We start from the raw sequence: 287,632 nt of genomic DNA, 5'->3' as shown, positions 1-287,632 counted from the left end.
CTGCGTTCCCATCACCTCCTGTCTTTTCATTGTCCCTGTCTGGCAGGCCCCACGCCTCGATGCATTTAACTCTTGCTTTTTAGGTACTCACACTCAGGCTGTTAATAGAAATCCACCCCTGGGCAGGCAATGCTTTTCTGGATTCATGGGTACACCCCTCCGCTTTTCTTGGGTACACCCCTCCACATTGGTCACTTCCCATCTCTCCCTCTCAACTCCTGGCCCACCTCAGCAGGTGACCTCATGCTTTCTACAGAAAACAGAATCTAACTCCCAGGAACAGGTGATAAATGCAACCCATCCCCTAACTCCTCTGTTCCCATGTCTGCTAACATGTGATTTCCTTCTCCTTTTTTGAGTCCAGTCTTTGCTTCTGGATCCTGGTTTCCTTCTCTCCTGTCTTCTCTGTGAACCTGTACTGTGAGTAAGGCCAGGCCATGGAACAAGGTTCTCTCCGTCTCACCTTCCAGAGGCTCTTTCCCTTAGCATGTCCACACACACACACACACACACACACACACACACACACACACGCCACTCCCTGCCAACTAAACCAGAACATCAACAACAAAGACCTCCATCTGGACCCCATTCACCACCCCAACTGCAGACTAGCTGTCTTCCTCTTGGAGTTTTTCTCTCTCCTTTTTACAAGGCTTCCTTCCCTCAATCCAGAGTGTTCACTAAGCCAGCCATAGTGAGGTTTGCTATAATCCTAGCACCTGGGTGGCTGAGGCAGGAGGACTGCATAAGTTTAAGGTTAGTATGGGCTATCCAGCAAGACCCTATCTCAAAAGGAGAAAAAAGAAAAAGCCAGATGTGGTGGTACATGGCTGTGATCCTAGCCTTAAGGGGTAGTGGCAGGAGAATGCCCTTAAATTTAAGGCTAGTCCCATCTACACAGGGAGTTCCAGGCAAGCTACATCTCATAGTGAGACCCTGTTTCAAAACCAATGAAAACAGAATGCTCATCTTTAATTACCTCCCTTCTCTTGTCAAATATCCATTTACTCAGGTATCACTCATAAATCACTAGAAAAGAAAAAAGAGCCGGGCGGTGGCGCACGCCTTTAATCCCAGCACTCGGGAGGCAGAGGCAGGCAGATCTCTGTGAGTTCGAGGCCAGCCTGGTCTACAGAGCTAGTCCAGGACAGGCTCCAAAGGTACACAGAGAAACCCTGTCTCAAAAAAGAAAAGAAAAAGAGAATTATAGTGGCTCAATTTATTCCCTTGAGGAGTTTCTTTTTAATTTCTTTCTTTTTTTCTGAGACAGGGTTTCTCTGTGTAACTACCCTGGCTATCCTGCAACTCACTCTGTAGACCAAGCTGGCCTTGCACTCACAGAGATCCATCTACCTCTGTCTCCTGAGTGCTGGGATTAAAGGTGTGTGCCACCATGTCGAGCCACAAACTTGTCTTTATGTCAAAAAAAAAAAAAAAAAAAAGGCAGTAAAATTTTAAGGTCTTCATGGGACCGAACTAGGCCCGCTGAATGTGGGTGACAGTTGTGTGGCTTGATCTGTTTGTGGGGTCCCTGGCAGCAGGACCAGGACTTATCCCAGGTGCATGAACTGACTTTTTGGAGTCCATTCCCTGTGGTGGGATGCCTTGCTCAGCCTTGATACAATGGGGAGGGGCTAGGCTCTCCTTCAACTTGCTATGCCAGACTTTGTTGACTACCATGGGAGGCCTTACCCACTCTGAGGAGTGGATGGGGGTAGAGTGGGAGGGAGGTGAGGAGGTGGGAGAAGGGGAGGGATGGGGAACTGGGGTTGATGTGTAAAATGAAAAAAAAATTAATAAATAAATATATTTAAATTAAAAAAAATTTAAGGTCTTCTGTCATGTAACTATAGAATTAGAGATTCAAATTACATAACATTGTAATTTGAATTTGGTTAAAAAATATGTCCAGTTTAAAAAAAAAAATCCCTGTAGGACTGGAGAGATGGCTCAGCAGTTAAGAGCACAGGCTGTTCTTCCAGAGGTACTGAGTTCAATTCCCAGCAACCACATGGTGGCTCACAACCATCTCTAGTGAGATCTGATGCCCTCTTCTGGCATAGAGTTGTATATGCAGATAGGGCACTCAGAAAATAAATCTTTAAAAAAATTTTCTGTAGCTGGGCAGTGATGGCACACATCTTTAATCTCAGCACTTGGGAGGCAGAGGCAGGCAGATCTCTGAGTTCAAGACCAGCCTGGTCTACAGAGTGAGTTGCAGGACAGCCAAGCTACACAGAGAAACCCTGTCTCAGAGAACCAAAACACAAGAAGAAAGATTTTATTTTTATTGAATGTGTATGGGTATTTACCTGCATGCATGTTAGTGAACCACGCATGTACAGAGCCCGTGGGATCCAGAAGAGGGCAGTATGCATGCTAGGCAAATGCTTTACCATAGAACTGCATCTCCAGCTCCAGCCTCTCGTTCCAGTGAAAGAAAGAAAAATTCCTAACGGGTTTTGGCAACACTACTGATCCACAAACAACATTTTGGAAGGCATATGAATCAGCTGGGTTGTGGTTTGAAAGAGGTCCTGTCTGTATGGTAGAAAAGTGACTGACCTTCCTCTAGATACCCAGAAAGTCCGTCCCTTCTAAGCCTGGATGCTGTGGTTTTACCCATGGGCTCCAACCAGTCGCCTGCACATGGCTAAAAGGAAAAGAAGGCTGTGACTTGGCAAGATGTGAAAGTCTTGCCACACACCCCCACCACCCCTCAAAGCTGAGGTTCCTGGAAGTCAAAGAAAGGGTTTTCTCCAGAACACAGTTACAGTAATGCTCTGGCCAGCCAGTCCCTGGGTTTCACGGGGTGGGAGAACATCTGTGATTTGGGATGTGGAAAGAAAACCCAATTCCAAGAATTGGTGAGAGATTAAGAAAAACTAAGGAGCAAGCAAGACAGATCTACCATACCAGTGAAGGTTCTTGCCATGAAGCCTGGCAACCGAGTAGATCCTCAGGACCACAATAAAGGTGGAAGGTAAAAACAACTCCACAGAGTTCCCTTCTGACCACTACACATCCATCCGCTGAGCCAGGTGCACTCCAACATGCAGCCACACAAAAGTGATTAATACAAAATTTCAAAACAAATTGAAGTACAGGAGAAGAAAGACTAGGAGAGAGACCAAAGCCCACACAGAACAGGTGGAGGGTGGGGAATTCAGTGATGTCCGGGGCATTCGAGTTAGGACAGGAAGATCATTTAAAGTCAAGTCATATTATCAAATATCTATTAGCCAGCTCACACCTTTAATCCCAGCCCCCTGGAGCCAGAGGCAGGCAGGTCTCTGTGAGCTCCAGGCCAGCCTGGCCTACAGAGTGAGTTCCAGGGCAGCCAGGACTACACAGAGAAACCCTGTCTCCAAAAAAAGAAAGAAAGAATAACTAACTAAATAGTACATATTTATTTTACATGTATTAGTGCTTGATTATGTATGTGTTCCTGCATGTATGTCTGTGCAGTGCATGTGTGCCTGCAGCCCTTGGAATCCAGAAAAGGGAGCTAAACCTCCTGGAAGTGGAGTGTTCTGAGCAGTGGGTGGTAGGAGTTGAACCCAGGTCCTCAGCGGGAGCAGCCAGTGCTCTGAACCGCTAAGACATCTCTCCAGCCTCCAGTCAGGTCGTGTGCGGTCAGCACGTCACAGCCTGCTGCTGCGCAGTGTGCGAGAAGAGTGGGGGTTAGAGAGGCAGCCCTGTCTTGTACCTCTTCCGCTGTCAAGTGAGGATGAGCTCAGTAACTCCAGATCCGTGGTGACTCCCCATTCGGGGTATAGATGATGACATCAGAGAACTCAGTCGTGTCCAGGAGGCAACTGATCTGAACAAACCATGTTTTTTCCTCCTCTTTGCAACCCATTTTGTTTCTCACCAGAAGAATCTTGGTGATGATACTGTTGAAACCAAAATACACACTCACACACACACTACACATTCACACACATACACACACTCACACACATACACACACTACACACACACATACACACACTCACACACATACACATACACACACTACACACTCACACACATACACACACTCACACACATACACACACTCACACACATACACACACTACACACCCATACTCACACACACACACACTTACACACTACACACTTACACATACATACACACACTACATACTCACACACACATACTACACACTCATACACATACACTACAAACTCACACATACTACATACACACACATTACACACTCACACACATACACTACACACTCACACACATACATACACACTCACACACACACATTACACACATACGTACACTACACACACACACACACACACACACATGTATTATCCTGGTGTGCACCTGCAGCTCCATTTACTCAGCAGGCTAGAGGCAGGAGCATCACTTGGTTCCAGCAGTAGTTCGGAGACGACGTTGCAAGACCCCATCTCAAAACATAACAAAACAACAACATAAAACAAAAAGCCCTTGAAGATTTCTACAGGGAAAAACCAATAACAATAAAAAGTTACTAGTGCTACAATTTTTCATAAGGGAGACAAGGCCTGTAGCTCCATTTATTTCTTAAGTATTTTCTTTTATGTGTGAATATATTATCTGCATTTATGTGTGCAATACACGATTGCCTGGTGCCTGAGGAGGCCAGAAAAGAAAAACAGCTCTCCTAAAATTGGCTACAGACAGTTGTAAGCTACCGTGTGGTGCTGGAAACGTAACATGGGTCCTCTGTATGCTCTTAACTACTGAGTCATCTCTCTAGCTATATGTATATATGTTCTTCAAGACAGGGTTTCTCTGGTTAGTTTTGGAACCTGTACTGGATCTCTCTCTGTAGACCAGGCTGGCCTCGAACTCACAGAGATCTGCCTGCCTCTGCCTCCCGAGTGCTGGGATTAAAGGCGTGCGCCACCACTGTCTGGATGTTTTTATTACTTTTAAATATGTATAGGGGTGTGTGTGTGTGTGTGTGTGTGTGTGTGTGTGTGTGTGTGCATGTGGATGGATATGTGCCTGTGAGTTCAGGTCAGAAGCTTAGGATCTCTTGGAGCTGGAGTTACAGATGGCTGTGAACCACCTGATGTTGGTGCTGAATCAAAGTCAGGTTTCCTGGGAGAGCAGCAGCACCAAGTGCTTTTAATCCTTAGCCCAATGACAGAGAGACAGAGGGGGGGGTGTCTCCTACTTTTACATAAGTCCCAGGAGTAAGCCCTTTATCTGCTGAGCTATCTGTTGGATTTTAAAGTTAAAATTTTTGTTTTGTTTTTCAAGACAAAGTTTCTCTGTGTAGCCTGTCCTGGAACTTGCTCTGTAGACCAGGCTGGCCTTGAACTCATGGAGACCCACTTGCGTCTGCCTTCCGGTGCTGGGATTAAAAGCGTGCACCATCACCATCCAGCAAAATTTTTGTTTTGGTTTGAGACAGGGTCTGAGTGTGGATCCCTGCTTTATTATTATTGTTGTTATTTATGTTTAATATTTTACCCATGAGTTTGTGTGGGAGTGAATGCCATGTGTGTGGGTGCCCATGGAGGCAGAGAGGGCACCAGATCCCTTGTAGCTACCATTACAGGTGACTGTGAGCTGCCTAGTGCAGGTACTGGTAACTGAACTCAATTCTTACGGAAGAGCAGTGGGCACTTTTTACTGCTGAGCCACCTTCTAGCTCCTCCATTTTGTTTATGAGACAAGATCTGGGACTCATCAAGTAGGCTAGGTTGGCTGGCCAGCAAGCCACAAGTGTCTACTGTTCTTCGCTTCCCCTAGTACGCAAGCACACCAAATGGATTCTTCGAATCAAACCCAGGCCATCATGGCTGTGCAGCAACTTCGCCAATGACTGGCTCCCCAGCCCTGCACCTTCCCATTGTGGAATATTAGTTTAAGATGTGTTACATAGCTGAGCGGTGGTGCCTTTAACCCTAGCACTAGGGAGGCAGAGGCAGGTGGATCTCTGTGAGTTCAAGGCCAGCCTGGTCTACAGAGTGAGTCCCAGGACAGCCAGGGCTGTTTCACAGAGAAATCTTGTCTGGAAAAACCGAAAAGCAAGCAAACACACAAAAAGAAGTGTTACATTTGTTTGTGCAACATTTGTTTAATGATGCAAAGATGTGCTGCAGGCTTTTGTGGCTGCATTTGTTGAACTCTGTGAAGCTGTGCTGCTTTGCCTGTCTAAAACACCTGATGGTCTAATAAGGAGCTGAACGGCCAATGGTTAGGCGGGAGAAAGGCTATGGGGGGCTGCCAGGCAGAGAGAACACACAGAGGCGGAAACAAGAAAAGGGAGGAGCGAGAAAAGGAGGAGGCCAGGGGCCAGCCACCCAGCCACACAGCCTCAGAGTAAGAAGTAAAGAAATGCATAGAGAATAAAGTAAAATGGAGCTGGAGAGATGGTTCAGAGGTTAAGAGCACTGGCTGCTCTTCCAGAGGTCCTGAGTTCAAGTCCCAGCAACCACATGGTGGCTCACAGCCATCTGTAATGAGATCTGGTGCCCTCTTCTGGCCTGCAGGGACACATGCAAACAGAACATTGTATACATAATAAATAAATCTTAAAAAAATATAAATAAAGTAAAAAGCCCAGAGGCAAAAGCTAGATGGGATAATTTAAGAAAAGCTGGCTAGAAATAAGCTAAACTAAGGCCAGGAATGTATAAGTAAGAGCAAAACTCCATGTATGCATAACAATACTTTACTGTCCAGTTTACAAGGAAAAAACTTTTTTCCTTTATATATTCCCACTGTGAGCCCTGGCTGGTCTGGAACTTGCTCTGTAGACTAGGCTAGTCTCAAACTCCCAGAGATCCATCTACCTTTTGCCTCTCAAGTGTTGGGATCAAAGGTATGTGCCACCACATCTGGCTTGGAACAAATTTTGGGAAAGGGTCTGTTATGTAGTCTGGGCTGGCTTTGAACATAGTCTTCCTGCTTCAGCCTCCTTCCCAGTGCTGGGGCTATAGGCATTTACCACTGTACCTAAAGGAACTTTGCAAACATTATCTTGAGGGGCTAGAGACATGGCTCGGTGTTCAAAGCACTTGCTGCTCTTACAGGCTTGTTCCCCCACACCTACATGGTGTTTCACAACTGTCTTTAACTCTATTTGCATGTGATCTGATGCCCTCTTCTGGCCTCAGGGGTACTAGGCATGCATGTGGGGCATATGCATATAAGCAGACACTAAGCATCCAGATATTTAAAAAAGCAAAACCAAAAAACAAATTTCAAATCAGATATATATTTTTTTTAATCTGACCACTAGGTACAAGGGCCTTTCTGTCTTGACAGCTAGCTTGTAGCCTCTCCAAAATGCCCTGTTGGATATTAGCCTGTCGCTGATCAGCAGATTTTTGGATATAAATAGATGCATTGTTGTCTGGCTGATTCTTTTCCTACAGTCAAGAACATTTTCTCCTGCTGTTGGGCCAAGGTTGAGAACGCAGTTTCCTGAGTTCCTAAGACCACACATGTTGTGTTTCCTATACTTCTATGCCACAGAAAGACTCACAGGTGAGCACCCAATTGCCAGTGCTCAGAGAAAGGCAGTTTGGGATGTCAAGATGGATGTAGCTGAGCCAAGTGTGGTGGTGCATGCTTTTAGTCCCTGCACTCGGGAGGCAAAGATAGGTGGATCTCTGTGAGTTCAAGGCCAGCCTGGTGTACATATCAAGTCCCAGGACAGCAAGGACTAAAGGACTACATAGGGAGACCCTGTCTCAAAATATAAATAAATAAAAAATAAAGTAACACTTGGAGGCAGAGGCAGGTGGATCTGTGAGTTCGAGGCCAGCCTGGTCTATAGAGCTAGTCCAGGACAGGCTCCAAAGCTACAGAGAAACCCTGTCTGGGGCGGGGGGAAGGAGTAACACAAGGGGGAAGTTACCTACCAAGCAGTCAGTCTGCACAGCCACCTATTTTCTCAAAGGCTCAGCATCTCTTGTCTCTCCCGGCCCCCACCCCACCCCCATCCCCTGAGACAGGGTTTCTCTGTGTAGCTTTGTGCCTTTCCTGGATCTCGCTCTGTAGACCAGGCTGGCCTCAAACTCACAGAGATCCGCCTGCCTCTGTCTCCCGAGTGCTGGGATTAAAGGCGTGTGCCACCACCGCCTGGCTCAGGCTCAGCATCTTATGACTAGAGGAAACCACAGGCATTAGCTTCTCAGCTCAATTTGTACTTTCTAACTTTCTCCTTACGCCCTAATTCTCACTGTCACCTGAGCTCACCATCAGCTACTTCCCACATTCTCCATCTATCAAGAAGGGTCTCTAGTCAGGGCATGCCTTGTCCGTTAGGAGCCTCTGAGCTTCGTCTTGTGAGAAGTCTGAGGGCAGAAGCTGCTGCCTTCTATCTTGACCACTGCCAGGCTAGTAATAGATGTTCCCAAAATAATTGTTGGCCAAGAATTTCCTAAAGATTTTAAAGTATTTAGGAATAAAGAACTCAAATCAAAATAAGCAGCAATGCCCTGGGTCTTAAAAATAAGATTTTTTTATTATGACCATTTAAAATCACAGGACAAAAAAGAGACGCCATGATGAACAGCAAAGCAGTATACCACACTTAACAATTATAACATCTTGCGATACTGGCACCATCTACTTATAGCCATGAATTTTGCTGAACTACTTGAAAATAAATTAGATATCAGGATACTTCTCCCTATCCTTAAAAGCTAAGGTTATCCTATATAACTACATCTAAAAATCACACAGTTCTCCCAAATCATTCACTACTTTCCTGTCTCCAAGATCTCTGATCTCTTTTCTCAAGGAACCATGGTAAATCAAGGCTCACACACTGCATCCGACTTTTTCCAGCGTGTGTATCTGTACACCACCTGTGTGCCTGGTCCCAGAGGCCAGAGGGTGGAACTGGAGATATGGATAGTTGTGAGCTGCCATGAAGGTTCTGGGAGTTGAACCTGGGTCCTCTGGAGTGCTCTTAACCACTGAGCCATCTCTCCAGCTTGCACGTGACTCTTCCAAATCCCTCTTAATCCAAACCAGAAGTCAGAAAGTCTTTCCAAGGGGCAGGTAGTATTTTAAACTTGGTGGGCTGTTTGTGAACACTCAGTTCTGCTGGAGCCACACATAGCTACAGCTGTACAGTCAAAGATAAACACTTCAGTGAAAGAGCACAGCTGCTTACATATTTTACTTAGAAAAGAGGGTTATAAACTAAGCCTGGCAGGGGTTAGGGGTTTAGCTCAGTGGTAGAGCGCTCGCCTAGCAAGCCCAAGGCCCTGGGTTTGGTCCTCATTTCCAGAAGAAACAACAACTAAGCATGGTGGCACAGACATGTGACTCCAATTGTTTAGGAAGCTAAGCCAGGCTAAGTTCCCAGGCCTGCTTGAGCTGGAGTGAGTTCTAGGCTCATGGGGACAACTTAGGGAGGCCCTGTATAAAAATGGAAAGGGTGGTATGGGGGCACTGGTGGGGTTAGCATCCGATGTAGAAACTACCACCCCCTCCAGACTTTTTGTCATGAATGTATTATGACAGTTATTGTAGCACACACCCTTAACCCTGGCATTCAGGGGGCTGGAGAGATGGCTCAGAGGTGAAGAGTGCTTGCTGTTCCTGCAAAGGACCTGACTTCAGATTCTCAGCAACCACATGGCAGCTCACAACCACTTGTCACTCCAGTTCTAGGGGATCCAGTGCTCTCTTCTGACCTCCAAGGCACCAGGTATGTGTGTGGTTCAGACATACACGCAGCAAAACACACATTAAAAAAATAACAATAAAGGAAAAAAAAATCCCTTCAGGAAGTTTTGGGAGTTCTAGGCCCACTGGAGATATCGTAAGATCTAGCCTCAGAGCAAAAGAAAAACACATTTTTATTAAAAAAAAAAAAAAAAAAAAAAGATTAAGTAAGAGGACAGCCTGGTCTACAACACAAGTTCCAGGACAGCCAGAGACACCCTGTCTTGGGGGCAAGGAAGAGATTTATGTAGGGTGGTATGCCTGTTCACATGTGGGATCTGAGGAAGCCAGGAAAGTCAAACCCCTTGGCTATAATATTAGGCTGCCAGATCAAACTCTTCCCTCTGGAAGAGCAGTAAGCTTTCTTTCTTTTCTTTTGGTTTTTCGAGACAGGGTTTCTCTGTAGCTTTGTGCCTTTCCTGGAACTCACTCTGTAGACCAGGCTGGCCTCGAACTCACAGAGATCCGCCTGCCTCTGCCTCCAGAGTGCTGGGATTAAAGGCGTGTGCCACCACCGCCCGGCACAGTAAACATTCTTAACTGCTCAGCCATCTCTCCTGACCCAAGAATAATAGGAGGCAGATGCAGGCAGATCTGAGTTCGAGGACAGCGTGGTCTACAGAATGAGTTCCAGGACAGCTAGGGTTACACAGAGAAAACCTGTCTCAAACGAAACATTAGATTTGGGTTTCATCTAAACAAGTTAAATGAATCAGGCTATTAAAAAATGATAAAAAGGAACTATTAACCCCGTACCTCCCAGACTTTTCGAGATTCCAGGGTGTGATTCCTCAAAAACAATCACAGTGTTCTCATGCATCCTCTCACAGCTTTTGAGCAGTCTCACTAAGCAGAACAGCCCAGGCTGGCTCCACTCTGATCTGCCAACGTTTAGCTTTTCTGAAAGCTGCTGGTCCACCATGCCAAGGTACTTTGTTTCTGGTGTGTGTCTGTACACGATCATGTTTGTGAAGGTGGATGCATGTCTTGGCCAGAGGACAACCTTGCATGTTGCTCCTCAGGCACTGTCTACCTTTCTTCCTTGAGATAGGTTCTGTCGGTGGTCTAGAACTCACCAAGTAGGCTAGGCTGGTTAACAATCTGTTTTGGCTGGGCAGTGGTGGCGCACACCTTTAATCCCAGCTCTCGGGAGGCAGAGCCAGGCAGATCTCTGTGAGTTCTGAGTTCGAGGCCAGCCTGGACTACAGAGGGAGATCCAGGAAAGGTGCAAAGCTACCCAGAGAAACTCTGTCTGGAAAAACAAACAAACAAACAAACAAACAAACCAAAACAAAACCCAAAATCAATAAACAACAAAAACTGTTCCTCATGCTTGCAAGGCAAGAAAGAGCTGGGCTACCTTCCCAGGCCCCTACTCCCCTTTTAAAAGCATAATGAACATAGATTTAGGGAAAAGAAGTTCCTAGACGCCCCCAAGTAATTTCTGACATTTGTGTTGCACATCCAGATCTGAATGTTTGGGATCATGCTGGAAAATAGACCAAATTGCATTAAACATGTAAATTTCTCTTAAGGAATACAGGGTGAAAGCGTGACCCAAATCTTCATTTGCAGTGACAGCTATGAAGGCGGTCAACCCCTAGCAGTAAGATCGACTAACTAGTCCTGACACACGGTTTGAAAAATGATGGACGGCAGCACTGTCATCTCACTCTAGGCCAAAGTGCTCCGTTCTCCTGACACCTGACTAACAGCCACCCCAGGGCTGTATTTATGAGCGTGTTTGCCTTTGGATGCTTTCGGGAGATACACTCAAAGCTATGCTAAAATTTGCCTTTGAGCTTTCAAAGCTGCATTCTGAGGACTTAAAGGCTGAGCACTAGGAGCCCTTTTCTTGTACCAGCACAAGTCAGACCTAGGTAATCATTTCAAAGTTATTGATGGAGGCTCCAGGCTTGGTGGCTTGGCTAACACCATGAGCAGAAAATTCCAGTTTTGCAATCGAGCTGAGGGAAAGCTTTGGTGGTCGTCTATCCTGAGCCCCATCTGTAGTGCAGCAGTAAGCAGGTTCATGAATGAGACTCAAAAGGTGTTTTCTATGTGGCTGAGGACGACTTACTCATCTCCCTATTATCACCTCCCAAGAGCTAGCTTGTACCACACGTCACTAACTTATTTTTTTTCTTTTTAAATTTTATGTTTGTATGTTTATTTTTTAAAGGTATGATTGCTGTCTGCGTGTATGCCTACATGCCAGAAGAGGGCATCAGATCTTATTATAGACGGTTGTGAGCCACCATGTGGGTGCTGGGAATCGAACTCAGGACCTCTGGAAGAGCAGTCAGTGCTCTCGACTGCTGAGCCAGCCCCCAACTTATTTGTTTTTCAAATGATATTTTAAAAAGTGGGGCTGGAGAGATGGCTCACAGGTTAAGAACACTGGTTGTTCTTCCAAAGGTCCTGAGTTCAATTCCCAGCAACCACATGGTGGCTCACAACCATCTGTAATGAGATCTGGTGCCCTCTTCTGGCCTGAAGGGATATGTGCAGACAGAACACTGTATATAATAAATAAATAAATCTTTAAAAAAAAAATAAAAAGGGTTCCTAATGTCTTTATGTGGAGAAAATGTTCAATACATATATGATAAGAAATGGAGGGCTGGAGAGTTCAATTCCCAGCAACCACATGGTGGCTCACAACCATCTATAATGAGATCTGGTGCCCTCTTCTGGCCTGCAGACATACATGCAGACAGAATACTGTGTACATAATAAATCTTTTAAAAAAAGAAAGAAATGGAGCTGGATGGTTGTAGTTTGTAGTACATGCCTTCAATCCCAGCTCTGGGGAGGCAGAGGGTGGCAGATCTCTGCAAATTCAAGGTCAGCTTGGCCTACACAGCAAGTTCTAGGACAGCCTCTACATACAGAAACCCTGTTTCAAAAAAACCAAAGGGAAAAAGAAAAAAAAGGAAAAACAATCTTAAAAAGATGGTTATCAGACACTTCCCAAAGGAACTCTCTCACTAAAGTGTTGTGGGTATAAACTACTGAAATGCTTTGGAAGCATACTGGTACACAACATATTTGAGGTGGCCCTTCCCCTTCCTAGGCAAGCACATTACCACTGAAGACTCCTAGCTCCCCCACCCCTTTTTGAAACAGGGCCTCATTATGTAGCCCTGGTTGGCCTCTGCTTTAAAATCAGGCCCCTGTCACCATTTTTACCTTCTATCCCAACCGTCATGCTACAGCTACAAATCTCCCCATTATTTGAGCATGTTCTAACCATGTAGCCCTGGGTTGCCTACAACTCTCTGATGATCAGGCAGGCCTCGAACTTGTGCTTCTTCCTCTGCTTCCTGAGCACTGGGGTTACGGGAGTATACCACCACAGGGAACTCACTATAGCATAATTGCTAACAAACTAACTAGGAGCTAGAGATATAGCTCAGTAAGCCCAGGAATGGTGATGCATGCCAACAATCTCATAATGTAGGAGGTGGAAAGGCAGGAAGATCAGCTCAAGACCATCCTGAAACCCATGATATTCATACCCATCTTCAAATCGGAAAACATTAAAAAAACCCAATCCTCTAAAGAAAAAGACTAGGGGATGGATAATTAGATATAAAAGACAAAAAATGGTGAGTGAGGGTGTTGTACCAACAGCTGACACCCACCATCAAGTATGCAGTCAATGAAAATGAGATGGACAACTGCCCACACCACATCTCACTGGTGACTCTTGGAGGTCTTTTTGTAGTACGTGTTTGGTGTATTCTGTGCAGCTCTGAATGCCCTCAAATCCAGTAAACACAACTGAGTTACTTGCCTCTCACACAAATTACATGATTTCTTATAAAAATTGGAATCCTGAATTGTCCAGAGCAATAGTTGAGGTGTCTAGCTCTGAAGCACTCACCAACCTACCACGCGACACTACAGCTGTGATCTTGTAGTGGAGCTTGTTTTACCAAAATGCAGACCATTAAATTAGGTTCTAGCCCAGAACTCCAGGCCTAAGATAACATGAAACAATCTTCCTCATTTATTAGTTTCTAGCCCAGATTCTATGTCCTAATTACCACCAGCAGTGAATTTCTAATTTAAATACCATTTCTGGGATCATGCCTTTTGTAAAAACCCTCCAAAGCTTGTCCTACGGCAGAACACGTTTACCATGTAAGTGTGAGACCCTTGGTTCCATCCCCAGCACAAAGCTTTCAAATGTGTCTAACTCCTATCGATTTTGAGAACCCACATTCTAATATACTACTTGTAATTTTGCTTGTCAACTAACTCAAACACCAAAACGCAGAATTTTAATTTGACATTTGTTCTAAGAAATGGTTTGAAGAAAATTACCCAAAGCTCTAGGAAACACACACACACTTGCACAAAAAAACTACTGAAAACAACGTAAAACTGTATTTTACAACTGGTAAAAATGGGCTATAAAAATGGCTCTTCTGGAGAGTATTGGCAGTTCTTCCAGAGGACTGGGGCTTGATTCCCAGCAGCCACATGGAGTATATGTAACTCCAGTTCCAGGCCATCTGACTACCTTTTCTGGCCTCCACAGGTACCAGCAGGTATCTTGTATAGACATACAGCAGACAAAACACCCATACAAAACATTAAAAAAAAATAAAATATAAATTAAAACTGGCCAATAGCTGGGCAAGGTAGCTGAAATCTATAATCCTAACACTTGGGAGACAGAGGCATGAGAATACCAGAAGTTGATGCCAGCCAGGGCTAGTGATGCCAGAGCTAGTGTAATCCCATCTCAAAACCAAAGCAACCGTGAATAAAACGCTGACTTCTAACAATGGCCACAGGACGAAGCAGATAACCAACCAAGGCGGTCTATCATTGATACTTAGAGCCTGCATGACAGAAGTTGTCTTGAAGCTTCCACACATACCAAGGCAGGCAGGAATTCATACGAAATAATGTTCCCTTTTCCAAATGGAAAAAAGGCCAACTCTCCAAGTCCTTAAGGTCGATTTCTGGTATTTGTTCTGGTGTCTTGATGTATAGGAGATTGGCTTGACACTTGCTAAGATTAAGTAAGCTTTAATTTTACTAGAATGTAATAGCTTTCCACGGATTATACATTTACTGCATACATATATGCCAAGATAGGGAAAGAGGAAGGGGAAAGACTAAGAAAGTAAGACCAGAATACCTTTTATTAAGCATCAAGACTTAGAGCTCTGGGTGTAATTCAGTTGGCTGCCACCCTACTGTAGGCCCTCATCCAACACGACCCGACCCATGTGTGTCTGTGTGGTACACCTGGGCTACAAGACAAGCCTGCACTGAGCATGTAAAATAAAGATGGCCTTAGCAAGGCAACAGAAGAACCTTGTGACAGGATAAAGCTAGGCTGCACTCTGAAACCGAAGAGCCAGACAGCAAGGGCAGATACAGTTTATTCCAAAGCACAAATTTACATTAAGACTTGAAGGGTAAAATGGAGAATTTCCTGTTGGTAGTAGTATTATGGCTTCATGCATACTAGACAATACTCTACCTACTGAGCAATATCCTCAGCCAACAGTCAGATCTAGCAGATTTTACAGGCAGGTGTGGTAGCACACCTCAACACTCTAGCTTGAGGTACAACAGTTGAGACCAAATATGAAACTAAAAACTTAGACAGCTCAGTTAAGCCTAATCAAAGAAATAAAGTCAAATATGGTATTTAAACATTAGTGTGCTAGGTAGTTATGATCTCAATCTTTAAACTTTAAAACAGGGCAGGTGGTGGCAGCATACACTTAGAACCCAGCACTCCAGAGGTAGAGGCAGGCGGATCTCTATGAGTTCAAGGCCAGCCAGAGCTACATAGTGAGATCCTGTCTGGGAAAAAAACAAAAACAAAAACCCAATGGCCAATAATTGTGACAGATATGACTTATCTTGTCATCATACTTTACAGGAAGTATTTTAGCATAAAAATCAGCTGGATTCAAAGAGGTAGCTCAGCAGTAAAGCACACCCAATGCTCTTACAGTGGTTCTTGGGTCACATACTGGCTTACAACCACCAACCCTAAGTAGCTCCAGGAGATCCAATGGACTCTTGAACTCCAGCAGGACACACAGATACAGATACACACACACACCAGCACCTGAAGCTGCAGTTTACAAGTGAGATTCTAGGTTCAATTCCCTTAGTTTAGACTAAGAACCATTTCATTTCACCCTGTAAGAATAGGGAACTAGAAACTGGGAATGTAGTCCAGTGGGTAAACCGCTTGATAAGCATGAATGAAGCATCTGAAGACAGGCTCCCCAGCACCTCATCAAACCTACTGCGACACTGGTCTATAATCCTAGCACTTGGGAGGAAGAGACTCCTCAGAAGTTCAGTCATCCTTGGCTACACAGAGTCTAGGCCTGTCTGAGACCTTGTTTCAAAACCATCGATCAAAAGTAGTGAATGATGAAATTACAACTATTTTCTTACTTTCTGAAGCAGGTAACAATGTTCTGCTCACTTAGTTTTAGATCAAGAAGACAAGAAAAATACACAAAGTCTTAAATTGGTGCATCTAATCACCACCTTAAAAAAAGCTATATCCAACTTTGGAATTTCTAATTTTCAATCATTGACAATTCACTTTTCAACATAACAATCAAAATCTAATTAATGCTAAGTCAAACATAGAAAAGGCTAAATAAAGATTCTCTACCTAAAATATAAAGAGATCACAGAACTACCTTATAATACAAAGAAAATATTTTTATTTGTGTATCAAAGACTAAGGTTAACAATTGATGTCAAGACACAAAAAAGGTTTGAGAAGCTACAGATAATCACTGTTGGATTGACTCAACCTTCCTTGATTATTTTATAGAGGATCTGATATGCTCATAATCTTAAGCATGATATATCCAGGAGACAGAATGATAGTTTCTTTCCATTAATCCTCAGCTTCTTTCTTTTTTTTCTTTTTCTTCTTTTTCTCTGGACTCTGAAAATAACCAACAAGAATGCTTTTGAAATAGTGGCAATATATTAATCTTTCCTTATAAAGTATAAAATCAGAAAAGAAATTTTGTAATTCCAGGAAAGCAAGTTTCAACAAACATTGAGCTTGGGATGTGGTGTAGCGACACCATCAGTCCAATGCTCAACAGACACACACCATACTCCTTCCTCCTATAGTCAGTTCTTCTATTACAAACATCTATGCTTAAGGTTTGTTTAAAATGCCCTGTAATAAACTCAAAAGATAAAAAGCAATGACTAAAATCACATACAGGAATTGCTGTGCTGGTGCATGGCTCTTCGTCAGAAAGCGGCTCTTCCTTAATGTGTTTCTTTTTATCCTTCTTCTTTTTCTTCTTTACAGATGGCTCCTCTTCTACTACCTGTTCTTCTTCCTCTGCCTCTTCCACCTCCACCTCCTCTTCCTCTACTTCAGCTGGTTTAGGAAGAGTAAGAATTGTATTAGGCTTACTTCCCAAAAACCCTAGACTATTTTATTTCTCTTCCTGTCATTACAGTCAATTCTCCAGTGTTGATTATTATGATCATTCTAGTAGGATTCTCCCTCCTTGTCTAATACTGTGAGTCCAAGCTCAGAGAAGTGATTTTTTTAGTGATGAGGTATTACATAATAGAAGTCAACATTAAAGTGAAGGTCAATCAATTATGTAGCCTGATGATCTGGAAGAGTCAATTCTATTAGAAAAGGTCAAGAGGTGAGTTTCTGTAGCTCTACCTACTCAAGAATGTTTGCCTGGACTGAATAGTTTGATCCTGAAGGTAGAGAAATGGCTCAGTAGGTAAAGTGCCCACTGCACAGGCATAAGGACCTGAGCTTGGCTCTGCTCCCCAGCGCCCACATAAGGTCAGGCACAGTGCTGCAAGCCTACGACCCCCACAGCTGGGGACAAGTAAACCTGGAACTTGCTGGTCAATCAATCTAGACAATCAAGAGCTAGTGAGATCAGGTCTGAAAAACAATTACAAAACTAAGGCAGAAGACACCTGATATTCACCTCTAATCTCTAGAAACATGTATACACCCACAGGAACCTAGCCATAATTATGAATATTCAGTGAGAGATGGGTGAGACATGAAGTAAATAATAAACATAAAGATAAAAATAAAGCAGTTAGGGAGCTATCAGAAGGGGAGTTACACATTGACACTTCAACACAAGGGTAAAAGATGGAGGAAAGTGGTACCAAGCCAAGCGTATGCAAGATTACATATGAAGTATGTATTTGGGTAGATGACTGGCAGATACATGAGAGCCAATGGACCAATATACAGCTGAAATTGTTAACTACTATGGAACATGCTTTCAAATGCTAGAAATAAGACGTTAAGAAAATAGAAAGACAAATTAATAAGCCTATTATAGTTTCTCTACCAATTCTCTATTAACAATACATTCTGACAACAGAGATATTTAGACAGAAACTTATCATTGGATCTCTTTTACTCTGACCATACCAGCAGACGCTCAATGTCAGGTGTATATGGGGCCTTTGCTTACTATCAACCTGACTGGTTTCTCTTAGATACTCTGACAGTGAACAGCAGGCTGCACTAATCCACATCTCTTAATCATGTGACTAAAATTCAGGTAACCAATTTAGAAGCCACCTAACTGTACGAAGAGTTCACATGTAAAGACACTAAAATCTAATTTAATAACATCCTAACTTCCCAAAAAAACAACAGCATCAGTTTTCATTGAATGCAATGGTAGGCATATTTCCAATACTTAAGAAGTCTATAGTTTAAAAAGATCAAGATATTTGAGTATATTATTGAAGGAATTGGCTCCCTGGGTAAAGGCATTTGTGGGGAAGTCTCTGGACCTAAGACTGCTTACTTAATTTCTGCACCCAGCCATACAAGGTGTTCTGATTTCCACATGTGTTCTGTGCCATGCTTCCCCATCCCCAACAAAAATCAATAGAAATAGTGGTTTTTGTTTTTTGTTTTTTGTTTTTAATTTAAACTAACCTTTAATTTTAATCTTGGCTTTTTTGGGTTTCTTTTCAGTAATTTCATCCTCTTTATCTACCTCTTCTATTTTGCGTTTTTTAGAACAAGTTGGAAGTGTGGAGTCACCAGAGGGATCATATGTCTTCACTTCACTGAAAAAACCAAATAAATTGTGGAAAATCTTTACAAATACCTGTAATTGAAATAATTCAAGAAAAAAGCAAATACTGTTGGATAATACAAAGAACACAATGCTGTTTCATTTTAAATCCATTTAGGGTAGTTTAGATAAGTCAATCACACTCAAAAAGTGAGGCCAATTCTGATTTATTAATCTATGCACTTACTACTAGACAAACCTTCACCACAAGCCGGACGACACACTCATCACCTACAAAGTCAACTCATGTTTTAAGTGCATCCAAGTACAGGAATCTGAAACAAAGTGAGCAATGTTCTGTCCACTGAACTCTTGTCGATGAATGGCTGCTAAACTTTATAGGCTATACATATTTAGCATTTAAAAGCAAAGAGGCAGCCAGGCAGTGGTGGTGCACCCCTTTAATCCCAGCACTCAGGAGGCAGAGGCAGGTGAATCTTTGTGAGTTTGAGGCCAGCCTGGTCTACAGAGTGAGATCCAGGAAAGGCACGCAAAGCTACACAGAAAAACCCTGTCTTGAAAAACAAAACAAAACAAAAGGCAAAGAACCACACAAGTCAACCAAAGGATGAACTCTATATGTTTGTAATGAATGCTATTAAATATTGCCCTATCTACTTATAACCTATAGTTTCATTAAAATTTACACATACCTAGAGATCATAGTATATGCTTATAACCACAAAAAACTGGGACACTAAGGAAGAATAATAATTTTGAATTCCAGAGCAGGCAAGACCTCTTAATTTTTTTTGTTTATTAAAAGACAAGGTCCTGCGTAACTTAAGATTGGCCTCCAACTTGCAATATAGGCAAGGATGAACATTATTTTGAGCCATGCTGCATTCATTTCCCAAGTGGTTTCCGGGAGGAACTTGATACACAATACCAGTTTATTATTATAAAAGACGCACAACTCCATTTCAATCCCTGTAACTTACGAACATCCCACTTAGCCTCAAATGATAAACAAAGCATCCCTCTATATCCAAGTAAGGCCTCAATACTTCTTTATGACTATGGACTGTATTTTTAGGCTGGCCTGGGGTTTTTAGAAAGTTTCACTGTAGATAACTCTTTAAGCTTTTAAATGAATGGCACACTACAGAGTAAGTGAAGTGACTGAATTAAATACATGTTTATCAAGGACCAGCAAGAGGGCCTTATTGGTATTGGTATTTGATACCAAGCCTGACCACCTTGTTCCAATCCCCGGACCACACATGGTAGAAAAAGAACGAACTCCTGAAAGTTGTCCTCTGATCTCTCTACAAGTGCCGTGGCTTGCCCGTACACATACACAACCCAAACACACACAAATATATTAAAACAGACAAAAAACTAGAAATCGAGCATGAAAAACTAAACGGCAAGAAAAAAGTATAGATGTATATAAAAGATGTATATAGACAGCATGGTGATGACTGTAATTAACATGTTCCTGAAAACTGCTTAAGATTTTAGTATTATTAAAAAGAGCCTGTCAACTTGACTTAGTGATTCTACAACTGCATACATTTCTCCAAATGCTGACACTCTAAATAAATGTGATTTTTATTTGCCCTTGTAAAAAAAGATTCATTGTTTTCATGTGTGCATGTTCTGACAGTTGTGAGCTGCCATGAGGGTGCTTGGAATCAAACCCAGGTCCTCTGCAAGAGCAGTAAGTGCTCTGAACTACTGAGCCATTGCTCAAGTCCCATCAGTTTAAAAGTGATTTATGTTGTGCATGAATGTTTTGCCTGCATTTATGTGTGCAAGTATGCCTGATTGTGAGCCACCATGTGGGTGGGTACTGGGAAGGAAATTTCAGTCCTTTGCAAGATGACCTTAACAGTTCATTGCTGATCCATCTCTGTAGCCTCCTTTTCAAAAGTGTTATTCTACAGAGTTTACAATTAAAAAAACAAAAAAACAAAACCAAAAAACCAGGTATTAAATATATTTAAATAACAAGGAAGTCAACAATGTACTTTACCTTTTGTGTTCGTACTTTTCTGCTTTTGCTAAGGCCTTTCCTGTTCCACTTATTTTTCTTATCTAAGAAGAAAAATGAAAATTACTACGTCAAAATCTGTAACATATCTTTTATTAGACAGCATACATTTTTGTTGCTAATTTGAATAACCATCTCAACAGAAAGCATTGTTTAACACAAATGTTCGTGGCTAATGTAAAGATAAATTATTAGCAGAAAATATACTATTGAACATATTAAGAAATATAAAAAGCCATGTTATCAGGTGATTCTGTGTACATGAAACTATAATTCATTAATTTTTGACAGATTAACATCTGTGTAGTTCTTTCTTACCCCTCGATCCTCCAAAATTCTCAATCTGGCCTCTAATTTGGCTCTGTTCTCAACTCCCATTGCAGAACTGGAATCTTCACCAAAAGCATCATATCGGATAGCCAAAACCGTTTTGGCTGCCAACATTCGAGAAATCTATTAAGAAAATATGAACTCAGAGGCAGCAATGCTCCTTTCCAAGGAGATATAGATAGACCCTCCCCATTGTTTACTTAGGAGAAAATTATAGTAAATCATCACACTTCCATTTATTCTGGACTAGAAAAATCCTAGTCCAGTCTCTCTACCCTTTTCTTGCTTCCACACAGCAACATGTCCGATGATCTGAGTTCAATCCCCATGACTCATAGGGTGGAACAGGAGAACTGATTCCTGTAAGCTGTCCTCTGTAAGCGCACACACATACTGAAAAGAGAATCTCTTCAGGGCTGGTGATGTAGCTTGGTGGTATAGCTGGTACCCAGCATGTCTATAGGGTTTTAAACTCAACCTCAGACAGGAGAGAAAGGATAAGCTTAACCAATGTCTAAGTGTTTATAGATCCTTCCTCAAACTAATTTATAGGGTCTACTTTACTCCTTTATTTCTAATAGTGTGCTCTGAATTTCACAAAATTTCAGTTTAGCCCTAATCAGTCAGGTATCTACAGAAACACAGAAATGTATAAAATAGACATCCAAACTTGATTTTTAGACAATATTCAGCACACTAAATATGCTATATCTAATATATACTGGTTTTCTTGACAAACAGAGGAAATTACAATTTAGTACCATTTACTATAAAAAATGCTTTTTACTTAAATATTATAGTAAATTTAAAGAAACCTAAGTTTTAATAAACATTGTAATGAAAGTTGAAGAAAAATGAAGCTCAGGGCTAGAGAGATGGCTCATACACACACACACACACACACACACACACACACACACACACACATATATAATTTATATGTATATAAATTAGTTGTTTGAGACAGGGCTTCTCTGCTTAGCTCTGGAGCCTTTCCTAGAACTCACTCTGTAAACCAGGCTGGCCTCAAACTCAGAGATCCCAAATGCTGGGATTAAAGCCGTGCACCACCAAGCCTGAAGATGGCTCAGATACTAACAGCATTTGCCAATCTTACTAAGAACCTGGGTACAATTCAACATAGACCTGTCAGCTCACAACCACCAAGAACTCAGTATCTAATGCCCTATAACATCCAAGTACACATATGCACTTAGTCTCTCTCTCTCTCTCTCTCTCTCTCTCTCTCTCTCTCTCTCTCTCTCACACACACACACACACACACACACACACACACACAATGTATCTTGAAAAGTGTAAAAGAAATGGAAAAACTGTACTCGCCTTTCCTTTGTGTTTGGGACTCGATTGGCCTACGAGAGAAGCATGATAAATGAGCCCATATTTAGGGGTGTCTCGTCTAGATTTGAGGGCCCTGAAAAGTGCTTTTTCTGCGCCAAGAATCTGAACCGTAGAAGCTGCGTGCTTGGCCAAATTCAACAGAGATCCTATAAAAAAAAAAAAAAAAAAAGTAATTTCAAGTATATAAAAGATTCTATACTAGTGCACTATTCCTAGTGCAAGGAAATCTATGAACTGGATAACTGAAATTCTACATTCCTTAGCATGCTCATGATTGATATGAACATTAGCGATTTCATCCTTCTAAAATTCTGAAAATCAAGCATGCTATTGCTCTAGATATATTAGGTCATATCAATAGTATAGAGCCATTATTTATTTTACCTTTGATGTAGAAGTAAATTAAGAAACATTTATAGAGCCAGATGGCGGTGGCACACGTCTTAATCCCAGCACTCGGGAGGCAGAGCCAGGCAGATCTCTGTGAGATCAAGGCCAGCCTGGTCTACAGAGCAAGATCCAGGACAGGTATCAAAACTGCACAGAGAAACCGTCTTGAAAAACCAAAAAAAGAAAGGAAGGAAGGAAGAAAAACTGGGTTGGAGAAATGGCCCAGTGGTTAAGAGCATTGGCTGCTCTTTCAGAATACCCAAGTTTAAACCCAGCACCCACAGGACAGCTCACCACTGTATGTAACTCCAGTCTAAGGGGATCTGATACCTTCACACCAATGCACATAATTATTTTCTTAAAAAAGAAGGGAAACGTATCTAGATGTATGCTCACATCAATGCACATAATTATTTTCTTGAAAAAGAAGGGAAACGTATCTAGATGTATGCTAAGATACTTTGATGGATTTGCTGCATTTAATAGTGTTAGAAATACATAAACCACTAACGATAAAAACTCAAACAGAATTTCAGCTAGTCTCTGTCTCTTACTGCTGTTAAGTTTACCTACTGATTGAAACAGGGCAAAGAAATCGAAAAGAGCCCACAGTATCCTGACCTTACAGCAAAGGATACTTGGAGTATTTGTCTGATACTGCTAAAAGAATTACTCCAGTTAAGCTGGAATAATAAAATATGACAGCAAACTAATTTTAGCCTTCTAACCAAGAACCACAGTGTCTCAGAAGAGATAGTGACTGAAGATGCCCTCATTATTCAGAAAATCAGGCAAACAACAGTGATCATCATCGAACTGTGGTCCTTGTCTGTACTAGGTGTTATACACATTTTTACCAATCACATTCAAACTGTCACCTGCATGAGCAATGAGCCGTGCTCCAACTAACTCCCCAACCATGACCGTGACATTAGGTGCGATGGCCATCATTCGATTTTGCAGATATTCATAAAGCTGGGTTCTATATTCAGAAATTTCAATCACCTACAATGAGGAATTAAATGAGAAAGTCACAAATGTTATGAGTAAGAATATATAATTAATTTTGAAAATATTAGATTTCAATGGATATAAATATAAATGGACAGGTAACTTACTGACAGTTCTCAATACTATAATGGCTGGGGCAAGATTACATGAGCATGGGAATTTGAGGCCAATCATAGGGAGCTTGGTAATAGCCACGTCTAAAACTAAAAATAAAGCTATGCACGCAAGCACATGCTTATTATAATCCCAACACACTCAGGAGTCTGAGGAAGAATAACAAAACAAAACAAAAAATCCCAAAACCAAAATTAAGTAATCTAATTGGTATATCTTTGTAGTCTTAAAGAACTGGGTTAAATCACTGTTCAAAATATAATGCTTGGGCCAAGTGTGGTGGTTGGTCCCTTCAATCCAGCCTGGTCTACATAGTGAGTTTGTGGACAAACAGGGCAATGTAGAGGCCTTGTCTCATAAAACCAAAACCCAAACAAACTAAAACTAATGCCCATAATACAAATCATTTTATCACCTATTGAATCGCCCACACCTAAGCACACACAAAAAGATGGCATCAGATGAGGTAGTGACTGAACACCTTCATATATTGTCAGGTGAACGATAAATGCAAAATCATCATTGCCATCAGCAAATCATTACACACCTCGAAAGACCTCAACTATAGCCTCTGTGGGTATAATGTACCTGAGTACACAGATGTAGAATGTTGCAAATATCTTCTTCAGAGACCTCTGTTCCCATGGATATCTCTGCAGCTGCTTTCACTTCTGCCTCTACTTCCTCTGACAGCAATTCAGAAAGACTGGCAGATGCATAGTTCTTCCTGTCACCTATGGAATGTGTAGAAGATGAAGCAGAACCATTCTTGGATATTATAAAAATAGCAAAAATAAAAGGGGGGGGGGGACCCAAAATGTGAACAAGTCTGACCTAGGCTTTTTTCTTTTTCTTTTTTTGAGCTGAGGATTGAACCCAGGGCATTGCACTCTACCAAGGAGCTAAATCCCCAACCCGGCTTTTCTTATGTAAAAGTGATTTAGAAATAAATTTTCAGCTTGGCAATAGTGGCACATGTCTTTAACTCCAGCACTTGGGAGGCAGATGCAGGTGGATCTCTGTGAGTTCGAGGCCAGTCTGGGCTACAGAGGGAGTTCCAGGACTTTCAGGACTAGAGAAACCCTGTCTCCAAAAGAAGAGAAACAAACAAACAAAAAAGACTTAACATTGCTATCCTACTGTGTACTCGTCCTATTTTTTTTAAAAGGGAGTTGAGGGCCGAACCCATGACCTCAAGCACTCTACCACTGAGCTGAGTCCCCCCCTCAACCCCCCATCCTATTTTTTTTTAACCTGCTTCTAAGAGAACTGCAACAATTAACCTCATTTGCCTTGGATTTCTCATGCAATCAATTTTTAGATCCTAAATTAATGCATAGCTGTAATCTTACAATCTACCATAAAAGTTGAAAACAAGGCTGGGGGGTGGTGACACACACCTTTAATCCCAGCCCTGGGGAGGCAGAGCCAGGTGGATCTCTGTGAGTTCGAGGCCAGCCTGGTCTACAGAAGCTAGTCCAGGACAGGCTCCAAAGCTACAGAGAAACCCTGTCCCAAAAAAACAAAACAAAACAAAAGTTGAAAACATTTATGGATATTGGTTGATAAACAATAACCTTTGTTATTTGGGTCAGTTGGGATCATTTGAAGCTAGTGACTTTATCTGTTACTTGGTAAGTTAAATATTTAAAAGAAGACACTTTAAAAAAAAGTTAAAGCTCAGTTTTAAAATAAATAGCTCCATTTGAAATTTTAAAACTTTAGTAATCTTAAATATGTACTATAATTCTACTGAGTTATATTAATTTATTATTGCTGAGTTATAGTCACTTATTTTGAATAGTTTATTAAGAGTAAAAATCAACTCACCAACTTTCTGTAAACACTTGCAGTATGTCAAATTATCTGAAATAATTTTCCCTAACTCAGGGAAGTGCCAGCCATACCATTCCCTACACCGCATAATGTAGTTGTTTAATTCTTTATCCAAGTCATCTAATAAGGCTGCAAATGAAATAAAACAACAAATGAGGGACTGATGGTGGCAGTCAACACACACCAATTGTCTCCAAGCACTTTCAAGCATTCAGTGGTATTAGTACATTTATGTCATCTACCAATAACACCATCTGTTTTCAGAACAGTTCCATTACTCTGAAAATCTTATACCCCTTAAAAAGCAACCTCTGGAGCCAAGTGTGCTGGCATACACCTCTAATACCAGCATTCTAGAGGCAGAGGCAGATGGATGTTGGAGTTCAAGACCAGTCTTGTTTACAAAGTAAAGTCACTTCCTGCCAAGCCAGACACCAGAGTTCAACCCTCAAGAGTCACATGGTGGAAGGAGAGAACAATACTTTCTTTCAAAAGTTGCCTCTGACAAATGGTATGTGCATGCTCTTCTCCAATTCCCAGGTCTCTAAACAACTTCTATATGTGCCTAGTCTAGGAATCTCTTTTTGTGTCTGTGCCAAATGACTCTCAAGGAGGCATTAAATAGGATCCCTCTGGAACTGGATGGCTGTGAGCCAGTATGTGGATTCTGGAAATTAAATCTTGGTCCTTTCAAGAGCTACCTTTCCAGAGTTTGGCTTCTTATACAGGCAAAGTTTTCTTCATTATTCCTTTTAAGACCAAATGGAATCTTGTGTGTATGTGTATGTTTCTTTATCTACATTTTGTTTACTCATTGAATGATAATTTTCCTTCTCAGCTAGTGAAGTAATACTGCTATGAACAGAGGCGTGGTAACACAAAGGACCAAGTCCATGATTTTATTTTAACTCTTGATACAGTTAGTAATAGAATTGTTGGTCAAAGCAATTTTTATTACTTGCATGTTTCTTAAAATTGTTCAATTCATGAGAATCTAAAAAAGCCAGATGAAAAACGGAACACTTAATTACACAGATCCTTCTTGTAGTTTAGCATTGATGGAAAACGAAATCAATCCGTAGATATGATTAACAATGTGATTCCTTTTCCTACTCTGGTTCCCAATCACCTACTCACTGAAGTTCTAGTTCCTCTTTCTTTCAACATATAAAACAGTAACAACAGCTGGGAGAAAACAGAACTAAATATCAGATTCTGCCATGTACTTACAAATTGCCTGAACAATCATTGTGTCTACTTTATCAGCACTGAATTTCAATCTGTATCGAGACAGGCTGGGGAGATGAAAAGAAAACTAGTCAGACAGCATTTTAAAAAGCACTTTGATTAACACATCCCATGTCCACCTTCCCCTGACCTGTATGCTCATGTGAATGTACCTGCCTCCAGTGCAGCTGGAGGCCCACCTTGTTTTTTGAGGCAGGGTCTCCCACTGGACTGGAACTTGCATAGTTAGGCTGACTAGCAAATGAGCTCCAGGGACCTACCTACTCTCTACCCTTGCCCCTGGGATTTAAGTGCTGCCAAGCCCAGGACTGTTATGAGCGTTCTAGGGAGCCGGAACTCAAATCCTTATGATTGTGTGATAAACACCTTAGTAACTGAGCTAGCCTTGAACTTGCTACTCGGCTGACAATGAATACACCTTCCATATGAATTTATTATGGTGAGTAGGGTAATTGCTAGACCAAGTTATGTTGATCTTGTAGAGTTTAGCTGTTGTCAGACAGAAGAACTTCAAAGCACTCCAAGGGAAAAATAACAGCATTTGTATAATACCCGAAAACAGAAAATCATAGGGAACTATACATGTGAAGGTATCAAATCTCGGCACTAACAGCATTTGTAGCCTTACAACTGCATACTGTAGGGGTTTCCTTTACATTGCAGGACATTTTTATTACCTGACTTTTACCACAGAGAATTACTGTTTTTTGAAAGTATTCAGCTCTTTTTAAGTTATATATACTCACAACCTTTTGCCACTTCCCCCAAAACAGGACTTCTCTGTGTTGCCCTTCCTGTCTGGAGCTTGTTCTATAGACCAGGCTGCCCAGGAACTCACAGATCCACCTGCCTGTGCCATCACATGCAGCTGTTGAAATACTACTCTCGATGACTACAGCACAGCAGCACTGCATATGCTAAGGAGGTTAGTGTACCTACTATACAGTCATGGCCAGTGGAGGTCACATAGAATAAATCAATCTTAAAAAGATAAAAACAAAAAAGCCAGGTTGTATGGATTCATGTCATCAACTACCCTGAAGGGGAGCAACAGCAGCACCTTCCTCCTAGTAAATGAATACTTGTAACTCACATACATTTATGTATGTAAGTCTTACCTGTGGGCCAATCCCAGACACATGGCTGCCATCTCCCGTGGCTCTACCCCAGGAATCAAACCATCCATTTGTGACCGAATCCCTCTCATCAGCTCATTAACAACAGGACTATGGATACAGCTGAGATTCAGTTTCTCCTATGAGAACACGTACATTATTAGATGAAACAAAGTTTTCCTGAAAATCCATATTTGTTGGTTTTCAGACAGTTACTTTTTGTTTGTTTGTTTGTTTTTCGAGACAGGGTTTCTCTGTGTAGCTTTGCGCTTTTCCTGGATCTCACTCTGTAGGCCCGCCTCTGCTTCCCTAGTGCTGGGATTAAAGGCATGCGCCACCACCGCCCGGCCAGACAGTTACTTTTAAGAAGTACTCACTATTTTAGACCAGGTTGAAGTGAAACTCAATCCTGCCTCAGCCTCCCAGGACAAGCATGAGGTACCACACTGGATTCTGAAATAATATCATCTTTTCAAACAGTATTTATAGGGGCTGGAGAGATGGCTCAGAGGTTAAGAGCATTGAACACTCTTCTAGAGGTCCTGAGTTTAATTCCCAGCAACCACATGGTGGCTCACAACCATCTGTAATGAGATCTGGTGCCCTCTTCTGGCCTGCAGACATACATGCAGACAGAACACTGTATAATAAATAAATAAATCTTTAGAGAAAAAATAAGTAAAAAAAAAGGGGGGGGGGCAACAAAAAAAGTTGATGGGCTGGGAGGTGGTTGGCACTTCTTTAACACAGCACTCTGGGAGTCAGAAGCAGGGGGATCTCTGAGTTCAAGGCCAGCCTGTTCTATAAAGCAAGTTCCAGGGCAGCCAGGACGACACAGAGAAGCCCTGACTTTACAAAAAAAATAAGAAAAAAAAAAATTAATGGAAACAAAATATGAAAAACTTCCAGGCACATTAAGAAACAATAACCACAAGAACAAAACACCAATCACCCTTTTAGCTAGGCTATGATTTCCAAGCTCTAAAACATGAATGAATCTGACAAGAATTTTTGTTTGTTGGACTGAGTGAACCATTGCTTTTTTTATTTGAATTTTAAGATTTCAAAAAAATCTATGTGTATGTACCTACTTGAGTTTCTGTGCCCCAGTTAAGTGCAGGTGCCTTTAGAGGCCATTGGTGTCAGATCCCTGGAAATGGATCTATGGGTGTTTGTGAGCTGCTGATGTGGGTGAAGGGATCTGAAGCTGGGTCCACTAAGTGCTATTCACAAGTATTTATATATTATACACATCATTTTAATCAAAAGTAGAGATAAAAAGTTTCCATCTTTGACAGGTGATGGTGGCGCACGCCTTTAATTCCAGAACTCGGGACACAGAGGCAGGAGGATCTTTGGTCTACAAAGCTGAGTTCCAGGAAACCCTGACTCGAAAAACCAAAATAGAAAAATTTTATTGACTCTGGAAGCAAAAAACAAACAAAAATGTATTTAAATCTTAACATTTTCCTGTGCCATAACCTGTCTATTTCACATGTATTTGGTAACTCATTGATAAAGACTAACTCATACATATATTGTTTTATATATTTTTTGAAGATTTGTTTTGTTGTTCCTATTTTGAGACAGGGTTTTTCTCTGTGTAGTTTTGGTGCCTGTCCTGGATCTCGCTCTTTGAACAAGGCTGGCCTTGAACTCCCAGAGATCTGCCTGGCCCTGCCTCCCGAGTGCTGGGATTAAAGGCTTACATTACCTTTAATTCATTATTTATTATGTATACAGTGATCTGCCTGCGTGTATGCCTGCAGGCCAGAAGAGGGCGCCAGATCTCATTACACATGGTTGTGAGCCACCATGTGGGTGCTGGGAATTGAACTCAGGACCTCTGGAAGAGCAAGCAGTGCTCTTAACCGCTGAGCCATCTTTCCAGCCCCCTCTTGTATTTTTATGCCAGCCACTAAAAACTTCCACTGAACACATCTTTATTGAATAGGAAAATGTTCATAGTATGTGAGGATTATCATAAAACACTAACAGACTAACTAAATAAAGAGCTTAGCTTATCCTATCTTCATCTTTCTTTTTCCTTTCTTCTCTTTTGGTTTTTCGTTTCTCTGTGTAGCTTTGCACCTTTCCTGGAACTCACTCTGTAGACCAGGCTGGCCTCGAACTCACAGAGATCCGCCTGCCTCTGCCTCCCGAGTGCTGGGATTACAGGCGTGAGGCCATCACCGCCCGGCTACCATCTTTATTTTCTAAGACGTAGAGGGAATATTTGTTTCTGCAACTTCTACTGGAGCTTATTGTGCTGTCTAAAAGAAACAAACGAGTTCTGAGAACACGCGGCAACCTCCTACACAGGTCAGGCTCTGCAGCACTGACTGATGGGAGACACGCACGCACGCAGGCACGCACAACCCTCCTCACCTTTATCACCCCTCCTAGTTTAGCATCAGCCACAGCCAAGGGTTCATGGGCTTCTTTTACTATTTTCTTCAGAACTTTCTTCAGCTGCTTGTTGATTTTACCCTCCATTAGAGCCGTGAATGCTTTTCAGGAAAACAGAAAAGTAAGTATAACCAAGAGAGCTCTTCTGATGTAAATTTTAAAGCAAATATTTCCTTTTAAAAGACCCAAATGTATTTGTTTTTTGGTTTTTTTTTTGTCTTTTCCCCCAAGACAAGGTTTCTCTGTGTAACTAACAGCCCTGGCCTCAAACTCACAGAGATCCACCTGCCTCTGCCTCCCAAGTGCTGGGATTAAAGGCGTGCGCCACCACTGCCTCGCCCATGTATTTGTTTTATAAAAGCTATTCATAAATGCCAGGTATGGTGATGCATACCTTCGATCCCAGCACTTTGGAGGCAGAGAGAAGCAGGAGGATCAGTTATGCCAGCCAGGATGTAACATAGTGAGATTCTGCCTCAAGAAGTAAATGAAAAGGTTGTTAGAATTCAACCTTTCATAGCTCACCCTACAGCCTTGGCTGGCCTCATACTTGTTCTCCTCGTTTAGGCTTCCAAGTGCTGGGATGTAGGAGGGCCCTATTACACCCGGCTGTTCCATTTACCTTCTAATACTGCGCACACTGGTTCCTAGCATCTACTTTTTTTTTTTTTTTTTTTCCAACCAGAGCTGAGGACCGAACTCAGGGCCTTATGCTTGCTGGGCAAGTGCTCTACCACACTGAGCTAAAGCCCCAACCCCATATCTACCTTTTTAGAGAGACTTCTTCCTTTTATTCTTTCCTTACTTTAATTTTTTAGTCTTTTGAGCCAGGGATGGAGTATTTGCTTAGCATGTGAAAAGCCTTGGGCCTGATCCTCAGAAACACACTTTAAAATTAAAAATTTAAAGTTGAACTTCTTATTTCTAGTTTAATAAGTCTAAAGTTTTGTTGTTTTACATATGTAGTTATTTTGCCTACACATTTATCTGTGCACCACTTGCATGTCTGGTACCTGTAATGGCAAGAAGACAGCATCAAGATTCCCTGCAACTGGGATGGATTACAAACACCTATAAGCTGCCAATTGTTGGGCATTGAACCCGGGTCCTCTTAAAGAGCTGGGTTCTCTGGAAAAGCATCCATCTCTTTAGCTCCTCTCTAGTTTGCAATCATTTATACTGCCCAATTTAATTTTAACCTAGCACAATAACCCTTCCCTTAAATATATTTTTTCTAAGTAAAAACTCTATAATAGAATAACTTCTAGCATCCATTCTAGGTTATCACACGCAAATAGCTATCATTTCATAAAAAAAAAAAACTGTCTTAAATATTTTAAGAAGTAACTTCAAAAGTACATGCCTTTAATCCCAGCACTAGGGAAGCAGAAGTGGATAGATCTCTTGAGTCAAAAGCCAGCCTGGTCTACACAGCAAGTTCCAGGACAGTCAGAGCTGCAGAGAAACTCTGTCTTGGGAGATTTGGGGGGGGGGGGGGGGGCTAGAGAGATGACTCAATGGTTAAGAGCACTAGCTGCTCCTCCAGAGGCTGAGTTCAATTACCAGCATCCGCATGACAGCTCACAACCCTCTGTAGCTGTAACCTCATGGGATCTGATGATCTGATGCCCTCTTCTGGCGTGCAGACAAAACATCTATTTGCATACAATAAACAAATCTTTTTAAAAAAGAAAACATTCTGAAAACAAAACAAACAAAAAAATAAAACAGGAGGGAAAGAAGTAACTTCAAACAAATGCAGGGCCAGCAAGATGGCTCAGTGGGCCAAGGCTTTTGCCACCAAGCTGATAACTAAGTTTGAACCCTAGGACCTAATGTGAAGGGAACTAACTATCTGTCCAATGTTAGAGGTATTGAATACCTGTATTAAATGCCATACATGAGCTTCCAATACATAATATAATATTATTAATATCAAATCCCACTAGACTCTAAAGCTACAGTTTTTAAAGATTTATTTATTATGCATAGTGTTCTGCCTACATGTATGCCTGCAGGCCAGAAGAGGGCACCAGATCTCATTACAGATGGTTGTGAGCCACCATGTGGGTGCTGGGAATTGAACTCAGGACTTCTAGAAGAGCAGCCAGACAGTGCTCTTAACCTCTTTAGCCATCTCTCCAGCCCAAAGCTACAAAATTTAAATTATATACTATGATCTACAGTTACTCAGCTTTGGGACTGTCAAGCCAAAACTCCTTTATAGGACTAGGGAGATTGTTCAGTAGGTAAAATGCTTGCCATTCAACCTTGCGTAACTAGATTAAATTCCTGGAATCCATGCCGAGGTGAAGGGAGAGAAGTGATGTCACAAAATGGCCCTCTTATTTTCATTGATGTGTCTTGGCATGTGGACCTGCTCCGCACCCACCAACTGCCTCTAATTTCTTTCACTTCCAAAAATGTTTATTATGAACTTTCTGTGTATTAACATTTCTAACAGAGAAAAAGCCTCTCTCTCACAGGACTGTTTCAAAGACTTTGATCAATTCATTTGTGTTTGGCCCCTCCTTTAATCCCAGCACTCAGGAGGCAGAGGCATGAGCTCTGCGAGTTCCAGGACAGCCACGACTACCCAAAGAAACCCCAAAACAAACAAACACACACCAAAACAAACAAACAAAAAACCTTGTCTAGTTTTAACCCATTCTTATAGTCCTTTGTTCTCAAATTTTATCAAAATTGGCTGATTAGTGACACAGAACGTGCCTGTTCATCCATCGTGAAGCCAATTTTGAAGGCTACAACCCACTCCTTCCTTTAAATTAAAATAAGACAAAAATCATTTTCCTGTATATAAACTCATGCCCTTGGTGGTTTGCATGTGCACATTATATATATTTTAAATAGCTCTACCTTCCTTCAGTTTTAATACTGATATGCTTTTGTATACTCTGGAGAGCTTTATTACCATGTGTTATTTCAGTGGCTATTCTTAACTTTACCCTTGAATTAACGAAGTATTGGAGCTGGGTACATGACCACATTACCTTGGTCCCTTGTAGAACAGCTTTTACTGAACTGTGCTTCAGCATTAGGCTATTGGTTTCCACAGGGAGATCAACTTAATCACTTGTCATCTCTCATCACATGGAGGAAACCAGCCTATAGTGAAAAAAGCTAACTCAATGTTGTCTCAGTGGTAGTGACAAATGGGTTAGATCACTTAAATTCAGTTCCAGTAAGGATACATCATTGACAACATTGAGTAAGATTAACTCAGGCAACTGAAGAAAACAACCTTTTAATTAGAAAAAAATGTCATTTTTTTAAATTAAAAAAAAAGAAAAAAGAAAAAAGAAATTCTCTAGCCTTACTTTACCTGCTAATGCTTCTGCTGTATCCTGAAATTTCTCAAAATGTTTTAGCTTTACTCTAGAATTGAAACAGAACAAATACATTATTGGAACAAACAATGATTCTGCAAAAGTGACAGCCAAGAAAAGAGAAGCCGGAGGTCTCTATAGCATATACTACCCAAACAAACTTGCTAGATGTGGTGACATGTGTCTGTAATTCCAGCTACTCAAAAGCCACATGAGGACCACAAAGTCAGGCCCAGTGCAGGTAACTACTTAATCCTTGTTTCCACTTATTTGAAACTATATAAAAATAAAGAGCAGGGTGAGGTTGCATATGTCTTTAATCCCAGCACTTGGGAGGCAGAGGCAAGAAGATCTCTGTGAGTTCAAAGCCAGCATAGTCTAAATATTAAGCTCCAGGACAGCCAGGACTACAAAGAGCTCTTGCCTCAAAAGCAAATAAACAAAAAAGCTGGCAATTTAGTTCTGTGTTAGAGCATCTCCTAGTATATCCAAGGATAGACCAGGGTTCTATCCTCAGCACCACCAGCCACCAACTAGACAAACACACACCAATCACAAGTTAACATAGCCTGTTGCCCACCGGTGGGGGCCCATGCCTTTGATCCCAGTGCTCAGGAGGCAGACGCAGGTGGACCTCTGAGTTTGAGGCCAGCCTGGTCTACAGAGCGTTCCAGGACAGCCAGGGCAACATAGTGAGGCCCTGTCTCCCCCTATCCCCCCCAAAAACAAAAAGACTACTGTCAGACTTGCTTTCTATTATTGTCTACATAGCTTACATTCACGATGATGTTTTCTATGCAAAGAAATGTATTAGTTAATTCATTGCTGTCTCAGTGGTAGTGACGAATTTGTTAAATCACTTAAGACTCAGTTCCAAAAGGAATACATCATTGACAACAATGAATGAAAATTAACCCAGCAAAGCAGATACCCTTTTAACATGGAAAAATTAGTCTTATATATACCTAAAACAGTATTAGCTGAAACAAAGTTTCCTTACCTGGGAAGGTTAAAAGCTGGTACAGTCCATCAAAGGCACACTTAAAAGCACACAGACATTAAGAACAAAGTACTGGTTTTATCCATTTTGGTCCTATTCTGTCTGGTCTCTGCTTGTATGAAGTGCCATCTGAGTCTCAGCACTTGTCTAAATGTTCAAGGACCCAGAAAGACATAAACTGGATTGCATGAAGCCAATTACTCTGAAGCTTGATTTTCTTCAGTGTACCATGAACATCTCTCACTTCATTAACAATGCTATTACTGGAACACCACACTGCTATGACTGTTTCATTGTGCCCTTCTCTGGACTTGTCACTCTCTATTCTTTTGGGTATTTATTAGCAGTAGCAGAGGAATATGACAAATACAGACATCCACAGGTAGCAATAGGATCACAGAGTTTCTTCTCAGGACCACATCCACCCACAAACTTATTTTACAAGGTGATTCACAAATGATGAAATAGCAACCCCGAATCTACGTTGAGTAAAAGCCTGCCAGTCTCTCCCAGCCCATTTAATTACCACTGTTGTTATTTTGTCAAAAGACCTTGAGGAAATACTGTACTTTTTAAGGATTTACAACCTAGTTAATTTATTATACCTTAGAGCTAGGAATAAGTCATGGAAGATGAATACAGTATATAGAATAAGTTAGAAAGTGTTTGAATTATTAGCCCGCAAAAGCTAAAACTCTTCCATGCTTTATATAATTACTTCCATTTTATGTATGTATGTATGTATGTTTGTTTGTTTATTTGAGACAAGGTTTCTCTGTGTAATAGTTGGGGCTGTCCTAGAACTCGTCTTGTAGACCAAGCTGGCCTTGAACTCCCTGCCTTTGCCTCCCTAATAGCGGGATTAAAGGGGTGTGCTACCACTGTCCAGCTACAGTTACTGCTTTTAAAAGAAATTTACACTTAATTCATGTTAGCCTCTTCAAATATCTCCTAAAACATTAATCTTGGGGCACTGTCCACTGTGGTCTACAATACAAATTAGCTATGATAGCTTATGTTCCAAAATGGGAAAAGCTGAAAATAACATCCAAAGGGGAGATACCCACAACTTAATGTAAACGCCTAAATCCTTAGATTCAAGATTACTTACATTTTATTTGCTTTTTCTGGAGTTTCAAATTCTTTCCATAAACTATCAACTTCTTGAAGTTTCTTCTCATTCAATACCTGTAATAAACCAGTTTTCTTCAAATGGCAGTTTAGACATAATCAGGTACATTCCACAAGTATTCATGTAAAATCTAGGTAGAGAAATACACTTCTCTTATTGAAATGAGCAATAGTTTTCTTACATAGCGTAAGTTTTGGTCAAATTAATAGTAAACTTAGTTACAGCCTTGAGAACCCTTCCTGTATTTTTTCTGCTCCTATTTGATATTTAAATTGATTCTATTTTTTCCCCTAAGCTCCTAAACATCTTTTGTATTGATAGTGTTAAGAACAGATTTCTGGCTGGGCGGTGGTGGCGCACGCCTTTAATCCCAGCACTCGGGAGGCAGATGCAGGTGGATCTCTGTGAGTTCGAGGCCAGCCTGGTCTACAAAGTTCCAGGACAGCCTCCAAAGCTACAGAGAAACTCTGCCTCGAAAAACCAAAAAAGAACAGATTTCTGTAAGTGGGGTTAATTGATCAAATGACAAAGGTACACTTCAGTGCTATGACTGGGTGGTAGTTTGTACTACTCTTCCAGAACTCAAGTCAGATTCCCAGCATCTACACATGGGGGATCCTAATAGCCCATGACTCCAGCTTCAAGGGTAGTGGGTGCCTGCTCTCCTCAGGCACCTGCACTCAACGTGTACATATGCACAAACATATATACATACAGAATTCAAATCTACACTCCCCTTACCAAACACCCCTGAAATGGTTAATCTAATTGGCATTGTAAAAGAGCACACTAACCATGACACAAGACAATATATAGCTATGCCTAATTTTATGGCAATACAGCTGGTAATTGTCAGACCAATAACATCATAGAACAGTTACACATGAACACTTAGTTATAATTTCATAGGCATTTTTTTATGAAAAGAAAGCATTGCAATTATTATGGAACTTTGCAGTTAAGGATCTGCTGCTATTTTAATTTATTCCCAGTCTCAGCTGGTAAGAGTGCTTACCTAGCAAGCCCTTGGTTAGCTTCCCAGCACTACATAAAACCAGATGTGGGGAGCATGCCTGTAATCTCAGCACTAGTGAGGTGGAGGCCTTTAGTCTCAGCACTTGGGAGGCAGAGGCAGATGGATCTCTGTGAGTTCGAGGACAGCCTGGGCTACAGAGTGAGTTCCACGACAGCCAAAGCTACACAGAGAAACCCTGTCTCGAAAAAACAAAAAAAAAGTCAAGGTTGGGTAATCCAGACTACACTGCAAGTTTAAGGTCAGTGTAACACACACACACACACACACACACACACACACACACACTAAAATTTAACTAAACCTAATCTCTAGCCCGGCAGTGGTAGCACATGCCTTTAATCCCAACACTAGGAAGCAGAAGGAGGTGGATTTCTGAGTATGGTCTACAGAGCAAGTTCCAGGACAGCCGGGGCTACATAGAGAAAATCCTGTCTCTAAAACGAATCGCTACACATTTTTAATTTTTTAAAATTACATTTGTTTATTTTTCCCAGAGTTTCTTTCTGTAGCCTTGGTTGTCCTAGAACTAGCTCTGTAGACCAGGTTGGCCTTGAACTCATCAATCTACCTACCTCTGCCACCAAGATTAAAGGAATATGCCACCACCGCCCAGCTCCATTTTTTAACTTATGTATATGGGTTTTTTGCCTGCATGTTTGTCTGGCACCACTTGCCAAACTGGAGTTACAGAGGATTGTGAGCTGCCAAGCAGGTGTTGGGAATTAGCCCAAGTCCCCTGGAAAAACAGCCAGGGCTCCTTCCTAATGGCTGAACTATCTCTCTAGCCCCCACGTTTGATTTCTTAACATCTTAACTAAGAGATAGTTACAGAACTTGAAAAGTTGGTTGCCATCAATCGAACTTGTAAGACTGAAGGAATTGGGTTGGAGAGATGGCTCAATGGTTAAGAGCACTGCTTGCTCTTCCAGAGGTCCTGAGTTCAACTCCCAGCAACCACATGGTGGCTCACAACCATCTGTAATGAGATCTGGTGCCCTCTCCTGGCATAAAGTTGTACATACAGGGGGCTGGAGAGATGGCTCAGAGGTTAAGAGCACTGGCTGCTGCTCTTCCAGAGGTCCTGAGTTCAATCCCCAGCACCCACATAGCAGCTCAAAACTGTCTAAGGCCAGTTCCAGGTGACCTAAACATTAACGCACATAAGAAAAAAAAATTTTTTTAAAGTTGTACATGCAGATAAAGAAGTCATATACATAATAAATAAAACAATGTTTAAAAAAAAAAAAAAAGTACCCGGACAGTAGTTGTGCACAGCACTCAGGAGACAAAGCCAGGTGGATCTCTGAGTTCAAGGCCAGCCTCGTCTACAGAGTGAGTTCCAGGACAGGCACCAAAACTAGACAGAGAAAGCCTGTCTCGACAAATCACACACACACACAAAGACTGAGGAATCAAGCAACTGAAGGGAACTACCACAGTGTGAGGGTTACAGTTTTAAGCTACAACCTGTACTGAGTGGCACACACCAGTTAGATTACAGCTAGTTTATTTTGTGCATGATAAAACTTAATCCAGAGACACCCACTACATTCCACAAGTACAGCAAATATACTATTTTTAATTAAAGCAGATTCCACACAATAGTCCCAATTTTAATACTGTTCAGAGACTGCAACTATACGCAGTGTTCACCAACTGTCAGAAATAGAGCATAACTCTTGAAAAGTTCATTTTCTTCTAGTTAAAAGTATCGGATTAAGAGCCAGGCGGATCTCTGTGAGTCTGAGGCCAGCCTGGGCTACCAAGTGAGTTCCAGGAAAGGCACAAAGCTACAGAGAAACCCTGTCTCTAAAAAACAACAACAAAAGTATTGGATCACAGAACGGTCATATCTGAGAGGTTTTGTCACCATTCTCTTTTAAGATTTATTTATGTATGTATGTGAATGTTCTGCCTGCAAGCATGTGTGTGCACCACCTGCTGGAAGAGGTTAGAAGAGGTCCCCTAGAACTGGAGTTACAGATAGCTGTCGACCACCACGTGTATTCTGGGAAGCTAGGCCATCTCTTCAGTCCTGAACTGTCACACAGTTATCCAAATAAATGAATGGAAAAGCAGTAACACACATTCCTTCAAACCAGCAGTGCCCACCAGCAGATCCTCCTGTGTTCTCCCTGCACTGCATAGTCACACAAGCCTCAGTTTAACAGAAAACTAAATTTGAACTATACATGATTTCTTGTTTGTTTTGTTTTTTCGAGACAGGGTTTCTCTGTGCAGCTTTGGTGTCTGTCCTGGATCTTGCTCTGTAGACCAGGCTGGCCTCGAACTCAGGATCCGCCTGGCTCTGCTGGGAATAAAGGCCTGTGCCACCGCCGCCAGGCTGAACTATACGTGTTTTATCTAGTACTTTTGCCCCATATCAACACATAAATTTAAAAATATAATTTTTCTATTAGTAGAGTTCAAAAGACTGTGTAATACATAAAGAGTACTCTACTTCATCGCTCGGCACATCTCAGTAGCATCCCATTGCAGGAACACACCGACGTTCAATCATTTCCATGCTATATATAAGCTAATCCTTAAACGTTCCCTATTTAAACAAGTAACACTCAAATTGCTAGCAGCTATCTAGATTTCCCACCCAAGCTTCAAGTTTGAAATTCTGAACTCGTTGATTTACACAATTACATCACCACAGCTTACTGGCAAGCCTCACACTGGCCAAACTGGAAATCATGAGCACCGTGCCCCAACAACCTTTCTACATCTTAAACAAAAATCTCCCTTCAGCCCTGTTGTCTACATTCAGAATTTCTCCATGTCAATTTAATTCAAGCAACCTCAATGAATCAAAAAATGGGGGAGTGCCTAACACTGGTAGATATGGGTAGAGGAGGTCTATTGTAGATATGACAGAAAGCACCTCAGGAGGAACAGAGGGACCAGAAGCCGAGTGAGCAGCTACGAGCCAGGAGACCAAGAGCACCGGGAGACTGGCGTAGCCAAAATGGATGGGTTATAAAGGAATCAGGAGGACCTTGTAACAGTAGACTGGCGGCCAGTTAGCTCTAATATGTTAATAGGCACCTTAGTCATTTGTCCTGAGTTTGAGACCAAACACTCATGATGTCTACATTAAACAACAAGTATGTCTCTTCCTTTCGTCTACCTGTTATCATCACACGGTAAAAATAATCTTTTAATAAGACAAACTACACTAAGTCACTACTCCAAAGTCTCATGCCCGAAAGGACCCTGATCTTGGGCTCGGGCTTTAATCTAATTAGTCTAAATAGTGTTCCGGATCAGCCAAGGCTGCAAAATCGGACCGTGCCTCAATGAATGAATGATCGATCTTAGGTTGGGGATATAGCTGTCCCAGGACGCTGGCTTAACATCTACAAGGCCTTCGGTTCTATCTACCGTGAATATTCTTACAAGTGAACGCTTTATCATCACTTGCAAAACGGGTCCTGGCCCTGTCCATTCTTTAAACCGAGCCAACCCTCGAAAAGCGCAGGTCATCCTAAAGTCCGCTGAGCCACGTGCTCACCCCAACACCCGGCCCTCGACTGCTCGCACGCTTCCGGAGCCCTGGCACTTAAAAACACATTCAAACGTGCTCAGTCGGCTCGGCCTCTCTTTTAAGTCGTGCCCCGCTCCGCGTCTGTCCCCCACAGGCCTTTCGGTTCAACCCCACCACCCGACCTACCTTAAAGATGGCGTAGCCAACGGACGTTTCAAACAGGACCAGCATGGTGAGGCCGGGGCACGGCGCCGCGCGGCGGGCCGCGAGCTCTCAGGCCGCCGCAGAAAACCTAGCCTCTCGGCCACTCGAGGCCCGCTGGGCCTCAGCCGCGGGAGCGCAGACACGTCGGCCTGCCCCGGAGCTGCCAGACCACGCTGCCCAGACGTCCCACACCTCGCCGCATGGAGCTGCAAGAACGCCAGTCTCCTTCTCCGAGGATTCTGGGACGTCGACGTCACTTCCGGCCGATCACTGCCGCAGAGCGCGCGGTCACTTCCGGGCTTTTCCCGCCGGCAGAAGGGTGGAGGGGGTGGGGCGCCAAAATATCGCGAGATTTCTGAGGCCCTGAAATGGTTTTTTTTTTTTTTTTTTTTTTTTTTTTTTTTGGCGCTGCCAGTTTACGCGGTCATGTGCATAGCAAGTTCTATGTCGATTATATATATACATGTATATATGTATATACATATGCATTTATGTGTGTAAACGTAATGTATACATATGTAAATAATGTGTGTATATCATTTACACCGCATTATACCACGCTCCGCCATGTTGTAAGTGACATATTTTACCTTTTTTTTAAAGATTTATTTATTATGTATAGTGTTCTGTCTGCACGCATCCCTGCAGGCCAGAAGAGGGCACCAGATCTCATTACAGATGGTTGTGAGCCACCATGGTTGCTGGGAATTGAACTCAGGACCTTTGGAAGAACAGCCAGTGCTGTTAACCACTGAGCCATCTCTCCAGCCCCCGACATATTTTACCTTTAAAGAAATGCAGAGCTAAGCCTGGCGGTGGTGACACACGCCTTTAATCCCAGCATTTTGGAGGCAGAGGCAGATGGATCTCTGTCAGTTCGAGGCCAGCCTGGTCTTACAGATAGTTCCAGGACAGCCAGGGCTGTTACATGGAGAAACTCTGTCTCGAAAAACCAAAAGAAAAATTCAGAGTTGACTGAATGCTTGTCGGCTGTTGGCATCTGGAATTTAAAATGGTCCGTACTCGGCTGTGCGTTTTTTTCCACGTCAGAGCAAACAACACTGTGCGTATAAATGCAGTCCAAGACTTCAAAAGAACCTGGTGTGGTGGTGCACACCTTTAATCCCAGCATTCGAAACCACAAAGCTGAGGCTGGAAAATCGAGGAGTTTGAGGTCTGCCTGGTCTACCTAGTGAGTTCCAGGATGGCCAGGGATATGTGGAAAGAACTTGTCTCAAAAAGCCTAAAAACCAAAATTGACACCTGCTAACTTTAGACTTTACTCCCTTTCAAGCCTTGCCTTGAGGAGAAAACTTCAGAATGACACCATGCCTTTTTTTTTCTTTAAATATTTTATTTACCCAGGTATTGTGGCATAGGTCTTTAATCCCAGCACTCTAGAATATCAAGTTTCAGGACTACATAGAGAGACGCTGGATTTTGTTGTTGTTGTTGTTGTTTGTTTTTAAGTTTTATTTAGGAGTTGGAGAGATGGCTCAAAGCTTAAGAGCATATTTTCTTGCAGAGGACTGGCATTCCTGTCCCATCATCCACATGGAGACTCAGAACCATTAGTAACTCCAGGTTCAAGTGCACCAACACCCTCTTTTGACCTCTGTGGGCAACAGGCACACATGGGGTGTGCCAGCATACATGCAATCAAAACACTGATATTTAAAAAAAAAAAAAACAAACTTTATTTTTATTTTATGTGTATGAGTTTTGCCTGTTTGTATATAAGTGCACTGTGCCCACAAGAGTCTGTGCACTGTGCCCACAAGAGCCTGGGAGGTGGAATTGTAGGTAGTTGTAAGCAGCCACCTGGGTGCTGGCAACCTAATCTAGTCCAGTGCAAGGGCAGCGAGTGATTTTAACTTCTGAGTCCTCTCTATCCCCAATACCAGGACCTTTTATAACCAGGACCATTCTTGGTTGTTCTTTTCCTCTGGTCAAACTGGCTCTGAGCACAGATTTTATTTATAGCTACAGATTCAGATATCTTCTTCTGCTTTTTGTTGTGTTTAAAATGATCCCAAGGTAACTCACTATAAGCTGAGAATGATCTTGAATTTTTGTTTGTTTAAAACAGGGTCTCTCTGGCTGGAGAGATGGCTCAGAGGTTAAGAGCACTGACTGCTCTTCCAGAGGTCCTGAGTTTAATTCCTAGCAACCACATGGTGGCTCACAACCATCTGTAAGGAGATCTGGCGCCCTCTTCTGTATACATAATAAATAAATAAATAAATAAATAAATAAATAAGTAAATACAAATCTTTAAAAAAAAAAAAAAAAAAAAAGACAAGGTCTCCCTATGGATCCTTATCTGTCTGTCCTGGAACTATGTAAACCAGGGTAACAATGAACTCACAGAGATCCACCTACCTCTACCTCCACAGTATTGAGATTACAGGCATATGCCACCACACTGAGTTTATTCTTGCTGCATATGGAACCCAAGGCTAGTGTGTGGTAAGCAAACACTCTACTAAATGAACCACATCCCCAGCCCTGTTTTGGCTTTTTGAAACAGGGTTTCCATATCTAGCCCAGGTTAGCCTTGAATCATGGTCCTCCTGCCTTGGCCTCTAGAGGGCTAACATTAGACGTCTGTGTGACCATGTATGTTCAGTGACTGGATTGAAATCCCCAAGTTCTGAAAAGACTGACCTGTAGGAAATAGAAAGAGAACAACAGTTAAATTCATCATATTTAGGGAGACAAGCGAAACCAAAAATATAAGGGAGGGGAGAGGAAGGGGGCAGAGAGTAATACCAAAACAGCTTGATTTGGGAGAAGGCTGCACGGGTAGATTGATGAGATAGAAGCCTATGTCTCTTTATAGTTCTAACTCCTACTATTTTTGTGTCTTGTGTTTTTAATACATGTCACTTCCTAGAGAGTTCTCTCTGCAGCTTATGCGTACCTGTGTCCAAGTAACTATGTGGTGTTATTCATCATATAAGATCTGAAGAGGTGGGGCTGGAGAGATGGCTCAGTGGTTAAGAGCACTGGTTGCTCTTCCAGAGGACCCTGGTTCAATTCCCAGCAACCACATGGCAGCTCACAACTGTCTGTAACTCCAGTTCCTGGGACCCATCACCCAGGGTAAAACACCAATGTATGTGAAATAAAATTTAAAAAAAAAAAAATGGGGTTGGGGATTTAGTTCAATGGTAGTGAACTTGCTAGGCAAGCACAAGGCCCGGGGTTCGATCCTCAGCTCCAAAATAAATAAATAGAGATCTGATGAGGTAATTCTTGACATTAAATAAAGAAATGCCATCAGGAAGTAAAATTCTTTTTCTTACATCTAAACATTTGTATCTGCCACCACTTACATAAACCCCTCGATGCTGTCCTTCAGAGCTGCTGTCTCAGATTTGGATTTGGATACTGGCCAAATCAGTAATTGTCTGAAAACTCCCACTAGTACATTATTGAATAAAGTACTGGGTCAAGGAGAGGTAGGACAAAGAAATATTAAAGGGAAAATATAGGAGCTGGAAAGATGGCTCAGTCATTAAGAGTACTCACTGCTCTTCTGGGGACCAGAATTCAGTTTTCAGGGCCCATATGAGGTGGCCCACAACTGCCTGTACCTCCAGCTCCAGGGTATCTGATTTGTTCTTTTAGCCTCCTTAGGCACACCTGCACATATGTGGCTTACACACAGATATACATACCTAAATAAAAAATAATAAATTTTGAAAAAGAGACTATGATTGAGAATAGGTAATAAGGACTTACAGTTTTCACATAGTAAGATGACAATAAAAAAAACATGTTTCTAGCCAGGCTGTGGTTGATAGTGCACACCTTAAGTCCCAGCACTCAGGAAGCAGGGGCAGGCGGTTCTCTGTGAGTTTGAGGCCAGCCTGGTCTACAAAGCCAGTTCCAAGACAGCCAGGGCTGTAACACAGAGAAACCCTGTCTTGAAAAGCAAAAACAAAACAAAAAAACAAAAGAAAGAAAGATGGTTCTGCCCAGTGGTGGGTGGTACACATCTATAATCCCAGCACTCAGGGGGTGGTAGCAAACACCTTTAATCCCAGCACTCAGGAAGCAGAGGCAGGCGGATCTCTGTGAGTTCGAGACCAGCCTGGTCTACATACAGAGTGAGTTCCAGGACAGCCAGGGCTGTTTCACAGAGAAACCCTGTCTCGAAAAAGAAAAAGAAGGAGGGAGGAGGGAGGAGGACCACACAGATGTAATCCATCACCTCTATTTGGAGTAAGGCCTTTGGGAAGTGGTTAGATTAGATAAGGGGTAACCACCAAGATTGGACCCTGGTGACTTGCTAAGGAGAAGGATAGAAATCTCACAGAAGTGCACAAGTGGTCCAGCTGATGGTAACTAGGCAAAGAGAAGCTTTGCAAGAGCTTGTGGTATGCTGCTTAGACCTGCAGCCTTCAAACCTGTGCAAGAAACACTCCACTCCCAGTTCTATTTTAAAAGATTTTTCTTCCCCCCTACCCCCAGGGCTGACGACTGAACCCAGGGCCTCGCGCTTGCTAGGCAAGCGTTCTACCACTGGGCTATATCCCTAACCCCAAGATTTTTCTTTTTTAAGATTACATTTATGTGGACTGGAAAGATGGCTCAGAGGTTAAGAGCACTGACTGCTCTTCCAGAGGTCCTGAGTTCAATTCCCAGCACCCACATGGTGGCTTACAACCATCTGTATTGAGATCTAATGCCTTCTTCTGTGTACATAATAAATAAATAAATATTTTAAAAAGAAGATTACAGCTGGGCCGTGGTGGCACACGCCTTTAATCCCAGCACTCGGGAGGCAGAGCCAGGTGGATCTCCGTGAGTTCGAGGCCAGCCTGGGCTACCAAGTGAGTTCCAGGAAAGGCGCAAAGCTACACAGAGAAACTCTGTCTCAAAAAACCAAAAAAAAAACAAAACCAAAAACAAAAGATTACATTTATGTGTATGTGCAAGTACGTATGTGTGCACTTGTGTGTGTATACATGTATGTTGCCATGAGATCCACAGCATGCTTGTGGAGGACAGAGGACCACTTACTGAAGTTGGTTCTCTGTTTCCACAATGTGGGCCCTGGGAATCAAATTCAGGTTGTCTGACTCAGTGACAAGTACCTTACCCACAGAGCCATCTCTCTCGTTGGCCCTTGTTTTTTTAATTATTATTATTAAATATGTTTATTTATTAAAATTTTTTTCCATTTTACATGCCAACCCCAGTTCCCCCTCCCTCCCTTTCTCCCGCCTCCTCACCTCCCTCCCACTCTGCCCCCATCATGCATCTGGGATAAGTCTTGGTCCTGCTGCCGGGGACCCCACAAACAGATCGAGCCACACAACTGTCACCCACATTCAGCAGGCCTAGTTCGGTCCCATGTAGGTTCCTGAGCTGCCAGTCTAGAGTCAGTGAGCTCCAACTAGCACTGGTCAGCTGTCTCTGTGGGTTTCCCAATCATGTTCTTGACCCCCTCTTCTTTTTTTTTTTTTTAATGTGGAATGTCATTTATTGAAGGAGGGAGGAGGTCTTAAATGCAGACTTACAGCACAATGGGGGAACCCCAGTTGGCAGAAGTTCGCTTCTGATTTTTTTTTTTTAGATTTATTTATTCATTATGTATACAGTGATCTGCCTGCATGTATGTCTACAGGCCAGAAGAAGGCATCAGATCTCATTTTTTTTCCTTAAAGATCCATTTATTTATTTATTATGTATACAGAAGAGGGTGCCAGATCTCATTACAGATGGTTGTGAGTCACCATGTGGCCGCTGGGAACCGAACTTAGGACCTCTGGAAGAGCAGTCGGTGATCCTAACCTCTGAGCCATCTCTCCAGCCCCCAACAGAAGTCTTAATCTACCCATAGCCAGTAGGTTAAAGACAACTGAGCCATTCCCTTCCTTAACAAGTTTTACTGCAAATTGGAGTCCTTGTAAGATGATATCCTAAGAGCAAGTGGAACTTGAGTTTGTAAATTTATAGCTTTCAAGGCCAATCGAAATGTATATAACTATTGATTTAAATTTGTCATGCCCAATAGAATGAAAGATTAATTAACTGTGGTAGCTACTTTTGCTGCCAGGGTCTCCACTGTGCTAGCTGTAGTAACCAGTTATGAAATGGCAATCCCCGAAACAGTAATAGCAGTGGTTGCCACTGTTATACCAGCAACAATGGCAGCAGCGATGTCAAATTCTCTTCTGGAGCATGTGGGTATCCATTGGCATGGACGCAACTCCAGGAACACGAACCACTAAGGCCCATTGTTCTTGATCCCAGCACGACCCAAGCTGGCAGCTCTTAATATTGTGATGTTTCATTGAGGGTTGCTCAGTAATTGAGTAAAACCAGATCTTATTATAAGCAACAGTCATCCTAAGGTCCTCCATGTCATTCATATATATATATATATATATATATATATATATATATATATATATATATATATATATATATATATATATAGCCTTATGGTTCTGTGAGTTGTTGTCTGATTGTTCTTTGCTTTCTATTTTCTATCTAGAATCCACTTATGAGTGAGTACATACCATGTTTGTCCTTCTGGGTTTGGGTTACCTCACTCAGGATGATTTTTTTCCAGTTCCATCCATTTGCCTGCAAATTTCATGCTGTCATTGTTTTTCTCTGCTGAGTAGTACTCCATTGTGTATATGTACCACATTTTCTTAATCCATTCTTCAGTTGATGGGCATCTAGGTTGTTTCCAGGTTCTGGCTATTACAAATAATGCTGATATGAACATAGCTGAGCAAATGCCCTTGTGGTATGATTGAGCATTCCTTGGGTATATGCCCAAGAGTGGTATGGCTGGGTCTTGAGGTAGTTCGATTCCCAATTTTCTGAGAAACCGCCATACTGATTTCCACAGTGATTGTACAAGTTTGCATTCCCACCAACAGTGGAGGAGTGTTCCCTTTGCTCCGCATTCTCTCCAACATTGACTGTCATTAGTGTTTTTGATCATAGCTATTCTGAGAGGTGTAAGGTGGTATCTCAGAGTCGTTTTGATTTGTATTTCTCTGATGATTAAGGATGTTGAGTTTTGTGAATTCTCTGTTTAGCTCTTTAGCCCATTTTGTAGTTGGATTGTTCGGTATTTTGATGTCTAATTTCTTGAGTTCTTTATATACTGTGGAGATCAATACTCTGTCAGATGTGGGGTTGGTGAAGATCTTTTCCCATTCTGTAGGCTGTCTTTTTGTCTTATTGGCTATATCTTTTGCCTGAAAAAGCTTCTCAGTTTCAAGAGGTCCCATTTATTAATTGTTGCTCAGTGTCTGTGCTGCTGGTGTTATATTTAGGAAGTGATCTCCGGTGCCAATGCGTTCAAGAGTACTTCCTACTTTCTCTTCTATTAAGTTTAGTGTAACAGGATTTATATTGAGATTTTTGATCCACTTGGACTTGAGTTTTATGCATGGTGACAGATATGGATCTATTTGTAATCTTTTACATATTGACATCCAGTTATGCCAGCACCATTTGTTGGAGATACTTTCTTTTTTCCATTGTATGGTTTTGGCTTCTTTGTCAAAAATCAGGTGTTCGTATGTGTGTGGATTGATGTCAGGGTCTTCAATTCTATTCCATTGGTCCATATGTCAGTTTTTATACCAGTACCAGGCTGTTTTTATTACTATAGCTCTTTAGTAGAGCTTGAGGTCAGGGATGGTGATGCCTCCAGGGTTGCTTTATTATACAGGGTTCTTTTACCTATCCTGGGTCTTTTGTTTTTCCATATGAAGTTGAGTATTGTTCTTCCCAAGTCTGTGAAGAATTGTGTTGGTATTTTGATGGGGATTGCATTGAATCTGTAGATTGCTTTTGGTAAAATTGCCATTTTTACTATGTTAATCCTACCTATCCGTGAGCATGGGATTTCCTCCCATTTTCTGATATCTTCTTCAATTTCTTTCTTTAGAGATTTAAAGTTTTTATCAAAAAGGTCCTTCACTTATTTAGTGTTATCCCAAGGTGTGTTATATTATTTGTGGCTATTGTAAAGGGTGATGTTTCTCTGACTTCTTTCTCAGCCCTTTTATCATTTGTGTATAGGAGGGCTACTGATTTTTTTGAGTTGATCTTGTATCCTGCCACTTTACTGAAGGAGTTTATCAGCTGTAGGAGTTCCCTGGTAGAATTTTTGGGGTCGCTTATGTGACCTTATCATATCATCTGCAAATAGTGAAAGTTTGACTTCTTCCTTTCCAATTTGTATCCCTTTGATCTCTTTTTATTGTCGTATTGCTCTAGCTAGAACTTCAAGTACTATATTGAGTAAATATGGCAAGAGTGGACAGCCTTGTCTTGTTCCTGATTTTAGTGGTATCGGTTTGAGTTTCTCTCCGTTTAATTTGATAGTGGCTGCTGGCTTGCTGTAAATTGCCTTTATTATGTTTAGGAATGTTCCTTGTATTCCTGATCTCTCTAAGACCTTTATCATGAAGGAGTGTTGGATTTTGTCAAATGCTTTTTCAGCATCTAATGAGATGATCATGTGGTTCTTTTTCTTTCAGTTTGTTTATATGGTATGTTACACTTACAGATTTTCGTATGTTGAACCATCCTTGCATCCCTGGGATGAAACCTACTTGGTCATGATGGATAATTTTTTTGATGTATTCTTGGATTCGGTTTGCCAATATTTTGTTGAGTATTTTTGCATTAATGTTCATGAGGGAGATTGCTCTGTAATTCTCTTTCTTTGTTGCATCTTTGTTTGGTTCAGGTATCAGGGTAATTGTAGCTTCATAGAAAGAGTTTGGTAGTGTTCCTTTTGTTTCTATTGTGTGGAACAATTTGAAGAGTATTGGTATTAGTTCTTCTTTGAAAGTCTGGTAGAATTCTGCACTGAAACTGAAAGAAAGCCCCCCACCGGGGATCTTTCCTCAAGAGAGACCCCAAACCCAAGGAACACGCCGGGACCACAGATCAGATGCAAACAGCAAGAGGGTTTATTTGAATACACAGGTACCTGGGGCGGCAAGTCTCTCGGAGTACTTGCGCGCCTTCCTAGGGGAAGGGGGACTTCTTATAGAGTCCTGGGGGCAGAAGCACGGTTACAGAAGCGAGAAGCATAGTTACAGGGTCCCCATTGGTTAATTCAAATAAGGCCAGGGTGAACTTGGGGGCTATCTTTAATTTTCAGGAATGTGCAGCTGTCTGTTCTCCAAGGCCAGGTAGCCAATTATAGATATCTTGTTCTGACTCAAGGTTTGTTCCTCCCAAGACCGGGTGTTTGATATCTTCTGCCTTGACTCAAGGTTACTTTCCCAATTATCTTTCTCAAGGCCGTTTCTTAGGCTAAGTTACTGAGACGGGGGGCCTTTCAAAACCATCTGATCCTGGGCTTTTTTTGGTTGGGAGACTTTTGATGACTGTTTCTATTTCTTTAGGGGTTATTGGTCTATTTAAATGGTTTCTCTGGTCTTGATTTAACCTTGGTATGTGGTATCTATCCAGAAAATTGTCCATTTCTTCCAGATTTTCCAATTTTGTGGAGTACAGGTTTTTGAAGTATGACCTGATGACTCTCTGTATTTCCTCATTGTCTGTTGTTATGTCTCCCTTTTCATTTCTGATTTTGTTAATTTGGGTGCTCTCTCTTTGCCTTTTGGTTAATTTGGCTAGGGGTTTGTCTATCTTGTTGATTTTTTCAAAGAACCAACTCTTTGTTTCATTGATTTTTTGTATTGTTCTCTTGGTTTGTATTTCGTTGATTTCAGCCCTCAATTTGATTATTTCCTGGTGTCTATTTCTCCTGGGTGAGTTTGTTTCTTTTTGTTCTAGAGCTTTCAGTTGTGCTGTTAATTCATTGGTATGATATTTCTCCATCTTCTTTATGTGTGCGTTCAGAGCCATGAATTTTCCTCTTAGTACTGCTTTCATAGTGTCCCATAAGTTTGGGTATGTTGTACTTTCATTTTCATTGACGTCTAGGAAATATTTAATTTCTTTCTTTATTTCTTCCTTGAACATTGATGTTTCAGGTGAGCATTATTCAGTTTCCATGGGCCCTTGTTTTTTTTAGTCTTGTTTTTTTTTTTTAAGATTTATTTATTTATTATTATGTATATAGTGTTCTGTCTGCACATATCCCTGCAGGCCAGAAGAGGGAGCCAGATCTCATTACAGATGGTTGTGAGCCACCATGTGGATGCTGGGAATTGAACTCGGGACCTTTGGAAGAGCAAGCAGTGCTCTTAACCTCTGAACCATCTCTCCAGGTCTGTTTTTTTTTGGTTTTTTGCTTTTGTGAGACAGGGTTTCTTTGTGTAGTACTGGCTGTCCTGCTGTCCCAGAACCTGCTCTGTAGACCAGGCTGGCCTCAAAGAACTCACAGAGATCAACCTGCCTCTGCCTCCTGACTGCTGGGATTAAAGCATTCACTGCCACTGTTTGGCTTTGCCCTACATTAAAAAAAGAGGGGGAAAGGGAGCTGGAGAGTTTGCTGAACAGTTAAGAGCACTGACTGCTATTTCAGAGGACCCTGGTTCAATTCCTAGCTCCCACATGGTGGCTCACAGCTGTCTGTGACTCCAGTTCCAGGGGATCCAACACCACCAGGGGATCCATACCAATGCACATAAAATAAAGGATTTCTTTTAAAATTATGTGTACATGGCAGGGCAGCAGTGGTGCATGCCTTTAATTCCAGCACTTGGGAAGCAGAAGCAGGCTGATCTCTGTGAGTTCAAGGCCAGCCTGGGCTACAGAGCAAGATCCAGGACAGGCACCAAAACAACACAGAGAAACCCTGTCTCAAAACAAACAAACAAACAAACAAAAAGAGAACATACATTTTCAAAAGTACACATATGCCACTAACCAAAAATTGGCCATACACTAGGACTTGAGCAAATTTCAAGTTCTATAGAGTATGTTGTTTAATCATCATGAAATTAAGCTAGACCATAGTAACAGGTTTATAGAAAATTCCTTCACGTTTTTAAAAATTCAGAATAAATTTCTAAATAGTGAATCAGAGAAGAGATTACAGAGACTCTTAAAAAAGAAACAATGAAACTGATTGCAACATGCAGATTTTGTGTTTGAAGCTAGAGCTGTACACAGAGTGAAATTTTTTAGTTTTAAGAAAATATTGGGCTGGAGAGATGGCTCAAAGGTTAAGAGCACTGACTGCTCTTCCAGAGGTCCTGAGTTCAATTCCCAGCAACTACATGGTGGCTAACAGCCATCTGTAATGAGATTTGGTGCCCTCTTCTGGCATGCAGGCAGAATACTGTATACATAATAAATAAATGATTCTTTGGGCGGTGGTGGCACACACCTTTAATCCCAGCACTTGGGAGACAGAGCCAGGTGGATTTTTGTGAGTTCGAGGCCAGCCTGGGCTACAGAGCAAGATCCAGGAAAGGCACAAAGCTACACAGAGAAACCCTGTCTCAAAAAACCAAAAAATAAAAAAATAAAAAAAAAAGAAAAGAAAAGAAAAAAGAAAAAGAAAGAAAGAAAGAAAATATTATAGCTGGGCAGTGGTGGCACACACCTTTAATCTCATATACATATTTATGCTTGTGTGTATGTATATGTGTACATACAATACATGTGCAAGATTCAAAATAGGGATTGCTGAGGGTTGCAGGAATATATCATAAAAACTCAACTGGGTATGGCAAAGTCACTACCTGGAGGGATCAAGGATTTCCCCCAGAGGAAGCCAAATTCCAAAGAGCTTTTGGTATTATTTGGCTTGTTATATATCAGCTGTCTTCTGTTATGAAAATCATGTGTGCCTTCATAGTTTTCCCAATTGATTTTTCCCTAAGAAGGGCTGACAAGTAACAGTGTGGACTGATCTCTCTCTGGACATACGCATCCAAGGTATTTGGAGAACATTCCTCTGGAATCAGATATCTCCTTTAGCCACTTTCAAGGACTAACAGTAATAACAGTCCACATGCAAGTCTCCTGATTTAAGGTGAATTTCACAAGGAGACACCGCCTAGGTCAGGTGGACGTTAAGTAATAGCTTTACACAATTTAGCTCAGACTCTCCCTTCTTACAGCCTTACCAACTTTACAGACCTCTAACTCCTAACCTAACCACTTCTAGGACTATTTAGATAACCTTCTGCGCTGACAGCTATGCTCATCCCAAACCTCAGTTCAAGCCTCCCTGTAATTATCATCATTGGCAGCATCTGGCTAGGTCCATCCCCAGATGGAGGAAAGTACCTTATCAGAGATACCTCCGTACTCTGTAACAACAGACTTAAGCATCCAGGCCACCTGTTTGAGAAGGCCTGGCAGATGTGCCTGCCAATTAAGCTTAACTTCCTCCTTTCCCAGATCTTACCTCTAGTTCCAGATCTCCCTTTAACTATTACCAGAGGCATCTAGCTGTACACAGGTTGCCTAGAGACGGAGCACACTTTCCCCCACCCTGCAGAAAAAAAAAACGGCAGATAGCTTGGACAGATAGGAGCCACAGGAAAAAAGAAGGCAGTTTTATTTTCTCCCATTGACCTAGCAACTTACAGATTCTTAACATTTTCTACCAATCACGTTTAAGACTATAGTTGAGCACATAAGATCCCTTTTCTTAGATATTACCTGAATTTAGCCTTTAGTTAATTCATTTCCGCATTGGTCACTTCCCTTTGGGGTTGCAAATGATCATTAATGGTTATTGCCCCTCTATGTGATTCTTATCTCCCCTCCACTTGACCCTGGAAGCCTGGCTTTGCACAGCTATGGGAATACTGCTTGTAAGTGTATATATGCTGGGACTCCCTGGGCACTGGAGGTCGGAGAAGAGAAAAGAGAATGGAAGAACTAGATGGGTAAGGACTTGAGAGGAACAAACTGAGATGGGGAAGAGCTAGATTGAAGGGCTGGAAAAGAGTACTAGAGGAACGAGATGGAAGATGAGGAAGAGCCAGATGGGGAAGAAAAAGATGAGAGAGAACGAGATGGAAGAGGAGCTGATAGGGGAAAGAACTAGATGGATGAGAACCTAGAAGGGACAGAACTAGATGAAGGAATTAAGATAGAACCTAGAGGGGACAGTAGATAAATATAGAGAGAAATCAGGCAAGAAAGGAGCTAGACATGAGAGCAGAATATAAGCTTGTAGAGAGAACTGACACAGAATAATAAAGTGTATGGACTGAGGAGTTTCATGTATACAGATTCATTTCTTTTCATCAAAGATTAATTATCAGCTGGTTGTAGATTCTTCCCGGACCCTGGGAGGGGACTATAGAGGGGCTGGATCCCCTTAGTCCCTGATAGGGGGTGCTACTCATTAAATGTGTGAAGATTGTAGTTTGGATTTTAAAAATACTCATCTTTTATTTAAGTGTAGATGTGTGAGGCTGAATAAGTATATGTGCACCGTGGACTTGTAGGTGTCCGTAGAAGCCAAAGGGCATCGGATCCCTTGACTGTGAGCCACCCGATGGGGGTGCTGGAAACTGCTCTTCCCTGCAAAAGCAGTAAGACCTCTTAACCACTGAGTCAACTCTCCTTTGCTGCCCCACCCCCTTTTTATTTGGAGACACAGTCTCATAGTGTAGCTCTGGCTGTCCTGGGACTTGTTATGTGTAGACTGGGTGGGCCTTGAACTCACAGAGATCTTCTGCCTACCTCTACCTCCAGAATGCCAAGATTAAAGGCACATGCCACCATGCTGGCCCTGTAGTTTGGACCTTAAACGTCCCTCAAAGGCATATGTGTGAAAGGCTTAATCGCTCTAGTGGCAACATTGGAAGGCAGTGGAAACTTTTTTTTTTTTTTTTTTTAAACTGAGGATCAAACCCGGGGCCGTGCGCTTGCTAGGCAAGTGCTCTACCACTGAGCTAAATCCCCAACCCTGGCAGTGGAAACTTTAAGGTTTGGTTTTAAGGAGAGGTCTTTAAATTACCAGGGATGGAGCTTTCAAGAGGAAATTGGGAACCAAGTCCCTTCTTTCTCGTCCACATTTCTTTTTCCAGCCAAATGGTTGGTTCTACCTGTGTCCACGATGCTGTGCTACCTCAGCTCAGCTCAAAAGCAAAAAGTGCAACTGATCACGGACTAAAACCTCTGGAGTTATGGTCAAAATTAACCTGTTCAGTTAATTTTGGGAGGATGAAGACTCATCCACAGGCCAGAAGGAAAGGGTCCAAATCTCTAATGTTGAGTCCATATTTCTCTTCAGTACTCAGCATCATAACCAATTGCTTCCCTGAAAGCATTCCTTAGATGATGATCTATGGATCATATTCAAAGAGTGATTTTTCCTTTGGAAATATATTAATTTCTAGCCAGGCATGGTGGCACACACCTTTAAGCCCAGCCCTAGGGAGGCAGAGGCAGGTGGATCTCTGTGAGTTCCAGGACAGCTAGGGTTGTTACACAGAGAAACCCTGTCTCAGTAGTACACACACACACACACACACACACACACACACTTACATTCTCTTTTCTTTTCTTTTTTGTTGTTTTTTTGAGACAGGGTCTCTCTGTGTAGTTTTGGTGCCTGTCCTGGAACTTGCTTTGTAGACCAGGCTGGCCTCAAACTCACAGAGGCTGGCTCTGCCTCCGGAGTGCTGGGATTAAAGATGTGCACCATTGCTGCCCGGCTACCTTAGGTTTTCTATGAAAATTTTAAGTCATAACCTAACTAATTGACAAAACTTATCGTTTTATCATCCTCATTTCTATCTCTGTTACCAGAGACCCAGTCCTCAGTTATTAATTTTTTTAGATGTATGCATGTATGTAATACAGTGTTCTGCCTGCATGTGTCCTTGCATGCCAGAAGAGGGCACCAGATCTCATTGGGTGGTTATGAGCCACCATGTGGATGCTAGGAATTGAACTCAGGACCTCTGGAAGAGCAGACAGTGCTCTTAACCCCTGAGCCATCTCTCTAGCCCACCAATCCTCTCTTTTAAAAAATAATTTTTGGGCTGGGCAGTGGTGACGCATGCCTTTAATCCCAGCAGAGCCAGGTGGATCTTTGTGAGTTTGAGGCCAGTCTGGTCTCCAAAGCGAGTTCCAGGAAAGGCTCAAAGCTACACAGAGAAACCCTGTCTTGAAAAACAAAAAAAAAAAAAAAAAAAAAAAAGAAAATTTTTTTTTGTTTATTTGTTTTGATTTTGTGTGTATACATATTTGCCCCCATGTGTGGATGTCTACCATGAACATGTCTGGTGCTCATGAAAGTCAGGATAGTTGGATCCCCTGGAACTGGAGTTACGGGAGGCTGTGAGCAACTATGTGTGTGCTGGGACATGAACCTGGGTCTTCTGCAAGAGCAGCAAATGTTTTTAATCACTGAACCATCTCTTCAGCCCCCAATTTTTATTTTTGTATTTTTTAGATGATTTTTTAAGTATGTGGTTTTTTGCTTGCATGTATGTATGTTCACCACATGTGTGTTTGGTGCCCGCCAAGGTCAGAGAAGGGCATCAGATCCTGTGGGACTGGAATTACAGATTGTTGTAAGTCACCTTGTAGGTAATAGGAATGAAACCTGGGTCCTCTGCAAGAGCAACAAGTGTTAACCTGAGCCAACTATCCAGCCCTATTTTATCTATCTGTCTGTCTGTCTGTCTGTCTATCTATCCATCCATCCATCATCTATCAATCTATTTAATTTTTTTTATGTTTTTTTTTTTGTTTTTGTTTTTTGAGACAGGGTTTCTCTGTGTAGCTTTGTGCCTTTCCTGGAACTCACTTTGTAGACCAGGCTGGCCTCGAACTCAGAGATCTGCCTGCCTCTGCCTCCAGAGTGCTGGGATTAGAGGTGTGTGCCACTACTGTCAGGCTGATATTTTCTTCCATTTTTGAGACTGGGTCTTACTGTGTAGCCCTGGCTGGTCTGAGAGTTGTGGTGTAGACCAGGTTGGCCTCAAATTCAGAGATCTTCCTGTCTTAGCTTCCAGAGTTCTAGGACTAAGGGAGTCCACCCGACCCCACCAGTTTACTATTTCATTCATTCTCTCTCTCTCTCTCTCTCTCTCTCTCCTCTTTCTCCCTTCCTTCCTTTCTAGTTTTTGTTTTTGGACTACCAATGCAGCCCTCTGACATGTTGCTTTCTTTCGCCTTATTTTTTTTCACTTCCCCACAGTGAGTGTGGACTTTACCTTCTCCCTGTCACTTACACCCCTCCCAAAACTTACACCCCTCCCAAGCACCTCTACTTCCAGCTCTGTTCCTTGCAGTGCTGATTCCAAAAACTAGCTGCGTCAATTTTGCAGGTGTGAACTCCAGCTCCCCCCACGGATGCCTTTTATTTTTTATTTTTATTTATTTATTCATTTAGGTTTTTTCGAGACAGGGTTTCTCTGGGTAGCTTTGCACCTTTCCTGGAACTCACTTGGTAGCCCAGGCTGGCCTCGAACTCACAGAGATCTGCCTGGCTCTGCCTCTCGAGTGCTGGGATTAAAGGCGTGCGCCACCACCACTCGGCTGACTTTTATTTTTTAGTAGATTCTGCAGGCAGGAACTCCAGCTCCCCCCACGGATGCTTTCCTTTTAGTGTCCTCCTCCCAAACCATCCTCCTACAGAGCGCAGTTCCTACTTGTCCCTTCTTGAGCCATTTGTCTGGATCTGGGAAATCTCTTGCGTTCCTTCTCGTCAGCAGTTCTCAAAACACAGCCTGTGTGTCGCACGGACTTTAGCCTTGGGGGCAGAGAAGTGAGGATTCATAAAACTTTTGCTATCTTAGCATGGATCAAGAGATCAACATCAATTGTACTGATGTTTATGATAATCTTCACTGCAGCACACTTTTTAAAAAGCCCCGGGGTTAGAATAAAAAGGGGGGGGGGAATCCCCAGGGTAGAGCATTTATTTAGCATGTATAAAGTCCCCACACCGAGAAAACAAAAACCACTTTCACCTAAGGTTATTCCATTTTTCTTTCTTTCTTTTTTGAGACAGGGTTTCTCTGTGTAACAGCCTTGGCTGTCCTAGAACTTGCTCTGTAGACCAGGCTGGTCTCAGATTCACAGAGATCTGTCTGCCTCTGCCTCCGGAGTGCTGGGATTAAAGCCATGGGCTACCACCATACCTTGCTGAGACTATTCTTTTTAAAATCGTAAAAGTTGGAGCTGGAGAGATGGCTCAATGGTTAAGAGCACTGGATGCTCTTCCAGAGGTCCTGAGTTCAATTCCCAGCAACCACATGGTGGCTCACAACCATCTGTAATGAGATCTGGTGCCCTTGTCTGGCCTGCTGGGGACACATGCAGGCAGAATACTGTATACATAATAAATAAATAAATCTTTTAAAAAATAGTAAAAGTTAATTACCAGGCAGAGACTGAAGGAGCTCTGAGTTTGAAACCAGCCTGGCTGCTCTACATAGTGAGCTCCCGAGTGTGGAGAGATCCTGCTCAAAAAAAAAAAAAAATCTAAAAAACTAAAAAAAGAAAAACAAAACTTAATTATTCACATTTTCTTTAATTCTTTTCTTTTTGTTATTTGTGTTATTTTCTTGAATCTGTTTTTTTTTAAAGATTTATTTATTTATTATGTATACAGAAGAGGGCACCAGATCTCATTACAGATGGTTGTGAGCCACCATGTGGGTGCTGGGAATTGAACTCAGGACCTCTGGAAGAGCAGCCAGTGCTCTGGACCTCTGAGCCATCTCTTCAGCCCCATTGAATCTGTTTTAAAGTTAAAAGAAACAGGTTTAGAAATAGATAATACTCCCAGCACTCAGGAGGCAGAGCCAGGCGGAGCTCTGTGAGTTCGAGGCCAGCCTGGTCTCCAACTCGAGTTCCGGGGCAGGCGCAAAACTACACAGAGAAACCCTGTCTCGAAAAACAAACCAACCAACCAAAACAAAACCAACCAAACAAAAAAGAAATAGATAATACACAGTATTCTGAAAGAGACTAACTGGCAGAAAAGATCAGCACCTTGCAATTTGGTAATCAGTAGGTAACAGAAGTGGCTTAGCCTTGTCCTCTCTAACCACAGGTAAGGCTGCTTATTTCATGGTCCCAAACGCAGACTACCTGATTAGGTATTTGGCACTGAGGTACTTTGAATGTAATTGGCCCCCATAAGCTCAGAGGGCGTGGCACCATTGGGAGGTGTGGCCTTGTTGTAGTAGGTGTGGCTTTGTTGGAGTAGGTGTGGCTTTGTTAGAGTAGGTGTGGCTTTGTTGGAGTAGGTGTGGCCTTGTTGGAGGAGGTGTGGCCTTGTTGGAGTAGGTGTGTCACTGTAGAGGCAGCTTTGAGGTTCCATATAAGCTCAAGCCACACCCAGTGTCTCAGACCACTTCCTGTTGCCTGCAAGTCAAGATGTAGAACTTTCAGCTCTTTCTCCAAGCACCATGTCTGCCTGTATACCACCCACATTGCACCATGATAATGGGCTAAATCTCTGAAACTGTAAGACACCCCAACTAAATGTTTGCTGTGGGATGTTCTGTAGGCCATGAATATGTGTTGCTCTGATTGGTGGATAAATAAAAAGCTGACTGGCCAGTAGCCAGCCAACAAGTATACGAGGAATAAACAGACAAGAATTCTGGCAAGAGGAAGGCTGAATCAGCAGTCGCCAGCCTGCCATCTAGGGAGCAGCATGTAATGGCACACAGGTAAAGCCACGGAACACATGGTGACATATAGATGAACAGAAGTGGGCTGAGTTTAAGTGTAAGAGCTAGTCAGTAGTTAGCCTGAGCTAATGGCCGAGCAGTTTTAATTAATATAAACTTCTGAGTAATTATTTTTTTATTTTTATTTATTCATTTACTTATTTATTTATTTATTACATATACAGTGTTCTGCCTGCACGTATCCCGTAAGCCAGAAGAAAGCACCAGATCTCATTACAGATGGTTGTGAGCCACCATGTGGTTGCTGGGGATTGAACTCAGGACCTCTGGAAGAGCAGTCAGTGCTCTTAACCTCTGAGCCATCTCTCCAGCCCCTGAGTAATTATTTTATAAGTGGCTGCAGGGTCCTTGGTGCCGGGCAAGAACAGGAAAAACCTTCTACTACAAATATTTTCCTTTATAAGAGTTGCGGGGCGGTGGTGGCGCACGTCTGTAATCCCAGCACTCTGGAGGCAGAGCCAGGTGGATCTCTGTGAGTTCGAGGCCAGCCTGGTCTTCCAAGTGAGTTCCAGGAAAGGTGCAAAGCTACACAGAGAAACCCTGTCTCAAAAAAAAAAAAAAAAAAAACCCAAAAAACAAACAACAACAACAACAAAAAAGAGTTGCCCTGGTCATGGTGTCTCTTCACAGCAATAAAAACCTTGTCCTGGTTACAAGGGGAGCCACGAACTCCTCACCCCACAGGGAATAGCCCATCATGAGCAGAAGAGCTACTCCAGGCTTCCCTCTGCTGAGACTACAATGTTGCAATTCTCTAGACCCAAGAGAGCCAATCAGCTCCGTCCAGGCACTCCAGAGCTTGAGCCAATCAACAGGTCTGTAACTGGGCAGTCTTGGAATGCCCCAAGTCCAGTCCCGTGTCCCTCACCCCACCCCCTTTTTCTAGCCACTATAAAAACCGTTGTTCCGGGTCTCTCCCCTGCTCTGCTGCTGAGTGGGTTGGAGATGCCCCAGTTCGTATTAGACTCATCAGATTTGGTCTCTTGGTGATCTTTTGCCCAGACACTGGGCACAGCCAAACACTGTTTGGAAAGTTTTTGGTTGTGCTTTTGGCTTCTGGTTTTGTTTGTTTTTCTTTTTTCTTTTGATTTTTCGATACAGAGTTTCTCTGTGTAGCTTTGGAGCCTACCTTGGATCTCGCTCTGTAGACCAGGCTGGTCTCGAACTCACAGAGTCACAGAGACTCTGCCTCCCGAGTGCTGGTGGAAGGATGATAAACGGCGGCACTGGTGCAGTCATGGAGTGTTGTACTGGTTTCGCGAAACCCCCCAGAGACCACCAAGGAGCCGGTGTCCGATGCAAGCACATAAGGGTCCTTTTATTCAGGTTCAGCCTGGGCCTCCGCATGGTAGATGGAAGGAAATGTGGCGTCGGTGGCCACAAGCCCATGTGTAGAGGGTTTTTACAGGGAAAAACCACAAGCCGGGAATTGGCAACTTCGGATTGGGTAGAAGGGGCAAGGTGATTTTTTGAAACTATTGGTTTAGACTTTGGGCGGGGAACCACAACCTGCTGAACAGGATTATCTGGACTGCTCAGCAAGATTATTATCTAGATATCTTCAAGGGCCTAAACTGCAGACAGGATGTCTGCAGGAGGATACTGCTCATTCCAGTTGTCATGGCACATTCCTGAGCCTGTAAAGTTAAGTCTGGACCTTCACAGTAGCTGGAGTGAGCGCAGAATCCTAACACTGGGATTAAAGGCCTACGTTTTTTAAGACAGGACTTCTCTGTGAAGCAGTTCTTGCTGTCCTAGAACTCATTCTGTAGACCAGGCTGGCTTTGAACTCACAGAGATCCCCCTGCCTCTGTGATACTGGTCCATTAGCCAATAGTAAGTAGTGGCTTGGTCTAATGGGCGTGGTCTTCTCCGAAGAGACAAGATGGATAAGAAGTCGAGGGGGGCGGGTGCTTGCTCTCTTGGGCTCTGTAGAGCTGGAAGCCGGCCACAGGGAAGCATGGCTGGCAGTTTGGTCCCCATCCCTCTTGGGAAGGAAGAGGCAGCTGAGTCAGTGGTGGCGTCAGAGCCTTGTCAATGTATCGTAAGTATAGTGTACTAATTTTCTCTCTCTCTCTCTCTCTCATCTCTTTCCTATCTTCCTCTTCATCTCTCTATGATAATAACCTCTCCACGTGGAGGCAGTGTCTGGGTTGTGAATTCCTGGCAGTCACTACTGATGCCAGGCCTGCGTGGTGTGCATCTGCCCAGCATGTTCTCCTGCACATGCAGCATACCCTCAGTGTTGCCCCCAGCAAAATAATTCATAATACCCAGAGATCCACCTGCCTCTGCCTCCTGAGTGCTGGGATTAAAGGCGTGTGCCACCACTGCCTGTTCTGGCTTCCTTCAATGATGGACTACAATGTAGAAGTGAAAGATAAACTCTTTCCTACCCGATTTGATGTTTGGTCGAGTGTTTCATTGCAGGGATAGAAACCCTAACTAAGACAGTCTTACATAAACACCTTTGAAACATTTTAATTTTGTATATGCAGTGAGATAGGGATTCAAATTCCTTCTTTTGCATGGGAACGTTCAGTAATCTCATTACTAATTATATTGTTGTTGATTTTTAAGTGTTTAATGTGTATGGGTGTTTTTGTCTATATGCATGTCTATGCCATACGTGCAGGCCTGGGCTTGTGCTGACAGGCCAGAAAAAGGCATCGGATTCTCTGAGACTAGAGGTCCAGGTAGTTGTGAATGAGTACATGGGTGTTGGGAATCAAATCTGAGTTCTCTGGAAGAACAACCAGTGTTCTTTGACCTGCTGGCCATCTCCAGTCGCCTCATTACTAACTATGGAAGAGATTCTTTTTCTGACTAACTCTTTTTTTACTAATGTCTTGTAGTGTGAAGGGTTATTGATTCATCTTCGAATTTCCCCTTTTAGTCCCTTTGCTCATATATCCTTAATCCTCACTGAATGCTTGTTCCAGAAGGTCATGGTAGTCAAAGGAAGAATTATAGGTCTTTCTGTGAGGCAAGGCAACTCATTAACGGGTTGGAGGTAGCTAGCTCCTTCTGTCCCCTTCAAAACTCTCAACAACATTCCAGTCATCGGTAGCCCTCAAAACTGTGCCCTAGAGCTGGGGGGGCAGAAGCAGGAGGATCTCTGTGGGTTCGAGGCCAGCCTGATCTGCGTAGCCGAGTTCTAGCACAGCCAGGGCTACATAGTGAGACCGTGTCTCCAACAACAACAACCACCACAACAACAAAGAGATGTGTCCTCAGGGGTCGTCTTCTCGTCGTGGTTCTTAATCAAGGTCACGAGTGCGCTGGCAGCATGCAAGAGGAGGAAATAAAAACATTACACTGGCAATCCACTCTATTTAGGGAGGCTGGAAAGAGACAAAGACGGAGCCTGGCTCAGCCCTCAGAGGCGCGCAAGGTGTCCGAGACGGAGGGAGGGAGGGAGGGAGGGAGGAGTCTAGGATGTCAGCTTGACCCCCCCGGCACTCAGCCTGGCGGCGAAGCCCTGCTCTTCCCCAGGGCCCGAGGCAGACGGCCCAGTCCTCCGGCCGGCTGAACACCGGGCCGTCCTCTCGCTCCGGGGCAGGCCATTTTTACAGGCCGGACAAGCCTCCCACCCTACCCCACGCCGCGGCCTCCGCCAAGGCGTTTTCCCGCCTCCTTTTCCCGTCTTCCCAAACTCTTCCCCCCGGCGCGCGGCGGAAGTGACGCGAGGCGCAGCGGAAGTCCCTGCAGCCGCGGTGTTGTGCTGTGGGGCAGAGACAGATTTGTAAACCTCCGAGTGCGCTTCTGCCTGCCGGAGGCCGCTGCGGTGCGGAGACACCCCCCCACCCCACCCCGGGTGAAGCCACCGTCACCATGTCTGACCAGGTACCGGAGCCAGGGCCTCGGGGCACGGGGGCTGTCGGCCGCCGGCCGGGGCCCCGGGGCGGGAGGACGGAGGCGCGGGGGAGGGGACCCGGCCGGGGGGAGGGGGCCGCGGCTGCGGAGCGGGCCGCGAGGGGCGCCGGGCCGAGCTGGGCCGAGCCGCCCCGGGGACCGCGGGGCTCCGGGGCACACCCGCCCCTCCGCCGCCTTTCTCCGCACCCTCCCCCCTCCCGCTGCCCGGGCGCCGCCGGCGGCTCTCTACTCGACGGGCTCCCAGGTCTCTATCGCGGGTCCGCCGGGGGGCCCCAGGCCCGCAGCCCAGCTTCCGTGGGCGCCACCCCAGGGAAAACGGCCGTTTCCCACCGGAGGTCTGGTGATGGCAGAGGCAGGGCCCCAGGCCTAGTTATGTAACGGGAGCGACTCCCGGACTGGGAGGGTAGGTGGCCCCGAAGAGCGGCCCGACTCCACTTTGGATGCCTGGTCTCCGAGTCGGGGGTGCGGGTGGCGGCGGCGAGGGGCGCCTTCCTCGCCCGAGGTTACCGAGAAGCCAGGAGGCGCCGCGTCCCGTTGTGTCTGCCCGGTGGGCCTCTCCGCCGCGCCTCCCTTCTGAGTCTTTTTTTTTTCCCATCTGGGGGTGCGGAGCGGTCGGCTCTTTTTCTGTACTTTCCATTCCTTCCTCGGGATTGGTCCCTCCACCCTCTAGTTGTTGGAGCGCTCGGAATAACCGAGAAACAGCGGAAGTCTTTAGAGGCTCACCACCAGTAAGCCATTTCGTCTGGGCATTGGCCTGCAGATGAGCGATACTTTTTCCAAAATAGTGTATCTCTTCTTTTTCTTCCCCCCTGTATGGTCAATTTCATGCCCATAAACGACGTATCTTGATTATATGCATCCCCATACTCCCTCTTCCAAGTGATATTTTTGAGGAAAAGAGAAAAACTGTGTGTTGTGCAGAATGTTTACAGAAAGCTGCCAACTGATACTAAAATGCTGTGTCTCCGTATTAGTGTCAAGAATTTGCATTCAGATAGGAGTACTGCCGCCTAAATTTTTCTTCATCCTATTTTTTGTTTACCACGTTTGTGGGTAGTTTTTAATACATAAGGTTTTTGTCTGGCCTTCCTTTTGTTTGCTTAAACGACTTTGAATTTTCAAAGTATTTTTTGACATATCTGTAGTGATAATTATTCAGTAAACTTTGTCATTCAATTCCACAATGTGGTTGAACTGTTAATTTTTTATTTTTTTTATTTTTTGAGTTTTTCGAGACAGGTTTCTCTGTGTAGCCCTGGCTGGCCTGGAACTCTGCTCTGTAGACCCGGCTGGCCTTGAACTCAAGAGATTGACCAGCCTCTGCCAAGGTGTTTTTATTTTTATAGCCTGCCCATATGTAGATTGATTTACTTATTACTAATCTGGATTAATTTTTATTTAATCTGGATATGAACATCTTCCCACACAGTTGGTTACTTAGTTACAAGTAAGGGAGGAAAGATAGCTGCTGTGTAATGCTTAGTTTCATCAGCTTTTTATTTTGGAAGGATCTGGAAGGCATGTTAGCCTGATGAAAGGGCAATGCACAGAAAGAGTTATACAATAAAGTTTAGAGTTACTTTTGCTCTGGTTTGAACTCACATCGTTTAAGAATATGAAGAGAGGAAAAATAGGACCAGAGGATACAGGCTGTTTTCAGGGGATCTGTGAAGCCACTCTAGGCTGAAGTTCTCACCCCACCGGGGTTACTGGGCATTGGACTTGGGACCTCAACTACCACTGAGCTCTATTCCCGTCTCTCCTTTTAGTCTCACTACATTGCCTAGATTGGTCTGTAGCACAAGGTGTCTTTGAACTTGGAATACTCCTCCTTCACTCAGCCTTGTGGAGTAGCTAGGATTAGAGTTATGCTGCCATACCTGGCTAGTCGGTGTGTGACTTCTTATTCATGGATATTCAGTGAAGTTTTTAGAAGCATGACATGAAAGTGGAAGCAAGTCTTTTCTTTTTCTTCTTTTTCTGTTTTTGAGATAGGGTCTTGCTATGTAGCCTGGGCTGTCCTAGAACTCAGTATGTAGCCCAGGCTGGCCTGCAACTCACAGAGCTCCTCCTGCCTCTGCAGTATAGGCACCAGTATACTGCAAAACAAACCTCTCTAGTCGAGCTGCGCATTAAAGCAATAGGCAACTACATGAAATAGTGCTATTTAGAGGAATTGTGACTTGAAAGAAAATGTATGCTAACATTTTAGGGGATGTTTATTTTGTTTTCCAAGGCAGGGTTTCTCTGTGTAGCCTTAGTTGTCGTGGGACTTGCTCTATAAATCAGGCTGGCCTTGAACTCAGGAGATCCACCTGCCACTGCCTCCTGAGTGCCGGGATTAAAGGTGTTGAACACCATTGCCCAGCTGAAATACTTTCTTGCAATCTCATTACCATCTAGTATGTTTGTGGACAACTATTTGTTTGAGAAAGCACTATAGGTCTCGTCATTGGTACATGATTATCCAAAAGATGAGGATCATCCTATATCATTAATAGAAGTGTGCTTAGTCTAATTTCACATTTCATCAAAACTAGAAGGATAATACCAAAGGGATAAGAGTAATCTGAACCAGTATTTTCCCTTCTTCCTTTCTTAGAGTAGTTAAAACTATTTTTCCTTCTTTCTTCCCTTCTTTCTCTCTTTTGGTTTTTCGGGACAGGGTTTCTCTGTGTAGCTTTGGAGCCTGGAACTCCCTTTGTAGACTAGGCTGACCTCCCGAGTGCTGGGTTTAAAGGCATGTGCCACCACTGCCCGGCCTGTTTTTCATTTTATACTAAATCATGAAAAGCAACTTTACCTTTAGTGTAACAAACAGAAAACAAAATCAGCCCAGTTGGAAATAAACTTCTATCACCTGATTTTGGAAGTGGGTCCTGTATTCTATCAATCAGTCAAATCCCTGAGGTCAGCCCAGATTCATGGGAAAGATGGATCTCATTTTCCGGTAGGAGTGAGGAAGAACTTGCAGTTCTCTTTAGTATGCCACATGACTTGTATCTCTGCTGCTGGGATAGCATTTGTTTCTGCAGTATTTTCTATAGGTTCTTGTTGTTAATATGCTGATCTGGTAACAGCTTGAATTTGCAGGAAAATAAATGGATGTGTATTAAAATGTTTAGTTTTGTATACCATTCATATCATAGAACACTTAAACTATAGCAGTTAACTTTAGCATCTAGTTAGTGGTGGATACCCTAGGCATTCCACGTCCTAGGAGAGGAGTGCTGTATAGTCTGTCATCTTTCTGACTGAGTGAGGTGGTGTTAGTAGATATTACAAACATTATAATGAAGCACTTCAATTAGACTATAACAACTATTTTATAGTATATTGAAATAATATAGTTATGGTTAGATTATTCACAATTGAGTAGTTGAAATTTCAAAACTGTAAAACTATGGGTTTTTTGTTTGTTTGTTTTGTTTGTTTGTTTTTGAGACAGGATCTCTATGTAGTCCTGGCTATTCTGGAACTCCTGTTATTGTAGACCAGGATGGCCTCTGCCTTCTGGGATTAAAGGTGTGCACTAGCACACTCGGAAAGTAAAACATTTTTCAAGAGTTAACTCAAGAAACTAGAGTTGGGTTGGGGATTTAGCTCAGTGGTAGAGCGAGCGCTTGCCTAGCAAGGCCCTGGGTTCGGGTCTCAGCTCTGGTTTAAAAGAAAAAGAAGCTAGAGTTAAGGATGATTGTGAGCCCACATGTGAGTGCTGGGAGCTGAACCTGGGTCTTCTGGAAGAACAGCCAGTGTTGTTAACCATTGAGCCGTCTCTCTAACCATACATTGGGATTGTTGTAGATAATAGTCTATTAAAACATTTTCAGCCTTCCCTTCTGGAATTCTCTGAAATTGTGAATATTTTTATAGATAATGGTGATCTTTCAATTTTTAACAGAGATTGTAGGCAAGGTCACACAGATACTGTTATTGATCACCTTAGTTTTGTAGTTCAAAATTTGGATACTCTAGTTGGGCAGTGGTGGCACACGCCTTTAGTTCCAGCACTCTGGAGGCAGAGGCAGGCAGATCTCTGTGAGTTCGAGGCCAGGCTGGCCTACAAAGTGACAGGTCAATCAGAGATATACAGAGAAACCTTGTCTCGAAAAACAAAAACAAGCAAACAAAAATTACATGTTCTGACTAGATAAGAAGAGCACATTAAGAATAACTTCAGCCGAGTGGTGGTGGTACGTGCCTTTAATCCCAGCGCTTGGAAGACAGAGAAAGGCTGGCCACGTCTACAGAGTGAGTTCCAGAATGGCCAAGCCTACACAAAGAAACCCTGTCTCAAAAAACAAAACAAAACTTGGATACTCCTAGAATGTATCTGTCTGTCTGTAAAGCTATGCTGTGATTTCCTCCTCTTCCTCTCCTTGACTCTTCTCTTTGCATTTAGTTACCTTTTCGCAGTTAATAAGGATCTGAAGGAAAAGACAGGAAGGAAGAGGAAGGGTGGAGTTATGTTCTCTTGCCTTATCTAGAGCCAGTTATTTAAAGGTTCATTGAATTTACAGATGGAAGACATCTACACGCAGATCAAGGGCTCATGTAGTTATTTTCTTTTACTGAGACAGACCAGGATGGCTTTGAACTCGAAGTGATCCTCCTGCCTTTGCCTCTGCCACCACACCCTGTGTAATCCTGTACTGTAGTGTGTGTGTGTGTGTGTGTGTGTGTGTGTGTGTGTGTGTGTGTGTGTGTGTGTGTGTGTGTGTGTGTGTGTGTGTGTGTGTGTGTGTGTGTGTAGCTGAGGATCGAACCCAGGACCTTGCACTTGCTAGGCAAGCACTCTACCACTGAGCTAAATCCCCAACCTCATACTGTACTGTATTTTAAAATGCACAGACTAGCTGAATGTTGCCACATGTCTATAATTCCAGTGAGAACTTGTCTCAATCCCCCAGAAAGGAAAAAGCAAGAAAAACAACACAATAGTTCAAACTTTTTATTACATTTATTTTTGGGGGGAGTGGTATGTGTCTGTGTTTATGTACACATGCCATAAGAGCTTAGAGGACAGTTTTGTAGAGTTGGTTCTCCGTTTCCACTGTGGTTTTCAGGAGTTGATCTTAGGATGTCAGGCTTGGCAGCAAATGCTTTATTTACTGATCCTCCTAGCCCACGCACAGTAGTGCTTTATTTTTTGTTTTATATTTTTGTGTTTTATATTATATTCTTATTTTTATTTATATGTCCCCATGTGTTTGGATGCCTGAGGAGCCAGAAGAGGGCATCAGAGTCCCTGGAGCTGGAGGGTTGTTAGAGAATTGAACTCTGGTGCTGTGCATAAGCCCCAGCTCTCTTAAGCTAAGCTGTTTCTCTAACCTCCTGTGTGTGTGTCACTGAATGTCATTGCTATATTACATTCCAGTCTGTTTTTACTACGAGACATTTAGATAGTACATTAGTCATGTAGGCCTTTTTTGTCTTGAGTCAGGATCTTACACTGTAGCCTGTGCTGGGCTCAGACTTGTGGTAGTCTTCCTCTGTCAGCCTCCTAAGTGTTGAGATTACATCTGTGATCCATCCAGTGTAGACTTGCTGGAAACATAGTCAAATGATACTTGTTTCTAGTACTTTTTTTCCAGGATTGCTTTTGGATTGAATAACAGACTGTCTGATAGATCTTAGGTTGAATAAGTATGTATGTTGTTAGTTTTTCTCATGAAACAAGTGTAGACAGTGTACTAGGTAGGAGAAAATGTAGAAAGTAAAGTGTTTTTGTTTTTTGTCTTGTTTTGTTTCTGTTTTTGTTTTTTTGAGACAGGGTTTCTCTGTAGTTTTGGAGCCTGTCCTGGACTAGCTCAGTAGACCAGGCTGGCCTCGAACTCACAGAGATCCACCTGCCTCTGCCTACTGAGTCCTGGGATTACAGGTGTGCACCACCACCGCCGCCTGAAAGTAAAGTTTATATTATTTCATATCTCATGTTATAGAGCCATTTACAAATGAGGAAATAATGGTTCTATTTTGTTTTGTTTTGTGTTTTTTTTGTTTGTTTGTTTGTTTTTTGTTTTTGAGACAGGGTTTCTCTGTGTATCCTCACCTGTCCTGAAACTCTCTGTTGACCAGGCTGGCCTCCTAGGAAATCTGCCTGCCTCTACCTTCCAAGTGCTGGGATTAAAGCCTTGGTCCACCACTGTCTAGCTTTTGAAAAATGTTTATTATGGAAAATTTAAATATGTATGTATACAGTGCACTTAATACGTTCATATCTTATTTTTTAAATCTACAGCATCCTGCCCCATTCCATGTTATTTTTGAAGCCATCCTCGGGCATTCATGTTAAATAGGGCTTTTACATTTGTTTTTCAGTTACAATTACATCATTTTCTCTTTCCCTTTCCTCCCTCCAAGGCTTCCTGATAGCCCCTCTTGCTCTTTCAAATGTATGGCCTCTTTTTCTTTAATTGTGTGCATTCCTAATTACTACATAAATTACACCCTGCAGTCTGTACGCTGTTACTTGTGTGTGTGTTTTCAGGGCTGAACACTTGGCATTGAATATCTGGTTGGGGTGCTCTTTACTGGGGAAGACTGTTGTTCCCCTCTTGACATTCCTTAGTAGTTCTTAGTTGTTCTTTTGAGCTCCCCCTCCCCCATCCACATTAGCAGCTCTATTGTTGAGATTTCATGGATACGCAGCTTCTGACATTTCTAGGAGACACAATCCACAATTTCAGAGCAAATTTCCTGTGAAGGACTTTTTATTTCTTTTAATAATAGCCACAATACTGTGTTCTGCTTTTCTCTTTTATTTTTCTTTTCTCCCTAGTGTGCTCGCTCTTGCTCTATTTTTTTTTTTTTTTTTTTTGAGGCAGGGTTTCTCCATGTAGTTTTGGTGCCTGTCCTGGATCTCACTCTGTAGACTAGGCTGGCCTCGAACTCAGAGATCCGCCTGCCTCTGCCTCCCGAGTGCTGGGACTAAAGGCATACGCCACCACCCTCTCTCTCTCTTTTGATAAGGGGCAGGGTTCCACTATGTAGTCTTAGATGGCCTGGAACTGTTTGTGTGGACTGGGCTGGCTTCAAACCACAGAGATCCACCTGAGTGCTGGGATTAAAGGCCTGTGTCACCAGGCCTGGTTTTGTACCTTCTTTTCAAAAGGAAGATAATAATGTTATCAAAAATTATATAAATAGATACTGGAGAGATGACTTAGTGATTAAGAGCACTGATTGCTCTTCAGAGGACCTTGGTTTGATTCCCAGCACCCACATGATGGCTTACAACCACCTGTAACTCCAGTTTCCAGGGATCCAGCATCCTCTTCTGGCCTCTGTGAGCACTGCATGCATGTGGTACATAGACATATGTGCAGGCAAACCCCTATACACATAAAATAAAATATTAGCAACTATACACATAGAATAAATAAAAAAAAAAAAAAAAAAAGAATGAGCTGGGCATACTGCTTTAATCCCAGCAGTTGGGAAGCAGAAGCAGGAGGAGAGGGTCTCTTGAGTTAAAGGACAGCCAGGACTGCATAGAGAGAGCCTGTCTCAAAAACCAAAAAGGAAACAAAATTTAGTATTTTCCAAGAATCCTCTGCTTTGAGTAAGAATTAGCCATCCTTGTGTAGCTGAAAGGACAGTGACAGATTGGTTAAATGAGATGCTCTGTCCATGTGACTGAATTGTCTGTGGACTGACTGCCAGCGTACATCTTTGTGAAGGTGTACAGTATGAATTTATACATTTATTAATGCAAACTCTTTTGTTTCCCATATCTTCCAGTTTAAGTCACTTCTCAGAACCAGCAGTCTGTCTCCATGCTATTCCTTGGAGAGCAGAGTTACAGTGCTTAGTTCCCAGTAAATGCCTTTACCTTTCCAGTTAGGAGGGTTCAGTCTCTCAGTGATTCAGCCCTGGAAATTTATCGTGACTTTCTTCAGCTCTGTGGGCTGTATATTCTTGCCAGCCACGTCAGTCTGCTCTCTGGAACTCTCCTTTCTTTGATGACCTACTATCCCAGACTTAAACTGAGTGTTTTCACTGTTGGGTAACTAGTGTGCTCTATTCTGTATTGGCTGCTTTTTTTTTTTTTTTTTTTTTTTAAATACAGTGCAGAGAAGGAAAGAGAACATGCAAGACACCAAGATTATTGGAGACAGGTTCGGTTTTGTTTTCCTTTTGTCTGTCTTATTTTCTAGACGATCAGGAGAAAAAAAGACAGTCATTGGGCATAGTGATCTCAGTACTTGGAGATAGAGGCAGGTAGAACTCTTGAGTTCGAGGCCAGCCTGGTCTACGGACAGCCAGAGATAAACAGTGAGACCTTATTGCAAAAAAAAAAAAAAAAAGTAAAAAAAGGAAAAAAGGAGTCCGTGAGAGGGCACATGACTACATGAAGGCTGTTGCACAAGTGGTAGAGATGTCCATTCCTACAGTGGTCACTGATTGCAGAGAGAGACAGGCCTCAGAGCCACCAAGAGTTGTCACAGTGAAGAATGACTAGGTAGGAAACTTAACCAAAGAGAGTCTCAGTGTTGTAGTCAGATGAGTGTGCGCAGCTGTTGGAATTGGGAATCCAGGGAGAGGCTTTTTGTTTGGTTGGTTGCTGGCTTTAGTACTGTTGAACTCAGAACTTTTTGTACACCAAACATGTATTTTGCCCCTGAACTATCTTCTCAGCCCTGTAGTTTGTTTTTGATTTTGATTTTGCAGGAAAAGGAATTAAAAGACTAACGGGAATTAGAAATAATGCCTTCAGTTGTAGATAATTAACATGACCAAGGGACATCAAATGTAGACATTCAGGCCCTTGGATAAAAGTGTGTGTGAACTCTGAAATTGTCAGTTTGGAGAGGATGATGTTAGTATTTGTGTCTTTTTTGTTTTTTTGTTTTTGTTTTTGGTTTTTTTTGAGACAGGGTTTCTCTGTAGCTTTGCATTTTTCCTGGAACTCTCTTGGTAGCCCAGGCTGGCCTCGAACTCACAGATTCACCTGGGTGTCTTCCGAGTGCGGGCACTAAAGGCGTGCACCACCACCACCCGGCCTCTTATTTTTCTTTCTGTTACTATTATAAAACACTGACTAAACCAGACCCTCCTTCAATTTCCAAGTCACACACAGTTCAATATTAAGGGAAGCTAGGGCAGCAACTGAAGTGGGAGCCTGAAGGCAGGAACTGTGAAGCAGAGGTCTTGGAGAAATGGAGAGCTGCTCACTGGCTTTCTTTCCATGGCTTACTCAGCCTGCTTTCTCATACCATCCAGGTCTACCTGCCCAAGGATGTGGGCTCTCGTGAGTCAAGAAAATGCCCTACAGACTTGTCCACAGGCCATTCTGATGGGGACAGCTCTTCCATTGAGGCTCCCTCTTCCCTAAGCGCTCTAGTCTGTGACAAGTGACGAAAACAATCAGCGTGCTCTCTGAGAGAAAAGCCAGGGCTGCAGGCCAGAGTTTAGGAAACAACTGAGATGGAAGATGATGGAGTATTGGAAGCCACAGATGGAGAATTGGAGTGTCCTGTGGATTTAGCAGGAAGGAGTCCAGTTGAAGCTGGCTGGTGAGGGCAGTGTTGAGTGGAATGTGATGCGTACCCTGGATAACAGCTAGTGGAGAGTTCGAGTGCCCGTAGCCCTCCTGACCTGTGAACGCTGTGACCATATGGAGAAGGAAGGACAGCAGTGGAGAGGGCAGGTCAAGGAGGCCAGTGTAGGATGGGCCTGAACTGCGGGCGGAAGGAAGCAGGGACAGGAGACCCTGCTTGGGAGAGCGCTGTGGCTCTGGGAAGCCATTGCAGTGTTAGACTTCAGTTGATCTGTACGTCAGGAAAGACTTCACCTTGGTTTCAGGTGAAGGAAACTGGGGCCACAAAGAGCTGAAGATGGGAGAAGGCTGATGGACATATTTGGGGGTGTGGTGGTTGGAATGAGAATGGCCCCCATAGGCTCATATTTTTAATATTTGCTCCCCAGTTGGTGACTGTTGGGGAAGGATTAGGAGGTCTGGCCCTATTGAAGTTGTGTCACGGGGTGAATTTGAGGTTTCAAAAGCCAGCCATTCCCAGTGCACACTCTCTGCCTTCTCCTTGTGGTTTGAGATGCCGTTCTTGCCACCAGACCTTTGCTCCCCCATCAATGACTCTAATCTTAGGGAACTGGAAACTCAGTTGAAGGATTGCTTTTTTTTTTCCTTCCCTGAGACAGGGTTTCTCTGTGTAGCTTTGCGCCCTTCCTGGAACTCGCTTTGGAGACCAGGCTGGCCTTGAACTCACAGAGATCCACCTGGCTCTGCCTCCCGAGTGCTGGGATTAAAGGCGAGCGCCACCACGGCCCGGCCAAGTGCTTGCTTTTAATATTTGCCTTGTTTGTGGTCTTTTGTCACAGCAAGAGAGAAAAATGAGACATGAGGAAATAGTGAACAGATTTCTTGGGTTACTAAAAGGAGTGGAGAGGGAAAAATGAGAATGGGTTAGTGATGTATGGATTGAAATGTTGTGGAGTTTTTAGAGCTGAAGGTATTGGAAGCCATTTATGCTTTTTGAGTATTACAGGATCCAGGAAAGCTGTGCTTTAGGAGACTTCTGTGGATGATTGATTAGAGAGAGGTGGGGGTTCTTTGTTTCTGAGTATCTTCTATAGCTATCCTAACAGAGAACACTAGAATGTCTTCTTTTGTGCTAACCTGAACAAAACTTCTCACTCCTCTCCTCCCCTTAAAGGTCTCAGGGTTTGGTTGCCTTCTATTGCCCTTCACCACAGAGAATAAGAGTTTTGCTTTCTAGCTACTTGGAGGAAGAGGCAACTCTGTACGATGACTATAAATTCATAGAAATTTGGCAAGACAGAGTTTGAAGATAGTCTTCTAGTTTCCAGGTGAAATGCCATGACTAAAGACGTTCATTTTGCCGCTGCCATAATGCTCAGTCCAGCAGCATTGAAAGCAGATGAGAACCAGGCCCCTGCCCTGCTGTCTCTCCTGTCATCTCAGCACCTCAGACTCTGCACTGATGTTGGGATGCTTCCTCACTTTCCCTCCTCACACTTCCTAACGTGAGTGTTATTTTATACACAGGTCTGTGCACTTGCCCCTCCCCACCCTCTTCCTGTTGGCCCCTTCCCTGCTTTCATAATACATACACTGTCGCCCTCTTGTTCCCCCACCTTGATCCATCCTCCCACCCTTCCCAGACTCCCCTTTATACACAGGAACTTGAATTTCAGTCTTTGAGAGAAAACGCGACCCATTGATTAATTGGTTGGGTTTTTGTTGTCTATTTAATTTTTGGAGTTTGTTTGTTTGTTTGTTTGTTTTGTTTTGTTTTTTTGATAGGTTGTAGATAGTGATCCCCTTTTGGGTATGGAGTTGAAAGAGGCTTCTCCCACTCCACAGGCTCTTTTCTCTCTCTTGATTATTTTCTTTTGCTGTGCAGAAACCTTGATTTCATGCATTACCATTTGTCAGTTCTTGGAATTATTTCCTATGCTATTGGAATTGTGTTCTGTTCATTTCTGAATGTCAGAGAATTGAGTATTTTAACTGTATTGGTGTGTGTTGTATAGATAGTTTCTCTGCTCTACTTGTAAAATTCAGTTTGTTAGGCCGGGCAGTGGTGGCTCACACCTTTAATCCCAGCACTCGGGAGGCAGAGCCAGGCAGATCTCTGTGAGTTCGAGGCCAGCCTGGTCTACAGAGTGAGTTCCAGGAAAGGTGCAAAAGCTACACAGAGAAACCCTGTCTCGAAAAACAAATAAAACAAAACAAAAATTCAGTTTGTTAATCCTTTCCCCCTCTACCCCTCCAGACCGGGTTTCTCTGTGTAACAGTGTGCTGGTCCTGGAACTCGTTCTATAGACCAGACTGACCTCACAGAATCTGCCTGCTTCTACCTCCTGAATGCTAGGATTAAAGGTGTGTGTGTGTGTCATCACACCCAGCTCGGTGTGCTAATTCTTTGTGAAGTGTGGATTAACTTTTTTTGAGACAGGGTCTCACTGTGTATCCCTGAGCTCTAAACCAAGCTAGCTGCAAACTCACAGAGATTTGCTACCTGGCTGGATTAGCTGTTTGAATTAGTACAAATAACAAGAATATTTTAAATATTTAAGTGTGATGGTTGAACTGGGGTGGGGGGGCTACTTTACCCACTGTTGGTGACATTTTCCAGGGTGCTGTTTTGCTGAGATGTCCTCATCTAATTTAGTCGGTTCACCTCACTTGCAATGCAGCACTCCTTTATTTAATGAGTGTAAACCTTCTTGTCCTGTGAGTCTCCTCTTACTCTCTCACTCCTGGGTTCCAGTCCAGTCTCCCCGCCCCCTTTGTTGTCAGACTTACTACCTTTGGCCTTGGGTGGGATGCTTCCGGCGGCAGGAGACTGATTCATTGTGCCTCCGTATTTAGACCAGTCCTTTCCCATTTGATTGTGCTGTCTACATGCCTTTGCTGGTGATGTTTGTACTCATCTTGGCAAAGCGGATTGCTCAGGACAGGCTCTGAGAACACACTCTTGGATTCAGAGAGTTTTGTAAGAAGAGCTCCAGGAGGATGAGCTCCTGGTTGAGAGGGATTGGCCTTAGGGCACGAGTTTCTTTCTCATCACTTTGTCCTAACAGATCTTCAGTGAATGGCGGGAAGTTTGAAGAGTGATTGAGCGTTGGGGAAATAAATGCTGTCTGTATTCTCAGGTGCAGAGCCTGTCCCCTGGGGGAAAGTAATGGGTGCTCATGACAACAGAGTACTTAGGAATTTTTAATCTGGAAATTTCTTTCAGGAGGCAAAACCTTCAACTGAGGACTTAGGGGATAAGAAGGAAGGAGAATACATTAAACTCAAAGTTATTGGACAGGTGAGTTTCATTATTTTTCTCATTTAACATTCTTTTGGTGTATACAAACAGGAGAAATATTAGGTAAGACAAGTTATTTAAAAATTGCATTTTCCCTTATTGTACTTGGGTCTGTTGGGAGTAAAAGAGACTGATACTGTTTTTGAGACAGGGTCTCACCATGTAACTCTTGTTTGGTTTTGAACTTATTATGTAGACCAGGCCTCAAACTCAGAGATGCACTTGCTTCTTCAAGTGCTAGAATTAAAAACATGTGCCACCACACCTGACATGTTGTTATTTGTTTGTTTGTTTGTTTGTTTATTATAATCAGAATTGGTGAAATGGTACACTCTTACCATCAAAATATGATAGTTTTCCACATTCTTCCAAGTGTGAGGACAGTGCACTGTGACAATTTTTTTTGGGGGGGGGATCTGCTTATTATGTGCATATGTATGTGTGTAATGGTGGTGGGACTGAACCTAGGGCCTGGCACATGACCAGGTAAGTGTTCTACTGCTGAACTATATCCCCAGTAATCTTCTTGCTCTTTTTATTACTACTTTGAGTGTGTGGTAAGTGTGCATGCAGTCCTCACACTCGGTTGCTCGTGCTCATACAGTGGAAGGCAGAGAAGGACGTTCGTGTCTGCTCTGTTACTCTTCATCTGACTCCCTGAGACAGGAGTTCTCCTTGTCCCCGGAGCTGGCTGGTGACCAGTGTCAGGGCTCCTCCTGACTCCCATAGCACTGGTGTTCAGCCTGGCCTTTACTTTTTTAGTGTTCATTGGGATCTGAACTTGGATCCTTAGGCTTGTGCCGTCTTACCCACTGAACCTTTCTTTACCCTCTACCCTTCTTTGTTTTAAAAATTATTTTATTTTTTAAATTTGATGTGTATGGGCGTTTGGCTGCGTATATGTCTGCACTGTCTGCGTGGAACTGGAATTACAGTGTGAGCTGCTATGTGGGTGCTGGGAAGTCAAACCCAGGTTCTCTGAAAGAGAAGCCAGTGCTCTTAACCACTGAGCTGTCTCGCCAGCCACTGTCACCATCACCACCATCATTTTGAGATAAGCACTCACTGTACAGCCCTGGCTGGTGTGGAACTCACGGGTAGACCAGGCTGACCTTGACCTCTCAGAGATGTGCCTGCCTCTGCTTCCTGAGTGCTGGGGTTAAAGGTGTGCGTCATCGCCGGCACTTTCCTTGGCCTGCAGTTGGTAATAGGGATCTGTCATGAGAGGGCAAACGTGGTTGCAGGAGTGACTTGTGTGTGGTGCCGGCCGGGAAGCAGAGAGAGCGAGCCACAGTCAGCTGGCTCTCTTTTTTCTCCCTTTTTATTCAGTCTAGAACCCTGGCCCACAAGGGAGGTGCCACCCACCTTCAGGGTGGGAAGACTTTGGGAAGACCTTCCTTCCTTAGTTAGACCTCTAAAGACAATCCGAGGTGTGTCTTCTGGGTGATTCCAAGTTGAGTCAAGTTAATGTGAACCAGCTACCAGGGGGGCTTCTGAGTACATGTAGATGTCTGTTTAGAGCTGTTACTTATTTTAAAAGCTCGATTTTTACTTTTGTAATTTTTAAAAATATGTTGGGTAGTAAACCTTTTTTTTTTTTTAAATTTTTTTTATTTTCCAGAGCTGAGGACCAAACCCAGGGCCTTGCGCTTGCTAGGCAAGCACTCTACCACTGAGCTAAATCCCCAACCCAGGTAGTAAAGCCTGTACTACAAAGTAACAAGCCAAGGCTACATAGAAATCCTGTCTTGAAAAAAGAAACAAAACCAAACCAAACAAACAAAAACCCTAACACCACCACCATCCCAAAAAAAAGAAAAATAAAAGAAACTGTTGTCTTATCCAGGGTTGCAAAGACTTAACATCTGTGATTTCTTCTAAGTATTTAATAGTATTTCCTAGGCCATTAGTTAAAAAGACCATCTTTATTGAGCCTGATAATCTGTAATCTCAGTTACTTAAGGTTAAGTTAGAAGGCTCTCAGTTTCAAGCCATGCCTGGGTGTGAATTCAGGATCAGCCTTGGAACTTAGACCCTATCTATCTTAATATAAAGAAAAGAGGCTGGAAGAGGCAGAGGAACAGGATGTTTGCTGTGAGATTAACATTAGGTTGCATCTTCTAGATATATTAGAGAAGCTACATCCATGAAATCTGAACATGGCTGCCGAAAAAAGGCCTGAACAAGGACACACCAACAGACATTTTAACATGGAAGGGGGAATTATTTTGTGTGTGTGCGCGCTCATTTACTTCCAGCACTTGGGAGGCAGAGGCAGGTGCACTAGGTTGGTCTTTTTACATTTTATTTGTAAGTGCTCCTAACTGCTCTTAACTCCAGCCCTCCAGGTTGGTCTTGTCCTCCTAAATGCTGGTATTATAGACATGAACCACCATATCTGGCTAGGAATTATATTGCACTAGTTATGCAGTAGATATTTTAATCTTTTTATGAGATTATTATCACATATATATTAAGTACCTTGTGACTATGACGTGTATTCATAAAGGTTAGCTTTGAAATTTTATGATAGTGCAAATGCTAGTATTTTTCTGATTATTTGCTTGACAATCTGCGTAGAAGAAAAGTATCTGTAGTTAAATTATTTCACTAGGAGGCATACCGGGGATTGGATCTAAGGCTATATATGCTGGGCAAGTGCTCCACCACATGCTTAGCCCCAAATCTTCACTTTGACTTACTCAAGTTTTTATTCATGTTAGAGAAACTGGCTTCCATGAGTCACCTTTTGGTAGAAAAAGGTTTTATATTTTTCTCCTAGGTTTTGACTCCCTTCAGGGACACTTTAGTTGGTATGAATGGGATAGTATGTTTTATTTTGATGGCTTGTGAGAATTTGTGACAGTTCATTTTATTTATTTATTTATTTATGGTTCATTTTATTTTTACAGTATTTATTTTGATGGATATTCTGTAATGAAGGAATGCATTCTTTGACATACAAATCCATTTAATAATTTCAATACTTAAAATATATGTCTTTTACTAATTTTTTATGATAGGTTGCTAAAAAGTAACTTGGAATTTGATTAGATGGTTTTTAATGAAACTAGTTAGGAATGCTAAAAATAATATTTTGGTGGAAAACTGACAAGGTGTAATTAAATAATTTGGTTGAAGTTAACTAAGTAGTCTGGACAAAGAAGGAGTAACATTTCCCTTTATCTCCTTAGGACAGCAGTGAGATACACTTCAAAGTGAAGATGACAACACACCTCAAGAAACTCAAAGAGTCGTACTGCCAGAGACAGGTGTGTATTGAGACCTGCAGGTAGTGCTTTGCCGGGGCGTTCCCGACTGAAGGTTCTTCAGAGACATTCTGTTTCACCATTAGAAACTTGAATGTCATCTGTCATTAATCGTGCACTGTTCTTTCCTCCTGCGACCCCATTTCAAAGTTTAATTAATAAGAGAGAGAAAAGTAACTCACTTTTTCTGACTGCTCAAGTGAATATTTTTGCCTTGATAGTTTGCATCTGTATATAACAAAAAAAGCAAGTCTTTTTTGTGATTATTGTGAAATTTCCCTGTGTTTCTAACCATGAGTTTTAGGCCTTATATCAAATTAAAATATATAATTAATATATTTTCTTGGGGCTGGGAACATGACTCAGCAGTTAAGAGAACTGACTGCTCTTCCAAAGGACTTGGGTTCGATTCTCAGTACCCACTTGGTGGCTCACAGCCATCTGCAGCTGCAGTCATACAGGATCTGATGCCCTCCTGTGAGCACTGCACACATGGTGCACAGACATGTAGGCAGGCAAAACATCCATATACATAAAAAACATTAAAATATTTTCCTTTATATATAATATAGACTGCTGCTAATTACATGCCATATTTTCAAGCATATTTCAAGATATTTCAAGGAATTATCTCCATTAAAAAAAAGTCTGTATGAGGGCTGGAGAGATGCTCAGTGGTTAAGGGCACTGGCTGGTCTTCTAGAGAACCTGGATTCAATTCCCAAAACCTGCATGGCAGCTCACACCTGTCTGTAACTCCAGTTCCAGGGCTTCTGACACCCTCACACAGACATACATGCAGGCAAAACACTAATGAACACAAAATAAAAAAAATATATATCTGTATAGTTGTCTCCATTAACACATAATACATCTTATACTCACAAATAATAAATATTTGGGGGAAAGTTCAAGAATAAATAAAATCTTCAGCTAAAAATGTTCCAGGATAGCCAGGCCTACATAGTGAGACCCTGCCTCAAATACACAAATACAGACATACATATAATAAAAACGAATGTAAGAATGTACTTTATGTTGTGTATGAGGTGTACCTATAATTCTAACACTGATGAGGTGATGTATGTAGGAAGAGGTCAAGAGTTCAAGGTTATCTTCAGGCCAGCCTGAGCTACATGAAACTATCTCATAAAGCTAAAAGCAAAACATCAGAGATAACCAAGGTTGAATTTTTTGTTTGTTTTGAGGCAGGGTCTCTTAACACAGCCTTAGCTGTCCTAGAACTCACTATTTAGATCAGGATGTCCTGGAACTCAGAGAGATCCGCCTGCCTCTTCCTCCCAAGTGCTGGGATTAAAGGCATGCGCCACCACCACCTGGCACCTAGTATGTTTTAATTTCTTTGTAATTTTTTTTTTCAGGGACAATGTTTAAACACCCACAGATAAAAGTGTTTAAGTTAAATAGTTGTTGGTTTTTTGTTTTTTTTTTTTTTAAGTTAAATTTTATTTGTTCGTGTATGGTGTTTTGCCTGCATGTATGTCTGTTCACTATATACATGCAATGCCCTCAGATGCTAGAGAGGGCATAGGATTCCCCAGGGATGGAATTAGTTAGCTGCCAAGTGGGTGCTGGGAATTGAACCTGAGTCCTCTGGAAGAACAGCCATTTCTGTAGCCCTCAAATAGGTGATTCTTGATTCGCACTTCCTAGTGAAGTTATTTTCCTTTAAGTGAATCATCTCCGCTTTAGCTATCATGTTAAAATGGTTAGAAAATACAAACATGTTTTGTGGTATTTAGACCTGTTCTGTTATATATATTACTGTGCCTTAGCTAGCTACCATTTGCATTACCAAATTCTTGGGATTTAATGTTTAAAACCAGTTTTGCTTCTATAGTTAGCAGCTAGTAAGGGCAGTTCCTTGTTTTCTCTTACACTAGCTCAGACTTAAGGGGGAGGTGAATATAGTAGTGGTTGGGAGGGTAGGCTTAGCAATCATTTTGGGCTAAAATTCTTAGCTAGCTTCTTTTATCTACAGCCGTAAATTCCCTAGTTGTAAAATGAAGATGAGGTGGTAATACTTTATTGACTCTTTGCAAAGAGCATTGTGACTGCATATAAAGTACTTGGTAGGGTAGCTTTCCTAACAAGTAATTAGTTCTTATTATATGGTAATTAGGGTTGAATTGGTGGTCTAAGTTTATGACCTATATAGCTTGCTAAGCCTTTATGTGTTTGTTTGTTTGTTTGTTTGTTTTTAGTGTATCATAGTTACTTATACCTAAGATATTTACACATACTTTCTTTTTCTTTTTTAAGGGAGTTCCAATGAATTCACTCAGGTTTCTCTTTGAAGGTCAGAGAATTGCTGATAATCATACTCCAAAAGAAGTAAGTATGATTTCTTTTCTGAATCAAACTTGAAATAAGATTTTTAATTGAAAGGGTTAGGATTGTAATTCAGTGATGGAGCATGTACCTAGTATGCATGTGTCCCAGAATTTGATCCCTGGTGACAAAATAAAAGAAAAAAAGGAACAGTTTTTAAAATTTATATTTATTAAGTGTATGTTCATGAGGGCCATGATGCATATGTGGGAGTCGTTTCTCTACCATAGGTGTCCTAAGGGTAATGGGTCCAATGCCTATTGCAACAACCTGGGGACAAAAAAAAAAAAAGGGTTTCCTTGGGTCTCAGAGGTTAAGAATACTTCTTGTTCATGCAGAGTACCTGGTTTCACTTCCCAGCACCACATAATATATCATCTGTAACTCCAGTTCCAAGGGATATATCTTTGGTTTGGTTTGATTTGGTTTTCTGAGGCAGGGTTTCTCTGTGTAACAGCCTTAGCTGTCCTAGAACTTGATCTGTACACCAGGGTGGCCTCAAACTCACAGAGATCCTCCTGCCTCTGCCTCCCCCTCCTGAGTGCTGGAATTAAAGGTGTGGGCTACCACCACCCAACTGAAAATAAATCTTTTGGGGGTGGAGAGTGTGTGTGGGGGGTTGCTGTGTCTCTTTGGTGCCTGTCCTGGATCTCACTCTGTAGACCTGGCTGGCCTCGGAACTCACAGAGATCCACCTGGTGTGCGCCACCACTGCCCGGCCTTGTTTTTCTTTTGAGGCAGGGTCTTTCTACATAGCCCTGGCTGTCCTGGAATTCACTATGTAGAGCAGACTTGCCTCAAACTCAAAGAGATCTGTTTGCCTGCCTCCTGTCTCCAGAGTGTTTAGAATAATGGCATGTACCACACCATGCCCGGCTTCTTCCAGTTTTTTGAGACAATCTCATAGCCCAGGTTGGCTTGGAACTTACTGATGGCCTTGAACTCCTTACCCTCTTATTTCTGATTCGGCGTGCCGGTCTCACGTAGGAGAATTTCAACCTTAGAGGGTTATTAATTACAGATGATACTTGTATCTTCTTGTACTTTAAAATAGTGACCACGTAATTGCAGCCAATGTAAAAATGTTGCTTTTATAAGTTTAGTGTTAACATATTTCTCGTTTCTTTCAGCTTGGAATGGAGGAAGAAGATGTGATTGAAGTTTATCAGGAACAAACGGGGGGTCATTCGAGGGTTTAGATAATTCTTTTTATTTTTTTCCTTTTCCCTCAACCCTTTTTTATTTTTGAAAATAGTTCTTTTGTAATGTGGTGTTCAAAATGAAAATTGAATACTGGCACTCCATCTCTTTAGAACATCTGGTAATCTGAATTCTAGTGTTCAATATTCATTATTGGTTGTTTTTGTTGTGCTGATTTTTGGTGATCAGACCTCAGCTCCCTTAATATTGCCCTTCTTATTTTAAAAGAATTCATGTGTGCACAGAGAGGCCACTCTTTTCAGGACTGTGCATTTTCAAGTGTGTGAAGATAAAAAGATCGACCAGTGGGGGCTTTCCTATGACCTTCCAATTGGCCCTGAAGTTCCAGCATGCGGTTGCTTCACTCCTGGACTGTGATTTTCAGTGGGAGATGGAAGTCTTTCAGAGAACTGAACTGTGGGAAAATGATCTTTCCTCGCCTTGAAGCTACTTTTAAAATCTGAGGGTCTGGACCAAAAGAAGAACATCACGTTTGTAGTCAAGATAACAGACACAGTGAGAGTGACGACTGACTCCAAAGATGGCTTCACTGGAGAGAAAGAAAGCGTCCTAAGATTAAGACAGGCGTCTGGAGAGCCCAGGAAAGCTGTAATTCTCAGCAGCAGTTAGTGATAAAGTTACTCATGCAGAAGTGTATGCAACAGACACTGCTCCTTTTGATTCTGTTTGTACTTTTTGGCCTGGGACATGGGTTTTCAAGGGACATCGTCTGTACCAGCTTCATTAAAATAAACAATATTTGTAAAAACCGTACTAAAGCTCCTTTTATTTTAGTTTTGTAGGAAGAAATGCCCCAGATAGGATTTTCTTGCTTGAGTGTATTTCTTTAGTGCTGTGCAGTAATGACCTTTAATGATTTTGAAGCAATGGGAGTTACTGGGGTGCCTTCTGAATCAAGCGTTTAGTTATATCACAAGGCCTTTTTAATGTCTTTTTAGATTGTGCTATTCTTAGAGGGTGCACACAATACCATTACTGTTTTTTTCTTTTTTCCCTTTTAAAATCCCAGTGAATCACAGATACATATATATATACATACACACAACCAGTTTCATGTTATTCTAAATACAGTGCTGTCTGGCTACTTTAGCAAATAAACCATTCTCAGGTCATTTTATAAACTGTTAACAGCTTATTACCCTTCTCAGGTAACTTGCTTAAAAAGTAGGTTGCCTGGTAGACTTGATCCTAACTTTAAAATTATTTGTATCGTACAAATTGGAGCTTTTATAATGTCCCCTGGCAGTTCCCTAAATTCTGTTATGTTCCTTAAATAGTAACTGGAAATGAGGTTCAGTTGTAGAAAATCTTTGAGTTGCATCATTTGTCAAGATCAAATAACATTTGATTGGTTATTTGAGCTGTTCAAAATTCATGAATATATAATTCATCTGAATTTTTGTATCTCTAAATGAAGACAACATTTAGTGGTGGAGCTTAATTGTAGAAATAGTTTTTGTTTTAGGGGTTTTGGGGGAGGTCTTCTAAAGTAACTACACTCTACTGTTGGCTCAACTGCTATAGTAGTGCTGTTAAAATAGACACTTGGAAGTAAAAGTTTAAAAGATGTTTGGAAAGGACCCCAAGCAGTATTTAGTAGCTACTCCATCTGGAGTGCAGCAGCCTAAATTTGCAAAAGAGAAACAAAGGAGCAGTAATGGTTTCCTTGCATGTTTATTTGTGTGTGTCGATTGGTTACGTACTGTTGAATTTGCAAGTAGGGTTGACCAGCCTCAGAACACCAGTGACATTGACATTTACTGTGTGATCTTAGCCATGATTTCTGTTTTACATGAAACAAGGAGTTACTCAATCCCTGCAGTATAGAATAGAAAAATGGGCTAAATTTCTAGGCTAGAAGTGTAATTCCTGTGCAAAGCAAATACCTTGTGAGTATTAGTGGGGAATCACCTCTAAATACTGTTCTTTACTTGTGGACAGTGTGATAATTAAAGCGTCATTGTCAACTTGCCTGGGTTTAAAGTCACTCTGGAAAGACTTTTGGGTGTGTGTCCAGAAAGATTTGAAGTGGGAATTCCTACCCTGGGTGGGGGTACTGCCGTTCTGTGGGTCCAGGACTGAATAAAAAGGATAAAATGAGCTAAGTGCCAGCATTCATTCATCTCTGACTACTGATGCAGGGTGGTCAACTACTTAACGCTTTAAGGTGCTTTTGGTGTGTGTGTGTGTGTGTGTGTGTGTGTGTCATTGGGTGGATTGTGTTTGTGTGTGTGTGTGTGTCATTGGGTGGATTGTGTGTGTGTGTGTGTGTGTGTGTGTGTGTGTGTGTGTGAGAGAGAGAGAGAGATTGGGTGGATTGTGTTTGTGTGTGTGTGTGTGTGTGTGTGTGTATGTGCGTGTGTGTACAGTTTGTTGCAGTAATGAGAAAAGTAAGACAAGTGTGGATTAAAAGTTAGAAAAATCAGGCTGGGGAGATGGCTCAGTGGTTAAGAGGACTGACTGTCCTTCCAGAGGACCCAGGTTCAATTCCCAACACTCACATGGCAGCTCACAGCTGTCTGTAACTCCATTTCCAGGAGACCTGACACCCTCATACATACAGATATACATGCAGGCAGAAACACCAATACACAAGAAATAATTTTTTTTAAGTTGGGAAAATTCAGATACTGCTTGATATAACATCCTTTGTTGTTTCTACAATTTCTCTTAACATTCTGTTTCTATGTGTAACAAGCTGGTCTGAAACTCACAGAGATCCACCTGCCTCTGCCTCACCAGTGCTGGGGTTAAAGGTGTGTGCCAACACCTCTCAGTGAGATGATGGGGGTTGTAGCCTTGGCTGTCCTGGAACTAGCTCTGTAGACCAGGCTGGCCTTGAACTCGGGGATCCACTTGCCTCTGCCTCTCAAGTACTAGTGCTGGGATTAAAGACAGCTGCCACCACCACTTGTGATGTTAAGAGGGATGTTCATTATAGACATTAAAAGTCATTGAATGACTTAAGACTTCTGACAGGATGATGTCTTCGAGTTTTATGAGTAGCTTCAAGGCAGACTTGGGAATAAAACCTCAAGATTTGTTCGATCTCAAGAACCAAAAATAATGAAATTCTGAGGTGATGAAATAGTTCTATTTCTTTGCTGATACAGCCTCCAGGGACTACCTGTGGCCATTGAGCATTTGACTGTGGCTAGTATGGGGGAAGAATGTTCTAGCTTTAACAGCCACATGCTCACTCAAACATGCTGCTCTAGGCCTGTGCTTTGAGGATTGGGAGAATTTCCTCCTGAAAGAGCTCATTTTGCTCAGGTAAACCTGTATCAAGTGATTCCAAACATGCCTTCTAAGAAGATAATTGTTTTAGATTCCCAGGATGAAATTGTGGTTTTGTCTTCTAGAGGGATTTCTTAATATATGATTAGCTCTTCTTAGCTAATCCAGAATTATTGCATGACAGAATTCCCATTCACCATCAACTCTTGAACACATTGAAGTACATAGAGCGCCCTATGTTGGAGACGTGTTAGTGTCTCCAACTGGAACTGTGGAATTATAGTGTAGGCATCAAGGCTCTTGAACTTAATATGGTCCTGAAACCACAACAGGATTTAAGTAAATGAAAAGTGAACTGGGTGTGTGGAGTGTACAGGAATGCTGGGAATAGGCCCCAGGGTAAAGAAAGTGGGAGGTATGGGTTGAGGCAAGTCAGATGAAATGGAGCTAAGTGAGCTCAGGCTGGAGCTTTATTATAGAAGTATAACTTCCGTCACCATTTCTCAACTTACTTTTGTGCTTTCTTCTAGCCTTATGGCTTGGGGATTTGTAGGAACTGGAAGTATGAGTAGACCCACGGTCTGGAAATGCTCTGTGTCCACTGTAGACCACTGGCTTCCTTTAAGAGTTCTTGATGAAAATGAAGGTGTTTCTCCAAAGCAGCTTTTTGCCTAAGGAGACAACCCCACCCCCAATTCCAAAAATGATTAAGCATTCAGTAGAGTTTTGGATTTGGGTTGTGTGATTACCAGATTGGGGCTATTGGTTGCAGGTTTTAGTGGAAGGTCATGCTCTCTTCATTTGGTGCCTTTACACAGGAGGCATCATGGGATTCCTACCAGAAAAGTAAGAAGAAAGGAGGTAGATCCCAGGTCTTAAATTGAGTTGCTGGAAGGAATTGCTTTGTTTCCTTGCTTTATTTAGTTTTTTTTTTTTTTTTTTTTTTTAGATAGGGTCTCCCTGTGTAGCTCTGGCTGTCCTGGAACTTGAAATTTAGACCAGGCTGGCCTGGAAACTCACAGTTCTGCTTTCCTCTGCTTCCTGAGTGCTGGAATTACAGTGGATTCCCTTGCTTTAGAGTGAGGGAACAGGACACAGAAAGTACAAGGGCAGATGTCACAGGTGAAATAAAGCCAGTTGGCACTGAGTTCTAGTCATTGGAGGAGTGAGGTTCCCATTACTCCTTTGGTTTCCTGTCTTAGCTACCTGGGCTGGTTTTACATACTCTCTCTAGTACCTCAGTAATGACTGTCAGTTTCTCTCGGAAAATTGGGGTTCTAGTAGCTTGCTTTTGTCTCATCACTACTATTATGGCACATGATATCTGAATCAGGACTTTCCCAATAACCTACTTTGTGATTCCCCTAACAGCTGAACAGAGTCCAGCGAAGAAAACTCAAGGTTACTGAAGTCTTGAGAGTTCTGGTGCCTTCTCTTTCTGGACCTCTTAAAGAGGATTATAGGTTCAATTTAATTTGTGAAACATTATAACTCAAGGGGGTGGTGTTTACATTTAATGTGGGGAACCTGATTCTCCAGGTTGTCCCTCTTCTGTCAGCTTTAATACAGAATCTGACTGCAGCTCTCCCAGGAGCCTTCCAAGATCCCTTCTGCTGTTGACTCCCAAGTGCTGGAGTCTAGCCTGTGCCACCACTGTTTTTATGGTTGTGAAGGATCAAAAATGCTCTTGGCCCTAGATAACTTACTTCGTAGTTCCTTCCAGTCTACCTCCCTGACTTCATCCAAAGGACAGCTCTTCACCCTCATCCAGCAGTGCTGAGCTTTTCTTTATCCAATATGTCAGTTTTATTTCTTCCCTCACACACTGTTCACTTACTGTTGTTTCCTGGAATACAGGTCCACATTCTCACGTTTAAAATCTCACCCTTTATGACATCCCTTATGAGAAGTCCTGCTCTGGGTCACCAATCTAAACGAAGCTTCCTGTCATATCTTTAAAGTTTTTCTGCATAACGTTTTGTAGCTAGGTTAAGAAAGGAAAACATGGCCAGGCATGGTGGTGCATGCGTTTAGTCCCAGCACTTGGGAAGCAGAAGCAGGCGGATCTCTGAGTTGGAGGCCAGCCTGGTCTACAGAGTGAGTTCCAGGACAGCCAGGGCTACACAGAGAAACCTTGTCTCAAAAAGCCAAACCAGCTGGGCGGTGGTGGCTCACATCTTTAGTCCCAGCACTCAGGAGGCAGAGCCAGGCGGATCTCTGTGAGTTCAAGGCCAGCCTGGTCTACAGAGTGAGATCCAGGAAAGGTGCATAGCTACAAAGAGAAACCGTCTCGAAAAACAAGACAAAACAAAACAAAACAAAAAAGCCAAACCAAGGGCCTGGAGAGATGGCTTAGCGCTTAAGAGCATTGATTATTCTTCCAGAGGTCCTGAGTTCAATTCCCAGCAACTACATGGTGGTGGCTCACAACCATCTGTAATGGGATCATATTTCTTATTCTGGTGCATATATAAAATATATGAATAAATAAATCTTTAAAAAATAACCAAAAACATTGTCTTTGTCAGTATCTCTCCATACTTCTGAATTCCTAGAGTACAATTTGCATAATGTGTCTTGGTATTGGCCATCACTCACAATCAGTCCTGATGGAGATCTTGCTCCTCTTTTACTGGGGAGTTGAACCAAGGGCGTAATTCGAACATTCTACCAAACTGCTGCACACTAGCCCTGGGATTCACTTTTTTTTTTTTTTTTTTCTGATACATGGTTTCTCTGTGTAACTTTGGAGCCTGTCCTGGAACTCACAGTGTAGACCAGGCTGGCCTTGAACTCACCACGAGATCCGCCTGCCTTTGCTTGCTACAGGGATTTACCTGTAAGGTTTGCGCCACCTCCGACCCCACTCCCTTTTTTTTTTTTTCGTTAAATGGGATTCTCTTATCTGTAACCCAGAAGATCAAGATAAGCGATCTCTTAAATTCCCGTCTAGCTTCACTACAAGTTCTGTGATAAGCCATGACAGAATCCTGCGATGTTTGAGCAGAAGAAAGGCTCTTTGTGTTTCAGTCTTTCTAGCCCTGCTGTAGGGCTGAGAGAACTGCTTGTGGAAGGCGGTGTGCATGGTGAGCGCTGGCACCAGGCCGGCACGCCTCTGAACACCCCGGCCGACCCGCCCGCCCGCCCGCCCGCAGCTGGTGCCCAGCGCTCCAGTACCTGGCTTGCTCCTGGGCAAGCTTCATGGCTTCCTCCAGCGCCAGCCTTGCTGCTTCCTCTTCCTGTTGCCTCCGTGCCTCAGCCTCTCGCCTAGCCTTCTCTTCTGCTTCTTGTTTCTGCCTCTGGTACTCCAGCCGCTCTTCCTCTGCCATTTCCATCAGGCGTTTCTGTTCCTCTGCTAACTGCATTTCCACTTCCTTCTGCCTTTGCTTCTCGGCCTCTGCAGAACAGAGAGACGGGCTCAGCAGGGGGCATCGATGGGTCTACCTTACTAATCTTCCCGAGCCTCTGAGGGTATTAAAAAGCTTTAGGGAAGACTTTCCCGCACTGTTGAGGGAGGAGCGGCAGTCCAGGGTCAAGAGAAACTTACTTAACTAGACTGACTAAAGAGAAAGGACCAGGAATGGACCGCAGCATCATCTGCTCAACTTTCCACCTTGTCTCGCAAGGGATGCTGGAAGATTATCTGCTCCACACCGGCAGGAAGGGGTGGCCTGAGGCTCTCCAGATATTTGTGACTGTCTCTGCCTGCCAGAGGCAGGGGGCAAATAGAGCAGTGTGGGTAGCTCTTGAGCAATGCTGACAGGGGCAGTGACTGAACCAGAAGTCCGACCCTGCAATCACTCCACAAGAGTCTTCCGTTCATAGTCCATCCTTTTATCAACCCTCTATAGTCAGACATAATTACCATTCTGGAAGAAAAAATTAAAAAAAAATAGCAACTAGCTTACACATGTGGAGAGCTCTGTGCACCAGGGCCTAGGATAGGAATCAAAGAAAATAATTTTTGGTCCAGCAGACGGGAGATAACAGAGAGCTCAGGAATTCTCTCACCAGCCCTCTCCAACTCCTCCTGCTGCTTTTTTCTCTGCAGTTCTTGCATTGTCCTCCGGAGCTCCTCCTGCTGCTGCCGGGCTCTCTCCTGGGCCACCTGCAGCTGGTGTCTCCGCTTCCTCTCCGCTTCCTCCTGCCGCTGCCGCTCTTCCTCCAGTCTCTGCTTTCTCAGGCTGAGAGCACAGCAGATGTCAGAGGGATGGCAGAAAGCACAGGCCCAACCAACCAACCAACCCGCAACTGGCTTCGTAAACTTCAGGAAGTGGCCCTGGGGGATCAGGTTTTCTACAGCCAGCATGGAAGGGCGGAGGTAACAGACAGGGGTCTAGAGAAAGAAACTGCAAGTTTCAGCATCCAGCTCAGTGCTGTTGCCCAGGATTTAAATGCCCTAAGTTCTCTGCACGTTATTTTCTTTCTTTTTTTTTTAACATTTATTTTTTTTGTGCATGGGTATTTTGCCTGCATGCACATGCATATCCCTTGGAACTGGAGTTACAGACAGTTGTGAGCTGCCATGTGGGTGATGGGAATTGAACCTGGGTCCTCAAGAGGAGCAGCCAGTGCTCTTCACCTCTGAGCCATCTCTCCAGCCCCTTCTATTCTTAAAGTACGGATCTTGAAATTCTTGCTTCTTAGGGTTGTGGAGATTAAGATCGAGCGAAGGCCTATGAAAGAGTCTACCTAGTACAGTGTGGAGAACGGCAGGAGCTTGACAAATGTGGGGCTGGATTTCAACTCCTCCCCATAAATCCCCCGTGAGCATCTATCTTGGTCAAGACAGTATCTTATCTCTGGTCCAGGTTGTTCCTGTGATTTTGTGTCGGGGCACTGAACTATGTATGTCCCTGGGGAAGGTTTGCCCTGCCTTGGGTCTCCAGGCTGCTGGCCCACCGGATCTCCTCAATGCGCCTCTGCTGCTCCAGTTCCAGCTCCTCCTTCATCTTCTCTGCTCTCTCCAGCTGCTCCTTATGGAGCCGGGTCAGCTCTTCCTGCTCCCTTCTCCTCCGCTCCACCTCCAGCCACCTCATCTCTGCCCTCTCTATGCGAATTCTGTCTCGAGAAGCCTTCTCCTGCTGCCTCTTATCCAGGAGGGCCTAAGAAACCAGAGTGTTAGCCGTGCAAGGGACCGAGCCAGCGGCAGCCCAGATAGGGTTTTCTCTAATCCGGGATGGACTCCTAAAGCTGACTCCACACTACCACACAGTGGCATAAACTGCCTCTGCCCGGCTGGCTGTGGGGCTGGAATAACCTACATTCAAGTCTTTCACTTGCTTTGGGATTACAGTGCACAGCTTTCCTGATACGGTCTTCCTCATGGACTGTGTCCAGTACTCACCGTGATAACAAAAGTGCCATTGTCCTGTCTGGTGTGTCAGAAGTTCTAGCCTTTACAGCCCTAGCTGCACTTCAGAACTGCCCAAGGATCTTTAAAATACGACAGGGCTCCACTTGGTCCAACAAATGACAATCTCGGGGGTGGGGTGGGGGTGGGGCTCCTGGAGTTTTAAAAACTTGGAACTTGGAGCTGGGGCTGGAAGGCATGGTTCTGGTAAGAGGTTGTTTTAGAAGGGCAGTGGTGGCGCATGCCTTTACTCTCAGCACTCAGAGGCAGAGGCAGGTGGAGCTCTGTGGAGCTCTGTGAGTTCGAGGCCAGCCTGGGCTACAGAGTGAGTTCCAGGACAGCCAGGGTTACACAGAGAAACCCTGTCTCAAAAAGAAGAAAAAAAAAATCACCATGCAATAGAGCTGTTTCAGAAAGTGCAGCTTAGTTAGGGTCATTTCCCTCATATCTACATTCCGCTACAGGAGGACAGAGGCTCCTCTGGCCAAGAGGAGAGGACACCTGCCCATACCTTGGAAGGGTCTTCAGGGCTTCTCCCTTCCTCAGATTCCATGTTGGTAGCGACACCCATGGCCTGTGTGGGTGATAGTCTCCCATCTATAGAAACCTGGCTCTCCAGAGCATCATATTCAGGAGAAAGCCACAGGTCCTCAGCGGCCGAGTGTGAGCGGAGGAGCCTTGTCTCTGAGGTGCCTCCTGCTCCCTTGGCGTTACTGACATCAGGCTCACTCAGCTCTTCTGCCGTCTCCACGTCCCTTTCTCTGTGTGCCCTTTTCATTTTGGTGCCTGGTTTCTTTTCTTTTGGAATTAGCCTTGATTTCTTTCCAGTTTTTGAATCCTTTGACTTTCCTGGGAGAAACAATGGGGGAGAGAGGTAGCTGAGTAGAAGAAATGACCTCTACTCCTTCTCTTTAGTAACCTCTATTTTTGGAGATGGTTTCACTGCATAGCTCTGACTGTCTTGGAATTCACTATATAGACCAAACTGGCATCAAACTCACAGAGATCCTTGTCTCTCTGCCTCTAGGGTGCTGGGATTAGGGGCATATGCCGACACACTTGGCTCTTTAGTAGACGAAAACTTAAGCATCTGGAGAGCAAGGCTCCTGACCCCACAGGCAAAAGTGTCATCTGTGGCATTTAAGGTGTACCAGGGGAGAGATATTAAAAGCCCGAGAACAAAGTTGCCAAGCCAAGAGGGATGGACGGCTCCAGGGCAGCAGGACAGCCCATCATCCCAGAACACTTGTCTACCTCAGAAGACTCCCTTCCTTACCACCACCCTCCAAGAGCCGACCAATGCCCATCAAGTCAGCTGGAAGCAGTTTTTCCAGGAGAGATGACACCCCTATTTTCTATTCACTCGCTTTTTTTTTTTTTTGGAGCTGAGGACCGAACCCAGGGCCTTGCGCTTGCTAAGCGCTCTACCACTGAGCTAAATCCCCAACCCTTGTTTTTTTTTTTTTTATTATAATAAGCAAAAAGTTTGGAACGTTAGGATTCTGTACATGCACATCTCAGGGTCCTGTGTCTTACGTCTTACATCATCAGCAGGTGCTGGCAACTATGTACCCTCTGTGTGGTCATGCAATCCCTGCCCTAAAAAGCTGGATTCAGACCTCCACACTCTCTCTCTGCTCCAGCCATCTTTCTTTCTGTCCAGGCCTGGTTCTTCTCCTCCTCTTTCTTTCTAATAAAGCTCTTTATAACTCTGGCAGTCTTGGCCGTGGCCCGTGACTTTTCCACCAGTAACCAGCGCCACCAACCAGCACCGTTTTACCTTCAGTAATAATGATTTGAGAAGAGCAGTCCTGCATTATATTTAGAGCAATAAAGATGTAACCACACAGCAGTATCATTACAGAAAGGTTGCATTTCTGGCTGCAGACACAGCTAAGTGGTAGAGCATGTGCTTAGTATATGTGCTACATATGGGGCCCTAGGTTCAATCCCCAGGGCTGGAAGCAAAGGAAGGTTCCATCTCACCCTGATGACCATGGGCAAGATTCCTGGGGAGAATCGGAGCACATTTGACAAGTCCTGCCCCAGGCCACAGCTCTAATGGGGTGGAGGTCTAACACCCCAAGGGTCAAGCGTATTTGGTTTTCCTATTCCTGGCAATGCCAAGGGCTAGACAAATGTAAATGCAGTGAGAGTTTAAAAAGTAAACTCCAAACCAGATCTGTCTCCAGGGGCGCATCCAGGCTTGTCCTTGCAACAAAATGCGACTTGTTTAAAGAATCTTCAGATCTTGGGAGCAAAAGAGGGTAGGTGTGAGTTTTAGGCTAAAGGGAGTCCAGGAGCATCTGAGGTCTTGTAAGGTACGGAAGGATGCTGGGCAGTGTGATGGTAGAACCACTCAGACCCTATTTTATCCTCCTCTTCCTACATGCTCTCAGGATGCCTAGGCTGGGCATCCCTTTCCTGAGATGTTTGGGATGAAAAAGCATTTCAGGTTGGGTATACTTTCTGGTTTTAGAATATTTACACATACACTTAATGTGTATAATATAAAGTCCTGGCGATGGGATCCTAGCCTAAGTATTTAAGTTGTTAATGCTTCATATACACTTTTTTTTGTTTTTGTTTTTTGTTTTTTGAGACAGGGTTTCTCTGTGTAGCTTTGTGCCTTTCCTGGAACTCACTTGGTAGCCCAGGCTGGCCTCGAACTCACAGAGATCCGCCTGGCTCTGCCTCCCGAGTGCTGGGATTAAAGGCATGCGCCACCACCCCCTGGCCATATACACTTTTGACCCTCAGCTTGAAGGTGGTTCTATATTTTTCTTAAAGTAGCAAGGGGTTTTTATTCAGAACCAAAATAAAACCATAGGCCCCAAACACTGCAAGACCTGAGCAGAGTGCTCATGAGCCTTATACAGTATAAGGTTCAGTGAGGTCAGGTGTGGAATCTACCGGTGGCATCTTGTTGATGTTCAGAAGGTTTCAGACTTGGGGATATTTTGCATTGCAGCTTTTCAGAGTACAGATCTCAGCCTGTAGTTATTAGCTCCTAGTGGTAGCAGTAATAATGTGCATTGGGGTTCGCTCAAGTAGGAAAGGACAAACAAACCCTGGGTCCACTTGTCCTCTGATGCCACCGACTCATCCTCTTTCAGCCTCAGGTACACAAACAGCATGGTGGCACTCATTTCAACATTGGCAGGGTGCCGGTATTATCATCCCCTCTCCCGGTCATCACAGGTCTCTACTCGGCCATGGTTTCCTCTGCCCATGCGCACTGAGACACTGTTGTGAAATCAGACTGCAAAGCCAGCTTGGCTAGGTAGTCAACAAAGCTGGCCCTGCAGGAGCCAAGTCCATTGTCCGCATCACCTTGCCTGCTGGAAGTCTTCTGAGCTGTTCCGCACAGACATACTTCCTTACCTCCAGCAGCCTCTGCTTGCCCCAGGGTCCTTCCTTCTCTTTCTGTTCTGGGGGCTCTGGCCTTGTCTGTCTTGGTTTTTTTCTCCCTCTCAGGCTTCTCAACCAAATCCCTTCCCTAAAGGAAGAAATTTAGGAAGAGGACCGTGAGCATAGAGGAAACGGAAGAGTTGTCAAATGAAGATTACTCTGGAGAATAAGGGGACTGGGGCTGAGGATGAACGCGTGTGAGTTCTGGATGAAGCAGAGGGCCAACGTCAGACTATGGATCCAGTGGGGAAAAAGGCACCTTTTATTTCAAATGATTAGGAAGAATGTCAGAGGAGAAAGAGGAAGAAAAGCCCTTTACGGCCTGCCTTCTTTTTCCATGTTAGTGCGGCCACTGTTGGCCAACTGACTGGACTCAGAGCCAGCTTTATATTCACAGCTACATCATGTGCTGCCTTTGAGAAGACCCCAGGCAGGTAGCAAGAGCCAAGCCAGCCTTTCCCTTTCCCCATGGACGGTGACAACGTGGAGGTTCCCTCTAAAAGAGGATGCCAGAGTGGGGCCATGGTCACCCACTTTGTAGGGTTTGGCAATGGGGCCCTTGTCCTTCAGGAAGATGCAGCCTAGGGCAGGGTGCAGGGCCTGGTGAGCAGATGTCACTGGACCTCGGCCCCTACTGCCCCTTTAGTGAGATGCTGTATCTATGAAGCAACCTTCAGAAGTCTACAGGGAGCCTTGGAGGGGTCTGTCCAGGCAGGGTTTCCGGACCAGATTCTTTATTCTCACACTCACGTGACTGATGGCAGCTGAGGACTGCTGGTTGGACAATTTTGCTTCCGTTTTCTTATTTTTCTTCCTTGGAGGAAGAGATGCAGCCTCAGAACCCAGCTTCTCTGGGGAGGCAGGCTCACGTCCTCTGTGCAGGTGGTACACATCGTAATCTCTGTCCCTTTGAAAAGGAACAAGCCAGCAGATGAATTTAAGGGCCGGAAATTTAAATGGGAAAGAAGAGAGGAAGTGAGCGGATGTCACAAAGCAACTGTGATCGGCTGTGGGGATATTTGACACACTCAGGCACTTTCTCCTCACGTTCCCGCTTAAGCGAGATTAGGAAGGGTGCGCTTCACTTTCGGGGTTTCCTTCAGGTAAGCCCTAAAACAGACACCTGGAGAAACAGTTGGCTGCTTTTCATGGCATATTTACACCTTTGACCGAGAGCTGGTTTGGAGGTTCTATCAGGAAACCAGAACTGAGAGGGTACCCTGGACCAAAGAAAGACGGGCCCTCCTCTGGGGAAGGGTGTCCTCTTCAGTGTGGCCAGCAGCTTTGTGGGGGACACATGTGGAGCAGTGAGAGAGGAAGGAGACACCCACCCCGCCAGTCAGATTGGCTGGATCAACCCTGTCCATCCATCAGTGGAGTGAGAGGTAGCAGTTGGATCACCCTCACGCCCAGAATTACACAACTGAAATGTCTTCTCTCAAAGGCTTGGCTGGGAGAAAAAAGTGACCTTTAAGAAAGATGACCTCGGGCTGGAGAGATGGCTCAGAGTTTAAGAGCACTGGCTGCTCTTCCAGAGGTCCTGAGTTCAATTCCCAGCACCCACATGGTGGCTCACAACCATCTGTAATGAGCTCTGGTGCCCTCTTCTGGCCTGCAGGCATACATGCTGTATATATATAATAAATAAATAAATCTTAAAAACAAAACAAAACAAGAAAGATGACCTCAAAAACATGCAATTGTCCCCTTCATTCTTTTGATTCTCTGAGTTTTATTCTTAACCAGATTCAGCCCCTACGAGGTTGTGTGTGCCCCGTCTCGTGTGTTCTGGAGTGGTTGGCGTCACTGACTTATGCCTGTGGGTGGCCAGGACAGCAGCCGAGGGGCTGTGTGCCTGCTGGGTGCTGGGTCTCGTCTGGGTCTTTTTTCTTTTTAGTTAAATCAATATATTTACTGTGGTGTGCTAGCCCAGAGCCTTACTGTGGAAACCTGAGAAATATTTGTTGAATGAGGTAAATGGAATTTCCTGTAAATATACGAGTCTTTAAGTCCTTCAGTGACACTCTATAAAAACTCACAGAAGTCTGCTTTAGAATGGTGCTATTAAAACCTCTGTTTCCCCAAGAAGCCAGGCAGCTGCATGAGCACCCCAGGCCTGACTGGATTGCTGTTTTTTTCTTCCACATTTAGGAATTTGTGCTAAATCCGAATTTTAGTCACAATAACTGTAATGGATTTTGTGGAGTGTTTTATGTTTGTTTAACTATCCTCTTGATTAAAAAAAAAAAGAATTCTCTTTGATTATTTCATTGGTTTTAGCTGGAGGCGGCGGGGAGGGGGGTGTGTTGTAATAACCTGTTTAAAATATGTTGTGAGGAAAGGGATAAAAACAAAACAAAACTTCTTTAGCGACTTCCTTAATCACAGAGGCTTCCTTCTTTTGCTTCTGGTTTATCACAAAACCTTTTTGGCCTGAGAGTTTATACTGCTGATCTCTGATCACCCCAGGCTCCTGGAACCCACAACCAGGTTAGTTTCCAGCTGGCAACAGAGACATCTACAGCAGAGGCCACAACCTAAGGAGACTGAGGATAAAGGCCTGGGCCAGGCTGCTGGCCAGTGAGCTCACAGTAAGCACATAGGACAGTGTTTCTGTGTTGGCAGGGATGAGAAGAAGCCATGATGATGGCCGGCCATCTTTATTCTGCCCAGAGTTAACGGACCTGGAGGAACCATGATGAACTGATTGTCCCCAGCCTTCCAGGATCTCTGTAAACATCAGGTGCGTGGACCCACCAAAAAGTTGCTTCAAGGTGACTCAAGTTCACTCTTCCCCACCTAACCTGGAGTACTTGTTTTAAGTAGCTCACTCATCAATGTGTAACCTACCCAGGGGCCTGTTACTTTTAATCCCAGCTGCCAGCATGTTATCGCACGAATTTCAGAAACAAACAAACAAACAAACAAACACAAACACAAAACCAGAAAGTAAATGAATGAAGACAAAACCCTGATGGACGCAGAGAAGCCGCAGTGGCTACAAGCTGCACACTTACATGCTTTTCCCGTTGTCAGCCTCAGAGGTCTGCTTGTGCTCGGCCACAGGAGTACTGAGGGGGTCCAGGGTCACGTTCCTTGGCTCTGGGTCTGTGAAAATAGAGTGTCCTCCATCAGCAAAACGACCCAGGCAGTTTTCCCAGGAGGAAATGGGGGCAAGGTGAAATGTCTACTGGTGTGTCATGAGCAGTGTTGATGAAAGCAATAATCCTGTCCAGGGACCAGTGCCGCCTTGTGGCAAGTGACATTAAAGTGACTAAAATATCCTTCAGGAAAGTGATAGACAGTGTGTGTTAGAACCAGAAAACTGTTTTAGCCTTAATCGGGACTCTCACCTGGGTGTTTATCACAAGGTTACAATTCAAAAGAACAAATAAGCTTTTGTAACAACTTGTTTGTTTTATTTGTTGGTAATGAGGATGAGAAAGAATTCAACAAAGTAGACGGGATTCAACAAAGAAGACGGGAAGCTACGTGTCCATGACTGTGGTACTTAAACTTATAGGGAAGGGCCAGGAATGTAGTTCAGAGGGAGAGCTTGGTTCTTGTGTGCAAGCCTCAGGACCGCTAAAAAGGTCAATGAGTAGGAAAGAAAAGAAAGAAAGAAAATTCCGGCTAAAAAGAGAAATATTGAAAGTATGGGAAAGATTTATAATACAACGACAAGAAGAGCCAGAGACTATAGAAAAGTGATGTGATTCATTCAAGTCTGGAGGAGGCAGAGGGATTGCCTCACCTTCCAGCCTAGCCAAGGGTCAATATTCAGACCCCGTCTCAAAAATCAGTCACAAAAATCTAGATGGTTAAGGACTGGAAGAGAAAATAGACAAGGAGTATTATGTTAGATTAGAAGATTTATGCATGTTTAAACTTTTTTTTTTAAAACCCTAGTGTGGGGGCTGGAGAGATGGCTCAGAGGTTAAGAGCACTAGCTGCTTTTCTAGGGGACCCAGGTTTGATCCCCAAGCACCCACATGGCAGCTCACAACTGTCTTTAGCTCCAGTCCCCGGGGATCTGACACCTTCTGACTTCCTAGAGCACCGGGCACACACGGGGTGCACATATACATATGCAGGTGAAACATTGATACACATAAAATAAATATAAAAACAAGAATGAAGCTCCTCTTTGCTGGGCTGTGAAGGTGCACACCTTTGATCCCAGCATTAGGCTCTGTGAGTTCAAGGCCAGCCTTGGTCTACAAAGCTAGTTGTAGGACAGACAATGATTTGCAGAGGAACCCTGTCTTGAAAAACCAAAAGAACAAAACAAAAACACCAGTGTGGTTATAACAGTAGAAAGCAAATTGTTTTAAACAATGTCATCTTTATGAGGGAGGTTTATGCACATTACTCTGACAACCTTCAAATACCATTGTTGCTTAAGTTTTCCTGTGCCCACTGTTCAGTTGGTCACGCTCCCCTACACCCAGGGCTCCTTGGTAACTCGGGTTCCCCTTCTCTGTTCTCATACATTCACGTGATAATGACTCGCACACATGGAGCTCCCTCCCGGCTTTGGAGTGGGGAAGAGTGTACCTTGCGGCTGAGGAATGTCCCTGAGAATTTCTTTTATTTTGTATCTGCGCCATTAGCAGGTAGTAGGAAATGATTACACTATCTATGGAATCTCCATGACAAGAGGACCTCTGTGAAGGTTTATTTCTTCAACATGGTGGCTCGGGGTGGGGGGTGGAGAGTGGGGGAAACTCATTGAAGGCTCGTTCTGCCCCAAACAATTTCTTTTTCCGAACTAGGGTGCAGGGATTGAGATGACCACCAGAGGGCGAAATTGTACTGTCCGGAAGCAGAGGCTTAACCTGACAGTTAACCCCACCATTTGAGATCTGGGGATGTGAGCCAGTGAAGGGGGACTTCTTCCCCTTAGTAAAATCACCTGATAGCATAACTCTGCAGAGCATAGAATAAGATCTTGTGTACTCATTACCCACGGACTTCCCAGTTAGCCTTGTGAGATCTGAACAGTTTCACATATTAGACTCACATTTTCCCAATAAAGAAATGAAGTATTTGTTCACCACGGCTTCACGGAAGAAAAGAAGTGGCCCCGTGGCTGAGCCAGCAGTATCGTGCATCAGGAGAGCAAGTCCGGGAAGCCTAATTTGGTCGATAACAACCTGTTCTCACTACAATTAGCCCACTCTTGAGGGAAGTGCACTGAGCCTTTCATGAGAGTGGTGTCCTGGGGATAGAATCAACTTTGGTTTGGTTTCAGAGACAGGGTCTCACTATGTAGCCCAGGCTTGCCCAGAACTTAGTCTTCCTGCCTCAGCTTTGTGTTGGCACATCAGATGGGACTTTCACAATTGTCTTAAATTGATAGATTAATTTAGGGACGGTTGTCTTCTCTTTTCCTTTTTTTAATTTTTTTTTTTTTGGTTTTCGAGACAGGATTTCTCTGCATAGCTTTGCGCCTTTCCTGGATCTCGCTCTGTAGACCAGGCTAGCTTCAAACTCACAGAGATCCACCTGCCTCTGCTGGATTTAAAGGCGTGTGCCACCAACGCCTGGCCTCTTTTCCTTTTTTCTATCAGAGAATCTTGCTAGGTCACCCAGGCTGGTCCCAAGTGTCACACACCCTGTTTGGTATTGTTATCTTTATGATAATGGTTTCTCCTATCTGTGAACACTATACCCAGGCTATATAGATTGTATCTGTTCATGTCTATTTTTATTTAATTGAAATGAAATCATATATTATCTTAAAATTATACTTTCCTACATTTAAGTCCACAAATTAATAATTAGTAATGCGACTTTAAAAATCAGGTGAGTTCCAGGACAGCCAGAGCTACACACAGAAACTCTGTCTCGAAACAAAACGAAGATCAGCTTATGAGCAGAAGCATCCCGTTTTCCTTTTTGCTTGGTACAGGCTGCTTGCTGACAAAACGGGCAAGTTCATAAAACCGGGGAAAGGAGCTCTGGTCCTGGCTGGACGCAACTCTGGACGCAAAGCCATCATTGTGAAGAACACTGATGATGTCACCTCACCCTTATAGTCATACTGGTGGCTAGAATGGACCCCTATCCCCCCAAAATGACAGCTGCCATGGGCAAGAAGAAAAATGCCAACAGATCAAAATCTTTTGTGAAAGTTTACAACCACAGTCACCTCGTGCCCACAGGATACTCTGTGGCTATCCCTTTGGACACAACTGTTGTCAACAAGGACGTCTTTAGAGACCCAGCTCTGAAATGCAAGGCCAGGAGGAGGCCAAGGTCAAGTTTGAGGAACTATATAAGACAGAGAAGAACAAATGGTTTCTCCAGAAGCTTCGATTTTAGGTATATTTTTGTTTCCATAATTAAAAAATTAAAAAGAAAGAAAGAAAGAAAAAATTAGATCACTGTAAGGGACTGCTGGGAAACCAGTTCACTGAAAACTGACTCATAAAGGGAATGATTGACCAATTACCCTGCCTTCCTATGTAAACTACACATTGGATAATTGAAAATAGCACATGGGGAATAGTCCTCTTTGTTGGAATTTCCCAACTAGTGATTAAAGAAGCCGGGCAGTGGCGCATGCCTTTAATCCCAGCACTCAGGAGGCAAAGACATACAGATCTCTGTGAGTTCAAGGCCAGCCTGGTCTACAGATTGAGTTCCAGGGCAGCCAGGGCTACACAGAGAAACCCTGTCTCAAAAAACAAAAACAAAGGAAAATAAGTTCATTTACATTTTGTGTCTTGAAAGGCTGTGTAACTGATTTGTAAAATCTGTATTTAGTAATCAGTCCTTTTGTTTGTTTTTAGTGGCCTGTCTGTTGCAGCTTGGATGGTAAATGCCTCTCCTGGGTTATGTGCTAAAGGCTGGGCCACCAACCTGGGCTGATCTTAGGAGGCAGTGGTACCTTTAGGGGCTGGGCCTCGAGGAAGAAAGGTTATCTGGGGTGTGCCACTGAAGTAGATACTGGGACCCCAGTTCCTTCTTTTCTCTCCTCACTTCCTGACCACCATGTGGTCTGCTCCGCTTCATGCTCTCTGCAATGACGGTCTGCCTTCTGAAGCCCCAATGCTATTGGGCAGAGAGGGCACCAGATCTCATTACAGATCAGGTTGTGAGCCACCACGTGGTTGCTGGGAATTGAACTCAGGACCTTTGGAAGAGCAGCCAGTGCTCTTAACCTCCGAGCCATCTCTCCAGCCCTATTTATTCTTATTATTTTATGCACATATTTGTTTTTGTGGAGCTGCACATGAATTGGACAAGTACCCCACCACTGAGCTACACCCCCGGCCTGGCTTTCTCCTTTACTGTGGATAAAAACCACATAAACAGACTTTCAGAGGTCAGCCATTTTGAATTCCTGTGATAAACTGAGTCCAGTCACTGAGTATTGTTATTGTTAATTTGTTTATTAACAATTTAAGTGTAAGGATTCAGTTAGCTACTGTCTTAGGAATTTCACATCTTTGATCATTAAGACTGGCCGGCCTTCCTTCCCGTCCTGATTTTGAGATAGTGTTTTGCTGTATAGCCCAGGCTAGCCCTGAATTTGGTGATCCCCCTGCCTCAGTCTCTCTCGTGGTGAGATTATACACATACCACCAGGTCCCGTGGTGGTTTTCTTTTCTTATGCCATCTTGAGCTCCAGTTTCAGCTGCTCTCTGTTTTGACAAATTTAGGTGCTATGTGAGAAATGAGCGCTCTTTTCTAGAGAGTGAAGGAGTTTTCACACCCAAAGGCCACATCTGTGTTCCGGGGACACTTTTGGTTTCCACACCAGGGCCGAGTGGGAGTGTGCGGGAAGCAGCCTAAGGAGAGAACGAGGAAACCTTTTCCAGAAGGAAGCGGAAAGATGTAGAGCGTGTGTTGTTTATCTAGGTGCTAGAGCTAGAATCTTCTGAGCCCAGGTGGCAGGACCTGGCGGTGTGTGTCCGTGAAAGTCCCACAGGGAGCCACTGGAACCAGGGAGCCCAGTGACCTTGATGAGGCTGCTCTTGCATGGTGCCACCTTCCAACTCTTAAAGTCAGAGCCCTGCCCTGACTCCCAAGTTCACACTTCCTTCACAGAAACGCCTTCTCTCCACAGCCTCTCCCACCATGGCAGGCCTGGCCACTATGGCCCTTGTTCCTTCTCAGCTATTTGCTTCTGGAGTCCAGAGCCGTGTCCAGGAAATCCCTGGAACTGAACTCGGTACCACAAGCTCCAGAGACCTTGGTTTTACTAATTAGTAAGGGACCATACAACTCTCTTGCCTTGATGGCCTCAGATCACTTAGCCTGAAATGGAAAAGAATTGCCAAGGATTCTAAACAGTCTCCAAGATTCATGCCCGGTTTAAAACAAAACAAAATGCTGCGGTGTGTGTGTGTGTGTGTGTGTGTGTGTGTGTGTGTGTGTGTGTGTGTGTTTCCCAACTTTCCTATTCAGAACACATGGATGGCTATGCCTTCAGAGTCAAGAGCCCTGTAGAAACCCCGCCTCTCAGAATCTGTGTGCTAACAATAAAATAACACCTAAGGAAACCTGGCTTTGTATCTCAGCTCTTTCCCTTTCTAGTTTGAGCCCCAAAGTCTCATTTTTCTCACCTGTGAAGCGGGCATAACATAGTTTGAGATATTATACTAACGGCGAGAGGCTAAAACAGGACGAATGTCCACAGAACCCCCCAACATGCCCCAAACTACCTTCTCTTTTCTCAACTCCTCCAGTGAAGTGTGGCAAAGAAAACGGGTGAATTTAAAAGTCTGAATTGGCCCCGTGGTGCCCATTCAGGGGTTTATCTGCTCCTCACATTTGCCCCAGGCTCCTGGGCCCACCCGCATGGAATCCGTGGGCAGTCCCAGCGTGTAGCCGCCTCACAGGCTACTCAGAGAGGAAAAGAGTGGGTGATGGGACTCTGCAGAGAGCCAGCCTGCAGGGAGACCCCTGCCTGCCTGCGGTCTCTAAGTCTCCACAGGGAGCTTTTCTTTGTGTCAGGAGCTGTGGCCCTGCACCCGGGGTGGGGTGGGGGGGCAGCTGCTGCACCGGAGTGCTGGGTCCATTTGTCTTTTGGCCCCTCTCCTGACAACCCATGCTGTTTTGTTTCTCAAAGGGAAAAAAAAATCCTGCAGGGGTGGGGGAGGGGGGGTCTGAGAACTGGGAGCGGGGCTTGAGATTTAGTTCATTGGTAGAGCAGCGCTTGCCTAGCAAGTTCAAGACCTTGGGTTCCGTCCCCAACACCCAAACAAACAACCCCAAGAATCTCATCATTCCAATCTGTGTGTGTGTCTTTACATCCATATTTCTTCTTTCCTTTCTGCTCTCTGCCCTTCTACCCACCCAAGAGCACTTGACTCATAAAAACCCTCTTTTGATAACTTATCAACTAGAATCAGTCCACAGACTGAGGCTCGGGAGGCCAGTCAGGCCTTGGGCCCCTCCATTGCCCAGCTGTGACGAAGGTCATGTATGTCTCTGTCTCTCTCTGCCTTCATTTTCCTCATCTGACAAACAGGGATGGGCAGAGAGCACTGGAGAAGATGTTCTTCCTGGTACTGCACGCAGTGAACAGGAACTGCCCCGCGTCTGCCTTCTGAGGGCATTGCAGGGTCAGTCATGTCCTTCCTCCATGGCAGGTGTCACCTCCTCCAGGAAGCCCTCAGTTATGACTTGCATCTAAAATGTCCTCCTTGGCTGCCAGTTTGTAGGGATGCTGGGAGGAAGTAGTAGGTGTGGGGGAAGTTAGGTTACTGGTGGTGTGGGGCATTCTGGGATACTTACTGGCTCCTTTCTCTCTCCCTTTGCTTCCCAGCTACTGGCTGTGAGCAGCTCTGCCCTGTACAGCTCCGAAGCAGCAGGGCCACGTGGGCCACAGGGCAGGGCTGCATGAGCATGGACAGAACCCAAATGCCACCATCCTCTTTCTAAGTGGACCTCTCTCTTCTGTTTGGTCGTCGTGAGGAGAGCCGACTCACGCCTTTCCTGACCTCCGTCTTTGCCCCTCCAATCCATGGCTATTGCTGTGCTCTCTCAGGTCCTGTTGGAACCATCGCCTTACACATCTTTCTCCTCCAACCAAAACTACAGCTCCCATAGGAAAAATGGCTTCCCCAACCAGAGAATGCGGAACTTAGCCAGCGATTAGAAAAGTGTTCCTTAAGTGACCAAAAGATCCATCCCCCCCCATTCATGTAGTTGGCAGTTAAGGATGTGGAAAGGCCTGGCTGGTGGCTGAACCAGAGATTGTTCTAAGACCATTACATCACCAAAAATGAGGCTGAGTGATTAGCAAACCAACTCCGTTATTTCAGTGAGGGGGCTGAGGGGTCACCTGTGTGTTGTAGAATAAACTTTGAAGGTGCGTTACTTTTGTTGATGTTGCGTTTGTTGAACTCTGTGAAGCTGTGGTACTGTGCCTGTCTAAAACACCTGATGGTCTGATAAAGAACTGAACAGCCATTAGCGAGGCAGGAGAAAGGATGGGGGGGGCTGGCAGGCAGAGAGGAGAAATAGAAGGAGAAATCTAGGGGGGGAGGAAATCTAGGAGCTAGAGAAGAAGGAGGACCCCAGGGGCCAGCCACCCAGCTACACAGCAAGCCAAGGAGAAAGAGTAAGATTTACAGAAGTAAGAGAATGGGAAAAGCCCAGAGGCAAAAGGTAGATGGGATAAGTTAAAGTTAAGGAAAGCTGGCATGAAACAATCCAAACTAAGGCCAGACATTCATAAGTAAGAATAGGCCTCCGTGTGTGATTTATTTGGGAGCTGGGTGGCTGGCCCTCCAAAAGAGCAAAAGAATAAAAACCCCAAACAACACCTGAGGCCTTACATCAGTGCAAGAGGCCCTGGGCTCACCGGATTGCTCACTGCCTCTTGGGCCCGTGGCATCCCCTACCCACAGAGGCCTGGGGGGAGCAGAGCCTTAGCAGGACCCGGTGCAGCTGGCAGGCTGGCTTTCCCTGGGAGCAGCTGCCATGGAAGGAGCCTGGTCCTGGCTCAGCTGCTACTCATAACTGCTGGAGCAACAGTGTGAGAGGGACAGAGCTCTCGGTATGACGACACAGGCTGGCCATCTTGGTTTGGGGCCCAGAGAGGAGATGCCTTCAATACTGGCCTTAAATTTATTCTCTGTGTCTTTCATATCATGCATCCTGATCCCAACCATCTCCCATCCCCTCACACCCGCCCTCTGCCTCTGCAACATTCCCCTCCCCACAAATAAAACAAAATAAAATTTAAAATCAAAAAGGAGAAAAAAGGGGGGAAATCTCATCAGGGAAGCTGCAGTGTGACACAGTGAGTCACACAGTAAGCCTCTTTATATATTTTTTACACGCGAGTGTTCATCGCAAAGAATCGTTGGTCTGGTTCGAGGCCCCTGGTCTCTGCTGCACCATCGACACTGGGCCCTCACTGGAATTCTTTCTGGACATCACATTGCAGCCTGAGTCCACAGGACTGGTCCCCTCACCTTGCTCCCGCAGATCACAGATGGGGTGGAGGTTGGGGTGGGCCCAACGCTTAACCCTGGTTCTGGGCCTGCGTAGTTGTGGGGTTGGTCAGCCTGCCAGCTCTCCCCTGTCTTCACCACCAGGGTGAGTTCTCCATCATTGCCCTGGCTAGTTCACCCCTTGCAGCCATGAGCAAGGAGTAGGAACCCCACCTTTGGAACTTGAAATTCAGTGTCCTCCGTGAGTTGATGCCAATGTTACCAGATAACGAGTATGTGCGTGTGTGCGTGTGTGCGTGTGTGTGTGTGTGTGTGTGTGTGTGTGTGTGTGTGTGTGTGTTTACATGTTTGTGTATGTTCAGAAGCATATGCACTTATGTCTGTGTGTGAGTACTGAGGATTGAGCCTACGTCCTCGTGTTTGGCAAGTGGTCTGTCACATTACATCCCAATCCTCTGCTCACTGTTTCTTGAAGTGATAGGTGTGTCTATTAGCTTAACTGTGTTTCACTTTTTCTTTCTTTCTTTTTTTCCTGAGACAGGGTTTCTCTGTGTAGTTTTGGTGCCTGTCCTGGATCTTGCTCTGTAGACCAGGCTGGCCTCTAACTCAGAGATCCGCCTGCCTCTGCCTCTGGAATGCTGGGACTAAAGGCGTGCGCCACCACTGCTCTGCCTGTATTTCATTTTTATTCTGAGCCAAGGTCTTATTAAGTTACCCAGGTAGAATTTGTATTTGTAATCCTCCTTCCTTATTCTCCCTAGTAGCTGGGATGACAGGCCTGTGCCACGAGCCTTGGCCACCCAGAGTCATGTTAAGACAAAGGTTGGTTTTAGGTGGGAGCTCAGAATCTGTATCTCCAACAAGCTCTCAGGTCCTACCTAGAAAATGCCTAGGCAGGTGGTCCTCAGAAACGTGTGGTCTAGACCTTGTGGATGCCCATGATGTCCTGAGGGCGGTCACCCCAGGTTAACAGAGCCAATCTATTGTGGGGTGTAGATGTGACCGTCTTGTTAAATAAGAAACACAGAGCCAATTGCAGAGTTAAAAGCCAAGAGGTCAGAGCAATAGCTGAGAGTTGAAAACCTTACCCTTCGATGCTGCTCTGTCTTTCCTCTCCACAAGAGACCTACTTCCTGTGTCCTGTCTTTTATATAGATTCTCTGTTCTGCCTTCTCATTGCTTGTAAACCCAGCCACATGACCTCCTCGTCACTGCCTGTCTGTACAGCCCTCCAGGTCTTCTATGGTTGGTACTGAGATTAAAGGCGTGTGTCGCCATGCCTCCCAAGTGCTGGGATTAAAGGTGTGTACCGCCACCACCCAGCTTCTGCTGTGGCTTGCTCTGACCCCAAGGCAACTTTATTAATATACAAATAAAATCACATTTCAGTACAAATAAAATATCACTATAGTGGGGACCCACAGAGGTTTCCTAGTGAGACCTTACTCAAGGTCAGAGAATCTGAGCTTGCTTTACCCAGCAGGGCTACATAATGGGATGATTTGGCCAAGGGCGTGGTTTCCAGGTGTTTGGAAGGGTCTACACTTGGCTGTGCGGTGTGATTTGATCTTGAAAAGGGGAGGTCTTTTGCCCCGCCCCTTAGCAGTGTATAAAAAGCTCTTTGGACTAAACCTCAAGGTGACTGGGTATTGACCCAGGGCCCTCCCGAAGCTATCCTGTGCCTCCGTCATTCCTCTCTACTTCCCACAAGAACCCTTAGACAGGTCAGAGCCGGACTCCAACAGACTCACAGTCTATCTAGAAGCTGACAGGCCAGTATCACCCATCCCCAGGGGCTATCATGCTCCCTACCCTGATGGCTACTTCTTGACTATGATGATGTGTGTGCTGGCTGGTGGCCAGGGCTTCTTTGAGTGCCCAAGTTGTAGGTTTATGGCACTCATTATTCCTGCAGGCGCCAGAAGTTTGAGGGGCCCAAAGCTGAACTTCTTGCTGTAAGCTCCTGAGGGCATGTCATCGTGAATCTCCTGAGAACTCAGCATGCTCATTCATTCCTCTGACCCATTTATTCATTCACTTCTGGGGTGTCTACAAGGTCTGGACAATAGCCTTGTCTTCAAGCACACACACAAGAAGACATGGGGCCATGAAGTGGCACCTAGTGGCTATCCAACACGCTGTGTGTGGAACTGAGTAAGACTGAAGGTCTCCCAAGGAGGCGAGGCATCAGGTGACTTGGAGAGGCAGACAACCTGGGATGTTTCCTAAGAAAAGGCTTGTCTTCAAAGTAGAGGGCTCGGCTCCCCAGGCAGCTCGCTGGGGTCAGAGTGGAAATCACACAGCCAGATCCTCACAATTCACAAATGCATTCAACATTTCTTTCTCTTTCTTTGCCACCACAAAGACCGGTGGAGGAAGCAGGGATATCCGAGCCCCTCCTTAGGCCAGCCAGAGTGGGCAGCTAGGGCCTGCTGTTTGTGGTGGAGAGAGAAAACAGACGGAGCTAAAGAGCTGGCATCAGAGGAAGTGTGACTATGTGAGTCAGGAACGAGGCAGCATCCCCAGGTCAGGAACGAAGTTATCTGACATGCGTGCGGTGGGTCTGCCTGCTTCTGCTTGTGGGGAGCAGCGCCCCTTTGTGTTTAGCTTGGTTCAGCTCGCAAGGCCCCGGCTTTCCCAGCTTTCCTAGTAGCTACGTGGGTACTGGGTCTGTGGGTTCGTGGGTCCGGAGGATGGGTCTTGGTGTTTATCACAAGAGAAACCCTGACTAAGACAGGGGACTTGCCGCAGAGCCTGGCAGCTTGAGCTGGATCCCTGGACCCCACGTGATGGAAAGGAAGAACCGACTCCTGCGCTTGTCCTCTGACCTGGACACAGTGGCCTGTGCCATGCCTCCCCCCAGTAAATAAGCAAATCCAAAGCAAAAGTTTTAAAAGGCAGCGGTGCGCCCAGCACTGACCCTTCCTCTCCTGTCCTGCGGAGAGAGGGAAGCGCTGGGTCAGCACTGTGTGTATAAGGGTAACCTCACAGAAGACCAGTTTCTGTCCAGTACTGAGAGGGAACCGGGGGCTCTGGACAGCATCATGGGGTGAGGCCTCCCTGCCCTTTGCCTGCCGGCCCCCTCCTGCTTTGGCTGTGTTTTTGAAGCAGAGATGAGTGAGCTTTCCTTTGTTAGGACAGCAGGACAATGATCATATACCCCTCTTTTTCTATTATTATTTTATGGGTATTTTGCATCCATGTGTGTCTGTGCAGCCGGTGTGTTCCTGGTGCCTGTGGAGGTCAGAGGAAGGCATTGGATTCCCTCAAACTGGAGTTACAGATGGTTATGAGCCACCATGTGGGTACTGGGAATTGAACCCAGACACTGTGGAAGAGCAGCCAGTGCTTTTAACCACTGAGCCATCTCTCCAGCCCCACACAATCCTTTTGATAAGGTGGCAGGCCCTGGGCTGTCTTTCTGAATGGAGTAGTGGAAATAGCTTCTTGTTTTCTGAGGTTCACTCCCCCTTTATCACTATTCTAGGCTGCTCCTTCGTGACTTCACGTACTTCATGCGGGGTTGCAGAGCTCTGTCCGTCTGTCTTCAGGCAAGGTTAGGGAGGCAGCCCAGTGATTGAGGCTTTGCCTAGTGTGCATGACAGTAGCCTGAGTTTGTTGTCCAGCATACATCTTAAAGCATTCGGCCACATTTCAAGGGATGTTTTGTTCCTTGAGACGGAGTCTCTTGCTATGTAGACCAGGCTAGCCATATGGCCATATGCCTGCGTGCTGGGATTGCAGGCGGGCACTACCACACTGGCCCTCAGGGAGGGATGTTGTGCCATCCGTACAGAAGGCAGAGGCTGCCTCATTCATCTTTGGAGTACCACCCTTGTCAGGTCGTCAGCTAAAGGACTAAAGCAAAGATGAATCGAGTCTCCAAGACCAAGTGTCCTGACATAGAGACTGGCTTGGAAAGTAGTTATGTCAGAAGGGCCCTCTTGATGGGATATTAATACAAATTGACTATATAGTTAAAGGTTTTCTTTTCTGTTTGTTCTTAAATAGGTGCCCGGGCATGGTGGCACAGGCTGCTAATCTCAGCGTTTGGGAGATAGAAGTTGTAGCAACAGTTCAAAGTCACCCTTAGCTGCATAGTGAGTCTGAAGCCAGCCTAGGTCTCAAGAACGAATACATGGAGGGCATTGGTGGCGGTGCATGCCTTTAATCCCAGCACTCAGGAGGCAGAGCCAGGAGGATCTCTGTGAGTTCGAGGCCAGCCTGGGCTACAAGAGTGAGTTCCAGGAAAGGCACAAAACTACACAGAGAAACCCTGTCTGAAAAAACCAAATATATATATATATGAAAGTTGCTAATAACACATATTGAGGGCCATCTGGGATAGGTACTCATCTAAGCCTATCTACTCAACTTTTTTTTTTTTTTTTTATCACAATCACCCCAGGGGATAAACACCATTTGTTTCCTCACTTTTTAGATGAAGGAAGAAGATGTCCAGAGACATTCAGCAATATTCTCAAGGCCACGCAGCTAGTAAGTGGTAGAGCTAGGATTTGAACCCAGGAAGTAAGACTCCATAATCAGTTCTTCATCGAAGTGACGTCGGGACTTTAAGAAGGATTCTGGCGGAGAACTAAATGTGTTCATCAAAGAGCAAGTGCCCCAGAGGTTGAGAGTAATGAAAACATCACGTGGACTCCTGACAGGATGCAAATTATGGCTATATAATCAAGGTTTTGATAAAACAGGATGGGGGCCTGGAGAGAGAACTCAGTGGTTAAAAGTGTTTACTGTTTCGTGGAGGATCTGAATTTGATTCCACACTCAAACAGCTTAGACCTGCTCGAAACTGCAGCTCTAGGGGGATCTATGCCGCTTGGCTTTCCATGGTACCTGCATTCACATGCATATATCTAACAGATGTACACATGAATATACATAGTTAAGACAAGACTTAAAACGTGGACTGACAGCTAACTGTCCTCAAGTGCTTAGTCTGAGGTAGGCATTCCTTTTGATTGTGCTTTGGAGATAGGGTCTTAAGTATCTACAGCTGGCTTCAAACTCTTTACTTAGCCAGCATGACCTTGAACTTCCAATCTCCCTAGGGGGATTACAGATATGTGTCACCACACCCAGTTTATGAGGTGCTAGGTATTGAATCATCTGCTTGGGGGGTACTGACTGTGTCCCCACTGAGCCTCAGTCCCAGCCCCTGTGAGGCAGGTATTCCAAGCATATTCTAAATAGTGCCTCTCACCAATTCCTTCCCTAACCCCTAATACTTTAAATACAAAACAAAAAAACAGATTAAGCAGACCCTGGCAAATTCAGAGGAACAAGTGTGAGAAACAGGTCTCAAGACTGTGGTTGGAGAGTGTGGTCCCTGAACCTCCAGCATCAAGCGGGGAAACTCACTAAAAATGCATACTGCTAGGCCTCAACCCAGATCTAAACCAGACTAAAACTGTTTCAGAGAAGGACAGGAATCTCTTGCTTTTCACCATTGTTGGTTTTGTTCATGTTGTCTCCTTTAATTAAAAAAAAAAAAAAAAAAAAGATTTATTTATTTATTATGTATACAGTGTTCTGTCTGCATGTATGCCTGCAGGCCAAAAGAGGGCACCAGACCTCATTACAGATAGTTGTGAGCCACCATGTGGTTGCTGGGAATTGAACTCAGGACCTCTGGAAGAGCAGTCAGTGCTCTTAACCTCTGAGCCATCTCTCCAGCCCCTTAATTAAAATTTTTTTAAGGTTTATTTTTATTTATGTGTATGCATATGTGTGTGGGTGTATGCCCTGTGTGAGGACCTGTGGAGGCCAGAAGAGGGTGACAGATTGGAGCTGGAGCTACAGGCCACTGCTCTTCACCTTTGTGGGTACTGGAACTTGAACTTGGGTTTTCTGGAAGGGCAGAGAGCTCTCCCAACCACGGAGCCATCTCTTCAGCCCTGTTCATTTAGTTTTGGATACAGGGCTGTCTCCATAGCCTAGGCTGGACTTGGTTTGCAATTCTCACACCTTAGCCTTCCAATTGCTGGAATTCCAGGGGAGTACCACTAGACGCCTTTTGTAAACCTTCCAGGCGAAGCCAGGCGGTGGTGGCACATTCCTGTAATCCCAGCACTCAGGAGGCAGAGGCAGGCGGATCTCTGAGTTTGAGGCCAGCCTGGTCTATGAGTGAGTTCCAGGACAGCCAGGGCTACATGTTACCCTGTCTTGAAAACCCAAACAAAAAACAAAACTTCCAGGCAATTCTGAAGTGCACTAATGTTTAAGGACCATTGATCTAGGAAGTAGCTAGAATTGAAGTTTTATTCTTGCCTTGGACTTTTGAGATGACAGCTATAGCTACTCCCCCAGTCTGCTTGGATTTGGAGGTCATTGGTTGGCCTGGCCTTGTGGGAACATGAAGGCAGAATCGAAGCTCTCTCACTGGTTCATTCTTCTTTTAAAAGTTTATGTATGAACATGTGTGTAATGTATGTGGTACTGGTGAGTGAACCCAGAGCCTTGCACATCCTGAGCAAATGCTCAACACTGTTCTCTGGCTCAGTCCTTGTAAACCGTAAGACCAGTAGGGGAAAAAAAAAACCAAGCCAAACCAAAACCAAAACCAAAAACAAAAAAACCAACAAAACAATACCCCATTAAGACCAAAGGGGAGAATTGTTCCTTAAGCAATTCAGAGCATTTCCTTAGTACTTCCTCCTTCTTTCCTGTCAAGACCCGAAATCCTTTCTGAAAAACGAGCATCTGTCCTTGGGGGCAGACAAATGCCTTCTGTGACTTTCTGCAGTGGTGTTCCTCTGCATTAGAGACTGTCTGGCTAGCCTCTGAGGACCTCGGCCGGAGCCCGCCCTGGTGTCATGAGACAGGAAGTCTGGTTTGCCTGACTCAGCCATTGCTCAGTTTGGGCCACGGTCCGTGGTGCCTAAAGCCCGCGCTGCACTTGACCGGGACCTTGGGGCCTTGTCAGTGTTCATATTCTGAATGTGTGAGTTATAATCAGGAGGATCTGAAGGTCAGATTTTTTTTTTCTGGCCAGTGCCACTCGGCTTTGAATATGGAGGTAACAGGGCCTCGAGTTAAAAGAATCCTTGCTTCAAACCTCAACCAACCTAGGGCTCACACTACCATAATGTGTTATTGTCTGATACCCACAGAGTGACATCTTTAAAAGTCAGTGTGGGGGGTGGGGCTGGAGAGATGTCTCAGTGGTTAAGAGTGGTTATGACCAGCGACTGATCTTTCAGAGGACCTGGCTCTATTCCCAGCACCCACATGTCGGCTCACACTGTCTATAATTCCAGTTCCAGGGGATGTGATACCCTCCTCAGACACTCCATGCACATGGTGCCTAAACATACATGTAGGTAAAGCACCCAGACCTATAAAACAACAACAAAACAAAGCAAATCCAAAACATCTTCAGAAAAAAATAAAATCAGTATAAAAATGATTCTTTTTTTAATCTAGGATATCAATGGAAATAAATAATGAAAGAAACAGAAAATGATCAAAACCTTCAACTTAATGGAGACAGAGTCACTGTTGTTTCGTAGACTGGTAAAAAGTGATCACAAGAGGGTAGATATTAATTTGCTGTAATGTCTGGGGTCTGCCTGCCTCTGCCTCCCAGGGACTAAAGGCATGCACTGCCACCACCACTCGGCGGAGATTTTGTCCGTTTCTTGTGCAGCTGCCTGAAGAGAGGAGTGTTCATGCCAGCCTGGGCAGCGGTGAAGGTTGAGTGTAGCCCACTCCCCAGCCTAAGCTCAATTCAGTAGCACAGACCTGAAGTTACCAGCCTGGGTAGCGCACTCTCCCGTGACTTTTAAAATGTGGTCAAGTAAGAAAACAAGCTTCCCTGGGTGCTTCAAATGGTTTAGGGTTCAGAGCCCAGGCTGGCGCTCAGCCCACGTGCTCCCTCTGCTGGACACTTTTGTATAGCACCAAGAAGCACGTTGCTTCTCTGTGGTCTGGAACCCACCCTTAGAAATGTGAGATGTGCCTCCAGAGGCATGATTCCACTTCTGCAAGAAGCAATGAGGATTCCGGCATGATGGAAATCACCTTTAATGCCAGTACTCCAGAGGCAGAGACAGGAGGATTTCTGTGACTTCCAGGACAGCCAGAGTCACATAATGAGACTGTCTCAAAACACACCACAAGCAAAAACAAAAACATAACTAGATGCAGTAAGGACAGAGACCAGTTCCAGTTGATGGCAGTATCAATGTGCCCAGCTGCCCTGCAAAAGACCCTGGTGTCTAATTCAGTCTCTATGCTACGAACTATGTATGCCTCCAAACCCCGTGGTCCCAGGCTCCATATTCCATAAGAACCACCACTACTACTACCTAATCAAATGTAGATTTGCTTTTAAGGAAGCCACCATCAAGGCATTCTTTTTGTTGGTTTGAGAAAGAATCTCCATGAAGCCCTGACTCTCCTGGAGCTCAGTAGACCAGGCTGACCTTGAACTCAACCAGATCTCCTGCCTGTCTCCAGAGTGCTGGGTTTAAAGGCATGTGACACTATGGTGGGTGTATCGAGGCATTCTTGCCTCCCAGCTACAGACAGCAGCTAGGTCTCTACAGACCGTGGGTCCTGCTTCCTTGTGCTCACATCTCTCTAGGCATGGAACCCAAGCCCCTCACCAGCATATCCACATCTCCATGAAAGCAGGAGGACAGAGAAGCGGAGGGGGTGGGGTGGGAGTGGGGAGTGGGTGGCTTGTCCTTCCTCAAGTCTCTGCTCTTGTGTCACTCTGCATCTCTCGCAGGAAGGAAAGCTTTCTTAAATAATCCAAGAAGAGAAAGCATGTCTCCTGCATTTGCTTATGACAGTAAGAGCATTCTAAGTTCCGGCGCACAGTCAGAGGGGAAATGGAAAGACCGTTCTGTTAATGGGTCTGAGCAGCACAGAGTGCATCCTGGGTAATCACAGCGATGGGATTATTACACCCAGCGTCAGCTGGCTCTACCTTGGCCGTCTTCATCATTCCTTCTATGGGGTCCTCCTGGTTCTTCATGAGAGTCAGGTTCATCTCCACGTTCCTGTTGGGTTTATATACCACAAAGAATAATGAGGCAAGATGAACGCAAACATCCCCTCTGTCCACGCCCTTCGGATGAAATGGACTAAAGTTTCTTTAGTTGTCCCCGACTGCCTCTTTTTTCTTAGTGCTGGGGACGATGATGATTTTTTTGAGACAGGGTTTCTCTGTGTAACAGTCCTGGCTGTCCTGGAACTCACTCTGCAGACCAGGCTGACCTCGAACTCACAGAGATCTGCCTGCCTCTGCCTCCAGAGTGCTGGGATAAGGATGTGTGCCACCACTGCCTGGTGGGGCTGGGGATTATAATGAGGATATGCCCACCTGTGCCAGGCAAGGGCTCTGCTGTGGAGCTCCAGCCCCAGCCCATCTTCGTCAGCTTCTTTCAGCTTAAGTGTCAACTTTAAAGAGCCAAGCGGGCCAGGCAGAGCCTAACCCCGGGGGAGCTTCAGGGCCCCTGATCTTGGTGTTTACATCTTCACTGTGCACTGTTCAATACATGGCCCAGGGGTGGGTGTTGGCTGAGGGAAGGGAGGAAGGACGTCACAGGCCAAGGTCACCTGGAGGAGGGCACAGAGCACCCCCAGGGATGAGACAGAGGGCAGGGATGGCGCCAAGTCAGAAAGAAGTGGGAAGGTTGGGGTGGAGTCAGAGCCTCCAAGGCAGGGCAAGGATTTCATCCTTTATCTTAAGAACAGATGCACTTAGGAACAGCCGGAAAGCCAGTGGGTCGGCCTGGCCTTGGTGGAGTTGCCAGGATTGCCACAGGTCGGGTTTCCTCTCATTTGACGCCCTCCTCTCTCTTTCCCAGGTCACATGAGTGATTTCACTGTCCAGAAATAGAGCTTTTAATCTCAGCTGCTGTTCATAGGAATTATTTGAAGACTTAAAAAAAAAAACCCAAAAACCAAAAACAGGACTGGAGAGATGGCTCAGCGGTTAAGAGCACTGGCTGCTCTTCCAGAGGTCCTGAGTTCAATTCCCAGCAGCCACATGGTGGCTCACAACCACCTATCATGGGATCTGATGCCTTCTTCTGGCATAAAGGTGCACATACCCACAGAGCACTCACATACATAAAACAAACAGGAAACACGCCTAGGATCAACACCAAACAAAATCAGACTCTGTGGGGTAGTGTGTTTTTAAGGTGTCTGGTTCCAGTGCGCAGTTGGATCAAGAACCCCCGTCTCCCTTTAGTGGTTGGAGGGGCAGCTCCTTAACAACCAAAAAACCACAGCCAGACCATGCTGGTGACCCCAGGAGAGCCCCTGAGCTGTTGATGCGGCTGCTCCCAGCCTGCACCGGGGCCCGTACCCACGCAGTCATGCCGGTGGTACGGCTGGGTTGAGACATCGCAGGTTGCGGTGGGCCCTGGGAGCCCTCCTCAGGGTCTCATCCTTTAGTGACTGTCACGTTTCCACCGGTTATCAAAGAAGAGAGAACCCATCATCTGCTGAGGCAGATCCTCAGCATCCGCTCGGCGTTTCTTCCCTTGCGGGCTCGGTCCTACGTGTTGACCCAGTGCTTAGCGTTGATGAGACCCTGCTGCCATGAAATGCCAGAGGGGCGAAAACTGGCCCTCTTTTGGGTTTCTCATTTTGGAGACAAAGCAGATGTGCCCAGTACAGTCAAATAAACAAATTAATTAAAAGTAAAAATAAAAATTCATCCCTGAAAAGATGCCAGGTGATAGTGGCGCACGCCTTTCATCCCAGCACGTGCAAGGCAGAGGCAGGCGGATCTCTGTGAGTTCGAGGCCAGCCTGGTCTACAGAGTGGGTTCCAGGACAGCCAGGGCTACACAGAGGAACCCTGTCTTGAAAAACAAAACAAACAACATTGCAGGAAAAACCTTCCTTGGTCATAGTGATCTGCTGAGTTAGAGGACTAAGAAAATAGGCCAATTCTACGTCCTTATTTAGAAAGCCTTTCAATCTAACAGGAAACGGCTGGAAAGAGAGAAACAAGCTCCCTAGATGGGAAGAATTTCAAATGCAGAAAAATGACTGCTCTCAACTGCATGCAGCCCTGAATCTGCGGGGGCAAGGGATGCTCTTCCCATTTCCCAGATGAGAAGAGGGAGGCAGGGAGAGTCAGTGAATTGGAAACTCTTCGAGTGAGTCCTTATTAGAGATATCAACTTATTTTTTTTTTTTTAATATTTATTACACATACGAGGGCACCAGATCTCATTACAGATGGTTGTGAGCCACCATGTGGTTGCTGGGGATTGAACTCGGGACCTCTGGAAGAACAGCCAGTGCTGTTAACCTCTGAGCCACCTCTAACTTACTTTTAAATTCAGTTCTTTCAGATGAATGAATGAAGCGCGGAGCCACCACCTGTCATTTTTGCTGTTGTTTACACATAACGAGCACACAAGTGAAATAATGTACCTGAGGTCATTCATTTGCTGTAACAGCGTGGAAATAGCCCACATGGCTTATCAACTGGAGAGCAGTTACGTTAATTATGGCAATAAGGAAGAACAAGGTAACTCTCTGAGTTGACACAGAACGCCATGAACTCTACGGATAAGCCCCTGGAGAGTGTGCAATAACAGGCCAGTTTCCGTGAAGATCCCCCTGGTTACGTTTGTATGTACTGCATTCTCCGCTTCGGTGAGGGCACACAGGGCCAGGCACGCTGGTGCATGCCTGTAATCCAAGTACTGCGGAGGCGGAGGTAACGTGTAACATCAGAAGGTCAATGTCGTCCTAGTTGCTTAGTGAGTGCAAGGCCATGAGCACCCCCCTACCCCCAACCCCCAATAAACAAAAATAAGACTTTATGTGCATTTCAGAGTCAAACTTGAACTGAAAACTGAGTACTAACCCTGGTACTCAGGAGGTAAACAGAGAAAGTCAGCCTCCCTGTTGCTATGACCACACCTGGGTGAGACAGTTTAACAGGAGGAAAGATCTGGTTTCATAGTTTCCACGAGTCAGTCCTCTGTGGCAGGAAGGCATGGAGCGGAACAGCTCACACCATGTTGGCCAGGAAGCAGGCAGACAGCGTTCCTACACTTGCTCTCCCCTTTCCCGTTTTCATTTCATCCTGGTCTCCACCTCACGGGATGAGGCCACCACGTCCAGGCCTCCCCCACTTTAGATAATCCTCCCTGGGAGTGTCGTCACAGACACACCCCGAGGTACTCTTCTCTCATCTCCTAGACATGTCACCCAGTCGTTCAAGATCGACCTTTACAGCTTCAGGTGAGACCCTGCCTAAAAACATCCAAACCAAAAGCTGGGGGCATAGCTCAGTGGTAGAGCACTTCCCTAGCATGCAAGGCCCTGGGTTCAAATCCCCAAACAGACAACAACACACTAAAATGAAATCTGTAAACTGAGTCATCAAAACACAAGTGTCTGAAATGCTTGGAATTAGTAGTGTTTCAGAGTTTACACACACATACACACATAGACATACAAACACATAGACACACACATTTTGGATTTTGGAATATTTGCATACAAATAATGAGATATTGGAATGAGATTCAAATGTGCATACAAAATTCACTTATGTTTCAGATATGTTTTATGCGCACAACCTGAGGATAATTTTACACGTTTCTAAAGTGCATTTACACTGTGCCCTATCATATGAACTCAGAATTCTCCATCTGTGGCCTTTCTCCCACTAGTCAGAGATTTTCTGATTTGGGAGCATTTCAGATTTCACATTTTGGGATTATATAGACGCTCATTTTGTTGAGTGAGCAAATTCAAATCCCAGCTCTGTAACTCTGGCTAAGTCATTTGTTCGTCCGCTGTTCCCTCAGCAAGTGACATTGATCTGCCACATGCCAAGTACCTCTAGGCACCGGGGACACAGAGTTGAAAGGTCTATTTGCAGGAAGCTTGCTTTCTTGAAGGATGACAAGAAGCCTCACAGTTCTAAGATGGTCCAGGTTCCCCCAGGACCTCAAGGGAGGTAAAGCTAAATTAGGCCCAGTATGTTTGTTTACCAGTAGGCATGGTGTGACCTCTTGCAGGAGCAAGAAGGCAGGGCAGTTCCAAACGGGGAACAGCATGTGGGGGAGCCTGGTGGCTGCCGTGGCGGCAGACAGTGTAAGTTGGACGCAGGCCACATCTTACACGGTACAGTCTGGAGTTTTAGAAAAACTGAATCTGTTCTAGTTTTCTATTTGTAAAAGAAATACATCTTTGAAGGTGGGTGTTCAACTTCAGTCAGTGTGGACATGGAAAGGTTTTTCTTTTACAGTTTTTTTTTTTTTTTTAAGATTTATTTATTTATTATGTATACAGTGTTCTGCCTGCATGTATGCCTGCAGGCCAGAAGAGGGCGCCAGATCTCATTACAGATGGTTGTGAGCCACCATGTGGGTGCTGGGAATTGAACTCAGGACCTCTGGAAGAACAGCCAGTGCTGTTAACCTCTCAGCCATCTCTCCAGCCCCCCAGAATCAGAATCTTATTTAAAAATTTCAACTTCTAAAGTAGTCCAGCTTTCCTGGCACTTTAGAAAGATTTAGGGGCCAGGGATGTAGCTCAGTGACAGAATACCTGTCCAACATGCACACAGCCCCAACTCTAGTTTCCAGCATTGCAAAACAATAACAACAACAAACAACACGCACACGCACACGCACACGCACATGCACACGCACACACAATGTCTCTAGGGCCAGTCCTGGTGGTGCACGCCTTCCATCCCAGGCAGATCTTTCCAGGAAAGGGTCTGTAAAACTAAATAAATAAGGAAATAAATAAATAGATAGATAGATAGATAGATAAATAGAAGGGAGAGAAGGAGAAGACAGAGAAGGAGAAAAAGGAAAAGAAGGAGAAGAAGGAGGAGGAGGAGGAGAAAAGGGGCTGGAGAGATGGCTTACAAGCTGAGAGCACTGGCAGCTTCTTCAGAGGACCTGAGTTCGATTCCCAGCTCCCACATGTCAGCTCACCGCTGTCTGTTACCTCAGTTCCAGGGGACCTGACACCCTCACACAGACATACACCACCGCAAAAAATGTGCATAAAATAAACATTAAAAAAAAAAGAGAAAGAAATAAAAACATACTGGGCCGTGGTGGCACATCCCTTTAATCCTAGCACTCGGGAGTTCCAGGCCAGCCTGGTCTACAGAGTGAGTTCCAGAACATCCAGGGCTACACAGGGAAACCCCGTCTCAAAAAAACAAAACAAAAACAAAACAAAACAGCAAAAGCCCCAAAACAAACAGATCCCTGCTCCTTCTCAGGCTCTGAGGCTGGAAGGAAGGTGTGAAATTAAACTCTTCATGGAAGCAGCATAGAGAGACCTCACTCATCATGTAGCTTTTCGTTCTTGCTCCCTGCGAGTCCACCATGCTGTGAGTCACCTGTGAACCTCGGTTTCTCAAGAGCGCAGGGGGATCTGAATACTTGCAGGAAGTTTAAGGGGCTCAGCCTTCGCAGGGACGCAGGGACGGAGCAGCGTTTGCTCCTCCCTCCCCTGGGCTGAGTCTGTTACAGACGTGAACGTGTTTTCAAAACTGTTATTTTATGTAATTCTCACCTCATCGTTGAGAAGCAGGTGTGGGGACTATTTTTAATCATCTCTCTTTTGCAGAGAGGAAATGGTGTTCCGGAGGGTTGGAAGGTCACTCGGAATCAGAGACGACCCGGGACTTGCCAACTACTACTGGCCTGACACCTTCATATTGCCTGTGTCTCACTTCATCTTGGTCTTGCCTTTCTCTCTCTCAGGGAGGCAACACTTGCCGTCCTAAATATTGATCCTGGCAGTATTACCCAAACCTCATACATTCAATGAATCTTGAACCTGGCTGGCAGTCCCTCTGCTCTATGCCTGCCAAGTCAACAAAGCACGTTGAAATGACTCTTGGGACTAGACCTTACCTCATAGGGCAGTAGGCTTCATCTTTGGACAGTGTCTTAAGCCAGGCCTTATTTTCCTGAAACCCTCACTGATACCACAGCAGGCCTTGGCAGTGATCCTCTGGGTGGTGGGATGTATCTGCCTCTGTGAACAAAACCTGGGACTTGACGCCGGATGGCAGCTGCTCTAACTGCAGGTGTGGTTGGCTCTTGGCCTGCGTTCAGTCAGGTCTCTCTCCACCTTTAGCTTGAGAGTTCCATTAGCTAACGTCTGCAGCAGCTGTGGTGTTGAAGCTTATTATCTATTTTTTTTCTGTCTTCTGGAGACAAGCATATATAACTTTCTGGGTCAGCGTGCAGTGTGGGTACATTCTGCACGCGTTTAGATCGGACTTTGAGAATCCCTGCTTTGAATTCTCTGCTGCTCGGTTGCTCCAAAAACTTTCTCATTTTGTGTCCTCGGCAATGGTCACCTTAGACACACTACATCTTTGCTTATTCGTTATGCTTAGTGTTTTCCCCTGCACTATCCTGGACTAGGGCAGAGATCTTGGTCTATTTGTTCATTTTTTTCCCCTCATGATGGAAGTGGAATCTAGAACTTTCGTGCATGCTAGGCAAGTACTCTCCCACTGAGCTACATTCCCCAATCCTTCTCAGCTTATTTTGTTCACAGACAAACCCCAGCTACTTAGAAGGTGCCAAGCACATAGTAGGCACTCAAAATACTAATTAAAGAAATAAACAGTGATAATGATGATTCAACCACTGTTTGGGAAGGCACCAGCCATAATTCTTTAAGCCCTAAGGCAAAACCAACACTGTTTCTTAGAATAAAAGGAATCATCCAATTAACATAAGCTAGCAGCTTGGCAATCCTTTTTTGATTCTTATAGCAAACATCTTTTGTTCTGCTGTTCAGAATTCATCGTTCTATTTTCTAATTCAAGTGCCCTGGAAGACATGCTTCTTTTCTTGATTGTCATACTCTGTGGATCCAGGCTGGACCACTGGATTTATTAGGACACGTGATCTAAGCTGGACTTTTCAGTTCTGCAATGATTCTAAGAGAAAAAGCCAGTAGCCATCCTGACTCCACTAGAAGAGCCTAGAAAGAAGTCTAGGAAAGTCACAGAGATAAACAGATTTTGGGTAAACTCATAGGTGTTTTTGTTTGTCTGTAAATGGGGTCTCATGTGGTCAAGGTTAGCCTTGAATTCCCTATTGCTGAAACGGATATTGAGTTCCTGATCCTCCTGCCTCAACTTCCCAACTGTTAAATATGTGAGCATCATTAACTATCTGCATAACCCTCAGTCCAAGTTCCGCTTTGCAGAACGTGGAAGCCCCAGAAGCATGGCCTGAGAACTCTGCATTCGCTGAGGTTGGGAACGCGATGCTTATGACACCCACAGTTCCCGTCAGCCCTCACAACTCTAGATAGCATGTCATCGTGAGTTCTCAAGTGTTAGTCATCTCCTGTGTCTGTCTTTCCTAGTCACTCCTTACCAAGGGTCTGGGATTGTACGAAGGATCTGAAGTCCTTCCATGCCTCTCTTGGTTCTGCGCCTGGTCAGCTTCTTTGACTCTGTGGCCATTTTTTTTCAGTTCAGCACACTCTGAAGAGGTAGGTCCAAAGAAGGGGTTGGGAAAAAGCCTTCAACCAAAGGGCTGTAGGATGAAAAGGGTGGCCAAGTGATGGAGCACCCGCCAGGCCTGTGTTACATGCTGGAGTGGGAGGGAGCTAGAGCGGAGGAAGACCAATGACATCCTCACCTCAGGACTCAGTGCCCTTCACCAGAAGGGAAGCTGAGCTTTCGAGATCAGTGAACGGTTAGAGAACAGAAAACAAGGGCTGACATCCAGGAGAGAATCCACATCTAACCCTGAAGTAATTAACTCAAGAATCAGTGTGTTTAGGGACGTCGCTCTACCCAGTTTTAGGGGCAAACAGTAGCAATTGTTAGCTACTGTCAAGATGAAATGAAGTATATTTACCTGTTTTATGAGGCAGTTCAAAGTGACTCTTTTTCTCTCTGTTCCACTGTCCCCCACTACCTAAACCAGACACCCAGCTGGCTTGTCCCCGATGGCTGGCTGAGATTACCGCCCTAATTTGCTCTTCCTTCATCTGCTACAACCTGCCTATTTTCTGTCCTTTCTGATAAAGTGAGCGCGCAGAGGGACTTCTGAGCTGGTTTCGTAGCATGCAGAAGTGTATTAACTGGCACCCCTGTGTCTGTGTCTATAAACCCCTTGTCTTCCCAGTGTGAGATCACCTTCAGGAACGGCGTCATGTCGATGTGCAGCTTGCGTGTGTAAAATTCTTTTCCGTTTGAACATATCGGCCCTTTATTTATACAACTTTGAGGCTCTCCCATCTTCTGAGCTGCTGCCTCCAAGGACTGTAGGGCTCCCTGTGAGAAAAGCAGAAAGCCTGACTTTCATAGGAATGATACACAGGGCGACAGGAGCCGATCCAACCCCCTAATATTTATAAAAAGCATTTTTTTTTCATCATGGCAACACTAATGGCAACACCTATTTTTACCATTGAAGACACAGGGGATATACACATATAGAGAAGAATTGCACTAGTTAACAGTATCCAGAGAAGTGGGAAAAGGGACCTTCCTGGGGTGGTAATTCCATTTACTACTCACAGCAACCCTGGGAGGCAGGTCTGTCTGCCCTCCACTTCACAGATAGGAAACCAACTTGCCCAGAGCCATTTAGATGGCATTTGAAAGAGGTAAGATCATTGCCCAAGACAAGACTTTTTTTTGTGTGTGTGTATGATAGTCTCTCACTGTGTAACCCAGGCAGGCCTCAAACTCATGATTCTTTTGCCCTATCCTCCAAAAGTGTTGGGGTCATAGGCTAGTATCTACCTATCTAGATATCTAGACTATCTGTATCTAGATATCTAGACTATTTTTTAAAGCGTGATTTAAAAAAATATCCCTGTAGCTTCCATGAATGGTCAAGTCGGTCTTGCAGTGTACATGATTATGCAAGAGTCTGGCTTATTTGTAAGCTAAGATGTGTTTGATGTGTGGGGAAGAGTGATTTGAACAAATGTGCCAGAGAGAGAAGGAAGAATGGGGAAAGACAGGAGTCTGGGAGGCCCCAGGGGCTCTATGATCTCTTGGGGCACACTCTCTGTGGTCACCAAAATGAGCAAATGGTGTTACATTTCAGGGCGCCAAAAGTTGGACCTGAAGTTGCCTTCCAGCCTGGGAGATCTAAGGAGTGAAATGTCTCTCCTCTGCTTCTTAGCCTCAAAGGCCTTTGGATTGAAGGACAGCTAGCCATCTTCAAATGTTTAAGGGGCCCCGTCTTGCCTGATCCTGGTCTTTTGGGCCTCTCTGAGTCCTTCAACAAATCCTTATTGGGTGACTTTTTTCTTTCTTTCTTTTTCTTTTTTCTTCTTGTTTGTTTTTGTTTTCCGAGACAGGGTTTCTCTGTGTGGCTTTGGCGCCTGTCCTGGATCTTGCTCTGTAGACCAGGCTGGCCTCCAACTCACAGAGATCCGCCTGAATCTTCCTGTCGAGTGCTGGGATTAAAGGCAGGTGGTACCCCACCTGGCAGGGTGTCTTTTTCAAGCCCAGCAGAGTAGGCAGAAATGGGGGCACAAGGAGGACGATGTCTGTCTGCACCCTCATGAAGAGGACGTTGAACCCTGCTGAGAGGGGACAGAGAGCAAAGAAGGAAGCCATGCTTGAATGTGACTCACCCTTGATGTGGAGAAACAGCAGCAGCAGGACATTGAGGAGAGACCTAGGACTACCATCAACACTGTGTGCTCCTGGAGCGGGGGCAGACCACCTCACTCCTCTTCAGCCTCTGTGTCCCCTCAGCCTCCCCTCCTGGAGGATCGGGCCCTCCCAGTCACGGCCTGCAGTGATGGTGGTGGAGGTCGTGCGGTCTTGTCTGCACAGTGAGATCTCCTTGAGGACAGGAGCCATGGCTGCCTTGTTCCCCGGCCCAGCAACGCCTGGCTCAGAGATGGCGTGTGTGTACGTACACACTGGATCGTACTTATGGAGCTGGCGAGTAAGAGATGGCTGAGTGACAGGAAAGGGGCAGCTGCCAGGGTCGCTCTGCTTGCTCCAGCAGGGGAGGGGACAAGAAGCCCCCTTCACAGGAAGTTACGCCTTGACCTCCACAGGCCCGACCTCCGCGCGGCACTGGTCCCTCATTGGCAAAGAGAAAAGTTATTTGTTTTGCGGGTGCCGAATTGCTGGGGTCACGTACATTAATGTGCTGTGAGATCACCCTGGGTGGGAATTTGATCAGTTCCATATTTTTTAGGAGACTAACTCTCAGATGTCTGCCTCTCTGGGCAGCCATAAACCATCCCTCCCATAACATTTATATTACTTGTAAGCATTCATGAGGAATTAGCAGTTGGTGGGTCCCCACAAGTGGACGTCATTCCAATGAACAACCACATCCATTTCCTTTGTTTTGAAACATGCCTAAAGATAAAGGTTTTCCTGGGAATATATATATATATATATTTTGGTCATCCAGCCATATACTTGCTTGCAGAGAGTTCCCTTCCTCTTCTAGTTCCAATGAAAGCTTTTGGTTCAAGCCAGAACCTGACAGGATTCAAGACCTGACAGGATTCAAGCTGTCCAGTCTCAGGCCTTCAGGAATCGCTGGATGGATGATGGAAATCAGGAGACATGAGCGAAATTTCTTCATTATCTACAAAGACTCTGTGTTGGGCCAGAGGATAAGCATGGCCAAGACCGGGTCCGGAGGCTGGAATGGCTTCAACGCCTATGAGGAGTTCAACTTGACTTGTTTAACTCCATACCTCTTGACTTGCCTTTTCCTCTATCAGTTCTCTAGACCATTCTGCTCATCTCCCTGCCCTTTCGGAGTGAGCCAGCAGCTGTAGCTTGATGGAATGCCTTCAGAGACGGACGCTTAGTACTGTGATGATGATGTTCGGGTGGTTCTGCCATGGATGATCGTAAGAGACAGCCTGAGAGATGGAAGTAAAGATGAGCAAATGTGTAAAGAAGACTCTGAGAGGCCGTAAGAGGAGAAGGATGTCAGAGAGTTAGAAGCAGAAAAACTGGCCCTGCGATGGGGTGCTTCTCATCTGCTCATTAAATAGGTATTTATTGTAGCTAAACGATGTGCCAGACAAGCCAGCATGGGTCAGCAGGTGATTTTATATGGTGACTCTTCTGCGAAGACATTGTGATACTGACAGAGTGGCAATTGATGGAGGACACTTGGTGATATGCCTTGGGGTAGGCAGGGGGAACCTCTCTGAGGTAAAGGAAACAGTGGAGCCCAGACTGAGTGACAGGAAAGAGTCACATGGACCACAGCTGTCTTTAGAAGTCAGTGAAGCCTGAGTTGTATCTCTGGGGTCCAATTCAGGCAGGGGCGGCGCTTTGAAAGGAAAGTAGAGTTCTTGGTTTCTAGGCCCACTCAGCTCCGGCCATGTAGGCCCGGTCCTGACCCTGTGAGCTCCCTTTGTGTCTGCAGGGTAGAGCAATCAAAACTGACCCTCGCAGCTCTGGGGTATGTCGAGAGCTAAGACAGCAACATAAAGAGCCACCCAGGGTCAAGGTCTTGAAAAGGGCAGGAAGGAGAAGAAAACCCTGGGCTAACAGGACGGAAAGGAAGTGGAGGCCTGAAGCTGTGTTTGTTTTTTCATGTGCACACTTTGGTGGAAATGATTTAGAGCTGATGGGAAGGTGGCCTATTGCAGAGAAAACCGAAATGCACCCAGCCCCCCTTCCCCATGTCGCCCTGTCAATATTTTACTATTTTTAGGGGCTGCTGAAAGCACCTGCAAGCCTTTCTCTCTAGTAAATGAGAGACTAGAGAGGGACGAGTTAATTTGGCAAAGCTGATCCGAATTGCACAGACGGCATTGCGCAAGTGCTTGGCATTTCAACAATTATCTGACATTTAAAAGGAGAGGGACTGCTAATGAATTCAAGAACTAATCTTATACTCTGACAGAGCGAGCCATGGAAAATCCGGGATTATTATCTTGCTGTAAACATAATGCGATTCAGTTGAGCTATCAACAGAAGGGAGCAGTTGGCTGCATACAAATATCCATAGGAACACACATGAGCCAAGCTGAGAGGGGATGCCCATTAAAATTAAGTAAATAGCTTATCATTTCCTTTAGTGCTCTTGGATTGTAACATCCGAACCGTAGACTCAAGAACGGCCCCTTAGTCATTTCCCCTTCTCCCTTGAGATGTCTTCGAGTGTCACCAAGCTGCTCTACAGAGCTAGGGACATCTCACTTCATTCATTCATTCATTCATACATTCATTTATTTTTCAAAGCTGAGGACTGAACCCAGCGCTCTACCACTGAGCTAAACCCCCAACCGCGACATCTCACTTTAAAATGAGACTCTGAACCCAGACAGCTCCATCTCTACCCATGAGCCAGTCCCACTGAGGCATCCAAGACAAGGGTCTGTCCCTCGGGCGTCCTGCAGGGCCTCCTCCTGGTGTCTTCCACTCCTTCCTAATTGGGGTTCCCCACCTTTGGAGCTGCCGCTTAATGGCTCCGACAGGAGCCCCTGTCCCTCATTAAGTAGGGCTGCAACCCTCTGGCCGCCTAACCGCCTCGCCTCCCACACAGCTCACAGCCTCACTCTGCCTGAGAGCCAAAAGTCTCTGGGAACCTGTGCGCAAGCTGAGCTGTGGGCAAGGGAACGGGAGGAGGGAGAGAGAGTCCGGGTAGCCAAGATTTGAACACACCCCTCCATTATCTTAATGGAAGGGAGGAGGGAGCAGCGGAGTGAGGATGCCTTTGTTGAAACCTCTGTGAAGGCCTTTAAGTGGTCGCATCAAACCTCTGTGCACACAGGGCGTTGGGCCCCTCCTGTGAGCAAACAAAAGAAAGAGCCCTGACCACCAGACCCCCTCCATGGCCTTTCTCTCCTACTCCTGGGAGCTTTGAACCCTGGTGGGGGAGGGAGATAGAGAAACTTAGTCTCTAGTTGTAGAGGACAATCCTGGAAATGGGAGCTTCTGGATGAGGGCCTGGCCAGGTCCCTGAGTTTTGCCATCTAGGGCCTTGTTACTTCTTCCCTTGGCAGCCTGGGACACTAAAATACAGTAGACTTGGGAACAGGGGTGGGGTTGGGGTGCACATGGAACTATGCTGCCTCGTGGTGACCCCGCTTCTCCAAAAGGGTGATCTGTGAAGGCCGGGGTCACTGAAGACACGGCCACCTGCCTCCCACCCAGCCACCCCTGCCTTTGATCTGTTCAGGTCTCCCCTGCCTAGGAGAGGAGGTGTGCATTCTAGTGCACAGAAGGCCACAAAGGCCTGGGAACAGTGGCTGTCAACCTTCCTAAATGCCACCATCCTTTAATACAAGTTCCTCATGGTGTGATGATCCCCGACCATAAAACTATTTTCTTTGCAAGTTCCTCACTGCTACTGTTATGACTTGTAATGCAAACCTCTGTGTCTTCCGATGGCCTTAGGTGACCCCTGTGAAAAGGTTGTTTGACCCCAAAGGGGTGGCAACCCACAGGTTGATAACAGCTGACCTGGATGCTCTCAGCCACGCAGCCTCCCAGGGGGCAAAGGGTCTGCAGCAGCGTGTTTCCCTCACCACCAACGTGCTCAGCATCCTCACTGGTTTCCCTGGTTCCATCCTACTCATTTCTGACACCTGAGGTCCTTTTATGTTCTCAGGAAGTGTGGGCCTGGCAACACGTGCCTCGTGGATCTTTTTAGGAGCAATCTACCAGTGGGCATGGTGGAGACGGCTTGACTTTAGGCCGGAAAAGGGGTTCCTCATTCCCCTCCTTTTAAGACTTTTGGTCTCTATCACTCCCCTGCCCCCAACCAACCCTTCATTTGTTTTCAAGATGGGGGTCTCACATATCTCAGGCTGTCTTTGAATTCCCTTCATAGCTGAGGATGACCTTGAACTGATGCTCTGTTTCCTGAGCCAGGATTACAGGTGTGTGCCACCCACGGTGCAGGTTCTTGCACTGGTAAGGATCGAACCCAGGCTTTCATGCACACTAGGCAAGCACTCTACCAAGTTATACCTCAAGCCCTTCACCTACTTTTCCTTTTTCCTACCTCGAGTCTATAAGAATGGTTGGCGTTCTCTTCAGTGGTTATCAGGTAGCCCACTAGCCCCCAAGCCCTGGTCTAAGAAAAGAAACCCAGCTCTTTTAGTCTCCCTCTTTGTGAGGGCTCATTTGGTGATTTTTGCCAAGTCACTGAGCTTTCTGTACCTCAGTTTCTCTACCTACAAAGAAGTGCTCACTTCATGATCACATGGAGATTTTTGAGTAATGAAACACAGGGCATGTTAGCTTCAGGGCTCCTGTTATCTGAAAGTCAATCTTATCCAGGAGTTCTAATTGATATTGTCCTCAATCTAATTAAGTGCTTTGTTGACACAACACAATCCTTGTTTATCTAGCTTAGCTGGGGCTAGAGGAGAAAACTTTTGAACCGAAAGAGAAATCTGCTCTGCCCTTAGGGAGGTCGGAGCCCAGTGTTTTCCATGAGGGGGAGTCTAGCTGGGCTTAAGGTGGAATCTTCCCTGGGCTTGGGTGAGGGGACACCTGCCTTGGACAGGAGATGGGAAGATGGGGGTGGGGTGGGGGATGGAAACCGCTCCCCCACAAAGCTCCTCCTAATTCAGGGCTTGCACCCCCAACTCTGTTTTGTTGATGTGACTTCTCCAGCCTGGTAATCAACAGCCAGGGAACCTCAAGTGGATTCTACTGTCAAAGGGTCATTTTGAATCAGGCACTAGAGAAGACGAGTTACTTGTGGTGCTTGGATTCTTATCAGCCCCATCATTTAGAAAGACTGTGAAGCTGAACCAGCCCCAGCAATGGGGGACAGAAGAGGGTTGGGGGAAGACATCTAAAAATGTCCTTCCTCTTTGCTTCCCTGCCTCCTCTACTGCACCCGGCTCTTTTTCTCGCTAACCTCCGAGTTTTCTCTAGCAACATTTGCTGTGGGGTGGGGAGCCCCTTATGTTCCATGTCCCCCAACCCTCTGCTTCTCTCCTCACCATATCAGCTCCAGGTCCTGTCTGATAACACCTTTCAAGGCAGACAAGAGGGGATAAATAAAATAGCAGTGGTTCTAATTCATTAAGAACCTTCCTGTGTCTGGCATTGTGGGAGCTCCTTGCCATACACCATTTCACTTTAGCCTGGCCAGGACCCCACAGGGGAAATACTCGCCCTTACTTACACAGGAGGAAACTGAGTCTCAGGCTAAGTAGCCTGCCTCAAACCACAGAGCCAGGAAGCAAGAAGATGGGGTCTAAATATGGTTTTATAGGATCCCCAATCTTCTGCTAGGCCTCTTTGGGGGTGCAGGTCACGTGTGAATGGGGCCCTGGTGGTCCTGACATCCATTTCCTCCTGTGTAAAATAGAGACCATTACTGTACCCACAATAGAGCTGTTATGGATTGAGGGAGATAATCCTGAGTCCTTCACACACACACACACCCAAACCACAAGCTGCTGTTACCTACTATTCAGAAAGACCCTGAAAGAAAGATAACAGGGAGACGATTGTTCAGATTTGTGGGTAGGAACATGAAGGTTCACTGCATTATTCCCTTTACTCTTACATATGTTTGAAATTGTCCATCATGAAAAGAAAACAGGCCGGGCGGTGGAGGCACACGCCTCTAATCCCAGCACTTGGGAGGCAGAACCAGGCAGATCTCTGTGAGTTCAGGCCAGCCTGGTCTACAGAGTGACTTCCAGGACAGGCTCCAAAGCTAAACAGAGAAACCCAGTCTCAAAGAGAGAGAGAGAGAGAGAGCTTAATTAGGCAGATGTTATATGTCCCCAGCAGCCAAGAGATCAGTATATGCAGACTTATTTGAATAATGATAGCCACATAAATCCAACTTGTAAAACTCTGGTTTTGAAATAAAAAATAAATTCCTCTAGGAAACAGTCCTTGAATTGTCTAGGGAGTTTGGAAGTGGACAGATTTGGGCCAGAAAGGAAGTTTGCTTTAGGTCTTCTGAAATCCTCTGAATCAAGTTCCACAACCAGAGAGATATTTATAAAAATGAGAGAGGAGGAGGGAGAGAGGGCAGAGGGAGGGGGGAAGGGAGAGAGTGTTTGCAGGGAAGGGAGCATAGAGCAGTTCCCTTCCCCTCTGAGGGAAATATAGAAAGTCCACTGTTGGCATCCATGCTGGAACTCATCTCACATCCTCACAAGGACCTCTAAGAAGGAAGCCAACTGACATCTCAGAATGGGCACGTGACCCAGAGCTTTTCCAGAGAGCAGAAACGCCAAATCCAAATGGCCACCAGGAGGTGAGGAAGAATGTCAACTCAACTTCGTTATTGTTATCACGGAGGTAAAACACGGTCTCCTCAGGGCCATCCTCCTAGGACTGTGGGCTTTTCCTATACATGGTGTATTTCTTTGGACCAAGTTTTCTGTGATGTGGAAATTTTCATGCCAGTGAAGTATTTTGTTTGTCGATATCTTCCTGTTAGCTTTCATGTGTCAGGAGTTATGTTAGACACCAGAATGCTAAGATAACTTAGGTGACATAAGAAAGATAAGTCTACCTTTAAAGCTTGGAAGCTTACCTAAAAAGTTAACTGGAAGACAAGGCATGGTATAGCTTAGCTGGACCCCAGTAAAAAGTTTACTTTTAAGCCTTTGTACAGCTGTGGAATAAGCTTTTTGTACACTGTGAAGGTGTGTCTTTGCCAAAGCTCCTTCTGATTGGTTTAATAAAGAGCTGAATGTCCAATAGCTAGGCGGGAGAGAATAGGCGGGACTTCCGGGGGGAGAGAGAGAGAGAGAGAGAGAGAGAGAGAGAGAGAGAGAGAGAGAAGAAGGAGAAGGAGAAGGAGAAGAAGGAAAAGAAGAAGAAGAAGAAGAAGAAGAAGAAGAAGAAGAAGAAGAAGAAGAAGAAGAAGAGATGAATCTAGGCATGAAAGATGCCAGAGGACACAGAGAGGAAACAGGAGGTTCAAGATGGAAGTGAGGTAAAAAGCCACCAGGTAAAACATAGATTTCATAATCAATAAGTCTCTGTATCATTTTTTTTTGTGTGTGTGTGAGCTGGTGGCCCAAAGAAAAATCTGTCTACATAGTACAAAACACAGTGTGTCTACAGGTACATGTATGGGTTTATTTTCTGGAAGGAGGAAGGCTGACAGGAACTACAAACATCACTTGTGAAACAGGTAAGGTCGACACAGGCTTATTCAACCCAAATGCTGTCATAGTCAGAGTGACAGGCTGCCCTTTGAAATCCAAAAATGAAAAACGTAAGACACGTAAAATATGAATTTATGCTATGGTAAGCTCACCCGAACGTAAACTAGTTAGGGTAGGAGGAAATAGGAATGAGCTAAGAAAAAAGGACATTTTTCCAGTTTAACAGACTTTTTTTTTTTTTTTTTTTTTTTTGAGACAGGGTTTCTCTGTGTAGTTTTGGTGCATGTCCTGGATCTTGCTCTGTAGAGCCTCGAACTCACAGAGATCCACCTGCCTCTGCCTCCCAAGTGCAGGAATTAAAGACGGGTACCACCAATGCCTGGCTTGATTTGCACTTTCAAAATATTCAGTCAAACTGGGTGTGATGTTTTGAAAGAAAATGGTCCCCAAAGGGATTGGCAATATTAGGAAGTGTGGCCTTGTTGGAGTAGGTGTGGCCTTTTTGGAGGAAGTGTGTCACTGTGGGGGTGGGCTTTGAGGTCTCATATGCTCAAGCTATTTCCAGTGTCACAGACCACTTCCTGTTGCGTGTAAGATACAGGACTCTCAGTTTCTTCTCCAGCACCATGCTGCCTGTCTCACCAAGACGATAATGGACTGAACCTCTGACCTGTAAGCAGCCATCCCAATGAAATGTTTCACTTTATAAGAGTTGTATGGTTATGGTGTCTCTTCACAGCAACAGAAACCCTAACTAAGACAGTGGGTGTGGTGGCATATGCTCATAATCTCAGTGAGGCAGGAGGATGGCCAGCCTGGGGTACATAGTAAGCCCTTGTCTCAAAAATAAACAATAATAACAACAAAAAGAAAAAAGAGACAGAGACAGAGACAGAGAGAGAGAGAAAAGCTGGGTTCAGTTGCTCCCCAGGAAACATTCAGGAATGTGTGGAAACATTTTTGACTGTCACAACAGGGCATTTAGTGAAGCCAGGGGTGCTGCCGGCATTGCCCAGGCTGGTTCCTCCTCGCCAAGTGTCTGCTCCAACCTCAGTATTGCCTCGTATGAAATCACAGATTCTAGGAAAAATCACATATCTCAGCCTGGCTCAAGCTCGCTATGTGCTGGATGATCTTGACTTTCTGAGCCTTCTGTCTTACCTCCCAAGCGCTGGTATTGCAGGTCTGTGTTTCTATGCCTGGATTTATGTGGTCCCAGGATCAAACGCAGGGCTATGTGCACTCTAAGCTAGCCCTCAATCAGAGGAACTACATCTCCAACCCCTAGCCATCTGTGTGCCTGTGTGAGGGGCAAGGGAGTTCGCGATCAGACCCAGGGCCTTGCCCCTGGTAGGCAAACACTACCACTGGGTTATATATAGCTCACATACTTGCCCGCTACTATTATTTTTATATGAATTACGTCTTTTGCTTACGTTTCTAACTCTCAATGTTTTCCTTTTAAAAATGAAACGCGATAGACAGCACTATCCATCAACGTTAATGAAATGATGGAATTTTTTTTCTTTTTAGTTTTACTTGATCCTCTCACTACATAGATGTATGAACACCTCCTTCTGGAACTTTAATTTACAATTCTAACATTCTTTTTAGGTGCCGGTCACCTCACCCAACCTCAAGCCTCTCCACAGAGGCCCTGGGGAAAGGAAAGGCACTCCAGCGATTGATGTCAGCGACCCACGGAGGGAAGAGCAGGACCGGGTCTCAGGAGACAACCCGGGAGCTAATTTCTCTTAATCAGTTGTAGGGCCCCGGGAGGAGCCACCAGGCAGAAGGGGAAATGAATCTGAAGGAGAAAACCAAATTCTGTGAGGAGCTGGGAAGTATTAAAAAAGGGGCACCATACCTTTAGGACTTTAGAGCTGGCGCCGCTCCATCCCTGTGCAGCTATTAATATGCAAAAAATGCCTTCATAAATACTTGATTCCGCTCACAGTGGGGAGGCCGTTCATTTGAAAGGGGAAATGGGAGCTTGGAGTTGAAACACATCTGCGTGTCTCTTCTCTCTTTTTTTTTATCGCTCTTTTTTATCTTCACACTCCCCTTGTAGTTTCCTGGGTAAGCCCCCTCCTCTAACTCCAAGGAAGTTGCTGATGGCAGCTGCGGCGCTCACTGAACCCATGCACCTGGCGCTGTGGCCCTGAACCTCAGGCTAGGTGAGGAAGGGGCGCCTTGGGGTCTCTCCCTGGAGATGGTGCAGGGAGGCAGGCACCTCTGGCTGGAGATGGTGCAGGGAAGCAGGCACCTCTCGCTGGAGATGGTGCAGGGAGGCAGGTTTTCCGCTCGCCCTTTCTGCCCTGGTCCTAGCAAGGCAGCGGCCGAAGACTCAGAGCAGCGGTTTTCAATGCTGCCGGGAGGGGGCGCCCGAGGCAGCCTCCAGACCCTGGGGACTTGGTCCAAGCACTTGGACAGCACCGCCAGGCTGTCTCGCCCTAGACCTGTGACTTTCTCAAAGGTCGGCTGTATCCAAAAGGTCCTACCTACCTTTGGGATTCTCAGCTAGCACTGTGTCTTAAAAACAAAAACAAAAAACCATATCTATCTATCTGTGTGTGTGTGTGTGTGTGTGTGTGTGTGTGAGATCTTACAGTATGGATGGAGGGAGGGGGTGAAGGAAGAAGGGCTCTATCGCTCCCCCGCTGCTCTTGCCAGTTTTGTGCTTCAGAGCAAGAAAGGCCCTGGCAGAGGCAGGGAGGCCACGGCTTGGGCCTGTGACCCATCGAGGTAGGAAACTGAACTCTGCTGGGTAGAAATTTGTTTCTAAATCCTTCCCAGATGCTCTATAGTAAACATGAAATTAGTCATTTATGTGGAGTAGGTTGAGGAAGTAGTTAAAATCCGAGCCAGTGATTAACCTAATAAAGGGCCGCTAGCAGTCAGGGGGAGGGGCGGGAGAGGCAGGAGGAAGTCCCTCTGCACCACTCACCCTATTTCTCTTGGCTTGGGGGCTGGTGGGGCTCCCTAGACTTTTCCTCACGGCTTCTCTTCCGGGGCTCCTTCTTGAGCAAGGAGGTCTAGGGTGACGCCAACAAACCGCGTAGCTCAGAAGTGAACCCCTCCTCTGTTTTGCAAAGCAGGCCCGGGACATTCTCAAGAGTGGGTGAACTTGCCAGGACCTTGCAGATGAGCCAGGGTTGGAGCTTAAGATCCAAAATCTAGGTTCAGTCTGACTGCACAGTTCCGTAATTTGGTCTAGTTGTTAATTAGACACGGTTGGGTCACTCTTGGCAGGTGGTATCAGCCTCCTCCAGGACAGCCACAGGGCCACCTGAGCTGGGACCATGCTGGGAGTACTGGAGGTGTTTGCATGGCCTTGGAGCTGTTCGGGATTACCAAAATATATCGTATTTTCTCAGTCACAACCCTATTATTGCAACTGTTATTACTTAAGGTCTTCAGATCCCCTGTGAAGAAGAATGTCTTCAATGGAGGCATTAAACACACACACACACACACACACACACACACACACACCCACACACACACACCCCACACACGTTTTTTTCTGTGGTTCCTCAGTAGCAGAGAGGCTTCACTGTTGTTGTTTTTTTTTTAGCTGAGGACCGAACCCAGGGCCTTGTGCTTGCTAGGCAAACGCTCTACCACTGAGCTAAATCTCCAACCTGGCCTCACTGTTCTTTACCTCAGTGAAGGACTGACCGAAGCCTGGCATTCTAACTGTGAGATCTCAGCTCAAACACACGTGCAAACAGACTCACGTCTGTCCTGACTGTTCCCAAGTGCTGGGGATGAGAGGAAAGGCCGGTGGCAGCTCTGGAAGTTGGAGATAAGAGAGGAATGGAGAGCCTGCCCCTCAGGCTGTAGGAGAGGCCTGAGTCCCCTGGAGCAGTGACAGCCTGGTCAGCCTCAGGTCTCCCAGTCCCTGAATTCAGCTCTAGGAATTTTTTCTCTGGAGAGACGCTGAAGACAGCATCACTATCAGAGCTTCCCATGGAGGCCTACCTATTGCTATTTCTGCACACATTTCCTTGAATCATTAGATATTCCTAAGTCACCCAAATCCAAATCGTGCGTGCGTGCGTGCGTGCGTGTGCATGCGTGTGCATGTGTGTGTGTGTGTGTGTGTGTGTGTATAGGTGTGCATATATGTATGGCTGTGTGTGTATGGGTGTGTGCATGGCTGTGTGCGCATGTGTATGGAGGCCAATGGTCTCCTTTACCATTCTCTGTGTTATTTGTTGAAAGGTCTCTCCCTGAACCTGGAGCTCAGCCTTCAGCTAGGCTGGCTGCCCAGTGAGCTCCAGGGACCTGCAGTCTCCTCCTCATTTCCCACAGTGCTGCAATTACAGATGTAGCCACTGTGCCTGCCAGGCTTTTTGCGTGGGGTCTGGGGATCTGAACTCAGACCCTCATGCTTGCATGGCGGGCGCTTTACTGATGGAGCCGTCTCTTCAGTTCCGATCCTTGAAGCTTTAAAAACAACAACAACAACAACAACAACAACAACAACAACAACAACAGACATAATCGCCATTTTCTCTCCCCACTTGGGAGGAAAATGTGAACCTTCTGCAGGTTGAGTTCATGTTCCCTTTCTGACGTTGCAGAAGTCTGGGAAAAGTCTGCTTTGCCTCTTCACACACAAAGAACCACACAATAGACTCCAAATCCCAAGCTTGAGAGTAAAGGAACCCGGTGATGTAACAGTTTACTTGCTCATTTTACTGAGGAGACAAATGAGCCCCAAGAGATAAGAATCTCACTCAGGGTCACACAGCAAGTTAGGACAAGAACCCCGGACAAGTCTCGACTCCAGGGCTGGGCTCATTCCGAGACGATACTGTACCTGAGTCTCTGTTGCTTGAGTCAAAGGTGAGGAGGCTTCATAACGATCTCTATGAAGACTGATTCTGGATTCAGTGTTTGCTACGGAGAAAGTCAGAGAGAAAGGGGGTCAAGGGTCAGATCTGGGCCTCGTGAACTTTCATACGAACCATATCTGTACATGCTTAGCTTATGTGTGTTGGAGATTCTAAGCACAGGTGTAGGGCAGTACCAAGTAGAACCCATAGTCTCTGTAGACATGTCTAAACACCTTGTTGAGTGGGGCTGAGCTTTATATTCAGATTTTGATTTTCTTCTTTTGATTGGTATTTAAAAGAACAAAAGTAGATACTTTGTGCTATTGGAATTCAGATTAAAGCTGAAATTAAAAAGGAAATATTGATGTAAAAGAAACTGCTGATGGTGTTGAATATAAATTTTGTATGATCGCACTTGGCTGAAATGGGAAAATGCTTCTGAAAGCTTTCAGGAAGAGAGCAGAGATTTCCCCCTGCCCCTCAGTGTGGAGGGTAGCAGCAGAGTGAGCCAGTGCAGGGAAGAGAGGCAAAAGCCAGTGTGGCTGTGGGGCATGAGGGCACATTCCACATGAGCCAAAGTGGCATTAGCTTGTAATCTCTTTCTTCTTCTTTTTTCTTTTTGAGACAGGGTTTCTCTGTGTAACTCTGGCTGTCCTGGAACTCACTCTGTAGACCAGGCTGGCCTCAAATTCACAGAGATCCACTTGCCTCTGCCTCCTGAGTGCTGGGATTAAAGGCGTGAGCCACCACTGCCCATCCAGTATCTGTTTCTTATAGGCTCATCATTTTCTGTGATTCCTTAGCTTTTTTTTTCTTTTTTCTTTTTTTCTTATTCCTGATTTAAGGATGGCTTCTGTATAAACTTTCTTTTTTTTTCGAGACAGGATTTCTCTGTGTAGCTTTATGCCTGTTCTGGATCTTACTCTGTAAACCAGGCTGGCCTCGAACTCACAGAGATCTGTCTGCCTGGCTCTGTCTCCCGAGTGCTGGGATTAAAGGCGTGTGCCACCTCCACCCAGCTGCTTAAATCAGATAGAGAAAACTGACTCAGGGAATGGGTTCAAGCCTACACCTTAAAAGAGCTCAGCCAGGACCCAGAGCCCAGGTGACCTGAGCTGCGTCCTGTGCCTTCCTACCTTCTACACCACACCACCCCCGATTGGCTTCACTTGGGCTTGCCACATCCCAGCTGCCTGGCCGGGATCCATCCCCAGGACAGAGCCACCCAGCTGCATTGTGTTACACTGAGGTTCACTTCACAGTGACTTGGAAAAAAACCCCTGGGCCTTTCAGAAAAGAAATGTGTAAGTCCTAACGCATAAGGGGAGTTCTTGCAACAGCAGGGGAATGAGTCAGTCAGCCAGAGTTCAAGAAATGTAAACACATCTTTAGATAGGAGACTGAAAAATCACTTAGGACTTCTCATCTCTTGGGTCAAGACCTTGGTAATTTACTGAGGTCTGTACTGTCGAGGAGGAGCTCAGACCCCAGCTGCATTCCTGTGAGATAAAGCCAATGGAGGTGGTTAAAACTTCCTTCTGGAGCAGCATGGGGAGACCCACCTCTTGTGCAACCCAGGCCCCTGGCTGTCAACCTAGGGTAGGGCCTTCTTCCTGTTTGAGGAGTTGGTGTGCACACCAAAGACCTCACACTGTTTCAGCCCTCCTTCGGGGCTGCTGGAAGCCTCTCAGGGCCTTTCTATGATGAACATGTCTGCCACTATTGAGATAAACAGAGAACACATTCCCTGGCTGCCCACCAGCCAGACGGATCAGATTTTCAAATGCTTCCATTAATCGAGTGGGGCTTTTAGTGAGGAGATAGCAACTTCCCACTAGATAACTAGGCTATTCAGGGGTGACCCCGCCTAGAGGGGTTTTTGCCTCAGCCCCTTCCGCCTGCCTTAAATTATGGCATTCTTCACCAAACACTCAAACCTTGGTTGGGAGGTGGAGAGCGCAACCGATTCTAGCCTGGAGTTCTGCTCCTTTAAATTTCCTTCTATTTAAATCTGTGTTAACAATGTTTAATTCCCAAATTGCTGTTTTAAATAAAAATGACATACACTCACATCTACCCCTGCTGTTTCAGAGTCGGGGGCGGGGGGACTCTGCTGGGACCCATCTGATAGCAGATTAGAACCCCAACTCCAAGGAACTGCCTGATCAGGACAGGTGGGCCACCTGGCTCCTTCTGTGCATGTCAGGGCTTGGTAAACATTGGCCCTGCAGGCTCTGACATGGCCGAATGTTCTGTGGTTTCCACAGCAGGAGCTGTTGGAGGTGCTGGCAGGAGCCTCTTGAAATCTGTTCCGGGCTTTTTTTTTCCACACACCATTTCTCAAGAGCATACCCTTTGATCGCCAGGGTACTGTAGTATTTCCTTCCCAACCTTCAGCATCACCGACAGGCAGGAGATAACATCTGCTGCCATGCAGACCTCAAGTGCTGTGGTCTTCTCTCAGCTGTGCTCAGAGCCTCGCTGGCCCCAGCAGAATGCAGTAAGAGAAGGCCCCAGCGTCCATCCTGGTACCTTTAAGGTTTTGTGGGTTTTGGTCATAAATGGAAAATGCAAATTCCAGATTATTAAAAAAGAAATTCTTCCCAGGGTAAACTTAACTATAAAAGGAAGGAGGCTGCAGTGCTGATGACCTTTCCTTAAAAAGATCTAAAAATATTTTATGTGATGTGACTCAAGATGCTTATGACCTATGGAGTGTTATAATAAATTTCAAGTCTGTTTGTTGAATGCAAGAGACCAAGACCAAGAAGGCCTGTTGGTGATGCCATTATCAGATTCTTAGGATAAGATTTAAGGTTTGTTTATGCTATACATTTTCCTTCTAAATCTTCCTGGCTGAGAAGGAGGGTGAGATACACATATTAAACAATTGCTAGGGACCTGAGAAGGCCTCCAGGCTAAAGACATACCCCTGGGAAGTCCAGCTAAGAAGGCTGTCTAGAAAATATGAGTCAGTCAGAATTTAAATATGGACATGCCTTGCGAATGTGAGAGCAGTATTTTTCTTCCAATTTGGGATATCAGTCCTTTTATTTACGTACATTTCTTAGACCTAGCTCAGTCTCTAGGGTCTAGCTTTTGGTTTGGGGAATATATACTTCTTTTGAAAGTTCATAATTTTTGTTTTTATGGAGAAGTCCAAAGGTTCATGGCAGTTTACCAAGCCTCAGATGGAAACCAAGCTGCTGCACTCTGGAATTTAAATTTCAGTTGTGTGGCAATAAATATCAATGGCTTTAGAGGCCCTCCAGTGAACAGTTGTCCTAAGACTCGTAAGCACTTGCTGGGATACTGTCTTTGGCTGCCCTGGACGGCCCATTTCTCACCCCGCCTTCCCCTCCATGTCCCCTACCGTCCAGCTATTACAAGCTGCCCATATTTCTCCCATTCTGCTGTGTTCCCTAATTCTCCTGAGCCCTCTTTCCCTAGAGCTTTCTTTTTCACTTGACTAGTTCCTACACGGAGCCATAGGAACTCTGCTATGGGTGTTTTTCTTTCCTTCCCAAACCAGCAACCTCCATCCTTCATAATTTATATTCAGACCTCTTCTACCATTGTGGTCCTCTTGAAGGCCCGGCTCTGTCTCTCAACTGTATTATTGTGCCTGGCATGGTATTTGATGCTAGCAGATGGTCATTTGGTGTTGGCTGAACTAATGAATGAGCAATTTCCTTGTGCCTTGTAAAATCACCTTACTTATTCTCTCTGTTGCACATGCTCCAAAGCTGGTGCTTACATTAATTTTCAAGTGAAGAATTGTGGGGATTAACAGTGTCGATGTCCTCAGGCCACAGGGCAGTATGTGAAGGAGAGGGGAAGAGCTCTCACAGTTCAGTCACACAGATTCCCAAATGAAATGGAAAGTGATACTGTGGATTACTGGCTAATGAAAGGGATAACTTTCGTTACTGTGACAAAAGAAAAATTAACTTTTTTGTTTGTTTGTTTGTTTTTGATTTTCGAGACAGGGTTTCTCTGTGTAGCTTTGCGCCTTTCCTGGATCTCTGTAGACCAGGCTGGCCTCGAACTCACAGAGATCCGCCCGGGCTCTGCCTTCCGAGTGCTGGGATTAAAGGCGTGCACCACTACCACCACCACCACCACCACCACCACCACCACCACCACCACCCAGCAGAACTTTGTCTTATGGTCAGTGGTAAGTCAGGGGACCAAACCACGCTCTCCTCCGGTGAGAACCAGAAGGAGGAGCTGCATAAGACTGAGAAAGAGCCAGCACATCAGGAAACTGTAACCGTCACGGTAACCATGGCTACAACTGTTGCCATCATCACCAGCACCCTTATCTCCATCATCCCCAACATCTCCGTCATCTTCCGGACAGGGCTCCTCTTTAAGACCTGCGGCATTGCTCAGTTTTACATCAATGTAGGAACACAGAAACTCCCCACGGAGCATGCTGGCGAAGGGGTGAAGGTGGGGCCAGCCTCCCACTGGGCTTCCTGCTTACACATCTTGACGTGACGGTTTCTCCCACTTTTACAACCCCTGGGAAAAGCAGTCCCTCGCCCACCCTGTTGTGTAGTCCCAGCGTTAATACAACAGGTTCCTCTGGGGATTCATTGCTGCCTCCCCAAATGAGCAACAAGGAAGGCCACACACGTTCTCCTCTTCATCAAAGACTGGTTTTTAGGAGAAGAGCTTCTATGCAATCACCCCGGTCTGAAACAGGGGCAGCCATGTCTGTGGGTGGAGGGGGAGGTATGAAGGTTTGCATCCCTCTGCGGGGGAATGAAAAATGAAAGGAATCTTGGAAGAAGGAGGAATTGCCCTCAGGCCTGCACTGAAGACACAAGCCACAGAAGGTTTTTGAGACAGTTTCCTAGTCCATCGCTGTGCAGGCTGAATTGTGCTCCACTGTGGGAGCCAACAGCCTCCTCATCGTGATAGGTTGTACAGGGTCTAACCTGGACCACTCAGAGGTGGTCCCTAGAGATGACCCCTCCTGGGCCAGCTGGGTGCAATCATTTGGGAAAAGCCAACTTCTCTAAGATTTCTGCTTAATGCCAGCCAGTGGGCTTTCCAGGAATAACGAACTCACGAGGACTCCACATTTCTCAGACATCCTAAGTACATCTCTTTTCCTATTGACTGGTGTATTTGTTGGGGGGGGGGCTTTGTATTTCTTCTGGAAGTCTAGGTATGTCATAACATGTTCATGAGCTGAATGATACTGAGAAGCTGGGGTGACATTTTAAAGAGAAAGCTGCCTTTTCAGGGGTATTGGGCCCTTCCTCTTTATGAGGGAGACTAGAATGGACAAATTCTGTTTTTCACAGGCTGAAAAACGATCAAGAATTATAACTATGAGTGTAAAAACTTGAAAAAAAAAAAAAGTCCAGTTTCTTTACCTTAAAACAGGGAGAAAATATAAAGTCAATGGATGCCTGGATTTAAGCCTGGCCATGAGTGGCATGGCTTTGAAACGCTGTGGGTGCCCGTGGAGAGGAGGCTGGTCTAGCATTCAAAAGCCATTGAGGAGAAGGCCGATTTTATCCAAGGTTTTTAGAGGTGAAGGCCTGCAGGGCCCACCGTGCTGAAACTGTGAGCAGAGAAGCTTTGATCAGCAGGAGCTCCGCTCAGCTGATGTTAGACACGGCAGTGGGAGCCACAGGGGCATGATGCCACTCAGGCCCCAGTTTCCAAATGAGTTGGGACAGGGGCAGACAAGAGAGGTTCTGGCCCCAAAGGCAGACTTTTTATTATTATTATTTATTATTTTTATTTATTTATTTCAATTTGATAGAGTCACCTGGGGTGAGAATTATTGTAGCTGTCCTTGTTAGCCAAACTGAAAATGGGTTTAAACAATGCTGTTTTTTAATGGCTGAAGAGATAAGGCCGACAGACCCAAGAAAGGCTGCAGGGACACAGGTGGGGGGGAGGGGAGGAGAGAGGAAGAGAAAAGGTGGATGTAATAAGGAAGGGGGAAAAAATCACAGAGCAGCTTAGAAAATTTAAGCTGGAAGAGACATATCTTCCCGGTGAATTACCCACCCAGACACAAGTACCTCCCCTTTTAAAATTCATCTTGCTCCATTAATCTAGACACTAAGTATACTGGAGCTTGCCAAAGAAGGGGCAGCATGGGTCTGCGCAGCTGCAGTGGCGCAGGTGTGTGTGTGTGTGTGTGTGTGTGTGTGTGTGTGTGTGTGTGTGTGCTTGCGCGCACGCGCCCATGCCTCGGCGTGCACGCACAAGCAAGTCCCAGGCACGCCCAGAACCCAGGCTGAGAAAGCAACCTGGAATCCAGAGCGCCACCAGTGAGGGAGGAAAAGCCATAATTAGTGTTAATTGTCGGCCCTCCAGTTCGCGAATAGATGCTCCGGAGAATGGAAAATGAGAACACACATTAATTATTGAGTAGGGGCTTTGGAGACAGACACTCTGGATTAAAAGGAGAGAGATAAATTGCATAATGAATGTTAATCTTCCCTCCTAGAATTGAGCGGTCCAGTGGTTGAAAGGGAAAAGGAGGCTAGATCAGTCCTGAAAGACAAACCTCCCCGTGAGTGGGCGCGGGAGGGTGGAGGAGGGCTCCACACACTTCCCATCAAGTTCCCCACCCGCTCCCTTTGTCTCCTGGCTCCCAAGAAATCTGCTCTCAGGCTTTTCCTTAGGACGCTTGATTACTACCCCAGTTGACTGCTAGGAAGCCCGAGCGTTTCTCTATCGCAAAACCCCAGCCACCTACAAGGCTGCTTTTTCTTAAACGGGTGGGAATGTGACTGGGAATGAGGGAGCCACCGGAACTCTGGTCCTGGGGTGCTGCTGGGGGGGGGGGGTGGAGGTGGGGATGCGGGCACATGCGGGCTCCAGGGCCTTAGTGGTTGTTTTATCTTAATTACAATATACCAGACAAACAGCCCCCGCGCCCCACATTGGTAATTTCTTAACTGACAGTGAAAACAGATTAGGGCAATTGTGGCCACTTTTGTGGACACTCTACAAACAGGCTTGTCTCTGGTTGCTCTGGTTTCATCCCCACTAGCAGGCAGTGGCCATGAGGGGCCCCTCACTTCCTGTATCTTCTGAGTCTCTGTCATCACGGGCTGCTGTCTGAATGAGGGGTGGCTGGAGCCCTCTACCTCTTCTCTACTGTCCCCTCATGAAGGCTGGCATGGCATCCCTCCTCAAACATCTGTGATTCCTTGTTGTCTAAAAGGGAGTATTGCAGCTCTGGCCTGGTACACAGGCCTACCTTGGTGTGGCCCTGGCCTGCCTTTCAGCCCCAGCACCTTCTGTGGACCGGGTACTGAGTCCATGCATACTGGGCCACATGCTCTCTGCTTCCCTACGCTTGTCTCTGTTCATGCCAGTCCTCAGTGGCATATCTTTCCCCCACTCTGTTTCCTCACTTCTACTGATGTCTCAAAGGTCTGTGCAAACGGGAATCCTTCCGTAAAAGCCCTTCGAGTCTCCTAGGCTGGACTTGACGACTCCTTTAGCAGCTCTGAGTTGAGTTGCTTGGGGCTAGATTACAGCTTCATTTCCTTCTGCTCTGCCCGAGACCAGAAGTTGCTTGTGAATCTCTTTGCCACCTGGATTGTGAGGTCCCTACGCAGCAGCCACAGTGCTGGGTCCAGAGCCCTGGAGTGAGTGAGGAAATCCAGACTGGCAGAGTCGGCAAGGTTGTCACAGAGGAAGAAGGAGAGCATGTGACAAGGTGGCTTTTCCTTTACTTCTCTTGCATGTGGGCAAACCAGGGTGGCTTTGCTCGGATGAAGTTATCCGGGCACCTGGTTCTTTATAACTTACTGCTTTGTCACCCCATAGAACATGGTTTTCTTCCATGTGGTTGAAACTATTTCTCCATTCACAATCAAGTGCAAAGGTAAAGAGAGAAAGATGAATAAGGAAATGTCGTGGCCCAGGCGGTGGTGGCACACGCCTTTAATCCCAGCACTCCGGAGGCAGAGGCAGGCAGATCTCTGTGAGTTCAAGGCCAGCCTGGTCTACAAAGAGAGTTCCAGGAAAGGCACAAAGCTACACAGAAGAACACTGTCTTGAAAAACAAACAAACAAAAACAAAACAAAACAAAAATGTCTTGGAAGTCACACTTGTAATTTCTATTCACATTAACCACATAGCTGGGCCTAGGGACAAGACACGCTGGGAAGTACTGTGTTGAGTTAGGTGTCCGCATGTTCAACTAACATTCAAGGATACAGATTCTAATTGATAATGGAGGAATGGACGTTGGGGAACCATTGAAGGCTCTATTATTACCGTTTCAACCAATGTTTATGAGCATTTTCTGTAAGGGCTGTGGGGGACCAGCCCCCACATTTATTTACCCCAGGGACTCTTGGATGAGGGATAAGAGACTTAGAAACAGAGGGGAGAGAAACAGAGAGAAAACACAGGATAGCCTCGAGCAGACCTGGATCCTTATCCACCGGCCCCGACTGGCTCTGCCCTAGGATATATATAAGAATGCCAAGGAGTGGAGCAAAAGACCTCCTCCCCAGCACAGCCAAGTGCAGACCATCTCAGACACCTGCACTCAGGCCTGTGGTCCAATCATCCTCTCTATGCAGGCCTGCTGGGTAAAGCCACCAGGAACCTGAAAATGGGCTCCCACAGAGGGCCACCTGTTTTCCAAGATGTTCAGAAGTAGATTAGAGGAGCTTACATACGGGAATTTTAAATCCAAAAGACAACAAGAGTGAGAAGCACTTGGTATAGGAGCTTGTGGATTTACCACACAGAAGTTGTATGACTGGGAAAAAAAAAATCACACATCCCCCCACCTCACCCCGTTCTCTTAACCTGTAAAATAAGAGGGCTTTCAAACTGTGGTTTTCCGGGCTCAGGTGGCTGAGTCTGGACACTCTGCAGTCTAGACAACATTTTAGGAAGGGAGGAGTTAGCTGGGCTAGATGCTCTGCGAGGGGCACAGACAACTCTCCTTCATTCCGGCCACTCAGGCCGTATCTGTTTTATCTGTCTGTGCCCTCAGCAAGTCTCATGAAGTGCTTCCTTTGCATAAACACTGGTGATAGTAATCTACAGATTGCCTCTTGATTTTAGGGACTCAAAAATAAAAAACAAAAACAAAACAAAACAAAAAAACGGAAGGAAGGCAGGGGAGACAGAATCTGAACCTTCACAGGCTCCATAAAAATGACTCAAGTACCATCATCAGCAATAACAACAACAAAAACACCGGGAAATTAAGTATGCTCCAGCCCTTTGTGTGCTCTTTTCGTCCGAGAAGGAGTTTCTGAGTCAGCTGACGCACACGGGTAATCCGAGCCCAAGGGAGGATGGCTGTGAGTTTGAGACCGGTTAGGGCTACACACTGAGCCTCTAAAACAACAGTAATAACATTTCTAGCAAGTTCAGAGGAGAAAAGATTTTTTTAAAAAAATTTCTCTTTGGCTTTGGGGGTGGTCATAGAGGGGTGATGATGCCATCTTCCATGGGAACCTCAAGAGGTCTTTGCCAAAGGAAAGGAAGGAGCCAGGTGTGCTGGCACAGGCCTATGACCCCAGTACTTGGGAAGCTGAGATAGAAGGATTGAACAATCAGGGCCGGCTTTGTAGTGAGACAAAAAAAGAAGAACAGGTGGGAGGCAGAGGCAGGCGGATCTCAGTAAGTTCGAGGCCAGCCTGGTCTGTAAAGAGAGTTTCAGGACAGCCAAGACGGTTACACAGAGAAACCCTGTCTCGAAAAATCAACCAACCAACCAACCGAACAAACACAAACAGCAAGAATGTCCTTAGCATCTGGAAGGACTTTTGACGCTGGCTGGCCATCAAGGCGTGATCAGTGGTGGTAGTGGAGGACTTACTGGTTTCTTGATGGCCAGAGAAAAGAACCTGGCTTCCTTCTGAAGACTGGGACAGGCTGTTATCAAACTGTCCCTCCTGAAGCACCAGACAGATCTGGTTTAGTCCAGCGCTGAGGCTGACGGGAATTCCCTGCAGTCTCTATAAGGACTGCTTATCAACTAGGGTTAAGTGCAGGGCAGAAACCACTCAGGGAGTCAGGGAAGAGACAGGGTTGTACACTGGTTGAAACTGTGGTGGTCAGAATGAAAATGGCCCCACAGTCTCAGAGGGAGTGACATCACTGGAGGTGTGGCCTTGTTGGAGGAGGTGTGGCCTTGTTGGAGGAGGTGTGGCCTTGTTGGAGTAGATGTGGCCTTGTTGGAGGAGGTGTGGCCTTGTTGGAGGAGGTGTGGCCTTGTTGGAGTGGGTGTGGCCTTGTTGGAGGAGGTGTGGCCTTGTTGGAGGAAGTGCGTCACTGTAGCAGTGGGCTTTGAGGTTTCAGAAGCTCAAGCTAGGCACAGTGGCTGTCTCTCTTCCTGCTGCCTACAGATCCAGATGTAGGACTCTCAGCTCCTCTCCAGCACCATGTCTGCCTGCACACCGCCATGCTTCCCACCATGATGATAATGGACTAAACCTCTGAAGTGTAAGCCGGCCCTAATTAAATGTCTTCCTTTATAAGACTTGCCATGGTCATGGTGTCTCTCCACAGCAATCAGATTCCAACTAAGACATTGCCTTTTAGCATGTTGTCTTCATGAACTTGGTGCCAACATAAGCAGCCCCAGACTTATATGTCTCTGCCTCACTTCCGCCCTCCAACTCTCATGTAAGCAAGACAGAGATTGGCAGAGCACAATTTTCACTCAGTCCCCTGGCTGCAAATGTTAGGTGGGAAATGTAGTTTTTAGCTCTCTAGCGTCTACAGCACAGGAAGGTGGGCTGCCCAACAACTCTATCCAGCCATGTTTTCCTTTACTCCAACGTTTGATCTGAGATCAATAGAAATGATAACATCTGCCAACATTATTTCTTGTGGGTTATTAGCCGACACTGATTGGGCAGGAGGAACAATGTGAATTGTTACCACATGGGTCTCGTTCTTTTTGTCTTCCTCTCCTTCTTCCCACCCAGAGGTGGATGGATTGTGGACTGCATGATTCAGAACTGATGTTTGGAGAAGAAAAGCAACAACAGTCAGAACCTAGTGAATGCTGAGATCCTGTTTCAAGCGGAGAGAACAGAACTGTCCCCACTGAGGGAGCCTCCTGAGGGAGGGGCTTATGTAGAAACACACGCTGTTAGAGCTGAGAGGTACCCTAGGAACCATCGGTTTAGCATTTTCCAAAGTATGCTCCCAAAAAAGATTTAGATGATGTGACACTTTTGCTGAAGAACAAAAAGGATTCAGTGATCAAGCCAGTTTGAGAAGCAGTGTGGCTCTGAGTCCCTTGGAGGCATGCTTCTGCATCAGGAATCTGCTTAAGGCTAGCAAGTGCATTCGACCTCAAAGCCCTTCCCTTTTTGCATACAGTCCATAGCTCCTCCAGGACTGGTGTACCATGGGATTTGTGCTGGAAGGACCAGATATCAAACCAACTTTCTTTTTTCCATATGAAGAGGCTGAGGTCCAAAGGAGTGAAGTTATTTATCCATGACTACCAAAGCCACAGGCGGTAGATTGGGTCATGGGACCCAAGACTGTGGGCATTTAGTTCAGGGCCCTTCATTCTCCTCACACAGACTCACTGGAAGGTATTCCTTAAATGTCTAGGCATCATCTTTACGACAACAGGTGGGAAGAGAGAAACTCCTGAAGGGAAACCACACTGTCCCATATCCACCAACATGGAAGGACTCCCTGTTGACCCAGGGCTCAACAGAGAAAATGGGTTATCTGTTATTGCACCATGAATTACCCTCAACCTAGTGAGCTGAAGCAATGAAATTTACTCATCTCTCACACATCTGGGGTGGGAGTCTGGTACGGTCATCATCATAAGGTCACAGTCACACGTCATTGAGGAGTTTGGTCATCTAAAGGCCTAGCCGGGAGCTAGCCTCTGGGAGGCTGAGGCAGAAGGACCTTTGAGTTCCAGACCAGCCAATGACAGTGAGACCAAACCAAAACAACAACAAAAATTCCTCCAGCAAAATGTCTTCCTGATCATGTTGCAACTTGATCCCCGCCCTGTGCCAGAGAGCTGAGAGGTGGCAAGACTTTCAGTAGATGTTGTGTGAGGCTCCTCCCCTGGGGTGGGCTAATTTTTGAGTCAATGAGGGTGTTTTTATGCTCCTGAGTCTACGTCAGTTATTGTAGGAGTGAGTTCTTAGAACTCGAGCGTACTAACTTGCAGTCCTTTGTACTTTCATCACACACACATACACACCCCCCCACACACACACCACACACACACCACACACACTCGCACACACCCACACCCCAAGCAGGTGCTGATGTCATGCTGCGCTCTGGGATTCCTCAGACTCCAGAACAAGGAGCCAAAAGAAGTCTCTGTTCTTTATAGATCACCCAGGCTCACATCTTCTGTTATGGCAACTGTGGTGGTTTGAATATAATTGGTCTGGTTTTCTGTGTTGCTTTGGTCCGGTATTTCCTCGCTATCCTTCCTTCCCTGTGTTTTGGAATGGTAATGTATATCCTGTGGCATTGAATGTTGGAAGTATGCATTTTGCATTTTGATATTATTACAAGCTTATGGGGCCAAGGAGTAGGATGTGGTAGTTTGAATATAATTGACCCACATAAGCCGGGTGGCGGTGGCGCACGCCTTTAGTCCCAGCACTTGGGAGGCAGAGCTAGGAGGATCTCTGTGAGTTCAAGGCCAGCCTAGTATACAGAGCAAAATCCAGGACAGGCACCAAAACTATATGGAGAAACCTTATCTTGAAACAACCCCCTCCCAAAAAAAAAACCCCAAAACCAAACAAAAAAATCCTGACCCATATAATCTCACAGGGCCTGGTGTAATTAGGAGGTATGGCTTTGTTGGAGTGGGTATGGCCTTGTTGGAGGAAGTGTGTCACTATGGGGGGCAGGCTTTGAGGTTTCCTATGCTCAGGATACTGCCCAGTGTCTCAGTTGATTTCCTAGTGCCTGTAAGATTGGGACTCTCAGCTACTGCTCCAGCACCATGTCTGCCTGCATGCTGTCATGCTCCTTGCCATGATGATAATGGACTGAACCTCTGAACTGTAAGTGAGCCACCTTAATTAAATATTTTCTTGATAAGAGTTGCTGTGGTCATGGTGTCTCTTCACAGCAATAAAAACCAAACCAACCAATCAAACAAACCCTAAGGCAACAACAGAGCCAGGTGGTGGTGGCGGCGGCGCACGCCTTTAATCCTAGAGCACTCCAGAGGCAGAGGCAGGTGGATCTCTGTGAGTTTGAGGCCAGCCTGGGCTACAGAGTGAGATCCAGGACAGCCGGGGCTGTTACACAGAGAAACCCTTTCTCGGGAAAAACAAAACAAACAAAGACAGCAACAGACAGTGGGCTAAGACGGGTTCTGTCTCCAAAGCCATATACCTCACTTCTGTCCACATCAGTATTAGACATGAGCCAGCCACTATAACCTTTTGAAGGGAGATATGTCAGGTGGACATGTATTAACCACCACACCAGGAAAAGCTGCATGGGTCAGGATGCTATTATATGACAAAACAGAGCAGCAAAGGTAAAACAAACAAATAAGCAAATGGGAAACACACTCTGGGTTAAACATCCATTTAGGACAAGGCTGAAGGCTGATTAAGAACTCTGAAAGAGGTTGGGAATTGAAGTCTGCATGGGACCTGAGGTCCCAACTTGAATTCTTGGCCCCGACATCTTTGAATATCTCTCGTTATGAAACTAGTGAATAGAAGAACTCTTGAGAGGAAATGTGTGCGGCTGGCACAGTGATGAGAAGAATATTTGAGGATTTGTATCAGGGATAAGCAATTCAGAGAGCGTGTCCAATGCTTGACTTAGACCCTTCCGAGCCAACTTTCCCTTTTGTAAGCCTTTGAATTCTGGGAGTGTTGCAATGGCCTAACATGATCGGGAGAGCCAAATTCCAGTGCTTCACATCTTTTCTCCCCTCTCCTTCTTTTAAAGGTTATAGTCATCTCTCTCTGCTGTTTGAAAGCGAACTATTATGATCTAATTGCCTAAGAATTTATCTCCAAATAGTTGTTGACAGAGCCTTACAGCTTCAGGAAGATCAGACAGATCATATTCCCTCTTTGACTTAAGAATTCTTTTCAATATTAAAAAAACCCTAACTATGCTCTCCCAAGAACTTTTCTGTGTGGCACCTGGGGTATTAAGTCAGTCAACACACATTTCTTGGACATAGGATAGAGAGAGGAGGTTCCCTAGCACTCCTATATTGGAGAGCCAAACTGAAAACAGATGCAGATAAATCCACAATCACAAAGGTGGGGCTGAGAGAGAGGAAAGGGGTGAGATTACATCTAGGTAATTGTATGGAGGGAGGTAAAATTATTCAGGAAAATGTCCTGGAAAAGATGAACTTAGAGCTTGTCTGACTACTTGGGGGATGACTCAGGAGTAGGCCTGGAGAGAAAAGACTGGAAACTGAACATTTGGGCCACCAAGGGATGATAGAGGGATCTCTGGAGGGCAGGCTGGAATGTGTGGGAGATGATGCTGGGCGGAGTGTGGAAATGTCGGCCGAGGTACATTGAGACTGGGGATGTAGCTCAGCCTCTGACCTCCTGCCTGGTATGTGGGAGGTACTGGGTTCCACTCTGAGCACCAAAATTAATATAAGTAAGTAAAATCAAATGTAAAAGATAGATCTGAGTAAAATCGAACTTTCAGAGTCTCTGGTGGTAGAGAAAGTCTTCTGCAAAGGGGAAAGAACTTTCAATATACTCTCTGTGGGATCAAACCAAAGATCAAAAGATCAGAACCCCCAAATCCACAAACAATTCTCAAGACAGAACAGCAACAGAAATACTCCTTCAGGGGCTGGAGAGATGGCTCAGCAGCTAAGAGCACTGGCTGCTTTTCCAGGGGACCAGGGTTCAACACTCAGCACACACAGGTTGCTCACAACTATCTGAAACTCCAGTTCCAGAGGATAGAACGCCCTCTTTTGGCCTTTGAGGGCACTGCATGCACATGGTGCACAGATGTATGTGCAGGCAAAACACCGATACACATAAGCAGTCTCCGAAAGTGTGCTTCAGTGAATGGAGTCTCTTAGAAAGGTCGACCTGGCGGGGTGGCAGTGGTGCACGCTTTTAGTCCCAGCACTTAGGAGGCAGAGCCAGGTGAATCTCTGTGAGTTCAAGGCCAGCCTGGTCTACAGAGTGAGATCCAGAACAGGCACTAAAACTATAAGGAGAAACCCTGTCTTGAAAAACTAAAAACTAAAGCAAAACAAAACAAACGAACAAGAAAGGTCGACCTGTTCTTTGGATCATTGTAGGAAGATGTGAGTTTAAGATATTTCCTCACCTTTTGAAGCACCATCCAATCACCATCAAGATGGCCAACCACACTGAGGAAAAGCTGGAGAGAGACTGCCTAGCTGATTCATTCAGCGAGAACACAATGGATACTTCTGAACTTCAGAATCAAGTGGGACCGAGTGTGTTGTCCTTCGGATGGGGAGAAGATGCAGACACGTCTCCATTCATTAGCCTAAGTTATATTTCTCTTTCTCTCTCTGAAATTATGGGGGATATGTTTGCTGGGACTCCACCTCAGGACCCTGTGTATGCCAGGCAAGCACTCTACCCCAAGTCCATTCCAGTCCCAGAACTCGTTTTTCAGTGAACACTGGCTCCGATCCTGCTTCATGCGTTAGGAACTGTGGCGGGGGCTGGAGGTACTGAAATGTCTAAAGCATCCTATCTACACGGCAGCAGCAAACACCATACTTAAACGTTTCTGTTTCTGCTAGTTGCTTTTGCATTGTCCAAAGAGAAGCTCTTCCCCCTGGAACAGCATGGGCAGATGTACGGCAGGTGACTGCCCCATTTGTTTCCCCGGCTGTCCCACCAGCTGTCCCACGGACAGTCCTTCCAACTTTCTCATTCCTGCTCCAACAGATTCAGACCCAAGATATTTAAAAAGTCATCTTCTGGTATAACCAAATGGGGAGGGAAGTTCTTGGATGCCGAATTCAGAAGCAAATGCATCATCGTACTTCCCAGAAATCCCTATAATGGGTGGAACTTACCGCAGTCATCATAGACTATAAAATGCAGCCAAGGGATGGCTCTCCCTCCCCCCACCCCCCTCTCTCTCTCTCTCTCTCTGTGTGTGTGTGTGTGTGTGTGTGTGTGTGTGTGTGTATCTTGTCATTGTGGGTGAGCAATCATGCACACAGAAAACATCATCAGGCTACATACAGGACAAGCCAGGGCTATGGAAATCTGGCCCCGAATCCAGGCCCGACCCATTAAGCCAGCTGTGACATAACCCACCAATACGTGCAGCTTTTAATCTTCCTCATCAAGGGGCCTGCTGGCTGCACAGCCCATGCAGGCCCAGCCCGATGGTTTCTGGGTGGTTGACACTCATGACCCTCTGATTTCATTTCTTTTTTCCTTTGCAAGATGGCTATTGCCCAGAGCCAGGGTCTCTCTTCCAGAAAGCTGCCCTTCCGAAAGGGGTTTTGGAAAATGCCTCGCTGTCTGTCAGGAGCCAGGTGACTCACAGCAGTGAACCAACGCACATAACAAGGATGCCTGATTGGATTACCAATTAGCCACCTCCACCTCAGGAGCGTGGTTGGAAAGAAGAGAAGAAGGCCGTGTTTAGTTTGGGCGAATACCAAAAGGGCTTTATCATCCTGATCAAGGCATCAGCATGGCACACTAGAGCTCTTCCAAGCCATTTCTCTGCATCTCCTGTCTCCAGATGTTCCGGCAAGAGGGAACTTGTTCCTCGAACATAGGGTTATTGTGTCTGGACCACAGAGGAACCTCTGTGTCAGGGAGTGGGAGAAGCTGGCTGCTTCATGTCTGCTGCTTTTAATGATGTCTCTGCTGCTGCTGGGAACCTTTGGAAACCGAAAACAAGGCTGCCCTGGAGTGTGCTTTCTTACCTTGTCCCGGCGGAAGCGCCTCTGTTCCCATGAGCCCCTCGAGCGACAGGCAGACGTTTTCACCCTCTGGACTCCCCACCAAGTGTCCCAGTGTGGGATCTCTGGAATTTTCTTGAAAACAAGAATATGCATGGGCAGCATTAGCCTCAGTGCAGGTGAGGGAGGCTGTGAATGGAGATGCTGGTGTGTTCTCTGCTTGCCAGCGTTCACTGAGGCATTTGGCAGAGTAGGCTTATTGCCTAGGGCCTTTCTTCTGGGGGTCAGGATGAGATAGAGGGGCTTCCACGAGCCACACCACACCCATGCAGAGTCTGGAGAAGGTAGCAGCTCTGGGCATTTTGAGGGCAGTTCTAGGCCAGTGGGGTCTCCTCCAGTTGAGTGTGGTCTAGTCCCTGGGTCCACAACTTGGTGATTCCTGCTTTTGCTTTTCCTCCCAGTCGATGCCTTTGTGTGGTATTCCCCGTGTCTGATCACAGACTAGGGCCAAGTGCTGGGACTATACAGGAAGTCCAGCCCAGGCTGCACAAAGAAGCTGTCTGTCTCTTGGTTACTTGCAAAGACTCAAGGTACACACCGTATAAATTGACTATGAGAAAAAACCCGTATGTTCCTCCTCTGCTCCCAGTCCTGAAAACACCTGTGATCAGGTGTGTGGAAGTTCCCCTCACCAAACCATCCTTTAGAGACAACAGCCAGGACCTCCTATACTTCTGCTCAATGCTGGCACCTCTACCTGGAGTAACGTCAGATTCCTCAGGTTAAAGGCTCAGATCCACAAGGCTGTTCCTGTTTTAACTGTTGACTGCAAACCCCCATGTTGTAGGATATTATTTTAAGTTACATTTGTTTATGCTGTGGAATATTTGTTTAATGATGCAAAGGTGTGTTGCATTCTTTCATGTTGCATTTGTTGAACTCTGTGAAGTTGTGTTACTTTGCCTGTCTAAAACACCTGATGGTCTAATAACGAGCTGAACGGCCAATAGCAAGGCAGGAGAAAGGATAGGCCAGGCTGGTGGGCAGAAAGAATAAATAGAAAAAGAGCAAGGAGACCTAGGAGCCAGAGAAGGAGGAGGACTCCAGGGGCCAACCACCCAGCCGCACAGCCAGACACAGAGTAAGAATGAAAGTAAGATACACAGAAGTAGAAAAGGAAAAAGCCCAGAGGCTAAAGGTAGACGGGATAATTTAAGAAAAGCTGGCTAGCAACAAGCCAAGCTAAGGCCAGGCATTTATAATTAAGAATTCAACTCCACATGTGATTTATTTGGAAGCTGGGTGGTGGCCCCCAAAAGAGCAAAAACAACCAACTCCACCTCCATTTGTGGCCTGTGCTTCTAACCCACCAGCTATAAACCCGGCTTCCATGACTCCCAGACTTGAATCTGATACTTTCTTAGGACACTCACAGAAGACACTCAGGGCTACTAATGTGTCCTCAGGAATGTAGTCCACAGCCAGTGAGATGCACAGGGTGGGGATGGAGCTTCTGCACCCTCTCTGAGCATACATGACCCTATTAGCATAATCACCATCATTATCCAAGAGGCTCCCCATGAGCAAGAAGAGACACTTCTGGAAATTCCATGGGTGTTCAGGTCTGTGACAGAAACCAGGGGCAAAAACTAAATATAGTTCATATCATATTAATCTTCCTTTTCCTGTTTTCCAAAAAGGGCCAGTAATAAGGCAGGCCTCCAGCTGGAGTGGATGCTGAGTGGCATGGACATAATTCACTTACAAACATATAAATGTGCATAAAGATATAAACACGCGTGCATACATGTGCATACTCTCAAAAGACAAATGTACATCATGCACAGCCACGTACATGCAGGCATGCAAGCTTATACACATGCCACATACAAACAGTGGCACAATGCACTGAAACATGCACTCTGTCACAGGCTTGAATGCACCTTAGATGTGTGCCATCACATGCTCAGACACATACAGGTATGCATCATGCACACAGCACACACATGTACTCACATGGACAGATAAGCATACATATACCACCAAACACACTGAGACCCATGAGTATACACACACTGACAATCACAGGCACACACATCTAGCATATTCACTTGGCATTTCTTGTCTTAGTCATGGCTATAATATTCTAGTCTAATCATATTTTCCCGTGTGTGTGTGTGTGTGTGTGTGTGTGTGTGTGTGTGTGTGCGCGCTATGGCTATTGACCCCCAGGATGGCCCCAGGTGAAGAAGGGACCCTCGTCAAGCTTGGGCCGTTTGTACCATGGATAAGGGAACGAAGCTAAGGAAAAAAGTCTCGAAAGCATTTGTGTAGAAAGAGGGGAGGGAAGGAAGGGGTTGGATTGTGACTCCCTGAGCCCTAAACAGAGAAACTGCATACACAGAACGGAGTTATTGACTTACATATTTAATTTATGCTTACAAGAATTCAACCCCACACACTTCGGGGACAGAATGAGAGACGGAAGGGGAGACAGACAGGGCAGGGAGAGAGTGGTTGATTTAAATAGAGCCGCCCTATCTCTGAGCAGCATGAAAGGGTAGGAGTCTGTTGTCTCCCTGCGGCTGGCTCTCAGCTCCCCTGTCTCCCAGGGTGAGCTGTGCTGTGAACAGAGAAGCCCCTTCCACACTTGCCAGCCCCTTCATCTGGTGCTCCCAGAGGAGGACGTGGCCCAAAGCTCTGAGGGAGGAGGAACAGTGCACGGAGTGCATTTAAAAGGTATATTAAGATTTATTATGTATTGGTTTTATTTTATATGTGTGGGTGTTTTGCCTATGTGTATTCATATATGCTATGTGCATGCCTGGTGCCTGAGGAGGCCAGGAGAGGGCTTCAGATCCCCTGGAACGGGAGTTACGATAATTGGGTGCTGGGAACAGGCCAGGAGCCCTCTGAAAGAGCAAATGCTCTTAACTGTGGAGCAGGTTCTTCAGTCCTTCCCCTGCGTTTCTTTGAGAGTTGCCTGTCAGTTTCCAGCATGGCAGGCTCCTCTCTTGAGATTTTTAGGGGTAGTTCAGACTCTCAGCAGCTTTGGCTTTCTGAACTGACTAGGGTTCAAAGCCGCACGTCAGCTGCTACTGCACTGCCTTGCAGTGTTGCCTTGGATCTTGGTCACTTCTTGACTGCCAGGCTCAGCCACAGAGGGCGTGGCTTGCCCTGTCTCATCCTAGGATAGGAAGGCAACATCTTTTTCCTCTTGTGAACAGGCCTCAGGCCTGCCCTGGGCTGGAGGATGATTTCCCTCTGGAAGTTTTTTTTTTTTTTTTTTTAATCTACTGCAAGGTCCACAGGTTCCTGTGCCCAGGGAGGTTTCTGTCTTGGAGTAGTGTTAAGTGTGGTCTGCTGAACTCAGGGAAGTTCAGGGAGCCAAGTCATCACGAGTGGTTGCTGGAAGGAGGAAACAGCTTGGTGTGTATTGGTGCAGTAAACTCTCCAAACAAGTCAGACTCTTTAGGGGGATGGCCGAACATTAGTTTCACTAATACCGTTGGAAATACCACCATTTTCCTCTTTTTGGTGGGTAACCTAGACAGGAGCCACAGAAAAGACAGTAGGGTAGGGTTTGCATGCACCCCAGAATGACTACCTGGTCTTGCTGGCAGTGCCCCCTCATTTGAGTGGCCTGTGGGACTGTTGCAGGCTGATGTCCTGCAGCTGTCCACATCCTTCCGGATCTCTGGACTTTTTCCCCCTTTATTTGGGGGTGGGAGGTGCAGTGGTTGGTCCTCGCTCTTAGCCAGGCTATCACCATCTCCTAAAGCAAAATGGGAAAAACTGGGATCAGGAAGGTCAGGTGTGTCTTTTCTGGATGTGCAGTGAGCGCATTGATTGGAGGATCCACTATACCACCTTCCACATGGTAGACAAAGGGCCACAGGACTGATTAAAAAAGACTCCAGAAAGCACCTCCTAACCTTTCATCTCCTCTCAAAAGCAGCAGGGACTGTTCTAGGAAGACAGAATCTGGGACCCCACCTACAAAAGCCTGGCTTGTCTTTTAGAGAAAATGGTCTTTATTTCACACTTGACACAACTGTTTCTTTTAGGTGTAAAAACTGGCTTCATGCAAAATCTCAAAATTTCAGAGTGTTTATTTATTAAAAAAAAAAGAGAGAAGTATTTCCTGCCCCTTGCCCCCTTAGGCAGGGTCTCTCTACATAATCCTGGTTGTTCTGGAACTCACTCCGTAGACCAGGCTGGCCTTAAACTCACAGAGATCCACCTTCCTGCTTCTTCCTCCCAAGAGCTGGGTTTAAACGTGTGAGCTACCATGCCTGACAGAAGCACAGTGGACAAATCTACACCACCTTTGACCCATTATAGGTTAGCGTCACTTCCTATGAAATACACCATCACTGATGCCATAAGAAACTAACTTGGAAACCTGATGTACCCATGAGCAACTGTTATTCTAGCACCTCAGAGACAGAAACGGAAGGATCAGGAGTTCAGAGTTCAAGGCATCCTCAGATACACAGTGAGTTCGGAGCCGGCTTGGGCTATATTTTTATGTGAGATTCCATCTCAAAAAACCAAACCAAGCTGGGAGGTGGTGGTGCACGCTTTTAATCCCAGCACTCGGGAGGCAGAGGCAGGCAGATATCTGAGTTTGAGGACATTCTGGTCTATAGAGCTGGTTCCAAGACAGTCAGGGCTACACAGAGAAACCCTGTCTCGAAAAACCAAACTAAACCAAACGAACAGAATATTCCAAACCAAATCAACCAACCAACCAACCAACCAACCAACCCAACCAACCAACCCACCAACCAATAAAACAACAGCAACAACAACAAAAACCTAAACACTACATCAGCAACAACAACCCATAGGGCAAAACCATGCCTAGAGAATTCTTGCAGGTTAAAAGACTCTGAAGAGAGGGGATAGCTAAATGCTTTCTTTGCATGGTCCTGAATTGAATTTTGATTTGGGGAAACAAACAGACAAAAACCTATAGAAAACATCGGTGGTATAACTAGAGAATTTTGAATATGTATTTTATATTGGAAACCATTTCTGCACCAATGCTAACTTTTTTAAAAATGTGATAACAGTATTGTGGCTGACAGAATAATTTGCTGATAGTCTGTATAATGTCTGCAACTTACACCCACATAGTGCTATGCTACAGTAAAATAAAATACATGTGTGTGTAGATGTGTGAAAACCTCAAAGCTGGCTTCACTTTTGTGGTATTAGAGGGGAAATGTCCTAGGGCTGAGCAAGAGAATAGGAATGTGCAGCCTTTGTGGGCATGAGACAATCTCACTTACCAGCTGCCAATACCCTGCGCCAGGTCTGTGGGGGGACATAGCATGTGAAAAAGCTTGCCTCTTTGGCACCTCCTTTTTTTCTGAGTTGGGGTATCACTGTTTCGGCGCCCTGACCTTGAACTTACGGCCCTCCTTTGGGTCATATACTGAACTAAGTCGCTCTGACTTATCAGAGACTTCTTAGGCTAGCTTCTACCTGGTCTTGCCACCAAAGATGGGCTGGCTCTTCACTCTCAGCCCCCGGTGGGTGAATTCAGTAGGTGAGAAGGAGTTGGGGGCAGTATGAGCTGAGCAATGCTAAGGGTGAAACCCAGCATGCCGTCTTTATCTCTGTGGCTCTGACTGTGCACCGGAAAGCGGCAGAAGGCAGTCCTGGCCAGTACTAACTAGCTCTAAGGAAGCTGGCATTTACATAGGAGGCGGTTAAATAAGCCCCTATCTGATAATACCTTTTAAAAAGACCCTACCCTAGTTCTCCAATCATGTCTATTCTTGAGGGCAGCATAGGGTAATGGGCAAGAATGGAGTTGAGCACAGGGAGGTCCTGACCACACACTTGGAGTTGTGAGGCCTCAGAGAAGTCACTGAGTTCTTGGCACGTCTATTTTCTGGTCTGTAAGCCGAAGGCAGGGTTGTGGTGACGGGCACCTGAGACTGCGCCTTTGAAAGACTGAGAGCAGAGCCTGGCACAGAGGGGAACTCAGCACACATCGATGTGCTCCCCGCCTGCTCCCAGCTGCTGTGCCCGATGGTGACCTGCCACTTGTGGTCACCTGCTGCTCCTGAACCTGCCATCTTGCAAGTGAGGAACATGGAGAACTTTCCACATATGGCTCACCGCTTCCAACCTATTTACTACATTAAAATATATACTTTAACATACCCATAACTTCTTTATTATTATTATTATTAACATTTTTTAGTTTTTATCTTTTTTCAGACAAGGTCTCTCTGTGTAGCCCTAGCTGTTTTGGAACTAACTTTGTGGTAAGTGGTCTGGTCTCAAACTCACAGAGATCCACCTGCCTCTGCTTCCCAAGTGCTGGGAATAAAGGTGTGCACCACAACACCTGGCCCCATGTGTGTAACTTCTGATGACCATATATTTTGAAAAAAATGTGAAGACTTTTTTTAAAATCAATATAACAAACTTTTAAATGGAGAAGCATGTATTTATAAAAGATTAGAAATGAAATTTCATTGCTTAAAAACAGGATTAGTGGGTCGGGGATTTAGCTCAGTGGTAGAGTGCTTGCCTAGCAAGCGCAAGGCCCTGGGTTCAATCCTCAGCTCAAACAAACAAACAAACAAACAAAACAAAACAAAACAAAACAAAAAACCAAACAGGATTAGAAATAGGGCATGCAGCAAATTTTCAGTCAAGTTAGTGCCATTGTGCATCTGTAACCAGAAAGTATTATGGAGGGCTGATTCAGTGAGTAAGTCTCTTCAAGCCAGACACTGTTAGTTGTATCGAAGCACATGGGTTAACTAACCAGTTGCTGCCTGAACTACAGCCATCTTCAAGAGGTTGAGGATGGACTAACCTCCCTGGAAGCCTTTCTCTCCACGGAGGACCCTCCTGGGTCTTGCCCTGTTTCGGTTTAGAGTGAGGCTCCCTTGGGATGCCGGAGGGAGAAAGGAATTACCTTGAGGTGAGGGTGTGTCCTGACCACTGGCCACCGGGAGGTGCACCGTGATTCCCCTTGGCCTTTCTAAGTATAGCCGCTTCAGGGGAGGCCGCCACAGAGGCGTGGCCTCTTCTGGTTCTGGATCTGATTCAGGGTGCTGAGCAGCTAGAAGGCAAAGGGAAAGCTAAGTTGTTTTTGCCACGTGTCACGTCTTTGTGGAGACCCATCTCTTCCTCGCTTGCACAATGGGGTTTGGGTAAATCTCCGCCCATTCTGTGACTCCAGGGTTGGCCATGTGACTGAGCTTGGATTATAAGAGGACCTCATTATCTTAGCCACAGTGATTGGTTCCAGGGCAGGGACATGACCCAAGCCAGATTGTCCCTCCCTCTCTCCTTTCTCCCTCCCTCCCAAGGAGGCTCCAGTGAAGTTGAGGAGGGAAGCATTCATCCTTGGGCATTTTCTTAATTAATGACTGATGGGGGAGGGCCCAGCCCATTGTAGGTGGGGCCATCCCTGGGATAGTGGTCCTGGGTTCTATAAGAAACCAGCCTGAGCAAGTCATGGGGAGCAAGCCAGTAAGAAGCACCCCTCCATGACCTCTGCGTCAGCTCCTGCCTTCAGGTTCCTGTCTTGTTTGAGTTCCTGTCCTGACTTCCCTTGATGATAAACTGTAATGTGGAAGTGTAAGCCAAATTAACTCTTTCCTCCCCAAGCTGCTTGTGGTCATGGTGTTTCATCACAGCAATGGTAATTCTAACGAGGACAATTTTTTTCCATTTTCATTCTTAGTTGCTTTTTTTGGTATTATATAACTTTTTTTTTTTTTGTAAGCTGCTGGAACATTCTTGCACTTTTATACTATCTATGGCTCACTGAGTGTGTACACATACTTGGAGCTCCCTGGAGATATCAAAGCAAAGCACCGCACCGCCTCCACCAGAGTAATGGCACACTTCTTTTCCTACTTTAGTAACATAAACTGCTCAGTGAAGGGCCCGGTGGATAGAATTGAATTGGGTATGATCAGAAGAGACCTACGGATTTTGTTGCCTTTCCTTTGTTTGGAAAAGACCCGCTTTTCCTGGGGGTGACCCTGGGGATGACCCTGGGGGCTGGTGACCTCAGCCATCACTTGGACTGGCAAGGATCCCAATTTTTAACCCTTTCTGGCTTGACCAAGTCCCACAGAAATGCCATCAGCAGAGGACCTACCTCTTCTGCAGGCCTTTTCTTTGGGGGGCTGTGGGGCATGGAAATGAATCTCCATTGGGATGATGAAGAGCTCCATTGGGGGTTCATTGGCCTTAAATCGGCTCCTCAGGGGGTTGAGGACTCTGGGGGGTTCTTCTGAAACAGGAGGCAATTTCAGTGCCTTTGGTGCCTGGAGAAAGTATAAACACAAAACCAACATGGCAGAAATGAAAACCCTGCAGCCTGCGGAGGGCAAATGATAGCATATCTTACTGCATTCTTGTTCAAATAGCTGCTAGGAGAAGCAAAGGTCATGGCCTGGGGGCTGGTGCTGATGGCTCTGGTGGGGGCGGGGCTTTGCTTTGATATCTCCAGGGAGCTCCAAGTATGTCCTTCCTGCCTGATTCTTCTGAGTTTTATCGACACGATAAATTTGAGACCCTTTGAGAGAGCCAGGCATGGCAGTCCACGCCTATAATCCCAGCACTTGGGAAGTGGAGGCATGAGGATCAGGAGTTCTAGGTCATCCACAGTGAAACAGCAAATTCAAAGTCAGCCTGGGCTACATGAGATCCTGCCCCAAACTCCCCTCTCCCTACCCTAAAAGCCTTTGAGAGAATAATACTCTCTGTTGTGTCTGGGGAGAATGATGGATTGAGTGACATGGCTGGGGACATATCTGTGTCCTGATAAAGGAGGAATCTCCGAGTCCGTCGTTAAGAGAACAAGCAAAGGGAACAAGAAGCAGAGGCTGTTCCACCTCAGATGAGAAGTGATACGGGGCTTGTTATTTGTACCTGCTTCCCTTCGCTAACTTTTTTGTGTTTTGTTGTGTTGTTGTGTTTTGTTTTTTTCAAGACAGGGGTTCTCTGTCTATCCCTGGCTGTCCTGGAACTCACTCTGTAGAGCAGGCTGGCCTCAAACTCAGAGATCTACCTGCCTCTGCCTCCTGAGTGCTGGGATTAAAGGTGTGCACCACCACTACCCGACTCCCTTTGGTAAAATTTTGTTGTTATTGTTTTTACAGTCCAATCAAAGTTTCCCCTCCCTCCTCTCCTCCTAGCCCTTCCTGCCCCTCTACTCCCCCCCCCCCCCACAGCCCCTCCTCCGCCCCCCACTTCTCCCGTTCCTCTTTGGAAAAGGGCCGGCCACTCATGGATATCAGCCCACCATGGTATATTGAGTTGCAGTGAGACTAGACATCTTCTCTTCTATTAAGGCTGGATGAGGCAATCCAGTAGGAGGAAAGGGTCCCCAAAGCAGGCAACAGAGTCAGAGACAGCCCCTGGTCCCACGGTTAGGAGTCTCACGAGAGGACCAAGCTACACAGTTGTAACATATGTGCAGAGGGTTTAGGTCAGTCCCAAGCAGGCTTCTGGTTCTCCGTTCAGTCTCTGTGGGCCCCTATGAGCCCGGGTTAGTTGGTTCTGTGGGTTTTCTGGTGGTGTTCTTGACCCCACTGGCTCCCACGATCCTTCCCCTCCCTCTTCCACAGGATTCCCCAAGCTCCCTTTAGTAACTTCAATTTCTTCCTTAAAATAAGAGTGGCCATACTACCTATGCTGCAAAGTTGGGAGATAAAAATGAATTAATATATGTAGTCACAGCAGTGTTTCAAATATGGATTGCTTTTATGACTTGCATGGTGTGTGTGTGTGTGTGTGTGTGTGTGTGTGTGTGTGCGTGCACACGCACATGTGCGTGCATGTGGTGTGTCTGGAGGTATGGTGTATCTGCAGTGTGTGGTGTGTGGTATGTCTGCATGCATGGTGTGTCTGTGTCTGTGGTAGTGTGTGTGTGTGTGTGTGTGTGTGTGTGTGTGTGTGTGTGTGTGTGTGTTGAGGGTGGAACTTGGGTGCACATTAGACAAACACTTTGCTACTGAGTTACCTTCCCAGGAACTATTTTTTGAGACAAGGTTTCACTGTGAAATCCAGGCTGGCTTTGAACTCACAACTCTCCCGCCTTTGCCTCATGAGTGCTAAGATTACAGGCATGCCCCACCACTCTTGGAATCAAGGATATTTGTTAAAGAATAAATTTCTTCCTGTAAACATTAATAGCCAGTTTGGCCCCTAGCAGAAAAATCTCAGCTTCTGACCATTTGTCACATGAGTACAACTATGAAGAGTCACCGTGTCAGCTTCAACAACTCATTTGGTCTGGTTTCTCCTTCCTATCGTCTCTCTCTCTCTCTCTCTCTCTCTCTCTCTCTCTCTCTCTCTCTCTCTCTCTCACACACACACACACACACACACACACAGAGACATATATATGGGGGGGGGAGATACTGTAGGGTAATACTTTTTGTTTGCGACATTTAGCATATGAATTTAGTGCCCTGAGAAGTGTAGGTACGAGCTTTCAGAGAGTTTGGTTTCAGAGGAAGAAAAAATAAAAAGGATTTTCTGTTTTTCCCCAGAAAAAACAAAATCAGGAGTCAGAAACACACATAAGCATCCTATATGCTTGGGGCTGACTGAAGAAGGAAAAATCTACCCAATTTATGCAAAGTAATATTTATAATTTTGAAACATGAAGAAAGTGATTAGCTAAACACACGCACACAAGATCTCTGTTCCTGGGGACCGGCCCTCTGCAGGTGTTGTTCACCAACGGCCCTGCTTTGAATACGGACCTTGTGGGTTCTCTTTTACAAGGGTCGCATTGAGAAAGCTGTGTGGGAACTCAGACGTCTTGCGTGAGGGGTGGCTGACAAGCCAAGCCTTAATTTCTTTATTCTAATTAGAAATTGACACAGGGTTTTAACACAGTGGAAAATATTGCTTTCCTGTGTTAAACGAATGCTTGGGATTCAAAGACGTCCCTTTCCTCTGCGCCTGGCTCGGGTGGGGACTGACTGGGTGTGAGAGCTCAGGCCTGTGTTGATCCTGTGGTGATGCTGGAGTTCAGGTCTGCTCTGTACTCCTGGCCCAAAGGAACCCGGGAAGGCAGCTCAGACTCAGGACCACCCAGACAGTCCTGAAGAGAATGAAAACATCGGTTCCTGGTACCAGCATTGCCTGTGGTCCTTCAGAGCCATTTCAGACGGCAGGGGCCCGTCACTATTCACACAGAGGCTATCGGGGCGGAACATTTTGGAGTTTCTTCTACATGCCTTATCTATCATGGATGCTTCCCAATGCCAAAGTGCCATATAGAATAGTGAGGCAGGGCCAGGCTAAAGATGGCCAGAGTCACTTTTTAAAAATGACTTATTTATTTTTGTGCATTGGTGTTTACCTTCATATATGTCTGTGTGAGGGTGTCAGATCCCCTGACACTGGATTTAAAGATGGTTGTGAGCTGCCATGGGGATACTGGGAATTGAACCTTGGTCCTCTGGAAGAGCAGCCAGTGCTCTTTTTTTTTTTTTTGCGGGGGGGGGGGGGGGGGGGGGGGGGGGGGGGGGTTGAGACAGCGTTTCTCTGTGTAGCTTTGGAGCCTGTCCCAGATCATGCTGGCATCGAACTCACAAAGATCCTCCTGGCTCTGCCTCCCGAATGCTGGGATTAAAGGCGTGCGATACCGCTGCTCGGTTCAGGCAGTGCTCTTAACTGCTGAGCTACCTACCATTCCAGCCCCTGGCCAGAGCCATCTTAAGGAAGAAGGTATTCTTCACTTCTAAAATCTTCATCACACTTATTTATTTATTTGTGTATTTATTTACTTAATGTATGAACAGGCGCCTGCTACTGTGTGCATGTGGACGTCAGAGGACAGTTAGTAGGAGTTAGCATTGTAATTCTACCATGTGAGCCCAGGAATTGAGTCAGGTCCTCAGGCTTAGTGGCAAGAACCTCTGAAGTTGCACCATCATGCTGGCCCTGTTTTTTACTTCTTTTTTTAAGATTTATTTATTGCCGGGTGGTGGTGGCGCACACCTTTAATCCCAGCACTCAGGAGGCAGAGGCAGGTGGATCTCTGTGAGTTTGAGGCCAGCCAGAGCTACACACACAGAAACTCTGTCTTGAAAAAAAAAAATTGGAAAAAAATATATATATAGTGTCCTGTCTAGAGATCTGCTATCAGATCTCATTACAGATAGCTGTGAGCCACCATGTGGTTGCTGGGAATTGAACTCAGAACCTCTGGAAAAGCAGTCAATGCTGTTAACCTCTAAGCCATCTCTCCACCCCTGTTCTTAGGTCTTGAAAGGAGTCCATAAACTTGCCAAATCACCCTACATTTGCAAAGCTGACGGAACCTCGAGTGAGTGAACACTGTTAGAGTCAATGTCCCCGGCATTTTTAACTGGTAGGACCCGGCGGCTCACAGGCTCACGACCTGCGCTTACTTCCTTAGAGAGGCCCCTGTCTCCTAACAGGACGAAGTGCTCTGCTCTGAGGAATGATGGGGGCTGCTGAAACTCCAGGATTTCCAACAGCAAATTGCTACAACCCCTCATTCCAACTCCACCTCATGAGTTCAGAGACGTCCCTTTGAGTCACTTAATTTCTAGAATGGAATTAAATACACACACATACAGATACCACATACAGATACACATATGTACACACACATATATGCACACACACACATGCACATGCACAGACATATATATGCACACACACAGACACCACACAGACACCATACACAGGTACACACATAGGCACATACACACACATGCACATACACTTGCACATGCACACAGACACATGCACACACATGCACACATATGCACATATATTTGCACATACAGACACATGCACACACAGACATATGCACACACAGACACCACACACAGATACACACATAGGCACACACACACATATACACTTGCACATGCACACAGACACGTGCACACACATGCATACACACACATACACACATATGCACATATATTTGCACATACAGACACATGTACGCACAGACATATGCACACACACAGACACCACACAGATACCACACACAGATACACACATAGGCACACACACACACACACACACACACACACACACGCATATACACTTGCACATGCACACGGACACATGCACACACATGCATACACACATACACACATATGCACATATATTTGCACATATAGACACATGCACACACATTGCACATGTGCACATACACTCCCTACCTTCTTTTTCTTTGTTTCCCCAAATGTTCTTTGTTCTGAGCCCGTGGCAGATGCTATAGGAGGAAAACGGATTCTTTCTACAGGAGGTTCCTGTGACAGGCAGCCGCCTCTGGCCTTGTGGAGTTTCAGGTTCCCTTGTTTATCTGTAGAAACAGGTAGGAATGAAAAGTTGTCAGTCCCAGTTATGGGGTGAACTGCTGAGTTTTAAGTCTTGTTACGTTTTTCTTTCTTTTCTTAGAAATTTGTTTTTAGTGTGTGCATGTGTGCATGCGTGCGTGCATGTGTTGATACATGCTTCATGCCTGCAGAGGCCAGAGGGTATCAGATCCCTTGGAGCTAACTACAAGCAGTTGAGATAGCTGTGAACCATCCAATGTGGGTGCTGGGAACTGAACTGGGGTCCACTGGAAGAACAGCAAATGCTTTTAACCATTGAGCCACCTCGCTAGCCCTCTGTTTTTTTTATTTTTGAGCAGCTTTTCATACAGTAGCCCAGGCTAGCCAGCCTAAAACTCACTATGTGATGCAGGGTGGCCTTGAACCAGTGCCCCAGCTTTCTGAGTGTGGGATTACAAATATATACCACCATCCCCTAACCTGAGTAGAATGAATATATAATCAAATGTGTAGACGTGAGTAGAAAATAGAAGTCTGATGCAAATCAGGCTGATGAGAAGAAAATCGGGGCATGTGGGAGACTGAGATGTCCAATGGCTCTGTCACAGCAGGCAGGGGAGCCTCAGTCTCACTGTCTGGTCTCTTGCTGGCTCACACAAGTGTTGAGAGGTAAACACAGAAGGAAACATGCACCGTGTTTTACATGTCCTAACCCACGCGGTCCCCATGGCAGTCTCAAAGCTGTGTTAGCCTCATTCCACACGGTGGGAAACGGCCTCAGCAAAATCAAACAAGCCTGAGATCGTCACTGGTAAGTGGGGGGTTAACTCAAACTCGGCCCTAGGATGTCGGAATTCGTGTGGTTAGGCACTGGGCAAAGAGGAGCTGGTCCGAGTTGAGTCTCCTTCCCATGCCAACTGGCCTCTGCTTGCCACTTTCCAAGGTGAGCGGCAGGAAGAGGTGGTGACTGGCAAGCCTGTGTTCTCAAGTGAGCTCTGCAGGCGGTGCACTCAGATCAACAGAGACCTCAGGCTTCTGGCTCTGAGACCTGCTTTTCTACCTGGGAAGGCACCGCCGTAGAACGTGAAGAGGGAGTTGTCACAAGGAAGCTGAAGGCGACCAAGGCGGGCACACCCAAGGGCCTGCCTGGAGGCTTGCTGAGACTCTGCATTGTGACTTTCCTCTGAAGCGCGGACAGGGAGGTGGCTCTCTGTCCATTTGTCCTAGGGAACGACAGACACACAGTCTTGTAAACACAAGGGAGTAAATCAGCGCTCTGTAAGTCAGGCCTTGTGGCTCCAAGGATGAAATCTCTCTGTAGGATGGGAAGACAAACACGCTCACAGGGGCATGATCTCCAATGCTGTTGATTACAATGAAACATGTAACTGTTGACCAAAGAGGGGATGACATGCAGCTATGGCTGACAAACAGTGCTTTACAGAAAGAAAAAAAAAAAATCAGGACGAAGAGCTTAAATCATGGTCTTTCCATCATAAAATCGCTTTTTGTGTGTGTGTGTGTGTGTCTTCTCCATGTTTCTCCTCTCCTTGACATGTGACCTCATAAAGTCAAACAAGATTATTCACAATAGAAACAGATACTGTCTCTGTTGCTGTGTGCAACTAACACACACCTCTCTCTCACACCCCCATGTCCCCACACTACAGACACACACACACACACACACACCACACACCTCTCTCACACCCCCATAACCCCACTACAGATACACACACCATACACATCTCTCACACCCCCCACTCCCACACACCACAGACACACACACACATATTCACACACACACATCTCTCTCATACACACACATCTCTCCCATACACACCCACGTCTCCACACTACACACACATCACACATACATCTCTCTCACACCCTCCACTCCCACACCCCACAGACACACACACTACACACACATCTTTCTGTCATACACACCCCCACACCATACACCCCCACCCCCACCCACACGGTGCCTTAGGGTTTAGAAAGCACTTTTACATTTTAACTCACAACTCCATCCTGTAGAGGAGTTCACTCAGGAGGCTGGAGGTTAAGGTCTTAGTCTGTTACAACTAGTAAGAAACATAGACCCGTGGTGGCGCATGCCTTTAATCCCAGCACTCGGGAGGCAGAGGCAGGCGGATCTCTGTGAGTTCGAGGCCAGCCTGAACTACAGAGCAAGATCCAGGAAAGGCGCAAAGCTCCACAGAGAAACCCTGTCTCGAAAAACCAACCAACCAACCAAACAACCAAACAAGCAAACAAACAGAAATGGTACCTCAGCTCGGGTTTCATCTTCCTGCCGTGGCTGCTGCCTGAGTGGTGTCACGTGAGTCCACTGATGGCTGTGGCTCTGGTCCACGTATGCACTTGTCCCATCTTCCCCTTCATCCAGGCCCTGTTGGTCTGCAAAGGTCACAGTGGGTCAGCTGGAAACCCCACACCCATCACGGTGTCTCTGTGGAGATGGCACCCGGCTGGTAGACACGGGGCTGCCCTGGGTGTCAGCAGAGTGAGTGGAAGCTTTGCTTCTCAGACACCGCTTCCTCATTTGTGAACTGGGGATCCCAATGTCTTGCCCTCACTTCCTTATAGAGGTGTCTGGGCCTCAAACCAGATAGCGACAGTGTGTGAAGTGCAAGGGATCCTGGGTGGTGGCGTGATGGTGTGGCCTGACCTGCAGCCCTGACCTGTAGCTGCTGCGATGCTGAATGGGAAACCTGACCTTGGGGTTTGTGGGTGTCTCCAGGTGGTTTTCCTGGGCTTCCCTCTCTGTCCAACTCGGGGAGGCAGGGCTGCTGCCTTGCTCTGGATTCACCCTGTGGGCAGGGCGGGTCTGAGTCAACAGATGACTGAGGCAGAGTTTGCAAATCTTTCAGCGGTGGTTTAAAGGGTCCTGCAGCTATTTTCATCAGCTGCTCAAGGTAGATTTATTGCTGAAAGAGTCTGGCAAGCCTTCCTTGTTGGGAGCCAAGCTGTACCAATACCTCCACTCCCGGCATGCAGCACTGTGGAACAACATGGGGCTTTCTTTCCACCAAGGGCACTGGAAACGTTTGAGTGCCCTGTGTGAGATGGAGAACTGGGTGTCTGGGAGCTCATGGGCTTCCTCACAGCCAGCCTCATCTGTCCTCATCATTCTCATCCTTGGTGTCATTGGCTTTAGCATCAAAAGCCTGGGGTCGGGGGACAGCTCTCCCCACCTGCTTCCTCTGCCTGAAGGATGCTCTGGTTTGAAGTGTTGGAAGCACTGATGGATAAGACACCAGCTCAGGTTTAAGTTCAGAAGTCTTCCTGGGTTTTATGGCTCAGGGAACTTAATGGATAGCCCAGGGCCATGTTGGCCTGTTCACAAGAGGACCTGAACTCCATACCGAGTAGGTAGCGCTAAAGACCTTTTGAGGAATTCTAGAATGATCTTTTGATGCTAAGCCAGATTGCAGATCCATTCTTCCTGGTCAGATTCATTGAGAGTTAGATATACTTCTGAGGGCGGAGGAAGTGAAACTCCAGCCAAACGGGTACTCACTCAGCAGCTGTGCACATCGAATGCGTGAGGTGGGTAGAGGGTATACAGAGGTCACTTCTCTTGGGACTATGTGACTCAATCTACGTGAGAACAACAATTCTCAGTACACGGCATCACCTGGCCCAGTAGTTTATGCTCCAGAGAAGCAGGCTTGCAAGAAGAGCACTGGACATTGTTGAAAGGAGACCAAAGCTATGTCCCTTTGTACATCAAACATGGACTCGGACCATCCCAATCACGTGCTTCAGGCTAGCAATTTAGAATTGTTGGTGAGCTTTTACCCTTCCCTCCCTACGATTTTCCTTTTCTTTCCATTCTCTCTCTCTCTCTCTCTCTCTCTCTCTCTCTCTCTCTCTCTCTCTCTGTGTGTGTGTGTGTGTGTGTGTGTGTGTGTGTGTGTGTCTGTCTGTCTGGGCATAGAGACGATACTAAGACTCTTCTTCCATTTCTCTGTCTCTCTCTCTTTCTCTCTCTCTGTCTCTCCTTTGAGACAGGATATCTCTACATAGCCCTGGATGCCCTGGAGCTTGCTATGCAGACCAGGCTGGCCTTGAACTCACAGAGATCCTCCTGCCTCTGCCTCCTCAGCACTGGGATTAAAGGCATGCGCTGTAATGCCTGGCCCTCTCTCTTCATCTTGGTTTTTGAACAGGTTCTCTCACTGACCCTGAAGCATACCATCTTAGCTAGACTAACGGGGTCAGCAAGCACCGGGTTTCTACTGGCCGCCATCCCTAAATACTGGAGTTCCAGGTGCTCCTGGACCCACTTAGCCTTTAGATGGGACTGGGGATTTGAATGCAGGTCCTTTTGCTGACACAGCAAGTGGTCTTACTCACTGAGCCATCTCCCTGGCCCTCCTGTAATTTTTCCTAGCCCACAAGGGAAGGAATACAGACACCATTGCTCCCATTTTACAGATGAGCAAACTGAGGAACCAGGGAGCATAGCTTGGCTCATTGTTGGGGCTCTGAGCTTTACAGCCAGGATTTTTCTACTTCTTCAGAAAAAGAGAAAAAAAAAAGATAAACAGTGAAGCTAAGGAAAAAATGAAGTTAAAACCAAGAAAACAGTGGGGTCCAAGTTTCAGCCTCTGAACACCATATCATTCTTTAGAATTAATTTTTTTTGACCCTGTGATCACAGGCAATTGGACATTGCAATTAGTAATTATGATGGAAAAAAATCTAGGGCAGTCTGTAATTAACATTTATTGAGTCCTTACTATGTGCCAGGGACTGCACTATCCCCTTGAACTCCCACATGCGGGCCTGTGAAGTGTATGTAGTGTGGCCACTCGGTTTTATAAATGAGGACACTGAGGCCCAGAGAGGTCATATGGCTTAGAATCTTGTTTCTGCCTGATAGTGGCAGCTCCTTGGTAAACGGTGTCAGTGAGGTCACAGACCCCACAGTTGTGAAGTCTTGATACCTGTCCCCAGAGAAAGGGCTGCAATTCACTGCCCACTTTTTTGGGTCCCAGAACATCCAAATCCCAGGCTATCGACTGGAGACAGGGGGTCTGTGAAGAGTCAGCAGAGGGCACTGATGTGATAGCTGTCCATCCAGGGAAGGGCAGAAGGGCAGGAGTCCCCACATTACCTAGGTGGGCTCCAGTCCCCAGGACATGCATTGTTCAGAAACGTGATTTCTTCAATGTTCCCAAATCAAGTGGTTTAAGAAATTTCAACCCGTGTTAACAAAGTACATAGGACTTGTGGTATAAACAGGTAATGAGAAAGACAATCGCCGGACCAGTATGTTTTAGAGAGACAAATCACACGTGGACCAGGTTCTGACCAGAGTCCCGTGGCACCAGGGTCAAGAAAACGGCATAGTTGGAATGCTGGATGGCATCAGCCTCTGAGGATCTGCCATGCTCCCCACTTCCTCTACTTATCCGACAAGACCCTTTTCCCAAGGAGAGAGCTTGTTCTGACATTGCCACTGATTCTGGAAACTTTTGGGTGTCAGGTAAATACCTGTACATGATGCTGGGCTCCAGCATTTTTCTCAAGAGCTCTGTTCCCATCCATCTTTCCTCTTACCAAAGACAACTCACAGCTCTGAATGACACATGTTCCCAAGAAAAAACATCAGTTAAATATGGATCATGGTAATCTGTGTAGTACTGAGTAGTCCTAATGTGCCCATTGCACAGATGAGCAAATGGATGCTCAGTGGCTAATCAACTTGCTCAAGATCTTCCATCTCACAAATCAAAGGAGAGCCATGCAAAACAGATTCATGGCTCCAAAGTTTATGTATTTTTAAAGCATTGTCACAAAAAAATCACAGGATTAAAGAATGTTAGATGGAGGCCTATGTCTATAACCCCAGCATTTAGAAGGCTGGGGCAGGGGGGACTGTGAGTTTTAGGTTAGCCTGGGCTACATAGTGAGACCCTGTTTTAAAAAAATAAAAACAAAACAAAAAACCCAATTAACAAACACAAAGAACAAACTTCAGAAATCTGAACACCAAAGTCTAGACCTATGTTGTTCAGTACAGTAACCGCTAGCCACATACAGCTATTTGTATGTAAATGAATAAAAATTAAATTAAAAGCTCAGTTTCACAGTTGCAGTGGCTACATTCTAAGTACTCGCTAGACATAGGTGATTGATGGCCACTCTACTGGGTACCACACTACTGGGTACCACACATGCCGCACATTCCAGACTGACCCCTTCATCTTACAGATGAAGACGATGGAACCAGAACCCCTAGATCTTTTTCTGTGAAACTTTAAACTGTCAAAGAAAAATCCAAATATCTGTGAACTGGTCACACCATCAACTGGTACAGGTTGGGGGGACAGCTCAGCGGTTCAAGTGTGAGCCTTGCATCAGGACCGGAGTTCGGGTTCCCAGAACTCACTTACATGCTGGGTGGGCATGGCAGGCTGCTTAGAATTCCAGCCTCAGAGCTTAGAGATAGGGGATCCCCAAGGCAAGCTGGTTAGCAAGACTATCATATCAATGAGCTTTGGGCTTGATTGAGAGACCTGCCTGATGGATAAGGGGAAGAGCATTATAGAATGATTCTGGCATCACCCTCAGGCTTCAGCACGCATCCACACATGTGTAGATGAGCACACCCACGTGTGCCCACACACAATCAAGTATACATATACACATGCACATCCCACTACACACACATGAAAAATGAAGAAAAAAACAAAACCAAACCAAACCAAACCCAAAAACAACGAACTGGTACCTTGTTCATAAGATGGTCTCTGTTGAATCCAAAAGGAAGGGAAGACAGGCAGGAGATGGTAGTTTGGGGGAACACCCGAAAGATCCTGGTATGGCCTGAGATTCTTGGGTAGCCCAAGCTGACTGTCCTGGAGCAGCACAGAATCCTTGATGTGTCCTGAGGGGGCAGGTCAGGAGTTACTGACGGGAAGTGTAATAACCAATCCTGAGTTCTGGACGAAACTACTCGTTCCCCACTTTGAACAGACATTAAAGAGGACAATTAGAAGATAAGCAGGATTAGAAAACTCAGATGGAATGTATGAAAGCTTCCCCGTCAAGTGCCTTGGGCGCTTCTGGTTCTGGGCACATGAGCACTCTGTCCCACATCGACATTCCCAAGAACTAGGTCCTTGTTGGGAAAAAAAACAAAACAAAATTGTGGCTGCTTCCTAGGTGTTGACTAGAAGGCTTGCTCTGCTCCAGAAAGAGATTACTCACAGTGGGTATATGTCTTACTTTCTTCTGTCTGCCCATGACCTTCAGTCTAATGTAGCCATTCTGCAGTATTTCCTGAAGTTTTACCAAGCGCCCATGGTCTGCTAGGCTGCAGGGCAGACACAGAGGAACTAGGCATGGATTTCTCACAGCCCATTGGAGAGATGGAGCTCTCTGGACTCAACTCTGCAGCTCTGAGTATCAGTGTGATGTGAGGTCAGATGCTGAATATTGACTGGGATTGTTAGGAGAGCCTTTGTAGGAGATTCGGGCTTAGATATGCAGTCTAGACAAAAAGTCTTTGTATATGCATGTTTACATAAATGTGTGTGCGCGCATGTGCATATAGGTTATGAAACTCTAAAGGGGAAAAGAATCTTGATGGGGTGGGAGATACAGAGGGCAATGATGTAAGGCAGAAGAGGCACTAACCGTGAAGAAAGATGGCTGAGGAGCAGTTGGACGGGAGAAGGAAAGACAACACACTCTTATGATCTGTATATGAAGGTGCCCTGATGAAACTTTGTGTACTAACATAAACATTAATTTAAACAACTTTTAAAGCTGGGCATGGCGGCTCCTGCCTTTAATCCCAGCACTCAGAGTGAAGCAGGAGGATGTCTGTGAGTTTGAGGCCAGACATCCGTACATCGATTTCCAGGCCAGCCAGGGATACCTGGTAAGACCTTGCCTCAAACCAAAAACAAACAAACAAAACAAACAACAATAAATAAAACAAACATACATTTAGAAAGGGCAAGAAAGAAAAGAAACAGTCTTGAAGGGTGGGGTCGATTCATCACAGGGGCAGGCAGAAGAGACTAGAAAATTCACGCACGTCCCAAGGTGAGTGAGTTCGGAAATGTGAGGGGAAGAAGATGATGGAGCTGTTGGGACACTGGCCTCTCACTGAAGCCTCCCCGTTTGCTCCTCCAGCTTGAGGGCCTATTTTCAAGAGACACTTTATCAAGGGGCTATGGCAAGGGGCCTGCAAATACAAGGTCCCTGCACCTTTTCTTAGACCACGCATGCTAGCTAAGATGACGCCATGGACGGAGCTGAGATCTTTTATTTTTTAAAAGCTGCCTGCTTTCTTGAGGACATTGAGCCCAGACTGTGGGACAGTAGCCTGCCCTGCCTTGGCCAGTGACAACACCTTTTTGGTTGAGAAGCTCTTTCTCACAAGTGGTAAGTAAATAGACCTGCCTGTAACCATGGGGCTGCCTTGAAAGTAAAATGAATTGCCAGACAAACCCACATCTCTCATTTTGTTTCAAGCCATCACTTACTGGGGCAGGGAACTGTTTTCTCTCCTTTCCCAGGTAAACCTATAAAACAAGAAGCAAGCCAGAAATTTCTGGTCCTGTGTGCTGGTGCCGAAGAACTGGCAAACAACAGAAGTGAGGTCTGGCACATCTTCCCACCCATCTCTCATCCCCCGCGGTTTGCCAAATAAAATACAGGATGTCCAATTAAAGTTTAAGTTTCAGATAAACAATGAATTCTTTTTAGTAGAAATGTGTCTCAAATGTTGTGAGTTCCACTGTTTGTGTGGGTGTAGTGTGATGAATCTGGCAACTTGAATGCCCACTTCAGACTCTCCTAAGTCTGCAGAGTGCATTTGGGGTTTCTGTCAGGCGGAGGGGTGTTCATCTCTCTCCTGGGGGGATTGTGCCGGAGAGCTGCCTTCTTGAGATGACCTGAGATGACCTCAGACAGCGAACTTGGGAATGCTGGGAAGAATGTGGAGCTGTGGGTGCAGGAAGTATCTGCCTTCTGGGTCCAGCTCTGCTTCTGGTTGGCTGACCATGGACAAATAAATAACGTTTCGTCTGTAGACCTCCTTTTTGTCTTGTTTTGTGAACAGTGGGGTGTAAGTTGGAAGATCTCTGAGGCCTCAGGTGTGGGGTGGGTTGGGAAGCGAGTTCTGGATTGGGCTGTGGGATGTGAGGTGCTGAGGTTGGGCAGGGGGAGCCGGGCCAAGTACTTAGGTGGCCCTTCCTTCTGCCAATGTCAGTGACGATAAAACCTGGGACGGAAGCTTGGGGACTACAAAGCTTGGGGACTTTGCCTTAGAGCAGATTGGGACCTTAAATCCTGATGTTTCTGGCATTCACTGGAAAACACCCCTTCACATCAGACTGAAAGGTGGGGGAGACTGGAGTTCACTCCCTTCCATTTTCCCACTGACCTGCACACTGGAGCCTGTACATGGTAACAGGGGACCATGTCCGCAAAAGGCCTCTGAGGTATCTCTTGGCCGAATACCCAGGCTGGATCTGCCGTTGGGTCTGGCTCTTGGACTTGCTTCGGAAGTAGAGGTAAGGTTGCCAGGCTCTGTCCTGCTCTCTCTGTGGGGACACCAATCAGGAAATAGCACAGCGGCTGAGCCCTGAGTCTCCTGTTGATGCAGGCTGGTTAGCCCAATCCTCACCAGCAATCCAGAGACTCCCAGATGGGGCCAGAAGGCACCAATAACAGACGCCTTGCCTAATAAACACCATCCAAGAGCCCAGCGAGCAAAGCCCTGGAAGGCCCCCCCCCCCCCCCGAGGACACCAGTCAGAGCAGAAGAAATGACAGACACCAGACCCCATCGGTATAGAGCATTAGGAAAGAGTAAAGCCTCAGGAGAATCACCTCAGCCGTGGAAATCACGTCAGTCCCTTCAAAACGGCCCCAGTGCAGAGGAAAACAGTGTGTGGCGGCCTTAGCAGTCGATGCTTTTTGTGTGAAAACAGACAGAGCCTGTCCGTGTTCTCGGGGAGCCTGGCATTTTGAAAATATTTGATGGTGCTGCATTTCACTTCAGCTAGGGAGAATTTTTTCTGGGACTTTTCCTCCCAAATTCAGCCACTCTGTGCAAGGCACAAGGGGACTAAACAGACATCCAGTGCTTGACCAGGGATTTATATTGTATGGAAAGCCTTTACCTCATTGTAATCCTGTAAGGTGGACAGAGTTCAAATGATGCTGGAATGCTGAGGATGATTCCTTAAGCCCATGAATACCCAGGTGGTAGTGGCACATCCCTTTAATTCTAGCACTCGGGAGGCAGAGGCAAGCTGGCCTTTGTCAGTTCAAGACCAGCCTGGGCTACAGAGCGAGTTCCAAGATAGGCTGCACAGAGAATAAACTTCCCACACGAGAACTTTGGCTATATTTAAACCACAACAGAGCGTGGAAGGCTCAACCAGTTGCCTGTGGATTGGGACAGAAATCAGAGCTTGAAATTTCTCATCCGTCCAAAGCCTCTTGTCCCCCAAGAACGTTTAATCTCATCCATGGACCAGGACTTAGCTCCAGGCACCATCTTGCTAACAGGAGAACAAATGATGGCTTGAAGCAGGCGCTTCATCAAATGTCCTGGAGAGTAAGAGCTGTGGGACTGGAGTCCACGCTCGTGCTCGTTAGAACTCAGTAAAACCCGCCTCAGTGGTCAAGGCAACGAGAAGGAAAGTCTGTTAGCGTACATATCAAAAGGACCAAAGTCTGGAGAGTAATGGGGCTGGTTAAATCAGAGGTTCAATGTCTCCCGAGATCCACAGGCAGCAAGGCCCTTTGTACCTCTGAGAAGCCTTTCACTTCAGTCTTACAGACACGCTGAGCCTGAACAATGGACATGGCAGATATGAAGAGGTCCAGAATGCCCAGCAGAATCGGATGGGAGCTTAAGAGATAGCCTGGGACCATCTGCACCTGGATTTCTGGTCAGGGTGTCAGCATCCAAGGCCCATTCTGCTTCAGGACTTTATGACCACGGGCAAGTCTCCGAGCCTCCTGAACCGGCAAAGTGGAGCTCACCGCGTGTTAGGAGTGGGAAGTTCGGGATGTTTTAGAGTCACACGGCCTAAGAGATTTAGATTTTGCAAATCCAGAAAGACATTCTTTGGGAATTAGTAACTAAGTGAGCGCACAATTCTGCCCCGTGCTCCACCACTTCTCGGTCACCTAAGTTATACAACCTCATCTACAAGATGCGCACACTTCCTGTCTTTTAGGGCCCACGGTCCAGACTGCAGATGGAACCTGGTGCCTCCAAATGCTAGGCAAGTGCTCTAATACCAACCAGCATCCCTAGCATCCCCCTACCAACCCTTTTTCATCTTGGGAATTCATGAAGGTGCCCAGGCGGGCTTTGAACTTGGGACCTTCCTGCCTCAAGCTTCTGAGTAAAGTGAGATTTCAGGTCTATGCTACCCCAGGCTCATGTATGTACACACACACACACACACACACACACACACACACACACACACACACACACATTTTTTTTTTTCCGCTGCCCCCACCAAGCAGGTTCTGGGGGACTGAACCCATTGGCTGAGCCCCTTTGCCAGCTCTCTTCAGGTACTGTAAACGAAATCCTATGAGATGTGCCTTCCTAAGCCCGGTTCTGGCAAGGTGGGCGTTTACTTCCTGTCAGACCTCCTGGGCTCCTTCCAGCCTGTCTTGCACGTGTGAACACGTTCAGTTCTGCTAGCTCTGAGTGGGAACGAGGAGGAGAGTGCACTGAAGGAGACATGCTGAGCGGCTTTGCGGGCCATTCCTGCTGAGCATGTGTCCTTAGGCAAATTAATTACTTCCCAAGTAATTTTGTTCAGTGTCCTCAGCGGAGAGGGTAACGTGCTGAGGTATATAATGTATTCTAGACTTCTTTCTGATAGGTGGACAACAATATTAGCCTTTCTTTCTTCGCCTTGCCCAGGGTGTGGGGAACTACGGAAAATTGTGAAATACTTCTTCCTTTTGCTGTTGGTTACTAACAGACTCCCAATCCATTCTGATTTTTTGTTTTGTTTTTTTGTTAACTGAATCCCTTTCCCAAAATCCCTTGTATTTTGAAATGACTGCATGACCCAGTTCTGGACAAAGAGATGGAATCGCAAGCTCTTGAGAGCTTCTGGAAAATCTTGTCTTCCTTAAAGAAGGGATAGGTATGTCGGACTGGCGTGCTGGCCACTTCCTTTTTGCTTCAAGCCAAGGGGTGATCTCTGGATTCGTGGGGGCCACTAGACAGGAGACCTCTTCTAGGTGATTTGAATTCTCACTTCTTCTCTGCAAACCTTTGCTTCAGCTGACTGCTCCCTGAGTGTCCACATCTCACCCTCTTCTGAGATGCCATAGCCTCTGTTAACTCAGCATGGCTGACTGTGAGTCTGGACAAGACCCCGTTGCCGCCCTAGTTAGCAAGTATTTCTAATGCTTCAGTGGGAGCTTGGCTGGGCTGCTTGCTTAAGGTGCAAGGAGTTGCCAAGACAAGCCTAGGAAGGCCTTGCCTTGGAATTTGGACTACTTGCATATTGTTTCGCTTAGCCTTTGAAAGCTGATCTTGGCCGCTGTATTAGTTTCCTATGGGTGCTATAACAACTCACACACAATTAGTGACTTAGCTAATACAAATGTATTATCTTACACTTCTAGCAGTTGGAAGTTTGAAATGGGTCTCAATGAACCAATAGCATCAAGGTGTGGCCAGGCCTGTGGTTTCTGTTGGAGATCCCAGGAAAGAACTGTTTCCCTGAATCCTTTTCTAGCTTCTAAAGAGCCCAGTATTCCTTGGCTTGTGGCCCCTCCTCCAAGCCAGCAACGTTGGATGGGGTCCTTCTTATGCTATGGTCCCTCTGGTTCTCCCTTCTGAGTCCTTATATTTAAAAAAATCCTATCTGGGCAGATGGTGGTGGCACACACCTTTAATCCCAGCACTCAGGAGGCAGAGGTAGGTTGGTTGGCCTCTGTGAGTTCAAGACCAGCCTGGTCTACAGAGTTCTAGGACAGCCAAGGCTACACTGGGAAACCCTGTCTCAGGAAAAGAAATCCTCATAACTACATCAGGCACACACACACACACACACACACACACACACACACACACACTCCAAAATAATTTTCCATTTTAAAGCCTAGCAAACGGAGCACAGTACTGTAATCCCAGAGTACAGCAGGGTAGGGTCAGGAAGATTGTGGATTTCAGAGCAGCCTGAACTATACATATGATGGGACCCTGTCTCAAGACAAACCAAAACCAAAACAAACAAAACACAAGGGCCAGAGTGTAACTCAGTGGTGAGACTTGACGACCATGTCCCAGACCCTGGGTTCAATGGAGCCAGAGCAAACCAAACTCCATCCAATCAGCAGCCCCAGCTCCATCTGCAACTTCAACTCCTCCTCTTTGCCCTCTAATGTGACCTGTAGGGATTAGGGAAAAGACATCCTGGGTTGGGGTGAGTGTGCGTGTGTGTGCGTGTGTGCGTGTGTGCGTGTGTGTGTGTGTGTGTGTGTGTGTGTGTGTGTGTGTAGTTTTTCTGCCAACTCCAGTTTCTTTAAGCTCTTACTTAGTTTCTCTTGGTAATTTCTTGAGTGATACCTATGAAACTAGTTAACAAAGCCACCTCATTGGACGAACAGAGGCATTCAGGGAAGACCACGATCACCGAGGAAGCCGGCTAGGGTGAGAGCTTTCCATTGTCCATAGTGTGAGTGGAAACAAGGCAAAATACAGAGGAATGTGTAATCACAACCTCTTTTTTTTTTTTTTTTTGAGACAGGGTTTCTCTGTGTAGCTTTGGTGCCTGTCCTGGATCTCGCTCTGTAGACCAGGCTGGCCTCGAACTCACAGAGATCCGCCTGCCTCTGCCTCCTGAGTGCTGGGGTTAAAGGCGTGTGCCACCACCGCCCGGCAATCACAACCTCTTAAAAGTGCATCTTACAAATGTATAACAATGGGGGAAAGGCTCAAAGAAAAATATTAAAATGCTAGAAATAGCAACATTAAGCTACTGGACACAAGAACATAGCTTTTTTATATATAAAATCAAATTTCAAGCAATATGGTTAGATTATATTTATAAAGAGGAAGAGATAAGATTTAACTAACGTTATTGAACCCACCCTCTTCTCTTCCATATTTTCCGAGTCTTCTTTCCCCAAGAGCGTCCTACACATAACCACCCACTCAGAAATTACTTGAAAACAGAGAGGGAGACAGAAGGGAGCCTGGGAGGGAGTTTCTGGAAAAGGGAAATAAACATGACAGCAGGAGCCTGGCTGCGGTGGGTTCAGACTGCTCAGCTTTGCCAGTCCACCCTCTGCTGCCTTCTTTGGAGACAAGTAATTAGTATGCGCAGAGAGGCCTGTTAGCCACTCCACCTTAATGAGAGGCTTGCTCGGACAGGCTGCTTTTTCCATGTCTACCAGGGCTATGAAGACAGAGGGCTGAAAGGGACTCCCGGGCCCCGGTGCCTAGTCTTGCATCTGCACTGCCGTCTACTTATGCCAGGGTAGAAGGAGGCTGCAGTTAGGGCTTGTATGCCTGCTCGGGGTGGCAGGGCACCAGGAAGACCAGAATGTCCAGGCCAGCCAGCTGCTGCCATCCTGCAGAGAGTGGCCCAGGTCCTGTGTGCAGAAGTCCACAGGGAGTGAAGAGAGATGCCCAGAAATGCCAGGGCCGGCAGGCAAAGCCCTCCACAGTTCTGCCTTGACCACATTCTCCAGGTATATTTTGTAGCCAAGAGTCCATGCCTGGCTGTTTCTCTCTGTTTGCTCTGGGCTCCTGCTCACCTATGCCTGGGGCTCTACTTATTTTTACCACAAGATTCCATTTCAATTCTTCTTCCTCCACAAAGCCACTTTCCCAGTCAGAGGCAGTCACGGTGGGAAGACACCAAAAACACAGATAATAAAGGCACAATTAGACAAATGAGATGCCTCTAAAGTCACGCGCTCTGGCGCAGCAAATCAAGAGTGAAAAAAGCCTGCAAAATGGAGTGCTTATATTATAAAGTATTTCTTCTGACAAAGGATTGCTATCCGGAATATAGAAGGAACTCAAAAAGTTTATAAAAATCCAGTTTAAAAATGAGCAATTTAGCCGGGCAGTGGTTGTGCATGCCTTTAATTCTAGCTCTTGGGAGGCAGAGGCAAGTGGATCTCTGAGTTCAAGGCCAGCCTGGTCTACAGAGTGGGTTCCAGGACAGCCAGGGCTACACAGAGAAACCCTGTCTCGGGGGTGGGGTGGGAGGAGAAGGACAATTTATGCAGACACTTCTCAAGTGTCTTACAAGACTTATGAGAAAAGTGTTTAATGCAGCAGACATGCAAATCAAAACTTCAATGAGAGATCACCTCACCTCAATTAGAAAAGCGATTATTACAAAGAATAAAAAGGGCCTGGGAGATAGTTCATACGGTAAAAGTGTTTGATGCTAAGCTTGATGAACTGGGTTCAATCCTTGGGACCTACATGGTAGCAGAAGAGAACCCACTCCCAAAAGTTGTCTTCTGAACTACTCATACACACACACACACACACACACACAATAATACACATAATTTTAAAAAAGACAAAAATGGGGGTTGGAGAGATGGCTCAGTGGTCATCATCCAGAGGTCCTGAGTTCGATTCCCAACACCCACATGGTGGCTCACAACCATCTATAGTGGGATCTGATGTCCTCTTCCACTGTAAAGGTGCACATGCAGATAGAGCACTCATATACATAAAATAAATAAATAAAATCTTTTTAAAAAAAAGACAAAAATGTAGGGGCTGGGGATATAGCTTTGTTGTTAGAGTGTTTGCTAGCATGCTGTGGCCTTAGGTTCTATCTCCAGCTGCACAAGCCAGTTATAGTGTGCTTACCTGTAAGCTAGCACCCTAGAGGGTCAGCAGTTCAAGGTCATTCTTAGCTATATGGTGAGTTTGAGAACAGATACAAGATATGGTCTTTCAAAAGGACAAAACTGACTGAATCCCAAACACTAGTGAGATATAGAGCAAAGGAAACTCTTACCACTTTTGATGGGAGTGTAAATCAGTATAGCCACTGAGGAGACTGGAATGAGGTTCCCCACAAACACTGAAAACAGATCCACTACATAATCAAACCACTGCTCGGCAGTATCTGAAGAAAGTGAAATCACCATACCTGTACTCTTACATTTATTTTGGCATCAATAGCTAAGATATAGAATCATCCTAGATGCCCATCAACAGATGAATGGTAAGGGTCTTTCTCCCATGTGTGTTGGGAGTCCAGCATGAAGGTCCTTGCACCTACGGATCTCCAGGAAAACCAGGAATGTTGAGCACACAGTATTGTCCTCCCAAAGGAATGGATGTAGAATCTGATCTTCACTTAGAAAGCTGGGAATTGGAGGTGATTAATTGCCTGGTGATCTGTGTTATCTGTTGGGCTAGGCCATATCGAGCTCTTACAACCAGGACTGGAGATAGCAAATAATCTAAATGACCCTTACATTATCTGTATAGCCAGGGGCTCCCCCAAGCTCCCACAACCAGAGACCAGAGGTGGCTAATAGCCCAAATGACCTCTACGACATCTTTTATTTTTTGAGCTGAGGCTCGAACCCAGGGCCTTGCGCTTGCTAGGCGAGAGCTCTACCACTGAGCTAAATCCCCAGTCCCTTTTACGACATGTTTATGAGCAGGCCAGATCCTTCCTTAGGTCCTTAAGTTAGAACAGGTAGCCTTTCTCTAGAGCTCATCTTCTTGGAAGAAATGACATGTACCCTGAGTTGAATTTTGATATAATTATGCTTCTTGTGCACTGGGGATTGTATTATACCAGGAAGATTATTTTTTATAATTTTACTGAGTGTAAATGTGCTGGCAACAAACTGTTTGGCATTAGACTTCTTTCGAAGGTTTGATCCAGGTTGACCAAGTCAATTGGAACTCAGTTTTTATTCTCACCTATTCACAGTTCATTTCCCTGCCCGACACCTGCAGAGAGCCCCCCCACATGTGGCTGCTGGAAGAAGTAGACCAGAATGCTGTAGCTAGAGTTTTCCTGATCTTGCCTGGCCCACGGTCAGGACAAATCTCTCTTACCCACCAGTCCTGTAGCTACTCAAACCCAACCAAGTAAACACACAGAGACTTATATTTCTTATAAACTGTATGGCCATGGCAAGCTTCTTACTAACTGTTCTTATATCTGAAATCAACCCATTTCTATTAATCTATAAGTTGCCACATGGCTCGTGGCTTACCAGTATCTTAACAAGTTGCTTCTCATCACGGCGGCTGGCCGTGTCTCTCTGCCTCAGCCTTCTACTTCTCAGAATTCTCCTCTCCTTTTGTCCTGCCTATACTTCCTGCCTGGCTACTGGCCAATCAGTCCTTTATTTATCAATCAACCATCCACAGCAGAGTGCAGAATAGTATTAGAGCTGGGAGTGTATGTTGGGAGGAAGTAGAAAGGATACAGAAAGAGAAAGTTCCGGTGTTCTACAGCACAGTGGGGTGGCTCTAGCTCACAAGAACCAACTATTTTATCAGTAACTAGAAGGGAGATGCTCAAAGGCTTCAAACAGAAGGTGATGCTGAGCCCAGTCAAATGCCAGTTATCCTGTTTGCAACATAGATGTGTAAGCAGACATTGCACGTGTGTACTGAAACACCACACCATTCATCATAAATCTGTATAGTCATTATGTGTTAGTCAAAAATTAATGTGTGCATGGTTTTGTTGTTGTTGTCTTTTCTGGTTTTGGATTTTGAGAGACTTACTATGACGCCCAGGCTAGTCTTGAACTTCTAGGTTTAAAGGATCTTCTTGCCTCAGCCAACTGGGTACATGGGACTATAGATGCAGGGCACTGGCCTGGCTTAAGACAGGGGCTGGAGAGATGGCTCAGTGGTTAAGAGCACTGGCTGCTCTTCCAGAAGATCGCAGGTCAGTTCCCAGCACCCACATGGTAGCTCATAACTGTCTGTAACAGAATTGTTACATCTACACCTGTGTCTATAAGAATGATCAAAGTGGTATGTATAATTGACATTACATAAATCCCATCAAAATTAATTATCCTCTCATTTGAGTGTTCCATTTTCAAACCCATCCAGCGTATTATCATACAGAGACCCAACTCCCTCCATAGTAATAGTGTTTTCCATTATTTTAATGTGGGGAGAAAACTTTCTCTTCCTTTAAGAATTCTCAATTGTCTCACCAAATCTGCTGGCGATGATAATTCAGATGAGGGTGAAGATGTGAGGCTGATGGCCGCTGTGTAGAAAGTAGACACCTGAGCGAGTTTTCAAGGCAGCTACCTAGTGTGGCAGCAGCCCGAGGAGTGGGTCCGGGGAGAACCCACAACCCACCAGGACAGGGAACCTGCTGACTGAAAAACACACACAGGGATCATGGGGAAGAGACATGTGCAGTGGGAACTGCCTAAAAGCAGAGCTGTGTGGTGATGAGGGGCTAACTCTGGTGGCAGCGGCGTATTGAGCCCACGCGCCTGTGGAGTTTCTTGCAGAGAGGCTGCAGCAGAAAGAAAAATCCGAAACTTGATCAGAGGCTTAGAGAAAAAAGAGGAAAACTCGGTCAGTGAGATGGTGACTCCTGCGGGAGCCCCCCGTGCAGCCCTGGAGTGTGCCCGAGGCTACAAAGCCACAGGCAAGTGGCTTTTTCATGAACTGGTGCCCCAAAGTTGGATGCCAGATGTAGTGCAATTTCTAATTAGTCTTAATAATAAAAACTCAGACTCAGATATCGGGGTAAATGCTGAAAGATCAGAGAAGTAAAGGAGCAGCCACTGTCACCTCTTACCTCCACGATTCCTCAGACCGAAAAGGGGCTGAGCTTCTGTCTCCGCCCACCTTATATTCCTTTCTCTGTCCAGCCATATCACTCACTTTCTGTCTCTTGTCCAAATAGACTTTCAGACCTCTATGGTTCACTAATGACTAGCTCTATCCTATGATCTCCAGGCAAACTTTATTTGTTGGAGCACAAACAAATCACCACAGGTTTCTCTGTGTAGCCCTGGCTGTCCTAGAACTAGCTCTGTAGACCAGGCTGGTCTCGAACTCAAAGAGAGATCTACTTGCCTCTCCTTCCCTAGTGCTGGGATTAAAGGAGTGAGCTCCCACTGCCCAGCGATATGCTGAGTCAAAGGGTATCAACCCTTTTTAGGCTTCTGCCAAAACGTTCCCCAGAAAGGTCATGTGACTTTTCAGTTAGAATGAGTGAGACTAACACCCCATAGCCTTTGGCAAGTGGGTGTTGGGCTTCTGGGTTCTCTGGAGTCTGCAGCTTTCTTTCCCAAAGCTCATCTCTGCTGAAGTACTCATCTTCCTTAATCTCAGGTTCTTTGAATTGTTTCCTTTTAAAATTTACAATACTGTGTTTCCTAACATCAAATTTTTACCTGTTTTATTCCAAAGCCTTCTTTACACTATTTCCCTTCCAATGATTTGGAGTTGGCTAGACTACTGTTTCCTACAGAGTGGAGTCACAGCTGGAAGATAGGTCCTAGAAGGCAAGAATTTTTTCTCCTCTGTGGAGCCCAAATTTCAACAAAGACAGAGACAGGGCTGTCTCGAGTGGAAACAATCACTTTTATAAATTAATAAATTTGCTGTTCCCCTAAAAAAAAAATGTAGCCATATGGATGGGCAGTTCAAGGCTATGGAAAGTGTTTTTCTCTCTTTCTCTGGGAAGTGAGTTATTCTAGTCAGGGAAAGTAAAAACTACTCTAAGTATTTAAATATAGAAGGGGTCCCACAAGATGGCTCAGTGGGTAGAGAAAGGTGCTTGCCCCCAAGCCTGGCAATTTTTGATGACCTGAGCTTGATCCCTGGAACCCACAGGGTGGGAGGAATTTATCCTCTGACCTCTACACTCATACCATGGCAAGTACACCCTCACAAACAAACAAACGTCAAACACAGGAAGGAATTGAATTTAGGGTATTGTTTACCAGGTGATTGTAGTGTGCAGAAGTCAAATAGATACTGAGACAGCATGGCGATCTGCAACCTTGGGGAGCTGATTCTACCCTGTTCTAGAAGGACAAAGAGAAGAGCAGGGTCAAGGGTCACCCGCAAGAGTCTGGGACTGGTGTGGATCTGTCTGCTGGAAGCTGGACCACAGAAGTGCTGCCGGTGTCCCTTGTCAGCTGGGGGGGGGGGGGAGGAGAGAATGGGGAGGGGACTCTTCCAGATTTTCTCTCCCAATCTTCTCCCAATGTACCCTATTAGCAAAGAGCTGGTTAACACAGATGTTTCTGGAATTGTATGGAGCCTGTGTTCGACCCTAGGAACAGAGCAGAGCAAATGAAGGGTGCGGAGAACATAGGGGCCAGGCACAATGACCTCTGAGTCCCTTCAAGTTCACAGACAGCAGGATACCCATGCTAGCCGTGGGGAGATCGGCAGACCCAGGTTTGAATCCTGGCTCTTACACTCACTGACCTCAGAAAGTCACACAGTCCTTTTAAGCTCCAGTTTCCTTATCTGCAAAGGAGCCAGTATGGTAGGAAGATCAAGTGTGGAGGCTAACCTGGGCTACACAGTGAGACCCTGTCTTTAAAAGACGGATACATGGGGACAAGGAAGTTTGCTGAGTAAAACAGCCTCACATGGGGGCATTGAGAGGATCAAACTAAACACTAGCTTGGAGTAACAGTAAACATTTAACAGATATTTCCCTTTCATTCAAGAATTTATGATTTCAAGGTAAAAAGCAGTGGGGCATTTGGTCAAGGCCATTATGACTCTCTCTGCTTTGGAGGGGGAGGGGTCAGAGGAGGTTTTCCTTTTGGAGGGTCTGCCTGAGGTAGGATGTGTGGTTAAGGTGCTTGGTAACCAAGGTGGAAGACACACTAAGAAACACTGAAAGCAGGCTGGAGAGATGGCTCAGAGGTTAAGAGCACTGACTGCTCTTCCAGAGGTCCTGAGTTCAATTCCCAGCAACCACATGGTGGCTCACAACTATCTGTAATGAGATCTGGTGCCCTCTTCTAGCCTGCAGACATACATGCTGTATACCTAATAAATTAATAAATCTTTAAAAAAGAAAGAAAGAAAGAAAGAAAAGAAATACTGAAAGCATGCACAGCCAGTTCATACAATGCTCGCCCTAAAGGTGACGTCCCATTGGATGCACCATGGGATGGGGATGTCTGCAAAGGAGGAAGCCACATTGTATTTCTGCCCAGGGAAGTGGAAGAAGATTATGAGGTGTGCTGGGGGGGGGGGGGGGGGAGGCGTCTTTCTGTATGCTGTGAAAATATGCTGTTCCCATTGGTTAATAAATAAATTGCTTGGGCCTATGGCAAGGCAGCTTAGAGGCAGGTGGGAAATCCAAGGAGAGAGATGGGAAAGAGAAAATCTGAGTCTAGAGAGATGCCTGCCGCCACCAGGAGAAGTAAAATGTAAAAATACTGGTAAGTACCGGGTGGTGGTAGTGGCACACACCTTTAGTCCAGCACTCGGGAGGCAGAGCCAGGAGGATCTCTGTGAGTTCGAGGCCAACCTGGTCTACACAGCAAGTTCCAGAACAGGCACCAAAGCTACACAGAGAAACTCTGTCTCAAAAAAAAAAAAAAAAAAAAAAGTACTGGTAAGCCATAGCCATGTGGCAATTTACAGATTAATAGAAATGGGTTGTTATAAGATATAGCTAACAAGAAGCCTGCCATAGGCCATACAGTCTATAAATAATGTAAACCTCTGTGTGTTTACTTGGGACCAAGTGGCTGCGGGACCGTGGGTGAGAGAGATTTGTCCTGACCGCTACAGAGGTGACATGTTCTGTTTTGAAGGATGTGTAGGAGTTATCCAGAGGCAAACACAAGGTTTAGTGGAGACAGGAATTGTGGGGGTGATCTAGTCTGTATTAGGAGGGATTTTGAGGGGTCCATTGTTGAGGTATTGGGGTGAAGAAGTGGGACACAGGGCTTGACATGAAAGAGAGAGCCAGTGTGCCTGGTGTCAAAAGCTAAAGTTTGATTAGAACTGAAAGACTTTGAAACTCGGGAGTAACACACCATCTCCAATCTAGAATTTCAGAGCGACACATCTTCACAGGCGGCTGTCTCAGGGCCTCAGCCAAAGAGCTGGTGCATCTGGTTATAGAAAGCAGGGCCATGCGTGCATCTCAACACATCAGACAGTATAAATCAGAAGACAGCAGAGATGCCCTAATAGTAAACACAGAATGGAAAAAGTAGTCAGCTTCTGCTGCTACCCAAAGGCTCAAGGTAAATATTCAAAGCATTCTCGTCTCCACAAGATAGGAACATCAGAGGTTGAATGATGATGTCTAGGAGGCAGGGTTTCATGGGTTCTGATTACAGTCTGGATGTGAAAAGGATTGTGTGTTACTATAACTGAAGGAGAAATACAAAATGATAATACCAGCGTCTTTTCCCCCATATATGATCTGTGAGCCTCACGACAGTGGTTCTTGGCATATAGGGCAAGATGATGGAATTGGATCTGAGTTTTGCACCTTCGTGCCCTCAGGACCAAGAAGTCACATTCAAAGCTGCAATTGCGTTTATGAACACGTCACCAGCACCTTTCCCAAACCCACCTGTCTCCTTCCGTATGCCAAAATGGCTTCTTTGAGGTCTTGAAGTGTGTGCAGTTCTAGGTCCGGTTTCTTTCTGTGACCTCTTCTCCTCTCTTTGGGTGTCCATGCTGACACAGCTAGCCCCTCTGAGTATAGGATCAGCGCCCCCTTTCTTGTGCTGAAGGTCTTAGGAAGAAAGAGGCTCCAGGAGTGCTGGCTGGCACCCTCCGCATCCTGGGGGTTACTGACCAGGACATAGTCTTCCGGGGACTTCCAGTTCAAATAGTCCTTTAAGGAAAGGAAAATGCCTTGATCGAGACACTGTGGAGAATCCTTTGGCAGCAAATACTGTTTGTGCAAAGTTTTTGGCTTTCTAAAACGGTGTGTTGGGGCTGGGAATTTAGCTCAGTGGTAGACAGCGCTTGCCTAGCAAGTGCAAGGCCCTGGGTTCGATCCTCAGCTCCGACAAAAAAACAAAACAAAACAAAACAACAACAACAACAAAAAACCCCCAACAAACCAAAACTGTGTGTTCATTTATGTGTGTGCAGGCAAGCACATGAGCCATGGCATGTGTAGAGGCTAGAGGACAGTGTGTGGGCATCAGTTTTTGCCTTCCACCTTATGGGCGACAATCCTATCCACATGTACATTTAATCAAAAACAATAAAAAGAAACCTTAAAACACACACACACACACACACACACACACACACACACACACACAGAGAGAGAGAGAGAGAGAGAGAGAGAGAGAGAGAGAGAGAGAGAGAGAGAAACGCAACACAATAACAAAAGTTAGTAGAACCTAGTACAAAAATCTATTTTATTCCACACAACTTTCAGAAGAGTCCTGCCTACAGGCTAGTTACAACTCCTGGTGTGCAAGCAAGGAATCAGAAGTGCCAAGGACAGTAGATGACTTGGCAATTGGACCTGGACTAGTAGCCAGTTTAAATATGAGAAACTATTCCAACCCACTCCGTTTCAGCTATGTGTAGAGAAACTATTTATACATTCCAGACTGGGGGACACTGCCTAATTTGGCCCTATATCGGAGCCTATAAAGGAACCATGTATTTTGTAAGTGTATGCCATTGGCCACTCAAGTCCTTTGAAACTTTATATATCTTTTAACACAGTGAAGGTCAAATGTCACGGCAAATACCACCTTGATGGAGAGCTCTGTTTGACGCACGGATTTACAAAGTACCCCCAATGTGTTTATTGTTCCTGGCAGTCCTCAAGAAATAAAACACCAGCACAATAAGAACAAGGGGGTTTTTGCCACCTCTTTAAAAGTCTTCTGAAATGAGATTGGTTTTGGCCTCCCTTAAATATGAATCCCGTGGGTTGAATTCCACAAAGTTCAAAAAAGCCACTGAAAGGCACACAAACGGCATTTGAGCCACCAAGCACGGCTCCTAAAAGCCAATAGCCTAATTTCTTCTACAGACCAGGTAGGAATTCCGGTCTTGAACCAAACGTCCGGTCTCCAGACAATCTTGATTCTCCTTCAGGCTCAAGCAAAGGCGGTAGGGAGCGGGTGTCTGCAAGGAGGCTGTTCCCGTGGCAGTTAAGGACGTCAAACGAAAAGAGGGAAGATCTACCAGTGACCCACATCTTGGCTCCAGCACTCACCAAAACACAGCTTGGAAAGACAGAGCATCCCTCCCCCATGCTCAAAATGTGCCCCCTCCCCGAAGCTCTAAGACTCACCTCGGGTTCAAAATAGACTTCCAACTTCTGTTTATTCTGGACCAACTTCCCGTGTCCCCGGCTCAGGAGAGAGAGGGTGAGCATGGTTCCTCCCTGACTAACTCCCTCTCAACGGCAGTTCATCTTGGTTTTGAAGGCTGAAAACTGGTCACACCTCAGGGTTTCCAAAGCTCAACAGCAAACCAAAGGAGACCATGAACATTGGGCCTTTTATGAAATATATTTCCCCTCGTAGAGAAACCCAGTAACATCCAGCCACACAGTTTAGACAGAGTGCATCTTTGTGGAAGAAGAACCAAACCGTAAGGCCCCACAGACAGCAGGCTGTGTGCCCTCTAGTTCTCTGAGCCCTTGTTGTTCCTGAGACCTGGTTGCTCTGCTACAGCCACATGCATCTGCAAATCTGGGCCAAGGCCCCATCCTTCTCATTGTGAATGGAGGTTGTTTCCTGGTTGCTATGGCAGCATAGGGAAATGAAATGCTTTTACCCAGGCAAAGGCAAAGCCAGTTCACTGGCTGGGAGCGGGTGGGGAGCTGTCCACTGGACATTGAAGGGACACCAAGTCCTGGGAGGTAGGAGGTGCGGTGGGAAGCCATGTTGGGGTCTTTTTTTTTTTTTTTTTTTTTTTTGTGATGTGTGTCCATTTGTTTAATAAGTATCTTCCCTCTCCCCTGACATGTGAGCCTGTCACTGTCAACTAACTATTAACAGACGCAGGGAGTCCCAAAGCCATCTGTGATGTGTCCCTTGGCTGTGCCCAGGATCCCCTGAACTAGACAGGAGGCCTCATTTTACAAATGACTGCTTTGCATGAGTGACTGGGAGACACTGGGAAGTTCTGACTTCCTTGGCACTCCTGGTTCTCAGTGGGGGACATTTTGGTTGTCACATCACACACACACACACACACACACACACACACACACACACACACACACACCATGCACACACGCATGCAAGAGGACCATACCACACCACTCTTGGGCCTTGGATGTTAAATGTCCTGCAAGGTGTGACTGTCTTGCATAATGGATATCACTTGGCACCCTGTTAGGAACTTAACTACTTATTTCTCTTTGATGCTGACACAGTGAGCTCAAACCAACTTGGTGAGGGCCAGGAAGTCAGAGCGTCCTCTTGCTGCATAGGACCCAGTTTTATCCCTGTCACTTTCCTCACCATGGAGCCTTCCCAAGGTGCCACCGCAACCCCCTCCCCCCCCAAGACAGGCTCAGAAATCCTAGCGTTAGACCTTATGCTGTGAAATGAGATTGAGTTTAACGGGAGGAATTAAGATCTTGAAGGTAGAGGTTCAAAACTGAGCTTAGTCAAATCAACAGTGAGGTAACACTTGACACCTGGGAAGCGGTAAACAGAACAAAGCAATGAGCAATAGCCAGTGTGGGTGAGGGATGGAGAACTCAAAAATCCTTGCACACCAATGTGCATTTAAAATGGTGCATCCTTGCGGAGCCGTGGTGGCCCGCACCTTTAATCCCAACATTTGGGAGGCAGAGGCAAGGGGATCTCTGAGTTCATCTACAGAGCCAGGACAGTCAAGGTTACACAGGGAAACTCTGTCTTAAAAAAACAAAACAAAACAGGCAAACAATAATAATTAAAATAAAATGGTGCATCCTCCATGAAAAAACGGTATAACAGTCCCCCCCCCCCAAAAAAAAAAAACAAAACAAAACAAAACAAAAACCAGCAACCAAGCATATAATCAACACATTGTCCAGGAAGTCACTTTGGGGTGTATTCCCCCAAAGGGGTTTCTGGAAGCAGACTCTCAGATTTGTCTTCCCTGTGTTCATAGCAACCATCTGAAACAGTTAAAATGTGAAATCAATCCAGTTATCCACTGACACACAGTTGATGGAACAAAATTCGACATACGTATACAATAAAACATTATTCAGCTTTAAGAAGAGAAAGAAATTCAGATATGTACTACAATACTGATAAGCCTTGAAGATATTATGCTAAATGAAATAAGCTAGTGACAATATTGGTCACATGTCGGAGGGTGCTACTTACATTACATATCTAGAGCAGTCAGATTCCCAGAACCAGGATGGGGGAAGGTGGTGGCTGGGGGTTGGGGAGGGGCAAGGAACCGCAAAGTTAGTGTTCTGTGGAAACTGAAAGCCTTCTGGAGATAGCCTCACCACAGGGTGGACGTTCTTAGTTCCAAGGAACTGTTGACTCTAAATAGTCACTTCTGTATCTTTTATCACAACTAAAAAAAAATTTTTTTTCAAATGTATAGCAAAAATTTGAAAGCCAAATCAAACACTTGCTAATCCAAGTGGTCAGCATATCCTGAAAGGAACCCGCCCCCAACAGGTGGGACAAAAGGCTTCAAATCCAGGCCTCTAAATCTTCCCAGGGATCCCAGGCTACTGTTGCCCCTTCTCCCCTCTCCTCTTCAAAACATAAAGAAGACCCCTGATGAAGGTTTCCTAAGTGGTAACTATAGCTGAGATGAAGCCCTAGTCTGGAAGAGTACCCCAGCCCTGAAAGACAGGACAGCTGTGTTCCCAGGGGTGGAGGACAGAAGGGGTGTGTGTGGGGGGGTGTGGGGTGGTAGAGGGAAGGCATGGATGGCGGGGGCTGTGGAAGTCTGCAGACAGGAAGGATGTTAGGGTGAGACACGGAAGGGCAGTTCAGTGGGAAGATGAGGACAGTGAGGGGACAGGATGAAAGAGGACATCACAGAAGGCGGGCATGCACATGGCAAAGGGGTGACCTCTCTGGCGATCAGGGCCATGGAGGTCATGTATATGCACTGGCTTTCATTCTGCAGCTCTTCCCCTCTCCCGGATTTTCTTTTGAGCAACAGGGTCTCATATATCCCAGGCTGAGCTGGAAATTGCCGTGTAGTCAGGGTGAGCTGGAATTCCTGTTCCTCCTGCCCACTCAGACGGGGTTTTCAAAGCAGGGAGGTGATGTGCGTCCATCTGGGGCTTTTGAAAGGAAAGTCTGAGGGACTTGTAAAAGGGGACAGTAAGGAGGGCGCTTATCTCGTGAACCTCTGGGTGAACCCTCAGGACTGGTAACCCAGGCCAGGCTTCCCTTGGACTTGAATGAACTTGTCAAACAGGTCAGGAATGGCTAGTCAGTTGCTATAGGGCCGCTGAGTGAAATATAGAAAGGGAAACTCCGTCAGCTGCAAGAAAAATAGAAATTGTACCGTTTTGGAAATGGCATTGTTAAAAAGAGAGTAAGACAGTTCAGAAGAGCATGATGGAGTGATTGGGAGGAAGCTGGGTGAGAGTCACAGCTGCCAGCTGAGGGGTGACTGTTTCTCCGGGGGACATTCTTTGGGGGAGCCCCACAAACTCTGAAACACCGATTGTCCACAGATAGCGAACGGGCCACCAAGAAGTGGTGACTGTTCCAGTCTAGTTTCTCAAGAATCTCACTTAAGAAACCCCCCAGGTGTCTGTGCGGCCCTCTCAAGGCCAAGGCAAGGCAGCTAGGCCTCTCTGGGGTTGTAATCTGTGAGCAGAGAGCCCACAACCCCAGCAGGCCTCTCCTAAATCATCGTGTTTACATCCATGCTGTTTAATATGGACAATGAGCAGATCCATGGATCAATTAATAGGCATTTAAAAGCGTTTACTCAGTCCCCACAACAGTTTATAGAAAGTGCATTTAGAAAGCAGTCGAGGTTATTGCTATTCTAAAGTGCTTGGGGATCCCAGATGAAAGGCCCTTGTGACTGGGAAGTATTTATAACTCAAGAAGGAACCCTCCACACCCCTGTTATACAACACCGCCACCACCCCCCAGCATGCCTGACCTGTCAGCCCATGCCGCGTGTATGTTTAAATTATACCGTAATTCTACAGGGTGGAGACTTTGTCTTTATGGTTTGTAAAGCATCATGAATAACCACGGTACTCTGTAAATAAATAAAAACCACATGAAACGACAGAAGTAGAGATGCCTCATCCCCTGTGTGTTTGGGAATTTGTCCCTCGTTTCAAAGTACTTGGGTTCAATGGCTGTCACTCTGCAAAAGTGGTTACATCAGGATTTTCGTTCCCCCACACCTCACCTCCCTTTGTAGAAGGGCGATGGTGTAGTTTTATTTATCTTTAGCCTACAAGATCTACTTACCAGTGCTGTCTTAAGCCTCTGAACGGCACAGAGAGAATAGTTTCATAAAGCCACACAGCAAAGCAGAGGTGGCGTGGGACCTTCCCTGAATTTGGCTCTAACCTGTTGTTTATGCCGGAGTGGTGGTAACTATCCCTAAGAAACTCCTTCAAGGCTAATCCAGCTGTTGGGAAGGAGCCCTGACTGCGGCTACAGCTTCCCCATCAGCCTTGCAATGCTGCTGTGGAGAGTCCTCTGACCTGACTTCCGGGACTCCCTCCACTCTCCTGTCACCTGCCTGGCTTCTCTTGGCTTTACCTTGCAAGTGGGTTTGCGGAGTTGTCTGGGTCAGCTCTCAACGTCTTGAACTACAGGAAAGGTGAAATGAAGGTCAAGAGGGCCAACCACAGTGACCTGCCACAAACACCAAACACGTTACAGGAAAAAGTCAAAATGAAAGACCCTTGAAAAAGACAGCCTCTGCATTTGACACATAATGCTGCCTTATACAATGAGGGCTCTTTCTCAGATGATCTCATTCTACACTCCCCCTGCCCCCAATACCACCCCTTGCACATAGTAGCTGCTCACTAAACATGTAGCGGTTTGCCTCTGTAACATGCTCAAAGAGATGAGTAATTATCTTTGAGCCTTTAAGAGATATAAATGAAGAGCATTAAGAGCATTAGGTCAAAGCCAGTCTTAGTAGCTGGTAGTTTGCCTGGCCACAGTACAAAGCTTAGCCTCACAGGTTAAAAGAGCCAACCAACCCAAGACTCAGCAAACAAAGGCAGAAAGAGTGTTAACATCAGTGTGGGAGATTCAACCCTCTTGACCTGTTGGAAGAAGCACAGGCTTGCTAAGGATGAATATGTGGCTTGTTTAGATCCTGGAGCTGATTTCTCATGCGGCTCGGGCCAGATATGAAGGAGGATAAAGCAGAAAGCAACACAGAATACACTGGAATCATAGTAAGGGGGAAGGTGGCTATCTTGGCCCCTGCAGCCTTTCTATTCTTGGGTGTTAATCAAGGGCCACATACCCCGGCTGGATTAGGACAGAGTACTGGGGACCTACTTACTCAGGGTCTGTTTGAGGGGTTTGTCTTGGGAGTCAAAAACGCTTGGTTCCTCTAAAAACCTTCATTTTCCTAGCAGAGACACTCATAACCGCAAACTCTCAAGTTTATGGCGGGGAGTTAGCAAGTTTGTAGAAGAAATGCAAATGTGGCATGTTCTTGGTCCTTTCATAACGTGGGAGGAATCAGTCACTCTCCGGCCAGCAGCCCCATCCATGGGAACAAAAGTAGCGATTTCTAGGAACTGATCAGGGAGGAGGAGGGGACAGGGATGAGCTCAGTTCTTACAGGAGACCCCTCAGATTCTGGGAGCCTAACGCCATTCAACAGCACAGATAGGAAAGAGGATGTCTTATGGTGTCATTGGCGTACAGTCCTGTCTTTGTTGAGACCGGGTCTTACTGTGTATCCCTGGCTGGCCTAGAACTCACATAGACCATGCTGATGTCAAACTCAAGAGATTCACCTGCCTCTGACTCTCAAATCTTTGTGGGTTTGAGGCCAGCCTGGTCTACATACCAAATTCCAGAGAGATCCTGTCTCAAAAAAAACAAACAAAAAATTGCCTAGTGTTATAATGATGTTTATGTAAAGGATAAAATGCCCAATGCAAGGCACAGACTGCCTGCCTAGTATGCAGTCAATAAATAGTGTTTAAGAAATAATTCTCTCTCTTCAGAGACTTCACAGGGACAGCGCCCTACTGTTAGGTCACAGAAGTAAAGTTTTGCTGTACAAACTGATGCTCTGAAGGTCACTGCCTCACAGAGGGACTCTCACATGTAGAGACAGCAAGTGACGAGACTACACAATCAGACACTTCTCTATCAGCTGCCTTCCAGTTCACTGTTTAACTCTGTGCCAAGAATACTTTCTGTTTTCTTACTGTCAAGGAGTCTGTCTATGAACTATTCACTGATCATTTGAGAAATACTAACTTAATACAGAAAACACATCTCTTGCTTAACAAATTGCAGAAGTTAAGACACACACACATTCTCCTTCCATTATTTGCTCATATTAGTAAGATTTTTTTTTTTGTTTTTTTTTTTTTTTTTTTTTTTTTGAGACAGGGTTTCTCTGTGTAGCTTTGTGTCTTTCCTGGAACTCAATTTGTAGACCAGGTTGGCCTCGAACTCACAGAGATCTGCCTGCCTCTGCCTCCCCAATGCTGGGATTAAAGCGCCACCACTACCTGGCAAGATTTTGTTTTTGAATGTTCAAATTCCACCCCCACCCATGGCCCCAACAAAGCCAGAACTGACAGTGTGAGGCAAATTCCAGAGTGGTACCTGGAAACCTGGGTGCTTTCAGAACAACATCCCTTTCAAAGTCCACTTGCTGCTAGACTTCGCCCTGTGAACCAAGAAGCCCCTCGCTGCAGCTTGCATGGGTTTCCTTAGGGAAACACTCGGGTTCTCTTATAAACTAATTTTCAAGTTCCTCTGTAGAGACTGCTTAACCAGACAGTTCAGGAGTGGGCCCCAGAGTGAAGGCCTGATTGGCGTGGGCAGAAAAGGAAGAGGAAAAAGCCGGGGATGTGGGGTGTGGGTGGGGCGAGGGGGGGGGATGGGACACGGGACAGATGGACACTGGGACGGACAGCATGCATCTTGGGGAGCTAGGCTAGGAGACCCATATGATTTTGCCTGTTCCTCATTTCTCCGGAGAGCTAGCCTGTGCCTATGCCCCTCCAGGCAACATTCTTAAAATGAGGGTAGGCTGCCAGTCTCTGGCTGGTCCAGGGAGCCCTGGGGATACAGGGAGGGAGCCGCTCCTCCCGTGTGGCAGCAGAGTCTGCCCTCCTGAGGCCAATGGCCAGAAGAAGCCAGGCCACAAGCTGGGAGGAATCACCAGGGTAAGTAACAGGAGCAGTGCCCTCTGCCATCATGTGATCGCCAGCCCTCGCTCATCTCCTCTGGGGATGCCTACCCATGCTAACTCCGGTGCGCGCGCGGGGGCGGGGGGTTGTCAGTCAAGCAGGAAGGACAGCTTGGCCATAGTCATTTCAGTGGGAGGTGCTAGCTAGCCGCACGGGGGACTTGGCTCTTTGGATTTTACCATCCTCCTTCTCCTGACAGCCTGCTCCTGGTTAGGTGCACAAAGGGTTAACGGGCCTTGGAGGACTCAGCTGCCAAGGGCGCTTAAGGCTCACTCCAGCACTTGTGTGCTTGTTGTATGCTTACGCTGCTGGAGTGGCCTGTGCGCGGCGTCTGGTTCCCTGGCAACAGCTTTCATTGGCTCATTCAAAGAGCTTTCTTCTTAAGAAAGCTCCGACCGACCGACCGAGGCGCCCACCACCGCTGCTCATCACCATCTCCACTCCTGGCTGGCTCGCTCAGGATGCAGCGAGTTTGGAAACCAGCCTCTGCGGACGTGGGGCGGTACCGCCAGCACGACGCTCGCTCGCTCTGCACTCGCCAGGGCGAGGTGGAAGTGGTTTGCCTTTCCACTGGGGCCCCGGGCAAGTTTCCCAGCGCTCCGAGTTCTTTGTTGGGCAGAAATCCCCGAGTGCTTGTGATTCACTGGCTGCTCCCTGAGCTGGTCTGTGCTGCGACCACGTCGGGGCTCCTCCCAGCTCTGACGAGGGGCGTGGCGGAGCTGAGAGAACCCAGACAAGCCATCCAGACTGTGGATGGCTTGTCCCCAGCCAACAGCAAGCCGGGACAAAGTCTGTCTCCTTTAGAACCTGGGGAGCCTGACAGCTGCTCCACCCTCCCACAAGATGTCAGCAGCTCCAGATTTGCTGAGAACAGGCAGCAAAAAAAAAAAAAAAAAGCGCTTGATACAGTATTTTGCGGGGGGGGGGGGGGGGGTTGGCTAGTGTCTCTGATAAAGAAGAGAACTCTTGGGGGATTCTCAGACTCACTGAGAGTCACTTGGGGTTGTTTTGTCTGGAACTTGAATGAAGCGAAAATTTACAAAGCAGGGGTGAGGGAGAAGGCAAGCTATTTCTGTTCACCTGTGTCAATCTGCTTAATTCACTCTGGCTTTAAAAAACAACCACCAAATTTCATCTAATTCACTTAGACTCACAGAAATCTAAGCCCTGAGCACGATCAGGAAATAAAAGTATTCAGAAGTTATAGTCACGGTGATTAAAGACATTGACGTCTGGCCTGGCCACCCACTCTAGTGTGTGCACCCGTGTCTGTGTGGAGATGCCATGGGAGAGTCAAGAGAGCCGAGGAGTCAAACATACAGGACTTGCGTTGGCGTTGCCTGGAAGAGCTGGAATAGGGGTCTGTGTGAGGGTGAATGTAGCAGGGTTGGCGGTGCTACACCATATGCTGTCAAAATGTGTTACAGAGGACACTCAACAATGTGCATTTGAGAGATTGGGATTCAAGTCAATTCTGTTCCCTATTGGAGGGCAATAGGGAGATCTGCACAGTTTATCTCAGCTCCTTCATCCGGGAATGGGGAAGACAGGACTTACCATTTTTTTTTGTGGTAGGCCAGCTACAAAGACTGTTGGAGAGGAAGTGTCTGCTCCCACTCCCGTCTGGCGCTGACAAGCTTTGGGAGCTCTTGGGGTGCTTCTAAGGTTCAGCCAGTTTAAAGAGCCATGGATGATGCCGGCATGGGCGTGGTGGCACACGCCTTTAACCCCGGCACTTGGGAGGCAGAGGCAGGTGGATCTCTGTGAGTTTGAGCCTGGTCTACAGAGCGAGTTCCAGGATGGCTAGGACTGTTACACAGAGAAACCTTGCCCCCCCCTCCCCACCAAAAAAAAAGGATGAGGGCTGGGTCTATAGCTCAGTGATTGGGTGTCTGCCTAGCAAATGTGAGGCCCTAAGGTTAAACTGTCAGAATCTGAAGGGAAAACAGAACCAAGGAAGTTGTATCCGGCATGCATAAGATCCTGAATTCAGTCCCCAGCCCCAGTGAGACAAATCAGAACAATCAAGACTTGTACATAGATGCGTCCTACAGAAGGCTCTTTATAGTTGTTTATTTTTGGAGGTTGGAGAATCTAACCGAAGGTTAGACTAAGGAAGGCGTAGTTCACTGCCCTGCAGTGTGCTCTCTCTCCCTTGAGCAGGAATCGATTGTATCCATAACAGAGAACTTCACGTTCCAGTCGAAGACCCAGAGAATAAAGATGTGGAACCTTTATTTATTTATATTTATAAGGTCAGAACATTAAATTTTGTAAAATACCTCACAGTTTCATTAGTTAGCAGGCCAGACAGCATGAATTTGCAGAGCAAAATTTAAAATAATCTATTATTATCTTTTTTTTAAATTACAGGGTCCTGGAGAGATGACTCAGCAGTTAAGAGCACTGGCTGCTCTTCCACAAGACCCAGGTTCTATTCCCAGCACCCACACGGCAGCTCACCACTGCCTGTAACTCCAGTTTCCCAGGGATCCAAGGCCCTTTTCTGACCTCTGCAGGCATCAGGCACACACATGGTGCACATACATACATGCAGACAAAAATAGTCATACACATAAAATAAGAATAAATGAAAATAAAATGTTTTTAAAAATTGTATTACTCGTGTGTGTGTGTGTGTGTGTGTGTGTGTGTGTGTGTGTGTGTGTGCCTGTGCTGTGGTGCAAATGTGGACGTCAGAAGACAACTTTCAGGGTTCAATTCCCTCCTTTAACAGTTTGAGCCCTAGGGAGGGAGCTCAGGTTGCTAGCCTTGTGGCAAGCACCTTTACTTGCTAAACCATCTTTGCCAGCCCCTGCAGGCAAATCTTGAAGAAGAAGATAATATTGATACATCAGTGGGAAGTGGTGACTCAGCTGAGTGACTGTCACACTCTTCTTGTTGCTGTGACAGACTACCCAATGACAGTAACCCAAGAAAGGAGTGTTTGGTCTCTGTGCCGGCGACTCTCTGTCAACCTGACACAAGATAGAGCCATCTGAGAGGAGGGAGCCTCAACTGAGAAGATGCCTCCATGAGATCCAGCTGTGAGGCATTTTCTTAATTAGTGATTGATGGGGGAGGGTCCAGCCTATGGTGGGTGGAGCCATCCCTGGGCTGGTGGTCCTGGTTCTATAAGAAAGCAGGCTGACTTAGCCAGGAGATCCAAGCCAGTAAGCAGCTCCCCTCTATGGCCTCTGCATCAGCACCTGCCTCCAGGACCCTGCCCTGTTTGAGTTTCTGACTTCCTTTGAAGATGAACAGGGATGTGGAGGGGTAAGCCAAATAAACTTCTTCCTCCAAGTTGCTTTGTGGTCATGGTGTTTCAATAGGAACCCTGAGACAGAAATGGCCGGGAGGTGGTGGCATACACCTTTAATCCCAGCACTCGGGAGGCAGAGGCAGGCGGATCTCTGTGAGTTTGAAGCCAGCATGGTCTACAGAGCGAGATTCAGGAAAGGCACCAAAACTACACAGAGAAACCCTGTCTCGAAAAACCAGAAAAAAAAGAAAAAGAAACCCTAAGTCAGGCGCACAGTTGGAGGTTATGGTCAACTGCGGTGGGGCAGTTACCATGGCTGATCACAACACAACCAGGAAGCCAGGAGCAATGGATGCTGGTGCTTCGCTTATTTTTATCTTTTTATTCCTTTCAGGACCCCAGCCCATAGGTCAGTGCTGCTGGTGTGCAAAGAAAGGCTTCCCACCTCTCTGGAAATGCTTTCACAGACACACTCTGAGGTGTGTTTACACAGTGGTTCCAAATCCCATCAAATTAACAATCAAGACATATACCATGGCTATGTCACCAAACACAGGACTCTTTGTGATTGGTAACATATGGGGCAGGCCAAAGCAACGTGGGGGACTGGGTTTAGAAATCCCAGAATCTGCGTGATGATTCCAAGTCAACCCCAGACTGTTCTTTTTGCTATTCTGTTGTGGGTTTCACTAATAACTTAGGGTAGAGCCAGAACAAACTGGTGTTAGAACCCCCTGTATTTTCTTTGGAGTTCAACTCCACAGAAGAACGTAGCATAGGAATGGCATGCTGGCTCTCTATGGCATACTGACTTAGGGTGTCTACTGCGGTGAAGAGACACCATGACCACAGCACCTCTTATAAAGAAAAACATTTAATGGAGCAGCTTACAGTTTCAGAGGTTTAGTCCACTATCATCATGGAGGGACATGGTGGCATGTAGGCAGACATGGTGCTAGCACTGAGTGTCCTATATCTTGATCAGCAGGCAACAGGAAGTTGTCTGACATACTGGGTGTGGCTTGAGCAAATAAGAGACCTGAAAGCCCGCCTCCACAGTGACACACTTCCTCTAACAAGGCCACACCCACCTCAACAAAGCCACACCTCCTAATAGTGCCACTCCCCATGGGGGCCATTTTCTTTCAAAGCACCACACATACCAAAGTCAATCTCTTGGTGTCAGCTGCCTGGAACACATGACTGGCAATAACTACAGAATTCTAGCCTAATTAAGAAAAAAAAGAGCTCATGGATGATGAACGATGCCTTCCATTGGCAACGGAGGAGACTGAATTGTGTGTGTGTGTGCTACATATACAGAGATTTGCCAACTCAATGTTAACTCAACAGAACTCCCATTCCCATCCCAGGGTGTGCATTATTAATCATTCTCAATAATTCCTTTCAGCATCAATGAATGTGGAAAGTTAATCTAACTTATTATATTAACCCTAGTTCCTCAGTCTCAAGATGCCATTTAAGTACAGGACTTTTTTAATGATGAGATTTAAGGGGGAATAAACATGATAATTGTGAAGTTAAAAATATCCTGATAGTCTTTAGTTAATGCCTCATTTGGTGTTTGAAAATATGCTTTTTTGTTTTTCAAGACAGAGTTTCTCTGTGTAGCCCTGACCATCCTAGAATTCGCCTTTTAGATCAGGTTGGCCTTGAACTCAGAAATCTGTCTTGCCTTACAAGTGCTGGGATTAAAGGCACATGCCACTATGCCTGGCCTTGGGAATGTGCCTCTTTCAAAGTGAGGCTATAGCTTGACACTGATCAATGGCAGTGATGCTCAGTAGCTGGGATGGGGGGACGCTCAGCACTGGGGGTATTCAGAAATATGGGTGGGGCTCAGCTTACAGTCCTTTTAGCAAATGGAGGCCAGGTGCTCTGATTGGTAGTCATGTTGGTGGGATACCAGCGTCTCATTTGTTTTTCCTGTTGTCCTTCCTTTAATTAGGTTATCTGTTTGTAGAAGCTTCTTGTCTTGAGAGACACCTGGTGCTCAGGGTGACTTTGCAATAAATGAGTTGATTCCCGCAACCTTAACTTGAAATTCTGTTTCTCCCGAGACATCCATCAATTTTTACTGCAGCATTCCAGTGCACATTTGTGTGGGCTGGCGCCTTCCCTTTGTGTCATGTGGAGCATTTTAACAACTTGCTCTGCTGGAAGACATGAAAGTGTAGTCATGCCTTCAGCATGGAATCCTGAATCTTCACTTACCGTAAATACACTTTGCTGATTTATCAAGTTCTCCCACGGGGCAGATGATGCCAACTCAGAACTGACTCACTCTCCTGCCGTCAGGCGGTCACTATTCAAAAATTATAAGCTGCATCTCCAATTTAGAAACATCACCATGTGAACAGATGGGACCCTGAGGATAAAGTAAGTACCTAATGGCTGGTGTGTGCACGCCTGGAACCCCAGCACACAGGAGGCAGAGGCAGAAAGGCCAGGCCCTAAAGGCTGTGCTGAGATACATAATGAGGACTTGTCTCAAAGAAGAAAAATGAAAGGTGTCAGGGAGATGGAGCAGCAGGGAAAGGCAGGAGCTCTGCAAGCCTGAGGCTGCAAGTTTCGAGCCCTGGAACCCAGGAGAAAAGTCCGATGCAGTCGAGATGGTCCGCCTCCACAGGGTGGAAGGTGAGAATGGATACCCAAAAGTTGTCCTTTGACCTTTACAAGTGCTCCGTGGCATGCACACACCCACACCCACACCCACACACCCACACACCCACACACCCACACACCCACAGAATGAAGTAAACTTTGAATATGTGTCAAGATTATAGTGCCCAGAGTAGGTAGGCAGCCCCAACCTCTATCTCAGTCCCTTACAGAACAGGCTTTAGTGGACTTCCTTGTACTGGGTCTGTTGTATGTAGTTAAGTAGAAAGCGTCTCAAGAAAATAATGAAAGATGGAAAGCATGAAGTTGAAGCAGGGCATGGTGGTGCACGCCTATAATCTCAGCATTCAGGAAGCTGAGGCAGGAGGATTGAGAGTTTAAGGTCATCTGAGGCCAAATAGTAAGACCCCCCCCTTTTTTTTTAATGTATTCATTCTTTTATATAATACATCTTGACCTCAGTTTCCCCTCCCTCCACTCCTCCCAGTCCTCCCCAACCTCCCTTCTCTCCCAGATCCTCAGTTTCCCTTCAGAAAAGAGCAGGCCTCCTAGGGATATCAACGGAACACAACACAAGAAGATACAATAAGACTAGGCACAGGTCCTCATATCCGGGCTGGGCGAGGCAACCCAGGAGGAGGAAAAGGGTTCCAAGAGCAGGCAAAAGAGTCCGAGACACCCCTGCTCCCACTGCTAGGTGTCCCACAAAAACACCAAGCTAACATGTATGCAGTGGACCTGGTACAGACTGTGATTGCCGCTTCAGTCTCTGTGAGCTCCTATGAGCTCTGCCTGCTTGATTCTGTGGGACATGTTCTCCTGCTGTTCTCAACCCCTCTGGTTCCTATAATTCTTCCTCCCCATCTTCTGAGCGGTCCCCCAAGTTCCAATGGGAAGGATTCGATGGAGATCTCCAATTTGGGCTCTTTCTCCCCACCTAATGTTGGATTTTGAGTCTCTGCATCTGCTCCCATGAGCTGCTGGAGGAAGTGTCTCTGATAGCAATTAGGCTAGGCACCCATCATGGTTGTCTTTCTGGATTAACCCCTCCAACCAATGTTTTTTTTCCCTAGTTTTACCCATTTGTCTGCAAATTTTATGTCGTCATTTTTTTAACACCCGAGTAATACTTTGTGTAAATGTACATTATATATGTATATATATATACATGTATGCATATGCATGTATATATACATTTGTGTATATGGATATTTTGCCTGCCTGTATGACTGTGCACCATGTATGTGCCATGCTCACAGAGAAAGGTGTTGGGTCCTCTAGGACTGGAGTTACAGATGGTTGTGAGCTACCATGTGGGCTGGGAATTGAACTCAGGTCCTTTGGAGGAGCAGTCAGGGCTCTTAACCACTGAGCCATCTCTCTAGCCCTATACCACGTTCTTGATATGTAGGTTGTTTCCATTTCTGGCTATTATAAATCAAGCTGCTGTGAACATAGTTGAGCAAGTGTCTTTGTGGTTGGGTATACGCCCAAGAGTGGTATAGCTGGGACAAGACTCCTCCTTGGAAAAACAAAAAACAAAAAACCACCACCCACACCCACACTTATATAAGAGGGTGAAGACAATACCCAAAGAAGGGCAGAGGATCAGGAGCCCCGCAGATGGATGTTGCAGAAACAGGTTCTAAATGGGATGTGTAAAGAGAAGTCACAACTTGGGGTAGCTGTGTAAAAGCGTCTCTCAATGTCACCGGCTCCAGGGGCAGAGATGGCAGGGCCTTACTGCTACACTGACTATATCACCACATAGTGCCGGTTAGGCATCTACAGGCTGCTCCTAACCCAGGGAGGAGTATGCCAGCAGAACCACGGCAGGCAGGTCAAGTCCTGGGAATTGCAGACAAGGGGCACCTCTGCCGAGTGACCGGTTCAGGGATGCCCGATGACCTTGCAGAATTTTTTTTTTTTTTAAACAGCGGCACGGCACTCGAAGCCATGTCTACCCAGCCTGCCTTTCTTCTCGCTCTCCTTCGGACGGGTGGATCTGTGCCCTGTCTGTTGCTTCTCCTGGCTCCCGGCCCCTTTTCCCTCACAGGTGTTTTCCCTAATAAATCTCAGACACATCTAATCTTGTCTTGGTATCTGTTTCTCGGAGGACCCAGATGGACACACCATTCTTGTGATGGTGCCAAGTCGGCATCCCCACGGCATTCCAAAGCTCCTGTCTCATTTGCTTGATTATTCCTTCCCAATTATCTCCCTAATTACCACCGCCTTTTAGAAGTTGGTGCTACTGGATATTCTCTAGGGAAAAGACACTCTCACTAGGAGGAAATGTCCATGGGAAATTCCCACCGAGGAAAAAAAGCAGGCCTAGAGAATAATTAGCAAAACACTCTAATTTTTCCTTATTTTAATTACTTTTAATAAGCTTTAAAGTGGGGAGGGGCAGAGAGATGACCCAGCAGTTAAGAGCACGTCTCGCTCTTGCGGAGGCCCTGGGTTTCATCCCCAGCACCACATGGCGGCCCACAACTATCCATAACTCTAGTTCCAGGGGCTTTGATGCCTTCTTCCGACTTCTGAGGGTACCAGTCAAGTACCTGGTGCAGATATACACATGCAGGCAATATATGCATACTCACCAAATAAATCTTTAAAAATGTAAAACTTAAAAAGTCAAAGATATGCTTTAATGAGACAAAAGTTTTATTTTTTAGCTCAGGGTGGATTGAAACTCTTCCTGCAGCACAGGATGACCTACCTTGAACTTGCAATGATTCTTCCGCTTCTGCCTCCGGAGCTGGGATGAGAAGGATGTGCTACCACATTAGGGTTGTGTGGTCTTATTTCCTCCCTTCCTTTTCTTCTGCTTCTAGATACATATACTGAACAACTGGTATGCACTGTGCACGCTGCTATGATTTGCACATAAGACATGAAGAACAGTCCCATCTCTCAGAGAGCTTGGCGTCCAGGGGCTTGTAAGCATATCAGTAAATAATTAAAATCTTACATGATAATGCATGACCTCACACAGAGATGTTTATATGAGAAAATTGTTCTTTCTTGTGACAGTTATGAGCTGTGTGTGTGTGTGCGTGTGTGTGTGTGTGTGTGTGTGTTTTCTATAATCACACATTAGCATTTCTGCAGGAAGTGGCATCCTCCAGTTCATTTGGAGAAGATATACTGGATGAATTCATTTTGGTTGCTAAAGCCAGTCTGTCAGGAAAAATTAAATGGTTGGAGATGGAAAGACAGCTTAGTGGTTAAGAGTTGCCTACTCTTGCAGAGGACCCAGCACTGGCTCCCAGCATCCAACACGGCAGCTCACAGCTGTCTGTAACTCCAGTTCTAGGGAATTCAATGCCTCTCCTGACCTCCAAGGGCTTCTGCACACATGCAGTGCACATACTCAGGCACACATACAATTTTTTTTTAAGAAAAAGAAAATGGTCTTTGGAGACAGTGCATTTAACAGATTGTTTCTGAATTTGTCAGTCTGTACCAGGCTTTGTCTAGGTATAGGGATCCCCCTGCCTCAGTATCACCAGTGCTGAGATTATAAGCCTTGGCCACTATGCTCAGTTTTTAAAAACATGTTCTGAGGGTGCTGGAGAGAAGGCTCAGCGATTAAGAGCATTGGCTACTCTTCCAGAGGTCCTGAGTTCAATTCCCAGCAACCACATGGTGGCTCACAACCATCTGTAATGAGATCTGGTGTCTTCTTCTGGCCTGCAGGCATAATACTGGATATATAACAAATCTTAAAAAACAAAGCATAGGGGTTGGGGATTTAGCTCAGTGGTAGAGCACTTGCCTAGCAAGCGCAAGGCCCTGGGTTCAATCCTCAGCTTCAAAAAACAAAACATGTTCTGGGGCTCAAAGTAAGGTCCTTGTGGTAGCTCTTTACTGAACCATTTGTCCAGGATCTTGCAATTTTAAAGGTACGCAGTCCAAACTGCATGGTGCTGAGTCTGGCAAGGTCCTGTGGCAGGTGGCATCAGTGGCAGGGCCACGTATCAGAAGGACAGATCACATGACAAGACAGGAAACCAGAGAGCCACTGAGGAGGGGGTCAGGCCTGGCTCTTTATATTGAGAACCTCTTAGGATCCTTAGTCCCATCAGAGGGCAGGACTGAGGGTTCAATGACCTCCCATTAGGTTGTACTTCCCAAAGGTTCTAGTCCTCCGATTATCGCCACACTGGGGCTCATTTCTAAGATGAACCTTTGTGGGGTGAGGTGGGGGACAAGCCACATGCAAGCCACGGTGGGATAAAGAGGCCAAAGCGGTCTTTTGTAAGTCGCTGTAAGGGGCGGATGAGACTACATCGAAGGTTTTGATGAACAGAGTGGCTTGATGGGATTGGGTATTTTTTTTTTAAAGGTGTGTCTGGCAGGCTATGATGTCACAGATCTATAATACCAGTATTCAGAAAGCTGAGGCAGGAGGGATTCTGAGTTCAAGGCCAGCCTGGGCTACATAGCAAATTCAAGATTAGCTTGAGCTATGGAGTATGACCCAATGTAAAACAAACAAAGAGGGCTGGGCAGTTCAGTTGGTGGAGTTCTTACCTAGAGTACAAAAGGCCTTACCTAGAGTGGACACACACAGACAGACATACAGACACACACAGACAGACAGACACACAGTGGATCTGACCATGTGATGTGTCCCATCTTTTTCTCATGGAAGCAAGGTCTTCCCATGATCTCACCAAGGGGTGTATTTTTGAGGGGTGTTTGTCAGGAGCTAGGAGAGCAAGAATGGGGGAAAAAAGAAGTTCCTTAGGTGCCCTGGCCCAGCCTGGCACTGCATGTCCTTTGCCTCCAGGAACCACGTGAGTCAGATGGAGGAGGAGAAAAGGGCTTTGTTTCTGACTCTGGCTGGCAGCTTTTTGTTTTAAAGGTAAAAGCAAAATGTGGGGAAGGTCGGGGAAGGAGGGATAATAAAGGGCTGTTCTTTTTTTTTTTTTTTTTTGGAGCTGAGTATCGAACCCAGGGCCTTGCGCTTGCCTAGGCAAGCGCTCTACCACTAAGCTAAATCCCCAACCCTGCCTGTTCCCTTTTAAAAAGAGAAATTAGAACTCAAGAGAGCAAAACATCATGTGACTTCACATCTGGAACAGCTGGCTGCCACTGTAGTCCCCACCTGGCCAATCAATGCCCGGAGAGCAAAGGACAGACTATGAATTTAGGGGTCTGATGGAGTTAGGCTCAAACATTGGCTAAACTTTGCCACCCGATCCTGGCCAGGTCCTTAGCATCTCTGAACCTCATCTCCCATTTGCAAGACTAGAATGACACTGTGAACCTGCAAGGTTAGCCCGGACACATGTGCCACAGGTATGCAAAGCAGATGGCAGCTGCTGTGGTATGCAAAGCAGATGGCAGCTGCTGTGGTTGGAGAGCGTGTTGGTCATCTGTTAGGCTTTCGGGGGCAACCCTGGCTTTGATATTTTTTTCTTTTTTTTAAAGACAGGGCCTCATGTAGCCCAGGCTGCCTTCAAACTATGTGGCCAAGGATGTCCTTCTGATCTTCCTGTCTCTACCTCCAGAGTATTGGGATTTCAGGTGAGCACAAACATGGCCAATTAATCCAGTGCAGGGGTGGGGGTGGGGGTGGGGGTGGGATGAAGCTAAGGCCTGGTCCATTCTAGGGCTAGCACAATGGAGCTACATCCTCAGACCCAGGAACCATGCTTTGAAATTCCCATTGTCTCTTTCAGGATCCCCACCCAGTCTCTACCTTTCTGTTCACCCACACTTCCTAGAAAAAGATATGCCAAGCTCTGGGAGGAATTTTGAAAATGTGCCTCTGCTTTCAAGTGAGTTCGGATTGTTTTTATTTTGTGCCTTCTTAAATTCCCATGGTTTCTCATTTTCATCCTGTTACTGGCAGTTATGCTTTTGGGGGAATTTGGGAGCATTAGGAAGAGGACGTCAGCATTCCACACACCTCCTACCCCACGGCTCAGACCTTAGACTCAGACCTGAGATGAGAATGTTAATTCATTTCCCCAGATGGCATCACCAGGTTCTAGGAGCCACAGCCTCTGGTGCCTTTAGTGCTTTAGACACAGGGAAGCTAAGACTGGGGAAATGCCTTCCAGCATCTTGACTGCTCAGTGCCATGCTCTCTACCCAGTCCCTAGAGCACCTACATGCTCCCTACCCAGTCCCTAGGTCACTGCTGCCTGGGGAGCCTGCCTTTGAGAGCTGGTATTTTGTTGGTACAAAGTCAAGTCCCAATGGCAGGCTGACTTGGGCTGCAATGGAAAGTAGATTCCAAAGTTGCCCCTGGAATGTGAACTTTTCCTGGAAACTTTCCACGTTGCCTCTCAGAGACCAGCAGGCATCAATGTCTTCACACCAGGAGTCAATTAAAGAAACCCAAATTATTGCCATTCCAGTAAACAGTGATCTCTGCTCCTCTCCAAATAAACTTGGGATGGCCTCAGAGCCAAGTCTAATTACAGTCAGATAGCATAAATCTGATTAGAAGCCTTTTGTCTGCTTTAATTAATTTTCTCCTGCAATCAAAGCTATTTTCAATAAATGTTAAATATGTATTTAAATAACTCGGGGGCCTCGCGTGGTTCCTCAAACCTGCTGGGGCTCTCTTTCATCCGTCCTTACTCCCTTCTGACAAATGATGCTCCTAGAACACTCTATTTTCAGGAAGAGACTAACAGAACAGCACCTCTCTGAAACGTAGCCTGTGATATAAATACTTGTATCCTAGGGACATGGATCAGGTTAGAGTGGGGGTCATTTAAGGTGGTTCTGCACAGTTACACACTGGAGCCACAAAATGGAAAAGGAGAGGAAGGAAAGAGTAAGAAATTTAGCAGTTGGAGCCTAACTATGCTTTTCCAAGTTGTCTGAGATAGGACTTCCCAAATATAATCATTCTTTATTATTATTATTAGATAATAAAGTGCTGAGTAGTTGGTTGTTTTTTTACTCTTTACTCTTTGGGGACCCACCACCCAGCTCCTAAATGCTTCCCCCCCCAAAAAAAAAAATCACACGGAGGCCTATTATGATTTATGAATGCCCAGCCTTAGCTTGGCTTATTTCTAGCCAGCTTTCCTTAACTTAAATTATTCCATCTACCTTTTGCCTCTGGGCCTTTATCTTTATCCTATATACCTTTCCTTACTTCTTACTCTGTGGCTTGCTGTAGCTGGGTGGCCGGCCCCCGGAGTCCTCCTTCTCTCACAATACTAGATCCTCTTTCTTCTCCCTCCCTCCTCCTTCCCTCTGCCTGCCAGCCCCGCCCATCCTTTCTCCTGCCTTGCTATTGGCCACTTAGCTCCTTATTAGACCAATCAGGTGTTTTAGACAGGCACAGTAGCACAGCTTCACAGAGTTACACAAATGCAACATTAAAAGAATGCAGCACAACTTTGCATCATTAAAACAAATGTTCCACAGCATAAACAAATGTAGCACATCTTCAAATAATATTCTACCACAGTGCTGGGCTGGAGAGAAGTGGTAAAGTGCTTGCCACACAAGTCGGATGAACTTGATCCCTGGAACCCCAAAAAATGTGAACGGAGAGAATCAACGCCACAAAGTTGACCTCTGACCTCCATGGGTATTCCATGGCATGCACAAGCCTCTCCTTGTAATAACAACATTTTAATAAAAAAGAAAAAGTGTTTATTAAAGAGTCACTGAGAGGGGCTGGAGAGATGGCTCAGAGGTTAAGAGCACTGGCTGCCCTTCTGGAGGTCCCGAGTTCAATTCCCAGCAACCACATGGTGGCTCACAACCATCTGTAATGAGAGCTGGTGCCCTCTTCTGGCCTGCAGGCATACACGGAGGCAGAATACTGTACATATAATAAATCTAAAACACACACACACACACACACACACGGAAAGGAACATTGAGCACTCTACAACTCTTGTGTGAACACAACCCCTACTGTCATGCACCAGGTGAGGAAAATGACAGGACACCAGACACCAGGATAGATGGAGCTTGGGAGGCTGGAAACGCGGTCATGAGTTAGAATAAAAACTCATCCTTATGTTTACTCCTTAAAGCCACCCTTGGAGGAGACCATGGGCCTGCAAGGTCAGCAGGGCTGATTGGGAACAGCTGGACACAGATGAGGTAAGCTGTAAGAAGCTAGATAACCACACACCTGGAAGCCCTGGAGGACCCCCTGAATCCCAGGTGACACTCTAGGGTAAGAGCTTGGAAGACTATGTTTGTAGGCCCCATGGAGGCATCTTCAGTATCAGGGAACCTGACATGAAGAAGTACTATCCACAACCCAGGCACAGTGCCTTGTATCTGTAACCCAGCGGTTCTCAACCTTCCTAATGTGGTGACCCTTTTTAACAGTTCCTCATGATTTGGTGGCTCCCCGCCCCCGGCCCCCCAGTCAGAAAATTATTTTGCTGCTAATTCATAACTAACTTTGCTACTGTTATGAATAGTAATGTAAATATCTGACGTGCAGGATATGTGACCCCTGTGAAAGGGTTGTCCCACCCCCACAGGGGTCTTAACCCACAGCAAGAGAAACACTGCTGTAATCCCAGCACTTTGAAGGTGGAGGCAGGAGGAGGAACAGGACTTGAAGGCCATCCTTTGCTCCTCACTACCATCCAAGGACTGTTCAAGCCATCTTCACAGAACAAAGACCCCATGGGTGTAGGGAGAGCTGGGCCAGACCAGAACCCACGGAGCCAGTGTCAGCAAAACTTACAGGGCACACGGGCCAACAGAGGTGCCTTTCCCGTCATTCTGGAGGCTGCTCTTCCCCACCCCCATCCAGTGGGTCAGACTGGGAGAGGGTGTCTACTGGAGCAAGCAGAGTGAATACACAGATGGACTAGTGGACAGGAGGACAACTCCATGGAACCCTGAAGGGTTCTTAGTGTTGTTTTTGTTCTTTTGGGGGGCCCACCACCCAGTTCCCAAATAAATCACACACAGAGGCTTATTCTTAGTTATAAATGCCCGGCCCTAGCTTGGCTTGTTGCTAGCCAGCTTTCCTTAATTTAAATTATCCCATCTATCTTTTGCCTCGGGGCTTTTATCTTTCACTTTTCCTGTATACCTTTTCATTTCTTCTTACTCCATGTCTGGCTGTGTAGCTGGGTGGCTGACCCCTGGAGTCCTCCTCCATCTCTGGATACTAGATCTTTCTCCCAGTTTCCTCCTTCTATATATCCTCTCTGCCTGCCAGCTCCACCTATCCTTTCTCCTGCCTTGCCATTGGCCGGTTCTTTATTAGCCCATCAGGTGTTTCACACAGGCACAGTACCACAGCTTCACAGAGTTAAACAAATGCAACATGAACAAAAGTAACACACCTTAAAATAATATTCTACAGGGGCTAGAGGAGACTAGGTTTTACTTTGCTTCCCTTCCCCGTTCGTCTTGACCTTGAAATGGTGATTCCATTGGTTTCCAGAAATTCTGAGTCATGACAAGGTGGGAGTAGAGAAGAAGGATAACCTGGGCTCATGGGCTAGCAGGAAAGGCCTTGCTCTCTCATTTCTTTGGTCCCTTGTGATCTTGTGGGATGGTCCACTCATAGCCAGGACTTCCTGCAGCCAGCTGGTTGGAGCTGTGCCTTTAGGGGCCCAGAACGAACCTGGAGACAATTTCCTAGGCACTCCAGAGAAGAGGAACAAAAGGGAAGAGTAGCGTTTTAAAAATGGTATGATTTTTATCTACCAGTAAGAACACAAAATGACAGGCTCTGAGATCCAAGCTGGTGTCCAGACTTGGACCTGGGAACTTCTCTTCCTGCCTCACTCCTCTGCCTCAGCTTCAGGGCCTCATGTGACTCTTCCCCATAGAGGTTTCAGGGTGATAGATAAGGTTACCAAGAAGAGAACAACATGACAGTCCAGGGAATACCAGAGATACTCCACACTCCCAAGTAGGAAAGTGAGACTCAAGCATTGGCTGAACTTGTGGTGGCTGGCTTGTTTCTGCAAAGCAAGAAAATAGTTATGGTGTTTAAGCTGGCACACAGCTTTCAAATTCTCTTTCCTGGCTCTGGAGATGGTGGCCGGAACTGCCTGGTGGATTGTAAACAAGGAATACAGTGGTGGGTGGGGGGAAGAGAACCTGCCAGAAGTCCTCCAAGTTCAGAGATAACGAAAGGAGTCATGGATGATATTTACATCAGTGCCAAATGGCCAGGATGGCACCAAACAGGGTTGATCTGATCCCATCCACTTACAAAGGTGGAGAGCTTCTGGGGCACTCTCTGTTAAATGCCGAAAAAGATATGGGGCCAGAACAGCAGTGATTGAAGATCTTTTTTCTTCCTTCCTTCCTTCCTTCCTTCCTTCCTTCCTTCCTTCCTTCCTTCCTTCCTTCCTTCCTTCCTTCCTTTCTTTTTTCCGTTTTGGTTTTTTGAGACAGGGTTTCTCTGTGTAGCTTTGCGCCTTTTTCCTGGAACTCACTTGGTAGTCCAGGCTGGCCTCGAACTCACAGAGATCCGCCTGGCTCTGCCTCCCGAGTGCTGGGACTAAAGGCGTGTACCACCACCACCCGGCTAATGATCGCAGATCTTGTTCTTACCTCTCATGAGGATGGCGAAGGGCCATCATGCCCATCATGCCCATCATGCCCATCACTGACTTCCCTCTTGCTCCTCACTACACACCAAGGCAATTTTTTCTTCTAAGATGCATCTCTGTGCAAACAGAGCATGAGAGTTGCGGCCCCAATGATTGCAGAGACGATCTGACACTCACCAAATGCAAGGTACTCATCTTACACAGTCCTGGTCCACTCTAGGTGATTAATGCGTGTTATGTGGAAGAGAGGGAGGGAGGGAGGGGAGGAGGAAGAGGGAAGGAAACAAGAGGAGGAAGAATGCCTTACCTTACACATTAGGATTCAGCCATCTCTTTGAAAGTTCATTAAGTTGGCCAGAAAGTATGATCAACTCAATTTGGTAAAACATAGGTTGACCAAATACAGAGCGCTGGCTAATGTGCTCTTTTTGTGCAGGAGTGGGGATACTTGTCAGCAAATTCTTTTTCCTTTGTAATAGAGTTCCTTAAGTGTTTGAGTTAAGATTCTATGTCCCCTTCCTATTGACAACAATTGCTGCTGTCACTTTGGGTTCCTCAAAGCTCATTATGTCCCCGTTAATTCTAACAATGCAAAAAAAAGACACACCGAGTCATTTATTTATTTATTTGTTTGTTTGTTTGTTTTTGAGAATGGGTCTTACTTTGTAACCCTGTCTGGCCTGGAACTCACTGAACCCAAATTCATAGAGATCCACCTGGCTCTGCCTTCCAAGGGCTGGGATTAAAGTGTGTGCCACCATACCCAGCCCTACCTGGAGATTTTTAAAAAACAAAAACAAATTCCTATAGAATTCAAATTATACTCAAGTAATTGATCCCCCTGCTCCTTTTCTGAGAGGTGGTTAAAAGTGTACTTTAAAACATTTTGGTTGGGGTGCAATGCGCCAGTGGTAAAAATGAATTTTTATTTATTTATTTTTTTTGGTTTTCAAGATAAGGTTTCTCTGTGTTGTTTTGATGCCTATCCTGGATCTCCCTCTGTAGACCAGGCTGGCCTTGAACTCACAGAGATCCACCTGGCTATGCCTCCCAAGTGTTGGGATTTAAAAGAATATGCCACCACTGCCTGGCAAAAATGATTTTTTATATTTTGTTACTTTTAGAAATTCTGAAACCATGGTGGCACATGCCTTTAATCCCAGGCAGGGGCAGGTGGATCTCAGTGAGTTTGAGGTCAACCTGGTCTACAAGGCGAGTTCCAGGACAACCAGGACTGTTACCCAGAGAAACTTGATCTTGAAAGACCATACACACACACACACACACACACACACACACAGACACACATTCTGAAACCAATGACCCTGAAATTGGTGGATTTATGTTTTCTTCTTTTTTCAAAGTATTATAGAACAGCCAAAATGGGGAACGTCTATGTGATCATTCTTCAGAGGCAATAAAGACAAATCCAGAACATCAAACATGAGTTGGGATTTATTGTCCTGTTAATATGTTTGAATAATTCATATTGAAGTTATACATCATAAAGCAAGACCTGCCCCTAGGGTGCCTGGTTCAATATGTGTCCACAATGAAATTGAGGACTGTTAGTGAAGGTTGTTGCTCATCAAAAGTGGCCAAATGATCTGACTGTGTGGCTGAGGGGTGGGGAGGGGTTGGGGGAGGGGTGGAAGTGGGGATGACAGAAACCCTTATCAAGTCCCCAACATTAGCCAGCAGGAGACCTCCACACTCTCCCTTAGAGAAAGAGCCCAGTGGGCTAAACAGAAGGACCCACCTCTACAGCTGGGCCTGCTGTTGGCCTGGCTGATAATGTCTAATATCAACTCATGTTTACATAGGAGCTTGTGCCTAGGGGCAAAGTCCTTTGCTGACACTATCTCACTGACCTGTCCTCTGGCCCTCAGAGCCACCACATTTGGTGCCTGCAAGTGAGTAGAAGAGAAAGTGACGAAGGAATTAAATTGTGAAGCTAGGTTTAGAATTCAGACCTCTTCGTGTCTAGGCTGAGCTGTCGCTTGAGATGGACATCACTTGAGATGGACATCGGAGCAGGGTCTGTTCCAGATCGAAGAGGCCCTGGTGACTTGGAGTGGTATCATTTCTTTGAAAAAAAAAAAAGATTGAAGTTTATTCTTTTCTTTCATTATTTTCCTTTTTTCTTTTTCTTTTCTTTTTTTTTAATGTGGAGCTGATGATCGAACCCAGGGCCTTGTGCTTGCTAGGCAAGCGCTCTATCACTGAGCTAAATCCCCAACCCATATTTTTATTTTTAATTACGTGTATGTATGTGTGTATACCACACGTGTGTGTGTGTGTGTGTGTGTGTGTGTGTGTGTGTGTGTGTGTGTATACCACACGTGTGTGTGTGTGTGTGTGTGTGTGTGTGTGTGTGTGTATGTGGCTGCAGAGGCCAGAAGAGGAGTGGGTCCCCTGGAGCTGGGGTTATAAGCAGTTATGAGTCAACATGGGTGCTGGGAGCTGAGCTCTGGTTCTCTGGAAGAGCAGGAAGTGCCTTGAACCCCTGGGCTGTCTCTCCAGCCCCTTGGAGTGGCCCCATTTCTAACAGAGAAACAATGCTGTTGCTTTTTGGGTGTGTCCAAAAGAAGAATAAAAGACCCTTAGCCATCCACCTGCATCTTCCAATGGGAGGTAGGAAGAGGGTGTTGTCTACAATTTTGTGTGCACACACACCACTTCACTGGTACTTTCTCCCTGATGATGGAATTCATAGTTGCTGTTAGAGTTCCCTTCCTTTCTTTCCTTCCTTCCTTCCTTCCTTCCTTCCTTCCTTCCTTCCTTCCTTCCTCCCCCCCCCCCCTCTCTCTCATCTCTCTGTGTAGCCCTGACTGTCTTGGAACTCACTCTGTAGACCAGGCTGATCTCAAATTCAAAGATCCTCCTGCCTCTGCCTCCCAAGTGCTGGGATTAAGGGTATGTGCCACCACCGCCACACTGCCAAGTTTTCAGAAGCAGCTCTAACTCCTGGCGAGGAACTCTGAGGTTTTGGTCTTTGTGTATTTTCTCTTCAGCTCTGGCGAGGGTCTGTAGCCAGGCAGTTTGTAGGTCATTCACAGTTCCCACAATATCTGAACTAGGAGGTCATGGAGTGGGCGAGAAATTGATTTTGGTTGATAGTTTATAAATCCTATTTATAAGAGTTAATATTGATTCAGCTTGAAATAATTTCCCTCAGGTGATCATTATATTCCTTTATTTTTAAAGAAGTGTGTGTGTGAGTTCATGGCTTCCCTGGGGCATTTGCTGCTGTAGCAAATGCTCACAAAGGTTCAAGGATGGGCATTGTGCCCTAGTGACAAGAGGTTACACCAAGGCATCAACAAGACCAAGTTCTCTTGGGAAGCCGACTCCATCCACCCTCTCTCTGCTGTGGGCAGTGCCCTGGCCTACCTCTGTCACTGCATGGCATCTCCTCTGATTTTCTTCTCTACTTCTTAGAAGGATGACACATTGGGTGGGGGGTTCCTCCACCTCAGGATGACCTTGTCTTCACTAATTGAATCTGTTGTGATTCCTTTCTCCAAAAAAAAAAAAAAAGGTTACATCCTGTGGCTCTAGGAAGCACACAGATTTGGGGACCTTATTCAGCGCCACACACTGAGCATCTGTTGCATACCAGATCCTGTGCTGATCACCGGACGTTAAGTGGGACAGTCTCTGCTTCTGGGGCTCCAAAGGTGCTTACCACCATGTCTGACGTTTTAAACCCAGGCCCTTCTTTTGGGGCCTCATTAGTTGTTCTAGGGTGTTGTGGGATGATCTTTTCTGTACACTGTGAAGATGTCTTTACCAAGGTGCCTTCTGATCGGTTTAGTAAGGAGCTGAATGGCCAATAGCTAGGCAGGGGAGGATAGGCGGGATTTCCGGGAGAGAGAGAGAAGGAGAGAAATCTAGGCTTCGATGCCAGGGAGGCAAGTCGGGCATGTAGAATAGAGGAGAGGTTAAAAACAAAAACAAAAACACATGACGGGAACATAGATTAATAAAAGCTGGCTAATTTAAGTTATAAGAGCTAGCTGGGGACAAGCCTAAGCTAAGGGCCAAGCTTTCATAATTAATAAGAAGTCTCTGTGTCGTTATTTGGGGGCTGGCGATCCAAAGATTGTCCGACAAGAAAGCTTGCTACCCTAGGGTAATGCAGAAGAACGGAGGCCCAGGCCCCCACTCTGATGTTCCTGCACACCCACATTCCTGCCCATCTCTGGAATCGGCAAGGGAAGTGCGGTACATCCAGTTACCCCTCTAAAAGTCATAACAGCTACACAATCCTTCCACAGGAGCACTGTGTGTGGCAGATCAACCTGACCTTAGCCCCTGCTGCCTGGAGGGAATTGTGAGGCTGGAGAGCCTAGGCAAAGCCATGAAGGGTTTTATGCTTAGGATTTTAAACATGGAAGAGACACGTGTTCCCTTTGGCATACAGTGGCAGTAATTTGGATAAGGTACCAAAATGAGGCAGGGAGGCTAACTTGTTAGGGGCCATTATAGTGACCTAAGCAAGAATTGGTAGAGGGTTGCAGGGAGGGGAACCAGAGTTCAGAGGGATGAGCTAGTTGAGAGAGAGTATATTCGAGGATAAATAGCCGTTTCTGGCAGGGTGGAATGTGTCCCTCTAGCTGCTGGGTCCCACCTATGCTGGTAGACACCAGGAACCTGCAGGCCCGCAAGGAAGTAGCCGGCAAGCCAGTGTCTGAGAAGGCCCAGAGAAGCATGGGGGTTTGGATTCTCCCTTGTTGCCTCTCTCTCCTGCAGGGTTTGTGGAGGGAGCTGTAGTTGGCCTCTCTGAGGGCCTGGCTTGCCTTACCTAACTTTCCCCAGTAGGAAATGGGGATAGAAAAGCAATGAAACATCAGCTTCTTCCCTAGGTTGCCCCTGGGAGGGAAGGGGGCATCTCAGGCTACGAGGTGAGAAAGGGAGTTGGGCTGTGGGGGTATTCTTGTATCTCTTGGTCATATTTAGCACTTAGAAACTCAAAAACTGAGGTGAAGGTATTTCCCTATGCTCAAACAACACACAGTGACTTCTTTCACACTTGGATGGGCAGACAGACAGACACACGTTTTCTACTCCCCACTCCCAGTCAACTTTCTCATTCTTTAGAATTCCGTCACTCTTTCTCAACTCTCTCACCTTCGAGGGAGACTCTGGAGCCTGAACAATGGGGCAATGTTGTAGCCGTCACAACTTGGAACCACGGTGCCTAGCCTTCCACTTACCCAGTTTCCCAGGGACCCTTTTCTGTTAGAGCACAAGGAGAGACGAACTAAATCCAAAACTACTTCAGTTCCACCAGCAGATTAGCCCCAACAGTGGCCATAATCCCCACGTGACACCCTATCACATGGGATGAGGTCTGTAGATGCAGGTCTAATTCCCTGCTAAGAAGTAACATGTGATATGGAATGATTGCGCTGGACGAAGGCTCCCCACTTCTAATGATACTTCAAAGAAAAGAGCCATTCTTTGGAGACCAATCATTGGGTAGTCATGGCTATATTAAAAAAATAATAATAATAAGGCAGGGAGAGGGCTGGTGCAGTGCTGGAATCAAGTGATCCTGGCAAGTGAACCTCATGGTGTCTCAGCCTTGTCTCTTTACAGTGGGAACGAGTGTATGAGGCTGAGACGGGTACAGGGATAACAGCCATGAGAAGTCAATGAATTGACAGTGTGTTGTCAACAGAATGATCGGGAAAGGGAGCCATGGGTCAGGAGAGGTGCGTTCAGAACGTTCTCCTACCCTTCTGCGCTCTGGCACGCTTGTTTACGGGCTTTCTCTTTTCCTTATTTGTTTTTATTTCTGAGGTACTTGTCTCTTCACTCACACTAGGCAAGTGCTCTACTTCTGAGCCCCATTTCCACCACTCTATCTACACTCCTTTTGGAGACAGGGTCTCATGAAGTTACCCAGAATGGCCCAAACCGGTTCCGTAGCCCAGGCTGGCCTTGAATTTGTGCTCTGTCTCCAGCCTCCTGTGCAGCTGGAATTACAGGCCTGTGCCACCAGGCCCAACCATCCCCCAATTCCCTGCCTTTCCCCCCTTTTACCCCCTCCTCTTCTTCAGTAATTTCCTTCCCTTCCCTCCCTCCCTCCCTCCCTCCCTCCCTCCCTCCCTCCCTCCCTCCCTCCCTCCCTTCCTTCTTCTTCCTTTTTCTGAAACATGCATCACTACACAACCTTGAACTCACAGAGACCCAGTTGCCTCTGCCTTCTGAGTGCTGGCATTAAAAATGTTTTCTTTTCTTTGGTTCAGAAAATTTATAAAACCTATCTCTAGATTAAAGAAGGAGATGAGGAAAATGAGGCTGATTTCATTCTGATTTTTTTGGGAGCCTGATCCTATGCAAACGGATATATATTTGGGTAGATTTTGTTTTTCCATTTTAAAAATCAAACAGCCAGATTCAAAAGACTCAGTACTGCCCCTTTCTCCCTAGGCAGTAACTGTCTAGAGGTAGAGCTGCTTGAGATTTTCTACTGTGAGTTATTCAAACCTGATGTTCTGACTAGCAGAAATCATGCTTTTTAATTTAAAAATAATAACAGGCCATCTAGGTAGTGTTCTGATTGGCTATCAGATATTGCATTTTGATTTTTTTTTTCCCCCTCAAGAGTCACTCCAGCTGCGAGCTGCGTAGACAGAATCCATTCATCCTGAGGGACAAATAAAGAGCAGTTTTAATACCTAATAGGGCGGTTTGCAGATGAAGGGACGAGATTATCTGGAGTCCACATTTTTACAACTTGTAGACCGAAACCTACTTGGTGAATGGAGGAATTGTGCCTTCCTCAGAGATGAAGGACCCGAATCAAATTTCCTCACTGTTTTGGCTCTTCCAGCAAAATAGGCTCCCTCTTCAAGTGAAAGAAGAACCCGCTTCTGGTGAGGGGACTCTCTTCCGTAGATCTGGAATGCAGAACTTGAGGGTTTAGTTTTTAGCCTTCTTCTTCTTCTTCTTTTTTTTTTTTAGCTACTTATCCGGACAGTGAAATGAAACTTCCTTGTGGGCTGAGAGGAGGGTTTGGTCGGAAAGGTTTGTTCTTATTTTCTGGGGCTCTTAACTTTAGCCCTTTAGCATTTGGAGAGTGCTGGTCAATGCATACTACACTGGAAGCTGGGCCATGGATAACCACCTAGTACAGCGTTCACTCACTGCCCAGGAAAGGACGCTACTTACTGGCTTGCCTGTTTGGAAGTCTGAACAGCGGGTAAGGATGAAAACAGCAACAAGCTCTCCTCACAGGGAATTATTTTCTGTGAACAGCTACGTAGCTTCAGTCACACACCACCAACAGAAATGTTTATTCTATCCAGTGAGGATCTGGACGGTCCAAGCAATCTAGGCTCACTTAGACATGAATGAACTAAAGACTGGATGGGAAAGGTCAGAGAGATGACCCAGTAGATCAAGGTCATGCTGCCAAGCCGGACTCCTAAGTTTGGTCCCCAACACCCATATGCTAGAAAGAGCGAACCAATCCCAGAACATTGATTGTCCTCTGACCTCCACCCATGGACTGTGGTACATATGTGTATGTACACACACAAAATAAATAAGTAAAATATAATAATAATAATAATAATAATAATAATAATAATAATAATAATAAAAGAATAGGTGTGAGCCGACCCCAGTCTTTAACCAGCAGGTTTAACTTGTGTTTGGGAAAACCTTCTGGATTATTTGCTAGTCTCTGCTATGTCCTCTATGACTGGAATGTTCCTTCTGTTAGAAACCTAGTAATCTTGCTGGGAAGCCCTGCAAGCCTGCCAAGGCACCAATGCTTGAGAGGGAGCGTAGACTAAGGATGTAACTGTTTTTCTCCTGACAGTCAACTCCAGTAAAGAGGCCATGTTGGGCAAGGCCTGTAGCTCAGTTGGAAGAGTGCCTGCCTAGCATGCATGAAGTCCTGGGTTCAACCTCACCAGCATATAAACTGGGCATGTGGTGGTGCATTCTTGTAATCTCAGCACTCAGGAGGTAGAGGCAGGACAAGCGGGAATTCAAGATCCTCAGCTACATGGCAAACTGGAAGCCAGCCTGGGATGCTGGAGACCCTGCCCCTGCCCCCAAGAAAAAGAAAAAGAAAAGAAAAAAGGGAAAAGGGCAATGCTTAGTTTTTTCTGAGCAAATGCTTTGGATTTATTGCTGAAACTCATGTGCACTTGTATTTTTATTTTATTATTTTAGGCAGGGTCTCCCTTTGTAGTCTAGGCTGGCTTAGAGTTCACTATGTAGACCAGGCTGGCCTTGAACTCACTGGGATTAAAGGCATGCACCACATGCCCTGTGAGAGAGAGAGTGTGTGTGTGTGTGTGTGTGTGTGTGTGTGTGTGTGTGTTTATATAATATATACATATATTATATACATATAAACAACAAGAAGAATGTGGCCTCCAGAACCCATACTTTGTGGAAGAATTTAACTATATACTCACAGGTTGTTTCCCCCCCCCCTCCAATGTTTTCCTGTTTATAAAAGAGCCCTTCACCTGAGATACATCTGAAACAGTCCCCTTTCTTGGTCCTTAAGGCCTAGCAGAGTTCCCTGTGCTTCAGTTGTCCTTTCTGTAGTTGGGATAATGCAGGGAATTTGGGGTGGGAAGTGTGCATGGCTCTCTCTTCAGTGCATGCTTATTTTTAATGCTCAGAACGCTTCTGAAAGTTTACATGGAGAGCCTATTAAATGAGAATAATAACAATTTCTATCTCCCAGCGTAGGGACAAAAGGAGTCATGTAAGTGAGTGGCACAAAATCGACACATTTAAGGTCTTCACGTCACCCTAACCTCAAGAAGTGAAAGCAGGATCATCAGGTACTTCCTAGGCAGACCCTGTCTGGGAAAAAAAAAATTCTGCAGATAAAACAAATCAATCATAAAAATCAGTTACAGTCACTAGATGATATCTGTCCATATTATAACCGTGCTATGATAACACTGAAGTTTTATGTGTGACAGACAGTAACAGTGGAGGCATTTCTGTGATTCCTGGCTTTGGCCTCCAGGAAGGGGATTTCCATGGTGCTGGGTTCATTTCCCCCATGTTCCCACTCATTGCCTCATCAGTGGGGAGACAGCCTGACCTTCCCCACGAGGTCCTGTCCTTTCGTTTGGAGTCCACACTCTCCTTCAGGGCTGGAGTGGGTAGGCAAGGAGCCATAGCGACAGGAGAGGACTGCTAGGAAATATATGTCTCTATATACATGTATATACATATATATGTTTAACTATAATATAATTACATCATTTCCCCCTTTCTCTTTCTTCCTTCCAACCACTCCCATGTGCCCTCTTTGCTCCATCTTGAATTCATGGCCTTTAAAAATGTGTGTGTGTGTGTTTATATATATATAATGGGTATAAGGATAAATATTTAGAATGCAGTTAAAAATTATGCTGGTTTAGTAAAGCAGCAGTCAGTAGGGTCTCTTCTAAGATCCTCTCTAGCCTCTCTAGCCCTGGGTAGTTGGCTAGGTTTTCAGTACCAGGCATGATTTCCCTCCTGGTTGGTGGTGGTCCAATTATAGAGCGGTTGTTTACTGCCAAGATATTAGTGCCATTATTATGCCCTTAAGGTCACTGTGCCATGGTGGTCACTGTTGTGGTTCAGAGCTGAATAGGACTTTGGTTGTTTCCTTCCATTGGTGGCTTGCATCCACTTTCTAGTACTATGGTAGCTTGTCCTCATGGAGAAGGCTTTCAGATCAGATCTAGCTCAGATCTTCTGGGTCCTGTGTCCAAAGCCCAGGATGTCTTTCTCAATAGGGACCTTCCTTCAACCTCTGGAAGCAACCAAGTACAACAGCAATAGCCTATACTGTTTGGGGAAGCTCTTAGACTCCCCTGACCAAGAACTTGAAAAGGGGCTTCTCATGCCTGGCATTGGGGTTTTCGTCAGGTGGTCTGTGGCTTTTGGTGTGATATTCTAGGCTTGAGGGACTATTTGGAGTGCCATCCCTAAGTTATTTATGTATTTATTTATTTTTAAGATAGGGTCTCAGGGCCGTAGAGATGGCTCAGGAGTTAAGAGCACTGGCTGCTTTTCCAGAGGACCCGAGTTCAATTCTCAGCAACCACATGGGGGCTCAAAACCATCCATAATGAGATCTGGTGCCCTCTTCTGGCCTGCCGGCATACATGCAGACAGAATACTGTGTACATAATAAATAAACCTTTAAAACTAAAAAAAGATAGGGTCTCATGGATCCTATGGAGCAGAGGATGACTTTGAACTTCTGATCTTCAGGCCTCATGCAATTTTTTTTGGTGCTGGGGTCTGAGCCTGGGACTTCACACATGCTAGTGTGCATCTTTCTAGTGACGCATGACAACTTAATTCTCACTTCCAGGTCCTTGGATCTGGGTGTAGACATTCATGTTGGGGAAGACGGATGAGCCTGTCTGGGTGTGGTGGTTCATGCCTGTAATCCTAGCATTCAGGAGGCAGAGGCAGGCATGTGTCCAGGCCAGACAGAGCTCCTAGCCAGACTCTGTCTCCAAACACGGAAAAGAAAGAAAAAGGCATTTAAATAGTATTTATGAGCCTTCTGCCTCTTTCTAAGAAAAAAACCAAACACTCTTTGGGAACTAGCCCTGAAAATCCCCTCCCCAATTCTGCCCTGCCAGGATGTAAGTTATTTTCTTCCCTTTGGAACCGATCTGGATCAAATTAAGAGGGATAATAGAGAATGGAAGACATTAAGAACTCAGTAAATATTTGCGGCATGATGATTAGGGGCACAACCAGAGCCAATGTGGCCACTCTCTGGCTCACCTTGCAGGGTTAGGTTTTCCCACACGCCAACTGGGGGGTAATTATACCTACCTCCTAGTGTTGTTATAATGGGTAAGTGAGATCATTGTATATTTATCATAAAGATGTTGGTATTCACCGAGTACTTATTAGGTACCAAATGCCATGGTTAGGGTTTTGGGTAAGTTGTCTTGCACCCTCTGCCATATTGTACCCAGGGCTTTGTGTACAGTTGGTGCTCAGGAGATGTCAACAACTGTAAAGATAATGATCATTATTACCAAGGACACACAAGGAGTTAGTCAGCGCTGCCCTTGACAACATGGTGATACCATCACAACATGCTCCCTTTCACATAGCCGCTGCAAACCCAAGGCTCCTCCTCAGCCGGCCTTTTTGCTCTCTCTGCTTTGGTCATGCCACATATTTAAGTCCCTTGCTGTAGGGGGGAAGAGAACCAGATTCAGTTTTAGGGCTATCTGGGTGGATCCTTCTCTGTAGCTTGGCATGGGATTGCTTGGGACGCTGAATAAACTGCTTTTAGCCTCATGACTGTGGCTTCCCCATCCTTGGAAAGCATTCAAGGTACCCCCACTGATTTGTTAGTTTAAGTCCACAGGGACAGAAAGATGCTTTGAAAATACACAATGTAGTGTTTCCCGTTCACTCCCTGGGATCCCTGCCTGAGTGAGCAGGGTGCTGCTGTTTGCAGGGGGAGCAGGCTGCTGCTGCTGTTTGCAGGCAGTATCCTGCTCTGCCTGAAGCTGGGGAAAACTCCTCTGTGCTGAACACAGGGGCCTGCCTGGCACCCAGCACCCTGGCGACCATCCTTTGGAACTTTAGAGAATCACAGCTTTAGCTGGTTTCTCTCTACATCTGCTGCGAAAAGCAAATCAGGGACCAGCTGCAACCTCCCTTTCCTTCCAGCGACTCTTTAGACCTGGCAACAAGAACTAAATGCTCTATGTGTGCGCCCCCAAAGAAAACCAAGAACTAAATGTTATATGCATGTTCCTCCGTTCCCCCCATCCCCCACTCCCGCATTAAAAAAAGTATGGTGGGTGGTAGGTTTTGCGGCACACGCCTTCTTGGTTGCCACTGTTCTCTATGCCCCACCCCACAATACCCGCCCCGCAACACTTTTCCTTTTGATTCCACCGTACTCTAGAACCCTCTCGGCCAAGAAGTTTGGCTCTCCAGTTGCCCCCGAGTGGGTAGTGCTGGATCACTTGGACAGCTTGTCTATTTATTCATGGATATATGGATCTCATCTCAACTCACCTCTCCTCTCTTCGTCCTCTCGCAAATGCCCTTTCTTACCCCGGAAACGCTTATCTCTGGAGACTTCTTGAATGCTGAGTTGAATCTGATGTCAGAGCCGAGGAGGGAGGAGCTTCGCAGGCTGGAGGCATTCACAGCAGCTCACCAGCAAAAGCGGCGGGACCGAGTTCCCCAAAGCATCCTTGCAGTTAAGTGGACCCTTGGCTTAAGCACACTCGAAACCCTCACAAGATCTCCAAGTTTATCTTGTTAGTTAGGCAGCTTTTGAAAGGGGCTTTAGGAGCCTAGAGAAACATTTAATTCCTGCCCGTGTGCAATGAACTGGTCAGAATGTCTGTCCCTATCATTTCAAGCATTTGAGTATAGATTTGGTACTAAAATACCCAGCGGCAAGACATTCCAAGAAACTGGCTTCACCTGGCTATGGTACAGTCTCGTGCTTGGAGAGAAACCAAGAGTACCATGGAATAAAGCCTTTGTTTTGAGAGTCTCGCTATATAGGCCTGTCTCAAATGTATGGTTTGCCTCAGCCTCTCCAGTGCTGGGATTACAGGTGTGTGGCACCCATCCCTGCCCCACCCACCCCCAGTTAGACAGAATGGGAAGATGAACAAGCCTGTTTCAGGGTTCCACAGCCCCCGCAATGCGGCTTCTGCAGGTGCACAGTGCACACTCACTTGCTTGATTGAAGGGCAGGACACACTGACCTACAGGAACCACGCAGGCATTTTAAGAAAGTTGTGAGTGCTCTGAAAACAGATGTGCTGCTTCAGCACACCATACAATGATTGTGTTGGCTGCCACTGGAAGGCTTTCACCTCAGAGACCATCTTCTCAGATGAGGAGAGCAAGCCGCCAGAGAAGGAAGCAATTTAAGGACACACAAGTTCCAGAGTGCCACATAATCTGGATTCTTGGGAGCAGGTTCTTGCTGGACATCTCTGGACATCAGGGTTGACCTGTAAAGCACTGGACTAGAGGCCAGGCTACAGACTGTAGAGAGCACACCATGGTCAGCGTGAGGACAACACTCACTACCTTCTACCTGCATCTATACACCTCACTGATGCTTTTGAAATCACTCTTTGTAGTGAACTCACCAATGAAAACATTACATGGCTAGATTAAGGCAGTCCGGTCTCAAACTCCATGCATTTCAATGAACTTTGCTGTACAATTAAAATAGTCCTTTCAAATAGTCATTCACCAACTCTTTCAATTTATCTTTTAATTAGTAATTGCTTTCCATTTCAGGGTTGAAATAAGAGAGAGAATAAGTCAAATAATGACCCTTTAAGAAAAGGTCAAACGTCACTTGAGTCCCTCTCCTGACACTCGCCAGTTTTTCTGCATTGTGACTTTTTACTTGCTCATTCTTCCTTGAGGGACATGCTCACTCTGCACTGGGTCTAGACTTGTCTCAGGTGACCTTTGTCTGTCTGTCTTACCTGTTCTCCCTCTGCTGCCTTTGAACTGGCTGCTGATCAGTGCTTTTGAAATGGAACATATAATAAACCTACTGTTGTCAAACTTGCTTACCTCCAACTATGATATTGAGAAAATTCCAGAATGAATATATATGTGCATAGATACACACACATCTATCTCTCTATCTCTCTGTCTATATCTATATTTATCTATCTATATCTATATCTATCTATATCTGCCGAGGATGGCATATAAGATGGCTGACGTGCTGCCAGCAGAGATTGGAGAAAAGGGGACCCGAGATTGTGGACCATCAATCCTCCATGCATTCCCTTCCAGATCTTCTGCTTAGCATGCCTCTAGAGGGCCAAGGCAGAAATGCCTACGTGTCCCAAGGTCATGCTTTAGGGCGTGCACATGTCATGTTCTCCTTCGTATAATTACTTCTTGTAATGCTAGTCTTTTCCTTCTATCTGATCTTCATGTTCTATGTTCCTAGATCAATGGTGATTTCTGTGATACAGGAAAGGAGTGAAGTAGATTTTACAGGAAATTATACAGATGATCCCCCAGGCTGGGGTTAAGGCAGTTATACAGTTCATGGGAGAGAACCTGCAGCCTGGGGAAGCTTTTCAGGCTTGGATAAACCGTACCGAATGAATGGTCCACTATAACACGTGGTATGATGTGTATCAACACACTGGACTCAAATTGGCCATGATGAATAAATCAGTTCCTGAGGATATTCTAAGGGCATTGTGTAAAACTTGAGACCCTAAGGGGTGTTGGCTGAAGACTGTGGATGGAGTAACATGTAGATGGGATAACAAACTAGAAGTGTGGGAACCTAGAATAGGAGAATAGTGGCCTCCACCAGGAAAGGGAGATGGCAACTTTAATGCAGATATTTTGATTCCTCCTGAAGAGTGTGGAGACGATGTGGCAATGATTGGGATGATTGCTACAAGGTTTTTTGGGGTTCCTAGATTAAAAAGAGCTGCCAGAAGAGATGAGCTCCTTTAGTGGAAGCTCTGAACACGGGCTCAGGTCTTCCTTGGAACTGTTGGGATATAGAAGGACAGAAATTGCTGACTTGCAGGGATAGATTTCTTGTCTGAGGTCATTGCGGCCCACTAGTCACGGGCTTGGTGTTCTCAGAGGGCTGAGAAGGAACTTAGGTGGCTGCAGGGGTCTTGAGGTCGGAGCAGGCTGTGTGAGAAGGAAATGACTGTCTGGTACATTGACCACTGTTCTCATTTTTTACCTATTTTTGCGAAATTGCATGTTGCTAGCCTCTGGGTCAGGTGCTCAGAAGATTGTATAATCATTAATAATAAAAATAGATTATGCTTGCTTTGGTGTTAAGTCTGGGATAGTTCCTGTGTTCAGTAAAAGGTGATGAAGAATATATTGGCAATTTTCTAAGAATAACCTTTGGAATCATGAGAACATTTGTATTGGGTGATTTCCTCTTTTCTTTCTGTTTCCCCTTTACTTATGATAATAAAAGACTGAGGTCACCAGGGCAGAAACAGAAGCTAAAGAAACTGTAGAGGAGAGGCTACTTAGCAACTGCAGAAGCCCGAAGTGACCTGTCAGCTTGCACGGACACTGTCTCTGAGTCATTACTGCGCCTTCCAGGTATCCCATCCTTTGGACCCCTGAAACTGCTGAGGCTGGTCCCCAGCATCCATCCATCCATCCATCCATCCATCCATCCATCCATCCATCCATCCATCTAGTCTCTCATCTATTATCTATTGATACCATCTATCAATCTAATCTATCATCCATTATCTATCTAATCTCCCCAAAGAGAGGGCTGGGGAGATGGCTTGCTTGCCCCACCAGTACAAGGACCTGAGTTAGGATCGTCACACACATGTCCCCAACACACATGTGAAAGTTGTATATATGTTACTGTAACTCCAGGGCTGAAGGGGCAGAGACAGGAAGACCACTGGGGATCACTGCCTAGCCATCCCAATGGAACTGATGAGTTCCAAGTTTGCTAAGAAACTTGTCTCAACAAATAAGGTGGAGAGAAAGGAAGAGCGCCAGCATCAACCTCTGGCCTCCACTACACACACATGTGTACGAACACACACCTGTGCACACATCCATACTCACATATTTCACACCCGCACATACCCACCCCCCAACATACATACAAAAGATAATAAAAGAGAATAAAAAAATGTAATATGTTTACCAAAGAACTGGAATTGTTATGGTGACCTTCTAACTAGGTTCAGTTTCCTAGGAAGTATGAAGACTATAGCTTTAGATGTTTTTTAAAAAAAGGCTTATTAAGAAGAGTTTAGGAATGAATTTTTTTGAAACCAGGTTAATTCACTGAGGAAAGGATAATAAGGAGGAAAAAAAAAAAAAAAAGAGTGTGTCTTAGTTAGGGCGTCTAGTGCTGTGATAAAACACCACAACCAAAAGCATCCTCGGGTTGGGGGAAGGGTCTGTTTCGCCTTACAGCTCTTGGTTCATCATCCATGGAAGGCAGGGCAGGAACCAGGGCAGGAACCAGGGCAGGAACCTGGAGGCAGGAGCTGATGCAGAGGCCATGGAAAGTGTTACTCACTGGCTTTCTCCTCATGGCTTGCTCAGCCTGCTTGCTTTACCACCCAGGACTGCCCTCAGGGGTGGCACACCCCCCATGGGCCACCCACATCAATCCTTAATCAAGAGAATGCCCTCTAAGCTTGCCCACAGGCTGATCTGGGGGGGACCTTTTCTCAGTTCAGGTTCCTCTTCCCAAATGACTCTAGCCTCTGTCAAGCTTGCATAAGAGCTGACCAGCACAACACCTATGAACTGTTTATTTAAGTGTACACCGGAGCGTTTTCACTCTCTTCTAGGATTTCCTGGAGCCCCGTAGACTGTTATTCAGCGTTCACATACGCATATACAAAAATATACCATCTATAAATAGCCATCTGCCTTTTCAGTGAAATTAAAGATGGGAGAATGAGAAGCGATTTTCTGACTGTAATTACAGGGCTCAAAACTACAGCTGCTGTTACGGTTGTCCTATCAAGAGAACTTCCAATATCACTACTTTAAGCACATTTTAAAAATTCATACTAAGACGTTAACAGGGCACGTTTACCCCTCCCCCTGCCAAGAATTTTCACACGCCCACTTACCAAGATTAGGTGTCGCAATGCACTGTTGTGTTTCGTTTTTATAAAGTGCAGGACAGTTTCAGTGTTTTCGTCCCTTATCTGGGGATTAGCACCAAACTCCGGCCAATGTTTTTCTTAAACTCTCTCTATGTATGCCCTTTCGCAAATGCTCTCCCTCACAGAGTTCCTGCTAGAATGCAACTTTTCAGGAAAACCCATGGGGTTGCTAAAATTCTTAGGTGCGATTTGACCTCCCAGGGCATCCTCATGGGAAAGGAAGGGAAGTGGGAGTTTTCTGCTAAAGAGAGCAGGTTAGTGATTTCTTCACACGCTGTTTCTGTTCCCTTATTAGAGACCAGGCCTCCGCCACCGCTGGGAGCTCTGGAAGACAAGGCAGGGGCATGTTCTTCAGGAGCAGTCTCAGTAATGCCCTTGGAAGGGCCTAAGTGTCAGCTGTTTACAATAAGGAAAAAAGAAAAAAAAAGCAAGCAGCGAGCTCCTTCCATTTGCCCTGAAAGCAAACATTCTTAACAAGCAGCACTGACTCCCTGTCGAAAGGCAGCGTTTACCTAAAAGTTGTCATTTTACGACTGAAAAGTGGATGAAGCTTGAGACATTCAAAGTCACTAAATTTTCGCTCCTTGCTGCCCAGATCTTCACGGGTTAGCATGACCTCACACCCATTGTGATGTTGTGAGCCTAGGAGACTCATAAAACAAAACAAAACAAACAAACAAACAAAGCTGCTTTGAGCCAGTGTCTAGCTAGCCATCCTCCTCCTGGAGAGAACTAACTGCCTGTCACTGGTTTTCATTCTTTCCGTCTGTAAACCACACCAGCCTGTGTGAGCCTGTTAATTAGAACAAAAACAGAACTGTTTCTGTTAGGCCTCAGAACTACAGAAACTTTCAGCCGGGTGTGGGACAGGAGAAAGAGCAGCAGACTGATTACTTGGGGTATAATCAGGGTATTGGCACCTGAATTAAAGAAGCAGCAAGTTTAAAAAAAAAAACTGTCAAGGCTTAGAATTGGGAGTATGAGATGCTTGACCATATCCCCAGGGGTTACCCAGCTTCCAAAGTTAGCCTCTCTTCAAGAGCAAATAACAGCAGAGTGGCTTCTGAGGCCACCTCAGGGTCAGGCAGTAGTCTATTCCTGCGAGCTGCTGAGTCACTGTCCACCTCAGAGAGCTCTCAGCCTGTTTTAGTTTACCTAGAAGGTAGAGAGAAGCCTCCAGCTAAGTGTTCTACAAAGGTGACCCCTGCTCTTATCTGGGAGCATCTACAAACTTTCCCTACCACTTGAATTCAAAGCATTTAAATATTAATAATTTAGATAAGGCCTATTAGGGCACACACATGCACACACACACACACACACTTCCCAAGGTGGGGAAAATCAATGGAAAAGTAGAAATACCAAGAATACCTCTGGTCCTCTTTCAAACATGGGCTTAGTCTCGTAAGGTTAGTAAATTACAGATCAGAGAGCCATGCATTCAGAACCTCTAGTGGGTCCCCAAACGTTTCCCTGAAAAGGCTTAGAGCAGTGGTTCTCAACCTTCCTAATGCTGTGACCCTTTAATACAAGCTCCTCATGTTGTGGTGACCCCCAACCATACAACCATTTCATAACTGTAACTTTACTACTGTTACGAATCGTCATGTGAATATCTGATATGCAGGATAATTGATATGTGACCCCACAGGGGCCCGACCCTCTTGTTGAAAACCACTGGCTTAGAGGTGATGCAGAGGAGGCCCGAGGGGAGCAGGAAAGAGAAAACAAGAACAAAGCAAAACCAAGGGACAAAGCTTTCAGGAAACTATACCACCATCCTCTTCTCTGGGGGACACCCCCCACGGCACACCTTCTGTCCACAATAAAGTTTTGTTCTTTGGCTTACTATCTCAGGCAGAGTAAATAAACATTTGCTTTATATTTTTTAAAAAATTTATTTGTGATCTGTACATGTGATAAAGTGGGGCTTCATTGTAGATCTTTAAAGGCAAAAAAAAAAAAAAAAAAAAAAAACCACAAAAAAAACAAACCCAAAAACAAAACAAAAATCCAAAGTAAAAATGTATAAATACAATATATATTTTCTTACAAAAATGGGAGATTTACAAAATATACATACTGTACTGTCTCTATTTTACAAATTTCACATGCACTTAAGAGAGGAAACACAAAGACGCCAAACCTGGGTGGTGGCAGTTAAAAAAAAAAAAATCTGACAGGTGAGATCATTTTTTGAGTTTCAGAAATACAAGATCACTGTAACGTAAAAGCAGCTCCATTCAACCAAACGTGACATATATAAAGTAATTTGTACTCCTGACAGTACCCCCCTGATTGGCATTTAACTGCTGAGAAACTGTGCAGAATTGCAAGACTGGAGGATAGCCAGGGTCAAAGGTGGAGTCAAGGTTAGCTCCCATGATGCTCTGCTTAGCAATAACACCATTATGCCAAAGAACCAGACCTCTATTACAGAAGAAAAAAAATCATATATGATTTAAGATTAATAAATTTAAGTCTTCTAGCACATTTCAAAGAACTCCAGAATCACTTTGAAGTTTACCTTCCTGTAATGACTTTCTAAGCCTGGTACAAACTCCTTCCCTATCCTTCTTGCATGCCACCTCTTCACCCAGAGAAAGGGTTGGCACATGCTTCTTACACACAGATTTATGGAACTAAGAGGAAAGGTGGGCAAAAGGTTTTTAACCCTTTTAATTAATTTTCCCTTGATTTTGATTCTGTGGGCATTATGCCTCTCCTATAATCTTGAAGGATACAAATTGGATGGGGGAGCCAGGTCCAGCACTAGGGAGGCAGAGGCAGGTGGGATCTTAGAGTTCGAGGCCAGCCTGGTCTACAGAGTGAGTTCCAGGACAGGGAGAGAGGGGATGGATACACAGAGAAACCCTGTCTGGAAAAACTTAAAAAAAAAAAAAAAATCAAACAGAAAAAGAGGAGAGAGAGAGAGAGAGAGAGAGAGAGAGAGAGAGAGAGAGAAACACACAAAACAGCCCAAAGAAACCCCAAACAAACAAAAAACAACAAAAACACACAGAAAAAAAAAAAAAAAAAAAAAAAAAAAAAAAAAAAAAAAAACCAACCCAATCACACACACAAATTGGACGGAAGGAGGTGGGGGTCAGAAACCCGAAATTTAGGCTTGGGGGTGTGTGTGGGACAGAGGGAGGTTTCATTAAGCTGTTTAACAGAGCCTGTTAGATCATGTGTTCTGAATTAAATCTGTTTAAAACAAATAACAAAACTCCTTCCATTTCCTTTACCCAAGGCAGAAAGAACCTTTGGCTGAATGGGTACGAAAGCAAGCACGCAGCCCTTCGCTTTTCCTTAAAAAGGAATGTTTATCTCACCCAAATTAACAGCCGAAGGGAACCCTCAGACTTCTGCTGCTTTGCCTATAAAAGCTGCTACTTTCACGGTTAAACCTTTCCTCGGGGAGAGACTTTTGTTTCTCCTTTGTCTCTTACAACAAAGACAAGGGGAAATGCATTCCTATTTCGAAAAGCAACAAGTCATCACTTCTTTTCAGGGTATGAAACCAAATCAAACATTCTTTTTCTTCACGCCTCCCGCCTGCCCAAGAAAATGGGGGGAAAAAAAGTAGCAGAACTATATCTATCTGCCACTCGTCTCCTTGGCCTCCTCTCGGAAAAGTCTTTCGCATCTTCGCGTTAGGATTCTGGCAGGCAGGCCTCCCCGGCCTTCCAAAGGCTGATTTTACCAGACTTGAAAGGAGGAGGGGAGGAAGAAAAAAAAAAAAAAAAAAAAAAAGGCGGGCGGGGGGGGGGGTGAGGAGGAGGACTGTAATGTCTGACCCTGGAAATTAACCCATCTGGGCTCCAGTTTGGCCCCAGTGAAAAGAGATTATGGTTTGACCACCGCTTGACAAGGGCACCACAGGGGGCCCCCATCTTCTCAACAAAGCCCAGGCAGCAGACGGAGCGCTATCTCCCCCTCCCCCGGGCCTCACTGGAGTGAGGACAGCCACTGCCTTGCAGCAGAGATTGGATGGACTCAGCTCTGGCTCAGCTCGGGCGCTGGGAAGAACTCACCCGTCTCTGCTGACCTCAACCTTTCCCTGAAGGCCCTAGCCGGCCCCTATCTTTCACAGTTAGCATCATCCCGCATGTCTTACCCAGAAGTCTTTTTCATCCACACTGCCTTTTGACTTTAGGCCTCCTCTCCAAAGCACCTCTCACCCCAAATCTCTTCTCACCTCCAAATAACTTCTCACTTGCATGTTAAAGCTCAGTGGAGGAGGGGGTAGCCTACAGAAACAAGTCCCCGCCCAGCAGTCCCCCCCCCCATCCCATGCCTCTCCTCCTCCAAGCGGGTACGGAAGTGGCAAGGGTCGGGGAAGGACCGGGGTTCATACCGCAGTCTCCCCCTTACTGCTGTGGCTGAGTCTGTGATAGAAGCGACGCCACGACTGCAGGGTCTTGCCCGACCAGATCCAGAAGCCGGTCGTGATGCCCACGATCATGGTCATCAGGTACTTGATCATGAAGACTGTGAAGTCGGGGCTCATGGGCGGGAAGTGGCCCGGAGGGCAGGGCACGGCGTAGCTCTTGCAGGACTGCAGGAGCCAGGTGCGCTCCCAATGCTCGCGAAAGGCCTGCTCGTAGAAGTAGCAGGCCAGCACGATGGTGGCCGGCACGGTGTAGAGCACGCTGAAGACGCCGATGCGCACCATGAGCTTCTCCAGCTTCTCCGTCTTGGTGCCGTCGTGCTTCATGATGGTGCGGATGCGGAAGAGAGACACAAAGCCGGCCAGCAGGAAGGACGTACCGATGAAGAGGTAGACGAACAAGGGCGCCAGCACGAAGCCCCGCAGCGCATCCACACTAGACAGGCCCACGTAGCACACGCCACTCAGCAGGTCCCCGTCCACCTGGCCCATGGCCAAGATGGTGATCGTCTTGACCGCCGGCACAGCCCACGCGGCCAGGTGAAAGTACTGCGAGTTGGCCTCGATGGCCTCGTGGCCCCACTTCATGCCAGCTGCCAGGAACCAAGTGAGGGACAGAATGACCCACCAGATGGAGCTGGCCATGCCGAAGAAGTAAAGCACCATGAAGAGGATGGTGCAGCCCTCCTTCTTGGTGCCCTGCGCCACCGTGCGGTAGCCATCGTCCGAGAAGCGCTCCACGCACACCGCACGGTCCTCCAGCAGGAAGCCCGCCACGTGCGCTACAGCCACCATGAAGTAGCAGCCCGACAGGAAGATGATGGGTCGCTCTGGGTAGCTGAAGCGCCGCATGTCCACCAGGTAGGTGAGCACCGTGAAGAGCGTCGAGGCGCAGCACAGCACCGACCACACACCCACCCAGAGGCGGGCGAAACGCCTCTCCTCTTCTTTAAAGTACATGAGGCCGTTAGCACGGCCCGGCTCACACGGGGCACCGCAGTCGCGCTCACCTAGGAAGCGGTAGCCCAGGTAGGGGGGCACTTTGAGCTGGCGCGGGCACGAGAAGGGGAAAGACCAGCGGCCTCTGCCATCGGAGGGGGCCACGGCAGTGAAAGGCGGGTCTGGCAGGTAGGGAGCCGTAGGGTAGGCGGTGGGGCTGCCGCCCGCGCCCCCGGAGCCGTCGGACGTGTTCTGGCCCACGCAGATCTCGCCGGCGCCGTGCACCGGGAAGTTCTCGCAACGCAGACGCTCAGGCCACTGGAAGCCGAACTTGTTCATGAGAGCCTCGCAGCCTTGGCGGGCGCGCTCGCACAGGGAGCGGCACGGAGGAATGGCTTGGTCGAGCACGGTGCACACGGGCGCGTACATGGAGCATAAAAAGAAGCGCAGCTCGGGAGAACACTGCACCTTCACCAGCGGGTAGAACTGGTGCACCTCGAGGCCCGCGTCCTCTTGGTTCGTGTGGCCCAGCAGGTTGGGCAGGATGGTCTGGTTGTAGGCGATATCCGTGCACAACGGGATGGAGATGGGCTGGCAGAAGCCGTGGTCCGGGACCGAGATGCCCTTCTCGCCGTGGTACGGCTGAGCCCGGGTGCCCGCGGGCAGCGCGCCCAGAAGCGCCAGCACCAGGGCGCACAGGCCCAGGGGCGGGTGCGACGCCGCAGTGCCGGGGCCCAGCATCGCCGGCCGCGAGTGCAGCGGCGTTCTCAGCTGGAGGAAAAAGACGAGGCGCTGGGGAGCGGCTGGGATGCAGGGAGGCGCCGCCGCGCCCGGCGCATGAGAGTCCTCCCGGCGCCGGGGCCGGGCCGTGGGCGGCGCGGAGCCGAGGGCGCTGGGGTGCTTGCACGGCGGGGGCGAGGCCGCCAGCCGAGGGGGCGCCGCAGCCGCCTCCGCGTGGCACTCACGCGGACGCCGGGGGCTCACTCTCCTGGGCCTGGGCTGGGGGGAATCGGAGGTGGGGTGGGGTTGGGGGGGGGAGTGTCGCCTTACCCTCCCCGCCGAGACGTAACGGTGCGGCTTTCTCTTCGGTGACGGGCTACAAGCGTCTCCGGTTACCTTCCAAAGTTTGCCCAAGTCTCTCGAGCCCCGGGCGCACGGCGATGCCCACGTCCCCTACACCGAATCGGGCCTCCGCCAGGCCAGAGCCCGGCGTCCCCTGCCTGCTCGCCCGGGCCGCCGCCTCGGCGGTGCAGCTCCGCCTTCTCGCCTCGAGGCTCCGCGGGCCACCGCCGCCGCCGCCGCCTCCTCCTCCTCCTCCGAACCTCGAGCCTCCTTCAGCCCCGGGAAGGTCGGCTCCAAGTTTCAGTCAAACGTCTGGTTCTCGATTGGACTCCGATCCGTGCCCAGGAGCTAGGGAGCTGGGCGAGTTCTTTTTGGAAACCCAGTTGCGCGGAATCCGAAGCGCCGAGGCTCCTGCACCGGCGGCCTGCCTGCACCCGGCCTCTCCTGCCCCGCGCTGTCCCCCGCGTCCGCCGCCGCCACCCGCCGCCCGCCAGGGAAGGAGCGCAGAGTAACGCCTGGGAGCCGCGCTGGTGGCTAGAAGAAGCGTCGGGCTCGCAGGGATTCGGGCCGCCCCGCCCCCTCCCCTCCCCCCATTCACAAACCACTCCGGGGGCGGGCCCCGAGCCCTCCGGAGGTCCAATAGCGCGCTTTGTTTTCTCTGTAGCCGCCTTCCGATTGGGTGGAAGTCGGAAGGGGCGGCCGAGGGAACGAGGTGGGCGGTGCCTGGAGCGCTCTGGGCGGATTCCTGAGGGGAGGGGCGGGGGACCCGGAGGAAAAAAAAAAAGTTAGGGCAAACTTTTTACCCAGAATTTGCTCAGGGGAGAAGAACGCACTAGAAAGGGAATTTGCCTGAGAGATCAGTTCGTCTTCCGGGTACCCTAAAACACACATTCCTGAGCGGAAGGGCGCCTTCGCCAAAGGCTTTGGCGAGAAGCTGAGAATAGCGCAGCGCTGGGGCGGAGAGACGTGACCGGGAGTCACGTTAGCTTTGCCTGGCTGGCTTGGGCGGGAGGCTTTTGGTTAGCATCAGTGAGGGTCCAGAAGGGGGTGCGGCTGAGGATCGCTTTTTTTTTCCCCTCTCCATACCCCAAACGGCCACATGAAGACACAGATCCCCTCTCTCTCCCTCCCCCCGTTACAAAGAGGGGGGCCGCCTGGAAGGAGAAACCGGACTCGGCCGGGGTGGGAGGGGAACTTGTGGCGGGAGGAAGTACAGACCCCTCGGAGGAGAGGGCCCAGAGCTGGGGGTGCGAGAGACTCAAGAGCCAGCCACCCCGCCCGCGCGCCTGGAGAGCAAGAGAGGTTCCAGGGGGGTTTGGAGAAGGCTAAGGCAGCGCTGGGGGAATGCTTACGAAAGTAACCTGAGACCGAGTGCCCCGGAACTCTCTGTACGATTTACTGAGCGCCTTCGGTTGCCCTGTTTTCCCTCCGTTCTGCGGTGTGTGGCCTTCGGGGATCTCATCTTCGTTGCAGAAACAACCATTTGATCTTTCCACTTGGAATCTACATAGAAAAGTTTTAATGCGCGTTAGAAACCGGGGCATTTGCTAATTAAAGGGCTTTCGAGACACAAAGAGGGGTTATTTTCCTTCTGGGGTAGCGTTTTCTGATTGGCAAGCGTTCTTTTGTTCTCGGTCAAATCTTCACCCTGCTCCAGGCTCTGGGCGCTCGGGCGCGTTGTCTGGCTGACCCGGACAGGTCGGAAGTTACTAAGGGGCCTCTGCCCTCTCAGAGGGGCCAGCCAAGAATATCATGAATATTATGAATTCCCGGGCAGGGAAGTGACAAGTTGAATCGTTGAATCTCTCTGTCGCCTCGGCAGGCTCACTCTAAAAAACGTTATTCCTGGCTGAGTTTTTCCGCCTGTCTCCATTGGCTGTTGGTGCTTGAGAGATTTTTGATCAGTTTGAAAGCTGAATGCTGGCAGAAATCACTGCCTCCAGGATACCGTTTCTCCATCTAGGAAAAAGCTGATTCTTAAATTTAAGACAATTGGATTCCCTTTTCTTCCAGATTTGGGCTTCTTGTAACTTTCTTTTATTTACTTTATCTCGGAGGTCTGCTGAAATCTTTCCTTCCACTTTAGCGCTCTTTTGTGCTCCCATTAGTGGGTCTAAAGAGCAGAGCCCCTTGTCAGACGGTTGACACCCCCATCTGGCCTGCGATCGAAATCACTACTTCCCTTCTAAGCATCAGGTTACCCTTCATACCAGATCCCCACCCCGCCACACACACACACACACACACACACACACACACACACACACACAGAGCCTTTGAGTATCTGCCTCAAAGCAGTAAAGATGAATAGGCAACATTTTCCTTTTTTTGAAAGTGTGCCCTCTTCAGCTTTCTAAATCATTATTCCTGTTACCGACTACTGTGTGTGTTGATGTTTGTTGGGAGATGTTGAAGGCATGGGACCTGTTTTGCTTTGTCATTGAGAGTGTGGGTGGTGGGGCTTGGATTCCTTTCTTGTCCCCATGGGGTTCAGGATGTCCTCCTTTTTCAAATCAAATTTTCATGCTTATTCATTAGGCCACTGATCTAACTCCTCTCTGTGTATTGGGGGAGAAATGCCGAGCTCTGTCGTCAAATCAAATGAAAACTGACAGGCTAGAACTCGGCCTCAAATGCAACCAAACCCAGTTAGTTGATGAGCTGCTCATCCTTATAGTCCCAGACAGCTTCTGATGTTAGGCAACAGGAATAATGATTTAGGAAGAGGGGGTGGGATGAGCCAATATAGAAGAAGCAAATGCAATATTTTTAAAGTGATCTGTGCATGAGGTGCGGGAAACCCATCCGAGATGGGAATGTCACAGCTGTTGAGTCCTTTTGCTCTGTCCCAGGCAGATAAATGCAGATGTAATAGAGAAGCAGAGGGAGAGTTTAGGAGTTGGGGGTGGGGAGACTGTTTGTAAAGATGGTTTAAAATAATAACAGCAACACTCAGTCTGGGCTTGGGGCTGTAGCTCAGTATTGAGCAATTGCCTAGTGTGTGAGAGGCCCTAGATTCAATCCTTCATACTAAAAAAACAAAAAACAAAACAAAAAAAAACCAAAAACACCTAGCCAAACCAAAATAGACAAACAAACAAACAAAAATCTCAGTCTGAAATTACTCCAAGAAAATAAGAATTTACTGTTTGTGGTGGTTGTAGCATGGAGTGCCTTTAACCCAGCACTTGGGAAGGCAGAGGCAGGCGTGTCTCTGTGAGCTCTAGGCCTGCCTGGTCTACCTAGTGAATTCCAGGACAGCCAGAGAGCTATATAGTGAGGTCCTAATTCAGATAATCCCCACCCACTAGAGAGACAGAGAGAGAGAGAGACCAGAGAGAGAGAGAGAGAGAGAGAGAGAGAGAGACAGAGAGAGAGAGAGAGAGAGAGAGACAGAGAGAGAGAGAGAGAGAGAGACAGAGAGACAGACAGAGAGAGAGACAGAGAGAGAGAGAGACAGACAGAGAGAGAGACAGAGAGAGAGAGAGACAGAGAGAGAGAGAGACAGAGACAGAGAGAGAGACAGAGAGAGAGACAGAGAGAGAGAGAGACAGAGACAGAGAGAGAGACAGAGAGAGAGAGACAGAGACAGAGACACAGAGAGAGAGACAGAGACAGAGAGAGACAGAGAGAGAGACAGAGAGAGACAGAGACAGAGACAGAGACAGAGAGACAGAGAGACAGAGAGACAGAGAGAGAGAGAGACTACTGTTTGTGAGAAGCAAGGCTTTCTATATTTGCCTGATGTCAAATGCTGTGATAAAAACAAACAGAAACAAAAATGCTGTGGTTTTAAGGAGCCGTGTTATAAAGGAGTAGACCAGAAAAGGTAAGTTCACAATGTCAGGAGCCAAGCCTGCTTGGGTTCTCTGGCAAATGTGCCAATGCTGGTTTACATTCTCCCCAGGATTAATTTTCTTTCCAAGCAACACCTCCCACACCCAGCTCCCAAAGCCTCTTACTGGTATCTTCTTTGGAAAGCCAGGGCTGGAAAATTTTGTAACTGTCTGCGGCAGAACTTCCAATCGTCCCTGCCCTTTAAAACAACAAAGCCTTTTATTTCTTCACACCATAGTCATCTATGGCCCCCAAAAAAGTGGTGGTAGTCATTAGCTCCATCTTTTCAAGGACTACTTATCTTGGCTAAGTCCCAGGTTTATCTAGCTGAATTGCATTCTGATGTCAGGGCAGATTTGAAAATGGCCACGTGGTGCCACAGTCCTATGGTTGGAATGAAACTCTGGCTGCAAGAATCATTCATGGAAGACCAGAAAGGGCATCTTGGAACACACGCTCCTCTTTCTGGCCTCTCTTTTGGCAGATAGTTTTGACATTATAACACTGAAAATTTGAGATATCCATCTGCCAGCTTGCCATCAGCTTGTGCTCCTCTTAGTTTATCGTGTTGGCTTGTTCTCCGTCCAAAAGGGAACATTTTTTATCTTTAAAGTACTTTCAAATGTTGTGGAGGTTAGAGATGTCCAGATTGAAGAGGAAGGCCATACTGTAATGGTGCTCATGTGTGGTGCATGGGCCGAGATGGTTTGTCAGCAGATTCAGTTACTGAATCTGTTGGACCAACATTTTCTTCGTTAGTCAAGAGTTTTATGAGTTATTTATTGTTGTATAACAAGTAGCTCCCCAATTGGACAGCTTAGAAATAGCAAAGGCTTGGTATCTCGCAGTTTCTGAGTGTCAGGAATCTGGGTACACTTAGCTTGCTGCGGCTTGAAGTCCATCTCCTCGTGGCAAGCAGGGTGTTAGTGACGACTTCATTGAAGGACCCACTTTCAAACTCTAATGGCATCTGGCCAGGCCTCAAGTGGTGGCCAAAGTCTTCAATTTCTCCTCATTCATACCTCTCCTAAGGTCCCTCAAAACATGAAACTTCCTTCAGAGCAAAAGTCCAGAAGGAAAAGAGAGCTTGGAGTGCGGGTGAGAGAGACTGAGGGAGAATGAACCAGACTATGAGAGGGAAGCCACCGTCTTGGTAGCCTCATCCTGAAGCGACAACCTGTGGTTTTTGCCATATTGTGTGCATTAGAGAAAAGGCCTTAGCCTGGCCTCACTTAGGAGGCAATGGGGATTACACTAAGGTGTGGGAGACTCATTGGAGTGGAAGGATCCTGGCCATGCTCGGCCAGGTCCTTCCTGGGAAGGTCATTTCTTCTTTGCTGGAGGGTGGTCAAGATGAGGACCCAGAGAGAAAGAGCTCATGGGCTGCTGACCCCCCAGTCTAAGGCTAGGAACACAGCGCTGACTAGCCACAGCTAGTATCAGGTACAGTCAGAACGGAACCCTGACTCTGGACGACTCTTTCCAGACACACATCTATGAGCCAAGGGAAAAAGAATGTTGAGAAAGTTGCCTCATGAGAGACCATCAACAATTCTGGGGAACCCTCTGGGTGCAGAGAGTAAGGGGGTTACTCCAGGGGATCATGTCTGCACACTGGATTTTGAGCACAGTCTGGGAGAGACTTGGGCCATCTGGCGTATGAGGGGATAGCATTGTGGGTAATTGCTACCTGCAGCCCAGTGCCACTCTGTGTGGCGCTAAGGTGTGGACGAGCCCCGAGCCCCAAGGTGGCCAGTGCAGACCAGCTTGGTGCTGCTTTTCATGACTGATTTCCTGTCTTGCCTCAGGCAGTCACCTAGCCTCCTTAACTCCCTCCAGTGTGCAGAGGGGATTCGTGGTCTAAAAAGAGCTGTAAAAGGCTGGTGACCCAGCCACAAGGAAATCATCAGGACAGCACCCTGGTTTGGTTATGACGTCATGAGATGAAATAAAAAGCCCGTTTAGCAGCATATTTGTAACTCTGGCCCTTTGCTGAAGTTTATATATATATATATCTTACAGCGGTATGCTGGTGCATGTTTATAACGACTGTCTAGGAAAAAAGCCTGGGTCTGTACCTTTCCCAATTTCCAGGCTATAAATACTGCTGCCATGGTGGATATCGAGTCAACATGTCATGGGTGAGCTTGAAAAAAATATGCACGCAGGTAGCCCTAAGAGGTGTTCTAAGACACTAATGGGCTTCTCGAACTTCCTGCCCTGTTGTTTTGAGCATCCAAAATAGTCACATTTAAAATATAATGACCACTGTTTACACAGTGCCAGGGGCTATAGATACAGTATGTCTGATTTCATAACAACCCTGGAGATATCTGTATGGTACTTCACACTGCACTCCATGGTGTAAATATCTCTGTTGTTAGTGTAGAGAAGCCTTAGGATGTTAGCACTTGGGGTATCAGGCCTAAGTTAGTGACGGCCCTTGAGCATGCACTCACATCGTTTCAGCCCGCGTGAGAGAGCCTGCCGTCAACTTACTCTCCTGTTCCAAGGAACAAATAGTTCCCGCTGCTGAGACCACCCTAGTGGGCATCTAACTTTGCTCTCCGCCACCAAGACGGTAATTTTTTTAGGCGATTCCTCTAAGAGAATGCAGACCCTACCAGCAGAGAACTAGAAGGAGAACAGCAGTAAACAGACTCATAGTGGCAGGGATGAAAGTCTCAAAGAATCTTCTAGAAGGGTGAAGATGGGGTTAGAACAGAGGCGCTCACACCCGCTGGTCACCAGAATCACCTGAAGAATGGGGAGGGAGAGAATGGGAGAGGGGAGGGGAGAGGAGATTCTGAAGCTTGAGCCCACCTCAGACATGTTGGATCAGAATCTCTGGCATGGGACTTGGAGATTAAATTCTTTTAAAGCTTACTAGGTGATTCTTTTGAATTAGTCAGGCTTGGGAACCTCTGACCCAGACTTCTACTCCAAACCAGTGTGTGTGTCACTGATACCTTACAGAACACCGTCAGTCTCCACAGTCCTCACTCTGCCTGATTACAGTTTGAAATGAAGGCTGGCAACATGAGATCTGTGAGGGAGGGGTGTGTGTGTGTGTGTGTGTGTGTGTGTGTGTGTGTGTGACAGAGACAGAGATAGAGAGACATGGAAAGAGGAGAGACAGAGAGATGGGAGAGACAGAGAAACAGGGTAGAGGAGAGGGATATGGAGAGAGACAGAGACAGGGGAGATACACACACACACACACACACACACACACACACACACACATGGGGGGGGGGGGAGGGTTGGACAAGTGACTGGTTGTGTGATGTGATGCTGGTTCCTGGGATATTATTTATGAGGCTCAAGCGCTCCGCTGCTATTCTGAAATGGAACAGCTGCTACTCCCACAGTTCACTTCCTCAGACTGGCTTTGCCATCCTTGGACCACACGAACCCTGACCTCATAGACTGAGTCATGAATAGATGATGTGACCCAGCCACAGGATGGTCTGTCATGAGACCATTGCCCAAACAGGTGTCTGCTGCATACAGAGTGACCCCTGATTAGATTCTTCGTTTGGGGAGTCTGAGTGTAAATATACAGTGAAAAGTCAGGAGCAGTAGAAGCTTGGGGGGGGGGGCAGGGCTGTCGGCAGCCGGGCAGGTGGAGAGGGATTAAAGGGTAGTAGCAGGAACACTAGAAGGAGAGATGGAGGGCAAAGAGAAACGGGACAGAAGAAGGGAGTGAGAGGGAGCTTGGGAAGGGACAAGAAACACCTGTTTTAAGAAGAGAAGACCAGGGCTGAAGAGATGGCTCAGTGGTCAAGAGCAACAGCTGTTCTTCCAGAGGACCTGGGTTCAAGTCCCAGCTCACAACTGTGTTAACTCCAGCTACAGGGAATCTGGGGATCAAATGCCTTCGTTTGCCCACCCCTCCCCAGGTACCAGGCATGTGTGTGGTACCCAGACATAGATGCAGGCAAAACACCCATACCCATAAAAGAAAAATGAGAGAATTAAAGAAAAAGAGGAGGAGGAAGAGAGGAAAAAACCCAAGTCGAGGTGGAGGGGGGGGGAGGGCCTGCTTCCTGGCCCTCTTCCCGCCCTCAAAACCCTACTGTGCCCTAAACAACCAGGGAAAACCCTACCAACTGTATGCCAGGACCTGGAAAATGCTGAGCACTTCTTCTGACTTTCCTCTCAGGGTGGGCCCACAGCTTCAGAAAGCTGACCACATCATCACCAGGAGCCTAGGAGAAGCGTCCACTCCCAGCTGACTAGCCAGTTTCAGTCCTGCAGGGACCTTTGTGTTGCTGGGCCCACCTGGCTAAAGATCTCGAGAACAGGGCTGCCGGGGATGTGGCTGGTTGGTAAGGGCTTGCCTAGCATGCACCAAGGCCCAGGGTAGATTCCCTAGCACTGCCTAAGACCTGGCATAGCAGCTTGCTCTGTCGTCTCAGTACTCAGGAGACAGAGGCAGGAGGATTAGGTCTTCAAGGTCATACCATACCCTGCTGCATAGCAAGCTCAAGGCTAGCCTGGGATACCTGAGACTATATATATATATATGAAGAAACAAAACAAAAAAACAAACAAACCAGGAAACTATAATTGGACCACAATCAATGTATTGACTGCGGATTATCTGTAAAAGCTCAGGAGAACCTCTTTTTCCTGGGTTGTGAGGAGAAATACATTTGCTAAGGCATCCTACCATCCTGAGCATGATGTGGGGGCTGCTACTGTCCTTGTCCTTCAACTTCTCTTTTTCCAAAGTGACAGGGCCCCAAGTCTTTGACTGCATGTCTGACCTGCTAGGCTTCCTTTCTTGCCTCCCTCGTGGTAGCCACTGAATCTGGCTGTGGGTATCAGCAGTAATTTCTTGTATGCGATGTAAACACAAACAGATATGACCTCCTTCCCTTCTGTTGATGTCTAGGACTTGGAGAAAGTGTGAGAGACAGGAGTCAGGGTCTGTGACACCATGCTGTATTGATGAAGTCCCTTTCAATATTCATAGCTAACCCTAGTCTGTATGATCTGTGTGCCTGGCCGGTGGTATCACACTGGATTACATCCATTTTGATGCGTCCGTCCCCTTCCTGCTTGGCGACCCCAGCGGGGATTACATTTTATTTTTCTGCTTTGGCTTCCCTGAGGTGGACATTTGCTTTATTGAATCAAATTGCATAGTTCATCCACCATAGGAAGAAGTTCAGTGTGTGGGGCTTGTGGGGGCCGGGGGCGGGTTTCAAAAGGCACATACAGGATACAGGTAGGGACAAAAGACCTCAGGATCCTGAGAACCCCGGCCTAAAGCACTGCTGTTTCTTCAGAATCGGACATAGATGTAGGGGACACAAAATAATTAAGTGGTCTGAGGGAACTGGCTTCGAGTTGGAAGTTGATTCTCAAAGGGGTGGTAGCGAAGGCACTGAATTTTTAAAAACCTGCTTCCCTCGTTTTAACTTCTGTTAAAAGCTCCCTGAGAGGGTCTAATATGAAGCCAGGATTTTAAATAGTTGATGAGAAAACAGGAAGCAGCAGTTTGTTTCCTTATCTTGAGAACTGTATTAAGTCAGTGAACTGCCTGCCCCGGTGTGTGCCAGTGTTCTGCATTTCTTCCCTCTCCCGAGGATTCAACTGGAGAAATACTTCAGTGGCCACGAAGACTCCTGGGGTCCTCTTGATTAACTCCACACCCTCGGCGAAGGTCCAGTCTGGTCAACCTAGAGCTTGTCCCCAGAGAAAGTTCTGCTTTGTGATATGGCTCTATCTGGGGGTTTCTGGACTAAGAAAGGACTCTCATTGGTTGGGGTTCTCGTGGGTGTATAACATAGGAGTGAAGGGGGCGAGGTCTCTACCCTGCCCCTACTGGCTGACACCCGACCTGTGTGGTTTGTCTCAGAAAGTCCATGCTAGACACACTGAATGTTCCCTTAAGGGCCACGTGCCCATGGCTTCTCTTCCCTTCCCATTTCCACTTACTCTCCCCCCGCCCCCGCCTCCTCCCTATTATTATAAATAGCACTTTAAACTCTAGAGCCAGGCTCTTCAATTAAGGTGTAGACAAAGTGGTTTGACTCCACTTGATTAGCAAGTCTGTGAAAGGCAGAGAAGGCGAACCTTGAAACATTTGCTTTTCAAAGCCGGGGGAGCTGGGAGAGAGAAACTGTTGATCTCAAATTCGCCAGATGTCAGTTTGAAGGGGGACTAAGGATTCCTAAGCCTTTGTTTACCAAATCCTTGCTCAGAAAACTCAGAGAACCCTCGGCTTTGAGTACCTGGCAGAGAAGCCCCCTCCCCACCCCCATCCCACCCCCCCAAAGGCCAAGATGGGGTGGGAAGTGGTGGGGTGGTGTTGGAGCAAGTGGGGAGCCATCTGAATTTTGGTTTCTTTTCTCTTAATTATCTGGGGTTGCCCTTCGAGAAATCGGTTCTTCTTGCAGTTGGGAAATTAACCCTTAATCTCCACAAATGAGGGCAATCAACCCATTTACTAAATAAACACAGATCATTACAGCTTGGCTGCCCCTCATTGTGATCTAATTTGAGAATGGCTTCACCTGAGCAGGAGCAGGGGCGTGACCTGGTGCTGTCCCCTCGGGGAGACGGCAGGGTGAAAAGTGCCTGAGAGGCTGCAGAGAGACGGGAGAGAGCTTTTTGAGATTTCCTTTACGTGTGAAAATCTTGGTCCCTCCCGGACTTGGTTTTACCTTGTGAATTTAGCAGGAAGCGCTCTGTTGTGTGGTGTTAGCTTTGGCTTTGAAAGTGCAAGCTGGTTAAAGCGGCTTTTATTTGAATGTTGACTGCCGAAGCCCCTGTACCGGGAACAGAGAAGCCCTTTTATTTCTTAGTTTGCTCTTACTATTAGGTTGAGAAATCTGTCCTTGCGTTGAATTCCCCCGCTCACCCACCGGTTATTCTGTTCATTGGTAGTCACAAAAGTTTATTTAAATCCTGGGGACATTGACTGCAGTGGGATAATAATGATTGTGTCATTGAATTACTTCGGCCCACTTCAACTGGAAAAGCGTGTAGGAAAAGCCCATGACTTCCTTCACTTATTTGAAAATATGTGTTTAGGAGCCAGGGAGATGGTTCAGCAGGTATAAAAGGCATTTGACACCAAATTTGATGACCTGGATTCCCTCCCTGGAACCCACTTGGGAGACAGAGAAAACTGATTTCCTCTAATTGTTCCACGGCTTCCACACATGGCCTGTGGCCTGCACGGCCACGCGTGCCACATATGTACACACAAAATAAGCAAGTGCGGAAAAAATGTTAAGAAAAGAACAAGAGACATCAAAACAGGGGCTGCACTGGAGAATGACGGGGGTGGGGGCTGTTTTCAGAAAGGTCACGGATTCTCATCGTAAGAACGCTGAAGCTGGGGTGTGGAATGAATTGGCTGACAGAAAGCACCGATATATTAAAAATCCACGTGTTTAGGTTCCTCCGCCCCTGTTTTTATCAGGGCGGCTTCTGCGTAGGAGCTCTGCAAGGAAGTTGGTGAGGGTGGCTGATGTGCTGGCAGCCAGTCCCCGGAGGTGGCCCCTGGCAACCGGACCTCATCAGGAAGGGCCCGGGAAGGGGCTGGGAAGACCTTACTTAGCTGAGGTCCAGCGTGATCAGCAGCAGAGGAAGGAGGGCTCGTCTCTGCTGGTTCTCTGTTGCTGTCTGAGCTGGGGAAGGGGTTGCCTCCTGCTCCTGTGGCCTCCAGCAGACCTGTGAAGAGCTTCTGCAGAGAGGAGGGGGCAAGACAGCCCCGGAGGCCGAGGAAACATCTAGAGAGGAGGTAAACAAAAAACCAAAAAACCCACCGCGACAGACATCTCACTTCAGCAAAAGGCGCTTTGGTCTCCCTGTGAAACTTCACCCCTTCTCTTCCCCTGCCTTCCATTTACAAAGTTCGTCCCGGGGCCCCCCAGAGATGGCCCCTGCTTTAAAGCCCTAGTTCTAAAGACCATATTGGTCCTGCTTTGTTTTGGCACCCTGGGCTGGTGATGTCCTAACTGAAATCCCAGCTGAGCAGTTGGGAGGGAGCCAGCTGACTGACTCGGGCGTCTGGGGCTAGCCGGATCCTTACAATTTTTTTATGAACTGCTAACGTTTAATGCTCACCACGCCAGAGACATCCTGCTAAGCCCTCACCCCTCACTCCCAGACCCTTCATCCACAATAGCCCTGGCTACTGGCTACTCTTTCTGAGCCGCTTTACAGACGAGGGTACCAAGCTAGAGAGTCCCAGGTCCTGCGGGACAGTCAGGAAGGAACTTTGAACCCATTCTTTCCTTGAATAAGAAAGGGGATGGGGTGGGGGAGGTGTGAGAGGAAAGAAAGGGGGTGAAATTTAGCCCGCCCTGAATAGCAAGAGCTACCTAAAGTGGGTCAGGCCTGGAGAAAGCCCCCACAGAGTGAGGAGAAACAGTCAACTCAGGTGTTCCCAGGGAAGCTCCAGGAGGCTGCGTTTCAGTCTAGCGCCTCCGGCAGCCAGCTGTCCCAGAGGACATCACAGGTCCAGGATGTTTGTGGGAGACCGGATCGTTATAAAGCATATAGGCCACCTCCCCTGGTGACCAGCTCCATCTCTCACTCTGCTAGGAGGCAGGGGAGAATTTTCCCACCAACTATTTTGAAAACTCTGTTTTACTGCCCAGAAGAGGGTAAGACAGTCCAGAAGGGATTAGTGTGGTCCACTGCAGACGCCTATGGGTATGTTTTGGGAGGTACGGTTGAAAGCCCAGGTTTTATGGATATGAGTCCTTATTTAGTAGCTGGTCAGCTTTGTGGCTTTGAATGAGTTCCTTTTTTTTTTTTTTCTTTCTTGAGCTGAGGATCGAACCCAGGGCCTTGCACTTGCAAGGCAAGCGCTCTACTGACGAACTAAATCCTCAGCCCTCGAGTTCCTTCTTGTGACCTTCATTTCCCATCTGCAAAGTGGTGGAAAATCTCACTAGCACCTGTCTCCTGGGGTGGCGATGACTCAGAGAGATGATCCAATGAGCCAGGCAGGCTGTAAATGATCAATGAAAGGTCATTACTTACCACTGGTAAAGGTTTCAAGAGGCAATTTAGGAAGACAGGTGATGGAGGCGGAGTGGGTCCCCAGAAGGCCACCAGCATGCTCTGTGTCCTGCGCTGAGAAAGACAACTTTGGAGGAGTGGCTGGCTGGGCAGAGCAATGCTGGGCTTCCCTCCCAATGAATAGTTCTGATGATGAACCAGTAGCCCGCAGAGATGGATGTTTATGAGTTACCACAGCCTGCAAGAGCTCTTGCAGAGAAAGATTTCTTTTCCAAATCTGGATGCTTATACCCCCACAGAAAAGATATTTTAGGCCTTCCATGGTTATTTCCACCCATGTCTGTTTTAGGCTAGGTCTCTTGGAACCAAGAAAGGTGTTACATAAAAATAATAGGAAAAAGCAAAATCCTGGTTTCTCTCCTAGGCAAGATCAACATCTCTCCCCTCAGAGGCTGAGCTAATGGGAAATGCAAAATAAAATAAAATAAAATAAAATAATTTAAAAAGGGCAGCGGTATATTCTCACTATGTTCAACTGGCCTCTTTATTTTTGTCTGGCCCGTTTCGTTTAGAGTGCCCAACACAACAGTCTAGATTGACACAGCCTGTGGAATGCTGTCCTGAGCACAGGGCCTTGTGGGGACTGGGGTTGGGGGTGGCATCTGGGCGTCTTGGGGAACAGCTGGAGAAGGTGGCTGTTCTTGGTGTCCCTCACCTGAAGTGACATATTTGCAAAGGAAAGGCTAGAGCCGGTTACTGGCTGCCTGGGGAGCCCTTGGCAACAGCCCCTGCATCCAAACCATCTGGTACCCGGGAGACTTGGCACCAGTGGATGCTTCGTAAATATCTGTTGGCTTAATAATCTGTGGGTTTCTGCCCTGTCTTTCCAAACGGTGCAGTTAAATGTGTTCGTTTAAAATACTTTTTCTCCTCATGGTTTCTGGATGTTTCAGCATTGAAGTTTGTATTTATATATGTGTGCAGAATAAAGATTTATTATAGGGGTCAAGCCTAACCTGCCCCACGGCAAGGTCCTGGTTAGTGGTCCCTGTGCTGATCCCTATGGCCTCCCCTGTGTGTCAATTCTGGCTGACCATCCTTAAAACACAACCAGCAGTTAATTACAGCTAAGTGAGGAGCTCACTGAGACAGCCTACATATTCAAGGCCCTGGGTTGTATTCCTAGTAAAGAAAACAAAAGCAAACCAATAAAGTTACAAAAATGCTATTTCGTGTTTTAGCAAGTAAAAAATGGCAACTATTATTTTTTGACTTCTATAAGCCAGTAAGGGCTTTGAGAGGCTGAAGGTTAAAACACCATCCTACTATTTTAAAAAACATTTTAAAAGAGATGTTTTATGCTTGTGTGTGCACCTGAATATATGTGTGTGCACCTGAATATATGTATGCGCACCACATGCATGCAGGAGCACGTGGCGGCCAGAAGAGGGCACCAGACCCCCTACACTCATAGTTACAGATGGTTGTGAGCCTCCACGTGGATGCTGGGGACCGAACTCTGGCTCTCTGAAAAAGCAGCCAATGCTCTCAACTGCTGAACCCTCTCTCCACCCCATAGGTTGTCTTGATAAAGGTTAAGAAAAAAAGAAAAGAAAAGAAAAGAAAAAGCCCTCGGAAAACAAATAAACCTATGGGCAATTGTGAAGATTTTTAATATGGTTTACTTTTTTATTATTACGTATTTATTCATTCGTTTATTGTTTATTTATGTGCACCCCTGTGTGAATACCATGGCACTCACGTGGAGGTCAGAGGACTACCATGTGGGTCATGGGTGAAAATCCAATTCAAGTGGTCAGGCTAGGTGGCAAGTGCCTTTCTTTACCCACTCAGCCATCTTGCTGATTCTAGTACACACACACACACACACACACACACACACACACACACACACACACATTGAGAAAGGGTCTCACTTTGTAGGCCTCGCTAACCTGGAACTTGCTTTATAGACAAGGCTGCCTTTGAACTTACAGGGATCTGCCTATCCTCTGCCTCCTAACTACTGGGATCAAAGGCAGGAGCCACCACACCCAGTCCTAATATGTTTTCAAAACATTTTTTTAACATTTTATTTTATGCATGAGTGCTTTGCTTACATACATGTATGTATACCATGTGTGTGCCCAGTGCTCATGGAAGCCAGAAAGGGGTTTGGATCCCCTGGAACTGGAGTCATGGGTGGCCATAAGCCCCTGTGTGGGTTCTGGGAATCAAATCTGGGTTTTCTGCAAGAGCAACAAGTGTCCCCAACAGCTGAGCTATGTCTCTGGCCTCCTAATATGTTTTAATTTAATTTTGTGTCTATGTCTATTTTGGCCTCATACATGTCTGTGCATGGCTTATGTGCCTGGATCCCCAAGGAAGAAAGAAGAGGGTATATGATCTCCTGCACCCGGAGTTATAGAAGGATGTGAACAGCCATATGGGTGCTGAGAGCAGAATCTGGGTCTTTTAGAAGAGTGTTCATAACTACTGAGCCCTCTATCACCTTGTAAAAAAAATGATACAAATTTGTATTTTGTGTTCTGGGGATCAAACCTAGGGCCCCTTGCACATCAATTAAAAATAATTAATTCAGGGCTGGAGAGATGGCTCAGAGGTTAAGAGCACTGGCTGTTCTTCCAGAGGTCCTGAGTTCAATTCCCAGCAATCACATGGCGGCTCACAAACATCTTTAATGAGATCTGGTGCCCTCTTCTGTATACATAACAAATAAATCAATCTTTAAAAATAATTAATTCATCTCCTAATAAACTATACCCCATTCCTTGTATTATGTTTTTATCCTTATGTATGGGTATATATGTATAGATTACATACATAGAAATGACATTTTAGAAAGGCTGAAAAATTTACCCAAGACTGTGAAGCTAGGGACATTTGGGCCTGGAATTTGAACCTGGGCACTCTGACTCCAGAAGTACCACTTTTATCACATTGCCAAGTGTCAGGTGTAGGTACTGCTGGCCGATGAGCCATACTGCCTGTGAGATCTCACCTTTGCCTGACCTCCATGAGGGGAGGGCTATCTCTAAGGCTCTCACTTCATTTAAGACAGCTTTAATTGTTAAGAAGTCCTTCAGTACATCGAACTGCAGTCTGCCTCTCCAAGGCTTCCATTGATCTAAATAGTACATATTTAATCCCTCTTCCACAAATCGCCCCTCAGATACACGTGTGCTACCCCGCCCCAGGCCTCCTCCTCCTCTACATGGTTTGTGGGAACCCTGGAAATAGACCCTCTCATGGTTCCAAAGCTCCCAGTGCAGCTGCGGCCCAGAGGAGGCTGGAGAGCTTGAGCAGGAAGGGAATGTTAAATCAGGTAGCTCAAATAGCTCCCAGGCACTGTTTAGAAGGATGGGTGAGGGACTCCCTGGGAACCAGCTAAGCTTTCTCTACCATCCCTGAATCACGTGTCTATAACACAGACGTTGCCAGAAGATATAATTGGTTCTGAGAATGGGGGTGCAGCAGAATGAGCAATGAATCCAGTCCCTCGCTTCAGAGTGGGGTCTGTAGTCCAACTAAATGGGATTCCATGGGTAAGGCACCATGCCAAAAAAAAAAAAAGAGTGTGAGACCCAAAAAGACTTTTAAAAAATGGGGAGAATGGAAGGCTGAAGGGATGTAAAGAGATTCTGCATCAGGAACGATGGGGTGGTGCCTAAGCTCCAGGCCCTTGATGAGGTCACATATGGTCCAAGTATTAATGAGCTAGGAAGGCAGACTGTTTTTTTTAAAAAAAATGCCTGTTCCATTCAAGACTTCGAGAAAATCGGAATGCATGGGTGTGTGGTCTGGGGTGGGGCAGGGAGGACCGTGGTAGGGAAGTGATGGGGACTAGCTCTCTTGGGACAGCTATCAGGAAATAAGAGACGATAGACACCCTTTCTGGCAGCCAGTTTTATCTATCCTCCTGGCCCCTTGGTGGTCAGCTAATCTGGGGCACCTGATATATAAATGGCTTTCCTCCTCTCTTTCTGCAGTCACAGGTCTGAATTTCTCCAAATGGTAGCAATGATGGCAGCCGCCAAAGCCTGGGAGAACTCACATCCAGACCCAGAACAGAAGGACTCTTAGAAAGGCGGCAGAAATGGTGACCAGGAAAAATAAAAAATCTCTTTATTGTGTCCAAGTGCATGTGAGCTCACTTACCATTCTTCAAAGCCATGTGGGCCAGGCCCGGTACTTGTCCTTCCAGATAAATGACAGCGATAAACAAAATCAGCACAGCGTCGTGGGAAGCCAATGGAACACACAAACTTACCTGGCTTCAGGCTGGGGATAGAGCTCAGTTGACGTTTACAGAGCATGCATAGGGTGCTAGGGTCCATCCCCAGCTCTGCACGCACAGTGCACAGTAAAGCAAACCTGTGAGCCCAGTACCTGAGAGGTGGAGCTAAGAGGATACAAGGTTCTGTGCCTTCCTTGGCTACATAGTGACTTCAAGGCCAGCATGGGCGACGTGAGACCTTATCTCCAAAACAAAAACCAAACAACATACCAATGCCTACTTGTATGCCTAGATCTGTCCCCATCCTCCTTTTATATGGTTTTTAAGAAAGGTATGGAGGGGGAACAGTTTCTGTTCTGTAGGAACAGGATGTTTTGGGCTGGGAATTGGGATGCTCTGTGCTGGCTGTCTTGTGGATGTGAGTGTGTAGCCACGGAGGCTCCTCTGAGGATACCCTACTCCCTTGCTCACCCCAGTAGACAGACCCCCTTTGTCTAAACCTGGGTGTTGCTCTCCAGCAGTGCGGAGGGTAAGTCTCTAGCAGCGTGAGCATCTCCCTGCATTTGAGGCCAAATCTTTGAGCAAACAGGCGCTCCTTCTCCTGGTCCCTCAGCGGCTTCTAGTGATTAACATAACATGACAGCAGGCCCATCAAGATAAGGCTCCTAATGGCCACAATGGCTTCCCTTTTCTTCCCCAGACCCTCTTTATGGCTCTGCGCTTTCCACTCGCTTCCAGCCGGGAAGAGTTTAGAAGCATGGGGCCAGGCCAGCCGCAGCTTCCCACAAGCTCCTGCACAGGCTCCAGGGACGGGAGGCATTTCCCTTTAATAAGCTTCTCACACTACATTAAAGATAAAAGGGGAAGGGAAATATTTATATTCTGACAAAGCAGCTCTTCCCTTCAGGCTCTTGTTTTATTTATTAACTTGCTCTGTCCCTCTCTGTCTCCGTGTTTCACGGGCTGGGCATTTGTGGTCCTTCTCTCCTTTAGTCATTAATTTTGTGGGTGAGTGACAGTGACGGGTTTGGGGGGGGGCTTTAGAATCGTTGTCAAAGCGATGGGCTTGTAGGAGGGTGCCATTTCCCGGTGACATAAAATAGATGTTCCCCCACCCTCCTGGGAGCTGCTCTCTGCTTCTGCCCTTATTATACAGAGCTTGGGTGAGGAGTGGCTCACGCCGGCTACGGTGTGGCTGGCGTTTCAAATGAAGCTGTGTCAGCTGGGTGAATTGTTCAGAGGTACTGTAACCTGGGTTCCTGAGAGTGTGTGCCTGGGGCCTCTGGGCCTCTTCTCTTGTGCGTGTTCTCTCCCTGTGGGGACTAAGGAGGCTAATTTATACAGAGCCTATAAATGTCTCATCCTTTTGCAATGATGAGCACTGAATTTTCAGCCTATCTCTTGCTCCAAAGCCTGGGTGGTTATGAATGAGTTGCTCTGCTGAACCCCCTCTCGCCTCCTCCAGGGAGCCTGCCGAGATTAGTGAGAGGAGAGGACAAAAATCATTTAGCTCTGCTCTCTGAGCTTGGGTAACATTCAGGAGTAGACAATGTGTGTGTGTGTGTGGTTTTTTTTTTTTAATAATGGACCTTTTAAACATGAGTTTTAAATTATTTATTTACTAGTCTCTGTGTGTGCGTGCATGCGTGTGTAGACACGGTACAGCGAGCCTTGGAGGTCAGAGGGCAGCTTGTTGGCCTTCACTTCTCTGACCACGTGGGTTCTGGGGGTTGTTGGGGTTCGGGGCAACTGCCTTTCCCCACTGAGCCATCATCTCACCAGCCTTGACCTTAAAAAAAAAAGTCACACCTCATCATCAGTGAAAAGTGCAAATACCCAGTGACCTGCCTGTCCTCCGTGGATAGCAACGATTAAATGCATTGACTCACAGCCCAACCATTCGCCAGCACTTTAAACCGCAGGAGGCATCACCACGCTCCAGGTCCCTCGCTTGTAAAAGGGGATGATGGCTGTGTCCACTCCTTCCGAATGGAATGATTCATGTGAAGAGCTTGAAGACGGTGCTTGACTCAGTGAGACCATAATAAGAATGAGTTTTTGTTGTTACCGTCCAAAAATAACCAGGGAGTAACAGCTGACACATATTCTAGACATGTACATGTATAGTGCATGCGTCTATATACATGGAATCATTTTACATGACATTACACATGCCTAAAATATAATCATCCTAAGATAGCTCAGTGGCTAAAGGTACTTGCTGCACAAGCCTGTGGACCTGAGTTCAATCCCGGAGTCATGTCAAGGCAGAGGAGAGAACTGACTTGTCCTCTGATGTTCGTGGCCTTTGTGTGCACAAACATGTGTGTGCACACACAGGCATACACACACACACACACATACACACACACACCACATGCACACATGTACATGCACACACACACATACATGTATAATAATTTTAAAAAAGATTAAAAAGTGTTGGGTTAGTGCTGGAGAGATGGCTCAGAGGTTAAGAGCACCGACTGCTCTTCCAGAGGTCCTGAGTTCAATTCCCAGCACCCACATGGTGGCTCACAACCACCTGTAATGAGATCTGGTGCCCTCTTCTGTATACATAATGAATAAATAAATCTTTAAAAAAAAAAAAAAAAGCGTGGGTTTACCTACGCATGAACAGAAGGAAGGAGAGAAGCTGGAATGAATGAACCTTAACAATTTCCCGACGTGAAGATACATTCATTCTTTAACTATTCCGGTGATCTAGAATGGTGATGACTCAGTGGCTAAGAGCACCTACTCCATGTTGGGAGGCTCACAACTGTGACATCAGACACCTCTGTCCCCTAAAGGCAGCCTCCCATCATATGCATTTACTTATTCCCACCACCCACACATGATTAAAGTAATAATCAAAGTCCCTAAAATATCATTCTGTCTAGGAAACAACAGCAACGATGAAAACTAATGAAAGTGGGATGTGCTCATGTCTACCCGTCACCTGAGCACTCAGGAGTCAAAGGCAGGAGGATTTCGGCAAGTTCATGGCAGCCTGGTGTACACAGTACATAACGAGACCTTGCCTCAAAAAAAAAAAAAAAAAAAAAAAAAAGAACGCAATGGGAAATCCAGGGGAGTGGTTTGGGTTTCGGATGAATCGCTGCCGGGCAGTGAGATGACTTGGTGCACCCATGTTCTTCCTCGCTCCGATTTCGATGCTTCTGTGATTTTTAATTTGTTTGGGTTTAGAGCATCTTGGTCCTGATTTGCATTCATTTGCTCCAGAGGGGCCGTCCTCTTTCTGTATTTAATTGGATTCAATGTTTATTGCTCGTCCTGTTACTGTGCCTTTCACATCACTAATTCTCTAATTTGGGCAATTTCTTGAGTGGTTGTATTTAATCATCAAGTAGCTCTCCCCCTTCCCTTCCTCATGGAGAAGGCTCGCGGGTGCCTCATTCCCCTGACTCTCTCAGAACTGAGAATGTCGGCTTGTGGCTTCTCTGTACAAAATGTCTGCTTGCAGACTGCATTACTCTACCCTGTTTTGTTTATTAATTAAACAGTAACTTACAAGCATACAGATAATAGGTTTTGATAGTTTCCACACATACAACCATTGTATTCCGCCTGTTTATCATAACCCTGTTGTCTTCTCTTGTTTCCTTTCTAGAGTTCCCTGCCCGGTCCTCAGCATATGCTAACATAGGCCTGCTTCTGCCGTCACGTCAAGGGTGTGTGTCTGTGTTTGTGTGTATCTGTGTGTGTCTGTGTATATGTCTGTGTGTGTGTGTGTGTGTGTGTGTGTGTGTGTGTGTCTGTGTCTGTGTGTGTGTGTCTGTGTCTGTCTGTATGTGTCTGTGTGTCTGTGTCTGTCTGTATGTGTCTGTGTCTCTGTGTGTCTGTGTGTGTGTGTGTCTATGTTTGTGTATGTGTGTGTGTCTGTCTGTGTGTGTGTGTGTCTGTCTGTCTGTGTGTGTCTGTGTCTCTGTGTGTGTGTATCTATGTATGTGTATGTGTGTGTGTCTGTGTGTGTGTGTGTCTGTGTGTATGTCTGCATATATATGTGTCTGTGTGTGTGTGTGTCTGTCTGTATGTGTCTATGTCTGTGTGTCTGTGTGTGTGTGTATCTATGTTTGTGTATGTGTGTGTGTCTGTCTGTGTGTGTGTGTGTCTGTCTGTCTCTGTGTCTCTGTGTCTCTGTTTGTGTGTGTGTATGTCTATGCGTGTCTGTGTGTCTGTGTGTATGTCTTCGTATGTTTGTGTGTGTCTGTGTGTATGTGTGTGTGTGTGTGTGTGTGTGTGTGTGTGTGTGTGTGTCTGTCTGTCTGTCTGTCTGTGTGTATCTGTCTGAAAATTCCTCCCCTTCTTTAGACAAGGTCTCATATATCCCAGGGTGGCTTGGAATTTGCTACATAGTCAAGGATGACCTTGAACTTCTAGTCTCTCTGCCTCTACTCTGAGTGCTTGGATTGTAGGCATGCCTCACCACATCCGGCTTCGGGGCTTCTCCTTTGTGTGACTGTTTTTGTTAACTATTGTTTTCTCATTATTTATAGGGGTGACGGAGTTTTGATTCTGAACTGATTGTATCTTTAGCTGCCTGCTCCCTCTTTTTATCTCCTCCCTTTTTCTAGTTGATTTTTTTCCAGCTTTGAGTTTACCGTGTTTGTCCCTGGGGATTACCGAAGAGACAGAGGAATATTTGTGTTTCCTCTACCAGTGGGATAGCTCAGGGAGAAGCAAACAGAAGCTAACTGACGATCAAAACCCTCTGTCAGCTCGAGATGAGGAATCCGGGCATCGGGTGTGAGTTCCGGGGAGGACCATGAGGAGGAGTAGCCGGTGCTCACAGACCTGGGCGAGCTGGGAAAGGAGGCAGGGGCCCGGCAGCTGACATCACAGTGTGGCTGGGAGCCACACCAGGGAAGGTCTACTTGACACAATTTTGGGGGTCCCCAGGGTTCAGCTTGGGGTCTTCATATAAAGTCTAACTCTGTGACCTGGGGCCAAGTGTTTGCTATTCTGGGCACCACTTCCGTCCCTTGTACTGTGAGAATGAGCCAGTGCACATCGTTAATGAAGATGAAATTATGATTTATCTAAAGGGCAAGGTACATCATAGGAAGTAGTTAATAAATGCTGGTTATTCCCAAATGAGCTAAATTCCCTAAAATGAGCTGGAGATGTAGCTCAGTGGGGGAGTGCTTTCTGAGTATACATGAATTCAATCGCTTGTACTGTGAAATTAAATAATTAATTAAAATATAATTGTGGGGGTTGGGGATTTAGCTCAGTGGTAGAGTGCTTACCTAGCAAGTGCAAGGCCCTGGGTTCAGTCCTCAGCTCCAACCAAATATATATATATATATATATATATATATATAAAAATAATTGTGGAAGCCCTGTGAGTCCCTACTTAGACTGTGAAGCCACAGAGAGGAAGGACTGCATCGTACTCCTTGCTGTATGCCTCCCATTTAGTAATGAAAAAAAAAATGTATGGGTGAATGTTGAGCATGGGTGAATGTACATGCCTGTAATCCCAGACCAACAGAGTCTGAGGCAGGGGGACTGGAGGTCAGGCTATCGCTGAACCTTAGTGAATCTTATCAGGTAACTTCATTGTATCGTTGCAAATAGCAGACAGTCTATCTATAATGGCTTAACAGGGCTGGGTGGGCTAGCCTGGAGATCAACTCCAGCCTGCTATTTAAAAAAAAAAAAACAACATTTCTTTATTTATATTTATGTGTGTGAACATTCGGCCTCTATGAATATGTGTACCACGTCTTTGGCCTAATGTCTCTGAAGGCCAGGAAAGGATGCTGGGTTCTTTTGAACTAGAGTTATGGATGGTTGTGAGTCACTATGTGTACCCAGGTCCTCTGCAAGAGGAACAAGTACTCTTAACCACTGAGCTATCTCTCCAGCTCCCAGACCTATTTTTGTACAGTCTACAAACTGAGAATGCTGTTTGCATCTTTCCAGGTTTGGGAATAAATCAAAAGATTAATATTTTGAGAAACTTGAAACCTGCATGAATTTTGTTGCCTGCGAATAAGGTTTCACTGGAGCATGGCGGTGCCCAGTCACTTACGGAGTACGGAATACTATGGTAGACTTTGTCTGTAAAAGGCCAGTCAGTAGTGCAGGCTTGCTGGATGGTCTTTAAGGCAGCTTTTCAGTTCTTTCATGGTAGCAAAACGCAGCCACAGGCAGTAACCTTAGAAGACATGCTGAACTCCTGAAACAGTAGAAAGCAGAAGGGTTCCTCTCCAGGGAGCCAGCTCACCTAGGGTCCAGGCCCAGAAACCAACCAGTGTTAGGATTCTGATCATGCAACTTCAGGCCTTAGGGTCTGCTTGTCTAGAGAATTTTTAAAAAGTTTGCGCTAGATTTTGTTTATTTTTTTTTTAACAACAACAAAACACCCACATTTATTTATTTATTGTGGGTACATGTGTGTTTGCACCACAGCATGTGTGGAGGTCAGAGGACAACTTGGGGGAGTTGGTTTTCTCCTTCCACTCTGTGGGCTCCAGGGATCAAACTCAGGTTGTTGGTCTTGGCAGCAAGGGCCTTTACCTGCTGAGCCATCTTGCTGGCCCCCCACTTTTTTTGTTTTGTTTTGTTTTTTTCTTTCTAGGCACGGTGGCCTCAGACTTGGGATCTTCCCACAAAGCTTCCTGAGCACTAGAAGTACAAGCATCCGCCATCACTCCCAGCTGGAAGACTTCTTTTAGTTCGAAGCTTTCAATTTTTTATCTTGGTATTCCAATAATAACCCATCTATTCTGAAGGTATGCGTTAGAAGGTTGAGTAGTTAGAATACTTCAGTTGTTGGCAACAGACCTTAAATCAAGCAAAAAGATACTTACTATAAAGACAGGCAGAAAGCCACAGAAATGAAGGGTAAGCAGGAAATACAGGTTAAGAGGACCTCTGACCTCTGACTCTTCTCCAGACTGCCATGATTGCATGCCTGATGTTATGTGTCTCAGCTTTCTTTAAAGAACCACCGTGATTGTACCCAACAGAGAGCAATCACCCCTCAAAGCCAGGTCGGAAGCTATGAGCAGAGAAAAAGGAAGTAGGCGCTAAGTGGGAAAGATGGCAGACACCCAGGACAGAGAACCGCACAGTCGTTGAGATGCCAGACGATGAAGCGTGAGGACCCGACTCTGGTTCGTGAGTCATTTGCTCATTCTCTCAACAAGTCCCAAACTTGTGCATGGCATTTGGAGGACGCCAAAGAAATAATTCTGACCTCTAGGAAAGGGCATTTGGGTTTTACTTACGAAGACCTGGAGGTGGAATGTATTCCTTTTTAATTTGCGTCATTAAACTATATCCGGGAATATGCTCATTATAGGACAGATGTGAAGTAATTCTCTAATTATATGTATTACTCTGTGGGCAGAGGATCCGGGACAAGTGACTTCTCTCACATGTCAAGGGGCAGCGCTAAAAGCAGGGCTTGACTTCCTGACTTGGGTAACTGTTCTGAATCTACTGCCTAGCAACCGTGGCTGCAATTCAGGAGCAACAACTCTGTGAGGAGCCTGGCTCCCCACAGTGAACTTCTCAAGGGTAGGAGCTGAGACCTGTTCCCTCTGTTTCCCCTGGGCCTCCAATGGTGTTGGACACAGCAGACACTCACTGAGGAGCCTGCCATATAGCTTCCAGTGAGGAAGCTAGGCTACCTCCACTTTAGAGGAAGATGAGTTAGGGGAGATGGCAGCCACCCGCAGCTGTGGTCAGCAAAGCCTGGTCTAGAAATCGAAAAGAGCAGAAGAATTCGAAGTCTTTTTCTAACAGGAGATGGAGCTGAAAGCGCCCTGGTGCTCACGTTGGACGATTTATCCGTCTCAGTGTGTACGTTATTACTTCTGGCACATAATGAAACATTATGACCTCACAAAGCAAACGAGGGAGTGTAATTGTCTCCATTCATCTCTTCCCCCCTTTCTATGATGAAAAAAAAAAATGCTAGCCTGGGCCTTGACATTTGCTCAGAAGGGAATGTTTATAGAAATTTGTCTTCAATCAAGTACTCCTGCATGTGTGCACTCTTTGTTTAGAAAAACCCACCAGCTCGCTTGACTTACCTCTGAGGGCTGGTGCCCGGGCCTTGACTCAGCTGTCTCCCATTCTGTGCTGGCCCAAGGGCTCAGGCAGGCTCAGCGCTGCAGGGTTAGAGCAGGCCCCAGTGTGCCTCGGTGTGTGTGTGTGTGTGTGTGTGTGTGTGTGTAGGACTTCAGAGACTGTGAGATGGCTTTTTTTTTTTTCTTTCTTTTTTTTTCCAAGACAGGGTTTCTCTGTGTAGCTTTGTGCCTTTCCTGGAACTCACTCTGTAGACCAGGCTGGCCTCGAACTTGCAGAGATCCACCTGGCTCTCCCTCCCCAGTGCTGGGATTAAAGGCGTGTGCCACCACCGCTGCCGGGCTTATTTATTTCTTTAAAAAAGGAGAATGCCTCTGTTTTTCTTACTTAAACTTACCTGAAGGGAACAGGCATTCTCATCCATCACTACTTTGCTTTCCCGAGGTGTTGGGTCTGCCCAACGAGGCCAGGTTTTGGGCAAATATAGGGACTTCCAGCCTTTGTTTTGCAACCATGTATGTCTCCAACTGTCGGAAGGCACGTGGAGAAAGTCTCAGAATTAAATTAGGCTCAGTTCACTTCAGCCTAATCCATATCCCTCTACACTGTAAGGAGCAAAGGAGAGGATGTCAGGGAACTGGTCTCTCCAGAGACTGGCTCCTTTCGAGATCCTCTGGGGAGGAGGGTCCATCACGACTTTTCTTATCTTCTTGGCAGGAATATGGTGTTGTTTTATTTAAATAATTTTTTTTCTCCTCCTTGTATCTTAATATGGGGCAGCCCTGTGGGCCGTATTCCCAAGTCCTTAAGCAGTTCTTTACTACATCCACGTGGCTGCTGGTCTGACGCTATGGTGACCACTCACCAGTCCCACCCTCCTCCATCTCTCTCCTGTGTCATGGTGATTGCTCAGCCTCGTATATGATAGTGAGTCGGAGGTATTCATTAATACAGCCCAGATGGGGTAATTTCCTCCGTGCCAATTTCCTTGGCAATTCCAGCAGGCAGTAAAGACACCCCCACCCACCCTCTCACCCCGGTTTTTCCAGACAGGGTTTCTCTGTGCAACAGTCCTGGCTGCCCTGGAATTCCATCTGTAGCCCAGGCTGGTCTCGAACTCTGAGACCTGCCTGACTCTGCCTCCTGAGCGCTGGGATTAAAGGCGGGCGCTGCCACCACCCAGCAGCAGTAGAGCTATTGCTGTTTAAGTGGAGGAACTTTCTGGTGGGCTGCTGCTTACTTACACTTCTCTCATAATCCAAGAGGTTTCTCAGAAGCTGGACTCTTATTTCAGCTGGGTCTCATTTTCCTTTGTGTAGCCACAAAGTTGTATAAATTGAGAGCAACACTGAAGGATGTTATTAGACATGCTCAGACAGAAGCGTGGGTGGCAGGAGTGTGAGGTCACCAAGGCCCCTGATGGGGTCACCCAGTCCCTCTTAGCATATCCTCATCCTCCAGGAGTCTGCCATGTGGCTCACTCTGCGGGTTTCGGCAGAGATAATACCTGATCACCATCCTTTGATAGTGCCTATCTTTTTCTCCACTTTCTTCCTTAAAATGGTTCCAAACATTCCTTTCATATGAAACTCATTTAGAGAGTGATTCAAACACCAGGAGCATCCAAAGAATGTTTAAAATTTCCACTCCACCAAGTGGCTTTACAAGCAAAAAGAAGTCCAGGCAGGACACACCCAAGGCTGGGGATGGAAGCTGCAATCAGACCCTGGGATTCAACAGCTCTCCAGAAGAGCCTTGAGACAGACACTGACTGGTGGATTCTCCAGGGTGAAGGATCTCCGCAGGAGCAAGTGTGGAGAGGTAGGAGAGCCGAGGAGCCAGGACTCAATGTGCTGCTCACAGCAACTCTTCCCCTGAGCTTTCAGTCAGGGCTTCTTTCTCTAGGAAGGTTCCGGGGAAGCTAAGAGGAAAGAAAATTTCAGCGGAATGAATCTGCAGTGGAGCCGTAGAAAGGAGAGCAACACGGGATTGTTCCTTTGCAGTGTTTTGTTGACCAAATAAATCCCTTGCCAGATTCTAATTCCAACATCTCTCTCTCTATTACACCACAAAACAACCATCTCTTACATTATGAGAAAAGGGGGGGGAGGGGGACATCCCCCAACACCAAAATCTAAAGCCTTGCACCAAAGTTTATCAATGACTGGGACCCCTTAGTTCTTTTCTTCTGTGGGAGTCGGCACTGCCAAACGTCCCTTGAAACTTTGGGTGTCCAGAGTCCTGCTTGCAGGGCTGCAGATGATTACGCTAATGATGCTCAGCTTCTCCGACTGGCATGGGGAACTTGGGTAGTGATAGCAAAGCAGCTAGGAAGATTCTGAAGCTTCCCAGTAAATCAGCTGGAATGAGGAAGCTCTTTGCATTTCTTGCCTCATTCTAAAATAAAGCTGCCAAGATCCAATGTAATCCCGGCGGCCGCTCTGTCCCTAGGCAGCAGGGCCCTTGCTGAAAGCCACCTTCCCATCTTGTCGCCCTTGTTTCTCTAGATTGTCAGTGGGTTTGCAGGTAACTTTCACGACGTCCATTTGATCTTGTAAGGAGCGAGAGGAGGCTTAGGTCTGACTTGTGGGAAACTCCATGCTTGCTGTCTAGTTCTTTTCTCATGATCAGGGGTGTTACGTTTTTCCAACATCTTGGACTGTCCAATTGAATATCTGCAAATCATTCTGAATTTGAACCAAACGGGGAGTTGAAGGATGGAGAGGAGACTCTGCTCGATGGACCACCTGTCTACACATTTTCAAAACTTAAAAGAGAGCTTGCAGAGATCTTCTTTTTAAGGATAGCGCTATTCCAGCAAGGAAACACTTGAGGAGTGAATGACTGAATTAGAAACAGGTGTACTCACCTTTCTTGAACCTCTCTTCTATTTAAAAAGTTAAGGGAGCAATGCTTGTCATGATGTATCTCAGATTCAGGGCACCTCACACTATTTGGTGGAAGGGAGGCAATTCCCTGAACCCAGCATGTGTATACTAGCAAATGTTTGCTGTTAATGGCTCATGGCTATGCAAAACATACAGTATGTACAGTGCGTGTTGCACATATGTACATATGTACATACTGTATGTGCTATGGACAAAGCTGAGTTAATGTAGCTGAGTGGTCAGTAAACTCTGTATTTACAGTTCTGTTTTTACAACCGACTGACTGTTCTAAAAACTACTGTCCGCTGGTCGTGGTGGCACACCCCTTTACTCCCAGCACTGGAGGCAGAGGCAGGCGGATCTCTGTGAGTTCAAGGCCAGCCTGGTCTACAGAATGAGTTCCAGGACAGGCTCCAAAGCTACACAGAGAAACCAAGCTTGAAGAACGAAACAAAAGAAAAATTATTGTCGCCACCACCTCCAACAGTAAACTCTCTAGTTCTAAAAATAAATTGGTTCCATATCTTCTCATTTAAATTTAGGTCACTAAATGATCAGCCAAACTTTCCCTGAAGCTGAAGCCACTGACATGACATACCAAGATTTACCCATGCTACAGAAGTGTGGCTAACCCTACAGCTCGGTGTTTATGTTCATAATATAGCTCTCTATATACTCTTGTTCTGTTGTCTCTAAAACACTCATTAAGTGGTCTAGAATTCTCCTTGTAATTTCAGCACAGAGCCTTGTATCTAGCAGATGTACCTAACTAAACATGTATCGAGTATCTTCCATGTGTGGCAGGGCAAATAAACCGTGGAGTCTAGATTTTTCTTGAAAAATCCCTTCATTGGCTTATAAAGTACCATCTAGAGACATCCTTCACTAATTTCACACAGCTGAGTGTTCCTCTAACAGTGGATCAGGTTGCTATTTCGTTTTGCATGATTTTGGCTGGGAGCCAGATGAGTGAGTTGTATCTTAATATTTAGAGGCCTGAATGTACTATAAACATTTCTTTTTTACACTCCTGCTTCAACGTCACCTCATGTCTGAGAAACACAGGGGCAGGAAAGCCTGCCGAGCCTCCGCAGGGTTCGTATCCCCACGTCTGCTGACTCTGGGGCCTCATTTGTTGGGTGGGTGGATGATTGAAATCATCTCTATTGTTTTCTGTTTCTGACTCCATTTCTGCTGGGGATAAACCATTATGAACCATTACATATTAAAGCATTATGTTGGGAAGGATTCTAACACTGAGCCATCCCCCTAACCCAGAATAACCATTTTTGAAAGCCTTATTTTTAATTTCCCTTTCTTTTTGGTGGATGGCCACGTCACATAGTTGAATGTGAACTGTATAATTTGTTACTGTATGATGCTAGTTTTTTAATTAGCAGATGTTTGATATGATATTATTTAGTTCAGCTACATTATTGACTCTGATAGGAATATAAGCATTTTCCCCATGAAGGATGGGGAAAAGTCAAAGGCTCTGATGTCTTAAGGCAATAGCAGAGCATGTGAAGTAGTAAAGGAAGAAATTACTAGTCATTTAAAAAAGGAAAATAAAAAGAGAAAGCAGGCTGGTTAGTTGAATGTCTGGTCATAAATATTAGAAATTTCTTAGAGCCACAATATACAGCCATACCGGTCATTTTAATACCATCACTAATCATTTGGAATACTCTGACATCCTTTCATTTCATTATTTGTGTATTTAGTGGAAACTCTTTAAAAAGTCATGTCACTAGCCAACACAAGTCATTTCATGGTTATGATGTAATTGTAAGGTAATATTTCAGGGCTGTCAACATCAAAGACTTGAAATATGACTTAAAAAAACTCAAGCGAGACCCCTCCGAACAACCTCTTACAGGGCCTAGCCAATGGCATTTCGTCTTCTGTTTTCCTTAAGCTTTTAAAAACAGAATCATACAAAAGATATATTCTCTAGAGGCATATGAATTAGAGAGTAAAAATAAATAATGCCAGGTGAAATTTCCCTTTTGATTTAAACAGTGGGAAATAGAGGTATTGAATATGTCAAGAATAAAAAGAAACAGAAAAAGTATATTCAAATTGTGAATTCGGGGCCTGAGGGGGGGGGGGGATTGGTAGAACTCTGGCCTAGCAAGACCCTAGGCTTAACACTAAGAAAAAAAATTGAAACTTGAGCCTTGGAAGGAATTTTTTCTTACTTTTGTTGTTGGTTATTTGTTTGATTTGAGACAGGGTTTCTTTGTGTAGCCCTGGCTGTCCTAGAACTCCTTCTGTAGACCAGGTTGGCCTCAAACTTAGAGATCTGCCTGCCTCTGCCTCCTAAGAGCTAGGATTAAAGGCATGGGTGCCACCACGCCTGGTTGAAGGAATGTTTAAAAATGTATTGAAGATATCTGAATAGTTTATTTTGTAGAGATTTCTAGAGTGTTAGTTGTGAAACTTAAAACTCTTTACATACAATAAAGACCAAAAATTCTTTCTAAGAAATTGAAGACAGCGATGTTCCAAAACAGGAAGTGGTGATGGTGTCATGGGCCTATGAGGATGTTGAACTAAAGTCTGTCAAATTGTGCAAACAGGAAAATTGTATACTATGTGAATTATTTATCAATAAAGATCCTATAAAAAATAAATAAAATTTTTAGTTACTCCAAAAAAATTCTTTCTATACAAAGAGGCCACATTACCATATATATTTTCTATGTGTTTTAAGAGTTAAAAAATGTTTTATGCATATTGGTGTTTTGACTGCATGTATGTCTGTGTATCACATCCATGCTGGTGCCCTTGGAAGTCAGAAAAGCCATTGAATCCCCCAGGAATTGAAGTTACAGACGATTGTGAACCACCACGTGGGTGCTGGGAATCAAACCTTGGTCCTCTGGAAGCGCAGCAAATACAGTTAATTGTTGAGCCATCTCTCCAGCCCCCTATTTTAAATTATTTTTTATTTATTTTACATGTATGAGCATTTTGCCTGCATACATGTCTATGTACCGTGTGTATGATTCCCCAAGGAAGCCAGAGGATGGAGTCAGATCCCTTGGAACTGGAGTTACAGAGTGCTGTGAACTGCCAGGTGGGGGCTAGGCACCGAATCCTGGTCTTCTGGAAGAGCAGCCAGTGTTCTTAACTGCAGAGCTGCTTCTCTAGCCCTAAATCCTTCTGTACTTTTGGCCACTGTAAGCTCTGCCGTGAAATGCTGCGGGTGATTCCACAATATGATATATCTTCTTCTGCGTCTAAGGTGATGAAGAAAGGAGTTGTCCAATTGTCATGAGCTCTTTAGCCTCATCTGACTTTTAAGAAGCTACAAAAAGAGAGAAGAAAGGCGGAGACGGATGGAGAGATGAAGGAAGGTAGGAAGGAAGCGAGCAGGTAAATTGAGAAGAGGCTAGGAAGGAAATAATGAAAGTAGACAGGAAGGTGGGGATGGAGGGAGGGAGGAAGAAAGGAGGAGAGAAGGGAGGGAGATGGTGATGATTTCTTTCAGTCATGAACTGCTAACCCCTGTGGTGTTTCCCAGCTTTGGTAATTCCAAGTGAGACTCCAGCATCCTTTACTTCCTGCCAGACTTGCCAGAGAACATAATTTAAAAAAAAAAAAAAAAGAAGCAGAAGACTGATTCCTAGAGGCAGAGAATCAGCTGAAAATCACATGTAAGTGAAAACAAAACAGACCCAACAGAATTTTCCTTTCAGAAAGACAGAACCTTAGCTTTGGCTACTGAGAAATGCCACCTCCAATGAGAACTTCAAATTGGAATGATGTGATACCCCCTCCTCCCCAGAGACTTCCTAGGACCAAATGTCCCCACTGTGGTCTTCTTCCACTTGGCCACTCAGAGGTGACACCTTCCCTCAGAGAGCCAAGAGATGCTAACAACGGCAGCGATGGTGGTAATAATAGAGCCGAGCGCCTCATACCTACCACTGCAGTCTCCACCACGTGTCAGACACAAACTGTTGGTTCCTGCTGCTGTTGTCCATCCCCACTATACTCCTTCAGACAGGGGTTTAGTGTCACTGTGAGGGGAAACTGCTCAGAGAGGTCAAGTAGCTCAATGTCTTTCAACCGAACAAGGAAGCCTCTGAGCTGCACTTTGACCCTGTGTCTGCTTTTACCAATAATCTGGTGGGGAATGCTATTTTAAGGTGTGTTAGTTTTGTTTATGTTGCATTTGTTTAGCTCTGTGAAGATGTGTTACTGCGCCTGTGTAAAACACCTGTTGGTCTAATAATGAGCTGAACGGCCAATGGCGAGGCAGGAGAAAGGATAGGCGGGGCTGGCAGGCAGAGAGAATAAATAGGAGGAGAAATCTGGGAGGAGGAGGAGGAGGAGGAGGAGGAGGAGGAGGAGGAGGAGGAAAGGAGATGGAGAAGGAAGGAAGAGGACTCCAGGGGCCAGCTACCCAGCCACCCAGCCACCCAGCCACCCAGCTACACAGCAAGCCATGGAGTAAGAAACAAAGAAAGGTATGCAGGAATAGAAAAGGAAAAGCCCAGAAGCCAAAGATAGATGGGATAATTTAGGTTAAGAAAAACTGGCAAGAAACAAGCCAAGCTAAGGCCAGGCATTTATAATTAAGAATAAGCCTCCGTGTGTGGTTTAGTTGGGAGCCCCTGTGTGATTTATTTGGGAGCTGGGTGGTGCACCCCCCCCCCAGCCAAAGAGCACAAGCCAACCAACAATAATCTCCTTTCCTAATACTCTGGCTGACTGAGCATGGCTATCCCTTCATAGCAGAGCCAAAGAGATAGGACGAGAACACATGAGAAACTTCCGGGAAGACTGCAGAATAAATGGTTAGCACTGTCCTGGACATCCTTTGCCTCAGTCATGAAGGCCAGCCTAGTTTGCTGTTACATTCCTGGTGTCTATCACATAGGAAATCAAGAAATGTGAAGTGAAGGAAGGCAATGGGTTATCAATAAGTTTGTTCTGGATTGATCTGAAACTTAAAATCACTGTTAAACCCATTGGGGGGCCTTTAAAGAATTGTGGTAATTTGGAAAGGGGGCTTAAATAGAATGGCTCAGCGCACACTAAAAAATAATGGGTGACAGTGGTAACAAAACGTATGGGGTACATTCACAGTGACAACCCAGGGCACACTGAGGTCCTCACAACACTGATCCCAAGGTGACTAAGAACCTGGTTGAGCTCACTGGTAGGTTGGTGGGTCTCATGATGGTGAAGAACCTATCGGCAACTTCAGATATCACAAGGAGGCTGAAGAAGACAGTAGAGGGTAGCGGGGGCCTTTCTCCATTCTGGGAATCACTGGGCTGCTACCACCTGAGCTGCTCAGACCATTTTTCTAGAATGTGATGACCAGGTGATGAAGAACCATTCCCTCGCAGCCCCAGACCCATGAAGCACCAGGATGCACACACACCCACATTCCCCCAGGTACTCCCCTGAAAGCCCACCCACCTCGGTGGGGTTCATGAAGAGGGACTGAGTGGGTACCTTCCCTAATGGAACATTATAGCACATTCCTTCAAGGTAGGATAAAAGCAAAAATTTCCCCTGGCACAAGGCCACCTGGATGGCTAAAATACGGCGAGGCAGGGTCTAACTGCACTCCATGATGTCACTAAGAGGGGCGCGGAGGATGTATGTGGCAGCCAAAGTTTCTCTGTCGGGGAAGAGATTTTGAAACTGACTTCAGAGACAAGAAAGGAGTGTCATTGTTAAAGCCTGAGTTTCAGGGGGAGACCTCATTTCATCGGAACACTTAATAAACCAACTCTGCAGAGTGGAAGTTCTAGGCCCTTTAATCAGCCCCACCTGCAGGCTCAGGGTTCACGGCTTTGCAGGACTTCGGGCATGTCTCCCACAGGTTAGCTCCAGATTCAGTCAAGGCTTCATCCACTCTCTGGAGAGTTCTTCCCTGCAGCCTCCCTAGACAGTCTCCAAGCATTTTATATCCAGAGGCCATTTTCCTTCTCCCTTGGCGTCTGTCTGCTTTACTTGTGAGCACGTTCGTTCCCATGAAGACGTCTGTCCTCAGATCCCAAGATCTGAGGTCCTGAGAGCAGAGAGACACCATGCTAGCCAGGAAGAATCCATTCCTGGCCCTTCTCTCCACAGCAGCCTGCTTATCGTGTTTGTTTCTAGGGAGAAAAAAAAAAAAAATATTTCCCAGAACAGCCCAGAGAAGAAAGTTAAATAAAACCCCGGGCCTCCGGGTGCTTTGGATCAGTCTATTCGACTTTTGACCCTTCTAATACAGAAAACAAAATAAAATTTTTTTTTTTTTTTAAAAATTGTACTTTCTCATTGACAAAGTATATCAAAGTGGGGACAAATTAAAAAAAAAATTAAGCTCATAAATTTGACAATGCTATTTGCTTGTTCTTAGGAGCCGCCAAGAATTTATGCCCAAGTTTCTATTTTATCTGTAACTATAAGTTTGTTTTCACTGGCAGGGAAGTTCCTTCGGCTGAGGGTAATTTAATTTTGTTAGTAACCAGACACATTCTGTTTAGATCTGGACTCCTTTTTAAAACCGGCGCTTTCTATCAATCACTCATCCCCAGCATGTTTGGATTATGGACCCTGCTAAAAAAAAAAAAAAAAAAAAGGGCGGCGGGAGGTCTGCTCATTGATGATTTGGTGACCAGCAAGGGACAGACGCCGTATCTACAGCAGCTTCCCAGAGAGAAATATTATCAATATCCACAGGTTAATTAGCAGGAAATGGTCCGGCCACAGCTCTCCAGCCACGTGGCCTCCTGCCCCCTGGGACCCAAAGGCAGCTTTCCTTGTGAATGGCCGTTCTTGGACATTGCCGAAGGGAGAAAATTCCAGGAATAGTGAAAACATCGCTCTCCACTCCATCACTAGCAGCCAAACACAGGAACCATATTCAAAGAGTTCTTTGTCCACGAGATAGCGCGGAACCAGAAACTTGTTCAGCCAGATTCTCTTGTTACAATTTACTGCTTCATTAGGTGGGGGCAGGGGCAGACACAGCCTTCCTTTCAATAATAGGATGATCCCACAGGAAGCTTGGCATTTCCAAGTGTGTGTTTAAAAAGAAATCCCTTCCTCTACCTGCCCCTCAGCCTCCAGTGTGGAAAATGTGCCTCTTGACTGTTGGAGGGCGCCCACTCGGAGTTGGGGGGATTGTGGACCGGTAACCACACCAGCGCGCCCGCAGTGGCTTCCCAAGTGGACCCGGGGAGGTGCAAAGGGCGGCCCTCTTTACAACACTTTCTCTCCTCGGGATTAAAGGCGGGAACCCAGGCAGGAAGGGATTGGAAGAGAGAGAAAGGATGGACTGACATCCACCTCCTGGCAGAACATTCCTAAGAGAACAATCGCCTTTGTTTCCAGCAGGCTGAGAGTCGCTTGGGAAGAGCTGCCCGGATCTGGGTTTAGGGCAAGTTATAGCCTGTGTGTACACGTGAGGTCTCCTGGTGACCAAGGGCCCAGGTGGGTGGGCCTGGAATGTTGATGCTCTTGCAGAGCTGAGGGGGTGTTTGGGCGCATTGTTGTGCAGGCCTGCACCCAGCGTTCTTGTATTGGCTTCTGAAACTCCGACCAGCAACCCTGTCCCCGGGAATTACTGAATGCAAGTCCCCAGAGCAAGTTGGATGCTGACTACTAACTCGTGTTCGGCCTGTCCACTTTGGGGATGGAAGGGGCTTTGGCTTTGGAAGGGGCCACAACAACCTGGATAATCAAAAAACAACACTCAACAGTTTCACAGACCCTCAGGTATCTTTAGGGAATCTGGCTTGAGGACTGGGCGGTGGTTTGGAAGAAAATTGACCCCCAAAGGGAGTGGCTCTGTTAGGAGGTGTGGCTTTCTTGAAGTAGGTGTGTCTTGTTGGAGGAAGAGCATCACTGTGGGGGTGGGCTTTGGGGTCTCTTTTGCTCAAGCTTCCCTCAGTGTGACACAGAGATCACTTCCTGTTGCCTTCTGATGAAGATGCAGCCAGCACCACGCTCCCCACCATAATGATAATGGACTGAACCTCTGAACTGTAAACCACCACCTCAATTAAATGTTTTCCTTATAAGAGCTGCCATGGTCATGGTGTCTTCACAGCAATAGAAACCCTCACTAAGGCAGATTGTTTTTCCAAAGCTCCTCTTCAGGTAATTCCCATGTCACGGTAGGGAAACTCTTGACCTGTAAGGAACTTCCTGGCATGAATACAGTCCTTAAAGCTGTTTTTTTTGTTTTTGTTTTTGTTTTTTTTTTTAAAGCTGCTAATGCATATTAACTAGTTAGGATTCCAAATCCACAAATTGGCCAAGCTTCTGTGGGCTTGAGTGTCTCTGGGGCAGATTCCTTGGACCAGTGTCTTTCCTAAGATGGGTCAGGAGGACCTTCCACTTGGAGTCTTTCAGACTTTTGAGCTTCAAGGACAGGGACTCTGTAGTCTTGGGCTTCTGTTTTCAAAATCTGATGCCTTAGAAAGGCTAGACATGGCTGATTGCAGGCCCAGGGCTGACACTGGGAGGCAAGAGAGGAAGCCACCTACCTACCCAAGCTCAGAACGTTCTACACAGCCTCGAAAGGCTGGTTCCTGTCTTATTCTCACACCCTCCCCTTATGAACTACCTCTTGCATTCCCACATTCCCCTCAACACTCTTCTGCTGTCTTAGGATTTGTCTTTTTTCCATCCCCTTGTGTGCTTTGCACTGTCTAGGCAATCACGTTCAATGTCTTTGAAGTGGATCTTTTGGCTTGTAAGTGTTCTTGCACAATGTATATTGTATCTTGGCCATCAATTCATTCAACAAGTGTTGGCTGAGTTACCTGCTTTGTGCCAAACCTTTTTTGGTCACATTGCTGAAGAAACCCAATAAGGGCCCTGCTCTCCTGGTCTGTGTATTCTAACAGGATGATAAACATTTATCTATAAGTATGAAAGTAAGGAACAGGACTGCAGGGGCTGGGGGTGTAGCTCAGTTGGTAGATCTAGTCTAACATATGCAAAGCATGGGTTTTATCCCCAGCACCACATAAATGATGATGTTGGCACACATCTGTACATCCAGCACTCAGGAAATGGAGGCAGAGGACCAGAAGTTCAAGTTCAAAAGCAAAGGTGTTCTCTGTAGCTGGAGTTTTTCTAGTCCTGCCTGGCCCATGGTCAGGACAAATCTCTCTCACCTGCTAGTCCTGCAGCTGCTCAGACCCAACCAAGTAAACACACAGAGACTTATATTGCTTACAAACTGTATGGCCATGGCAGGCTTCTTGTTGTAGTTCTTCTATCTTAAATTAACCCATTTCTATTAATCTAAAAGTTGCCACATTGCTCATGGCTTACTGGTATCTTAACATCTTCTCATGGTGGCAGCTGGCAGCATCTCTCTGCCTCAGCCTTCCACCTTCCCAAATTCTTCTCCTCCTTGTCCCACCTACCCTATCCTTTCTGCCTGGCTACTACTGGCCAATCAGAGTTTTATCAGTCAATCATCCACAGCAGTTCTCAACAACATACTGGTTGAGGCCAGCTAGGGATACCTCAGACTCTGCTAAGGAGCAGCAGAGAACGAGAATGAATTCTCAGGGGTGGTGTTTGCTCAGCATGCTCAAGGCTCTGGGTTCAATGCCCAGTACATGTCAAAAAAATAGAAGAAAAGAAAGGAGATTATCAGCATGAATGCTGGATGTGGTGGCACATACCTCAGCACTCAGGAGGCAGAGGCAAGTGGATCACTTACAGGTTTGATGCCAGCTTGGTCCACATATAAAGTTGTAGATCAGCCAGAGCTGCTCCCTGTCTATTCCCCTTACCTCCTTATCAAAGAAAATTATCAATAGATTGGAAGATGGCCAGTGCTGTGGGAAGAATAATTTAGAAAAGGAAAGCAATGGATGCTGACCCCAGTGGAGAAGGTTGGACCACTGGCTATGCTAAAATTTCAGTGCCTGCATTTTTTGTTTGCATAAATGCCATTGTAACTTATTTTGTTTGCCTTTTGCTTGTTTGTTATTTTTGCTTAGCATCACATTTTGAAGATCCCTCCAAGCTGTTAGACGTGTATTTAATTTACTGCTTCTAGGTTGTGCCACATTCTCTGATGTGTGTTTATTGTACTTACTTATTCATTCTCCCAATGATCAACTCCTGGATGGCTTCCAACTTTCTACTCATCAACATTGTCACCAGCTAGAAAACCATGTTTTGGATTTATAGCCAAGAGTGGAATCGCTTGCTGTAAATTCTTCTTCTACTTAATGTCACTAAATGTCACAGTTGTTCCCCAGCATTGCTGAAACGGTTCACAGCCCCATCAGCATGTACAAGAGTCCTTATATCTCCTGCCCCTGCCAACACTTGGCATCACCCTGTTTCTAGAGTGTTTGCCGGAGCAGCCTGGCTTCTGCTGTCAATGAGAATAACATTCTGTTGTTGATTTCCAGGGGCCCATATTTCCCTGATTGACTTCACTTCCACCCAACTCTATTTCCTTCTAACCACCAACCCACCTCACAGGTACCCCCAGGCAGTTTTTCTACTTTCTACAGAATTCCACTGGGATTTCATATCCGTGGGTCAGAATTCCCATCCCTTTGTTGTCTAGACCGTGTGCTGACATTCTCTCTTCTTCCTTGGTATCACAGCTTGGCTCCTGTAGTGGGTTCCTGTCTCCAATCTTATCAGACCTGTGTTGTCCCCTCTGGCTTTAGGATTATCTACTGACATGGTCTACCTTCCTATTGCCCAGGTTCTTTCTTCAGCTGCTGTCGCTTCTGGCTTTAAGATTGTCAACTGATGGGCTGGAGAGATGGCTCAGAGATTAAGAGCACTGACTGCTCTCCCAGAAGTCCTGAGTTCAGCAACCACATGGTGGCTCACAACCATCTATAATAAGGTCTGATGCTCTATCCTGTCCTTCAGGCAAACATACAGACAGAACACTGTTTACATAACAAATAAAATAAATCTGAAAAAAAAAAAAAGCCAAGTTATAACCTGTTTTTATGTTCAAAAAAAAAGGAAAAAAAGAAATTGGTTTCTTGGGTTTCTAGAGCCAAAGCCCATATTTTTAGGTCACTGCTTTATGTCCTAATCAACTCTCACAGGCTCACCTCCTACTACCATTACCATGGAGGTAAGGATATGAACATGTGAACATGGGGACAAGCATTCATATCATAGCACTCCTCCAAACATTTCTCTGCTTTCCTCTTCAAAAATTGACCCCTAACCCCAGCAACTTCCTAATTTACCCATTTCTCTTACTCCTTGTGGAAGTTTTAGAACATGAGGCAAGGCTATTTGGGGCCATGATTACTCATTATTTGGTATTTACATTTGATTGACAGTATTGAATAAGCAAAGAGCAGAAGATTGTGTGTGTGTGTGTGTGTGTGTGTGTGTGTGTGTGTGTGTGAACCCTAAGGACTAGCAATAAAGATTAAAAACAAGCCAGGCAGTGGTGGCACACACCTTTAATCCCAGTACTCGGGAGGTAGAGGCAGACAGATCTCTGAGTTCAAGGCCAGCCTGGTCTATAGGATGAGAAAACCTGAAAAGAGAAACCCTGTCTTTAAAAGTTAAAAAAAAAAAAAAAAGAAAAAAAGAAAGAAAGAAAGAAAGAAAGAAAGAGAAGAAAGACAAAGGAAGAAAAAATTTCACTAATCATGGTCTCATTGATCATGGTTATGTTATTATATTCTTGGATGCCAAGATCCTTACCAGGGGAATGAGCCGGACAAGCCCATGACTAGTATTGCACCAGGGTAAGTCAGCCTGTGCTTTCTGGTGCCTTCTGGACTTGCCTGAATTTAACAGTTGTTAGCTGTCTTAGATCTGGGTATCTCAGTTTTCTTATAAGTCTTTCATATAATGGTTCCAAGCAGGGAAAAAAAAAAAATCAGATCTTGTATAATCGCTCATACTTGGATTGTGTCATACCTGTAAAAAGTGCAAGATGCTGCACATTGCACAAAAGGAAACATAATATTTGCACCCCTAGAAAATTATTTCTATCCCACTCAGTTTCCCCTGACTCACATTGGCTCAATAGTGTCTGGCTTGGGAAGAGGAGAAGAAGGTGGTCTAGACCTCAGCCCGGAGGGTGACCTCAGGCATGCAATTTGTCTGTCATTACTCTGTGGGTGGAGATGACAAAGGGTAATTCATGGCGACATGGGGAATCAAGTTGTGAAGTCTTTTATTTGTGTGTTTGTTGGCTTTTGCTTGTTCTGTCTAGATTCTGAGACTGTGGGTTTCCCCTTCATGTGTTTAAACTGAACGTTAAAAGAGGCATTTCCTCATATTTTTTTCCTCATATTATTTTTTTCCTCATATTTTTGTTACTGGAAAAAGCACATACTCCTTGTCCTGCAGTTTCCATTATTGTTTTATCTTATCGTAATTTTCACAGTTCCTGATAAATTCCTCTAGACTGATTAAGTAATTCTAGCCAACTTGTCTCCTCGTGGCCAACAGAGGATGGGGACAGTCAGGGGTGGAGAAGCTAATGATGAATTCCCGAGCCCTAGCATCTAAGGGACACTGTCAAGGCAGTGTGATCTGAGTGGACAATTAAGCTCAACTTGTCATAATTATCTCCAAAGGCCCGTGAGTGAGAAATGAGTAACATTCAGTGAAAACTGAAAAAGATCCCACAGAGATTTCTTTCAGTTTAAATAAACCTAGTTAACTAAAAAAAAAAAATTCCTTTTCTATTTTGTTTTGTCTTTAAAAGACCACAAAAACAAACAAATAAACACACACACACAAACCAGGATCTTACAGATACCAGGCTGGCCTTCAACTTGACAGGCTGGCCTTGAACTCCTGATCTTCCTGTCTTCAACTTCCAGTGGGCTGGAATTACAGGTGTGCTCCACCATGTCAGGCTGACCTGAAAATACAAGGAAACCCTTATTTTTAACATTAAATTTAAACACATTAAGATACTGAGCATGACATTGGGTTTTTAATGTAGGCATATAATTTTAGATTATAAAAGAAAAAAACTCTCTTAAAATACATTTATAGAGAGAGTAGCTACAAATCCATGAAATTAAAAATAAAATTAAAGAGTTAGGCAGGTTATAGGTGGTCAAGTGGCATTATCTAATGGTTTAAGAGGTGGTTAATCATGTCTAGACCTATTAGTCTTAATTTAGGAAAATGCTACACTTTGCAGCCCAGTTAGTGATAGTCCTGATACGCCCCAGGTGAGCAGGTCAGCCTTGTTTTTGCCGTATTCTCAGATCTGTGGGCTCACACTGACTACCTTCCCGGGTCCAATTTGACTGTTGCCTCCTATGGAGATCACTAAGAATGTCCAGTACTGGTCATGGCCTTGAAAACCCTCCAATCAGCTGCCACGTCTGAGGCTCATACAGTCATATTAAGGGGAGGTGTGATTACAATAAAGTGATAAGTAGGTTTGTTCTGTGAAGCTCCCTGGGCCCAGTGGTAAAGGCCGGTAAACACAAACCATACTCCCCCCCCCCCATCTCAGTTATAAAATAAAAACAGCTTTAAAAATCTCTGAGGCCTAAATAAATTAATAACACAGATCTTTTTTTCCCCAAAAGGGTGAGACTAGGCTGGAGACACGGCTCATAAGTTAAGAGCACTGGCTGCTCTTGTAGAGGACCTGGGTTCAATTCCCAGCACCCATACGGTGGCTCACAACCTCCTGTAACTCTGGTCCAGAGGACCCAGCACCCTCTTCTGGTCTCTGTGGGCACCAGGCACAAATGTGGATGTATAGAGATATTCATGCAGGTGAAACACCTCTACACATAAAACAGTGATTGGTTTTTAAGGGAGACAGCTGGCAGGGTGGCTCAGTAGATGAAAGCGTTTGTCACCATGCCCCATGACCTGAGTTTGAGCTCTGAAACCCACACGGTGAAGAAAACCAACGTCCAAAAGTTGTTCTCTGACCTCCATATACACACCAGGGCATGTGTGTCCTATCTCCGTAAAAAAAGTAAATATAAACATATTTAATTTAAAAAATACACATGAAGCCATCAGTGGGGTTTTGTCCATATTGCCCAAAGGCACTTGCACGAGGATTCTATGTCTCTCTACCATTCTAAAGAGCTAAGAGGCCACATTGTAACGAACTGCTGAACGGTCTTATTAAATAAAAACCCAGGGAGCCAGATATTGGGGCTGGACAGCTTACAACCTCTTCTAACTCCTGTTCCAAGGCATCTGACACTCTTCTAGCCTCTGATGGCACCACATTCACGTGCATAGACCCCCACCCAGACATAACTTAAAGCTTTTAAAAAGGACCAATCTCTCTAAGTTGGACCAGTAAACTGGTAACTAAAGGACTGTGCCAGCTGCTCCCTGGACACAGGGTCAGTATGAGGCATGACTAGGCAGAGAGAAAAGCATTTTATCTTATAGAAATTCAGGTCTGGGGATTCTGGCTTTAGGGGTTGAACTTACCAAGCCCTTCCCATAGTCAAGCTGGTCACACATGAGATTGGACCTTTGGAGGAAACTGAGGCAGAGTTGGTGAGGCCTCCGTGGGAGGTTGTGCCAAGAAGGCTACTCAGTGGCCAAGACCCTTCCTCTAACGGTGGTGTGCCTGCCTCTTTCTCTCCTGGTGTGTTTATGACAACTTCAGATGTAATCTCACATGTCAGCGGGGCTTTTCGGAATACCCACTTCTCATATTCTGGGAAAAGCTGGTAGTGGGGATGAAGGTGAGATAGGAAATCTCTCTGGAGTCTCGGGGCCACTCTGGTTTGGGAGCATCCCCAGCAACTCCCACAGGATCGCGCCTTTTCAATTGCCTTTTGGGGAGATCACTAGACAGCTGGTTGCCTCCGTCTGCTCTGACCCAGCTTCCGTTTTGTAGATCCTGTGAGAGAAACAGAGCAGCATTCTGGGAAGATGCAGGGGGAATGAGCTGATTGAAGGATGTGGGCACGGGGCTGGCAGGGTGCCATGGATGCTGCCCGCAAGCAGGCTGCAAGGTGGCTTTTCTTCTTGCTTTGCCCACAGAGCCAGAGAGTCTGGGCGTCTGGGAGAGTAATTCCTCTGCCAGATCCTTCTGGCCTGCTCCGTTGCCTGTAGCCTCTCATGTGATTCCTTCTACTGGACACGGACTCTACAGCCTGAGTTCCTGCTGTGACCAATAGGACACACTGGGCCTGGAAGGGGAAGCCTGTGAGGGCCTCGTGTGAGTGTATGAACTGCAGGAATGACGCAGCCATGGACTTGTTCACCCCACAAACACTAGCTGACATCTGGTATTTAGGACATTGGCCTCTTAGAAGTGTCAAGGATGGCAGGTAGTCCAAGATGCTCTGGAGAATGAGGCTCAAAGATCTGGACTGTCTTGCCCAGGTTCACATAAGAAAGCTAGGTTCAAGGTGAGGCCCCACCAGAGCTGTTCCGTGTGGCCTTGAGTGGGTTGCTCACTTTCCTGGGTCCCCTCCTGCCCTCCACAAGGAGACTGAAAAAGCACCCAATCCACAAGGCTAGTGTGAGAGAGAAGCAGGTTGATGCCAGAGAGGGACTCGTCATGGATCTCTGCTTCCGGAGACACATTGTGGAATATTCCTTTAACATTTAAAGACGTGTTACATTTGTTTATGTTGCGGAATATTACTTTAACTATGTAAAGGTGTGTTACATTTGTTTATGTTGCAGAATATTACTTTAACTATGTAAAGGTGTGTTACATTTGTTTATGCTGTGGAAAATTACTTTAACTATATAAAGATGTGTTACATTTGTGGATGCTACATTTGTTTAACGATGTAAAGATGTGTTGCTGTTTCATCTTGCCTACCTAAGGTACCTGATTGGTCTAATAAAAAGCTGACTGCCTAATAGTTAGGCAGAAGAGGGATAGGCGGGGCTGGCGTTCAGAGAGAATAAGTTGGAGGAGGAATCTAGGCTTGAGAGAAGAGAAGAAAATGAGGAGAAAGAGGAGACGCCTGGGGCCGGAAGGGCAGCCGCTAGCTAGCCATGGAGTAGGACATCCAGAATGAAAGGAAGGAAGAAGCCCCCAGCAAAACAGATATGAAAAGAAACAGGTTAATTTCAGTTAAAGATAAAAAGCTAGCCAGAAACGAGCCTAAGCTAAGGCTGAGCACTGATAACTAATAAGAAGTCTCCGTGTCATGACTTGGGGGCTGGTGGGTGGGCCTAAAGAAAGCTCATTACAGAGACAAGACGTTCAACACAGTGTAACTGTCTCCACCTCGGTTTACCTTTGCTCTGCTTTATTATGCTGCGCCCACAAGCCCCATAACTACACAGAAATGTCACACACAGTCCAGGGCTGTGTAGTTCCTACACACCACTGCTGGACAGGCACCCGCCCTCCATCCTCGCTTTCCTCGTCTGTCTGGATGATGATTCTTTTTTCCATTTTACTAAGGCTGATGAGAGAAAAGATCTGTCAAAGATGGCCCTAAAACCCCTGATCTCTAGCCGGGTGGTGGTGGCACACACCTTTAATCCCAGCACTCAGGAGGCAGAGGCAGGTGGAACTCTGTGAGTTCCAGGCCAGCCTGGGCTACAGAGTGAGTTCCAGGAAAGGCAGCAAAGCTACACAGAGAAACCCTGTCTTGAAAAACCAAACCAAACCAAAACAAACAACAACAACAACAACAAAAACAAACAAAAACCCAAACACAACCCTGGTCTCTTCTTCTGGTCTCTGTGCCCTTTAGGCGGCCTCCACCTGCTGCCAGTTCTAATATTTCAGCTATGTTTGGGCCAGCTGTGGGAAAGAAGGCATACCTCCCCCATGAATGAAACCATCTCCGATTCTTGCCCCTTTCTGTCGTCAGGTGGATCTGGAAGAGCAGACACAAGCCTTTCCCAGCCCCAGGGCTGAGGACAGCAGCCACTTGAATTGCCTAGTCTTTCCTATCAATTGTGTTCGAGGGGCCGAAGGGATTTATGGACATTCTGTGCGCCTCTATGGATCCGTAGTCCCAACTGAACAGAGCTGGGGGAAACACAGCCGTCCTTGTTAAAGGAAGAATGAGTTCAATGTATACAGGCCGAAGCTAAAGACCGAAGGAGAAGGGGTTCACCCCGTTAAATATTTACAATCTGAGTCCTGAGCCCTGTATTTCCAAAGGTGGTGGCAGGAGGGTAATTTCTATAATAGATTCCTCCTCTAAACCCACCTTGCCTGAAAAACTGCACAGGGCACAAAACACTGCTCATGAATATTCATCAGCAAACTGCCCCCGCCATTTGGAACCTGGGTCTGGTGCTAAGACTTGCCCTGCCCAACCCCCAAAGGCAGCCCTCTCCAGGAAACCCTGAAGCCCAGGGAACAGGGTCTGCACCGCAGTGGGGTCAGAGGGCACGGCCGGGGGGCGGGGTCAGCTTTGTTTCCACTCGGTGCTGGTGAAAGCTGAAACTTTATGGAACTTCTCTGGCTGCATTTTGGGCTGTTTAGCTTCAAAAACAAAAGATTTATTTTCCTCCTCTCCTCCTTTTGGGTTTTGTTTTCTGACAGCATTGACATGTGGGTCTGGGAGCTGGGAAGGCCAAGCCGAACTCTCCTCCATCCCGAGGTGAAAAGAGGCTAAACTGAGAGAGCGCCTACCCTACAAGCCTGGAGCCTGCGCGAACACTCCCAGCACCCACCATTGCTTTTCCTCCTTTTTTAACAGAGGAAAGAGAAATCAGGGTGGTGCGGCGATGTGGAGGACTGGGGTACCAGCCTTCCTGCCCGCTGCAGTACCCCAGGCCAGGCAAGTGTCCTGGCAGGGGGGGGGAGGCTATGGTTCCCTCCCACAGACAAGGAAAGGAGTTCTAAGGTTCTGTCTCTAGTCACAGGACCTTCTCAGCAGATAAACTAAATGATGTGGTTTTAACCTCTGTGGTCTCACTCTCCAAGTCTGTGGAAGAAGGATGCTCTCCAAGCTCCGTTCAGACACCATTCTCTCATGATGGCCCTTCAGAAGGAACAGTCAATCAAACGGTGTCAGACCATGACTGACGGTACTGTGGGAAGAAATCAAACTGTGTCTCTCAGGTCACAGGGTGGAGACAAGGGCTGGTTTTGTTTCTGGAATGTCTCTTTGGAGCACTGGGGGGGGGGGGGGGTGGGGGGGGTGGTGGGGGGTGGGGTGGGGGGTGGTGGGGGTGGTAGGGGTGGTGTGTGGCTGCCACTAGCTTTGCAGAGCATATGTGGTGATTTTGTTTGAAACTATGAGCCCGTTTCTGCCCCTGGCACTGTTAGAGGCAGTGTGAAGGTTACTGTTGGGCATCTTAATGCAGCTTCTGCTTTGCTTGTGGCAAGCATTTTGGATAAGAATTCATAATTGGCTCGTTTATAGGGACTGGTGACTTCAGGCACAGTAATACCTACTCTCTCTCCTTCCTTCCTTTCTTCCTTCCTTCCTTCCTTTCTTCCTTCCTTCCTTCCTTCCTTTCTTTCTTGACAGTTTCTTTGTGTAGCCTTGGCTGTCCTAGAACTCGCTCTGTAGACCAGGCTGGCCTCAAACTCAGATATCCACCTGCCTCTGCCTCCCAAGTGCTGGGATCAAAGGTGTGCAACACCACGCCTGGCTGGCAATACCTACTTTCAACTCACGTTTTAGTTCTTGGATAGAAAGTTGCATCTCAGTTCCTGTAACCCAGATGAAAGTGTTCTGGTGACATTTTATCCTGGCTAGTTCGGATGCTACAAAGGGACTGGCCTGTAGCCACGGGTGGGGGTCCCACGGCCCAAGTCTGAAAGTACAGAAGCTCTGGTTGGGTGGCTAGGTGGGCCTTTTGAAATGAAGCCATGACCTGGTGCTCTCTTGTGCCTTTGGCTTGTGTGCAGGAGGGACCAGAGGGCGTAGGGGAACCAACCCCATCTGGCAATGACTTCACTTCCCAGGTTCTGGTCTGTTGGCAGTGTGGCATCCTCAGAGAGGCTGCCAGAGTGGATCACTGTGGGAAAGCTGTTCTCTGGTCATTGTTCACTCTTTCCACCATGGCAATGTGGAGGCAGATGGTCTCGGAGGTGTGCCGGTGATGACACCAGCAGGTTGGGCTCTCTGGCCTGGGACTGCCTGGGTTTGGACCTTTCTGTGTTAGTCCTTTTCCTCATCTCTGTGACCAGAGTACCTAAGAACCTGAAAGGAAGGACGGTTAGGTTTTGTCTTGCTCATGTTTTGGGAGGGCACAACCCACGGCTGCTTGACCTTATGCCATTGGGCAGGGTGTCTCGACAGCAGGAACACGTGACAGCGCTGGGCAGGGTGTCATGATGGTAGGAGCACATGGCAGAGGAACTCCAGGGCAGACAAGAAACAGAAGGGCCTGCTGGCCCTTGGCTGGCTTTCTTCTATTATTCTGTCCCCCAGCCCATGGGGCACTATCACCCACATACAGGGTGAGTCTTCACACTCAGCTAATCTTTGGAAATGAAGAGGTATGCTTCACCAGTCTCCTAGGTGGTTCTAAACCCAGTAAGGTGAAACAATGAAGAGTATTCATCACGGACCTCAGCTCTCTCATATTGGCATCTTGGCTCTTGGTTTACTCAATGTGCCTATTTGTTTATCATAAAGAGGGTCTAACAATGCTCCCTTCCCATGCAGGAGAAACGATGGTCGGGTTATTGGCACCCCCAGTTCACAGCAGCTCTTCTTGCCCGGCATCCTCTGTGGCTGCAGCATGTAGGAGAATACTCCTCTCTAAAGGTTGGGTCAAGGCCACACACTCTCCCGTGGTAGAATGTTGAGAAGTTGGCCGTGTCTTGTTTTCTGGGCTTTGTTTTTCCATTTTTCTCTAGAAATGTGGGAGTCTAGCCAAGCTAAAAACGGTGCAGAGAAAGGCAAACTCCTGCAGCTCCTTCTGTGGCCTGACCCTCTGTAGATTCCTCGGCAGAGCACACTGCTCTAATAAAGCCACAGACTGTATGTTGTTAACAAGCTGGCTTTGCACAGGCCACCAGGTGGAAGAACTCTCCAAACTCCAATCGCCTCTGCCGGATACAGCCAGGAAGGAGGCAGCCTCTAATGTGTCTACACTGCCTGAAATCAATCTCAAGCACCCACCACTCTCAACAAGACAGAGCTATGCGAATCAGTAAACTTGTCCCTTTTCCCTGATTCTGGAAAGGTCCTGGGACCCCCTAATGGGAAAGAGTCATGGCAGAGAGGAAAATGATCCAAGACAGCCATGACCAGGAAAAAACCCAGTGAGTGTCCCAACATGGAGTGATTCTAAGTGAGTGAACCAGGGTTCCACCCAGGACTCTGTCATGAGCTATGGCTGTGTGAGAACACACATCTGAACATGAGTGACTTGACCACATTGCTTCCTGGCCATGGAGACAAAGAACCAAGGATCCAGATAAGTGATCAAGGTTGACAGTACGACTCTAATACACTTGCTAATGGAAGTTTCCTTTTTAAGGTCCCCAATTGGAGATCGGGGTGGATGCATGTACTGCAGCTACTCAGAAGTTTAACGAGAGGACACAGGGTGCTATACTCACCGTTTTCTGGGGTAGGGGAGTTCCTTCACTGAGTTTTTCCCATCGCTATTCTTTTCTTCTGCCTCTGAAGTCTCAGCAATAGTAGGACCCGTGAACAGTGGTGATCTGACTGTCCAAAGGCTGCTCCTACTCACTCTCCAATCCCAGCAGTGGGCCTGCATTGTGGTGAGGTGATTATTTCAGAGACAAGGAGTCCCAACTCTTGCCAAGTCCACAGCGGGAACATAGGTGAGCCCAGACTCTCACAGCCCTCCCAACCGTGAATGCGGACTGTCTTGACACCCTGCTTAGCTTGTACCCGGCTGGAGAGAACTCAACTGGTCTGCTCTAGAGAGAGAAGAGATGGAAGTCAGGACGACATGGCCGTGTGTGTGTGTGTGTGTGTGTGTGTGTGTGTGTGTACACTCAGTATGCCGTGTGCAGTGTTATATTGTCACAGTGTTGAGGTGCTCTGCCGTGGTATGCAGTATTGTGAGGGCATTTTGTCTTATTTTATTTTGGGCACTAGGGATTTTTATTTATTTAATTTTTTTTTGTAATGTACTTTGGTGTTTTGCCTGCATATATTTCTTTGTGAAGGTGTCAGATCTTGGAATTACAGACAGTTGTGAGCTGCCATGTGGGTGCTGGGAATTGAACCCAGGTCCTCTGGAAGAGTAGTCCATGCTCTTAACCTCTGAGCCATCTCTCCAGCCCCTTACTGGGGATTTAATCTGGGACTGTGCCCATGCTAGGCAGTCACTTTACCACCCAACTTTCTTTTAATTACTTTTTGTTTTGAGATGAGGCTGCCCAGGC

The 287,632-nt window shown here is 45.9% G+C and overlaps 4 protein-coding genes, 1 long non-coding RNA gene, 4 other non-coding genes and 1 pseudogene across 10 annotated transcripts; 2 read left to right on the top strand and 8 right to left on the bottom strand.

The window, feature by feature from the left end:
* Nucleotides 1–16,405: 16,405 nt before the first annotated feature.
* On the bottom strand, nucleotides 16,406–41,080 carry Nop58 (NOP58 ribonucleoprotein). Of its 2 annotated transcripts, XM_036173259.1 has the most exons (15): nucleotides 40,819–41,080; nucleotides 36,083–36,159; nucleotides 33,968–34,020; nucleotides 30,604–30,725; nucleotides 28,219–28,355; nucleotides 27,083–27,147; nucleotides 25,847–25,981; nucleotides 24,605–24,750; nucleotides 23,770–23,896; nucleotides 22,484–22,647; nucleotides 21,128–21,262; nucleotides 20,792–20,853; nucleotides 18,672–18,805; nucleotides 16,948–17,111; nucleotides 16,406–16,658 (listed from the first exon to the last, which is right to left on the bottom strand). In XM_036173259.1, exons 1-15 carry the CDS (start codon nucleotides 40,861–40,863, stop codon nucleotides 16,608–16,610), a joined length of 1,617 nt encoding a protein of 538 aa, XP_036029152.1. In that variant the 5' UTR covers nucleotides 40,864–41,080; the 3' UTR covers nucleotides 16,406–16,607. The 2 variants fall into 2 exon arrangements, with proteins under 2 accessions (XP_036029152.1, XP_036029153.1); XM_036173260.1 differs by lacking the exons at nucleotides 36,083–36,159; nucleotides 40,819–41,080 and adding an exon at nucleotides 33,636–33,750.
* LOC118573513 lies at nucleotides 23,631–23,710 on the bottom strand. Its single transcript, XR_004943627.1, has one exon. It is a non-coding gene; the product is annotated as a small nucleolar RNA SNORD11 (small nucleolar RNA).
* Nucleotides 24,466–24,547, bottom strand: LOC118573514. The gene has a single exon (XR_004943628.1). It is a non-coding gene; the product is annotated as a small nucleolar RNA SNORD11B (small nucleolar RNA).
* Nucleotides 33,770–33,854, bottom strand: LOC118573510. The gene has a single exon (XR_004943624.1). It is a non-coding gene; the product is annotated as a small nucleolar RNA SNORD70 (small nucleolar RNA).
* Nucleotides 34,790–34,875, bottom strand: LOC118573511. The gene has a single exon (XR_004943625.1). It is a non-coding gene; the product is annotated as a small nucleolar RNA SNORD70 (small nucleolar RNA).
* A 22,024-nt stretch (nucleotides 41,081–63,104) lies between the features above and the next one.
* On the top strand, nucleotides 63,105–85,056 carry Sumo1 (small ubiquitin like modifier 1). The gene is made up of 5 exons (XM_036173374.1): nucleotides 63,105–63,281; nucleotides 76,040–76,114; nucleotides 79,309–79,386; nucleotides 81,667–81,738; nucleotides 82,866–85,056. Exons 1-5 carry the CDS (start codon nucleotides 63,270–63,272, stop codon nucleotides 82,932–82,934), a joined length of 306 nt encoding a protein of 101 aa, XP_036029267.1. The 5' UTR covers nucleotides 63,105–63,269; the 3' UTR covers nucleotides 82,935–85,056.
* On the bottom strand, nucleotides 81,935–192,048 carry Kiaa2012 (KIAA2012 ortholog). Its single transcript, XM_036173373.1, has 23 exons — nucleotides 191,791–192,048; nucleotides 190,093–190,359; nucleotides 176,932–177,091; nucleotides 174,265–174,420; nucleotides 169,792–169,919; nucleotides 168,559–168,721; nucleotides 167,382–167,524; nucleotides 162,314–162,482; nucleotides 161,117–161,263; nucleotides 157,778–157,945; nucleotides 154,195–154,305; nucleotides 137,272–137,351; nucleotides 123,529–123,666; nucleotides 115,331–115,403; nucleotides 97,975–98,065; nucleotides 95,708–95,864; nucleotides 94,931–95,045; nucleotides 92,058–92,395; nucleotides 91,096–91,298; nucleotides 90,205–90,377; nucleotides 89,371–89,590; nucleotides 86,706–86,864; nucleotides 81,935–82,005 (listed from the first exon to the last, which is right to left on the bottom strand). Exons 1-22 carry the CDS (start codon nucleotides 191,872–191,874, stop codon nucleotides 86,726–86,728), a joined length of 3,423 nt encoding a protein of 1,140 aa, XP_036029266.1. The 5' UTR covers nucleotides 191,875–192,048; the 3' UTR covers nucleotides 81,935–82,005; nucleotides 86,706–86,725.
* LOC118573343 lies at nucleotides 98,125–101,284 on the top strand (annotated as a pseudogene).
* Nucleotides 192,049–221,523: 29,475 nt separating the features above from the next.
* LOC118572942 lies at nucleotides 221,524–227,392 on the bottom strand. The gene is made up of 3 exons (XR_004943568.1): nucleotides 227,338–227,392; nucleotides 222,062–222,206; nucleotides 221,524–221,953 (listed from the first exon to the last, which is right to left on the bottom strand). It is a non-coding gene; the product is annotated as an uncharacterized LOC118572942 (long non-coding RNA).
* Nucleotides 227,393–235,745: 8,353 nt separating this feature from the next.
* Fzd7 (frizzled class receptor 7) lies at nucleotides 235,746–238,445 on the bottom strand. The gene is made up of 2 exons (XM_036172845.1): nucleotides 238,342–238,445; nucleotides 235,746–238,062 (listed from the first exon to the last, which is right to left on the bottom strand). The coding sequence occupies exon 2, from the start codon at nucleotides 238,030–238,032 to the stop codon at nucleotides 236,314–236,316; it is 1,719 nt and encodes a 572-aa protein (XP_036028738.1). The 5' UTR covers nucleotides 238,033–238,062; nucleotides 238,342–238,445; the 3' UTR covers nucleotides 235,746–236,313.
* Between the last annotated feature and the right edge of the window lie 49,187 nt (nucleotides 238,446–287,632).

The sequence above is a fragment of the Onychomys torridus genome, chromosome 23, assembly GCF_903995425.1.
Source record: "Onychomys torridus chromosome 23, mOncTor1.1, whole genome shotgun sequence".
Lineage (NCBI taxonomy): Eukaryota > Metazoa > Chordata > Mammalia > Rodentia > Cricetidae > Onychomys > Onychomys torridus.
This window is presented reverse-complemented; position numbering and strand designations above follow the sequence as displayed.

Excerpts from the sequence above, each read along its gene's own strand:
- Nop58 (XM_036173259.1), bottom strand. The coding sequence starts at position 40,863 with ATGCTGGTCCTGTTTGAAACGTCCGTTGGCTACGCCATCTTTAAG. Across the intron at positions 20,854-21,127 it reads GAATTTTGGAGGATCGAGGG|ATAAGAAAAATAAGTGGAAC; the intron begins GTAAGAAAGAAC and ends TTTTCTTCTTAG. Across the intron at positions 16,659-16,947 it reads GCACCAGCACAGCAATTCCT|AGTCCAGAGAAAAAGAAGAA; the intron begins GTATGTGATTTT and ends GGTTATTTTCAG.
- Sumo1 (XM_036173374.1), top strand. Across the intron at positions 76,115-79,308 it reads AACTCAAAGTTATTGGACAG|GACAGCAGTGAGATACACTT; the intron begins GTGAGTTTCATT and ends TTATCTCCTTAG. Across the intron at positions 79,387-81,666 it reads AGTCGTACTGCCAGAGACAG|GGAGTTCCAATGAATTCACT; the intron begins GTGTGTATTGAG and ends TTCTTTTTTAAG.
- Kiaa2012 (XM_036173373.1), bottom strand. The coding sequence starts at position 191,874 with ATGCTCACCCTCTCTCTCCTGAGCCGGGGACACGGGAAGTTGGTCCAG. Across the intron at positions 162,483-167,381 it reads GGGAAACAAAGAAAAAGAAG|GCACCAAAGGCACTGAAATT; the intron begins GTAGGGAGTGTA and ends TACTTTCTCCAG. Across the intron at positions 95,046-95,707 it reads CCTCAGCTGCCATCAGTCAC|GGAAGGGATTTGGTTGAGAA; the intron begins GTGAGTGTGAGA and ends TTCTTCCTTTAG.
- Fzd7 (XM_036172845.1), bottom strand. The coding sequence starts at position 238,032 with ATGCTGGGCCCCGGCACTGCGGCGTCGCACCCGCCCCTGGGCCTGTGC.